General features: G+C 46.2%; 1 protein-coding gene, 2 long non-coding RNA genes and 1 other non-coding gene across 5 annotated transcripts; 1 reads left to right on the top strand and 3 right to left on the bottom strand.

Moving 5' to 3' along the window:
- Nucleotides 1-34,848: 34,848 nt before the first annotated feature.
- LOC147106989 (uncharacterized) lies at nt 34,849-54,398 on the bottom strand. The gene is made up of 4 exons (XR_015081074.1): nt 54,125-54,398; nt 41,275-41,406; nt 36,225-36,338; nt 34,849-36,143 (listed from the first exon to the last, which is right to left on the bottom strand). It is a non-coding gene; the product is annotated as an uncharacterized LOC147106989 (long non-coding RNA).
- A 35,730-nt stretch (nt 54,399-90,128) lies between these two features.
- LOC147106987 (uncharacterized) lies at nt 90,129-95,921 on the bottom strand. Of its 2 annotated transcripts, XR_015080998.1 has the most exons (5): nt 95,756-95,921; nt 95,227-95,314; nt 94,476-94,555; nt 91,124-91,201; nt 90,129-90,340 (listed from the first exon to the last, which is right to left on the bottom strand). It is a non-coding gene; the product is annotated as an uncharacterized LOC147106987 (long non-coding RNA). The 2 variants fall into 2 exon arrangements; XR_015080997.1 differs by lacking the exon at nt 95,227-95,314 and having other exon boundaries at nt 95,756-95,914.
- On the bottom strand, nt 94,902-94,982 carry LOC147106988 (small nucleolar RNA SNORD35). The gene has a single exon (XR_015081270.1). It is a non-coding gene; the product is annotated as a small nucleolar RNA SNORD35 (small nucleolar RNA).
- Nucleotides 95,922-95,943: 22 nt separating the features above from the next.
- Nucleotides 95,944-207,259, top strand: LOC147106986 (protein RIC-3-like). The gene is made up of 6 exons (XM_086007915.1): nt 95,944-96,161; nt 166,295-166,515; nt 178,756-178,840; nt 188,060-188,153; nt 199,346-199,491; nt 200,494-207,259. The coding sequence occupies exons 1-6, from the start codon at nt 96,041-96,043 to the stop codon at nt 200,967-200,969; spliced, it is 1,143 nt and encodes a 380-aa protein (XP_085864041.1). The 5' UTR covers nt 95,944-96,040; the 3' UTR covers nt 200,970-207,259.
- Nucleotides 207,260-261,840: the final 54,581 nt, after the last annotated feature.

The following is a 261,840-nucleotide window of genomic DNA, read 5'->3' as shown; positions in this document are numbered from 1 at the left end:
GTACATACACTACAATCCTCCCTTTTTAGCTTATTACTTACAGGGTCTCTGTTAAACATACATATCTTCAACTTCACACAACAATTTACAGATATACTCTTGGTGGAGAACAAACAATTCACAGAGATAATTCCAGTGGAGTCAACGTCATATAAAACAGTTTACAGATATACTTTCGGTGGGAACAGTTCACAGGTTCAGTCTCTGCGGAAACAGTTCATAGATTCAGTCTCTGATCTTGACTCATTCCGAACAGCATCTCTTTGGTGTAGCCGGTTCACATGGCTAGCGTGACTCCTCCATAGCCTTTTTCTTAACGTAACAGCTTGACCTTCCGTCCTGTTGAACCAGCAGTGCGGACTTTTACAACCAACTGGCTGTCTTGATAATTTTCGGGTTTTCAACTAATTTAGCTCCTTTCATGGTGTCCCGCCTGAGATGATAGTATTTTAGACAGTTATTATCTCCTGCTTTTTCTTTTCTGCCTTTTTGAAACTCTCGGAGCTCCTTTCTCTGCGGCCATCTGTAGCGCCACCAACTCTCTATGTTCATTAGACCTTAAGTGCTTCATGCGGATTTCTGTACTTTGGGAGTTTTCATCACAAACTGGGCAGACCAGATCCTCGTAATATTCAGTGTCACTCAATAGGTCAGGATAGTATTCGGGGTCGTCCTGAGTTAGGCCAGTGAGGGGCCCTTCTACTTCCTTCTTATCCAACTGGACGTTAGCCGACGGTGGTTCCTTCTCTGACCATCTTTCTTGAAAAGACTTCTTCAAGCATTCATATTCATCCCGCTCTTCCTGGGACGTCTGCCATTCCTTCACGCCTGGCCTAATTTGTGAGTTCAATACCTTCCCTTCCATCGGGGATCCCGTTATCAGGCTATTTAATCCTTCTACTGAAGTAGCTGTTTCCGCATTCTTCTGTTCCCCTTGACGTAATTCAGCATACTTTTGACATCCATGTGCAAGCTGTGTTGCCCCCTCAGCTCTCTCCGTGACTTTTGGAAGCTCCGAATTCTTTCCCTTTGAAACCTGAAACTCGTGTTCCCATTTTGGAGTCTTGTCCCTCAGCATGTATAAGAGTTGGCTGGCCGTTAACTCTTCTACGGGGACACTGTGGATTAGCGCCTTCTCCATTTCATCCACCTTCCCCTCCAATGTTTTCACCTTCCTTTCCTCCGGTCCTTTGGTTTTAAGCGCTCGAAGAAATTGCGCCTTGGTGTTCTCTAACTCCTGATCAGGGGCCATTCCTACAGTCTGTGTTCCTTCCATTGGCCTTTCCTTCCACTGCCCGGATTCCTAGTTGAATATGTTCTTCAAGTTGTTGGACCTCTGCCATTGCCGCCTCATTTGTCTTGGGTTTCCTTCAATAATTTAACGAGTTCTTGGACATCTTGAATTTCACGTTCTGCTATGTCTTCCACCTCTAATTTTCCATCTACGGATGGAATCTCTACCGATGAGTCTGTCTTGGCCTGGAGCTCGTCAAACATTTCCTGCAGCCTTTGTAATTCTCGCTCATGTTCAAACTTTAGTTGTTCATATGCTTTCACTAAAACTAGCTTTTTGGAGGTTGCCGAGTTAACCCCTTCCAGGATTGTAGTCTGGGCCCGTTCATACTGTTCCTTCAACTTGTTACACTCTGCTTGCAACGAGTCGTAGAGATGAACTGGGATAAAATCCTGGCTTCCTGAAGATTCCTCTTCCTTTAAGTCGTTCTGTAAATAGTCTAGTTCCTGAACAGTTTCAGGGAGATGTGATCGGTACTTGGCCACGATGGCTCTATGGTCGCTCTTTTCTCGAGCTAGCTGTCTCTGTTGTCTTTCCAGGTTCTCCCATTCAGTGTCCCAGAACTTTTCCATATTTTTCATCTCTTGTACGAGACGGTCACTCCACTGTTCTAATTGTTGTTGTACTTTGACATAAGTTTGAGTCCGAGCTCGGTGTTCTTCCGTCGTGGATGAATCCTTAGCTTGAACAGGCTCAGAATTCTCTGTCAACCTGGAGTTCTGCTCTGTAACTTTATTCTTCTTGGTGGCATAAGTCTTTCTGCATGTCTTTGTTTCCTTCCCCATCGTCGGCAAGTCCCCTTTAGCCTTGTCATGCATATTTGAATTGGTCTTATCATCATCCATCTCAGAATCTGAGCTGATAGCTTGCACCGAGTCCTCCTTCATTATGGCTTTTAGGTAGTGCCATTCCATGTCTATTTTCTTAATCCACTCCCATCCTAGAAGTGGTGATCCTCCCTCAGGTAATACGTACAAATTCATTCTTGGGTGTTCTTTCCCTCTATCTCTCACCTGGACTCTTATTTTCCCCATGGGGTATACATTATGCCCCGTGTATGTCTGTAATACGAACTTGGTATTTCTCAAAGGTATGTGAGAGAACAGCCGGTGGTAGTCCCTTCGGTTGATGACTGATAGAGCTGATCCAGTGTCCAGCTCCATTCGTACTTGGACTCCAGCTATTTTTAGTACGACCCAAATCGTTTGTAGATCAGTTTCTTTCCCCACATTGTGGATCTTCAGACTACCCAGCTCCTGGTTGTTTGGGTCTGAGTCTGAATTCTGTTCGTCTGAACTCTTTTCAGCCACCTTGTGTACTTTGTTGTACTTTTCTTGTGGTGGCTTCCGTTGATTGTTGGTCTTTTTCCCGGACCTGCATACCTTCACGATGTGACCCAGTTTGCCACATTTCCGACACTCTTGGTTCTTAAACCAGCAGTGATTCTGGTCGTGCGTGGTCTTCCCACAACGGTAGCATTTTGTTGTGCTCGAAGTAATTTGGTCCACCCCGAGTGCCGCCGCCTTTAGCTGCATTTCGGCCGTTCCTTTCGCTGCGGCTTCATGTGATGCAGCTATGAGAACAGCCCTGTCCAGTGTGAGGTCGTTTTCTTCCAGTAGTCGCTTTTGCGTTCCTTCTTTGGACAATCCGCATACGAACTTGTCCCGCAGTGCCTCTGTCAGATTCCCTCCGAACTGGCAGTATTTCGCTAGCCTACGCAGTTCGACCAAGTATTCCGCATTGCTTTCGTCTTTCCTCTGCGTTCTTGCGTAGAATTTGAATGGCTCAGCCAGCATCAACGGTGTGGGGTTCAAGTGGTCCTTCAGCACAGCCACAATTTCTTCGAAGGTCTGATCCGCTGGTTTAGCTGGTGCTATTAGATGCTTCAAGAGCCCATATGTTTTTGCCCCCATCGAGTTTAGCAATGTTATCGCCTTGTCGTCTTCCTCTATTTTGTTGGCTTCGCAATAGATCTCTATGCGTTCCACGTACGTGGCCCAGTCTTCTATTTCAGAATTAAAATCATTAATATTCCCTCGCTTAGGCATCTTTCTTTCTTTGAAGCAGCACAGTATTTCTTTAAGTATTATTTATTATCTTTTTTTTTTCTAAAATGGCGGTTTCCCGCTCTTCCCTTCTCTCTCTCTCTCTCTCTCTCTCTCTCTGCCCACTTCAATGGCAGTTAAGATGGCGGTTCTTTTCCCGCTCTTCCTTTCTCTCCCCGCCCACTTCAATGGCGGTTTCCCGCCTCTGTCGTCTTCTCCGCCTAATGGCGGCTTTCCGCGTTTCTCCCTGGTGTAAGGGGTACGCTTTCCCCACAGCGGACAGGTTCAGCCGCTGGGCTGGCTCTCGCACAGCTCCCCTTACTCGGCTCTGTCTTTTCCCGCCCGCACGGCTCTACCGGCGCTGGGTACACCCCGTTAACGGAGGACAGTTCAGCCGCTGGACTGGCTCTCGCGCAGTCTCTCTCTCCCTGTGCTCGGCTCTGTCTCTCCCTCTCCCGCACGTTCGGTTCTACCGGCTCTGGGTACACCCCGTTAACGGAGGACAGTTCAGCCGCTGGACTGGCCCTCGCGCAGTCTCTCTCTCCCCGTGCTCGGCTCTGTCTCTCCCTCTCCCGCACGTTCGGTTCTACCGGCTCTGGGTACTCCGTAGGTGGAGAACAGTTCAGCCGCTGGACTGGCTCTCACGCAGTCTCTCTCCCCGTTCTCGGCTCCTGTTCGCTCTCCCACTCCCGCACGTTCGGTTTTGCCGGCTCTGAGTACCCCGTTGGTGGAGAACAGCTCAGCCGCTGGACTGGCTCCTCGCAGTCTCTCACTCCGCACCCGGCTCTCACCCGCACGGTTCCTGTTCGCCTCCCCAGCCCTCTTGCAGACCGGTGTTTCCCTCCCCGGCTGCGGCTGGGTTTCTCCTCCCGCGCCTACTCGCAGGTTCAGCGCTTCGTGGCTGCGGTCGCTGCCCAGATTTTTCCCGCCGATCGCGGTCCGGCTGTCACCCGACGCCGTTGGACCCAACTTTTGGCCGGTACAGCTCCCCCTCGACCGAGGTCGAGTGCTCTGCCCTTCTCCTCCGGATACTTCTACCCCTTCCCCTACTCACAGTCTCTTCGGCCGCCTTGTTTCTTGCTGGTCGGCTCACTCCACACCGTGGTAGTAGGGTAATCAGTGACTGTTGCTGATGAAGCTTTTGTTGCTAGTCTTCCAGCTTCTGTAAAGTACCACACTTTCTGTTGTTGTAGCCTCGTGTTTTCTTTTGGTAGCACGACGAGGGCGGTTGCCTCTCTTCGACGCTCTTTGTTACTTTGCTATTCTTGCCGCAGGGTACGATCGGACTCGTCGCCACTGTAAAGTCTGTGGGTTGTGCAGTAAATAAATACACAGACTTTTGAAGTACAAACAAACAGGTCTTTACTATTCAGAGGTCAGGGCGAATCTGCCCTAGTTATCCTGTAACATCACTTATATACTGGTGTGGTCACTGTCGGTATTACCGTATACAGAAGCCAATCAAATAGTGCCACACCTAAAGTAGTTCTCTTAAAGGTGAACGGTTACACTCAAACGTTCCCTTAAAGGTAGACGGGTACATACACTACACATACGACATCCTTTGTGACTGACAAAGGTAAACTCTCCCTCATCCTTCTTGACTTGTCTGTAGCCTTTGACGCGGTTGACCACTCCATCCTTCTCCAACGCCTCTCCACCCTCGTCGAGCTGGGTGGGACTGCACTCGCCTGGTTCCATTCTTATCTATCTAATCATAGCCAGAGAATCACCTGCAACGGTTTCTCTTCCCGCTCCTGCATCGTAACCTCTGGTGTTCCCAAGGATCTTTCCTTGGCCCCCTCCTATTTCTCATCGACATGCTGCCCCTTGGCAACATCATCCATAAATACAGCGTCAGTTATGTACGCTGGTGACACCCAGTTCTACCTCGCCACCACTTCTCTCGACCCCCTCCACGGTCTATATACATTGACAAACTGCTTGGCCAACATCCAGTTCTGATGAGCAGAAATTTTCCCAATTAAATATAGGGAAAACCGAAGCCATTGTTTTTGGTTGCAGCCACTGACTCCATCCCTCTCACTAACTTCTGTCTGAGGCTGAACCACACTGTTTGCAACCTTGGTGTCATATTTGACCCTAAAATGAGCTGCTGACCACATACCCACAGTATAACAAAGACCGCCTATTTCCACCTCCATAACATCACCTGTCTCTGCCCCTGCCTCAGCTCACCTGCTGCTGAAACCCTCATTCATGCCTTTGTTACCTCTAGACTTGACAATTCCAATGCACTTCTGGCTGGCTTCCTACGTTCTACCCTACGTAAATTTTAGATCATCGAAAACTCAGCTGCCCGTGTCCTAACTCGTACCAAGTCCCATTCACCCATCACCCCTGTTCTCACTGACCTACATTGGCTCCTGGTTAAGCAACGCCTCGATTTCAAAATTTTCATCCTTGTTTTCAAATTCCTCCATGGCCTCGTCCCTTCCTATCTCTCTATCTCCTTCAGCCCCACAACCACCCCTACCCCCCCCCCCCCCCGAGATATCTGCGCTCTAATTCTGCACTCTTGAGTATCCCTGATTATAATCACTTAACCATTGGTTGCCTAGGCCCTAAGCTCTGGAATTCCCTCCCTAAACCTCTCCGCGCCTCCTTTTTAAGACGCTCCTTAAAACCTACCTCTTCGACCAAGCTTTTGTCACCTGCCCTAATTTCTCCTTATGTGGCTAGGTGTCTTTTTTTGTCTTAATACTCCTGTGAAGAGCCTTGAGATGTTTTGCTACATTATAAATACAAGTTGTTTAGGTCAGCCAGCATCCATGGAGAAAGAAGAGTTCATGTCTCTGGTTGAGATGCTGCCTGACGTGAGTATTTCCAGCTTTTTATGCTGTCATTTCAGATTTACAGCATCCGCTTGCAGAGGGAAGGGGAGGACACAACCCTGACTGACCATTTCTGGCCAGGATATCGGGGATGGAATCATCCGCCTACGGTACCAGTGACCACAACCCCAATTCCCCTTTCAACATTAGTTCCACACCTTATCTTCCCTCTGTTACTGATCATCACAGTGTCCTCTTGGCTGCAATGCTGAAATAAAAGCCACCACAAAGCAAACTTTACAATTCAACTTTATACATCTAACCATCCAATATGACATCAAGAAATCAATTCATTACCCTTATGCATTCCCTTAGTGACTGTCTTGTGTGTGCCTTTGCCTATCCTACTGATATCATGCAGTGCTACACCAATGGCTGCAGCATAGCTGGCGGAAGGCTGCAAATGGCCTTGCCGGTTGACCTTAAGGAGCTGGTGGTTGGGAGTGTCAAAGCGCGTGACTGTTTCTTCACTCTCCTCTCCTTGGTCAACCACTTACTGTTCAGGCTGCATTTCTTGGGTGTGTGAAATGTGGAAGGCACAAGTTGCGGTGAGGGGAGGGCAAGAAAGCAAGAGGTGCATGCGAGAAGAAGAATAACATGAGGATATCAGCATCTTGTACCCTTTCAGCCCCTCCGCTGGCCAAGGGCTCGGCCATGCCCCTGCCAAGAGTGCCCAGCACTTTCTCCTCTCTGGGTGAGGTGAAGCTAGGAATGGTAAGTGTGCCTTGGGTTTGGTACAGATTGTTGGTAGGTGAATGACTGCGGGGGGGGGGGGCAGTGCTTGAGCAGTGTGTGAGGTTAGTGGTGCAGTTGGTAGGAGACAGCCTTTGAAGATGCATTCACTGACCTTGACCACTGACCTGAGATCATGAAGCCTCTTTGGGCACTCGAGCCAGGTCATGGGGGTGGCCCTGCTGGCAGTGATGGCCTTGGTGATGTGGTCCCACATTGTTCTTTCTGGAGGGCCTCCTGGCCCCCGTGTGTAGAGAACCTCTCTTGCAGTGCTGACCACCTGCACAAAGCTGGAGAGCTGCATGTGAGACCCTGGATGCCCCTTCCCTGGTTTCCTGAGCCATTTGTTAGTGCTGAAGCACTTTTCCCATTTTTTAAGTGTGGAAGGGCTCAAAACTGCCTATTTTTACATGATTTATATTTTTTCATTTCAGAAGGCAGTTCCCCTTTAAGAAACTGATGTTACTCTCTGAAATCACAGCTTTGCTTTCAGAGCAGGCTGTTCTAGCTGCAATGACACTACATTGGGGCCTCCTGCCAGGACGAATGCCACCAGGAATGTGTTGCAGTGAGTTTAGCGCTGGGCTAATGTTAATTAGTCCGCAGCGCCAATTTTTTGGTCCTGCCAGCACCACCATTTTCGGTGGCCGTTAACACCCACCCGCAGTGGCACCAGCAGCTTTTGTGGTGTTCATAAATTTCTAGGCCTTTGTACTCAAGTGCTTTTCAGTATGCATTAGTTTTTAGTGTGAATCAGACATTGGCATTACAGAAATTGGCATCTTTCACAAAAGTAAATACTCAACTTCTAGCGGGGGGGGGGGGATCGAAGAAGCAATAAAGGTGAGCACTCTAGCGATCAGATTTTTAACATGTATTATAGAATGGTCAATACTACGTGACGAGGACTCTAGGTTATAAATCACCTTGGTGTAAAAAGTGATTCTGGGGGGTGCTTCAGTGAGGTGACTTGCTTTCCAAATCCAGCACTGAGCATCTTGATTTGATCTGCCCTGTTGAGAGGCCACTGAAATGGACAGCGCAAAGGGGTTTAAGTGGTTACATTTTAGTGGAATGGTGAAACAGCAAGTACGTAGAGCGGGAGATTAATCAAACTGAAGTTTCCAATAAAATTGCAATGTGCCTTATCTAAATGAGATTGCAATGTTTGTGTTTATTGTAAAATCAGAAGATGCACCAAATAGTGTTGTCTTTTTTGGGTGAGGGGTGAGCTAGAAGGACTGACCAGAAAATAACTTGTGCCATTATCAATTGTTGTACCTCTTTTGACTTTCATGCACTTCTCTCACCCCACCCAACCTTTCAATATAGGTGAAAAAGGAGCATTGGGTATATCTGCAGCTTCTGTTTAGAGGGGAATGGGGTGAAGCCAGGTACAGTAGTTGGGTTGAGATTTGTGAGAGCAAATGACCTTTTCCTGTTCAAAAAAAAGTATACCTTGAATCCTTTTCAAACCCTCACCCTTCCATGTTTCCTTTCCGAAATTAAACCTCACCCCAGCAGGTTCTGGTTCTATATAGAAATATTGAACTTTGCACAAGTGCAGCAACTGCCATTTTAATTTTCGGTGATCATACTTGTAACCCACTGCTTGTAAAACTGCTATTCTTGGGCTACTGTCCCACTCACTACATATGCAGTTACAATGAGATGAGCTGTGCATTTAATATAAGGCACATTTCAATAGTATACCTTTTCCATTTTGCTTCTGTCTTGTGATGTGGAGGCATTATTTATATTGGTTTTCAAAGAATTTTCATTAAAAGTAGCAATAATCCCATTGCCCGCACCACCCCCCCCCCCCCGCCCCCCCCACCCCGGACCCACCTGTCTAGTTTTCGTTGAGCAACCTGAACTTCACTAAGCTTTGCAGCTGGGAAATTGTAACTCGAAAACCCAGCTGACCACAGTGTACATTGCATCTAGGCTTTACCACATCATGTGCCAAATTGGTTCCTTATAAATGACCTTCCCCATTCACTCTAATCATAGTTTCTAATTTAGATGTCTTGGAATTTTTTTTTTAGTGGGTTTCTGTAACTAATCAACCTGTTTTATTCAAAAACTAGCCAGTGTGATGACCTTCAATGCTGAAGGGATTTCAAAACCAGACCTTCTAATGTTATTGGTCTGCATTTACTTAACTTCACTTGCAGATGTTGACTGATTCAGTTTGACAACTTTATGGCCATTTTTGCCTTCAGTTCTAAGTCGGTTCTAAATGACTTAGAAGTGATGCAACATCACTCAATTCTCTGTTCTAAGTTCATTTGTATAATTGCAGCACCAGGTGCAGGTTCAGCTGGGCCTAAGGATGACCTGAGTGGTGGGGAAGGGAAATTGTAAGTGAAATGTAAAGGGGTGTGTCACAATGGGAGGGGACACAAAATCCAGTAAGGCAGAAGGAGTAGACGCTTAAGTGGCAGGTAAAAAATGAAAGGAAAAGGAGCCCTAGTGTGTAGATGAGTGCTAGAGCAGCCCCACACCACACGCCCTGTTTAGCTGCTGCATGAAGTGCTTACGTGGTGGTGTATGGGGAGAAGGGAAGGAAGAGGAGAGAGAAGAGGCCCTGAGCCATTCCACAGTCCCAGTAAGTCAGCATATCTTCAAGGAGGTGGAGCCACACTGCTACATATCCCAGCCCTCTGCTACATATCCCAGCCCTCTGCTGCATGATAGCCGCAGGTGTCCTTACAGCATCAGTTTTTCTTTATACCCCGATGTGGAGTAGACCGATCAGTTATTGGCAGGTCGGTGTATTCGGGCCTGCAGAAATGATTGCCAGCGTCTTCTTGGTGACAGCAAATCGGACAGTCCTAGCTCTTAGTGTCAGCCGTGGCTCAGTGGTAGCATGCTCACGTGAGCCCAAAGGTTCTGGGTTCAAGACCCTGTCTTCCTTCCCATCCCCTCCATGAAATCCAGGCTGACGCTCCAGTGCAATACTGAAGGAGTGCTGCACTGTCAGAGGTGCCATCATGCTGAAGAATTGTTAAACTGAGGCCCTGTCTTCCCTCTCGGATGGATATAAAAGATCCCATGGTGCTATTTCAAAGAGTAGGGTGTCCTGGCCAATATATATCCTTCAATCAACATCACTGACCTTAGTATGCACCAATTGGCTGCTGTGTTTCCTACATTACAGCAGTGACCACAGTTCAAAAGTACCTCATTGGCTTTAAAGCACTTTGACGTCCTGCGGTTGGGAAAGTCTCTCTATAAATCCAAGTCTGTCTTTCTTGATCACCCAGGTATGGCTCTTTTCATGCTGTTAGTCAAGCATTCAAATACAATAAAGAGACCTGGGGATGCTTGTGCACAAATCTTTGAAGGTGGCAGGACAGGTTAACAAAGTAGTTAATGAAGAATATGGAATCCTGGGCTTTATAAAGAGGCATAGAGTACAAAAGCCAGGAGGTTGTGCTAAACCGATATAATACACTAGTTCGGCCCCAGCTGGAGTATTGTGTCCAATTCTGGGCACCGCACTTTAGGAAGGTTGTTAAGGCTTTGGAGAGGGTACAGAAGAGATTTACTAGAACAGTTCCAGGCAATTATGTGGATAGACTGGAGAAGCTGGGGTTGTTCTCCTTGAAGCAGAGAAGGCTAAGAGGAGATTTGATAGAGGTGTTTAAAATCATGAAGGGTTTAGATAGAGTAAATAAAGAAAAACTGTTTCCAATGGCCGAAGGGTCGATAACCAGAGGGCACAGAGTTAAGGTGATTGGCAAAAGAACCAAAGGCGACAGGAGGAAAAACTTTTTTATGCAGCGAGTGGTTAGGATTTGGAATGCACTGCCCGACAGGGAATTGGATAAATACTTGAAGGAGAAAAAATTGCAAAGATATGGGGAAAGAGCAGGGGAGAAAGCTGGTGGGACTTGATGGGCCGAATGGCCTCCTGTGTTGTATTGTTCTGATTCTATGATTAGGAGTCTGCAGGTACAGCTTCCTTTGGAAAGAGTACAACATCTGCGAATGCAAAGGTAATTTTACCTCTGTAGAGGTAGGGGTGTGTGGACTGACTGGAGAGCACAGTGCCTGCGGGATTTGCTGAGCATCTCTCGGGTCCTTGTAATTTTCCAAATAGGTTGTCTCAGAGGACTTGGAGTGGCACACCCATTAGATACAAAGAAGGGAAAAGAGGCAAAATAAAATTAACTGACATAGATTTAGGAGAACCTGAGTGCCAGCAAGAAATAAAGGTGAGTGGAGTAGGAATGGAGGCTAGCAGTAGCCTTAAAAACACACATGAACCACTACAGCCCTGGAAAAGCTTTGCCACCTGAACAGTCCATCCCAAGGCTCCCTTCTCATGGGGTTTCATAGGCATAATGGGTGCTTGGTATGCAGCACGTCCAGGGGCTGCAAAATTAATCCATACCCTTCCCACCGTTCTCTCTTTAATATCCTAATAAAGCTCTTGCCTGCTTCAGACAAGCCCATCTTGCAATTGTGGGTCAAAATTAGGCAGCAATCGGGTGGAACTGATTATCAGCTGACTTTGCTGTCCAGCAGGCTTGTTTGCCCAAACATCGACGTAGATGGGGCACACAGGATACTAACAGGCCCCTTTAAATGACATTCCGCACTCGGTGCTTAACTTGTGGTTAGAAATGCTTTTCCCACACATTCTATTCGGAAATCAACACCTGCTTCCCCTTGTACTTCTCCATTGCTTGAAATTGTGTGTAGGGCTGATTCCTCTTTGCATACATTCAGGTTGCTGTTCCTGTAGAGGAATTAATCCTTCTCCTAATGTGACACACTGAGTGATTTTAATGAAGTATCAATGGCACCATGATCTTTGCAATAACTGCTACTTAGACATTTCATCTGCGTAAACCTCAAACACGCTGTAGTTTTATTGCCTATTTTCTCCGCCGCATGGAGGCCCGTGATGCTACTGCAAATCAGCCACACAGTAGCCATTATGTAAATATCATATTTTGCCGTATGGTAACATTGACAGAATCCTTTTTGCTATGTTAGACTCGGCATCAACTTTGAACTGTAGGTAACCTATCTGGCAACCAACAAGAAAATGGAATATATACCACGGATTCTACCTCATTTTCACATGATTAATGCACTACTATATCTGAATATTTATTAAGGTAGTGACTCCAGCAAGTTATGGCTTTGGCAGAGGAAGGGCAAGAAAAATGATCAACGTTAACTGGACAATCGGCCAACATGAAACTTAAAAATATCTCCAGTAATTCACTTCCTCCTCTCTGGCTCACTGCTGCTTTTAAAATTACCTCCATTAACTAACAGGAAAAAAAAAACCATTAAAAAGTATTTTTATACTGCAGTATTGAGCCTCATTCCACAGAAAATGTGTGCTGGTGTACTATTTGAGACCACCTGAAAGAGTGGTTTTACGCTGGTAAGTATGTGCTGTGTAAAAGCAACTGATGCAAAATCTCACCCAAAATGGTATTTTTTATTAAATTTTTATTAAAAGGCAGCCTGCTGAACTATTTACATCTTAATGCCTGCTCTTTTCAATCATTAAAATATTAATGGAGATGCGAGGCCCATAGGCAGCACTGAGGAAGCGTTTGCAGAGTTCAGACTTCTCCAACTTTACACCAGTGCTGCCAGGAGTGGAAATACTCATTTGCACTGGTGTGATAATAACCTGACACTGCATGCTGTGCAGTGTGAAAGTGCTGTTACACTGCTGGTTATCTGACTGCCAGTTGATGGAGTTGTACACAGTAATTTGGCTTGTATTAAGATGATCTTCAGTCCAATATCGTTGAACACCCCTTAAAGGACAGGTTGAACTGATTCCTTTTGGGAGACTCCTAAGGTTCATATTACTTCCAATGCCTCGCCCATAGAGTAATTATTTCAAATTGTGAGTTCCCAATGCATTGTACCCACTGAAGAACTCCTGTTAAATTTAGTTGAATTTAAGAAGTTTAACAGTTTATTGCCACATAAAGCTGTTTTATATTTAAACTCCCAAACACATGGCACATTAGGCAACTGGTTCCGTACTACAACACATTCAAATGTAATTTTCAGATCTGATTGAGAGAGACTGTACTTGGGCAGAGCGTTTAATTTTTACTGACCCAAAAATTCATTAAAATTACCTGGTGTCCTATTAGAATTGAATTGTTGTTCAGTTGAAATGCTAAGTGGAATAACCAACATAAAGTAACACTGTAAATTTGAACAGAAACTACTATCCCTTGATTAATTCTCTCTTTTCAAATGTTTCCCATCTAATTTCCTTTAGATTGTTTGCCTCTTATCCCTTTTCTCCTGTAGGCAGGAACAACCTAGAGTATGATTTCACAGATGGTTTTGGCCTTCTTGTTGCCTCTGCTGCTCCCCCCCCCCCCCACCCGAACCCCCCCACCTTTCCCATGACCACCAAGCCAAATCTCCCCCCAGGCTTCCCCCGATAATCGCTAATCCCACGTCCTTTCTCTCCTGTCCCCCTTCATGCTCTCTCTGAGCTCATCTTATCCGAGATCCACCTCTTGCTCTTTTTTCCCTATTTCCACTAAACTGCTGACCACCCAACTTCCCTCCTTGTTGCCATGCTAGCTGACATTGTAAATGGTTCCCTCTCCTCAAGTATTGTCGAACTTCCCTTTCAAACCTGCCATCATCAACAATGTTCCCCGCAAATTTTTTTTGGTTGCGGGGCCCCTTTAAGGGGCTGCGTAGCCCATTCACAGGTTCGCGCATGCGCAAACGTTAACTCAGGAAAAGCCGATCTCGGGCTGCACAGGACCAGCAGAGAGATGCACGGCTGTGGCTTATAGGGAACAACAACAACATCTTGTATTTATATAGCGCCTTTAACGTAGTAAAACTTCCCAAGACGCTTCACAGGAGCATTATAAGGTAATATATTGACACCGAGCCACATAAGAAATGAGGGAAGATTGGTCAAAGAGGTAGGTTTTAAGGAGTGTCTTAAGGAGGACAGAGAGGTAGAGAGGCGGAGAGGTTTAGGCAGGGAGTTCCAGAGCTTAGGGCCGAGGCAGCTGAAGGCACAGTCACCGATGGTTGAGCGATTATAATCAGGGATGCTTAAGAGGGCAGAATTTAAGGAGCACAGATATCTCAGAGGGGGTTGTGGGGCTGAAGGAGATTACAGAGATAGGGAGGGGGCGAGGCCATGGAGGGATTTGAACACAAGGATGAGAATTTTGAAATCAAGGCGTTGCTTAACCAGGAGCCAATGTAGGTCAGCGAGCATAGGGGTGATGGGTGAACGGGACTTGGTGCGAGTTAGGATACGGGCAGCCGAGTTTTGGATGACCTCAAGTTTACATAGGGTAGAATGTGGGAGGCCAGTCAGGAGTGCATTGGGATAGTCAAGTCTAGAGGTAACAACGTCATGGATGAGAGTTTCAGCAGTAGATGAACTGAGGCAGGGGCGGAGACAGGCAATGTTACAGAGGTAGAACTAGGCGGTCATAGTTATGCCATGGAACATTGATCATCGCGCTGCTCCCCAAAAATTCACCTTCGACCCTTCTGTCCCTGGCCCATCTCCAACTTCCCTTTCCTCTCCAAAGTCCTTGAACATATTGTCGCATGCCAAATCCATGCTCATTTTTCCCGCAATTCCATCTTTGAGCCTCTCCAATCAGGTTTCCGCCTCAGCCACAGCACTGAAACAGCGCTAATCAAAGTAACAAATTATGTCTCTTGTCCTGCGCAACCTCTTTGCAGACTTGGGACATGGGCAACAACAGCATCCTCCTCCAACGTCTCTCTTCCATTGTTCAGTTCAACGGTTCCACTCTTACCTATCCAATCATAGCCAGAGCATATCCAGCACTGGCTTCGCTTCCCATCTCATACGGTTACCTCTAGAGTCCACCAGTGATTTTTATCCTTGACCCCTCCTCTTCCTCATCTACATGTTGCCCCTTGGTAACATTATCTGAATACATGGAGTCAGTTTCTACATATACACTGATGATACCTAGTTCTATCTCCCAACCACCTCTCTCGACCCCTCCACTGCTTCTGTGTTGTCAGACTGCTTATCTGACATTCAGTCCTGCGTGAGCCATAATTTCCTCCAGTTAAACATTGGAAAGACTAAAGCTAGTGATTTTACTCTCAATGGCTCGTGTGCAGTTGCCCAGAGACTTTTCGCGAGCTTGTCAGCGGAGTTTTCTACTGATTCAGCAACTCATCCAGCGTGATGCCCTCTACAGGGGGTCTGTGGCATCTGTGAGCAGGTAAAGCAGCTGGGAGGCTCTACAATTAATCAGATTGAAGAATCCTCGCTGAGACATGCAGACTGCAAACCAGGAAGTAAAAAATGGGAAATATAAATTACATTTAAATTATTATACAGGAAGCTAAATAAAGATTGGGATACACAGATGATATTAAGGGAGAGAAATAAAAGAGAAAAACAGAAAACTAAAAAAAAAAAATATTTATTTCTTTATAAATCTGTAATTTTCTTCTGAGGGAATGAGACTCCACACTTATAAAATAATATTTAAGGGCCAGAGAGGTTGTTCTAGCAGTAATTATCACTTATTGCACTGTTAAAACTCACTTACTCCTGAATGCAACAGCCCTGACTTTTCCAGACATTTTTAGTGTGAGACTAATATCTTGGAGGCTGCAAAAGATATTTTGTGACCTTAAATTTGCATTTTAATAGAAAACACCCACGATTTTCTACTTTATTTAAAAAGCTGGAGATTGAGAAAAATGTGGAGAACAAGCCCAGCGATGTGAAGTTTTTTTCCCCTTAATGCTGGTATTATGCTGGCAATGCCACTGTAGCGTTGCGAGTGCAGTCCAAGCTGCATGCTTACACTTTAATAACACACCTGTGAGGCGCATTGGGATGTTTTACTACATTAACGGCGCTACATAAATGTAGGTTGTTGCTCCAGGAGAGCTATGTGCATGTATGAAGAGTGATTTACTGGACTCCTACTGCTGATGAATTTTCTGCTCATTGAAGAGAGCTGACGGGGCATGCAGCTCTTTTTTTAATTTGTTCATGGGCTTTGGGTGTCGCTGGCAAGGCCAGCATTTATTGCCCATCCCTAATTGCGCTCGAGAAGGTGGTGGTGAGCCTCTTTCTTGAACCGCTGCAGTCTGTGTGGTGAAGGTACTCCCACAGTGCTGTTAGAGAGGGAATTCCAGGATTTTGACCCAGCGACGATGAAAGAACAGTGATATTTGAAAATAGAATGGCAGCCAACTTTTTTTTTAAGTAAATAAAAGCAGTCTTCTGCAAAGTAAAACTGATGTGAGATGATCTGTTGGAGGTAGAAAAGATCAAGCTGGAACCAGCAACTGAATGCTTGACATGGGATTGGCTACAGTAGTATCATACGATGACAGTGCTACACTGAGGTAGACTGAGCACCTGTAATTAATAGAGCTAGGCTGCTTTATTTTTAAATTTTTTTTAAAATAAGCAAAAAACCTATGGCCTAAAAATTGGTTCAATCCCTGCGTCGGAATGGTAGGCCCGAGGCCCACATTTATATTAGAGCTGAAGAATATTTGAATTTGGGGCCACTGTGTCGCCGGTAAGTCTTTTGTCGGGGGTGGGGAGTGGCAAACGGGAGAAGAGGCGATGGAGAGGGGGTATGGAGACAGCAATCCGGAGAGGGATTGAGGAGGCGATTGGGAGGGAGCCGAGCAGTGGCCCATGGTTTTACTCGGAGGTCGAACTCCAAACCATCGTCAACACTTTCACCGAAGTGTATGAGAGCCTAGGCCTTCCACTAAACATCCGCAAGACAAAAGTTCTCTACCAACCTGCCCCGCCACCCAGTACTGCCCCCCGATTATCAAAATCCATGACAAGGCCATGGACAACATGGACCAGTTTCCATACCTCGGGAGCCTACTGTCAACAAGGGCAGACGTCGACGACGAAGTCCAACACCACCTTCAGTGTGCCAGTGCAGCCTTCGGTCGCCTGAGGAAGAGTGTGTTTGAAGACCAGGACCTCAAACCCGGCAGTAAGCTCATGGTCTACAGGGCAGCAGTGATACCCGCCCTGCTGTATGCCTCAGAGACATGGACCATGTACAGCAGGCACCTCAAAGCACTGGAGAGGTACCACCAATGCTGCCTCCGCAAGATCCTGCAAATCCATTGGCAGGATAGGTGCACCAATGACAGTGTTCTTGCTCAGGCCAACATCCACAGCATCGAAGCTTTGACCACGCTCGATCAGCTCCGATGGATGGGTCACATAGTCCGCATGCCCCATACGAGACTCCCAAAACAAGCGCTCTGCTCGGAGCTCTGGCATAGCAAGAGAGCCCCAGGTGGGCAGAGGAAATGCTTCAAGGACACCCTCAAAGCCTCCTTGAAAAAGTGTGACATCCCCACTGACACCTGGGAATCCCTGGCCCAACACCGCACAAAGTGGAGGAGAAGCATCCGGGAAGGCACCGAACACCTCGAGTCTCTTCGCCGAGAGCAAGCGGAAGCCAAGCGCAGGCACCACAAGGAGCGCACGTCAACCCAAGCACCCCACCCAACCGCCCCTTCAACCACCGTCTGCCCCACCTGTGACAGAGACTGTAGGTCCCGCATTGGACTCATCAGTCACCTGCGAACTCATTTTTAATCTGGAAGCAAGTCATCCTCGGTTCCAAGGGATTGCCTAAGAAGAAGGAGACAGCAATCTGGAGAGGGATTGAGGAGGCGATTGGGAGGGAGCCGAGCGGTGGCCCATGGTTTTAATGTGGAGCCGGATGAAGAAATCCTGCATTTCCCACTCCGCATCCAGGTAAATATTTTTTTTAAACTTACCTTTTTGATGGCGGCCTGCAGTGATCCCTTTAAGGACTGTTAGTTAGGCAACATGTCAACCTGGCTTTCCTAAATGCCTGATGCTGGCTGCATTCAGGGCAAACCAATTTGGAAAAGAAATCATCAAACAGGTATTAGGACCATATTTGCATTTGAAAAGGGCCTAATGCTGCCTGCCATATTGGGTGTTTGGGCACCAGTTTTACACCTGTAAAACAGGTGCAGCAGCATCGAATTTCTAGGCCTGTAAGTAATACTGACCAAATTTTATACAGTATTTAGCTGAAGAATAGTAGTTGAATTCAGCTGCAATTTGGTTGCCACAGATCAGACTACTGTGAAAGCAAAATACTGCGGATGCTGGAAGTCTGAATTAAAAACAGAAAATGCTGGAAATACTCAGCAGGCCAGGCAGCATCAGTAGAGAGAGAAACAAAGTTTACAGCCTCATCGTCCCCCAACCCCGCACAGCCCACTTGTACCTCCTTCCCAAGATCTACAAACAGGACTGCCCTGGTAGACCCGTCGTTTCAGCCTCTTCCTAGAATCATAGAATGGTTACAGCACAGCAGGAGGCCATTCGGCCTGTCGAGCCCGTGCCAGCTCTCTGCAGGAGCACTTCAGCTAGCCCCACTCCCCCGCCCTTTCCCCATAGACCTGCAAATGTTTTTCCTTCAGGTACTGATCCAAAAAGGTTTAATTGTCCAGGTATGCAAATCACTAAAAGCCAGTGTAAAAAAAATGTAATTAAAAAGGTGGCCCTAGATGGAGGTACAGTGCAGATTTGCCAAAATGACACCAGAGCTTAAAGGTTTAATTATGAGGACAGGTTGTTTAAACTTGGGTTGTATTCACTTGAGTTTAGTTCCCTCAGCATCCTAGGATACATCCCATTCGGTCCTGGTGACTTATTTACTTAAGTACAGCCAGCCTTTCTAGTATCTCCTCTTTAGCTATTTTTATCCCATCCAGTATCTCCATTAGTTCCTCTTTCACTATGACTTTGGCAGCATCTTCTTCCTTGGTGAAGACAGATGCAAAGTACTCATTTAGTACCTCAGCCATACCCTCTGCCTCCATGCGTAGATCTCCTTTTTGGTCCCTAATCGGCCCCACCCCTCCTCTTCCTACCCGTTTACTATTTATATGCCTATAGATGACTTTTGAATTCCTTTTTATGTTAGCTGCCAATCTATTCTCATACTCTCTCTTTTCCCCTCTTATTTTCTTTTTCACTTCACCTCTGAACTTTCTATATTCAGCCTGATTCTCACTTGTATTCTCAGCCATACGCACTCTTTTTCTGCTTTATCTTACTCTCTATCTCTTTCGTCATCCAGGGAGCTCTGACTTTAGTTGCCCTACGTTTCCCCCTCGTGGGAATGTACCTCGACTGTACCTGAACCATCTCTTTAAAGGCAGCCCATTGTTCGATTACAGTTTTGCCTGCCAATCTTTGATTCCAATTTATCCGGGCCAGATCCATTCTCAACCCACTGAAATTGGCCGCCTTCCAATTAAGTATTTTTACTCTAGATTGCTTCCTGTCCTTTTCCATAGCTAATCTAAACCTTATGATACTATGATCACTGTTCCCTAAATGTTCCCCTACTGACACTTGCTGCACTTGACCCACCTCATTCCCCAGAACCAGATCCAGTAATGCTTCCTTCCTCATTGAGCCGGAAATGTACTGATCAAGAAAGTTCTCCTGAACACACTTCAGAAATTCTTCCCTCTCTCTGCCCTTTACACTATTACTATCCCAGCCTATATTAGGATAGTTGAAGTCCCCCATTATCACTACTCTATAGTTCTTGCACCTCTGTAATTTCCCTGCAAATTTGCTCCTCTATATCTTTCCCACTATTTGGTGGTTTATAGAATACACCTAGTAGTGTAATGGCACCTCTATTGTTTCTTAACTCTAGCCAAATAGATTCTGTCCTTGACCCCTCCAAGACATCCTCTCTCTCTCCAGCACTGTAATATTCTCCTTAATCAATACTGTCACCTCACCACCTTTCTTTCCTTCCTTATCTTTCCTGAACACTATAGAATCATAGAGTGGTTACAGCATGGAGGAAGGCCATTCAGCCCGTTGAGCCCATGCCGGCTCTCTGCAAGAGCACCTCAGCTAGATCCCACTCCCCCGCCCTTTCCCCGTAGCCCTGCAAATTTCTTTCCTTCAGATACTTACCCAACTCCCTTTTGAAAACCGTGATTGAATCTGCCTCCACCACCCTTTCAGGCTGGGCATTCCAGATCCTAACCATTCGCTGCGTAAAAAAGTTTTTTCTTACTTCGCCTTTGGTTCTTTTTCCAATCACCTTAAATCTGTGTCCTCTGGTTCTCGACCCTTCTGCCAATGGGAACAGTTTCTCTTGATCTACTCTGTCCAGACCCCTCATGATTTTGAACACCTCTATCAAATCTCCTCAATCTTCTCTGCTCCAAGGAGAACAACCCCAGCTTCTCCAGTCTATCAACGTAACTAAAGTCCCTCATCCCTGGAATCATTCTCATAAATCTTTTCTGCACCCTCGCTAAGGCCTTCACATCCTTCCTAAAGTGTGGTGCCCAGAATTGGACACAGTACTCCAGTTGGGGCCGAACCAGTGTTTTATATAGTTTCATCATAATTTCCACACTTCTGTACTCTGTGGGCTGGATTTTATTAATAGAGGGGGGGGGGGGTTGAGGGCAGGCCCGCTGCTCGCCAGCTTCCGACCCGCTCCCGGCTGCCCCCTCCCATCAGTTAGTATTTTGGTTTGAGTGGCCTTGTTACGGCCAAGGTGCGGGTCCCTCCAGGCAATTGCTTGGAGGCTGTCAGTTTCTCGCATCTGATGACGTGTTGTTTGAATGAAGATTTAAAGGGGCCATGTCCCCTTTGGAAAAAATGTCAATGGGATGGATTGGTGCTGTATTATATAGAAAGGGGAGTTGACAGCATCTGTTCTGAACAAAATTTAATGAATGAAATTGCTGGTCATATTATTCCAGAAAGATATTTATGATTTTTTTTTTTATATATCAATTTATTATCTGACTATGAAATGAAAAAGATGCCAGATTTGTTCCAATCATTGGCTTAGTAAAATTAATGTTTTTTTCTCTTAAAGGTGCTGCCTGCTGCAGGAATGGCAGCCCCAATAATGAAGGCTGCACCCATGTTCAATGAGGGCTCCCTCCATGCTCTTGTTGAGGGAGTTAGAGGACATCAGGAGCTCCTCTTCCCTGGAAACGGAAGGAGGAGGCCTCCTCAGCAAACCAAGGCAGCTTGGCTGCAAATTGCTGAAGAGGTGAGCTCGAGGTTTGAGTGCAGACGCACATGGGTTCAGTGTGGAAAAAGGTTTAATGATCTGCTGAGATCACCTAAAGTCTGGCCTCTGTGTTCTGGGAAATGGAAGTTCAAGAGTGAGGGCTCAGGGTGATTTCCATGTAGAATGTTGGTGGTGACACTGAGCGCAAACCACTGAGGATGTCGGACTTATATTCATCTCCATGTGCCAGTCACCTGTGGTTGAAGCATAAGGTTACTCGACTCTTGCATGGATGAGTGCACCCCTTGCCTGACGGCCAGCAATGTGGTCGCCTGCTGCTGGATTGGCCACATCCGACCCCGCAAGGCATCACTCCTCATCCTCATCCTCCTCCTCGTCCTCTTCATCTTCCTCCAAGGAGGCTGTGTGCTGAGCCACTTGTTCATCCAGCAGCACTAAGCCACGCTGCTCTTCCTCCGAATCTGACGACCAGGGTGAGAGGATCTAAATGGTTCCCATCCGTTGTTATAGATTTCAGTTGAGGCAAGAAGCTTGCCAGCGCACACTCAAAGTGGCCTGAAATTATTCCAATCAGTTCAAACAGCAGATGTGTGTCAGCTTGACCAGTCACAAGGTCAGTAGATTTGCAAAATCTTATCCCAAACCTCCAACAACAAAGTTGTTGCATTTGAATGCCAGCCATGTTACAGGAGTGCTTTTAAAGTTCTGCACCAAAAATGACTACAGATCATGTCCTCCACCAACTCGTCTCCTTGCAGCAGGATTGTTTCTGACAAGACGGGAAACAGGAGCCAGAGGCACGAAAATGGGTAACCTCTATCAAAATAGGATTATCAAGGCAGTTAACAGGCTATTAACTACCTGTCCTACCAGTTGGAGTCGGGTCTCTCCCAATCCCAGTTCCTGCCCAAGGGAACTGATTACTTCCTATCACGACTTTATATTTTCTCCCCTTGTCCAGTCACTTCCCACCTACATTCGCGACTCTTCCAACGCCCTCCGTCACTTTAACAGTTTCCAATTTCCTGGCCCTAGCTGTCTCCTTTTCATCATGGATGCACAATCCTTCTACACCTCCATCCCCCACCAAGACAGCCTGAGGGCGCTCCGCTTCTTTATTGAAGTTCCCATCCACCACCCCCTTCCTCCGCCTGACTGAACTTGTTCTCACTTTGAACAACTTCTCCTTTGACTCCACTCACTTCCTCCAAATAAAAGATGTTGCTATGGGAACCCATATGGGTCCTAGCTATGCCTGTCTTTTCGTGGGATATGTGGAACATTCTTTTTTCCAGTCCTACTCGGGTCCCCTTCCTCACCTCTTTTTCCAGTACATTGATGCTATATTGGTGCCGTTTCCTGCTCTTGCCCCAAATTGGAAGATTTCATCGAATTTGCTTCCAATTTCCACCCTTCTCTCGCCTTCGCATGATCTATCTCCGAATCTTCCCTTCACTTCCTCGACTTCTCTATCTCCGTTTCTGGGGATAGGCTATCGACCAATATCCACTATAAACCCACTGACTCCCACAGCTACCTTGACTACACTTCCTCCCACCCTGCTTCCTTTAAGGACTCTAGTCCATTCTCCCAGTTTCTCCGTCTCCATCGTATCTGTTCTGATGATGCCACCTTCCATACCAGTGCTTCCGATATGTCTTCCTTTTTCCTCAATCGACGATTCCCCTGCACCATGGTTGAGAGGGCCCTCGACCATATCTATCCCATTTCCCGCACTTCTGCTCTCACCCCTTCCTCTCCCTCCGGAGAACCACGATAGGGTTCCTCTTGTCCTCACCTTGCGCCCCACCAGCCTTCACATTCAACGGATCATCCTCCGCCATTTCCGCCACCTCCAGCATGATGCCATCACCAAACATATCTTCACCTCCCCTTTCAGCATTCCAAAGGGACCATTCCCTCTGTGACACTCTGGTCCACTCCTCAATCACTCCCATCACACCCTCCCCTTCCCACAGCACCTTCCCGTGCAAGTGCAAGAGATGCAACACCTGCCATTTTACTTCCTCCCTTCCCACCATCCAGGTGAAACAGCAATTTACTTGTATTTCTTTCAATTTAGTGTACTGTATTCGCTGCTCGCGATGTGGCCTCCTCTACTTTGGGGAGACCAAATACAGATTGAGTGATTGCTTTGTGGAACACCTCCGTTCAGTTCACAAGCGTGACGCCGAGCTTCCGGTCGCCTGTCATTTTAATTCTCCACCCCACTCCCTCTCTGACCTCTCTGTCCTCGGCCTCCTACACTGTCCCAAAAAAGCTCAATGCAAACTTGTGGAACAGCATCTCATCATTTAAATAGGCACTTCACAGCCTTCCGGACGCAACATTGAGTTCAATAATTTCAGATCATAACCAACTGCCCCCATTTTTTCAGCCAGCAGCTGCTGATGATTCTATTATTTCCATTTACAGCTCCTCTAGACCCATCTTTTGTTTCTTAACTTGTCCCATTACCAACTCCTTTTGCCTTGCATCATCATCCCTTTTGTCATTTAATCTTTCCTGCCTTTGACCCTATCACAGACCTTCCCTTTTGTTCTTTCTTCCACTCCTCACCCCCCCCTTTTCCCGTCTTTGTACTTGCTTAAAACCTGTTGCATCTCTAACTTTTTTCCAGTTCTGACGAAAGGTCATCGACCTGAAACGTTAACTCTGTTTCTCTCTCCACAGATGCTGCCTGACCTGCTGAGTACTTCCAGCATTTTCTGTTTTTAGTTCAAACTGTTGCGGCCGGGATGGAGAAGCAAGGGAGATGAAAAGAAAAAAAAAATCAGATATAATCACAGGAATTGCTGGAAATAACAAGCAGATCCCTCACCATCTGAAAAGAGAAATGGCAGATTTGCATTTCATGTGTAGATCCTTCAGCTCTGATGAAGGGTTTTAACTCAAAACATTAAGATATATTTTCACTTTTAAAGATACTGTTGGACTTGCTGTGTATTTTCAGCATTTCTTGCATACCTTCACCTCCCCTCCACATTTTGTCCCTATACAGACATCAGTCATGGTAAGAACATGTTTTATTCTTGTATGGATTTTCTACCATTCATTTGTGTGCCACTAAATTCCTGCTGTAAGAGGAAGCATTCAGTGCACTCCTAGTGATCTAAGGTGACCTTGCTTTCTTTTGTCCTGTAGTCTACCCCATTAATCAGTCATTAATGACTCGTAGTCACGTAACAAAAGCCTCAGAATTTGCTAAAATAGCCTATTCATAAAAGATGAGAATACGCTGATGTGCCATCTTACTTCAATAGCACATACACTTACAACAAGCAACTAGTTAGGACAAAAGGCACCAGCCACAGGAGAGATAATGTTCAGCAATCTCTAGAATTCTCGTTTCAAATCTTTTAGAATGAGTATATCGATTTTTTGAATTCCAGAATTATATTGTAAAGGATTGAGATGGTAAAGAATGGGTTAACTTAACTGCTCTGAATGGCTGAACCACAGAAAGCTCCATAGGGGGTTCCAGAGAACCAGCACCTGCTACTTATTTACAACTGAACTGAATTCAATTAAACTTGTAATATCCCCTTTCGTATGCTTTACCATCAAAATTACAAAAAAAAGCCCATTATCGTGAACTTGTTTGAATTTCTGGTGTTACTCCATCCCAATTGTTTATAATGATTTCTTTGCAACAGTCTAGTTCCTGAAGGTTTTAATTCTACATCAGCTGAAGCAAAAACTTTGCTGGCTAGTTAGTTTATGAAACTAGTACAAAATGAGTTAGGGTTATTGAAGTCTGAGATTTGCAGTCTAATGCTCAAGGACAAGGAGCTCAATGAAACATGTCTTAGCACATGGAGAAAGAGACTACAATAACTAAGGATGTGAAAAATGAAGGGAGTTGGATTGTATAACCACCTCACTAGACCTTGAACTCACTGAAAGAAGGGTTTTCGCTGAAAAGTATAATCATGTACAGCCAGTGATTGCTGGAAGAACTGGATTTCAATTACCTTTACACTATTAGTACCCTGCTTAAAGCAACATCTTTCATGGAGCTTGTTTTAATATCATTCACTCCAGGTCGAACTGAAATAACATTAAGTGCCCTTATGCGCACCATAGCACACAGCAGGGGGGCTAGCAAGCTAAGCCCCAACAGGCTAAAACGGTTGCATGCACAAAAAATAGATTTAAAAGTAATCTGCATTGTGGTGTGTATTGCAAAGCCCGTTAGAAGAAGCTCATTTAAGTGTCTGTCCAAAATCAGGGTTTGTGCTTGTTCATTGTCTGAAAGTAAGGAGAAAACAGCCCTGATATTCAAAAGTCATATGTAGCTTTAAATAGTTCTGATCTAAAACAGCCATGGAGAGTGGTGTAGTCAAAGTCTGAAGTGAGGACGTGCACTGCATCAGGTGTCATTATGCCACAGTGTACATTAGTGTATTTATACCAAGGCTAATCCACTTAATGGCTTATACTAAGGATATACCAGTGAAAAGCTAGGGTGCCAAGGGGTGAGACTTTGTGCCGGTTGTGGGTGCTCATCAAACCAAGAGATTCGAGAGAGCTGAAAATTGCAACGCTTTTCGATTTTTTCCAATAATGTGCCTTAACTCCCAAACTCAGAAGAGAACTCCTATTGTAGTAACGTTACATTACTTACTCCATCCATTCAGTGACCTCTCTAAGTGATATTTCCAACTAGTACCAAATTAAGGGCACGTTTGTGCTCTAAGCTGCGGGATGTCCAAAGAACAGCCCATGGGCCAGATCCAACCCTTGAGCTCCCATTAACCAGCCCTCTGGGCCAATTATTTTCTATTTGTGCCCTTGTGCTCATAGGATTCTTTCCCTGATGTTTGCAGCATTTTTAATTCCGTGGGCCTGGAAGTCCAAAACATACTGCTCCCTCATTGGTGGCTTTAGGCTTTTTCTACCAATCAGCGAACAGTTTTTACCAATTTGCCATGCCAGGGAAGTTCAAAGCACTGCAGCCAACAGGAGAAGGAACAACAACTTCAAAGAGTGAATGGCAGGGAATATTGTGGAGGTAGTAGCACTGTGTGGAGCAGATCGGATCAGGAAGAGGCACGCACTTGTCAGCCAATTTTAATGTATGGAGGGCTGATTTTCAGTATCTGAGGACTAATTTGTAATATGAGTTCTGCTTTTCAGTGTCTTCAGTCCCAGGAGACCACATGGCACCTAGGGGTAGAGTGTCTCTTGACCTGATGCATAAGGCATCACAACTGTATGGAACAGGTTAAATGGACCAGCCAGTCTTTTCCTGTCTGAGTTTTTTGTATGCTTGTATAATAGAAGTGAGTGCAGGAAATCCTTTTCTACACTTCTGGGGGCTGAAAGCACTTGATTCTCCTTCTCCCCCTTCCACCCCATTCCCATCCTCTCCTCTTTGAGTGCCTATTTCTTCAGCCAGCCACTACTTCCTCCCGACACCTCTTCATGCTCTTGCACCCCAATCCTAAGCACCAGCACTTTTCATCCACCACTGCTCCCTCCTGCTGCTTCTCACCATTTCTGCTTATCTAGGACGCTGAGCACCCATGTCTTTCCCCCCACTCCCCACTGCTGACCTAATCCAGGGAAAAACCCTAACCTTTTGTCAACTGCGCCCCACAACTCCCCTCCAGCTGTTCTGAAGATATCAGCAATTCAGCTGTGATGGAAAACTTAATGATATACCTGGAGATTTTGTACTGGAATAAATAATAGATACTATAATATTTCTCAGGTCAACGATATACACCCTTAAGCCTCTCTGAGTAGCTTAAACTGGGAATCATTTCCGTGGGCCTCTTTTGAACTTTACCAAAGCCTCAAAATCACCCACTATGTGAGGGGACCAGACCTGGACACAGAATGTTAAATGAGGCCGAACCAAGGGCTTGTATAAGGACACAAATATATGTTTAATTTTGTAATGGATAGTCCTGTGGATGCAGCTATAATTTCTGTGTAATGGTCGCGAACCTTTAGAGTTATGATCTATGATACCAAGATCTATGTCTTTCACCACAAGCTTCAGTTCTGTGTCAGCCGTGGCTCAGTTAGTAGCACTCTTGTCTGAGTCAGAAAGTTGTGGGTTCAAGTCCCACTCCAGGGACTTGAGCACAAAAATCTAGGCTGACACTCCAGTGTAGAACTGAGGGAATGCTGCACTGTCAAAAGTACTGGGGGTGAAATTTCCCTAGAGGGCCGTTTGGGGCGCTAAATAAAAAATGTTTGGAAAGTTAGTGCCATTTAAATTCCAATTTTTTTTCTCCAAGAGTGAACTAGAGCGCTAAATCAAGTGCTCCACTCGCCTCTTGGAGTGCAAGAGACGGGGAATGTCCCGATCCGGGGCGAAGTGCTCAGCAGCGCCTCAAGTGGCCAAGTGTGGCGCTGCCGCATTGCAGGGGGCTCTTCCCTGTATTAAAGGGAAGGGCCCCACACTGCAAGCTCTACAGGTTTATTTTTATATATGTGGGCCACCGGGGAGCGGGAGTGCCGGGCTGACAGATCGCGGCACGGACGCCATGACCGGTGGCCGAAAATAAATATATTTTTTAAATCGGCAGATCTTTATGGCCAGCCACCCACCGCGCCTTTAAGTGGCGCCCTGCGAGTGGCCGGTCTCAATGTTCGCGACCCCTGCAGCAGTCAGTAACATCGCCCAGCGCTGCTGTGCGGCGTGATTGCGAATTTTTCTTCCGACGCACCCGTAGATGACATCATGATCTCCGGGTGCAGAAGATTGGGGCGCTACCCGGTAGCGCCACCGCTCACCTCCCGCGGAATTTGCCAGATACAAGCCCATTCCGCCAAGACATCGAGATCTGCTAGCCCCCTAGTCCTAACACTCACACAAATCTTTGTATCATCCGCAAACTTGCGGATTATTCCCCCAACACCTTAACCTCGGTCATTAATATAGATTGTAAGGAGTAAAGGCCATAACACCAATTGCTGTGGGACACCACTAGTAACCAGTCTGCAAGCAGATCCATAGCCATTGGTGACAATGTTTTGACTATGGGCATGAAGCCAATTCTTACTTCACTGCAACATCTGCCCAATAATTCTACAAGATTCTATCTTGTGGAGTAACCTATTGTGAGGTACCTTGTCAAATGCTTTCTTAAAATCCATGTACCCTCATCCACCAACATACTGACTTGTTCAAAAAATTAAATCAAATTAGTAAGATACGACCTTCTTTTCCAGAAGTCATGTTGGGTGTCCCTGATAACTCCTTCTCTAACTAGGTGATCATATAGAACATCTTTTATGATCCCTTTGAGCATCTTTCCTGCAACTGAAGTCAAACTAATGGCTCTATTGTTCCCTGCTATTTTAAATAATATAGATTTCTTCATGTTACCCTTTTGGGATTCCCACCCTTCCCGACCTGAGTGAGAAAGTCACATTCCCTGTTGTTATCAGGAACTGGCATAAACTTCTTTAAGTACTTTTAAAATCAGTACAACAATGTTAAAAGCCTAGAAAGTGCATATAGAACTTTGAGCCAACTCCTGTAATGCCTGGGAAACATAGCATTTCTGAGTAGGGGGCTAGGACCTCCAGCCTTGAGGTCACCATGTTGAGGATAATGTTTTGATCGTGGTGAAAATGGAGGAGAAATACGGCAGCAATGGGGAGGAGGTGGGCAGCATCAGGCCAGAGGCCCAAATTTAGCAGCACCTCTCTTGGAGATGGCACCGGGACAGTCTCAGAATTAAGTGCCACTTACCTTGGAGCTGAAACTTGGAGGACTCAATTAGAGGTAAGCAAAACTAATAGGTAAATGTAATTGTGACAAGAAAGGCGTAATAGAAATAGTGTGACAGGAAAATGTTTCAGGATGTTAAATGTGACACTTACAGCACATGCATGCATATGCAAGACTTTTATATAGAGAGATCGTTCAAGGTTTCTTTATTTTTACCATCCCATAGTAAACTCAGCTGTTAATAATGAATGTAACAATTAAATATATCTCTATACTAAACAGTTGTTTTAGTATTATAATACAGGCAGAGGTTTCTTCCCTTCCAAAAATCATTTGAGAATCTATAGGTCACTTTGCAGAACCTGATGCTAAAATGTTTTCTTTGGCTGAAAAGTGCTTTAGCTCTGTTCTAAAAGCTTTTAACGGGAAAAGAGTCCCTCTGATTTTTCCTGTTTACATATCTTGCCTTACTCTTGACAAGTGGAGACTAATCTTTATTTGAAGACTGATTTCTGTTACACCTAAAAGCAAGCAATCCTTCATGCAAAACTAGTAATATTACAAATACCTGCTTGTTGAATTTTCTTGCTTGCTATTCCTATAATAAAGGGAAATAGTGCAAATCAATAATAATATCACATTATTGACATTTTTGTCTCACTGTTGCCATAGATAGAAATTGTTGAAATTTGAACTTGAGTCTGTTTCTATTGATCCGGCGCTTCACAAAAAGTCATCTGTTTAGGTTAGATTTATTTTGGCTGTTATCAGTCTCAATTACACACATATACATAGACAAATGGACAGTGGCTTTGAGAGAGGAAGTTCTTTCAGGTCACACTAAAAACCCAATGATTATTGACAGGACTGGCCTTCTGTGTGCTTCAATGACTGCAGTATTGACAAGGCAACAAATTTAAATTGTTTACTTCCATTTCATTGCTGTGACAGGGTTAGAGTTAGGTTTATGGCTATAGTTAGGGTGCAGTTTTCAACTACTCGATGAACATGCCTTCTTAATTGCCATTTGACTACAAGCCAGGGCCAGCTTTCCAGTAGTAATAGTTATTGTTAGAGCCTAGCTTTATTACTCTCATTGTTCCTCTTGTCCCTGGTGCTTATTAAGCCTCTTATTAAAATGTTGTCCTCAAACACAGAGATTTCAATTGGTTGAAATATGAATGTACGAATTTGCTGCTGATACAATACTGCCCACACATTCCAATGGTTACAATAGGGAATAATAACCCAGGAATACTAAAAGTTCCATCAAGGTCTGGGACAAAGAAATGTCCCTCTACAACTGCTACCATGTCTAGGCTCTCTGCATTCCCATGCTCTGGGACATTGATCCCATGCCCTTGCATTCCAAAATGTATGCGCATCATGCAAAATACATTTTTTTAATAATGTTGTTTTCCTCTCCTTGGAAAGATGCCAGAGAATACATGGAACAAAAATGAATTTCCAATGTAAATTCGATAGAAAATGGAGCCAAGCAAGCTGCAGCCTGCTGGAAATTCTGAGGGTGCTCGAAATAGAAGGAAACATGACAGGGACTGCCCTGACAGTTTTATTGCATTGAAGTTCTGGCTTTTATTCAAAGAAATAAAAATATATGGCATCATGACAGAAAGAGGTGTGGAAGGCCTTCTTCCAAATCAGATACTCATAGCTTCTAAATGTAACAAACTTCAGCAAGTCCAAAATGCTACCACAAATGTATCTCTGCTTTAAAAAAAATTCATCTCTTCTTGTCTCTCCGCCATCACTTCCTGGACCATGAAACCTGCACTCCAGCTGCAGGGAGATAAATATGTGCCTCTCCACAATCTGCTAGAATTAGGTGGAACCCTTGCTGATTGATCTTCAGACCAACCTATCTGACCTGGGTATGTTTCCTTTCGAAAGTGCTATGATGTAAAAAAAATTGCATAATTCATGCACCAATGATCAAATTTTTATTTCAGATTGTGGGTCACTTTCAGTCAACTAGGGAAAGAGAGATGTTATTTAGGGCTCTGTGTTTCCTTTCTCAACTATCTCAATTCCAATATACTGCTATAATGCTGCCTTAAGTCTGAGCCGCGAAGACACAGAGGGCTAAAAATTAATTATGGCCCATTTTTGGGCACATTACTGACGGTGCGCTTCCAGTACGTGCTCAAAATGGGAGGCCTGAGACTCGACAGAAAGTGGACCTCGGTCATCATTTGCAATAATAGTGGTAAGCTGCTAGTGCCTGTCGCATCTTCAAGAGGACAGTTCGCCCATTTGCTGAAATCCAATTTAGGCCTGCTGCCTCACCAGCAGTGTCCCTCAAGTAAATCCTGGGGCGGGAGGGGAGGAGAACTGTGTGCCATCCAGCAGAGGCTCACAGTAGTGCTGTGGAACCGGAAGAGCCACACCTACTCCTCCCAGCAAATATAAAACAAAAATACATTTTTGGTGGTGGCCTTCAGCGGTCCCTTTAAGGACCACTGGGTTAGCTTGCATGTAGACCAGATAATGCAGAGCAGGCCTAGAGCTTGCTCCACTCTGCGCTGCCAAATTTTCTGGAAGGCTCTTTGAAATAGTCGTTAGGCCCCTCATTTGCACATGGAAGGGTCCTACTTACCTGTTTTAGGCAGGCATCATGAATGCCTGGGAAGCTGCCTTCACCAATAAGGCAGTGCCCGTATCCCAGTCGCATATCGGGCGCAGGATGTTGTTCCCATAAATTTGTTCTCATTTCCCCTGTTTTATGCCTGGAAAGGAGGTGGAACAAGGACCAATTTCACCCACCCACCACACTGCCTTGCTCGTCAAAAGAGCCGAGTCATACAGCAATGCCTGTTAGCTATTGTAGATAGAGAACCACATTTAATGTCCTTAATCTCTGTAACTCTGTACATTGTATCTTAATTGTCTCAGCTGTTAAGGCAGCAGTTAAGGCAACAGTACTCTCTATACTATATCTCTGAAAACTCTGAAAAAGAAACAACTAGACCTTGCTGCACATCCACAATATAATTACTGTCCTTACAGTATAAAAGAAAAAAAGTAGTTCAATGAAACATGAATTACTTGTTACCAAATGGATGGCAATACGTTAGTCTTCATAATTGATGGTAAGTACCCTAGACATTGTAAACAATTGTAGTGAGTGGATGCATTAATGTCCTTATTGAGTTGGGAGGGAGAGATGGGGGAGAATTTATTTTTGCTTTCATATAATAAATGCTTTAAGTGCAACTTTTAAATTTAATGAGACCCTATTTTGAAGAAAATAATGGCACTAAAGAGTGACAAATCCCCAGGACCAGATGGTTTCCATCCCAGGATTTTAAAGGCAGTAGGTGAGAACATTGCAGATGCCCTAGCTATAATCTTCCAAAGTTCTCTCTCGAATTGGGAACAGTTCCTTTAGATTGGAAAATTGGGCATGTCACTCTGCTATTCAAGAAAGGTAAGAGAGGGAAACCAAGGAATTATAGACTAGTTAGCCTAACATCTGTTGTCAGGAAATTACTAGTCTATAATTAAGGATAGAGCAACTGAACACCTTAAAAATTTTTAGCTGATCAGAGCGAGCCAGCGTGGATTTGTAAAGGGTAGGTCATGCCTGACAAACCTGATTGAATTTTTTGAAGAGGTCTATGGATGTTATTTATATGGACTTCCAGAAGACATTTGATAATTGCCCTCATAAGAGACTGTTAGGTAAAGTTAAAGCTCATGGAATTGAAGGCAAATTATTGAACTGGTTAGGAAATTGGTTGAGCGGTAGGAGACAGATAGTACGGATAATGGATAGGTACTCTAATTGGCAGGATCTGACTAGTGGTGTCCTGCAAGGATCTGTGTTTGGGCCTCAACTATTCACTGTATTTATTAACAACTTAGATGTTGGAATAGAAAGCCACATATCCAAGTTTGCTGATGACACAAAGTTTGCTGGCATTGTAAGCAGTGTAGATGGAAGCATAAAATTACAAAGAGATATTAATAGATTAAGCGAATGGGAAAAAAATGTGGCAAGTGAATTTCAATGTAGGCAAATGTAAGGTCATCCACTTTGAAAAGCTAAAAACAGTGGAGGTCCAAAGAGACTTGAGGGTCTATGTACATAGATCATTAAAATGTCATGGACATATACAGAAAATAATCAAAAAGGCTAAGGATTGCTGGCCTTTATATCTAGAGGACTAGAATACAAGGGGGTAGAAGTTATGCTGCAGCTATACAAAGCCCTGATTGGACCACACCTGGAGTACTGTGAGCAGTTCTGGATACCAGACCTTAGGAAGGATATATTGGCCTTGGAGGGAGTGCAGCGTAGGTTTACCAGAATGATACCCGGACTTCAAGGGTTACATTACAAGGAGAGATTACACAAACTAGGGTTATATTCCCTAGAATTTGGAAGGTTAAGGGGTGATTTGTTCAAATTTTTCAAAATATTAAGGGGAACAGATAGGGTGGAGAGAAACTATTTCTCTGGTTGGGGAGTTTAGGACTAGGGGGCATAGTCTAAAAATTAGAGCCAAACCTTTCAGGAGTAAAGTTAGGAAACACTTCTACACGTAAAGGTTGGTAGAAGCTTGGAACTCTCTCCCACAAATGGCAATTGATGCTAGGTCAATTGGTAATTTTAAATCTGAGATTGATAGATTTTTGTTAATCAAAGGTATTAAGGGATATGAGGCAAAGGCAGGTATATGGAGTTAGGTCGCAGATCAGCCATGATCTCACTGAATGAGCATCATGCACACCTGGATACAGTACAGAACAAATGTGGTACGGAGTAAAATTCCCTTTCTTCTGCTCCACCAATGCAACTTAACCTCAACTTCAGAACAGCACCACCTACTGCACCAATATAACATTTCCATGAATTAGTCCAGAATTATTGGGAGTATTGTGCTGTTGATTTGCATTTGCTAGCAATAGGGATGAAGCTACCCGAACACATTTCATTCAGGTCCCTTACAGGTAGGAGAAAGAGAAAACTTTAATTCCATCAGCCTGAGCTAGATTCAAACCCAGGTAACTCGCACAGTTGCAAATCACACACATTACAATGACATCATTGACAGATGTTTGAAAAAGATGCTTGCTTCCCTTCTGGTGGAATATGTGAAAGGTAAATCAATTTCTGAAGTATGTAGTACTGTACCATGTGAACTGAACAAGACTAACTACAGGAAGCTGGTAATTTTGCTTTTCACAAATGGAACTGAGTGTCATAATTGTCTGGGACAAAACTTGATCAGTAGCCAAACCACCTCCATAAACATCCACTCCCTCTACCATCAGCGCACCGTGGCTGCAGTGTGTACCAGCGACAAGATGCACTGCAGCAACTCGCCAAGGCTTCGACGGAAGCTCCAAACCTGCAACCTCCACCATGTAGAATGACAAGAGCAGAAGGTGTATGGGAACACCATCAACTCCAAGTTCCCCACCAAGTCACGCAGCATCCTGACTTAGACATATATCGCCATTCCTTCATAGTCGCTGGGTCAAAGTCCTGGCCCTCCCTACCTAACAGCATTGTGAGAGTACCTTCACCACACGGACTGCAGCAGTTCAAGAAGGCGGCTCACCACCACCTTCTCAAGGGCAACGAGAGATGAGCAATAAATGCTGGCCTTGCCAGTGACACCCACATCCCCAGAATGAATTAAAAAAATAACAGGCCCCAGTGTAACTACTTTTGACATTTCCAGAAGCAAAAATTACAGAAGTTCTGTTGTACTTGGTCAGTATATCTTGAGTAATTGAGAAATAATGTAAATTGAAAGTAATAATAATTGATAAATACACCTTTCTTGACAAGACAACTGTGTGTGGTTTGGGATTAAAATCCTTGGTATTCCCAACTGGAGTTCATCCCGCCCCCCACAAAGGTATGATATTTTTACAGCCTCACATAACAATGGATTCCAATGTACAATATCTACATGAAATAGCAATCATAGTGGAAGTACTTAGTTACTGGGACAGCTACAATACACAGGTAAGACTGGCAAAGACGGCGTCAAGAAATTTTGTAAATCTGGTTTCTTGGATGGTTGTAGTCTTCATAATAAAGCAGGTCTGGAATAATCATTTAATATATTGCACATAAATCTTCAAGAGATACTGATTTTATTACCAGTGAAGTATTTCCTGATCTAATGACTGTGTTACAGATAGCTCCATAGGATTTGTCACAAATATTCATCTTTAAAGCATCATAACGTCATAGTGGCTTAGCCAATTTAAGCGATTCAAATAATATTATACCTCATTACAGATCAAGCTAGCAGTAAATCTGATTGTAGCTAAAATAGATTTGCTATGTCCTTTAAAAATGCCACATCATCTCCTTCTTCTTCTTTCGTTTGGAAGCAGCAAAGCAAATTAAAAGTCAATATCTAAGTCAGATATCCAGGCCAAAGCTTCCGGTGTAACATCTTGTAGGCTGCCTGCGAATCTCCTCTGAGGGGAGTGCTCAATGATGTGCTCCAGGGTCTGATTAGGAGCTCCACAGTCGTATGCTGAGGATGCTTTAATCTTCCATCTATGGAGAAGGTGGCAGCATCTACCATGACCGGTTATGAGGCGGTTGATGGTTGTCCACTGTTTGCAAGTAAGGCTTGATCCTTCACGTTGTACTGTGGGATCGATCCTCTATAAGAAATCCATTTGGTACATCACAGTTCTTCCGAGCATTTCGCCATCGGTCATCAAGGCTGAGGGGAGATCGCTGAAGGGCTTCGGCAACGGTCCAAAATGGCCTTCTAGATTTGAGATGAGTTGGTGGTAGGTTGTTCAAGTCGGCCTGGATCTGCATGTCTTTGCTGGTGTAGCAGTTGCATTCTCTGGAGACTGCATATTCGCGGTGTAGGTGCGGTGGAGCGATGTTTGCAAGCACGGGCAGCCAAGGTGTTGGTGTTGATAAAAGTGTACCAGTGATAATTCTCATAGTAGAATTCAGCTGGACATCAACGGATTTGACATGCGGACTTGATAGTCATGCCAGAGATAGAGTACACCAGGGCGAGTGCTGCCGTACGGAGGGTTTGAGCATCTGCTCCCCATGTGGATCCGGCGAGCTTCTGGATCAAGTTGACTCTACTCTTTAGTTTCTTCCTAAGGTTCTGGAGATGCTGTCTATACGACAGGGTGCGATTGAGCATAACTCCTAAATAGGAGGGTTTTTTGGCATGGTTTACCTCTGCGCCGCAGAAGGAGACTTTCAAAGCTTGGTTTGCTTGCTGTGTGTTGAGGTGGAATGTCGAGGTGATGGTCGTTTGCGGATTTGGCCGAAGTCCCCATCGGTGGAAGTAGGCCTCCATCCTCTGTAAATCACTGGCCTCATCAATCTGCTTCATGTATGCTCAGACGGGGGAGGGTGGTGGGGTGGGGGGGCAGGGGCAGAATCTGCAGAAAAGAAAGCAAGTGGCAAATGTAATGTCTGATTAACCTGGTGGAGACCCAAGAACTGCAGAAACTTTATCCTACCTCTAGTGGGAAGGAGGTGCAACTCTTTACAGTTTCCTTAACTTTACCGTTCCCCTTCAGTAGAAAGTTCAGATAGTGTGCCAAACATAGTTGTGATACCAAAAATAGATTTACCTTAAACAGAAGAAGAGCAGGTACATCACTTAAACATGAAATAATGGACAAAACTGCAGTGCCAGCCTTTCAGATATAACATTGCTGGGATTCTTTTCAACATTACACATTTCACATTACAAAGGCTTATTTCTTTAGGGATCATTTTGCTAAATGGATTTTAGGATATCACAAGCAGTTCTGTCCTCACTGATGATATTCCAGTGCTTTGCTTGTCCCAACCGAGTCCATAATTATTACAAATTTTAGGTCAGCACCAGATATTCTCTCGAGTTCAGGATCGCCAAACACTCACCTAAGCAGACCCCACGTCTCCTACAATCAGTAGTTTACGTTTACGGCCTAGTATTAAGCATTAAATTAGTATGACCTGAGGACCATAAAAATGAGACCACTTGTGTGTACTGGATACCATCTTGCATGCACCCCCATGTGCATTTCTTGAGACAAGACTGATTATAACCACAGAAACTGGTTTATTTTGCATAAAGTACAAGACAGAACAGAATACCATTTTCAGTGAAATTCAACCTATTTCATAACATTCTCCATAACATAAAAATAATAAAGTGCGCCACTCTACCCCTGTTAATGGGCTCAATTCACTTTACAGAATAGCAATCCATGAAATGAGCTGGCATTAGGATTAAGATGAGAATTATCTTTCTTTATAGTTGTTAAAAAGAAGCAGCATTTTAAGAGCTGATTTTCTGACTTTACACTACCATGGGGAGTTTCATCTGCGGAAAATAACACATACTATGTACATGGCTGGGAGAAAGGGCAGCCACCTGTAGCACAAACTCGGAATATTGGCCCCTCTAGTGTTTAGATTTTGGAAATTTTTCATACAGCCCACTCAAAAATTGTATCGTATGGTTCAAATGCAGACAGGTGGGAATCCTAATTAAATGGGACAAGCCTCCCTGTGAACCGGCATTGTCTCTTCATTATGGTGCAGACAGGCCACTTCAATCTTGCCAGGGTTAAGTCATGGCACACAGCAAGGAATATATTTTTTTTTAAATTTTCAATTGGATTGTATTTGTCTTCAAGCAAACTGAAGAAATTACAATGTGAAGATGATCAGCATTTAGTCGAACTGTACAAGTGAGGTTTTTAGTGGAAATATCATAATACCTGTACTGTTTTTGAACTGGTATCTAGTATGAGCAGGTGCACTACCAGTGGAAGAAATTACTAGTCTTTCACTAATCAAATGTTTCAGTGGCAATCATCTATCTCGTAAAGTGCTGGACTGTGGAATCATTACACAGGGAGATTCATAAATGTACAAAATTGATAAGAACAAAAAAGAATCTTGGCCAGTTCCTGAAGTATATTATTATGCCCACTCCACCCAAAAGTATGTGTAGCAGTGGTCGCAGGAGAACTAGAAGTTCGACTGAACATGTTGAATTGTTCCTGTAGGACAGAAAATTGTAACTGTGTCATTTCATAAATAAAATAATCTAGTAATATGGATCACATACAGGAGAAATTTATTTACAGGAGCTGCATTTAATCTCCGTGTGTGTGTTTGTGTGTGGTAGCACCTCTGTAATGAATGGATCAAGAACAGAATTCTCTGGATGCATTTAAATGTCTTAATACTGAGTTTCAAGAATATGTAGTTAACAGGAATACAAATTGAAATATTAATATGTATGGTTTAAGCTCTCCCAGAGGTTGAGTGGCTAACAGCACCTGTGTGGAGTAGTTCTGAGCCATGTAGATCTTCAAATTCACTCCCTGGTCTGTGTTGAGTTAATTAATGTCAGCCAAGGTAGTGTGAAGGTGTTACAGTTGAGCTTCGCATCCCCAGGCTACAGAGTGGAAATAACAACAGAAAATGCTGGAAAAACTCAGCAGGTCAGGCAACATCCGTGGAGAGAAATTTGAGTTGACGTTTCGGGTTGGACCCTTCTTCAAAACTGGAAAGAAAAGAAACTAGATCGGAGGCAGGGCTGCGATCGGACAAAAGAATAAAAGAAACAAAAGAAGTAAAAGAGATTAGAAGCTAGACGAGATGGTAATAGGCTGGGATTAGGTGTAAAGTGTACTGGCAGGGCAAAAGATAGCTGCCAGGTGTGAGAGAGAAACAAAAGGAAAGGGGGGGGGGAAAGGAGTGGAACAATTACAAGAGAAAATGAAATGGGGGCCGAGCTTATGATCTGAAATTGTTGAACTCGATATTGAGTCCGGAAGGCTGCAGACTGCCTAATCGGAAGATGAGGTGCTGTTCCTCGAGTTTACGTTGAGCTTCCTCGTTGAACGTAAACTCGAGGAACAGCACCTCATCTTCCGATTAGGCAGTCTGCAGCCTTCCGGACTCAATATCGAGTTCAACAATTTCAGATCATAAGCTCGGCCCCCATTTCATTTTCTCTTGTAATTGTTCCACTCCTTTCCCCCCCCCCACCTTTCCTTTTGTTTCTCTCTCACACCTGGCAGCTATCTTTTGCCCTGCCAGTACACTTTACACCTAATCCCAGCCTATTACCATCTCGTCTAGCTTCTAATCTCTTTTACTTCTTTTGTTTCTTTTATTCTTTTGTCCGATCGCAGCCCTGCCTCCGATCTAGTTTCTTTTCTTTCCAGTTTTGAAGAAGGGTCCAACCCGAAACGTCAACTCAAATTTCTCTCCACGGATGTTGCCTGACCTGCTGAGTTTTTCCAGCATTTTCTGTTGTTATTTCGGATTTCCAACATCTGCAGTATTTTGCTATCGTACAGAGTGGAAAAACTGGCCCAGGTTCTAGCTTTTCATTTGGTTTTCCAGCATTTTCTGTTGTTATTTCGGATTTCCAGCATCTGCAGTACTTTGCTATCGTTCTAGCTTTTCATTGCTATCTTTGCTGAAAATTGTATGTATGCATGAATGATTTGCAAGGACAGTGCTGGGCTCACTTGTAATGCCCCCCCCCCCCACCCCCCATCATTTCAGAGATTTTCTTCCACTGACAAAAATGGCTAGATCTGTGAGTTTAAGACAGACTCAAATGGAGATGTGCTTTTGTACCCAATTCTCCTAGGTTAGCTCATTTGCATAGCTTCAGGTGCAACTTTGTATGGGTGCAGGGAGTACACTAGTGGTGGGACAGCAGAATTGCATGGACGTGAAATTTCAAGGGAGGGGAACAATTAAAAGGGAGTGCCAAATTAGAGGGACACAGCTTCTGAAATCCTTTGTAAAGGTTCAACACGCATCCCAGGCCATTAGCACCTCTGCCAAGGCTGAAGAGTGAGAGCACTAAGAACTGATAGTTAGATATGAAGTGAATGGAAACTCAAGGTGCATGGGAAGTGAGACAGCAGACCAACATCCAGCACCTTGTTTGATGGCTGAAGTGGAGGTGATGCTACATTTAAGGAGGGCTGCCCTCTGTGCCACTCCACAGCACTATCTCCATAGATCAGCCAGCTGGAAAGCACAAAAGTGTTCTGAAGTAATATTCCCTGCAGTTTTCTTCTCCATGTGCCTGAGGAAGTGCCTGGTATGGTCAAAACTCAGCAGCTGGGGAACAGTGTGAACAAACCCCATATCTCACTGCCTGATCTCTCATCTCACTAAGAGTTCAAAGCACAAAGAAAATGGGGTCAAAGCTCCTGAAAGCAGACATCAAAAAGTTTGGAATTTTGTTTTATAATTTTCTTCCCAAAAAAAGTTACATACGCACAAACTAAGAAATGTTTCATTTGTTTTTCCCTTTATTCCTATTCTTCTATATTACAGTCAGTGTTCTGGTTTTATAAAGTATTATTAAAAATATTAGGTGATGAAACATGCTCACATGCTGGAAGCTATGAAAAGAATTCCATTTATTGAAATTGTGGAGATGAAATCTGCCAGTTTTGCTGCCTTGCTAAAACACGCAATAAGTCTGAAACTTTTTGTGCATTATTGCTTCAATATTGTATCTTAATATAATAACCCCATAATACTGAGATTATGATAAAAACTCAATTTATGGTAATAACACTGCTCTGTATATATTGCTCAGATTACATTAACGCCAACCTCCTCAGGATACAAACAGATTAATGTGCCATCAGCAATACAAGGATTAGATTCATAATCAAAGCCAACCCCTCTTATTGCCATTGCTATAATGTATAAGGTGCAGGTAAATGTCTGACTTTCACACAGTGAATCCTTAAAGTGGTATTCACACTCTTGTTGGCCCTTCTAAAAAGCAATCACAAAGAATTATGACTGGGTTTTTCTATATCTACTCAATTTTTTTCAACCATACAAAGCCCATCAATGTGAATTTGCTGAATATGCAAAATTGAAATTACCTGTACATGATTGTTGAAATGCCTTGTGTTAATGTTCATGGGTCTGATTCTTAGACTTTGAGTTAAAAACAATTTTGTTGGTAACTAGGCATTTGCTTTAGTTACCACAAAGTTCCTTTTTCTGATAGTGTATCATAAATCAAGCTGTCCAATCAAAAGTTGATAGAAATTGTTACAATTTATCACTTTAACCCTTAGAGTGCCACGGTGAGTTTACTTATTTGGGTGCAATTCTGTTTTGTTACAGACAATAATCTATCCTACTTTGACAGTGTTATATGCCAGAGATTAAACCTGGGCTGAAAAAGCAGCCAGTTAAAACCCAGTCATTTTTTTGGAAGTTACTCCCAACTCTGAGATAGACAGTGGGAGCCAGGAGGAAGAAATAAACAAGTGAAAAAATAATTTTAATTATTCTCAAAAAGATAGCTGGAAAAAATTGAAAGCAATAAAAATAGGAGTAGGAATGGAAAATTGGAAATGAAGAAGAGGACCAACAACCATTAATGGAGAATGCTGCAAAATATTTAGCTATTGTAATTGTAGCATTAGGTCAACTCAAAGTCTGTGAAATATCACACACTCTGTCTCATAACTCTCTATTACATCCTTCACCAAAGAGTCATCCAGTTACCTCTTGAATTTACCAACATAATCCTTCTCCACTGCCTTCCCCATCAGTTCAGCCGCCATCTGGTGTGTCTAGAAATTGAATCTTAGCTGTCATTTCTCGGCCAGAGCAGGTTCCCCCTTGTAGAGTCCGTGGCTGTATTAAACATATTATCAGGATTCAGTTTGTCTATATCACTTCAAATCTTGAATAATCAATAAAATTCCCCATAAGCCTCCTCTTCTTAAAAGGTAAACATTCCCAACTTACACAGTCTCTTCAGGTGTCTAATCCAGGGTATCCTCACCAAAGCCAAGATGTCCCTACTATGGTGTAGTAACCCAAATTGTATGCAGTACTCTAGGTGATCCTGGACCATTGTTTTGTAGAAACTCCGTATCTTTCCTAGGGCCTTTACTCTATGCCTCTGATTATACTGCCCAAGATCTAGTTTTCTTTCTTTGTTGCTGATGCACACTATGCTGTTTCAGTGATCCATCCACCAGTATCCCCACATCCCCCTCCCGTTTTGTGTCCCACAGGTTATTGCCATTTGGCATATATTCCCAACATTTATTTCCATTTCCCAATTTTATCACTCTGCATTTATCCACGTAAAACAGTATTTGATATGTGCCTGGCCCCCTCAGATCATCCAGTTTGAGGGGGGCAGGAGGGACTCCAGGTGCGAAGCCCACCGTCAACTCTTTGGGACACCACTGGAAATGGGTGTCCTGAACTGCAGCATAGGAAATTGAGGCAGGAGGGCCAGTAATGCCCATCCCCATTGCATTTCCATGCCAACATAGGGCCTCCTCCGCCCCTTAGTGCAGATCCTGGGGCAACTTAAAGGGGGCAGAGAATTTCCACAATGGATTTCCACAACCTTTTTCCTCACCTTTGTGCCCAAGTAAGGAAACTTGGCCTCCTCATGTTTTGAGAATCCCCTTTAATAATGCTGCATCTTCACTGGTTCCCGAAGCTGTGATTGTTCACCCAAACTGGTGCCTCAGATGCTGGTCAACTGGGGCAGGAACTCCTTCTTTCCACCCGCTCACTAGCACCCTGGAGTATGGGAGATTACATACTGCTTAGCCCCCTCAGCTATTTGTCTTAACCTTTCAGATCCCTGATCCAGTAATTATACTTTTGAATCCTCGGGGACAATTTCTAGGAAATGGTCTCTTAACACCAAATCACGCAAGCCTCTTAAAAGACTGCAAAATCTGTAATTATCTATGAACAGAGTCTATGTATGTTTTATATTCTAAGAACAGCTTAGTTTAATATGTGCATTAAATTGAATACTATTAATGTGAACTAGGTAGAATTTGGTCCAAATTCTATTTTCAGAGATTTTCCATTGAGCAACCTGTTTTTGTAATGAAGTATCCCTGGTTGTCTGCAACAGCTCTTTGTGCTCTTCATGGAGTTGCATTGTGTTATTGTTTGTGGTTTACATTTATGTATTTTCCCTCTGTGTGTTTGACAATAATTTTTGATTCAGATTCACAGATGTACAGTTGATGTAGACTTTGCTTCAGTCAGGCAACTTATATCATTACTTCCCAGCAGGTTTGTATAAATAGTGTTAGTTCTTCTTTATAGCAATGTAAGATCATTTTCAAAGCTTTAAATCTGAAGTTGAGATGAGAGAATTGAACAGTTCTTTCTGGAAGCTTGTACGTTTTTCTCTGAATGACCCAGTCTATTTTCCTCTGGGTGCCTTTTCCTCGAATGCCCATCCCTAGTTTCCCTGAGTGTGTGACTAGAATCACCTCTAAGCCAGATCAGGTAGGAGTAGCAGGCCCCTACTCTGAAGGGTATTAGTTAACCAATTGAGTTTTTATGATAATCCGGCAACTTTCAGGCGATTCTGGACCTTAGGTAGCACTAGGCAAAGCATCAGGATTGGCAATATAAAAGCACATCTAGGTAGCAAGGGAAACACTGTGATAAGTTGGTTTAATAACTGCAATTCTAAAATAAACCTGATATTGCACCTTGAATTGCCTCTGTTGCTAGATGATGTATTGCAAGGTCTGGTTGGGTGACATGGCATGTATGTTTATGAAGGCCAGAAAGACAGAGATTTAGGTATGGAATGATTGGAGATACCAGGAAGGATGGGGAGATGTAGTGGTGGGAGTTTTCTAAGGGCACCACTTTAATCCGAGGAGAATGCATTATTAATAATCTCCCTATGAATTTTCATGGTAGTTCTCATTGAAGAGTCCTCGGAGTACTGATTCTCAGGATGCTAACTTCCAAGTTCCTCCATTGCTTCATCAGCACCCATTTCCAGGCTTTTCTGAAGAGCACAGTTGTGAAGGGCACAAAAACCAACTACAATGTGAGAGACTTGCTCAGAAGCATACTGCAGTGCCCCTCCAGATCTGTCAAGGCAGTGAAACCTTGCCTTCAGAGCCGGCAAAGTCTTCTCAATGATCACTCCAGCTGATGAATGAACCTTATTGTTATTCCACCCCACCAGCCTCCACATTCAATGGATCATCCTCCACCATTTCCACTTCTTCTTAGGCAGTCCCTCGGAACCGAGGATGACTTGCTTCCACACTAAAAATTAGTTCTCAGATGACTGATGAGTCCAATGCGGGACCTACAGTCTCTGTCACAGGTGGGGCAGATGGTGGTTGAAGGGGCGGGTGGGTGGGGTGCTTGGGTTGACGTGCGCTCCTTCCGCTGTTTGCGCTTCGCTTCCGCTTGCTCCCGGCGAAGAGACTCGAGGTGTTCGGTGCCTTCCCGGATGCTTCTCCTCCACTTTGTGTGGTCTTGGGCCAGGGATTCCCAGGTGTCGGTGGGGATGTTGCACTTTCAAGGAGGCTTTGAGGGTGTCCTTGAAGCATTTCCTCTGCCCACCTGGGGCTCTCTTGCTGTGCCGGAGCTCCGAGTAGAGCGTTTGTTTTGGAAGTCTTGTATCAGGCATGCGGACAATGTGACCCCGTCCATCGGAGCTGATTGAGCGTGGTCAAAGCTTCGATGCTGGGGATGTTGGCCTGAGCGAGAACGCTGACATTGGTGTGCCTATCCTGCCAATGGATTTGCAGGATCTTGCGGAGCCAGCATTGGTGGTACCTCTCCAGTGCTTTGAGGTCCTGCTGTACATGGTCCATGTCTCTGAAGCATACAGGAGGGCAGGTATCACTACTGCTCTGTAGACCATGACCTTGGTGCTGGGTTTGAGGTCTGGTCTTCAAACACTCTCTTCCTCAGGCGACCAAAGGCTGCACTGGCACACTGAAGGCGGTGTTGGACTTTGTCATCGACATCTGCCCTTGTTGACAGTAGGCTCCCGAGGTATGGAAAGTGGTCCACATTGTCCAAGGCCTCGTCCCGGATTTTGATAATCGGGGAGCAGTACTGTGTGGCGGGGGCAGGTTGGTAGAGGACCTTTGTCTTACGGATGTTTAGTGTAAGACCCATGCTCTCGTACGCTTCAGTGAAGGTATTGACGATGGTTTGGAGTTCGGCCTCAGAGTGTGCACAGATGCAAGCGTCGCCTGCATACTGTAATTCAATGACAGAGGTTGAACAGTTTCCTGTTTTTTCTGTGGGGAGCTTACTGAAGGTGAGATGGAGCATTGCAGCCAGGAGGATCGAGAAGAGTATTGGTGCGATGACACAGCCTTGCTTGACCCCGGTCCATACTTGAATTGGATCTGTGGTGGATCCATTGATCAGGATCACGGCTTGCATGTCAGCGTGAAGCAAGCGGAGGATGGTGACAAACTTTTGAGTGTAGCCGAATTTGAGGAGGACACTCCATAATCCCTCATGGTTGACGTGTCGAAGGCCTTTGTGAGGTCAAAGAAGGCCATGTACAGCGGTTGGTGCTGTTCCCTGCATTTCTCTTGTAGTTGATGCGCGGTGAAGATCATGTCCATTGTGCCCCTTAGTGGGCGGAATCTGCATTGCATCTCTGGGAGGAGCTCTTCAGTGACTGGGAGAGGCGATTGAGGAGGATTCTTGTGATGACTTTCCCAGCATGATCCCACCACATCTTCCCCTCCCCTTTCAGCATTCCGAAGGGACCATTCCCTCCGTGATACCCTGGTTCACTCCTCTATCACCCGCAACACCCACTCCACTTCCCGTGGCACCTTTCTGTACAAGCACAGGGGATGCAACACCTGCCCTTATATCTTCTTCTTTCCCACCATCCAGGGCCCTAAACACTCCTTCCAGGTGAAACAGCAATTTACTTGTGCTTCTTTCAATTTAGTATACTGTATTCGCTGCTCTCGATCAATGTTTCCTCTAAGCTGTGCAGCCGTGCTGCTGTCTGCCGGTCCCACACAGCCCAGGACTGGCTTTTCCAATGTGAAATTTCGCGCAAGCATGAAACTTTGAATGAGCTGTGCAGCCCATTAAAGGGACTGCGCACCCAAATTTAAAATTAGGGGGAACATTGCTCACCACGCAGTCTACTGTACATTGGGGAGACCAAACGCAGATTGGGTGACCACTTTGCGGAACACCTCCGTTCAGTCTGCAAGCATGACCTTGAACTTCCGGTCACTTTTTATTTTAATTATCCGGACAACTCCCCCTCTGACCTCTTGTCTGTGGCCTCCCACACTGTTCCAATGAAGCTCAATGTAAGCTTGAGGAACGGCACCTCATCTTTCTATTAGGCACTTTACAGCCTTCTGGATTTAACATCGAGTTCAACAATTTCAGATCATAACCACTGCCCCCATTTTTTTCGGACGGCAGCTGTTGGTAATGATTCTGATATTCCCATTTACACTTCTTCTAGACCCATCTTTTTTTCTTTACTTTTCCCATTACCATCTCCTTTCGTCTTGCACCATCATCCCTTTTTGTCATTTAATCACTCCTGTCTTCTACCCTATCAAAGACCTTCCCTTTTGTTCTTTCCTCCCCTCCCCTGTCCCTGTCTCTGTACTCGCTTAAAACCTGTTACATCTCTAACTGTCGTGTATTGATTGTGAGTTTGACACCAGTCAATACGGTAATGTAATGTGCATTGCATTATGGGTATTACCCAGGAAAACGGCAGTCAGCCATTTTACACAATAAAGTGAACATCGCAGTTATAAGCCTGTCTGCCTGATTCTATGCTTTAATGCATTCATACAACATTGGCGACGAGGATAACGAACGGAATCATTTTAAATAGGTAGTTGCCCAAGTTTTAGTTAGCTAGGATGGAGAAGACCGGCATTCAAAATTTTGCATGCTTCGCCAAGCCAGCCACGTTGGGTCCAAGATGGACGAGGTGGTTAACGTCTTTTGAGCTTTATGCCGATGGCAAAGGACTCATTATCGATGATACCTCTACAGGTGCCACAAAGCAGAGGAGAAGAGCTCTACTTCTACACCTAGCAGGACCAGATGTCCAGGATATCTTTTCAACTCTACCGGACACAGGAGCGCCAGCAGACTACACGGCGGCGGTTAGTGCTTTTAATCACTACTTCGTGCCCCAGGTCAACGCAGCATTTGCTAGACAGAATTTTCATAAGTTGTCCCAGAAGACAGGTGAGACTGTGCAACAATTTGCTACTCGCTTGCGGCAGGCTGCTAAAGACTGTGCTTTTGGGGGGGATGCGGATAATCAAATAAGAGACGCTATCCTGAGTAGGTGCACGTCAGCCTATGTGCGGAGGAAATTGCTAGAGGAAGGGCAAGGTCTAACGCTCGCCCGCATGTTACAATTTGCCTCACAATGCGAAAACATCGAGGAGCAGATGTCAGCCATGTCATGTACAGAGAAGGCGGAGACAGATACTGTTCGTTGTGTTACACAGAAAAGAGGGTATTATGCGAAAAGCTCGACAGAGAAACCAAAGGGAAATGGCGATAGGAACGAAAGGAAATGTTACAGATGTGGACACACAGACCACATGGGCAGAGATCCGAAATGCCCAGCACGCGGACAAACGTGTCATAAGTGCAAGGGAAAGGATCATTTCTCCAAAGTATGCCGCACAAAGGGTACAAAGAAACACAGTGTGAACAATGTAGAGGAACAAAATGACTTTGCATTTGCTGTTACTGGAAATAACTTGACAGAGAGACTTACCTTTTTTGTGGGGGGAATAAACCTGAGAATGTTAATTGATTCGGGTGCAACTAGTAATGTGATAGATGAGAATACATGGGAAGGATTAAAGTCAGAACACATTAAGTGTCAGTCACATGTCCCTAAGACAGAGAGAAAGTTATTCTCTTATGCTTCTAGCCAACCACTGTCGGTTAAAGGTGTATTTACATGTGGGATTACAATAGGTAAGAGAACTGAGCAGGCGGAGTTCATTGTGGTTAAAGGCCATGGCGAGCCGTTGCTAGGAAGGGAGACAGCCATGAAACTGGGAGTTTAAAAAATAGGCGCAGATGTCTCAGCTGTGGTAGATGTAAGACAGCTACTAGAACAGCGGTATCCAAAGGTGTTCCAGGGAGTAGGAAGGCTGAACACAAAACAGATCAGTTTGTATATCGACCCACAAGTGAAGCCTGTGGCCCAGCCACTCAGGCGTATACCATTCAACTTAAGGGGGGCAGTAGAGGCCAAAATAAAACAATTGAGGGACATGGACATTATTGAACCTGTAACTGCCCCCCCGCCCCATGGGTAAATCCTGTGGTTATTGTACCAAAAGCGGATAAGGATGTAAGGTTATGCCTAGACATGAGACGAGCAAACCAGGCAATAGTGAGGGAACGATATCCAATCCCCACCGTTGATGAGATACTCCAAGGTATGAACGGCTCGACGGTGTTTAATAAGCTAGACCTGAAATGGGGTTATCACCAGCTAGAACTGACCCCGGAGTCATGAGAAATCACAACGTTTGCGGTACATAACTGAGTATACAGGTACAAGAGGCTGATATTCGGTGTATCTTCAGCTAGTGAGCAATATCAGCACGAGATAGCTAATGCCTTAGCTGGAATAGAGGGTGTTGAAAACATCTCAGATGACATTATCGTGCATGCACACGACCAGGAAACGCACGATAGACGCCTGCACGCTGTCATGACCAGACTAATGGAAAGTGGACTGACACTAAACTCAGAGAAGTGCCAATTCAACATGGACCGATTGATTTTCATGGGAATCCTGTTGTCTGAAAAGGGCATCGGACCAACAGCAGAGAAAGTGCGAGCGGTGGCAGAAGCTCGGGAACCAGAGAATGCTACGGAGGTGAGGAGTTTCTTGGGACTCGTTGGGTACAGTAGCAGATTCATCCCGCAGTTTGCAATGCTAACAAAGCCACTACGACGCCTGACGAGAAAAGACACACCATTTAAATTTGGATCACAACAGAGACAGTCATTCAGTGCACTCAAGGAAGAGTTGGCCAGAGCCGGCACTTTAGCATATTTTGATAAGGACACACCAACCAAGGTGATAGCAGATGCCAGTCCTGTAGGTTTAGGCGCAGTACTAGTTCAGGACCAACAGGGACAAGAGGTGCCAATATTCTATGTAAGTCGTAGTTTAACAGACTGTGAGAGGAAATACTCTCAAACAGAGAGAGAGGCCTTAGCTCTTGTATGGGCTTGTGAGAGGCTGCATCCATGTGTATGGCCGAAAATTTAACTTGGTAACTGACCATAAGCCATTACAAGTGATATACGGCCCACACTCTAAACCCTGTGCCCGTATAGAGAGATGGGTACTTAGATTACAGCCGTACGATTTTAAGGTGATACACATTCCAGGCAAGCAAAACATTGCAGACCCACTGTCGTGATTGCTGGGGGAGACAGCAAAACAGGAGAGACATTCTCATGGCTCAGATGAATACGTGAGATTTGTAGCTGTGAGTGCGACACCAAAAGCACTCACCACTAGAGAGGTGGAGGAAGCCTCTGCTACCGACCCAGAGCTGATTGAGGTACAGAAGGCAATCACAAATGGACATTTTGAGAACTGTAAAGCTTATGCAGCAATTGCAAACGAGCTGTGCATAGTGGGGTACCTAGTTCTTCGGGGAACACGCATCGTGCTACCCACAGTGTTACACGCACGAGCCCTGGTGTTAGCACATGAAGGACACTTGGGAATAGTTGGAACAAAGCAACATCTCAGAACCAAGGTTTGGTGGCCTGGCATGGACAAGGCAGCTGAAAAACACTGTAAAGCGTGCCACAGCTGTCAGATAGTAGCCAGACCCGACCCACCTGAACTGTTGAGACCAACACCATTACCGGAGGGCCCCTGGCAGGATGTAGCTATAGACTTACTGGGACCCTTGCCATCCAACCACTCCATTCTTGTGGTAGTTGATTATTATAGTCGCTACTATGAATACGACATCATGACCTCCACAACAACAGAGAAGGTTATTGATAGTTTAGAGTCAATCTTCAGCCGTCATGGTTTGCCAATCACCTGCAAATCTGATAATGGTCCCCAATTCAGATCTGAATTATTCAAAGAATACTGTGAAAACAACGGGATTAAACACCTGAAAACGACAGCAAAATGGGCTCAGGCTAACGGAGAAGTCGAGCGCCAGAATGCATCGCTGATGAAGAGAATCAGAATTGCTCAGTCCGAAGGACTAGATTGGAAACGTGAACTTAGAAAATATGTGACTGTGTACAGGAGCATTGACCATGCCACGACAGGAAAGAGCCCGGCAGAGCTGCTCTTTAAACGGAAAATGAGAGGAAAGCTGCTAGACATCACAGAGTCGCGTGCAGACATGGAAGTACGTGACTGGGATGCAGAACAAAAAGGCAAGTCCAAACTGTACGCAGATGAACAGCGGCGAACACAATACTCAGAGGTGGAAGTTGGCGACACGGTGCTGGTACGGCAGGACAAAGTGGACAAGTTCACCACTCCTTTTAATGCCACACCGCACAAAGTTTTGAGTAAAACAGGGAGTCAGGTAGTAGTAGAATCTCCAGACGGAGCACGCTACTCAAGAAACACTACATTTGTGAAGAAATACAGAACCAATGGACCAAAGGAGACACTCCATGAGCAGGAGGAAACACAAGGGACTGAGGACAGTATAGTAGACCCTGACACACATACCACTATGACACAGGCAATACCCACTGACACCAACATGTCAGACACACCCAATACAGCCAGACCTCAAAGGGTTAAAAGAAAACCCCAAAGACTGTCTGATTATGTCACAACATAAACTGTGTGAGAACTGCATGGATGATGTTAAATGTTTAAACCTGGGAATTATTTAGTTGTGTGGTAAGACACAAGTTTGTAAAAAGTTTATAGACCAAATAAGTTATGCAGTGTTATTGTAAGCAACTGTTTGTAAACTGCAGGTTTGTTTCCAAGGAAAAGGGGGATGTCGTGTATTGATTGCGAGTTTGACACCAGTCAATACGGTAATGTAATGTGCGAGTTTGACACCAGTAAATACGGTAATGTAATGTGCATTGCATTATGGGAATTACCCAGGAAAACGGCAGTCAGCCATTTTACACAATAAAGTGAACATCGCAGTTATAAGCCTGTCTGCCTGATTCTATGCTTTAATGCGTTCATACAACACTAACTCTTTCCAGCTCTGACAAAAGGTCATCGACCTGAAATGTTATCTCTGTTCCTCTCTTCACAGATGCTGCCTGACCTGTTGAGTATGTCCAGCATTTTCTATTTTTATTTTAGATTTCCAGCATCCGCAGTATTTTGCTTTAATCTTATTGTAATGATGTTCTGCTTGTGAATTTGGAAGTCGAATTGGGGTCATGAGTCGTGGAAGCAAGAGGTATGCCATGACTCCCAGAAGCCATCCCAACACTTCACTGTTTACCTTGAATAGAGCTGAGAGGCTGGAGTTCTTCATGACGAATGCATCGTGACAACTCACTGCAAATTTGGCATTGACTTGTAAGATTTGTTGTAGTTGATCACAGGAATTGGAACATTGAGGGAATGCAATCCTTTCCCACATTACAACAGTGACTACACGCCAAAAAAGTACTTCATAGGCTGTAAAGCACTTTGAGATGTCCGGTGGTTGTGAAAGGCGCTATATAAATGTAAGTCTTTCTTTAAGTCTTTCCTATTCAGTAAATTCAACAAGTAGACACTAGGAGCCGCAGTGCAGCTTGTGTGTGCCGTTTATTGCCCTCTGAACTTTGCAGAAAGCAGCAACATGAATAGTCATGTTATGCTGCTGCCTAGAAATCATCCAAAAATGGATAAATTCCCTAACTTTCCTGAAGATGGTGTCAGGACCTGCCATATACATGCCCAGATGGCAGCCTGGCTGATGTGGTAGAAATCCCCAACTGCAGCTTGGAAGGAAACTGCACCATAATAAATTGCGAGCTGTACTGACTTTGACAACCTCTACCAGAACTGTTGGGTTTCTTGAACTGGCTGCAGAAGGTGGAATAGTTCATCCAAGGCTTCCTTAGTGAATCAAAGTCAATGAAGGTGCAGCTCCTCATTCAATCGCTTGTAGGACCTCCAGGGCCTATAGGCTCATTGTAGAGGTACAGGTAATAGCGAGTTAGCCTTATACTCTTTTAATGGTGCCTCTCTCGTAATCTCTCTCTTCTCCTCCTCCTTCACAAAGATTGGAAGACCCATAGAGAAACCCATGTTGCCCTATGGCGATTGAAGATGTGCTGATGACCAGCAAGTCCTTCACTCTGGAAGTTTGAAGTGCAGCTCTGTAGCTCCCCAAAGCAATTTTAAAAATAATTCTCAAAACATGCAGACAAACCTGAGATATGGATAAAATTTGCCCAGAGTGTAAGCACCTTTAAGTGGATCACTTTTGCCTGGCAGATCTGCTCTATTATCTGCTCATAAGGTACACCAGCAGTAATGATGTCTAATGGGGGCAGTAATGATGGGAATTCCACTATCTCATTTGCATATGCATGCTAGTGAAGGGACAGACAGAGGATACAGTTCCTCCCACCTGGATTGGAAATTTTAGTGGAATGAAAAAGAGGGTGTGAAGCTAGTGGAAGCGGGACCTGTCGGAACATCCAACCCACAAAATTGAGGTGCACCTATATTAAACGCCATCTCTCCAAAACCAATGAGTTTTTAGCTGTCCCATGCCTTAACAAATCACAAATATTTCTCAGTGAAACTATTTAGCTTCTTTCAGAATGACACTTAGCAAATGCCAGACACCAGCTTCCTCTTGTATCTTTATTTTCAATAAATACTACACAAAGAACTTAGTGCATTTCAAGCCAACCCAACAGCTCTTGCCCTCCAACAACTGCTAAATTACATCATCAATCAACACAACAAAAAACTGAAACATATCTGCAACAACAGTTCCACTTACACAAGAGTCAGCAGAGAACCCCCTGACCATTCCTCATGCAACTTCCTGTAACTCATAGCATTTATCAATGACCCCCGATAAACACACTAACGTGCAACAAAAGAAACAATCATCATTTACACACGAATACAAGATTTCCAACGTGTATCTGTATCTCTCCACAACTTCCACTCAGCACAAATATCATTTAGGGCTTTGGAATGAGAAACTAACAAATACAAGTTAAGTACTCGGGCTGGATTCTCCTCCACTTGGTGGGCTAGTGGCAAATTGGGACTTCTGGCCACTCCGATGACTAGGCTGATAATTAAGAAGGGCCTCATTCAGTATGTGGGGTGAGATGGCAGCAGTAAAACCAATGGAAAATAAAGTCAGGCGGGGTGTAAAACAGTCGGCCCGATCCCATCAGTTAACCGCTGAACAGGTTAGATTAGAATTACCCCCTGATTATCAGCAGGTTATTTGACTGCAGAGGCATCACAGCCAACCCTGTCCTAACTTAATGTCTATAAACATGCCTTTGTAGCAAGGGTTGCTGAATATCACCCAGGGGCAGAATTTGCGACCAATTGTCCAATTGTCCCATCCCTAACTCACGGTGCAAAGGCCAATCGTAGCACTTCCGGCTGCTACCACTAAATCAATGCAGACCAGTGGAAAAGCTTGGCAGCAGTTATTCATTGAATAAACTCACTGCTCTTAATAACTATAGTTCTGTGATACAGAGGCTTCCTGCTTTCAAAGCATTGTGATGAGAACATTAACCACCAACTTCATGCATCTAAACTGCTTCAAGTAGCTGTGCAATCTGAGTGAAAAGTATATTAATCACATTCCAAGGCACATACTCTGGGCCTGTAATACTAAGGCGATGTGTTCTTTCTGTATTCTTCGCTAACAGCTCTCCTCGGTTATCCAGAGCATTGGGATTGCCTTTGAATGTTTCCACTCCTACTTACTTGAACAAAGCCAGAGCTCCTCAATCACCACACCATTGCCTCCAGAGTCCCCAAGAAACTGTCCTCAGACCCCTTCTCTGCTTCGTGTACATGATATCCCTCACTGACATCATCCGCAGATAAAAGGGTCAACTTCCACAGAGATGCCAAAGACACCCAGCTCTACCTCACCACCGTCTTTCACAATTCCACAACTTGCTCCATGCTATCAGATTGCTTGTCCAACAGCCAGTCTTTGAATAAGTTTTAACCAAGGGTGTAGTCACTGGTAGGCTACAGTCATCAGCTCAAGATGCATCAAGAACAATTTTGAAAACGTTGTTAGTTGTATCATGACTGGGCAAGCCTGCTTTGTAAATGTTCTTCCTATGGAGCCAAAAGATGAATGCTGTCATTTTGAATGTGTTTTGATTAAAATACATCAATTCAGTCATTGAAATGTGAACTGTGAGCTATATAAGCCATGCTGATTTATACTAATCTAATAATAGTTAAAATGGTAAATATGAAAATCCACAAGCAGCCATTGAATATCTTAATATATCTCCAGCAGTAAGTTAACATACATTGAATCAGAAAATAGCATTTTAAGGCCATAACTAAGTGAAGTTACTGCTCACTTACCAGCCAAAATGCTTTTACATTCACTGATCTGAAGATCGAGCCCACAAACTCTACATGACAATATTAAAACTATAAAAGTCAATCTTCAAATTGATGTGGCTCCCCTTCTGAGCTGCACTATGAGAAACTAATGGATAGCTGCGAGCACACTCAGTGATTGCTGCTGATTCATGCCTTACATCTGAGCACCACACTAGGCAAAGTTCACCAAAAGTCAATATTTTAACTTTAACAAAACAGGTCTGAATAAAATCCTGCAGGACATTCTCATTGTAATGACCCTGTGGAGGGCATTCGTGTTGAACTACCCCTCCCCCATTCCATCTATCACAATCAATCTCAACTGTGCTCCTGCCAACAATCAGTTCAATTGATGATGTCATAGGTCAGCCGCCAAGTGGAGCAAAAAGTTCATTTAAGTAAGGGGGTGCGGGGGAAACAATAAAATGTAAGGTATAAATTCAGAGTATTAAACTTTTAAGCATTATATGGGTGTAATATGAAACCCATTTGATGTCCAAATGTAAAAAAAAACAGGTTGTTACCTTGGGGATGCATACTGAATTAGTAGCTCCAGTGTAGGTGCTCCAGTTTATGGTATCACTTGGCCGAACTAGTTTCTAAGTGAGTAAAGATTGTTTTAAAACTTTCTTGCACACACTCCTGTTGACAAACATTGGCGGCGACACAAGGCAACAGTAAAAATACATCTCATGGCTGGCAGGAGGACTCTGGAATTCTCACTACAATTTGGAGCCCTTTACTCCAGGTTTGACTGCAATACCTGGAAGATTTGGGAAGTGAAAAATAAAAAGTTCAAAACCAGTCGGTCTTTTTGAAGACTTACAACCTGGAAATGACGCGGTGCAATATTAGTATACAGATACTTAAGGCAGTCAAATAAAATTAAGTGATCTACTATTTAAAAGAGGCATTAATCCATTAAAAATAACAGACAAAATAATTTCATACAAGTATGTTAAACATTCGTAAGTCCGACAAAAATTTTGCACAGTATAATTTCTGGGCTGTTGTGTTGTTTATGTTGCTTGTACCCAGGAAAACCAATTTCTGTTTCTATTCCAAAAAAACATTTTGAATGGACTACGATGCCAGGAATTTTGCACAAATACATTATATAGGCAGGAAAGACTTAAAATGCTTCTGAACTACAACTTGAAGGAAAGCTTTAAAAAAGGTATTGTCTTCATAAGATTTGTAGCAGACGTTTTCTATGCTTGAGGAGGAAGAAGAAGCATGAATCATGATAACATCATGTGCAAGTGGCTTAATGTGGTTCAGTATGATTTGTGTCGTCATGTATCATAACAAAATGAGTAACAAGCCTAAAAGTTTGGTACAAAGAGTGCCCTTTAAAAGGGGATTTTAATAATCGGAAGCTCTCTTTTTGAAGAATGTATATAGCCTTCACTGGAGGAATGCTGAGGCTGTCTGAAAGGTTAAGTAATGGGTAATGGCTCTTTAGTTATTTTTTTCCTGGGTTTCTTCTTTTGACAAGCATTTGACAAGTACTTATGGTGAGACTGCTTTTACTTAATTAAAGAAGCTCCTCTCTCCAGTTTCCTTGCTTATGCCATGACTTTTCTCTGGAATTCAGTGAGTGAAGTCACACAGGTTTAATCCCCGGCCTGTGCTGCAATAGCTGATCTGAGCCAGGGTGGTGGTCTCTCAGCCTTAGCCTTCCTGGGTTAGGGAGGGGTAAATTGGCCAGTGTTCCCACTCCCAATTGCTATACAGTGACCTTTGTTTCAAGGACATGCAGGTGGACATTGGGTGAAAGGAAGATCAGGCTCAGCTATGATACAGGCTCAGCTATGATACCCCCCAACAGTCGAATAGCTTGCTGATTCTCACTGTCTAGATTTACACATGAAGAATGGTTACTTTGCTAAGGTACCAGCGAACCACCAGCAACTGTACCTCAGCATGGAGTCAACAGCTTCAGGAATGTAAGGGAGAAAAAGTGAGATTCTTTTTAAACAAGGACACTGGATTTGATGCTACTTACTTCTGAATACAACATCCTAGTACTGTACCTGCTGACCCCACCCTGTTTTGTTTAGCACGGTAATAACAGGTAGATCAGAGCACACCAGCCACCTCCAACTCTCATTCCCACTCACTCATGAACAACTTGCATCCCAATTGAGCAATTCAGCGTGAAATTTACACTTCCCTTTGGAATATGAATCTCATTATTATTTTTGGAAAATCTTGTCTGGGAATGCAACAAGGGTTAGGCTATAAACTCCTGCCAATCGTCTAAAACTGTAGGACAACAATCAAATGGAAATTGGAAGGAGGGGAGGAGATTTAGTGTTAATCGAGATAAGGCCAGTAAGTGCACTTAGCTATAAAATGTAAACATTAGAGGCACTAGTTCAGCCTCTCACCCTTATGTGAGCCTGCAACATAAGCAGCTGACCTTGGCAAACTCTCAAAGCATGAACATTCAGCTCTGAATAAGCAGGATAAATGAAGGCTGTCTTCCAAAACATTTTTAACGTAACTACAAAAACAAGCAAGACACTGTCTCAGGAATAAGTACATCGGGTACAGGAAGTAAGGGGTTGAAGCTGAAAGGAAGATCAATGGACTGAAGGTTTGCATAGGTCCACAGGGGTCAGGAGTTCTTAAAGAACATGTATATTAAATCTATAACTCTTTTCTACAAAGTGGAATCAGCAGTTTACTCGCCCAGCACCTTTAAAAACATTTTAAAAGGCTTCTTGGTGGCTCAATGCACTATGTGATGAGACAATGAGCAATGCAGAGCAGGAACTTTCCAAGTTCAGTCTCTGGTCTGTGCTAAATTAGCTGATCTTTACCAAAGGTGGTCATGAGGGAGCTAGAATTGGCCTTAATGTTCCTGGACTAGGGAAGGAAAAAATCAGTAAGGAGTTTTCATTTCTTGGCTCAGTAACTCTTGCTGCCAGGTGCACGTGTATGGCCATCTAATGATGATAGATCAGACTCAGCTGTGATGCCCCCATGATTAAATAGCACATAGATTCTCACCATACAGGGTCACTCAAGTAAACATAAATGCAAGTTTATTCATTCATGTCCACTTGGGCAAGTTACTGGAAGGCTGCTTGTCCACATGGAGCTCAACTAGCATTGCCAACCATCCAGGATTGGTCTGGAGTCTCCGGGCATTGAAATTTAACCTCCAGGACACTGCTGTGAGCAACCAGGGAGAAAAATCATCAGGGTATTTCACTTATTAGTTATAAAAATATTGGAGATGGGTAAAAAGGCTGGTTGACTAAGAGTCAAGAATCATTAAATCAGGTAATGAAGGGCTGGATTTTATCAATGGAGACGCGCTGGAGGCGGGTCTTCTGGTTTCTGGGTTTCAGTCCCGCTCCCAGCGATGTCTGACCAACCCACGCTATTTTCCCTTGATTGGTCTTGTTAAGTGGGCTTACCGGCCAATTAAGTGAAAGCCGGTAACAGATGACGTCAGTGTATGACGCTTCATCTGTCAAAAAAATTTTGACAGATGAATTGTCAGCGTAAACACTCCCTGAAAATCTCTGTTCTTGCATAGAAGGCTCACCAAGACCTCTCACCAAGACCTCTCTCCTCAGCAGAAAGCAGATGGCTGCGGCACCTGAGAATGCAACAGCCATTCTGTCATCTCTGCCATTGAGATGAGGCACCTCCAGACCCTCAGTGGTTGAAGCTTGCAGAAAGAAGCAAAGGTAAGGAAACTTTTTCCAACACTTTGCACTCACCTCTCATACTTACTTGTCCACCCATCAATCACCTCTACAGCTGACATTTTGACCCCTCTCACCCCCCGCAGGCCCACTGCTCGCCTCGCTGACCCTGGCGAGGTTCGCAGCCGTCGGGAAGTCCGCAATTGCAGGCGTAAAATGGGGAAAAGCCTCAAAACTGTTAACAGGCAGTTAATTGGCTCTAATCCCCTTCCCGCCTCGAGGAGACGGGTGCCTGCTCAACTCGGGGTCCCGCCTCCCGGGAAGATGGCACAGAGGCAGGTTGGGAGCCATTTTAGCGGCAGTCCTGCCTCCATACCAACCTCCCCATGGCTGGGAAAATTCCCCATGAAGAATCTGGTCGCTTTCTAATTGGTGCGGAAGGCAGTGCACTGTGAGGGTGGACACGTTGAGCAGCCAATGGCAGGAGCGTGGGGCGGAGACGGGAGGTCATGTGATGAAACCTCCAGGAATATGTCCAATCAGAGTTGGCGATCCTAAACGTAACCTGAACATGAGTCACTGCCTTTAGGAGAGAAGTACAAGAATCCGAAGGAAAGGTGGAGAGCGGGGTGGGGAGGGAGGAGGGAGAAACATCTTGTGCCCTAATGCTGAACACAACTAGAACATGCACATGTCACTGGCTGTGCTATGACCAGCGGATAGACACCTAGCAACATGTGGAAGAAAGCTTTTAATATACAGTATTTTATATAGAAGTCTGTACAATACTACAAGCAGTGATGTGATGACTTTCTTGTACAGTTAGCATCCAACCTCTCTCCCTCGGTCAAAACTTTTCTTGTTTCTAATTTGGGGGTTTCCAAGACACATCCCATGGGCCACATACAGCCCATGAATTCCTTTGATTCAATCCGCGAAACCTCTGCAGTTTCCTTTCTATGTGTGCTTGACTTACATCTTTAAACTTTCTGGGCTTGGACGACTGGAAAAGGCTGCTCCATAATGGATTTTGACCAATCATGGGGCACGTTCTTTGTAACAATCAGGAATCAGTCTTTCCGCTCCCCCAGACCCGAGAACTTAAAAGAGCTGAACCTTCTACGTTTTCGAACTTTGGGAGAAAGAAGAAAGAAGAATGGGGAAAGGGGGCAGGAGGACAGAGAGGAAAGGAGGGAGAGGATGAGAGGGAAAAGGAGGGAAGAGAATGAGGGCATGACAGGGGGAAAAGGGAGGAGGATGGGGGAAAGAAAGGGAAATAAGCAGAAGGTGATGGAGGAAAGAGGTACAGAAAGGATGGGGAGAGAGATTAGCGTGTAAAGTTAAGGCACATGGGATTGGGGGCAAGGTATTGACCTGGATAGAGAACTGGTTGGCAGACTGAAAGCAAAGAGTTGGAATAAACGGGTCTTTTTCCGAGTGGCAGGCAGTGACTAGTGGGGTACCGCAGGGATTGGTCCTTGGACCCCAGCTATTCACAATATATATTAAAGGATCTAGACAAGGAAACTAGATGTAATATCTTCAAGTTTGCAGACGACACAAAGCTGGGTGGGTGTGTGTGCTGTGAGGAGGATGCCGAGAAACTCCAGGATGATTTGGACAGGTTGGGTGATTGGGCAGATGCATGGCAGATGCAATATAACGTGGATAAATGCGAGATTATCCACTTTGGTGTCAAAAACAGGAAGGCAGATTATTATCTGAATGGCAATAGATTGGGAGAAGGGGAAGTGCAACGAGACCTGGGTGTCCTTGTGCACCAGCCGCTGAAGGTAAGCATGCAGGTGCAGCAGGCGGTTAAGAAGGCAAATGGTATGTTGGCCTTCGTAGCGAGAGGCTTTGAGTACAGGAACAAGGATGTCTTGCTGCAGTTGTACAGGGCCTTGGTGAGACCACATCTTAAGTATTGTGTGCAGCTTTGGTTGCCTTATATGAGGAAGGATGTTCTTGCCATGGAGGGAATTCAGCGAAGATTCACCAGGCTGATACCTGGGATGGCAGGAATGACGTATAAGGAGAGATTGGGTCAATTGGGCTTATACTCGCTGGAGTTTAGAAGAATGAGAGGGGATCTCATTGAAACTTATAAAATTCTGGCAGGACTGGACAGACTAGATGCAGGAAGGATGTTCCCGATGGTCGGGGAGTCCAGAACCAGGGGTCACAGTCTAAGGATAAGGGGTAAGCCATTTAGGACAGAAATGAAGAGGAATTTCTTCACCCAGAGAGTGGTGAACCTGTGGAATTCTCTACCACAGAAGGCAGTAGAGGCCAATTCTTTAAATATATTCAAGAAGGAGTTGGATATATTTCTTAAGGCTAGAGGGATCAAGGGGTATGGGGAGAAAGCAGGGACAGGGTGATATGCCTATCAATTAGTCCAATAAAAGGCGACGAGTTAAGAACGTAACTGAAGGTTTTTATTGGCTAAATAACAGAGCCCACCCTCGTGGGTGATCCGATCCAACAGGGAGGAATACTAGCCAGTCAGCTACCTTTATACCTGGGCAGGTAATGGGCGGAGTCGGAGGTGGTCAGCCCAGGTATAACAGTGCGACAAGAGGCGACCTCGTGTAGTGATGTGACAGTGAGAACAGTGAGAACAATATACAGTGATAACTATAACAGTGGTTTACCACATTCACCCCTTGTTTAGATTAGAGTCCGGCGGGGTGAAGTGTATTACCAGCTCTGGTATGTCAGTCTGTCCGGAGGCTTCGTTAGCCTCTCCGATCGTCGCAGCGGCGGTGTTACATTATCCGGTGTTAAAGCTGGTGTCTGCGTAGTCGGCAAAGGCTCGTGGGGTTCCGGCATGCCGTCTACCTCGGCTGGACTCGGGGGGTTGGGAGGGGGGGGTGAGGGTGCGAGGTCTCGTAAGGAGACAGTGTCCTCCCGTCCGTCTGGGTAAGCCACATAGGCATACTGGGGGTTGGCGTGCAGGAGGTTCACCTTCTCGACCAGGGGGTCCGTTTTATGGGCCCTCACGTGCTTTCGCAGCAAGACGGGTCCCGGAGAGGTCAGCCAGGTTGGTAGGGTGGTTCCCGTAGTCGACTTCCTGGGGAAGACAAACATTCGAGCATGGGGGGTGGTGTTAATGGCAGTGCAAAGTAGTGACCGGATGGAGTGCAGCGCAATCGGGAGGACCTCTTGCCAGCGGGAGGTTGGGAGGCCCTTAGACTTTAAGGCTAAGAGGGTGGCCTTCCATACCGTCGCGTTCTCTCTTTCCACCTGGCCGTTCCCTCGGGGGTTGTAGCTGGTGGTCCTGCTTGCTGCAATACCCCTCTCCAATAGGAACTGACGGAGTTCCTCGCTCATGAAGGAGGCGCCCCGGTCACTATGTATATAGTTCGGGAACCCGAACAAGGCGAAGAGTTTGTTCAGGCATTTAATGACCGTGTTACTGGTCATGTCTGGGCAGGGGAAGGCAAAGGGGAAACGGGAGTACTCATCAACGATGTTGAGGAAGTACACATTACGGTCGGATGACGGTAGGGGCCCCTTGAAGTCGATGCTCAGACGCTCGAAGGGGCGGGTGGCCTTGATCAGGCTTGCTCTGTCCGGCTTATAGAAGTGCGGTTTGCACTCAGCACAGATCTGGCAGTTCCTGGTCATGGTCCTGACCTCCTCGATGGAGTATGGCAGGTTGCGGGCCTTAATGAAATGGTAGAGTCTGGTGACTCCGGGGTGGCAGAGGTCATTGTGGAGGGTCTGAAGTCTATCACTTTGCGCGCTGGCGCATGTAATGCGTGAAAGAGCATCAGGGGGGTCGTTCAGTTTACCGGGCCGGTACAAGATCTCATAATCATAGGTGGAAAGCTCAATTCTCCACCTCAAGATTTTGTCGTTCTTGATCTTGCCCCTCAGCTTGTTATTAAACATGAAGGCAACCGAGCGTTGGTCGGTGAGGAGGGTAAATCGTTTGCCTGCCAAGTAGTGCCTCCAGCGCCGTACTGCCTCCACAATTGCCTGGGCTTCCTTCTCGACCGACGAGTGTCGGGTCTCGGGGCCCTGTAGGGTCCTTGAGAAGAAGGCTACCGGCCTACCCTCCTGGTTAAGGGTAGCGGCTAGGGCGAAGTCGGATGCATCGCTCTCCACTTGGAAGGGGATTGACTCATCCACTGCGTGCATTGTGGCCTTGGCTATGTCTCCCTTAATGAGGGAGAAGGCCGCGCACGCCTCTTCCGTGAGGGGGAAGGATGTGGTTTTCAGGAGGGGTCTGGCTTTGTCCGCATAATTGGGTACCCATTGGGCATAGTAGGCGAAAAGCCCCAGGGTTCTCCTAAGTGCTTTTGGACAGTGGGGGAGGGGTAGCTCCATGAGGGGGCGCATTCTTTCGGGGTCGGGGCCGATGACTCCGTTCTCTACTACACAGCCAAGGATGGCAAGGCGCGCTGTGTTAAACACGCATTTCTCCTTATTGTAGGTGAGGTTCAGCCGTTGGGCCGTACGGAGGAATTTCTCCAGATTCACGTCATGGTCCTGCCGGTTGCGGCCGCAGATGGTGACGTTATCGAGATAGGGGAAAGTGGCCTGTAGTCCGTTCTGGTCAACCATCCGGTCCATCTCCCGTTGGAAAACCGAGACCCCGTTGGTGACACCAAAGGGGACCCTAAGGAATTGGTAGAGGCGGCCATTCGCCTCGAAGGCGGTGTACTGGCTGTCCTCCGGGCTGATGGGGAGTTGGTGGTAGGCCGACTTGAGGTCGATGGTCGAGAATACGCGGTATTGTGCAATCTCATTGACCATGTCCGATATGCGGGGGAGGGGGTATGCGTCCAGCTGGGTGTATCTGTTTATGGTCTGGCTGTAGTCGATAACCAGGCGATTTTTGTCGCCGGTCTTGACTACCACCACCTGGGCACGCCAGGGGCTGCTGCTCCCCTCAATAATGCCCTCTTTCAGGAGTCGCTGCACCTCAGAGCTAATGAAGGCTCTGTCCCCAGCGCTGTACCGCCTGCTCTTAGTAGCGACAGGTTTGCAGTCGGGGGTGAGGTTAGCGAACAGGGAAGGTGGCGGTACCTTGAGGGTGGATAGGCTGCAGGTGTTACGCGGTGGGCGGTTTAACTTTCGCTGGTTGTCGACTGTGAGTGGGGGGAGGGGTCCACCGTATGCTAGGGTTACACTTTGGAGGTGGGATTGGAAGTCCAGCCCTAGTATGACGGCAGCGCACAGCTGGGGGAGTACGAGGAGTTTAAAATTTTTATACTCTGTCCCTTTAACCGACAATGTCACGACACAGTAGCCGCTGATGTCTGTGGCGTGCGACCTCGATGCCATCGAGATGCGGCTGCGCGTTGGCAGGACGGGGAGGGAGTAGTGGCTCACCGTGTCTGGGTGGATGAAGCTCTCCGTGCTTCCGCTGTCGAACAGGCAGGTCGTGGCGTGGCCGTTGACTTTGATGTCCATCATTGAGCTGGCCAGGTGGTGCGGGCGGGCTTGATCCAGGGTCACGGAAGCTAGGGTGTAGATGAGCGCGTCGTTGTCATGACAAGATGGCGGCGAAGATGGCGGCCCCCGTAGTTCACATGAGGCTCTGTTTAAATCGTTTGCCCCGCACAAAGATGGCCGCCCCTGCTGTTCCCATGAGGCTCTGCAGGCTTCGGCTGCCCCGCACAAAGATGGCCGCCCCTGGTTTTCCCATGAGGCTCTGCAGGCTTCGGCTGCCCCGCACAAAGATGGCCGCCCCTGGTTTTCCCATGAGGCTCTGCAGGCTTCGGCTGCCCCGCACAAAGATGGCCGCCCCCAGGGTTCGCATGAGGCACTGCTGGCTTCTGAGGATTTGCTTCTGCAGGCCTTGGAGAAGTGGCCTTTCTTGAGGCAGGTTTTGCAGGTCGAGTTTTTGGCTGGGCAGCGCGACCTCGGATGCTTCTCCTGGCCGCAAAAGAAGCAGCCAGCGGCCCGATCGGGGTTGCCTGATGTCGGGGCCGGTACCGGGGCTAGCGGGCCCGGTCGGATCCGTGATGCAGACGCTGAGGTAGGTCCCGGGGGCAGCGCTGTGAAGGGTGGTGGGGTGGGGGTCGGGCCCGAGTCCCAGGGTCGCGAATAGTACCTGGCAAACGCTTCCTGGTCTTGCTGGGTGGCCTCTAGGGTGAGGGCGAGGGCTTCGGCCTTGTCCAGGTCTATGTCCTTAGCTTCAAGCAGTCTTTGCCGTGTGTAGTCGGAACGTAGGCCTCTCACCAAGGCGTCGCGGACATTGTCTTCCATGTTCGCAGTAGCCGTCACCGCTTTAAAGTCACAGTTCCTGCCGAGTTGTCTCAGCGCTCGTGAAAATTCAGCTATCGATTCTCCTGGCTGTTGCTGGCGAGATCTTAAGAGATGCCTAGTGTACATGTAGTTTACCGGGCTCCGGTACTGCTGTTTCAGTAGGTTGATGGCGTCGTCGTACGTAGTCATGTCCTGGATGAGTGTATATACTCTCGGGCTCGCTTGGGCTTTCAGGACTCTTAGTTTGGATCTCTGAGGGACGACGGCTTCCTCCAGGTACGATTCGAAGCAGTCCAGCCAGTGTTTGAAGTCGTTGGCTGAGTTTGGTGCCTGTGGGTTTAGATCCAGGTATGGTGGTTTCAAGGCTTGCAGCCAAGCCGGCTGGTGTGGCCCGTTGTCTGGAGGCTGCTGTTGCTGTGCTGCTGGGTGAGCTCCTTGCTGTTGCTGTTCATTATCAGACATCTTTAAAATTTAGCCAATAAAATTGATATGCCTATCAATTAGTCCAATAAAAGGCGACGAGTTAAGAACGTAACTGAAGGTTTTTATTGGCTAAATAACAGAGCCCACCCTCGTGGGTGATCCGATCCAACAGGGAGGAATACTAGCCAGTCAGCTACCTTTATACCTGGGCAGGTAATGGGCGGAGTCGGAGGTGGTCAACCCAGGTATAACAGTGCGACAAGAGGCGACCTCGTGTAGTGATGTGACAGTGAGAACAGTGAGAACAATATACAGTGATAACTATAACAGTGGTTTACCACACAGGGTACTGAATTTGGATGATCAGCCATGATCGAATTGAATGGCGGAGCAGGCTCGAGGGGCCGAATGGCCTACTCCTGCTCCTATCTTCTATGTTTCTATGTTTCTAGAGGAGGAGAGAGCATGGCGAAGAAGGAGGGGGTGACTTGAATTTTTATATAAGAAGCTCAGAATTGTTGTGTATGGGAGACTGGCTATAACCTTTAGTGTGTCTGGGAGGTCCTGTTTTTTGTGTATGGGGCTCACATTTTTGCATAAACACATGTAGGCCTGTCGCTAATTTTGACCTGTGTATCCAAACATTGACGGTGCCCTATACTAATGGCCTTGGCCTAGATTTCTCGACAAAAAAAGTTGCTGTGTCTTCTCCAGCACAAGTTGTCCCCAGCAACTACATGGCAGTCTTTTCTCTGAGTTTCAGAGCAGGCTATTGTTGACTGCTCCAGGATCTGAGCCTGACTGAAAAGCACATTAATAAAATCACAGTGCCCTGTGAGTCATCACATCAGGCACTCGTGGGATATAAACCATATACTACAATTGATCAGCACAGTGCCTTTATTTGTGCACTTTGGTCTTCACACCCAGAATAGCAGGGCACATAAATTAAAATGTTTGAATGTTGAATGTAACTGTGCAATGTTTCAATTATTTACACAGGGTAGATTAATTAAAATGTTTAGATGTAACTGTTCAGCACTTTAATTATTTATGCAAAGAGTTTCCATTTCAGCTTCTGTGGCAAGCACATTCGCTCATTGTGTGCTGTGAAACATGGCTATTTTTATTTAAAAATATGGCTATCTAATTTTGTGGTGAAAGCATCGTGAATTAATTATTTCAAAAAAATAGCATTAAAGGATAAATTTAATACTATAAAGCAGATCCAGCTCTCAAGCTAACTTCCCCAAATATGGAACTGTGCCAATTAGTGCCGAATTGGCTGATGTCAGTTAAGGTGGCAGTATGGGTGCTACATGTGGCCTTAGCACCCCTAGGTCAGCCAGTATTCCTGTTTCCAATCAGCATTCATTGTAGATGCTGGGTAATGATAGGATTGGGCTTGGCTGTCATACCCCAGAGACACTGCCTAAGCTGATACAGCAAGAATAGATATTTGGCTGGGGCACTTGAGGGAGGCTGGCGGCTGTGGCAATTTGAGCCAATGCCTTCAAGAGGAGGCCAGAAAATTGAAGAGCCAAAAAAAAAACCCTCTCAGGATATGTGTGTTTATTTCCTTAAAGTAGTGGATCTCCCATAGCCCTTTTTACAGTAAGCTGAGGATAGTCTGTTTTATAACAACAGGAGTATTATAGCAAGAAACATATAGGCCTAGAAATTTGGTGGCCTGCGCCACCAGTTAGCGCCTAAAGAGGGCACTCAGTGACTTTAGCGCCACTGGCCACGCCTCCTGCGATATTTAGCGGGGCGCTAATGTCGGCATTAGCCTGTAGCGCTGCGCCGCCACCGATGATGTCATCGGTGTGCGCAGCGCCCCGCTACCGCCCCGATCGCGATATATGGTAGCGCACTCATCTGTAACGCCGTTCGCAAATCGCGCCCGGTTCACGGGGCCTACCTGTGGCGGTAGTGGCGCAAATTAAGGTGGAGGTGCGGGGTGGCAATTTTTTTTGGTGGCTGCCTGCCAACACCTCTGTCCCCGGCCTCCTGATCCCCCCCCCGGGTAGTGCCGGCTGTGTCCCGAGAGCCCGGCACTTCTCCTCGGTGCCGGGCTCTTTTGCCGGCACTTGCGATCGGTCATCGCGCTGGTGCAGGCCCCTCCCCCTTAAGAAGGGGAGGAAGGCCTGCAGTACCGCAGCGCGCCGTGCCGCAGCGTGTGGCGCTGCGGCACGTTGCGCTGCGAAATTCAGTTTCAGCGCCCCAAGAGGGATGCGGGGCGCCTCGAGCAGCGCCCCGCGTCCCTCTTGGGGTGCTCAAGCTGAATTTCCGGCGTGCGCAACGGCTTCGATCGCAGCGGTAATTCCGGCGCCCAGGCGAGCTTGGCGCCCCGTTTGGGGCTCCACCGAATTTCTAGGCCATAATGTATTATCCTGCAGTGAAAGTACAGCATTCAGAAACCTGGGATGTTCCTTTAACAAATCCTCAGGTGAATTCGAGGTCTGACTTTTTTTTCTAAGCCACACTTCTTTTAAAAGTGTGACTCCTGAAATCAATTGAAACAACTTGCTGGGGAATTTTCTGTGCTTTGGCAATGGCGGGCTTCCTTTCTCCTTTTGTAAGATTGCTTGGCACCTGTAAATGTGATGTCTGCAGTGTGACATTTGGAGTGCAAAAGATATGCACTAGTTGCATGATTTCTTTATACAGAGATAGACACGAGTTGGGCCCGTGAGGTTTCTGTGAATCCTATTAAATTTCTTTCTCACATTCTTTGTGTAGCTCTTCAATTCCACAATTCTATTCTATTCTATGATTCTAGTTCCAGTTCATTATTCTCAGTTTCTTGTACACATACCTTCAGTTGCCACCTTTACATGATTTTTTCAGCAAGAAATGCCATTATCTACTTTACACTTAGCCAGACTGTCAAGGCAGGTGCCTGTAAGTGCAGTCACTGCTACCATAGATGTTAACAACACAAAAGGTGGCCATTTAGTTGCAAATGAACTATTCAAAGCACTATACTTTGAATGGGGGAAAGCTGGATGATGTGGGAGAGCAGTGGGATTTGGGAGTTCAGGCTCCCAAGACATTAAAAAAGGTGGTAGAGAGAAAACAGGGAATTATAGACCGGTAAGCCTGACATCAGTAGTGGGGAAAATGCTAGAGTCCATTATAAAAGATGTAATAGCAGAGCACTTGGAAAACAGTGACAGGATCGGACAAAGATAACATGGATTTACAAAAGGTAAATCATGCTTGACTAATCTACTGGAATTTTTTGAGGATGTAACTGGTAGAATAGATAAGGGAGAACCAGTGGATGTGGTGTATTTGGACTTTCAGAAGGCTTTCGATAAGGTCCCGCATAAGATATTAGCGTGCAAAGTTAAAGCACATGGGATTGGGAGTAAGGTACTTGGGATAGAGAACTGGTTGGCAGACAGGAAGCAAAGAGTTGGAATAAACGGGTCTTTTTCCGAGTGGCAGGCAGTGACTAGTGGGGTACCGCAGGGATCGGTGCTAGGACCCAGCTATTCACAATATATATTAATTGTCTAGACGAGGGAGCTAGATGTAATATCTCCAAGTTTGCAGACGACACAAAGCTGGGTGGGTGTGTGTGCTGTGAGGAGGATGCAGAGAAACTCCAGTATGATTTGGACAGGTTGGGTGATTGGGCAGATGCAGTATAATGTGGATAAATGCGAGGTTATCCACTTTGGTGGCAAAAACAGGAAGGCAGATAGATTGGGAAAAGAGGAAGTGCAACGAGACCTGGGTGTCCTTGTGCACCAGTTGCTGAAGGTAAGCATGCAGGTACAGCAGGCGGTTAAGAAGGCAAATGGTATGTTGGCCTTCATAGCGAGAGGATTCGAGTACAGGGGCAAGGATGTCTTGCTTCAGTTGTACAGGGCCTTGGTGAGACCACACCTTGAGTATTGTGTGCAGTTTTGGTCACCTTATCTGAGGAAGGATGTTCTTGCCATGGAGGGAGTGCAGCGGAGATTCACCAGACTGATACCTGGGATGGCAGGAATGACGTATGAAGAGAGATTGGGTCGATTAGGCTTATATTCACTGGAGTTTAGAAGAATGAGAGGGGATCTCATTGAAACTTATAAAATTCTAACAGGATTAGACAGACTAGATGCAGGATGGATGTTCCCGATGGCGGGGGTGTCCAGAACCAGAGGTCACAGTCTAAGGATAAGGGGTAAGCCATTTAGGACAGAGATGAGGAGGAATTTCTTCACCCAGAGAGTGGTGAACCTGTGGAATTCTCTACCACAGAAGGTAGTTGAGGCCAATTCATTAAATATATTCAAGAAGGAGTTAGATATATTTCTTAAGGCTAAAGGGATCAGGAACAGGGTACTGAATTTGGATGATCAGCCGTGATCTCATTAAATGGCGGAACAGGCTTGAGGGGCCAAATGGCCTACTCCTGCTCCTATCTTCTGTGTTTCTATGTAAAAGCAGCAATTCAAGTGTATAAGGCCATTAGAAAAGCTAATGGAATACTGGGTTTCATAGTAAGAAACATAGAATATAAAAGCCGAGATGTAATGGTCAATTGAGATAAATCTGAGTAAGACCTCCATTGGAGTACTGTGTGCAGTTTTGGGTTCCAAGAAAGAATGTTGAAGCAATAGAGAGTGTACAGCACAGATTCACTAGGATGCTGCCTGGTATGAGGAAATATAAATACAAAGAAAGACTTGTAAAATTTGGGCTGTTTTCATTAGAACAGAGGTGATTACAAGGTAACTTGATAGAGGCATTTAAAATTCTGAAGGGATGGCGCAGAGTAGATTAAAGCAGATTGCACTAACAGAGATAGTGATTAAAGCAGAAATCATGTCAACATTTGAGAATAGCTTAGATAGGTGGTTGAAGGAAGGATAAGGGAATAAAGGGATAGGAGAACACACAGGATTAGGACTGGTACTCCTGTGGTGGATAAACACCAGCATGGACTGTTTGGGCCGAACGGCCTGTTTACATGTTATAATTTCTATTTAATCTTTATGAAACAGAAAAAAAGACTCAATGCAAATCAAAATGATACGCATCATTCTTCTTCTGCCAATGTACTGTTCTTGCATCCCCATATCGGGTTTTTAAAGTTAAAGGATTTATTTATTTTGGTAGTTACTCTAGTTCACCCTCAAGCCCCCTGCTCCTGGCTTTCCCCCGATCATACAATCTACAGCTTGTCACTGTCCCATGGGTGATTAAGAAGCAAGTTTAGACTACGGTTAGGTAGGTGAGAATCTTCTCTGTAGTCTGCTCAGTCCCACCAGGTTTCAGAATGATGGACCTGGTATTTTACTGGAAGTTCAACTCTGTTTGAAAATGTTTCAATTTGTAAACGTTATGTAGCGAACAGCAGAACACGAGTGAGTACCCAGGGAAACCAGGAATGCTGTCTCCTCCAAATGTCAGACGGTATCATAAGCTTAGGCAGTTTACATAGTAACAATTGTCTGAGTAAAAGGATAAGACTACTATCTGGTGATCATTTCTATGTATCCAATTACTTTCTTATATATAATTTGGAATCAGGCAGATTGTTACATTGCTCTCATTTTACTTGTCTTAGCAGTGGGTGACATTTAGTGCAGTTAATGATGATGATGTCCTGACCGAAGCATCAACGATTGTGTTGCAATCACTGTCATTTCAGTTTATAGAAATGTAATCCACGGTTGATTCCAGGGATGCAGAAATAGCAGCGGTAGTACACATATATCATATACTTCTAATTGGCAGAATCCATATAGTTATAATATCTGCTTCAAGAATGTCAAGAAACAAACATTGCTCCAGCAACCTAAACTGTTGTTTTATTTTGTTCAGATAACAGAACCAAGTTCTGCACAAATAAGTGTGATTGGGGAAGAGGGGAATACTGGCTCTACTGCTTGGTACACACATATGTGAAGCCGGGTGTGTTACTCATACTAATGATAACAGAACTGAGAGGTTATACCTATCAGGAAAGATTGATCAGGCTGGGGCTCTTTTCTCTGGAAAAAAGGCGGCTGAGGGGTGATCTGATAGAGGTCTTTAAGATTATGAAAGGGTTTGATAGGGTAGACATAGAGAAGATGTTTCCACTTGTGGGTGAGACCAAAACTAGGGGTTATTATATAAAATAGTCACTAATAAATCCAATAGAGAATTCAGGAGAAACTTCTTTGCCCAGAGAGTGGTTAGAATGTAGAACTCGGAACCAAAAGGAGCAGTTGAGGCAAATAGCATAGATGCATTTAAGGGGAAGCTAGAGGGAGGGAGATAGGAATAGAAGGTGATGTTAGATAGAGTTAGGTGAAGCGGAGTGGGAGGAGGCTCGTGTTGAGCATACGCGACGGAATGGACCAGTTGGGCCAATTGGCCAGTTTCTGTGCCGTACATTCTATGTAGTTCTATGTATTGCAGGCTGTCCGTACTGAACAACGTGGCAAATTCACAGCATATCACACATAAGTCAAAGGTCAACAACAGAAATGACTTATGCCTCCCATTTAATCTCAGTAAAGTGCACAGTGTGCTGCTCGTGGAACAGCATTGTTTTTTCATTTGCTGAAAACAAAATGACTGTTGGAATAGATACGGTTATTTAATGTGCGCTGTGCTCAAAAATTATAGTACAATCCATGCTAAACTCAGCAATTACTTTTATGTGAACATAGGAACAGGAATTGGCTATTGAGCTCCTCAAGCTTGTTCTGCCATTCTATTAGATCATGGCTGATCTTACCATAACTCTATTTACCCGCCTTTGCTCCAGATCACTTGATCCTCATTCCACACCTCTACATGTGATGCAAGATTGAAATGTTTCTCTTTTGTGATTGTTTGTTTATTCAGGTAAACAGATTTTAGGCTTGGGAGATATTTGTTTCTCCAATGGTTCCACTGTCCAAAGCCGGGGGCATGGGGTAGGGTGATCAATTTTATCAATGCAAGTGATGCATCCATCCATCACTGTGTATTGTGATGAGGAGGCTTCAAACATGTGAATAACCACATAAATGGGCAGGAAAGCATCATTCACATTAATAGAGAAACACCTTTGGCCACCCTGAAGCCATTCAATTGTCAATTAACATTCATATTCACTTCAGATGAATTTCAGCTTACTTACAGGAAGGATACATTATTATAATAAGGCAATGACTATCTCCAGCAAGCGAGAGTCTAACCACCGCCCCGTGACATTCAAAAGCATTACTATCGCCGAACCCCCCACTATCAACATCCTGGGGGGGGGTCACCATTGATCAGACACTTAACTGGCCCAGCTACATAAATACTGTGGCAACAAGAGCAGGTCAGAGGCTGGGTATTCTGCAGCGAGTGTCTCACCTCCTGACTCCCCAAAGCCTTTCCACCATCTACAAGGCACAAGTAAGGAGTGTGATGGAATACTCTCCACTTGCCTGGATGAGTGCAGCTCCAACAACACTCAAGAAGCTCGACACCATCCAGGACAAAGCAGCCCGCTTGATTGACGCCCCATCCACCACCTTAAACATTCACTCCCTCCACCACTGGCGTACCGTGGCTGCAGTGTGTACCATCTACAGGGTGCACTGCAGCAACTCACCAAGGATTCTTCGGCAGCACCTCCCAAACCCGCGGCCTCTACCACCTAGAAGGACAAGGGCAGCAGGCGCATGAGAACACCACCACCTCTAAGTTCCCCTCCACATCACACACCATCCTGACTTGGAAGTATATCGTCGCTCCTTCATCGTCACTGGGTCAAAATCCTGAAACTCCCTCCCTAACAGCATTGTGGGAGTACCTTCACCACACTGACTACAGCAGTTCAAGAAGGTGGCTCACCACCACCTTCTCAAGGGCAATTAGGGATGGACAATAAATCCTGGCCTTCCCAGGAATTTATTAAAAAATATAGGGAATCATATCTTATGGGTGGGGTGGGCAGTGTAGTGTAGTTCCAATGAATTGTGCCATGGAGCGATAATGATTCCTCAAATAGTGACTTACTGTGCTGGTCAGAAAGCAGAAAGAGGGAAACAAAGAGAAAACAGCAGAAAGCAGATGCTCCTTGGTGTGCTTATTCTAAACGAGAGTGGCTCCTCGCTTCTGGAGCAGCATTCTCAGAGACTTGGAAGCAGATCCCGTCCCTGCTGTTTTGGATAGGAAATTTTGTTTGACACAAAGGAAGGGAGGGGTATAAAATAAATTGTAAACTAGCATTAGAAGGCAATGATACTTTTAACAGAGGCCAACAGAAAATTCACAATGAAATGGAAATATTTTAATGGTGACACTGAAGTTCTCTCAGAAATGAGAGCAGCCCATAATTCATCAGTCGTCGGTGCAAATGAATTCTGATGCTCTCTGGCATGACTGAGAGAACGTCAGTAATGCACCATTAACATTGCCGCATGCTATCTGTTCTCAAGGTGATTCATGGTTACATTCTAATACATTCTGGAATTTGACTATTAAGTTATAATTTACTGCCATATATGATCACATCACTGGGCAGTGAAATTATCATTCACACTCATGGAACAAAGTAGAAATAAAAAGTGGGCTTATCCAAATCAGTCCAAGATATCCCTTAAATACAGCCCATTCCCTATGCCCAGCTTGCCTTTTCAACACAGCCACTGCCTATGAATTCAACCCTCCCAAATACTATTTAACCATTCCCAAGAGCAGTATCTTTTCATTCAAATAAATTGGTATCAAATAGCTCTGTAATCCTCTGCAATTCCTATGGGGTTACTCATGAACAGATGTCGCATGACATTTTTGTTTCATCACCAAAGCACATTTCAAACCTGCATCTCGATCACACAGAGGTCACTCTCTTGCCTGATGTCCGATTGTCCTAACCTTACTAAATACCCAAACATGTGCTAGAATTTGTTTTTTCAATTTTCTCTCCTCTTTTCCTAAAAGCAATTCACTCATTCTGAGCTATGGTTCCATGTGTGTCAGACACCTTCAGCTATCTCATCCAAGTAGCCATTTTCATGTGTGAACCTTAATAATGGGTATTGACAGACTACTCAATTTGTGAGGGCATCATAGCCGAGCCCAATCTATACTGAGTCCCTGGCTGAGGCCCCACACACACACACTTTACAGCATAAGCCACCTTTCAACTATCAGGAGCAGCAGCTCCAGATGATTTCCCCCTTTTTAGCCCAGGGGCATTCTGGCCAATTGTCATTCCAGCTGAGATCAGCTAAGTCAGGTATAATTGCAGGTAATGTACACTAAGTGCACTGGGATATCCTACAAAGTAGTAAACTGATTTCTGACTGGTGATTCCCTATTCAGTGAGTTCTTGGTCTCACTCTAGCTACACTGAACAGATGATGAATGGAGGCATGGCATTTTCCTACGGAGTGTGGGTGGAAATCAGAATAAAAGAGGTTGTGACACTCAGATCAATCTCATAGGCATCCTGGTGACTGGCCATAGAACAACATTGACTGATGCCTGACAGCAAGATCACCTGCCCAGGCTGTAAAAAGGCAAGGAGAAAATGACTGTAAAAAGCAGTACTATGTATCACGGACTGGCATTTTCGCTTGTCTTCCTTCCTTTCAAGTCCCACTCCAGGGTCTTGAGCATAAATCTAGGCTGACACTCCAGTGCAGTGCTGAGGGAGTGCTGCACTGTCGGAGGTGCCATCTTTCGGATGAGACGTTAAACCAAGGCCCCGTCTGCTCTCTCAGGTGGACGTAAAAGATCCCAAGGCACTATTTTGAAGAAGAGCAGGGGAGTTATCCCCGGTGTCCTGGCCAATATTTATCCCTCAATCAACATCACAAAACAGATTATCTGGTCATTATCACATTGCTGTTTGTGGGAGCTTGCTGTGCGCAAATTGGCTGCCGTGTTTCCCACATTACAACAGTGACTACACTTCGAAAGTACTTCACTGGCTGTAAAGTGCTTTGAGACGTCCGGTGGTCGTGAAAGATGCTATATAAATGTAAGTCTTTCTTTCTTTCATATTGTAACAGAGCTATTTTCTTCTTGTAATGTATTTCCTACATTACAACAGTGACTACACTTCAAAATGTACTTCATTGGCTGTAAACTCTTTGGGACATTCGGTGGTCGTGAAAGATGCTATATAAATGCATGTCTTCCTTGCTTTTCTTCAAGAAAGAAGAACTTGCATATTTCGCAACTATCACATCTCTCAGAAACATCACAAAAGCAATTTTCACAGACAATAATGAGGTAACTGCCAGTTAATCTATTTATGATGGTGTTGGTTGAAGGAACAGTGTCAACTAGGACACTGGGAGAACTCACTACTCTTCTTCAAATCATGTTATGGGTTCTTTACCACACACCTGAACTGGCAGACAAAGGCTCCGTTTAATGCCGCATCCAAAGCTGGAACCTCCAGCAATGGAGCACTCCCTCACTACTGCATTGAAGTGGTAGCTTGCATTAAGTGATCAAAGCCCAGAGTGGGGCTTGAGCCCACAGTCTTGTGACTCAGAGACCATAGTGCTACCAATTGAGCCAAGCTAACACTTCAGAACTTTTATTATAACAGAGCTATTCCTTCACACCCTCTGTTATAACGCAGCTATTCTTTAAGGTCCTCTAATAACAGAGCTATTCCTTCAGGCTCAACACTATGATTAAGCTATTCCTTCAGGCCTTGCTTTGTAATAGAGTAGCAACATGTGATGGCAACAGCAACAGAAATGCAGCACCAATACAGTAGCTACGTGCTAGGTGTAGTAAAATTGTAAAAAAAAATTATAAAATGATTACAATTTCCCTCCATATTGTGTATTTTAGAAACAATAATGGCTACTTTTAGTGAAGTAAAGGCAGTCATTTAACGAAGGGGTGGTAAATCTCAACTGCTTAACCTTCCCTCTTACAGACTATTATGTCATTTGAAACCCCTTTCGCCACTGGATCTCTGCCTTGTATTTCAGTGAAAGTTATTCATCAAAGTTATTCTCAGTGACTCAGGTTCAGCCATCCATTATCCAGAGCTTTCAATGTTGACAAATTCTAAGGCCATATACCCGAGTTGTCCACTCACATCATAAACATAAACATGGCTAAAAATGACATGCTGTGTGTCCTGTGGGTTGCAGAAGGCAGAGAAGAGGCATCTTTATCATCTTACCCTCATCTTTTTTCTTTCTTCATAGCCCACTCAGCTGTTGGATTTATGTGTTTTTTGTTGTAAGGACTAAGAAAAGTGCTGGAAATAATGGCACAGTACATACAAGTGGGAGATCGTCGGACAAGAGATTGGGAGATCACTATCTCACTATGAGTCTCCTGCTGATAAAGAGTTAGTAGGCCTGTTCACTTTATATTTGATTTTTGAAATGCAAATGATCATAACACTATTTGCTGCGACACCACCAGCCACAGCTCATAGAGTAGACAACATAGTCAGTGTGTGTGGAGCTGACCTGCTCTGACTACCTTTAACTCGAATAATACTGCACTTGCAATACTAGGACATGCCTTAGAAGAAAGCTGAAGACCATTTTGGGTGGAGGTTTGATATTTGTGAACTAGCAAAAAAAGGAATGCCTTTTTTTTACAAAAAATGTAAAATACAAAAAACTGCAACAAGCTTGCTGTAGTGATATGAATCATACTCCCAGCAAAAATTTTTAATTCTGTTTATTGCAGAAGCTCAGAGAGGTGTATCTGACAGCTGCTGGCAGCCACAAAGATTCAATTATACGCTGTGCAAACATTAATAAAAAAATAATGCCTTTTTAAAAAAAAGTCACCTATTCAGGATTTGTGAAGAACAATATTTCTGTAATTAGTTCATTAATATTCAATTAGGGTCAGTGGGCTAAATAAAACCTTTTCAGAAACTAGGGGAAATTTTCAAACACACAGTACTGCAGATGCCTACTTTCATTATCATCTGTATACAGGCCTGCCTTATCTACTGGCCAGATGTCTGAGAACAATGTTCCCCGATTATCATCCTGGCACAGTCTGCATCTCCAAGCTGTGGTTTTCTGTGAGTGCGCAGAGTAGATACCAGAACATTTAGTGCCACTGATATGTGGTTCCTGTTCGATTTTTAAGACCGTATTTTTTTCTTCCTCTTCTTGCAGTGATGGTATTTAGGATGGCAGAATGGGTTGGTGATTGATTTTGTCAGTGGTCTTTCTTCCATGGCTCACTAATCACTCTTCAGTACAATGCTGTGTCAAATATCGAGCTGAGAGCCAGGTGTTTCTCCACACTACTGTTGAGAACACTTGATTCTGTACCCACTACCAAAGCTGGATGTTGCAAGCTGCTTTGATTCCCAATATTAGGTGTGAATGTTGAGAAAGCAGCATATTCACGGTGTGCCTCTGTACAAGTCAAAAAATGCCAATACGATCATTTTGTCACCCTACATTTACTACCTGAAACCCTGTCCATCATCAGACATATTATTATGAGTTCCCATTTTATTCCCCTATAGTGTTTGTTTAATGGGGGTTTCTTTATAAAGGGAATGAAGTTTGTTATGCAGTTCGCTGCTGTAATTGAAATAAAAATCCTTAATTTCTTCCTAACACAAATAAATGGCTTGTCCATGAGATGACACATAATTTTCAGTTACATGACTATTGGCTAATGTCAAGTGTTAAACATTAACATATCTGCCTACAATGATCAAATGGATATTTGAGTGTTGGAGTCAACAATGCAGATGTATGGATGAACCTTCCCGTTCTTTATCTTTCTGTCTCTCACCCATTTTCACGTATCCTTTCTCCTCCTGTTTTTTTTTTAAATTTCTCTCCTTTTGTATTTCAGTTTCACTCTTCTCCCCTGATTTTCTTCATACCCACGACCTTTTCCACTCTTTCGTGTAGGACACAATAATCATGTTACCTGGCATGGAGGTCACAAGGGACGGGAGCGTCCTGCCAACAGAACCTGGGATATTGTCATTGAAGGAGGCATTAAAATCAGCCACCAAAAACAAAACAAACGGTGCCATTTATACATAATTCGGTAGCGTTCCCTTGTTAATCTTTTGGATTGAGCTGAAGTGTAGGAAAGACTGTCAGTGGGCCTAACGTTGATGTCACATTCTGAAAATTTGGCTCATTTTTCCAGATTGCCAAACAATGCATCTATTTGTTAGGTTGCTGGTTATTAGACATATAAGCATTAGTTCTTAGTTGATTAGAGGTGCACGGAAGTAAAATCTGTTGAATAAACTCAGTGGTCAACCCATCAGGTGATGGCAGTCACTTAGGGCCAGTGGCCAATTTTTGTTGTATCTACTTTTCTTTTTTTGTTTTGTAACTACTTCCTCATTGTGTCAATAATGATGCTTGGTTTTCTGTGATGCCACTGGTGACTCACCAAGCCTCGTTGATATCTGTCGGTTCTCTCATAGACATCACAGCAGTAACTTGTGTCTAAATTCTCTTGACTTAAGTTGTTTTTCTGCAGCTTTTACTTCATCCTAAAGTTGCTAATTGTGGTTTCTTCAAATTGCCATTCACTTTGTCCTCAGCTATAACTCCTCAAGAGTCAAGCTGTGTTCTATCATGAGATTCTGTTTCAGGGTGTTTTTGAAGTGATTTTGTTGGCCCCCGTGGAAGCATTTTGCTCACTATTGTCCTGGAGAATCTTTCATCGGACATTCTCACATCTCGCTTGCATCTTCATCGGCATGCTCTTAATCCTGGTTGTTTTTGCTCAGTTTAGGATGTCAGTATTAGGGGCTACTACTGACCGAGCATGGCTGCAAAGAAGGGGCTGCAATTGCCCAAGTGACCCAGGGATTAGAGTTGGAGGTTGAGGTTTTAACCTAGAGGTCACAGTTTAGAAGCAGGCCTGAATACTGGGTCTGTACTGGCCTGGAGCAAAGCTGGGCCAGTAGGGGCTTTCCATTTAAACTTAGGATTTTCAGTTGAACTTGGCCCAAACCCACAAATGGAATTAATTATAGTATGTAAGGTGTAGCAAGAATTCCTCACTGACTGAATATAACTAGCACAAAAATATTCATATGCCAATCTGCAAAGTCCATTTATACTACTGAATTCCCCTTACACTGGTCAATTATTACTTTTCTGGAGTTTGCAAGTAATGGTTACTAATTTGTACTCTGGATATGTGTCCCTTCCGTCCTGCCCATTAGTGCTCTCACATTCAATGCACAAGCAGTCATGTTTGATGCAGATACCTCCGCACTTTACGTACTGTGTATTGACAGATGAACTGCCAGTTGTGATTAGCCTACCAGAAATAGATGAAGAGGGCAATTTTTCTAGCCCTCTCTCAATTCAGGTTGAGCAGTTTGATCCAAAATAGGACTACAGAGTTACCCCAAATTTCACCGCTTCAGGTTTCAACAATGAGACATCAGAGTTCTGGGTAGTCATACCTGTCAAGATTGCATCTGCAGTCAGCATCATTCAACAACTATTGTTTTGCCACTCACCTAGCACTGTCAGGTTTTCTCCAACTGTTTATCCAACACTTATCCATGAATAGATTAAAGTGAAGAAGACATTGGCTCGGATTTTGTGGAGGGTAATGACGATGACTGTCAGTGTTCACCATCATTACGCCTCTGAAACTGACCGTAGCTTCAGGATTTAGCGCATGCACATCTAAACACAGAAATTCTTAAGTTGTGGTCAGTCATTCACTGTTCCAACACTGGCTGTGCTGTAGACCACCAACCATCCCCATAGCTTCCAATTTGTGAAATCAGTGAAATCAGTGGAACTGATGAAAACTTGAGCTTTTCTGTGCTAATATCGCTGTTAAATACCCCATTAATAGGTGTAACTGGGGTTTTAACAGTGCAATGACTGCTAAACATATGTTCTAACCCTGAAAAACTATTTTTATATTGGTAGAGTGTCAAATTTCTCCATTATGATAAAAATGTAAAAACATTTAAAACTTTAAAAATATATTTTTTTAAGTTTGTTTATGATATTTCAGTGTCTACCTTATCCCCATGTGAAAGTCCCAATCTTTATTTTGCTCTCTGTAACATTTTTTTAAAGTGCAGATAAAAGCTGCTTTTTATTTCCTGGTTTGCTGTCTGTGATAATTCTTCAATGTGATTGGCTGCTTAGACAGCTTGTTGACATCACTGTAGCTCTGTGATGAGGATTCCCATTACACAGCACTACAATCAATTGCATGCCGAGAAAGGTAAACTTCTCGCCACAAAGATCGCGAGTTCTCTGTGAGCAGCTTTCTTTGATGCCAGCAGTGAGCGCCTTTGCTTCGCCGCTGACTGAAAATTATGGGTTATTATCTTGTTATTTTCTTGGCCACACATGCAAAGACTCTGATTTGCATAGGGGCATGGTTGGCTGCTGTGTTTGGCTAGCAAAGTTGATAAATAATTGTGAATGCTTTCCTACTTGACAATCCTCTTCCCCCATTTAACCTGAGCTAGCTTAATTGCACTTCAACCCTTTACCCCAGCTAACCAGTAAGTTCTACTAGCCAGTCTCAGTGCTATTATTCAATGTCTGTTGGTATATTTGGTCTACATGCTATTCCTTTCAGGTTTTTGCATTTTCAATTTATGAGGCTGAATACCAATTTGACCTGAGAGCTAACACACAAATCAGGGGTTAATAATCAATTTAAGCACAAACATCCAGCAACTATAAGCTTATCTGTGATTGAGGAGATGATGAATCAATCACGCCCTGGGATGGTGATAGCTGCACCCACCACAAGCAAATGGGTGCAGCCCCATCAGAACTCAGACTACCTGAAAGAATTTCAAAACAAGCTATTGAAGGACTATGGAAAATTGTAAAGACTGCAGAGATTTTTTTGTGAAAAGGCACACGTAACAAAAGTGATCAAATACTTTTCTTCATTTGAAGCAGTAGCTAAATGCTTATTGGAGGGCACCTTGTGCCTATGGAACTGAACCCCAGCATGAGCCTTTAGGAGAGGAGGGGAAAGCATTTAGCATTCCCTAGTGGACAGCCAATCAGAATGTCTGAAGTGCTGAACCTGTTCCCTGCTATAATTTCAAAATGAGATGACAGATGTATCTCATTAGCAGTGGTTATGATAACACCCACAAGCGATTGTTTTGTTTAACCAGTCAGTGCATCACTGAATACCAAGCACCTGCACAAATATAAAGTAAATTGTATTCTGCTCATGCACCAAAAATCTGTCATAAGGATCATCTATCAATAGTGACTCCACACCTTAATGCCAACAATAAATAGAACCTAAATTAGTTGGAGCCTCAGAAACCATTTCCAAAATTTGCCATTATAGTGTGAGGTTTGACAATAGGATTAAAAAATATATACACATATTTTATTGCTGAAAGCCTACAATGTAAATATAAAAATAATCACCAGTAAATGCTGTTCGTTGATCTGAAGATGGGCAATGGTAGGGGCACCAGCATCCTGGGCGAGGAAGAGGGGAAAAGCAGCCAGGGTTGTCCAGTCCTGATCACCATCAAGTGAAGTCTGGCAGAAAGTGTACGCATGTTGACATCAGGTGAGGATAAGAGTGGACTTAGATATACCTCCTACTGTCCAATCATCTGCTAGCATTCACTGTCTCGGCTTACATGTAGAAAGAATTTGCACTTATATAGTGCCTTTCACATCCTTTTTACAATGTAGTAAAACACCCCAAGGCGCTTCATAGGAGTATTAAAAGACAAAAAAAATTGACACCGAGCCACATAAGGAGAAATTAGGGCAGGTGGCCAAAAGCTTGGTCAAAGAGGTAGGTTTTAAGGAGCGTCTTAAAGGAGGAAAGAGAAGTAGCGAGGCGGAGAGGTTTAGGCAGGGAATTCTAGAGCTTAGGGTCTAGGCAACAGAAGGCACGGCCATCAATTGTTGAGTGATTATAATCAGGGATGCTCAAGAGGGCAGAATTAGAGGAGTACAGATATCTCAGGGGGTTGTGGGGCTGAAGGAGATTACAGAGATAGGGAGGGGCGAGGCCATGGAGGATATTTGAAAACAAGGATGAGAATTTTGAAATCGAGGTGCTGCTTAACCAGGAGCCAATGTAGGTCAGTGAGCACAGGGGTGATGTGTGAACGGGACTTGGTGCGAGTTAGGACATGGGCAGTTGAGTTTTGGATCACCTCAAGTTTACATAGGGTAAAATGTGGGAGGCCAGCCAGGAGTGCATTGGAATAGTTAAGTCTAGAGGTAACAAAGGCATGGATGAGGGTTTCAGTAGCGGATGAGCTGAGGCAAGGGCGGAGACAGGCGATGTTACAGAGGTGGAAATAGGCGGTCTTAGTTATGCTGCGGATATGTGGTTAGAAGCTCATTTCAGTGTCAAAGGTTGTGAACAGTGTGGTTCAGCTTCAGACAGATGTTAGGGAGAGGGATGGAGTCTTTGGCTAGGGAACGGAATTTGTGGCGGAGACTGAAAACAATGGCTTCGGTCTTCCCAATATTTAATTGGAGAAAATTTCTGCTCATCCAGAACTGGATGTAGGACAAGCAGTCTGACAAATTAGAGACTGTGGAGGGGTCGAGAGAAGTGGTGGTAAGATAGAGCTTGGTGTCATCATCATACATGTGGAAACTGGCGCTGTGTTTTCGGATGATGTCGCCAAGGGGCAACATGGAGATGAGAAATAGGAGGGGCCAAGGATAGATCCTTGGGGGACACCAGAGGTAACGATGCGGGAGCGGGAAGAGAAGCCATTGCAAATGATTCTCAGGCTACGATTAGATAGATAAGAATGGAACCAGGCGAGTGCGGTTCCACCCAGCTGGACGATGGCGGAGAGGCATTGGAGAAGGATGAAGTTGTCAACCATGTCAAAGGCTGCAGACAAGTCAAGAAGCACGAGGAGGGATAGTTTACCTTTGTCACGGTCACAAAGGATGTCATTTGTGACTTTGATGAAAGCCGTTTCGGTACTGTGGCAAGGGATTCAAACATGGAATTGCGGGAAAGATGGGCACAGATCTGGGAGGCGACAACACGTTCAAGGAGTTTGGAGAGGAAAGGGAGGTTGGAGTTGGGGTGGTAGTTTGCAAGGATGGAGGGGTCAAGGGTTGTTTTTTTGAGGAGAGGAGTGATGATGGCAGATTTGAGGGAGAGGTGGACAGTAGCTGAGGACAGAGAACCGTTAACAATGTCAGCTAACATGGGAGCCAGAAAAGGAAGTCGGGTGGTCAGTAGTTTGGTGGGAACAGGGTCGAGGGAGCAGGAAGTGGGTCTCATAGACAAGATGAGCGTGGAGAGGTCATGAAGGGAGATCGAAGAGAAACTGGAGAAAGATGTGAGTTCAGGGCCAGGGCAGGGGGGAACCTTAGAGGAAGTTTGGCCCGGTGGGCTAGCAACCATACTGTGCATGTACCTAGCACTTGTTTAAATGGTCATTTCTATAGTTATTTTATTTGGAAAAAGAACCTAGTACATTAACAATGCATTATATTTCATCTATCTCGCAACATTTATAATTACAAAATAAAATAAGAGCTCTAACTAGTATTGTGCGTTATACTTAGGCAAAGCACTTTCCTGTTCAAAGTTACTTGAAGCTTATGCAAACAATGTATTCAAGGGGGTAAATGTTTGTTATTTTCCATCCTGGCAGCATTAGCTCTGCCAATCCATACTTCATTTGCATACAAAATGCTTCATTCCGGCAATCAATGAAAGTGCTGTATTTAGAGCTTATCACAAACATGCAGGGATCGGATTCTTTAGCCTACTCGTTAAATTCTGGCGATGCATAACAAAACGAAAAGGTTGGAGAACTGGAAACTGTGCATGGGATTTAGAGATGCCTTCACTTCATTTCAGACAATGTGTCAGGAAAAAAGAAACATCACAGGGTTTAACCATTGGGACGTACACATCTTAAACTAAAAAGGTAATTTTTGAAATGTCAGGAGCATGTTGCCATTATTATATAGGGAAATAACCCAGAAAGCAGCTCTGTCCTACCCTTAGGAGAATGTCATTTTTAATTGAACTATTCAGGATAGTGGAGCACAAAATTACATATATATCCTCTTCAAGGGGAAATGCTCATTAAATGAAAATGGACTTGCTATTGAATCCTTTGTTTATAATTTTTCAGTATTGTGCTTTTTCTTTCCTCTTTCTACATCTGCTTGTTGAATTGGGTCAACAACCACTCTGAAGTATTTATGGACAACGGAGGTCTATGAGCTTAAGGCAACACATCCATATTGCCTGCATCAAATTCCACTTTGAATTTTTATTTATTATCTCAATTTACAATATCAAAGAAATTGCGGGTCCAAAGATGTGCGGGTTAGGTTGATTGGCTATGATAAATTGACCCTTAGTGTTAGGGGGATTACATACGTGGGATTATGGGGATAGGGTGGGATATGTGTCGGTGCAGGCTCGATGGGCCAAAATGGCCTCTATCTGCGCTGTGGGGTTTCTGTGATTCTGTGAAATTGCTGGACAGTGATATTAACTGATTGTTACTTGCCCCACTAAACTCTATCCTGCACACGCTGCACAAATGCAGCTCGCAAGTTAGAATGCTTTCAAGATAGGATTTCAGAATCTCAAAACACCCACTGAATGTCTGTCAGCCATGGCTCAGTTGGTAGTACCCTTGCCTCTGAGTTGGAAGGTTGTGGGTTCAAGTCCCCCTTTGGAGACTTGAGCACAAAAATCTACGCTGACACTCCAGTGCTGCACCGTCGGAGGTGCTGTCTTTCAGATGAGATGTTGGACTGAGCTTCCGTCTGCTCTCTCGGGTGGATGTAAAAGATCCCATGGCACTATTTCGAACGAGTTATCCCCAGTGTCCTGGCCAATATTTATCCCTTAATCAACACCACTAAAACAAATTATCTGGTCACCATCACATTGCTGTTTGTGGGAGCTTGCTGTGTGCACATTGGCTGATGCGTTTCCTACATTACAACAGTAACTACACTTCAAAAGGGACTTCATTGGCCGTTAAATGCTTTGGGCTGTCTGGTGGTCATGATAGGTGCTATATAAATGCAAGTCTTTCTGGAGTTTGCAATGTGGGTTCTGTTGTTAAATCTTTTCAATATATTAGTAATTTGTTTACTCGTATAACTTCGCTGACAGATTGACTCATTGCTTGACTATTGGATGTTACCATGGAGATTGTCAATCTCAGTTGTCATTAAGAGGAGATACCAAGCAAAGGCCAGGTGTTTCCTTCACAGAAAGAAGGAAGATAAATGGAGGGTAAATAACTCACGGCTACTCTCATGGCACTTTCCAGTGGTTGGCTGAACAGTGCTAGAAGCACAGGTTTCAGAGAATCAGAAATTGTAACACAAGTGGCCCTTCAGCCCATCATGCTGGTACAAACTCTTTAACTGGAGTTATCTACTCTAATCCCAGAACCCTTCTTTTTAAAGTACATTACTTTTAAATATCTTAGTGTCTGGCCTTTTGGAGAAATAATGTATGGTGGGGACATAAAAGACAGAGGGGTACTAACTTGAAATATGGGAAAGGAGAAAAAAATCCAACAAAAAACTGTAAAAACCTCAAATTCTCAACAGTAAGTAAATGATTTTTTTTCATATGTGTTGTCCCTGAAGCAATTAGAACCAGTGGATCTATATTAAGAATGCACATAAAATACAATGTGGGGCCATAAGGGGGTGCCAATGTAACTTTCATCCGACCTCCAGGGTCAGAAGAAATTCAGAGAAACTTTCATGTGTCAGAAAAGAGAATGGATGATTGGCTGCAGTCAGCTATGGTCAGCCAAGAGACTAATCTGCCACTGTCCTACTCCCTTTCAGCAGTCTTCTATTTTAACCTGCTGTTGTGAGCAGGCAGCAAGGGCACCCGCCCGACTCTGGCAGGATCCTTTAAATATGCAGATCGAGGTCTGATCACTTCATCAGGCCGTGACTGATATTTCAGCTGGAGACCTGGGTAGGAACACCACTGTGGCTTCCGTGCCAGGTGAAGATATCAGGAAGAGGACCCAAGCCCCTAAGTTACGTTTTTCCTTTTCCTTTCCTCATGGGGCCAGGAGCAGGCTTTCAGTTTCCCTTCTCGTGTTTGATCCGGTATCTGCCAAGACTCGGTTTCACAGCCACATCTCTTTCCTCAGCAACTGTCTCCGGTTCCGACTTATTCCACGTGGATTCCAACTAAACTTCCACCCTTCGTGTTTTGGATCCACCCAGGATTACAAATATCTCCAAGATATTCATCGTTCCTCGAACTACTGCTCTCGCCACATCTTGAGATCCACGCTCAACGCCATGCAACGCCACATGAACACTCTCGACCTCTCTCTTCAGCAGCACCGGCGCACTCTATCTCAAAGCTGTCCGGGTCCACAGTTCCATTTCATCCTTCGACTCATCCAACGCTTCAACAAAAAACTTTTTTTCTTCCTTTCTGATGTCAAGGATCGCAAGCTTCATCAACTCTTGAACACCAACACCCCTCCGGAACCTTCTTCCCCTTCACTTTCCTCTGACTCCCCTTCTTCCAATCTCACCCCCTGCCGCGTTTTCACTATCCCTTCTGACCTTCCCCTCTCTGACCCCGAACGATCAGTCCTCAGCAAAGGCCTGAGCTTCATCCCCTTACGCCCCCACCTCAATGAATTTAGAGCTCGGCGTGATGCTGAGCTCTTTTTCCGCTGCTTTCGCCTCCGTGCCCACTTCTTCCCCCTGCATGGCTGAACCTTTATCCCGCTTTCAGAATTCCCGTTCTACCTGGACCCCTCCCTCTGGCCTCTTACCCTCTCTAGATCTTTTCATTGCAAACTGCCGCCGTGACATCGGCCGTCTCCATTTCTCTGCTCCCCTCACTCACTCCAACCTACCTCCATCTGAACTTGCAGCACTCCATTCTCTTAGATCCAACCTTGACATTGTCATTACACCCGCTGACAAGGGTAGTGCTGTTGTTGTTTGGCGCACCAACCTCAACCTAGCGAAAGCTGAACGCCAACTCTCCGACACCTCCTCCTACCTCCACCTGGACCATGACCCCACCACCGAACATCAAGCCACCGTTTCCAAGACGGTCACTGACCTCATCTCCTCTGGAGATCTTCCCCCCCATGGCTGCCAACCCTCATAGTTCCCCAACCCCACACAGCCCGCTTCTACCTCCTTCCCAAGATCTACAAACAGGAATACCCTGGTAGACCCATCGTTTCAGCCTGTTCTTGCCCCACGGAACTTATCTCTTCCTATCGCGACTCTATTTTTTCTCCCCTTGTCCAGTCTCTTCCCACCTACATCCGTGACTCTTCCGACGTCCTCCGCCACTTTAACAGTTTCCAGTTTCCTGGCCCCAACTGCCTCCTTTTCACCATGGACGTACAATCCCTCTACACCTCCATCCCCCACCAGGATGGCCTGAGGGCGCTCCGCTTCTTCCTTGAACAGAGGCCCAACCAGTCCCCATCCACCACCACCCTCCTCCGCCTGGCTGAACTTGTTCTCACATTGAACAACTTCTCTTTTGACTCCACTCATTTCCTCCAAATCAAAGGTGTTGCTATGGGTACCCGCATGGGTCCTAGTTATGCCTGCCTTTTCGTGGGATATTTGGAACACTCTTTGTTCCAGTCCTACTCGGGTTCCCTCCCTCACCTCTTTTTCCGGTACATTGATGACTGCATCGGTGCCGTTTCCTGCTCTCGCCCTGAACTAGACAATTTCATTCACTTTGCTTCCAATTTCCAACCTTCCCTCACCTTCACATGGTCCATCTCCGACTCTTCCCTTCCCTTTCTCGACTTCTCCGTCTCCATTTCTGGGGATAGGTTATTGACAAACATTCACTACAAGCCCACTGACTCCCACAGCTACCTGGACTACACTTTCTCCCACCCCGCCTCCTGTAAGGACTCTATTCCATTCTCCCAGTTTCTCCGTCTCCGCCGCATCTGCTCCGACGAGGCCACCTTCCATACCAGTGCTTCCGACATGTCTTCCTTTTTCCTCAACCGAGGATTCCCCTCTACTGTGGTTGACACAGCCCTCGACCGTGTCCGTTCTATCTCCCGCACTTCTTCCCTCACCCCTGCCCCTCCCTCCCGGAACCACTTTTCACCCCACCAACCTCCACATTCAACGAATCATCCTCTCATCCTCTGCCATTTCCGCCACCTCCAGCATGATCCCACCACCAAATGCATCTTCCCCTCACCTCACTTCCCTCCACGACACCCTAGTCCACTCCTCTACCACCCCCTCCCTGGCATCTTCCCGTGCAAGCGCAGGAGATGCAACATATGCCCTTATACCTCCCCCCTTCCCACTGTCCAGGGCCCCAAACACCCCTTCCAGGTGAAACAGCTATTTACTTGTACTTCTTGCAATTTAGTATACTGTATTCGCTGCTCACGATGCGGTCTCTACATTGGGGAGACCAAACGCAGATTGGGTGACCGCTTTGCGGAACACCTCCGTTCAGTCCGTAAGGGGGACCCCGAGCTTCTGATCACCTGTCACTTTAATTCACCACCCCATTCCCACCCAGACCTCACCGTCCTCGGCCTCTTGCATTGTTCCACGGAAGCTCAGCGTAAGCTCGAGGAACAGCACCTCATCTTTCGATTAGGCACTCTGCAGCCCTCTGCACTCAACAGAGTTCAACAATTTCAGATCATAACCTCGGCCCCTATCACACATATATATATATTTTTATCCACTTTGTTTGGCCTTTTTTTCTTCCCTCCCACATGGCAGCTGTCCTTCTCACACTTCATCTAGAGCCATCCTTTGTTCCTTAACCTGTCCCATTACCACCTCTTGTCTTGAATATCTCGTCTCCTGCTTTCTATCCTATCACGGATCTTCCCTTTTGTTCTTTCATCCCCTCCCCCCCTTTTCCCAGCCCCTAAACTTGCTTTCCATTTCCTGCTTTTTTTCCAGTTCTGACAAAAGGCCTTTGACCTGAAACGTTAACTCTGTTTCTCTCTCCACGGATGCTGCCTGGCCTGCTGAGTTTTTCCAGCATTTTGTTATTAAGGAAAGTTTAATCCCACCCCGATTGCAAGACCATCACTGCAATTTACCCAAGCGCGTTCCTGGCCAGTAGCCTCCTGCTGCCCAACGTCCTGCTCCTAGTTTGGGATGGGCAAAGTCTCCCAGCTGAGGTTTTGGCACTCACTCCGGCTCCCAACCGCTCGATTTAAAAATCAGGGCTAAAGAACCTGTAGGTGCTCCAGCACAGGCAAGGTACCACTATTGACTGAAATCAAGAGTCCTCAGCGTCAATGCATTTTCAGTTCTACCGAACTGCCTATTGCTGGCACTTTTAAGCTTGTTCATCTATATGCTATGGGAAATACTAGTCATATACAGTAATATAACCAAGGCAAACCATCAGATTTACATTTGACTAACAAGAGTACTGGTGATCAGTATTCATTTAAAGCCTTTAGATAGATAGATTCTGACCCAACTGTGGAAACAATATTTGATGCAGGCAAATTATTCCCAGTGACAATGGACATACCATACAAGGGGTTCTCAAATGTGACTAAAAGATTGATTGCATAATCTCCAGTGCAGTATGGAGGGAGTGCTGCATTGAGAGGTTGGAAACTAAAAGAAGTAAATGAGCCTTTGTCCTGCCAACTGGGTGAGTTTTAAAACCTTCCTTGATATGCACCATTGGATACTATACTCGTTTGGTGGATTTCAATGCACTGTTTAGAGCCTGATTAACTTCAGGTAGCAGGCAATTCTAGAAACAATCTTAAGATACTACATCAGTTGAACATGGCCGATACGAGACTCCCAAAACAAGCACCCTACTCAGAGCTCCAGCACAGCAACAGAGCACGCTTCAGACACCCCAAAGCCTCCTTGAAAAAGTGTAACATCCCCACTGACACCTGGGAATCCCTGGCCCAAGACTACACAAAGTGGAGAAGCATCCAGGAAGGCACCAAACACCGCGTCTCTTTGCCAGGAGCAAGCGGAAGCCAAGCACAGGCAACGCAAGGAGCGCACGTCAACCCAAGCACCCCACCCACGATAGATAGTAGGTCCCCCATTGGACTAATCAGTCACCTACGAGCTCATTTTTAATGTGGAAGCAAGTCATCCTCAGTTCCAAGGGACTGCTAAGAAGACAACTGCATCAGTGTTGGGACATTCAACAAGTTCTTTCATGAGTGAAAGAATCCTACAATGTTTGATATTTAGAGTTTATTTTTGAATAAACCACAGCCTTAGTGGCAGTTACCAGAGGGATGGATGCAAAGAGGAAGCAGGTTATTTATTATTCACTGGCTGCTACTCTTATCAAATGAATTGAGGAAATCAGTTATCTTTTGATGCTGGCAATAACCTCAATGTACTCCACATTGGCCCAGTCCTGGTGTATTGCTCTCTGCCCCAGCATATCTGAAGCACAATGTCTCCCAACATCACTGCACTCACCTGTCCAAAGTGCCAAATTACCAGATTGGCCACATCTAACCCAGAAGTGTGAATCAGGCAAAGATTATTGGCCAGGAGGGCAGTTGATTGATAAGTGTCTTGTCTGTTGATTATTTTTTGGCAGACACCCTAACCTTGAGACCCCTGTACTACACAACCAGAGGACAGCTACCACAGTCTGCAGTGTAAAATTCCAACTTGTGGCTCAGCCCCTTCTGGTACTGCAGAGGAATTCTTTTCATCAAATAGTTGTGCACACACACCATGAATAACTAAAGAAAACACCAGCAACTCATTACAAACACTAACTTTATTCAAATAAACAAACAAACATTCATTCATTACTTTAAACCAAGAATTTAACAGTCAAATTAAGTGTAGGGCATGCACAAGTCATAAATGGCACTTTGGAACACTTCTGCTGGGAATTCTGGCCCTTTTATTTTGAGGGTCTTTGTCAACATTAAAACATCTCTTCAAAGCTTGATTCACTCCTGACGCCTCTGGAACAGAAAGAAAATGCAGCTGAATGGTTGTGTGCAAATTTAAGTGACATTAAACTTCACAAGTGTGAAAATGGCCCAAATTTCAAAGAAGCATTTTGCCACCACAAACTATCAAAATCTTTAGGACCCACACCGAAAGCACATTGCACAAGTGCTTCATGTTTGCCTCATTAACAAGCAACAATGTAATCTATTGTAAGAAGCAACCTATTATAATTAACCAAGGAGTCAAACTTGGAATAGCATTTTCACCCTTCACGATCAGGTCACCTCCACACTTTTTGCAGCCAATCAGGGTTGATGCAAGTGGATCTTGCTGCATGACTATGTCCCATATCTCTTTTTGGACAGTGTTTCCACAAAAATCTTACATAATGACCATAACACTACACAAGTTTAAGTCATCTACTTATTCCAACATCTTACATAATTACTTCAGCAATCTGAATACAAGTTTGTACAGCTACTGAAGTGTTGTATTACAGCAGCCATGAAGATCATTGTGACTAATACAAGTTGAAAATTGGCCAAGGGCAGAATATAGGCACAACATGTCAATGTATTGTATCCAGTAACTTGCTTCATCCTTATCCCAGAGTAATCAGTTATTGCTATAAAGCAATTTCATCACAGTTGTTATGAAGACCATCGTGAGTATAATCATCATTTTTACTCTGGACAGGCATGAGCTCAGTGTTGAGGATGCCAGAGTATTTAGGTAATGTACAAATGTCAGACAACTGCAATGGTACAGACACAAACAGCTCTCTGTACACCTACCTGGGAAGCAGATTCCTAGTCTTCCTGATGAACTGGGAGTACAACTCCTGCATAGCAGAACACTTCATCTATGGTGCACTGGCAAAAATAAAAACAGCTTTAGCAGGCAACATTTAAATTTTAGGAAAACTTCAACCCTTAACATGTATAACTCTCTTGTTTCACTGTTCAGTTTGTTTCTGCTCCCTCCTTCCCCCTCACTACACAAGACCTGGAGTTCCACAGATAAATGACCATTCTTTAGATGTGAGCCTAGACAAGTGCTGGCAAGCTATCAGGCATCACAGCCAAGCCAAATCTGCATTCAATGGCACCAGTAGATCCCAGTGGCCAATTAGTTAGCAATACCATAAGTCATGACTGCCACCAGAACACGTCAGTGCAACTACAGAATACAGACATATGCACTCATGCCTAAACTGGTGAACAGACAATCAGTTCTTGAAGATTCACAGGTAGAATAGGAAGTATTTGCAAACCACTGAAGCTGTCTAGCTGAAGAGGACAAAAATACCTAAATCTTTTAAAAGACCTTTTCAGTAAAGTACAGCATCTTAATTTAAATCACAAGATAAATGCACTGCTTGTTCACTTGTTGCATTTTAAAAGTGATACTGTAATAGTCTCAGTTCCAGTTCTTTATAAAAATCAGTACCCTCCCCATTTCTACAAAAAAACAATTACCATGTAGCAGCTTCCATCAATGGTTTAGAGTACCATGGAGGATAATCTAATTCTGCTGAAATACAATCCACACTAGCATAGATGCTATTACATTAAATTAACTCACTACAAATTGAATGCTGGCAAGCACCCACGTATCTGCCCACTGCAGTCCTTCTGACAACTTCTTTCTGCCATGGATCACCAGCCTTGTACAAAATGTTAAAACTCCAAAGAAACAAGTTCTTGATTTCAGTTTATGGTTATTGCTCACCTCTAATTAAATTTCAGGACTCAATTTATACAAGTTTCAGTTACTTCAGAGCCACTGTGGATCATATGGTGGTATATCTGTGACAACCACTGAAGACTGCAAGACCAACATGATACTGATAAAGCAGAGCAGGCATCCATGAAATGTCACATGAAAGTTAAGAGCTACAATAGAGCTAATCTGACTATTATCTGTCAGACAAAACAGACAAAGACTCAATCTGCCATTCTAAAGGACCTGTTGAAATATAACCAACACTATGATCTTTAGACAATGTGTCAGACTATATTTGCTTCAATGAGTAACAAGTCACCATTGGTTGGCTGATTCACAGTCACCCTTATACAAAAATGATGAACAAATCTAGTTACCAAGTTAAAGCGCCATAAATCCACATTCTTGGATTCAGAACTTACTCTTGTACTTCTTAGGAGGTAGAGGGGTTTAAGAGAGGGACCTCAGCAGCTGACGGCACAGCCACCAACAGGACAGCAATTAAAATCAGGGATGCGCAATAGGCCAGAACTGGAGAAGTTTGAAAACAAGGATGAGAATTTTAAAATTGAGACATTGCTTGGAGCCAATGTAGGTCAGTGAGCTCAAGGGTGACCAGGACTTGGTGCGAGTTAAGACACAGGCAGCAAGTTTTGGATGAGCTCAAAATCTAGAGGTAACAAAGGCAAGGGTTTCAGCAGATGAGCTGATGCAGGGGCAGAGTCGGGCGATGTAGGGAGGTGGAAGTAGGCGGTCTTAGTGATGGAGCCGGTATGTTGGCAGAAGCTCTCCTCAGGGTCAAATACAACACGAAAGTTTCACAGGAACAGTCTGGTTCAGCCTCGGACAGTTGCCAGGGAGAGGGATGAGTTGGTGGCTCAGGAACAGTTTGCAGCAGGGACCAGGGACAATGGCTTCAGTCTTCAATATTTAGACAAAGGAAATTTCTACTCATCCAGTACTGGATGTTGGACAAGGCAGGTGTCATTGGCACAAGTGTGGTCAACTGTACATCCAGCAATGCTTTGCGGCACTAAAACCAAGACCACCATGACAATCGTCAGTAACCTATAGGTGACCAATATGCCAATTAACCTGAGAATTGACTCATGTAAATTCTTCAGCAAACTGCAACATTTCACAACGAAACAGCTAAATCTACACCTCATTACCACAAAGAACACTCGAGCAGAGAATGCAGTGAACAGCTCATTCATAAGCTAGTCAAGTAGTCTAGAATAAATTATGAGCCACAATGTTCAGAGCTACTAAAATGCCAAGCCCAAATCCTCCAGTTTTCACCAACCTATACAAATGGGATTCCCTGAAATAGCAAAATCAGTAAAATGCAACAGTGCTGAAACAAAGCAAAAGTGCCCAGAATCTTGCAAGAGTTCATTTCTACTCTGCTGCATCACCAACTATCCATGCAGTTCAAAGTTCAGGCATGAATAGATGGTTTGACAATACAAATTAGAAATGGCTGAAGAACTTATTCTGCAGCTTCAAGGTGGCCAGTCTCCCATCACCACTCATGTTCCAGGATCAAGATTTGATCCAACACAAGGCCTAAACAATTCTCATCTCTAGAATGGAGACTGCACCAGACACTTCCAACTGTACACATTACCATTAACAGCAAATCTGTGTCTAAATGTGTATCTGTTAGTAGACCACAGGCCAGTTATGGATCATTTAAATTTCAGCCCCAGCATAGGGAGGAAACATAGAAGATAGGAGCAGGAGTAGGCCATTTGGCCCCTTTTTCTTTTTAAAAAAGGCAGCTAAAGTCACAAAAATTCACCAATTGTGTAAAACTAGTGAGATGTTTGTAAGTAACAGTCCAGAATAAGGCTATTGTAGACAACACAAGGCTGGGCCTTACAATGAGCTGCAAAAGTGCGTATTACATGCGTAGTATTTACAGCATAGAAACAGGCCATTCAGCAAACAGATCCATTATGCTCCACACAAGCAAGCCTCCACCCACCCTCCATCAAACCCCATCACCATAGCCTATTTTCTCCCTTTGTGTATTTATCTAGCTGCCTCTGAAGTGCATATGCTCTTCACCTCAACTATTCCTTGTGGTAGTGAGTTCCACATTCTGAGTAAAGAAATTTCTTCTGAATTCCCTATTGGATTTATTAGTGACCATCTTATATTTATGGCCACTAGTTCTGTCTCACCCACAGGTTGAAACAACATCTCTACATCTACCCATCAAACCCTTTCATAATCTTAAAGGCCTCAATCAGGTCACTTCTCAGTCTTCAAAGAGCCCCAGTCTGTTCAGCCTTTTCCCAATAGTTCTGGTGGCATCATTCTAGTTGCACCTTCTCCACTGCCTATATTCTTTATAATATATGGAGACCAGAACTGTTCAGTACTCTGATTTACTTCACTGTTTGCAAGACAAACCTGGTTAGCTGGCTAATTTCCATGATTTTCCCAGGATTGCTGACGATCAGATGAAAACTGAAAACATTCTTGAAGTCAATCTGTTGAGTGAAATATTCAGATTTAAGCCATATGCCAAATCATTTTTGTATTGCTATTACAGCTTTCAAAACTTTACAAAGTCAAACTCTTTACAGCATTAACTTGAGCCAAGCTCTTTACAGTAACTGGAATATGACTTAATTTATTGCTGTTCAACTACCATTCTTTAACGGTTGCATTAACTCAAAAAGAGAAGGCAACAGAAAGACTAAAGACGATTGTGATATATAATGAGCTAAATAAATTAGTTTAAAAATCCCCAAACTGAACAGCTAATAACCATTACCTAATCAACTTTGTAGAACAGATTAGTAGCTAGCCTGATTATAAAACACAACTAAATCTTGAGCAGCAATCAGCAATGCCTTAAGGCAGTCTCATCACAAAAGGTTATGAAGACCATCGTGAGATAGAACATCATTTTCTGCTCAGTAATAATTACATAAAGTTAACACTACGAGATATGAATTTTCTAATGATTTCTAATTACCCTTCATGTGAAAATTGAACATTCAAGCGGTTTTAGATCACAGACCACTGAGGCATTGGCTCTCCACTGGGTACATTATAGAAAAAATTAAGAGCAACGATTTGGAAACCCGTTGAAACGTGAAGGTGAAAACAAACCACATTAGAAAATCCAAATGAACGATTACTTAGAAAGTCTTACTTTCGTATCAGTCAAGTGACTCGCTCAGCCACGTGGTAAAGACTCACTCTGGTCCCTCCCCATCCCAGCAGCGCCATCTCTTGAAAAACTTCGCACCGCCACCAAGAACCGACAAAGGAAAAAGTGAAGTTTAAATAGTCGGAGATACTGAAATCACTAAATTATATGAACTGGGGCAGGGTGTGTGTGTTGGGGGAGCGGCGGGGCCACCTGCTGTTGCCAAGGCCCTAAACTCGAACTCCCGCCCTGAACCTTAACCTGCTGAAAACCGACCTCTGACAAGCTTTTGGTCGCCAGCCCTAATTTAGCCATATGTGGCTCGGTGTCAAATTTTTGTCTTGCAATACTCCAGCGAAGCGCCTTGGGACGTTAAAGGGGCCAAATAAATAAAAGTTGTTGTTGAGGAGGGGGGGAAAGCAGGGCGGGCCCGGGGGAACCAGCCCGGTGTCAGCACCACGCGGACCGGAGCGCAAAGAAAGGCCTTTACTCTGGAGGCCACTTTACAGCCGCCACGCGTTTAAATAATAACCTGGTGCGCGGCTGTTGGAAACGGCTGGGTTTTATTCTAACCGTCTCTCCTGGAGGCCAGGCCGATGGTATGACCCAGCCGGCCGGGTGTCCTCGGCGCCTTAGCCACTCCGCTCCATCCCGCATCATTCAGAGAGAAAGGCCGACTTCTGCTTCCGGATCACTCTTTATTGCCAGGGCGACCGGAAATCGGCGTCACGTGCCGCGAAGCCCCGCCCCCTTCCTCTTGCTGGGCCTGAGTTCCGGGCCTGGGCTTCCCGCGATCAGCCGCACCGGCTCACCAGCCATGAGTGCATCAGCCTTCCAGAAGGTGGCTCTGATCTCCAGCATCGTGCTCTGCTGCTCCGTCGTCTTTCCCAAAGTCTTCGTTTTCCGAGCGACGCAGGACAAGCCTCAGCCGCAGGAGGGTAAGGAGCGACCCCTCGCGCAAATCGGAGCCTGGGTTCGCAACCCGCATTCCGCTTACCCCCAGCGACCCCCCTCCTCACCCCATCCTCCCCTCCAGCGACCCCCCCCCCCCCGTCCTCACCCCATCCTCCCCTCCAGCGACCCCCCCCCCCCGTCCTCACCCCATCCTCCCCTCCAACGAACCCCCCCCCGTCCTCACCCCATCCTCTCCTCCAGCGATCCCCCCCCACGTCCTCACCCCATCCTCCCCTCCAGCGACCCCCCCCGTCCTCACCCCATCCTCCCCTCCAGCGACCCCCCCTCCTCACCCCATCCTCCCCCCCCAGCGACCCCCCCTCCTCACCCCATCCTTCCCCCCCCAGCGACCCCCCACTCCTCACCCCATCCTCCCCTCCAGCGATTCCCCCCCCCCGTCCTCACCTCCAGCGAACCCCCCCCCCCGTCCTCACCCCATCCTCTCCTCCAGCGACCCCCCCCCCGTCCTCACCCCATCCTCCCCTCCAGCGACCGCCCCCCGTCCTCACCCCATCCTCCCCTCCAGCGAACCCCCCCCCGTCCTCACCCCATCCTCTCCTCCAGCGACCCCCCCCCGTCCTCACCCCATCCTCTCCTCCAGCGACCCCCCCCCGTCCTCACCCCATCCTCCCCTCCAGCGACCCCCCCCCCGTCCTCACCCCATCCTCCCCTCCAGCGATCCCCCCCACGTCCTCACCCCATCCTCCCCTCCAGCGACCCCCCCCGTCCTCACCCCATCCTCCCCTCCAGCGACCCCCCCCGTCCTCACCCCATCCTCCCCTCCAGCGACCCCCCCGTCCTCACCCCATCCTCCCCCCCAGCGACCCCCCCCTCCTCACCCCATCCTTACCCCCCAGCGACCCCCCCTCCTCACCCCATCCTTCCCCCCAGTGACCCCCCTCCTCACCCCACCCTTCCCATTCAGCGACCCCCCCATTCCTCACCCCACCCTCCCCTCCAGCGATCCCCCCCACGTCCTCACCCCATCCTCCCCTCCAGCGATCCCCCCCCCGTCCTCACCTCCAGCGAACCCCCCCCCCGTCCTCACCCCATCCTCTCCTCCAGCGACCCCCCCCCCGTCCTCACCCCATCCTCCCCTCCAGCGACCCCCCCCGTCCTCACCCCATCCTCCCCTCCAACGAACCCCCCCCCCCGTCCTCACCCCATCCTCTCCTCCAGCGATCCCCCCCCACGTCCTCACCCCATCCTCCCCTCCAGCGACCCCCCCCCCGTCTTCACCCCATCCTCCCCTCCAGCGACCCCCCCTCCTCACCCCATCCTCCCCCCCCAGCGACCCCCCCTCCTCACCCCATCCTCCCCCCCCAGCGACCCCCCCTCCTCACCCCATCCTTCCCCCCCCCAGCGACCCCCCACTCCTCACCCCATCCTCCCCTCCAGCGATTCCCCCCCCCGTCCTCACCTCCAGCGAACCCCCCCCCCGTCCTCACCCCATCCTCTCCTCCAGCGACCCCCCCCGTCCTCACCCCATCCTCCCCTCCAGCGACCCCCCCCCGTCCTCACCCCATCCTCCCCTCCAGCGATCCCCCCCCACGTCCTCACCCCATCCTCCCCTCCAGCGACCCCCCCCCCGTCTTCACCCCATCCTCCCCTCCAGCGACCCCCCCCCCGTCTTCACCCCATCCTCCCCCCCAGCGACCCCCCCTCCTCACCCCATCCTTCCCCCCCCCAGCGACCCCCCACTCCTCACCCCATCCTCCCCTCCAGCGATTCCCCCCCCCGTCCTCACCTCCAGCGAACCCCCCCCCCGTCCTCACCCCATCCTCTCCTCCAGCGACCCCCCCCGTCCTCACCCCATCCTCCCCTCCAGCGACCCCCCCCGTCCTCACCCCATCCTCCCCTCCAGCGACCCCCCCCCCCGTCCTCACCCCATCCTCCCCTCCAGCGACCCCCCCCCCCGTCCTCACCCCATCCTCCCCTCCAGCGATCCCCCCCCACGTCCTCACCCCATCCTCCCCTCCAGCGACCCCCCCGTCCTCACCCCATCCTCCCCTCCAGCGACCCCCCCCGTCCTCACCCCATCCTCCCCTCCAGCGACCCCCCCGTCCTCACCCCATCCTCCCCCCCAGCGACCCCCCCCTCCTCACCCCATCCTTCCCCCCAGTGACCCCCCTCCTCACCCCACCCTTCCCATTCAGCGACCTCCCCTCTTCACCCCACCCTTCCCCCCAGCGACCTCCCCTCTTCACCCCACCCTTCCCCCCAGCGACCTCCCCTCTTCACCTCATCCTTCTTCGTCTGCCCTCCATTTGCCGCAAATTCACTGTTTACAAACACCATTCATTTGCAGCCTTGATCGTGTCCAGAGTTGTGCTTCCCCAATAAAGTTTATTTATACAACCTTCATGTTTTGTTTGCATTTTCATCTTAGTTTCTTATCCTTGTGGTTTTCCCCCCCTGTTGTCTGGAGTCTGTGTACCACCCCCCTCAGTTGAAATGAGCACTGCTGGGTAAAAAAAAATTGTTTGATTTTCACTTCTTTAAAATTTTGAAAGGTTTTTCAGTAACATATGAAACAATTTTGTAATTTAACAGCTTAAGTAATTAAGTTACATTAAATATTCTGTGGTCTTCAACCACATGATTGCTACAGGCCTTACAAGGAAATCTGCAGGGTAAACTGTTGAAAGCATTCTCAACATTTACTAATTGAAAAGACAGGTGAGCATTGTTAAATGAAATGTTTAAAAAATGCTTTTACTATCTTAACCACAAAACATTCTTCAACATTAAATGCATACTTACCAACTTAGATAACCAGTAAATACTGGCCAAAAAACTGACTCTTAAGTGTTACTCAAAAAATACCAAATATTTCATCATTTGTATTGCAAGAAAAAAAATTGAGCTGTAACTGACCCCAATATTAATTTAAAAGCACAGCAATTACACCGTCTAGCTGTAAAGGGACACAGTCCTACATTATATTTTGTATGGTGTAATTTTTGTTATAAAACAGCACATCCTGTAACTTGTCATGGGAGAATCATTAATATTAAATCATATTTTAATGCCCTGAGGGATTAATTTGAAAGTATTTTCTCTCCCAGGTGATTGCACAGTGCAGTGCTGAGGGAGTGCTGCACTGTCGGAGGTGCCGTCTTTCGGACGAGACGTTAAACCGAGGCCCCGTCTGCTCTCTCAGGTGGACGTTAAAGATCCCATGGTACTATTTCGAAGAAGAGCAGGGGAGTTATCCTCGGTGTCCTGGCCAATATTTATCCCTCAACCAACATAACAAAAACATTCTGTAGAAGGGTTTCGACCCGAAACATTGACTCTGTTTCTCTCTCCACGGATGTTGCCTGGCCTGCTGAGTTTTTCCAGTGTTTTCTGTTATAACAAAAACATTATCTGGTCATTATCACATTGCTGTTTGTGGGAGCTTGCATGTGCGCGAATAGGCTGCCGCATTTCCCACATTACAACAGTAACTCCACTTCAAAAAGTACTTCATTGGCTGTAAAGCGCTTTGAGACGTCTGGTGGTCGTGAAAGGCGCTATATAAATGCAAGTCTCTGATATTCAATATTTGTAAAGAGTGCAGTGTTTTGAAAATAAAATGCGCACAGAACTAATACAAACAGTTTAGATGCTGAAATATTAAACAAATACATTGGGATGACATGTTCAAAGGAACTTCCGTGGAGCACACCACCTTGTTAAAGCTGACCACTTTATAGTCTGTTTGTAAAATGTTATTATCGTCCTACCATTTCTATGAAGTATTTGCTAATACATAGGATGGTTATCTTAACAGCAATGCAGCACTTGAAATAGAAGAACACAGAGCTTCTCAACTAAATCGTGTGAACCAAAAAATTATGATGAACAAATTATGCGCATTGCAAATTGGTTCCTCACACCATGTTACACACTGACACATGCAAAGCACTTAGACTGCCTTACAACCTTTGGAATGCTTATCCATAGTACCGTAGGATAGGACTGGACAGACTAGATGCAGGAAGGATGTTCCCGATGGTCGGGGAGTCCAGAACCAGGGGTCACAGTCTAAGGATAAGGGGTAAGCCATTTAGGACAGAAATGAGGAGGAATTTCTTCACCCAGAGAGTGGTGAACCTATGGAATTCTCTACCACAGAAGGCAGTAGAGGCCAATTCATTAAATATATTCAAGAAGGAGTTGGATATATTTCTTAAGGCTAAAGGGATCAAGGGGTATGGGGAGAAAGCAGTGAATTTGGATGATCAGCCATGATTGCATTGAATGGCAGAGCAGGCTCGAGGGGCCAAATGGCCTACTCCTGCTCCTATCTTCTATGTTTCTATGATACAAATTCAAGTTGTAATTTATCCCTGAAACTGTTGACGTAGTAAATATTATTGTGGAGTAACCTCGCTGAATGATCTTGTCTCCCACACACACCTGCAGAATGGCCACTTGGGTATTGTTGAATGTGTTCCTGATACTTCGAACATCTCTGCACTACTTTGCTGCTTGGAGAACAAGGTGGCATATAACAGATGGCACCAAACCAGAAATGGAGGAGGGCTCATAGTTAGAAACTATAAAGTGCCTTGAAGATCAAAATTGCATTGCGAACATGGAGGGAATAGAGCAAAGTGCAATTGGAGCTTCTCTTCCCCTCCACTCCAAGCTGAGGACTAGTACCATCTTTCTCATGTCTGTTCTCTACCTACTCAATCTTACTGTCACCAAGTCATGCACTCAAGTATTGCAATGAGAGTAATATTTCAAGCGGTGCCACTCTTAAATTTTCTCTCTAGGTGCTCCCTCAAGAACTATCTGTGTCTGAGTTCTTAGGAAGGAGTGAACACCTTACAGCGTCCAGGGACACTTTTTCGATCTGATAGACTGAGCATGAGTGAGGAGGACCAGGAACCTGCTGTCCAGTGGGCCAGCTTCCATCTTTCCACAGCTGCACATCTTGGGGATTTTGGACTTTGTGCACCCTGATTATAGAAAGAAAGATATGCATTTATATAGCGCCTTTCACGACCACTGGCCTTGACAGGGTAGATGCAGGGAGGATGCTTCCCCTGGCTGGGGAGTCCAGAACACAGGGTCACAGTCTCAGAATAAGGGGCCGGCCATTTAGGACTGAGATGAGGAGAAATTTCTTCACTCAGAGGGTAGTGAATCTTTGGAATTCTCTACCCCAGAGGATTGTGGATGCTCAGTCGTTGAGTATATTCAAAGCAGAGAGTGATAGATTTTTTGGATATTGAGGGAATCAAGGGGTGAATTGAAACATAATCAAAGTTACATGCTCTGTTGAAGATTTTGTTCATGGATTCAAACTTATTTTATTGTAGGACAGAGCAATGTCAGATAGTGTTTTTGTTTAGTGCAGGAAAGTGGAGTTGAGGTAGAAGATCAGCCATGATCTTATTGAATGGCGGAGCAGGCCTGAAGGGCCGAATGGCCTACTCCTCCTATTTCTTATGTTCAAAGCGCTTTACAGCAAATGTAGTCCTTTAGAAGTGTAGTCACTGTTGTAATGTAGGAAACACGGCAGCAAATTTGCACACAGCAAGCTCCCACAAACAGCAATGTGATAATGATCAGATAAACTGAGGGATAAATATTGGCCAGGACACTGGGGATAACTGCCCTGCTCTTCTTTGAAATAGTGCCATGGGATCTTTTACCTGAGAGAGCAGACGGAACCTCGGTTTAACATCTCATCCAAAAGACGGCACCTCCGACAGTGCAGCACTCCCACAGTACTGCACTGGAGTGTCAGCCTAGATTTTTGTGCTCAAGTCTCTGGAGTGGGACTTGAACCCACAATTCAGATAGACTTCTATCTGTGCATGATCATCATATGGATTTGTTTGAAGCTGACCACAGCACCCTGCAACATGTAGCAATGACTGGAAGAGCCCACTAGTCACATTGTGTATTGGTGTAATAAGGCCCATTGGTACCAGCCTCCACCATGCAGCACTCTCCAACTCCACGGGCATCTGCAGCAGAGTCCCTAGTACCAGTGGGTCTAAGGATATTGGGAGAGTCTCATGATGAGAAATATAAACCTGGAGGAGGTTGCAGTAGAATAGGGTGAGGCCACAGAAAAATGTTAGGATGATGAGTTTAAATCCAATGCATTAGACATAGGGAACTGGTGCAGATCAGCAAGAACGAAGGATTTTAGAAGAGTGGGACAGTGAGTTGGAGTTTATAGAAGGGCAACAGTGGGAGCCAAGCAACAAGGATGTTGGAGAAATCTAGCCTAGAGGTGACAAAAGCTTGGATAAAGGTTTTGGTGGCAGTGGGAGTGAGTTATGAGTGAAGGTGGGTTGTGATGTAGAGGTTGAAGTAAGCAGTTGTGGGGTTTACAGCTCAACTCTTGGTCAAATAGGATGCCATGGTTTTGCACAGCCTGAATGATTGACATGGGAGGTTTCAGTGCAGTCAGCAGGATGGAAGCTGTACTGAAGGAATTCAATCAGACTGGCACAAGGTGGGAAGCAGTGTTCCACAGGATCAGTGCCAGGACCACTGTTGTTCACAATTTGCATAAACGATTTGGACTCTGGAATCGGAAGTACAATTTCCAAATTTGTGGACGACACCAAATTGGGGGGCATAGTGAAGACTGAAAAAATACAAGACAACATTAATAAATTTGCAGAATGGGTGTGTAATTGGCAAATTAAATCCAATATAGGTAAGTATGAGGTGTTACATTTTGGTAGGAAGAATAAGACGGCCACATACTGCTTGGATAATAAGAGTCTAAATGGGATAGTACAGTAAAGGGATCTAGGAGTACAGATTCACAAACCACTGAAATAGAGACAGGTTAATGAGACCATAAAAAACCAAACCAAACCAAACACAGGTTCATTTTTAAAGGGATAAAATTGAAAAGCAAAGAAGTTATGTTAAATGTGTAACCTTGGTTAGACCACATTTGGAGTACTGTGCACAGTTCTGGTCTTCATATTATAAAAAGGATATAGAGGCACGGAACAGAGTGCAAAAAAGATTCACAAAGATGATACCAGAACACAGGATATATTTATCAGGAAAGTCTAAAAGAGGATATACTTATCTAGAAAAGAGAAGGCTGAGGGGTAACCTGATCGAGGTCTTTAAGATTATGAATGGGTGCGATAGGGTAGACGTCGTGAAGATGTTTCCATTTGTGGGAGATACCAAAACTAGGAGCCATAAATATAAGATAGTCACCAATAAATCCAATAGGGAATTCAGAAGAAACCTCTTTACCCAGAGTGGTAAGAATGTGGAACTCGCTACCACGAGGAGTATTTGAGGTGAATAGTTAAGGAAGCTAGATAAGCACATGAGGGTGAAAGGAATAGAAGGATATGCTGATAGAGTTAGATGAAGAGGCGTGGGAAGAGGCTTGTGTGGAGCATAAATGCCGGCATAGACCAGTTGGGCCGAATGGCCTGTTTCTGTGCTGCAGACGCTATGTAAGAAGCGGAGACACTCAATGTTTTCAAGGGGAGACTGGATAGGCACTTGAGGGAAATAAACTTGCAGGGCTACGGGGATAGAGCAGGGGAATGGGACTGACTGGATTGCTCTGCAGAGAGCCGGCACGGACTTGATGGGCCAAATGGCCTCCTTCTGTGCCATTATGACTGGTGTAACAAAAATGAAGCACAGCACACCTGCCTTAGCTTTATAGAGATTCCTTTCATTAAGGAGTTAGAAAAGCTACATTCATTTAACTTGATACATAAGTTGCACATGTTCCAGGCTGTCTGCACAGCTTGAGGGAGGAGCCAAGTTGCTTTTAAAAAAAAATTCTGATATACTTAGTTATGTGGATAATAGACAGTTATTTTCAAATATAGTCAACAGTTTTTAAAATCCAGGAACCACAGTAATTATTTTTGGAGATATTTGAAGGAGCTGTGGCAGTTTACATCACAGAGGCAGTTGAGAACTTCCAAGAGACACAGTTCACACTATCAGTACCGACAGTGATTAGAAATACAGGGTTTAAGAAAAGCAACACTGAACTTATAAAATGATTTATAAAACAATAGCTTAGCATTTAGATTATGATCTTTTATTGGCCCAGAACTTCGGGTCTCCACGGGTGAGTACGCACGGGGTCCTCACCCGTAAGCCCAATGGAAGTGCCGGTTTCCTGCATGCACTGCGCATGTGCGGGAAACCGGCACTTCCGTTCCCCTGAACGAAGGGGTTCAGAGTTCGAACGCGTGCGCAGGAGAGGCTGCGCGTCGAACTTGCATTTTTTTTGCCGGTTTTCCCGGGAGGGTAAGTCTCCAGAAGTTACACATAAAAAGCCGGCGTAAGGCCTGCTTTTTACAAGGTAAGTGGTGAATTAATTAAAATTAAAACATTTTTTCCACAGGTTTATTATTTTTAAATACTTTAAAGCAAGGTAAGTTTATTTTTAGCCCTGTTAGAAAATAAAATTATTTTTTTCAAAAATTTAAATTATTGTTTAAAATACTGTAGTTATTTCATGTAATTTATAGTTTATTTAAAAAATGTGATTTAAAAAAAAAATTATTTGAAGATTTAGTGATGTTTTGGAGCCCGTAGTATTTATAAGTTTTGACAGGTTTATGAATGGGCATTCCCTGCTCCGATTGGCTCCCCATGGCCCACGTGATCCCAGGAGACGCATTGAACTAACTGCGCCCCTGGGATACGCAAGCACTGCGCGCCGGCAGCTGGAGCAGGCCCCGGATCGGAATTCCACGGGAGCCCACAGCTCAACGGTCGGCGCGCAAGGTAAGTGTAGGTCGGGGGCTTACACCCGCGGGAAGCCCCCGACCCGAATTTCTGGACCGTTTGAGGAGCAAGATAGAAGCATTATACTGTTAAGTATATATTTTTTATTATATATATAGTTTTTTGTCATACATTCTATTAATAGTGTAAACCTAAAATGTGGTCTGATGTGATGTTCTATCACTTATTGAAGATAGAAGAAAGATCCTATTGAGAAGCAAAATAATTCCATTAGCAAAAATAATTACTGGGCAAGTTGTTCTGATCATAATCATGGGCGTGTTACCGATAGCTTACCTAGATATCAAAGCTAGTGATGATACTCTTGAAAGCAATGAGGCTTGGGCATTAGAGTCATTGGGCTAGATTTTCAGTATAGACAGTTTTGGGGTGCTAACCTTAGCGCCCGCCCGAAGTTAGCGCCCGCCCCAAAGTAGCGCCCCGTTGCCGGAAATTCAGTGGCTTCGCCCTAAGAGATTGGTGGAGCGCTAAAAGAGGCGTTCCACTCCTATCTTTAGGCGCTAAGCCGGCGGTCCAGAGGGATAGCGCCCAGGCGGGGCGCAGCACGGGTGCGGTCATTTTTGGACTGACAGCAGACCCCGTGGCGCCGACCAGCTCTTAAAGGGGGAAGGGACGAATTGGTCTGCTGCCACGCCCTGCACACTGCAGCCTTGCAAAGAGGCCTCAACACTGCTGCTCAGCCCCAGGGAGTCATGGCAACGCCAGAGAAGGCCCGTCAGTGTGCCCTGCGCTTCTCAGAGGGTGATCTGGACATAATGGTCACAGCTCTGGAGGTGAGGCGCAAGATCTTGTTCCCAGAGAGTGGGAGGAAGCCAACCCACCATGACTACACCAAAGCCTGGAAGCAGATCGCCCAGAGGGTGACGTTCACCGGCGATGCCCCCAGGACCCACAAACAATGTCGTAAAAAATACAACGATCTGACCAGGATTGTGAAGGTGAGTAGCCTTTCCAGTCTCCTCCTCATTCTTGCATGTACACCTGACATGATGGGCAAAGGGAGCTGAAAGTCCTATTGGCCAGCCCTCAGCCAGCAGCATTGGGACAGTCATGAGCATCACATGGCCATTCGGCACGCTACACTTTGTCCAAGCTATTCCACCATGGGAGGCAGTGCACACTACATCAGGGCTTCACTCTGACCACGCTATTCCACCATGGGAGGCAGTGCACACTACATCAGGGCTTCACTCTGTCCACGCTATTCCACCATGGGAGGCAGTGCACACTACATCAGGGCTTCACTCTGTCCACGCTATTCCACCATGGGAGGCAGTGCACACTACATCAGGGCTTCACTCTGTCCACGCTATTCCACCATGGGAGGCAGTGCACACTACATCAGGGCTTCACTGCGCACTTACAGCCCGTCCTTTCTCTTGCAGGCTAAAGTAGCGTTTAATCGCCAGGCCCGTGCCAGGGGTGGCCGCGCCAAGCTGCAGAAGCTCACTCGGCTGGAGGAGCGCGTGTGTGTGCTCATGGGAGCCCGTGTGATCGTCCCCACAGCGTGCGGAGTATCCGACCCTCCACTGCCCGGCAATGGTAAGGACCTCGCCTTTTGGCCCTCTCGCGTCGCACTGGCCCATCCGAGCTACCTCCTTTGCCACTGTCCCACCAATGCGCTGAATGCCACCAGTCCTAACTCCCTCGCTGACGCCGTCTCCTCACTCTGAAGCTACTCTTGTGCATTCCTGCTTTCAGCTGGTGACGACCAGGACCCTGAAGCTGCCAGTGACAGCAGCTCCGACGAGGAGGAGGAGCAAGCCGGACCTTCGGGGGAACAGTCACGTCCCGCAGGAGAGGAGGAAATGCTTGACACCTCCTCACTGGACGAGTGCCTGGAGGAACTGTCGCAGGGCAATGCAGCTTCTGGGACCAGTGGCGTCCAGCCACCCAGGAGCCGTGCGCGTGGCCCGCGGCCTTCCCCCCAAAGGGGGGAAGGATCAGAGGGGAGTGCTGCTGTTCGGCACACTCGCCGCCACCAACGCGGCAAGGGTCCCCTAGTTCAGCCCCCTCCTCCCCAGCGGGAGAGTCGCGACTCCAGTCCGGACACCTTCACCTCGGAGGAGGTGCGGAAGCTGGATAAGATGGCCGAGGATTCGGACCGGCGCCACACGGAGCTCATGAGCGTGGTGGGGCGCATGCCTGAGGCCATCGAGTCGCTGGCGACCAGTGTGCGCGAGTTCGGGGCAGCAACTGCCGCGAGTGGCCGCATGCTGACTGATGCCGTCAAGACCCTGGCGGCTGTGATGCGCGCGCACAGCAGGACCACAAGGGCACTCACTGCTGCCACATGCGCTGTCTCAGGCAGGCATCGCCAGGGCAGCCGCCGCGCTGGACCATCCCAGCAAGCCGCCCCTCGGCTGATTGTTGCGGATCCTGCAGTGCGGGCCCGGCCGAGTGCCACCGCGCCACAGCACCAGCCAGCGCATCCCAGACGCCAGCTGGCCCACATTGCGCCATCCGTCGCCGCCATTCCCCCACTGGGGCGTCAAGGGCAAGCGGCTGCAGCTGATGGTGGCCAGGCTCAGGTGCGCCACTCAGCAGACGGCCCCTCGAGGCCCAAATGCCGTGTAGGCCGCCCCCCAGCGGCATCTGGTGGAAGGGCATCTGAGCCTCAGGCACCTTCCCCCAGCCTCGCAGCAGCCACTGGGCAGAGCTTGCGAAGGAGCAGCAGGCCGGGCAGGGGAGGCAAAAGGCTGGGCAAGGTCTCGCCCTCGCGGGCCACTCAGTAGAGGGTGTGGGCAGCTTTCCTTTTATATGGCGGTGGCCATCTTTATTTTGCCCATGGTTGTGTTGTTGGAGGGCTTATTTTTTGCGTTAGGCCGACGTTGAGGCCCGGTTTGAAGAAAGGTGGAGTGACTCCTCCCCAGTTTGTGGGAGTGAGTCGTTTGTTGGGCTTTTTGTGGGGCCCGTTTATTGTTTTTGGGGATTCATGTGGGAAGGGCTTTTCATTTTTGTGTAATAAAAAATTATCTTTATTCATGCAGTCTCCATGGTTGTTCTTCTTAGTGTTTGTTGGCTTCGCCGGCTGAGGGGTTGCGGAGCGGCTGCATTCATCTTCCCTCATGGCCCCTGGCCATTCCCTGACAGGGGGCTTAGAAGTACCATGTAATAAGGTGGCGTCGTGCGGCCCTTGGCCCTGGTCGCTCCCTCCTGGGAACGTACTGCTGCTCCTCCTCCTCATGCTCCTCCTGCTCCTCCTCCTGAGGTGCTGGTCCAACGTCAGGTGGCAGTGCCTGAGTCCTGCGGATAGCCAGGTTGTGTAGCATGCAGCAAACCACCACAAATTGGGAGACCCGGTCCGGCGAATACTGGAGAGCTCCTCCGGAGCGATCAAGGCAGCGGAACCGCTGCTTGAGGACCCCAATAGTTAGCTCGATGATGTTGCGGGTGGTTTGATGGCTCTCGTTGTCGGCCTCTTCAGCAGCGGTCCTGGGCGCGCGGAGCGGGGTCATGAGCCAGGTGCACAAAGGATAGCCTTTGTCCCCGAGTAGCCATCCTCTTGGGGGAGGCTGTGCCTGGAACATGTCATGCACAGTACTCTGCCGCAGGATAAAGGCATCGTGGCTGCTGCCTGGGAAGCTGGCATTGACTGCCATGATGCGCTGCTTGTGGTCACAGACCAGCTGCACATTCAGAGAATGGTAGCCCTTCCTGTTGCGATACTGCTCGCCATGCTCCAGAGGGGCCCGCAAAGCCACATGCGTACAGTCAATGGCGCCCTGCACCAAGGGGAATTCCCCGAGTGTGGAAAATCCCAATGCGCGCTGATGCTGGCTCTCCAGGGCCATGGGGAAGGAGATGAATTGGCTTCTCCTTCTGAACAGTGCTTCGGTCACCTGGCGGATGCAGCGATGCGCGCCGTACTGGGAGATGTTTGCTATGTCCCCAGCAGCGTATTGGAAGGAGCCGGTGGCATAGAAGTTCAATGCCACCGTCACCTTCACTTCCACCGACAGAGACGTCCTGCACCTGAGCTTTGGCCGCAGATCTCGGCGAAGCAGGTGGCAGATCTCTGCAATCACCTCCTTTCGGAATCGGAGCCTTTTAACACATCGCGCGGCACTCATGTTTAGGTAGGAGCGCTGCTGGCGCTATAGCCTGACTGGGTAAGGCCTACGTGGCCGACGCCTGTAGCCCCCTCTGCCTCTAGCCAGGGCTGCCCCTCTCACAATGCGTCTGCGAGCCCTACGGACATGGAGCTGCAGCTCCGCGTTGGCACCCCATGCAACCCCCATCAAATCCTGGCAAACACGCTAATTTCCAAAAGGCCACTTGCAGCGCTCTGGCCTGAGCCCAAAAATACCTGGCTCTTGCTGCTTGAAACCAGTTAGCTATCCTCCTCTCCAGAAATGCGTTGCACAAGAGTGTTTTCTGAAAAAAGGCTGGCCTTTATACTGGAGGGTACGTCCCCTTTAATTTGCGCCCCCCGGGGCCCGCGCTGGTTGTGTTGCGTTCCTTTTTCCAAACGCTCCGGCCACCAGCCGCACAATGGGGCGGTCCGACTGAAGTTTGGAATCGGGGCGCACAAAGGGCGTTGCACGAGGATGTGACGTCATTTTCTGCGCGCGCATCCGGGCGGGCGCTAAACTTTGCGCCGGCGCTAACGGGCAACTTAATTTGGGGCGGGGCGCAAACTGCGCTGCGCCCGGGCGCTACACGCATAGCGCCCGAAAAACACTTCTCTTAAGGCGCTAACTGCTGGCGCAAGTGACTGAAAATCTAGCCCATTGAGTCATAGAGTTATACAGCACAGAAAGAGGCCCTTCGGCCCATCGTGTCTGCGCCAGCCATCAAGCCCTATCTATTCTAATCCCATTTTCCAGCACTTGGTCCGCAGCCTTGTATGCTATGGCGTTTCAAGTGCTCATCTAAATGCTTCTTGAATGTTGTGAGGGTTCCTGCATTACCTATGAGAATGAACCAAAAAGTCTATAATAAAAATGTAACAAAAGCAGGTGATGTCATGTTTCAGGACCTTAGAGAAGAAAGAAATGTTGGAAATGGGTTGGTAGTTAGAGAGGATGGATGGATCAAGGAGTGCTTTTTGATGAGTGGGTGATTATGATGGTTTTGAAAAGGAGAGTGATGGTGCCTGAGAAAGGAGTGCTATTGGTGATGTCAGCTATATAGGGGCTAGGAAAAATGAGTGATCAGCGATGGGCTGGGCAGGGGATTGAGAGAGAAGGATGCAAGTCTCAGAGAAAAGTTGAGCTTCCAGATGGCATGAGGCAAGATGGGAGAGAAACTGCAGAATTATGAGACCAGGGTAGAGTGTGGGGAGGGGACTGGAGATGTTCAGGAGCTTGGGGTAGAAACATAGAAAAATAGGAGCAGGAGTAGGCCATTCGGCCCTTCAAGCCTGCTCCACCATTCAATATGATCATGGCTGATCCTCTATTTCAATACCATATTCCTGCTCTCTCCCCATACCCCTTGATGCCTTTTGTGTCTAGAAATCTATCTATCTCCTTAAATATATTCAGTGACTTGGCCTCCACAGTCTTCTATGGTAGAGAATTCCACAGGTTCATCACCCTCTGAGTGAAGACATTTCTCTTCATCTCAGTCCTAAATGTCCTACCCCGTATCCTGAAACTGTGACCCCTTGTTCTAGACCCCCCCCCCCAGCCAGGGGAAACATCCTCCCTGCATCCAGTCTGTCTAGCCCTGTCAGAATTTTATACATTTCAGTGAGATGATAGGAAGGGGAGGAGGTAGTAGAGGTAAAAAGGAAGAGAGTAACAAAAGTAAGCATTGGTCCCTTAGAGGCCGAGTCAGGAGAAATTATAATGGGGAAGAAGGAAATGGCAGAGACATTAAACAAATATTTTGTAGCTGTCTTCACAGTAGAAGACACAAAAAGCATACCCAAAATAGTGAGGAACTAAGGGGTTAGATGAGAGTGAGGAACTTTACATAGGATATACGGCACAGAAACAGGCCATTCAGCCCAACCAGTCCATGCGTTTATGCTCCACTCGAGCCTCCTCCTGTCTTTCCTCATCTAAATCTATCAGCATAACCCTCTATTCCCTTTTCCCTCATATGTTTGTCTAGCCGCCCCTTAAATGCATCTATACTATTCACTTCAACCACTCCCTGTGGTCACGATCTCCACATTCTCACCACTCTTTGGGTAAAGAAGTTTCTTCTGAATTCCCTATTGGATTTCTTGGTGACTATATCTTATATTGATGGCCTCTAGTTATGCTCTTCCCCACAAGTGGAAACATTCTCTCTCTATCCACTTTATTAAAATTTTTCATAATTTTAAAGACCTCTATTCGGTCACCCCTCAGCCTTTTTTTTTTCCAAGAGAAAAGAGACTCAGCCTGTTCATCCTGTCCTGGTATGTATACCCTCGCATTTCTGGTAGCATCCTTGTAAATCTTCTCTGCACCCTCTCCAGTGCTTCTATATCCTTTTTATAATATGGCAACCAGAACTGTACGCAGTATTCCAAGTGTGGTCTAACCAAGGTTTGATATAGGTTTAGCATAACTTCCCTACTTTTCAATTCTATCCCTCTAGAAATAAACCCTAGTGCTTGGTTTGCTTTTCTTATGGTCTTACTAACCTGTGTCGCAACTTTTTATGATTTGTGTATTTGTACTCCAAGATCCCTTTGTTCCTCTACCCCATCTAGACTCGCACCCTCCAAGTGATAAGTGACCTCCCTATTCTTCCTACCAAAATGTAATACCTCACACTTAACTTAAAGTTATTAATATCAATAGAGGAAAAAGTACTTGAGATACTAATGGGACTAAAAGCCAACAAATCCTCTGGACCTGATGGCCTACGTCCTCGGGTTATAAAAGAGGTAGCTGCAAAGATAGTGCATGCATTGGTTGTGATCTTCTAAAATTCCCTAGATTCAGGAACGGTCCCAGCAGATTGGAAGGTAGCAAATATAACCCCGCTAGTCAGGAAATGAGGGAGAGAGAAAACTACAGGCCAGTTAGCCTGACATCAGTCATCGGGAAAATGCTGGAATCCATTATTAAGAATGTGGTAACAAGGCACTAAGAAAATCATAATATGATTAGGAAGGGTAAACATGGTTTTATGAAAGGAATTTGTTTAACATATTTATTCGAGTTTTTGAGGCTGTAACTAGCAGGGTAGATAAAGGGAAACCAGTGGATGTGGTATATTTGGATTTCCAAAAGGCATTTGATAAGGTGCCACATAAAAGGTTGCTAAGTGAGATGAGGGCTCATGGGGTTGGAGGTAATATATTAGCATGGATAGAGGATTGGTTAATGGACAGAAAACAAGAAAACAGAGAGATGGGGTTAATGGGTCATTTTCTGGTTGGCAGGCTGTAACTAGTGGGGTGCCGCAAGGATCAGTGTTGGGGCCTCAGCTATTTACAATCTATATTAATGTCTTGGATGAAGGGACTGATTGCAATGTGTCCAAGTTTGCTGATGATACAAAGCTAGGTGGGAAAATAAGCTGTGAGGAGGACACAAAGAGCTTGCAACGGGATATAGGCCGGTTAAGTGAGTGGGCAATAAAGTGGCAGATGGAGTATAATATGGGGAAATGTGAGGTTATTCACTTTGGTAGGAAGAATAGAACAACAGAATATTTTTTAAATGCTGAGAAACTATTAAATGCTGGTGTTTATAGAGATTTAGGTGTCCTCGTACAGGAAACACAGAAAGTTAGCATGCAGGTACACCAAGCAATTAGGAAGGCAAATGACATGTTGGCCTTTATTGCAAGGGGGTTGGAGTACAAGAGTAAGGAAGTCTTACTACAATTCTACAGGGCTTTGGTGAGACCGCACATGGAGTACGGTGCACAGTTTTGGCCTCCTTATCTGAGGAAGGACATACTTGCCTTGGAGGCAGCGCAACAAAGGCTTACTAGCTCGATCCCTGGGATGAGTGTTGTCCTATAAGGAGAGATTGAGTAGATTGGGCCCATACTCTCCTGGAGTTTAGAAGGAGAGGTGATCTCATTGAAACATATAAGATTCTGAGGGGGATTGACAGGGTAGATGCGGAGAGGTTGTTTCCCCTGGCTGGAGAGTCTAGAACTAGAGGGTATAGTCTCAGGATAACAGGTCGGCCATTTAAGACTGAGCTGAGGAGCAATTTCTTCACTCAGAGGGTTGTGAATATTTAGAATTCTCTACCACAAAGGGTTGTGGATGCTGAATCGTTCAGTATATTCAAGGCTGAGATAGATAGATTTTTGGACTCTAGGGGAATCAAGGGATAGGGAGATAGGGCAGGAAAATGGAGTTGAGGTCGAAGATCAGCCATGATCTTATTGAATGGCGGAGTAGTAGGAAGATTTGGCTGATAAAAGTATGACACAGTAAAGTTGAAGATGGTTCAGCAAGATCTAGTGATGAATGACTTCGCCAGTCATATCAGGTGTGCTTGAGTTTATGACCCTCCGACTTACGGACCAAGATTGGAACTGTGCCAGTGAGTGGGAGAAGGTGAGCCATTTGGGGCAAACAGGCATTGAAAGCAGAAAAGATGGTAACAGTTGAGCAGGTCAACAGCAGCAGAGGTGTTGTGACAGATGTAGGGAGAGAGGAGAGTTGGAGGATTACGGAAAAGTTTTATTTTCCAGGGGTAGAGGGTTAGAGTTGGAGGTAGGAAGGCAGGGAAAACATGGGTGATAAGGGAGATGGAGAAATTATCAGAGATAGCCTTATCAGTGATTGAGATCTCGGAGGTGGAGAGGCTGTGTGAAATGATGAAGTCAAGGAGTGGCTCTGGGTATGGGCTAGACTAAGTAAGGACAGAGGTCAGTGAAATTGGAGGAGAGAGGACTAAGGGAGTTTAGATGTAGGTTGAACTCACCCAGGATGTGAAATTGCTCAGTGATGAAGTCAAGGTGCAGCTTGGGAGGGTAGTGGGCGATAATGATTTTAAGAGAGGTGGGAGGGATGGAAGAGGATTGAGTAGTTGAAGGCAGAATAAGGGGAGTGGTCAAGATGGGATTTGGCAGTAAGAGCTACACCACCCCTGCAGCGGTTTTGGTGAGGCAAGTGGTGGACTGTGTAGCCAGCTAGGGAGGCTTCAGTGAGGGGGGAATAGGAGTACGTGTCCATGAGCCAGTAAATGGAATAGAGAGTGGTTTCTCAAAATTATTAATCATCTCTAAAATGATTATATCTGTTACTCAGTGGCACTCATTAAGACAAAGCATGTGCAAGTGTACAAGTTTACATATACAGCTTCCATTATAAGTGTGAACACACAGACCCAATCCACGTATGGACCGGGGTCAATCAAGGCTGTGTCATCGCACCAACGCTCTTCTCGATCTTCCTTGCTGTAATGCTCCATCTCACCATCAGCAAGCTCCCCACTGGAGTGGAGCTAATCTACAGAACAAATGGGAAACTGTTCAACCTCCATTGCCTCTAGTCCAGATCCAAGGTCGTCCCATCCTCTCATTGAATTACAGTATGCAGACAACGCTTGCGTCTGCGCACACTCGGAGGTCGAACTCCAAACCATCGTCAACACCATCACCGAAGCGTACAAGAGCATGGGCCTTACACTAAATATCCATAAGACAAAGGTCCTCTACCAACATGCCCCCGCCACACAGTACTGCCCCCCTGATTAGGGTTGCAAAATTCCGGGAATTTTTAAAAGAGGAAACTCCATGGGAATTTTCGGAAATTTGGGAATTTATGGGAATTTTGAGTTTTTTTGCACACTGATGGTTTTTGTCTCTGACCCTTATATAATCTTTGTCATCAAAATAGACATACTGTTCCATACAAATAAAAACAGGCTTTCAAAACTTTATTTAGGTTATAATTTTGAACTTTATTGAACCTCCACAAAAAAGACCCATCTAAAATAAAATAAAAAGAACGTCAGCTTATTTAACCTGTAATTTGTCATTATTTTGTCCCTTTGAGTCTTCTACTCATGAGTCTTCTGAGTCTTCTACTTATCATTGCTCCTCCTGATTCTCTGACTCTGGCTCTGACGTGTCCATTTCCTCCTCTGTGTCACTGTCTAGCTGTGTGGTGGACACTTCTGTATCTGGCTCAATAAGTTGTAGGTTTGCCTGGATAGCCACCAGTTACTCCACACTCTTGTTAGTCAGCCTGTTGCGCACCTTTGTATGCGTATTCCCAAAAAGTGACCAGTTTCGTTCAGAGGCCGCTGATGAAGGTGGGATTTGGAGTATCACCGATGCAATGGGTGACAGGGCCTCAAATGCACAAAGTCCATTCCACCAGGTATGTGCACTGATAGGCTTGCATGATTCCCATATCCCGTCCCCATTCCAAAGACCTTGCTTGGTAGAGAACTTTGCCAGACTTCCCAGAACTTTGCCCACGTCCAGATTGAGGTGGCGTGAGAGGGTAGAAATCACACTGTGAGCGCTGTTGATCTGTTCTCCAGAAAGTATTGGTCTCCCAACATGCTTTGGGTCCAGCATGTATGCTGCAGCATGAATCGGCTTGACACAAAATTCTTGACGTGTCTATATGAATTGAACAATTGCCTTCTCTGCTTTGAGCAGCAGGGATGTAGGTAGGGCAATGCTGATTTGTTCTTTTAAATCAGCAAAAAGCCTGAGAACATCTGACAAGACAGCGTCATCTCCTTCAATCTGAGCAATTGCAGATGCTACTGGTGAGAGTAGTTTAAAGCTGCTAACCACTCTCTCCCAAAACACATCATCCAGCAGTATTTTCTTGATGGTGGTTTCCATATCCCCAGACTGGGATATTGCCATTTCTTGCAGCGACTCCTTACCCTCCAGAAGGCTGTTGTACATTATGACAACACCACCCCATCTAGTGTTGCTGGGCAGCTTCAGTGTGGTGTTCTTGTTCTTTGTCGTTTGCTTGGAGTTGTAGGTTGCTGTAACTACCTGTTTTCTCCTGACATACTTAACAACTTGCTTGGCTCTCTTGTACAGTGTTTCCATGGTTCTCAAACCCATGATGTCCTTGAGGAGCAGGTTGAGCCCATGAGCTGCGCACCCAACAGACGTAATAAGAGGGTAGGCCTCCTCCATTTGAGCCCAAGCAGCCTTCATATTTGCAGCATTGTCAGTAACTACTGCAAAGACCTTTTGTGATCCAAGATCGTTGATGACTGCTTTAAGCTCATCGGCAATGTATGTGCCTGTGTGTCTATTGTCCTTCGTGTCTGTGCTCTTGAAGAACACTGGGAGAGGAGTGGCGACGATGTAGTTTATGATGCCCTCCCCTCATACATTTGACCACCCATCTGAGATAACTGCAACACAGTCTGCCATCTCTATCGTTTCTTTGAGCTTTCCTTGGACTCTGTTATACTCAGCCTCCAGCAAATAAGTAGACAAAGCATGTCTGATGGGAGGACAGTATGCAGAACGAATAACATTGAAAAATCTCTTCCAGTACACATTGGCTGTCGCATATACAGCTTGAGCAAGGCACTCCTTTGCATTCTTAACCTCCAAGGGCCTTCTGTCCAGCAGCTATTTGTTGAATAATTTTTGAAAAACAAGACGACAATTTTAGAAAATTTTACTGAGGTTAAATTCATATTCTGCTTTTTTTTTAAACAAAAAAATGGGTGAGAGTATGTGTGAAGTGTTCTGATTACACCCCTGTTGTAGTTTTGTTTTGTGTTCTATAATCATTAAAAAGAAAGAAACAAAGAGAAGAACTTGCATTTATATAGCGCCTTTGCGACCTCAGGACGTTTCAAAGTGCTTCACATCCAATGATGTACTTTGGAAGTTAGTCATTATTGTAGAAATGTGCAAAAGTATCCCATGGTATTATTTGAACAGCAGAGGAATTCTTCCGGTGTCCTGGTCAACGCTTTTCTCTCAATCAGCAACTCCCCATCCCCCTCCACTACCTCTCCTCACTACCCCCTTCCTGTTGTCTCCCTCCTCCTTTTACCTTCTGTCCTTCTACTTCTTTTCCCTCCTCCTGCTTCTCTTATTCCTTCTCTCCCACCTCCCTCTCGCCCTTTCTCCCAGCCTATTTTTGCACCTCCTCCTCTCTGCTTATCCTCTTTATCCATCTTTTCTAATCCTTTCCTCCTCCTTCTTTCAACTCCTTTTCTGCTCCACTACTTCCTGTCTTCATCACTTCTGCTTTCTCCCTTTTCCCTTCCCTACCAATATCCAATTATTTCCCTGCCCTCTAAATCTGCTTGACCTGAAAAATGCACTTGGTCTTGTCTCCCTGGGCAAATTGTAACTTGGTGCGATAGTGTAAAACAGGGGATAGCAAATCGATGACGAAGTCCAACACCGCCTTCAGTGTGCCAGTGCAGCCTTTGGTCGCCTGAGGAAGAGAATGTTTGAAGACCAGGACCTCAAACCCGGCACCAAGCTCATGGTCTACAGAGCAGTAGTGATTCCCGCCCTCCTGTATGCTTCAGAGACATGGACCATGTACAGCAGGCACCTCAAAGCACTGGAGAGGTACCACCAATGCTGCCTCCGCAAGATCCTGCAAATCCATTGGCAGGATAGGTGCACCAACGTCGGTGTTCTCGCTCAGGCCAGCATCGAAGCTTTGACCACCTTGATCAGCTCCGATGGACGGGCCACATCGTCCGCATGACCGATACGAGACTTCCAAAACAAGCGCTCTACTCAGAGCTCCGACACGGCAGGAGAGCCCCAGGTGGGCAGAGGTTAAGGAAAATATTCCATTTGTACAACTGGCTGAACGGTAGTGATGCATCCTGGAAAATTAGGTACACTGCATGCTCAGATTGTACAATCTAAATTCAACATGGTCACAGCTCTGGGCAAAAATATCATCTCCAAACCCACGCTTTTGAGAGGGACTGAGGACTTCAAATAAAAATTTTAATGGTAGAATTAAAATATGCAAAAGGCAGTTCCATGGATAAATTTAAATGTTATTTTCTGAAATATGTATTTCTTTGAATTTTTATTTAGTTTAAGCTTTATTTTAGATATTAGAAATTAGTTATTTGAGAAAAAATGGCGGAAAAAAACATTTTGAGAAAGCATTTTGAGCAATTTATGGGAACCCAGTGGCTAGTTTGTATAATCTCAGGGTAATATATTCTAACTATAAAATAGTAGCTATTGTACGGTGCACAGTGCGACACTTTCAACATTAAAACCATCAGCATATCACAGGACCGCCAACAGGTACTAGAGGTACTTAGGAATTTTCAATGAAATGTGCACTCCACTTACCTATTTAATATAAACCATATAGCAGATATAAATATATACATACATAAAATAAACTTAAGTGACGTTTAAGTGATTTCGATGCCGATCAGTCAACTCCTGAATGGAGCACAAAGCCTAACAAGTGTTGATTTTTGGAAATTTCTTACCTATAGGTAAGAAAAATGCAAATCTTGTTAGTTTAAGATTATAAAAAAACCCTGATTCAGCAAAGTTAATGCCAATGAGAAAAAACAGCCTTAATATACTTGTCCATAAAAGGGTCCAAATTTACTGTGTGGTGGGTGGGGGGGGGGGCGGGGAATTGGGTCCTGTACATCATTCAAGGACTCTCCAGTTTAAAATACTGATAAAGCATTGTGAGAGATTAAGAACTGCAAGGGGAAAAACACCTAGTATCAATGTTAAAAGTACTATCTCTTAAACAACCAGTTACAAATTTGATTTATCAAAACATTGTAGGGTGCAGTCTTATTCTGGTTAAATATACCGTGTATCTAAATTAAATCATATAGGGATGATCTGCTTGCAGTCCGATTTTGATAAATGGGTAATATCTCCAGTGGAGTATTTCATTTGTTAGCCTGAATAAAGTAATTTAAAAACCATCAAAAATGTCAGACGTCCTCTGACTGCAGCTTATTCTCCCTTTAACCTTTGAGGTCTGAAGCAGTAGTTCTGCAGCAAAAATGAAAAATGCAACACAATTACAATTTCTCAGTTTATTCAGAGTCTAGTGCAACCAGAGAAATGCTTTGCGGTCGTTCCACACATTTTTATGACTATACTGATTGACATGACAGGTTCCCATGTACTTTAAGCTGGAATAAGGAGCAGAGCTACGTGAAACACAAAGTGAAAGCAGAGCATTTAATTACCATGAAGTCCCTCCCTCCCACATTCTAGCATGAAAAGAAATGATTAGTTCTTAGTCATTGCTAGATAAAGCCATTTGGGGCCATTTTTTAAAAGAAAATATATTATTTAAGAGTGTGGGACTTTCATACCACAAAATAGCTGCTCGCCAGCCAGATAAAAAATACAAAAATAATGTACAGCAAGTATAGATACAATTTAAGCTCTTACTGGAAGTAGAACATCACAGTGAAGGGCTTGGTCAGACTCTGGCTTTTAAGTAATCCATGAAAACAAGTAAGCTTGAAGCAGGAATACACATGTATGCATAGTTACAGACATGTACGCATAGTCATAGGCATGTGCACCAAACAACATTATTTATTGGGCCAGAAATTCGGGTCCCCACGGGTGAGTATGCGCTGGGTACTCACGCATAGGCCCAACGAAAGTGCCGGTTTTGTGCATGCACTGCGCATGCACGGGAAACCGGAACTTCCATTCCCTTAAAGGAAGGGGTTCACAGGTCAAACGCGTGCGCCGGAGAGGCGGCGCGTACGCCTGGAACTTCTGTTTTTTTTTCAGGTTTCTCCGGGAGGGTAAGTCTCCAGGAGCTACGCTTTTAAAAAGCAGTCGCAAGGCCTGCTTTTAACAAGGTAAGTGGTGAATTAAGTAAAATTAAAACGTTTTTTCCACAGGTTTATTATTTTTAAATACTTTAAAGAAAGAAGTTTATTTTTAGCCCCGTTAGAAACTGTAATTAATTTTTTCAAAAATTTAAATTATTGTTTAAAAGTTATGATGTAATTTATAGTTATTTTTAAAATGTGATTTTTTAAAAATTTATTTGAAGTTTTAGTTATGTTTTGGGGCTGAATTGTATTTATAGATTTGACAGCTCTTCCTGTCAAATCTATGAATATAGATTCCCTGCTACCATTGGCTCTCCATGGCCCACGTGATCCCAGGGGGCGCTTCGATCTAACTGCGCCCCTGGGATACGCAAGCACTGCGCGCCGGCAGTTGGAGCAGGTCCAGGATCGGAATCCCACGCGGGCCCACAGCACAACGGCCGGCGCACTAGGTAGGTGCAGGTCGGGGGCTTGCACCTGCGGGAAGCCTCCGACCCGAATTTCTGGGCCATTGTATATTGGAATCAGTAGATAGTCAAACAGTGAGGGTACAACATCCAATCAGTGAAGTTTGCATACTAACGTGTAATGTGCTCGTACTATAATTTCTGTGTGCACTATTTTTACACAGGTATTATCACCAATTAGAAGCTCTATCCTGTGAATATAAAAGCATTAATATTAGATATGATCAGAACAATTAACACTGACAACAAAACTCGCGTCTTAAGCCTTGGACTTCTGAAAAGTTTTGTTTATATTCAGCTCATCTGAAAATAATACCAATATTACAGTAATAAAGCTACTTAAAACAGAAGACACAATTTCACAAAAAATTCTGCTTTTTTCCATTCTCTATCCTTTTTAATTTTATATTTGTTTTTTACCTAATCTAACTTACCTTTTATAATTTTTTCACAAAAAAATAAGCTTTTACTTGATTTGTTTCTTTTTCCACTGCTTCCCCTTTCATTTTGTATTTGGGAGCAAGATTTTTTTTTAAATTGATTATTTTGTGCCACTTTTCACAGAATCACAGAAATCCCACAGTGCAGATAGAGGCCATTTCGGCCCATCGAGCCTGCATCGACACATATCCCACCCGATCCCCATAACCCCTACACCAACGCATATCCCACCCCATCCCTGTAACCCCACGTATTTAATCTCCCTAACACTAAGGGTCAATTTATCATAGCCAATCAACCTAACCCACACATCTTTGGACTGTGGGAGGAAACTGGAGCACCCGGAGAAAACCCACGCAAACACGGGGAGAATGTGCAAACTCCACACAGACAGTCGCCCGAGGCCGGATTCGAACCCGGGTCTCTGGCGCTGTGAGACAACAGTGCTAACCACTATGCCACCGTGCTGCTTTTAGATGCAAGGTGAGGGATGTTGGTACTGAGGGATTGAGTGTCAGCATCAAGCACTTCTATGTCAGGTATAGCAGGATTATATGCAGAGTAAAGCTCCCTCTAATCCTTATTGCACCAGTATGTCATTTTTCCATTTCCCACACAGATCATCCTATACCCTTTGAGAGTGAGATTGCCAATTAGTACCAAATTAGAAACAATTTTGGACTGTGGGTCTAGGCCCACTAGTAACAGGGTTAAACCTCCCACAAACACATTTTATGTCGGACCTTACAGCAGGCCAATAATATCTTTTCATCGGTTTGATTTCAAACAAGATCCCAGAAGTGAAAAACCACTGTCTAATCCATTGCACCATTCAGTCCCCTGGCTGAATTTTTTTTTCAGGAAAAGTTTTTCATTGGCTAAAGACCACATTCAAAGAATGGCTGTCACTTAGCTAGACAAACGCTCAGGTTCAAAAGACTGACACATTCACATTATAGTTCTTTTGATATGTTTTAATTGTCAAAAGAGCATAGTTAGGAATGGCCTCTGCAGCTGGAAGGCACACAAACAGTAAACCAATGTATTGTGCTTGAAGGTTTGAAGAAATTCTAACCCAGAAAATTTGGTCTCTTTCCTGATCTCACCTGAGGAATTCTGATTTGTTGCTCTGTTTCTTATCGAACATAATGGCATGAAAACCTGTGATACAGGCATAAATTAATCAGAAAGGTGGCAACAGCTACAACCCCTGAGAACATTGCGCAGTTGAAGAGATGATGAAAAGTGATGCACTCCAACCCAGTGTATCCCAGGCGCAGGGCAGAAAATTTGTGCTTTTATGTGCCGCGAGAATGGGCGTTTCCAGCCTCCTGTCTTATTATTCCGGTACATCTGCTTGATAGAGAAGTGCCTACCAAAAGCTGGTGCAAAGCCCTGCCGCAGGTCCCCACTGGAGGCCTGTAAGGGTCTCAAGGGCATGCATGAAAAATGTGCAGATAAGGGGATTTTTTTTGTTGCTCCCTGCCCCTTGAATGATTGGAAGCATTCCAGACCTTCTGGCTACGAAGGCAGTATGGAGTGCAGCTGCAGGCCACATTTCCTCCAGCATCTTTAAGTGTACAGGCCTGTGTCTGGAGCTTCCCCAGGCATGTAAGTATCGAGGGGCAGAGCACCTGACGTAACTATGCCCTATTGTCTCATCTCTCTATCCCTATTTTAGCATGATACCTATTGGATACAATACTGTGACAATAGCTAGAGTAAAAATGCACAACATACTGCACTCATTAAACTGCAAAGTGCACTCAGTGTAGGGAGTTGCATGCCACTCAGCTGTAAAGAGTACTAAAATGATTCTGTCTCACTTTTGTGGGCCTTTTATATAGACTTGTATTGAAAGCTGGAAAATTTGAAATGCATTATCTCATCTGTGAATTGTTATCATTATGTGACTGAACATCTTTACGTGCTGAGGGTCAAGCTTTAAAAATATGTATACATTTTCTATCAACTAACATGCGCAAGTGATTTTCCAATTCAGATTATAAAACATAATTTATAGAAGTGGATACAGCTGTTTTTTTCATTACAAGCTATAAAATTACTCAGTCAGAAAATAGATTAATATTTGAATCTCATAACTCAATCCATTAAGTATAGCAGTGGTGCTATGACAGTGCATTTTACCAAATGGAAATATATTTCATAATGTAATTACTGGACAAGCAACGGTAGGTAGCTAGAGCAATCCTTAGCAGAAACACAGAAAACGTAAAGCAGTTCAGTTACAACGAGCAGATCTCCTCTGGTGATACGGTAAGTCAGATGATCCACTGGGGGAAAAATTAGTTGTGGCCTGTTTTCGGGTGCTTAACCAATGGCGCACACGCATCAACCGGGAAGCCCAAGGCTCAGCTGAAATTGGGCCTCGGGCCTCTTTTTAATAATTGTGTAAGTAGCCAGTGTCTCTCTCACCTCCAGAGGCAGCTCGCAGCAAATCCACGATTCCATTTGGCCCATTTGCCCTGACAACAGCAGCCCTTGGGTAAGTCCTGGTGTGGGGGGGTGGTGAGGAAGGAGAATACAAGGGGGCAATCCCGGCCAGCAGCAGCCCTCGGGTAGGTCCTGGTTGGGGGGGGGGGGTGTTGAAGGAGAATACAAGGGGGCAATCCCAGCCAGCAGCAGCCCTCAGGTAGGTCCTGGTGGGTGGGAGAAGGGCGGTGGGGGGGAGGCGAATACAAGGGGGCAATCCCAGCCAGCAGCAGCCCTTGGGTAGGTCCTGAGGGGCGGGGGGCGAATACAAGGGGGCAATCCCAGCCAGCAGCTCCTCTTGGGTAGGTCCTGGTGGGCAGGAGGGGTGATTGGAGGGGGGAAAGGAGAATACAAGGGGGCAATCCCAGCTAGCAGCGGCCCTCGGGTAAGTCCTGGTGGGCAGGAGGGGTGATTGGGGGGTGGGCGAGGAGAATACAAGGGGGCAATCCCAGCTAGCAGCAGCCCTCGGGTAAGTCCTGGTGGGCAGGAGTGGTGATTTGGGGGGGGGGGGCGAGGAGAATACAAGGGGGCAATCCCAGCTAGCAGCGGCCCTCGGGTAAGTCCTGGTGGGCAGGAGGGGTGATTGGGGGGGGGGGGGGCGAGGAGAATACAAGGGGGCAATCCCAGCCAGCAATGGCTCTCGGTAGTGCTGTGGAGCCACAATGAGCACTCCTGCTCCTCTTGGTTCCATAGAAACAGAAGATAGGAGCAGGAGTAGGCCATTCGGCCCCTCGAGCTTGCTCTGCCATTCAATGCGATCATGGCTGATCGTCCAAACTCAGTACCCTGTCCCTGCTTTCTCCCCATATCCCTTGATCCCTTTAGCCTTAAGAAATATATCTAACTCCTTCTTGAATATATTTAATGAATTGGCCTCAACTGCCTTCTGTGGTAGAGAATTCCACAGGTTCACCACTCTCTGGGTGGAGAAATTACTCCTCATCTCTGTCCTAAATGGCTTACCCCTTATCTTTAGACTGTGACCCCTGGTTCTGGACTCCCCTGCCATCGGGAACATCCTTCCTGCACTTAGTCTGTCTAGTCCTGTTAGAATTTTATAAGTTTCAATGAGATCCCCTCTCTTCTAAACTCCAGCGAGTATAAGCATAATCGACCCAATCTCTCCTCATACGTCATTCCTGCCATCACAGGTATCAGTCTGGTGAATCTTCGCTGCACTCCCTCCATGGCAAGAACATCCTTCCTCAGATAAGGCAACCAAAACTGCACACAATACTCAAGGTGTGGTCTCACCAAGGCCCTGTACAACTGCAGCAAGACATCCTTGGTCCTGTACTCTAATCCTCTCACTGCGAAGGCCAACATACCATTTGCCTTCTTAACCGCCTGCTGCACCTGCATGCTTACCTTCAGCGACTGGTGCACAAGAACACCCAGGTCTCGTTGCACTTCCTCTTTTCCCAATCTATTGCCGTTCAGATAATAATCTGCCTTCCTGTTTTTGCCACCAAAGTGGATAACCTCACATTTATCCACATTATACTGCATCTGCCATGCATCTGCCCAATCACCCAACATGTCCAAATCATACTGGAGTTTCTCTGCATCCTCCTCAGCACACACACCCACCCAGCTTTGTGTCATCTGCAAACTTGGAGATATTACATCTAGTTCCCTCGTCTAGATCATTAATATATATTGTGAATAGCTGGGGTCCTAGCGCCGATCCCTGCGGTACCCCACTTGTCACTGCCTGCCACTCGGAAAAAGACCCGTTTATTCCAATTCTTTGCTTCCTGTCTGCCAACCAGTTCTCTATCCAAGTCAGTACCTTGCCACCAATCCCTTGTACTTTAACTTTACACGCTAATCTCTTAAGTGGGACCTTATCGAAAGCCTTCTGAAAGTCCAAATACACCACATCCACTGCTTCTCCCTTATCTATTCTACCAGTTACATCCTCAAAAAATTCCAGTAGATTAGTCAAGCATGATTTACCTTTTGTAAATCCATGTTGACTTTGTCCGATCCTGTCACTGTTTTCCAAGTGCTCTGCTATTACATCTTTTATAATGGACTCTAGCATTTTCCCCACTGCCGATGTCAGGCTTCCACGTGAAAGTAAGGCTGCATCCATCTAAGCCATTCAGAACAGCCCAATTTCAGGAAGGGCATTAGCCAATGGGTGCAATGTGGTCCAATTTCTACCCCACTGTTGGAAAGGAGAGGAGTGTTCTCCATGTACAGCACAATGTATTATTCTGCTGCTAAGATGGAGTTGTATCCCTTTAAGACCACAGAATCCAATTATTAATTAATGTAGAAATAATAAGTGAAATCCATTGCACAGGACAAGAGTAAAATATCTTAGAATTTACTGATTTTTGTAAACACAAGACTGTTTCTGTGTTTAAGGTGCTGATAAAGCCAGATCAAGCTACAATCAAATAAATGGAGTAGATGAGGGGGAACCAGTGGATGTAGTATGTTTGGATTTTCAAAAGGCATTCGATAAGGCGCCAGACAAGAGGTTGCTACACAAGATTAGGGCTCATGTGATTGGGGATAATATACTAGCATGGATTGAGGATTGGTTAACGGACAGAAAACAGAAAGTAGGAATAAACGGATCATTTTCGGGATGGTAGGCTGTAACTAGTGGGGTACCGCAAGGGGGCCTCGGCTATTCACAATCTACGTCAATGATTTAAATGAAGGGACCGAGTGTAATATATCCAAGTTTGCTGACGATACAAAGCTAGGTGGGAAAGTAAGCTGTGAGGAGAACACAAAGTGTCTGCAAAGGAATATAGACAGGTTAAGTGATTGGGTAAGAAGGTGGCAGATATAGGTGGTAGTATAATGCGGGGAAGTGTGAAATTATCCACTTTGGTAGCAAGAATGGAAAAGCACAATACTTTTTAAAAGGTGAGAGACTAGTAAATGTTGGTATTCAACGGAGTTTGGGGGTCCTTGTACATGAATCACAGAAAGTTTACATGCAGGTACAGCAAGCAATTAGGAAGGCAAATGGTATGTCATAGAATCATAGAATGGTTACAGCATGGAAGAAGGCCATTCAGCCCATTGAGCCCGTGCCAGCTCTCTGCAAGAGCACTTCAGCTAGTCCCACTCCCCCGCCCTTTCCCCGTAGCCCTGCAAATGTTTTTCTTTCAGGTATTTATCCAACTCCCTTTTGAAAGTTGTGATTGAGTCTGCCTCCACCACCCTTTCAGGCAGTGCATTCCAGATCCTAACCACTCGTTGATTTAAAACGTTTTTTCTTATGTCGCCTTTGGTTCTTTTGCCAATCACCTTAAATCTGTGCCCCCTGTTTCTCAACGCTTCTGCCAATGGGAACAGTTTCTCTCTATCTGTCCAGACCCCTCATGATTTTGAACACCTCTATCAAATCTCCTCTCAATCTTCTCTGCTCCAAGGAGCACAATCCCAGCTTCTTCAGGCTATCCATGTAACTGAAGTCCCTCATCCTTGGAATCATTCTCGTAAATCTTTTCTGCACCCTCTCCAAGGCCTTCACATCCTTCCTAAAGTGCGGTAGCCTGAATTGCAAGGGGGTTGGAGAATAAGAGTAAGTAAGTCTTGCTGCAATTATATAGGGCTTTGGTGAGACCACACCTGGAATACTGTGTACAGTTTTGGTCTCCTTACCTAAGGAAGGATACACTTACCTTAGAAGGGGTGAAACAAAGGTTCACTAGCTTGATTTCTGGGATGAGAGGGTTGTCCTTTGAGGAGAGATTGAGTAGACTGGGCCTATATTCTCTGGAGTTTAGAAGAATGAAAGGTGATCTCATTGAAATGTATAAAATTCTTAGAGGGCTTAACAGGGTAGATGCTGAGAGGCTGTTTCCCCTGCCTGGAGAATCTAGAACTACGGGTCATAGTCTCAGGATAAGGGGTTTGCCATTGAGGACTGAGATGCAGGTTGTGAATCTTTGGAATTCTCTACCCAGAGGGCTGTGGCTGCTCAGTCGCTGAGTATATTCAAGACAGAGATTGATAGATTTTTGGGCACTAAGGGAATCAAGGGATATGGGGAGAGGGCGAGAAAGTGGAGTTGATGTAGAAGTTTAGCTATGATCTTATTGAATGATGGAGCAGGCTCGAGGGGCCGTATTTCCTATTTCTTATGTTCTAAAATAAACAGATGGCAGAGGAAGCAAAGAATAATTGTTGTGAAAATATGAGCCACTGACCCAAACTACCTGCAATGAGGCTTTTAATTGTTTGGTAAGGGAAGTTTGCAGATGACAAAGTGGTTCCTGGCCAACTGTTATCCTTCAATCAACACCAATAAAACCTATTATTTGGTCATTTTCACTTTCCTGTTTGTAGGATCTTGCTGCGTGTAATTGGCTGCCATTTTTTCTATATTACACAATGGCTACACTTGATTGGCTGTGAAGTGCTTTGGGATGTCCTGAGGATGTGAAAGGCACTACAGGAAACTCTTTTTACCGGCACCTAAATAACCGGAAATCTCTCTTAACCGGCAAAATTAAGGAGTAGGTTCAGGTAAGTTTTACTTCATATTAGTGGCCGTGTAACCGGGGTTCCTGCACCTGTTGCCATGCAACAGGGATGCCTGGATCTGTGGCCGTGTACGGGGCTCTCGTACCTTAGTAAGTATACCTCTCTGTAATCTGGACTTTTTGATCAACCGACACCACGCCGGTCCCATCGGTGCCGGATAAAAAAGAGTTTCCTGTATATAAATGCAAGCTCTTTATTTCTCTTTTTTTTGTTTCAGGCTGCAGATCCGAAGCACTCCCCACCCCACCACCCACTCTACTCCCAAGATGGTTTTACATTGTTGTTAACAAAATGCAAGTTCAGATCATTCAGAGTTGAATTGTTGTCTAAGCAGGAACTTGCGTATTGGGCTATGCTCGTTAGTTGCAGGTTGCAGCTCAGAAATTTTCAGCATTTTAATATTGTTTTACATCTGTAACAAAGTGTGTCATCTGGATTATACACCCGTTACACCGATGATAGAGGTTTTAACATTATGAGGGGTTTTGATAGGATGAATAGTGTAAGAACACTGGCTTTCAGTATTCTGAAAAAATATGCGTCAAGGAACCAGACGAATCCTTAACTCCCTTCACTTTAACTCCTCACTAGGGAACTGAATTGTGTTTTCGGCCCAGCTTAGGTCTAGGAGGAAATTATACCTAAATTTGGCTTGCCAAACTGTCTTGCATCACCTAGTTTGGATTGAATATGAGTTCATCTTCCCTCAATTAGGATACCCACAAGCTACTGAGTGAATGAATTAACCCTTTCTTGTCAATTATCAAAGAAGAAATAAGACAAGCCGTGCACTAACAATTGTTTATTGACTTCCAAGTTGTAATGATCGCTACTAAACTTAAATATTGAGTATACAAATAATTCATAGATATCAATAGTTTTAGACATTTCAGTCACCTAACAGTTTGAATAACAAATAATCAATGGACAGAGTTATGTAACAGAATGAGTAGCAGGTTCTAAAGGCAGCGTATCGCTGCAATTCAGCATTAACGGCCTCATTGTTTATTAAATTATAGTTCAGATCAGAGTGTGAGACTGATATTAATTCATGAGATTCACTCCTTTGATCATTGATAAGTTAACAGCATTAGCTAGTTATTATGTCCGTGTGTAATTGAGACACGGACTGCAGGAGTTGGTTATAACAGGTCTTTACTGAGTGGAGACAAACTGGAACTACTATACAAAGTTACTGCACAGGCTTATATACAGGGGTGGTCACTACTGGTACTGCAGTATACAGGGGCTGCAGAATATAGTTCCTTCTGCAAAGTACATACACTACAATTCCTCCCCTTTTAGCTAAACAGTACATAACATTCGATTAATAATTAAATAACATATTTACAATTACGGTTGCTAGATACATTAGTTGAAGTTAAGCAATTAGAAGTTCAGTCTTTGAGGAGGCTTCCTGATTCTGTCTGGATAACGCCTCTTTAGGGTATCAGGTTCTTCTGGCAAAGTTGATTCGGGATCAACGTCGTTGTTTGGTTCGTCTGCTTCCAATGTCACCGATTCTGAGGTAGATGCAATTGGTACTTCAGTTTCATCACCAGGTGTATCGGATCGTGGTGTGGAATTGACGTTTTCCAGTGACTCTAGAATCTGGTCAGCATGGCGTCTTACAATGCGCTCTCCAACGTCCACGGTATACATTAGAGGTCCTTGCCGTGTACAGATCGTTCCTGGCTGCCATTTCTCTGTGCGGTAGTCCCCGGCCAAAACTGGTTGACCTATCTTAAAACTCCTGGTCGGCCTTTCATTCATATTCTGAAACTGCCTGTTCTCCACATCTCTTCTGTGTTGGCTTAACCAAATCCAAGCGGCATCGTAGTCTTCGATTGAAGAACATCATGGCTGGAGTTTGGTTGGTAACCGCATGTGTCGCATTCCGGTAGGCAAACAAGAAGTTGTCCACCTTGTGTTGTAGGGGTATGTCTTCATTACACATTGCCTTGATAGCCTTCTTGAATGTTTGAACGAACCTCTCAGCCAATCCATTGGTGGCTGGATGATATGGGGCGGATGTGTAATGCTTAACACCATTGTTCTTTAAGAACCTCCGGAACTCTTCAGACACAAACTGTGGTCCATTGTCGGAGCAAATCTGTTCAGGCAGCCCATTTCTGGCGAATATGGTTCGTAAGACTGATAGTTTTTTCTGTGGTGGTTGAGGACATTTTTATTACCTCTGGCCACTTTGAATGTGCATCCACCGCAATTAAAAACATCGAGTCCATAAATGGACCAGCAAAATCAATGTGCACCCTTTGCCATGGAGATGAGGGCCACTCCCAAGGATGTAGAGGGGCTTGTGGTGCGGCGTTTTGGACCTTCTGGCATCCTGTACAGCTCTTGGTCATCTCTTCAATTTCTCTATCGATTCCCGGCCACCACACAAACGCTCTGGCTAAGTTCTTCATTTTTACCCCTCCCAGATGACCCTCATGAAGCTCATTGAGCACTCTATCCTTCAATTTGGGTGGAATTACTAATCTGGATCCACACATCAAGGTTCCTCTGCACACTGACAGCTGTTCTCTTCTTGGCGAGAATGCTGGCAGCAGTGGTTCGCCATGTGCTGGCCATCCCTTCACCGTTAAATCATAGACCCAGGAGAGTGTCGGGTCATTTCGTGTTTCCTTTTCTATGTTTGCATTCGTCACAGGGAGACATTCGACTATGGTCGAGTGGAATATCTCCACCGGATCCACTGCAGGTGCTTCATCCACCATCGGCAACGGTAGGCGCGACAATCCATCAGCATTCCCATGCTGTTTAGTTCCTTTGTACTCGATGTCATATTGGTGTGCCCCTAGGAAAAGGGACTACCTCTGTAGCCGTTGTGCTGTCATTATCGGTACGCCCTTCTGAGGGTTGAAAATGGAGACAAGAGGTTGATGATCAGTTAGTAGAGTAAATTTCTGACCGTGCAGGTAGTGATTGAACTTCTTCACCCCCCACACCAGGCTGAGGGCCTCTCTGTCAATCTGGGCGTAGTTACGCTCGGCTGAAGTTAACGAGCGTGGCGCAAAACCTATCGGCCTCTCTGAACCATCAAGGAATTTATGTGACAGTACCGCTCCAATGCCGTAGGGAGACGCATCACACGTCAGTCTTATCGGTAGTGATGGGTTGTAGTGAGCCAATACTTCCCTTGAAGTGATGAGGTCCTTACTCTTCTGAAAGGCCCGCTTACATTCATCGCTCCATTTCCATGCTACTCCGGTTTGTAGTAGGGCGTTCAGTGGGTGCAGAATTGTGGACAAATTCGGCAAAAACTTATGGTAGTAATTCCCCAATCCGAGGAATGACCTCAGTTGCGACACATTTTCAGGCGCTGGAGCCGTAACTACCGCTTCAATTTTGTCAGGGGACTTATGTAACCCCTCTTCATCAATCATGTGGCCACAATACGATATCTGTTTCTTAAAAAACTCGCACTTGGGGCGATTGGCTCGTAGCCCATGTTCTCTTAGTCTAGTGAGCACCTGCTCTAGGTTGGCATGGTGTTCACTGTTATTTTCACCTGTCACTAGGATGTCGTCCAAGTAACACTGAGTTCCCGGAATCCCTTGCAGGACTTGTTCCATCGCTCTTTGCCATATCGCCGGAGCTGATGCTACTCCGAATACCAGTCGATTATACTGGTAAAGACCTTTGTGAGTGTTTATCGTGAGATACTTCCTAGAGGATTCTTCAACCTCCATCTGCAAATATGCTTGTGCTAGGTCAATTTTTGTAAAACGCTTCCCTCCAGATAGTGAGGCGAAAATATCTTCTATCCTCGGAAGAGGATATTGTACTGTGTGAAGGACTGGGTTCACCGTCACCTTGAAGTCCCCACAGATGCGAACCTTCCTTGGCGCCTCAGACTTATTGTTCAACGTTTTCTTCATGACAGGAACGATGGGTGTCGCCCACTCGCTCCAGTCTACCTTAGATAGCACGCCTGCATTCTCCAGATTGTCCAGCTCTGCCTCGACGGCTGGGCGAATTGCATATGGTACCGGTCTTGCTTTAAAAAACTTGGGAATTGCATTCTCTTCTATTTTTATCGAGGTGGTTACGCCTTTAAGAGTTCCCAGTTCTTGTTGAAATACCTCTTTGGCGTTATCTAAGATTGTTGACAATCGTCCAGGAGTGACGTTGTCATCCTTTTTACCAGCCACCGTCAGTGCCTGAATGGAGTGCCAGTCTAAACTTATCTTTCTGATCCATTCACGTCCCAATAACGGTGGTCCACCATCTTGCAGTATGTACAGATACAATTTCTGAGTTTCCTTGCCGTTGTATTCGACAGGCACCCTTATTTTTCCTCTGGGGTATACTTTTTGCCCCGTATACATCTTCAAGACAATGGATGTCTCTTTCAAGGGTATGTGTGAGAATAGCCGCTCGTAGTCTTGTCGATTCATGACGGTCAGAGCTGATCCTGTATCCAATTCCATTTTGACTTGGGACCCTGCTATCGTGAGGGTGACCCAAATGGTTCGGTGATCCTCTTTTGCGATTACGTTGTGAAGTTGAGACAGCTTAGTCTCTTGTTCCCGGATTCACTATCGCTCATCTGGTCTTTGGAACTACTGTCCGTCATCTTTTGTACTTTCCTGTACTGTTCCTTAGTAGCCTTTTTGTTGTCGTTGGTCTTCTTCCCAGACCTGCAAACTCGTGCAATGTGTCCCATCTTTCCGCATTGCCTGCATATTTTGTCCTTGGACCAGCAGTCCTTCTGGTCATGGGTTGTTCTGCCACAGCGATAACATTTTTCAAATCCCCGTGTCATTTCCTGGGTGCCGTATTCCTGTGGCTTTTGCTGTATTTCCGCAGCTCCCCTTGCTGCTGCTTCGTACGATACTGCCACGCTGAAAGCCTTATCTAGCGTCAGCTCTTTCTCTGAGAGTAACCTCTTCTGGGTTCCTTCACTCAGGAGTCCACAGACAAATTTGTCCCGTAGGATATCTGCCAGTCCTGCTCCGAACTGGCAGTGCTTTGATAGCTTGCGTAAGGCAATCAGCATTGCTGTCATCTTTATGCTGATTTCTCCTGTGGAATTTAAATCTTTCTGCTATCAGCAGCGGTGTAGGATTTAGGTGTTCCTGTAGGATATCAACAATTTCGTTAAAACTCTTCGCCTTCGGTTTGGCTGGAGTAATCAGGTTCCGCAATAGGCCGTACGTTCTTGCGCCCATTAAGTTTAGTAGTACCGATGCCTTTTTCTCATCGGCTACTTCGTTTGCCTCGCAATATACCTCGACTCTTTCCACATACGTGGTCCAGTCTTCTATTGCATTATCGAAGGCAGTGATATTGCCAGTCTTCGGCATCTTGGAAATCTAAGATGGCGCCTCCCGCGCTTTGCCTTCCCCGATTTACAAAATGGCGCCTCCCGTGCTTTGCCTTCTTCCCTGCTGGATTAAGATGGCGCCTCCCGCGCTTTCTGCCTTCTCCACTGCTGCTAGCGCTGTTGCTGGCGTTTTATGCCTTGATGGCGACGCCCTATGGTTTTCACGCACTTCCCCCTGCGCTGCTGCTAACGCTGCTCTCTGCGGTTCCCGTAGCAGCTGCAGCTCCTCGCGGCTTTCTGCGCTTCTAATTTTTAAAAATTATTTCCCCGTCGTCGGAGCAACCCTGCGGAACACTTGCCTCCCTCTTCTCGGGTCTTTACGCTGCCCGGCTTCGTAGCACCGGCCGCGCCCTGTGTGCTCCACCCTCTCTCTCTCTCCTCTTCCCGACAACGCTGCTTGGCCCCATTGAAAAGCCACCCGATCGAACTCTCGACCGCCGCAGCCCAGGAAGGATCAGTGTACTACCTGCCACCAGCCCGATTAGCTGAAACACCATCGACAGGATAACCAAGCCCCGCTCTCGACAGCCTCTCCTGCAAATCTTCAACTCCGATGAATCAAAGGCGGATGCCCACGGTCGACGCCCGTTTCTTCTGTTCGTTTGATTTTTTTTTCTTCTGGCCTCGACCTCTGATAACTTCGCTTCAGGGATGGATCCCCATGAGGAGGTGCAGACTGTAGGTAAGTTCGGATCCCATCCTCGTCGCCAGTATTATGTCTGTATGTAATTGAGACACGGACTGCAGGAGTTGGTTATAACAGATCTTTACTGAGTGGAGACAACCTGGAACTACTATGCAAAAGTTACTACACAGGCTTATATACAGGGGTGGTCACTACTGGTACTGCAGTATACTGGGGCTGCAGAATATAGTTCCTTCTGCAAAGTACATACACTACACTAGTGAGTCTATTGGATAGATTAAAGTCTATGTACTGGTGGTTAGCAATGTTTCCAGAGCTTATACTACCTTGTCCTTATGAGCAGCGTGGTTGAGTCGATCTTCTTCCTACCATGGGATGGTGGCTTTAGCTTCTGGAATGTCAAGTTGATTCGCCCCTTCAGTGGCATCTGTTCTACTTGGATTCTCTGTTTCAGCTGAATCCACCTCACACACTGACAACTATATCAGAGCTCGCTGGATTAACTCTCATCTACCTTGATCTCAGACAACTGGTACAATTAAGTAACACGCTTATCTCTGCCTGTAATTGGCTGGTATAGCCATACAATTTGACTTGTATAACCTCTTACTCTCTGTCCTGGATACACTTTCTACTTATAAAGGTACCCTTCCACATCTGCTACTTAAAGACTACTGCAGAAGATGATTGTGATGAAATATTCCATTCATCACTCATCAGTATTTCTCTGCCTGTGACTGTGGTTGGTTTCAGTTTCATTTCCATTGTATTGTACTGTGTGTAGGGCTCCGCCCATACCTGGCTCCTATGTAAGCTGGCCCAGCCTGCAGCACATCCAGTACGGCAGACCCCTCTGGATGGAAGATACATTCTCCTCTGTGTGTTACCTTCTAAGTCAATAAAAGCCTTGTTTTGTTTCGCTAACATCGAGTCTCGGATTTATTGAGGCACATCAATGATTAGCGAAGACAAAGAAAGTATTCTTCTAACTAACATGGAACTTACATCTAACAAAGGGGACGAGAGTCTGCTGCGAAGTGTGCCAAACACACTCTTATATACCCTAAGTTCAAAGAAAAACTCCATTCCATTCAATTGTCCAATCTAGGTAATACATGTGACAGAAGGTTTAACATTTTGGCATTAATCACTTCTAACAGTCACATATGTATCCTGGAAGACACCAAGTTGATGAGGCATAGATACTTGACAGGCCAGACTTTACTTTTATTCTGACAAAGGGTCATTGACCTGAAACGTTAACTCTGTTTCTCTCTCCACAGCTGCTGCCTGACCTGCTGAGTATTTTCTGTTTTTGTTTACTTTTATTCCTCCTGACTTCTCTGTCACTTCTTTAACAAATGGTCCTATGTAGGACCAGATAGGGCACAATGTATTTATGTCCACCTAATGCACTATTCCTGAGTGCAGTACTTATCTGGGCTTATCATTGGTAAGGAGTGTTCTGTTCCAATAATAGTCTTAGTTTCAAGTCCCAGCATTTAGTTTAACCACTGACTCCATTTTGTTGGACATCTTTAATCTGAAACTCCATTTTGAGGACATATCAGGCAACTGACAGGTCATTTTCCCTACAATAGTGAAAACTATTTTCTCTGGTGAGGAGTCAGTGGCAAGAGATCATCAGTTAAAATTGTCATGAAGAGAGTGACGCGAGAGGTTAAGAGAAATTAATTTTCACAGAGAGTTAGAGCATGGAATGTTTTGCCATAGTGAATAGTTGAGGCAGATGCCATTGCATCTTTTAAGGGAAAAATAGCCAAATAATTGAAGCAAAGGAAGATACAGGGTTCTGCAGATTAGTTTTGGATTACTCTAGCAAAGAGCTAGCACAGACACAATGGGCTGAATGACCTCCCCTTGATCTAGCAGTACAGGGGGCTGGGTTTCATATTCATCAAAAAGTCTTTCCACTAGACAAGTTGAGCGGAGATTGACATTATTATAAACAAGACGCACTGATAGAGCAATGGAAATAGAGGACAAGCATGCTGAATCTTCCAGTTTTAATGATTAAAAAAAAATCTACATTTCAGAAACTACTACAGCCCAGTTTTCACAATGCATTCACCCATAACTGTTCTACAAAAAGTACAAATCTACAGTATTTTAGAGACCATGAGAGCAAAGTATAGAAGAGAACGAACGTGGTGTTGAGGCCTGAGAAAAAATAGAAGTCTGATATCCATACTGTGTTATTTTTTAAGACTGTGCGGAAATGCTATTACTCTAAGCCAAGTTTCAAGTCTAGGTAATTTGTTTAGAGATAAGTCTGTTGATACAATTAACCCATGTGCATAGAGGCCTCTGGTTCGTTTAAATTTATGAAATTGACTGGAAATTGTAAATGGAACCACTCAAACAGGGATATTGCCCTTTGAAATGCATTGAATTTTCTTTTTAAATAGTTATTATTTTTTGTTGACTTTCAATTTTAAAAACACTGTCAAGTCCTCACTTGGCTTACAGCTAACCAATAACCTCCAATTATCTGTTTGCACATAATGGAATAAATTTCACTGTGGAATTATTGCCTATTTTAACAGCCATAAGAGGGGTAATACCCTAGTGATGGGAAGAGTTGGCAGCCATGTAGCCAATTGTACAGAATGATTAACCTATTCAGAGCTGATGAGCAAAAAGGCAGAAAACTTATCAGATGCAATTTACGTTATTTAAAATGCTGCTCTCTTGGGTGCTTATGCAGATTAAAGCCATGAATACTGAGTGACATTTTATAATACCTTCACATCTGGTAATAAAAGAGTAGACACAGTAGATTAACATTTGCAATAGTTCTTTATACAAATGGTAACCCGGCAACCGAAGACAGAATAGCAGGGGTTGAGATAAGTAGTTCTCTGATCCCCATGAGGACCACAAATTAGGAAATAAGACGCAAGTCAAAAAGTTTTAATTCCCTACATGACTGAGACACATTTTCTCTTTAGTGTTTATTTAAACAGTTATATTTAGCACTTTCAAAAAGGAGCCATAAGATGGATGAGGATCAAATAAGAGAAAAGGGTTCTCTTTCAAAGTCGTCTATCAAAATGTAATTTGAGGCTGCATGTTTAAGAGATCTTATTGATAGGTTGTTGCTCGGAACCAGTTATTATTGTAGTATAAGGAAACAATGACAGTCGGTGTCACAGATCCCTATATGGCCACCATCAGCGTCACGCTGAAATTAGTCAACAGGTGGGTAAGTGAGCTTCTATTTATCTTCATTACTTCTTATCATTACACCAGGGACAGCAAACCAACGCTAGGGTACCCCACTTGGGATTTCTTTTTCACTATTTCTCACTTGAAGAACACTTTACATTCATCCTGCAACCTTGCCTTCTCCTACACCCCTTCAATTATTTTCTTCTGTTCAAATCCTTGAATATTTCTGCTGTCTCCATGGGTGTGAGAGCATATGTGAGTCTGCAATGCTAGAGCTATTTTTAATCTTTCAGGCAATTGTGTAAGTCTTTAGTGGTTCAATTCCCCTCTGTGCTGAGTTAGCTGGGGTGACTGGATTTCCACTATTGACCCACTAAGGATGGGAGGGATTAGCTGTGTTGTCCTCCACAGTCAAATACTCCGACAGTCAAGACTCAGATTTAAAAATGGTTATTTGGATGAGGGAAACGAGAGCCTGTGGAGCTATCTCAGCAAAGAGCCATTGGCCTGGATTTTGCAGTCAGCAGCAAAGGAATGGTGTTCGCCGTTCATTGTGCTTACAGCTGTCCATAGCTTTTTGCGGGCTTTTGAGTGGCAACGTATGGTTCCCGGAGGTCATTTCCAGCATGGTGCCCTCTGCAGGGGATCTGTGACCTGAATGAGTAGGGAAAGCAACAGCGTGGCTCTTCAACCAATCAGATTGAAGAATCCTCACTAAGCCACACATAGTCTAAACCAGGAAGTATAAATTATATTTAATTCATTGTAAAATTATGTACAGAATGCAAAATAAAGAAAGATGGGATTACGAGAGAGAAAGATAAAAGAGGCATAAGAACGTAAGATGTAGGAGCAGGAGTAGGTCATTTGGCCCCTCGAGTCTGCTCCGCCATTCAATAAGATCATGGCTGATCTGATCTTGACCTCAACTCCACTTCCCTGCCGGCTCCCCATAACCCTTCACTCCCTTACCATTCAAATATCTGTCGATCTCCACCTTAAATATATTCAATGAACCAGCCTCCACAGATCTCTGGGGAAGAGAATTCCAAAGATTCACGTCCCTCTGAGAGGAGAAATTCCTCCTCATGTCCGTTTTAAATGCGAGCTCCCTTATTCTGAAATTATGCCCTCTAGTTCTAGATTCCCCCCCACGAGGGGAAACATCCTCTCTGCATCTACCCTGTCAAGCACCTTCAGAATCTTATGTTTCAATAAGATCCCCTCTCATTCTTCTAAACTCCAATGAGTATAGGCTCAACCTTTCTTCATAAGACAACCCCTTCATCTCCGGAGTCAACCTCGTGAACCTTCTCTGAACTGCCTCCAATGCAAGTATATCCTTCCTTCAATAAGGAGACCAAAACTGTACGCAGTACTCCAGGTGTGGTCTCACCAACACCCTGTACAGTTGTAACAGGACTTCCCTACTTTTATACTCCATTCCCTTTGCAATAAAGGCCAACATTCCATTTGCCTTCCTGATTACTGGCTGTACCTACATGCTAACTTTTTGTGATTCATGTACAAGGACCCCCAGATCCCTGTGTACCTCAGCATTTTGTAATCTCTCCCCATTTAAATAATCATTTGCTTTTTATTTTTCCTACCAAAGTCGATAACCTCGCATTTTCCCACATTATACTCCATCTGCCAGATTTTTGTCCACTCACTTAACCTATCTATATCCCTTTGGAGATTCTTTACGTCGTCCACACAATTTGCTTTCCCGTCTATCTTTGTATCATCAGCAAATTTACCTATATTACACTCGTTCCCTTCATCCAAGTCATTAATATAGATTGTAAATAGTTGAGGCCCCAGCACTGATCCCTGTGGCACCCCACTAGTTACAGTTTGCCTACCTGAAAATGACCCATTTATCCCGACTCTCTGTTTTCTGTTAGTTAGCTAATCCTCTATCCATGCTAATATATTACCTCCAACCCTGCATAAGAGATTAGCGTGCAAAGTTAAAGCACATGGGATTGGGGGTAAGGATAGAGAACTGGTTGGCAGACAGGAAGCAAAGAGTTGGAATAAATGGGCCTTTTCCCAAGGGGCAGGCAGTGACTAGTGGGGTACCACAGGGATCGGTGCTAGGACCCCAGCTATTCACAATATATATTAATGATCTAGATGAGGGAACTAGATGTAATATCTCCAAGTTTGCAGATGACACAAAGCTGGGTGGGCATGTGTGCTGTGAGGAGGATGCCAAGAAATTCCTGTATGATTTTGGACAGGTTGGGTGATTGGGCAGATGCATGGCAGATGCAGTATGGTGTGGATAAATGTGAGGTTATCTACTTTGGTGGCAAAAACAGGAAGGTAGATTATTATCTGAACAGCAATAGATTGGGAGAAGGGGAAGTGCAACGAGACCTGGGTGACCTTGTGCACCAGTCGCTGAAGGTAAGCATGCAGGTGCAGCAGGCGGTTAAGAAGGCAAATGGTATGTTGACCTTCATTGCGAGCGGATTCGAGTACAGGAGCAAGGATGCCTTGCTGCAGTTGTACAGGGCCTTGGTGAGACCACACCTTGAGTACCTGGGATGGCAGGAATGACGTATGAAGAGAGATTGGGTTGATTAGGCTTATATTCGATAGAGTTTAGAAGAATGAGAGGGGATCTCATTGAAACGTATAAAATTCTAACAGAACTAGACAGACTAGATGCAGGAAGGATGTTCCCGATTGCGGGAGAGTCCAGAACCAGGGGTCACAGGCTAAGGATGAGGGGTAAGCCATTTAGGACTGTGATGAGGAATTTCTTCACCCAGAGAGTGGTGAACCTGTGGAATTCTCTACCACAGAAGGCAGTTCAGGCCAATTCATTAAATATATTCAAGAAGGAGTTAGATATATTTCTTAAGGCTAAAGGGATCAAGGGATATGGGGAGAAAGCAAGGACAGGGTACTGAATTTGGATGTTCAGCCATGATCTCATTAAATGGCGGAGCAGGCTCGAGGGGCCGAATGGCCTACTCCTGCTCCTATCTTCTATGTTTCTATGTCAAACATGATTTCCCTTTCATAAAACCATACTGCCTCTGCTTGACTATATTATGATTTTCTAAATGTCCTGCTACCACTTTCTTAATGATGGACTCCAGCATTTTCCCAATGACGGATGTTAGGCTAATTGGTCTATGGTTGCCTGGTTTCTGTCTCCCTCCTTTCTTAGAGGGGCGTAACATTTGTGGTTTTCCAGTCCGCTGGGACCTCTCCAGAATCCAGGGAATTTTGGTAGATTACAACTAATGCATCCACTATCTCTGCAGCCACCTCTTTTAAGACCCTAGGGTGCAGGCCATCGGGTCCAGGGGACTTGTCCAACTTTAGTCCCATTAGTTTGCCTAGTACTTTTTCTCTATAGTGATAGTGATTGTTTTGAGTCCCCCCCCATCCCAATAGCCCCTTGATTATCCATTATTGGGATGCTTTTAGTGCCTTCTACCGTGAAGACCGATACAAAATATTTGTTCAAAGTCTCTGCCATTTCCCTGTTTCCCATTATTAATTCCCCAGACTCATCCTCTAGGGGACCAATGTTTACTTTAGCTATTCTCTTCCTTTTTATATACCTGTAGAAGCTCTTTCTGTCTGTTTTTATATTTCTTGCTAGCTTACTCTCATAAGCTATCTTCTCTCTCTTTATCATTTTTTTAGTCGTCCTTTGCTGGTTTTTAAAAATGTCCCAATCCTCTGGCCTTCCACTATTCTTCGCAACATTGTATGCCTTTGTTTTCAATTTGATACCATCCTTTACTTCCTTAGTTAGCCACGGATGGTTCATCCTTCTCTTAGAGTCTTTCTGACTGGAATATATATTTGCTGAGAGTTGTGAAATATCTCCATAAATGTTTGCCACTGCTTTTCTACATTCTTACCCTGTAATATATTTTCCCAGTCCTCTTTAACCAAGTCTGCCTTGATACCTTTGTAATTACTTTTATTTAAGTTCAGGACACTAGTTTGAGACCTAGCTTTCTCACCCTCAAACTGAATTTGAAATTCTATCATGCTATGATCACTCTTCCCAAGAGGATCCTTCACTTCGAGATCATTAGTTAATCCAGCCTCGTTACACATTACCAGATCTAAAATAGCCTGCTCCCTAGTTGGTTCCACAATGTATTGTTCCAAGAAACCATCCCGTATTTCCTGTGATGTCACACTTTGAATCTTTCCATTTCTCACCCTCCCAGGTCGGTTGGCACTCAGAAAGCAAAAGTAAAAAATAGTTATTTTAATTTAAAAAAATTTTAGCTCTCCAATTCTAATTAAATTCTGAAGGAAAGAGGCTCCACACTAATAAAATACATTTTCAGTGCCAGAGAGGTTTTGAGCAGCAGTTTACAAAGTAAAATTGAGAATTATATTACCGATTATAATTGTCCTTTGGGTAGTAGGAGTGGCCCATTCCCGCTCCTCCTACTCTCATATGCGCTTGCACCAGTCCAGATCAGTGCCCTTTCTGACCCTTCTACACTGAGAATGACCCAAACCCACTAGGAGATACCCCAAAAACTGGGACTACAGAAAGATCCATCCAATCATATATCATATCCCCCGCCACCCCATTCTACCCAATCATGGGCCCGGCAGGTTCTGTGTCCAGCACAGGCCTTGGGCCTCTCTTATCGGCTTTTCAGCCTTAGCACAAGCTTTTTCTTGGTTTCTGTTTCCATGGTGATGATGCAGCCCAGGACCTTGATGACAACGGGTTCTAATTGGAGTCTGGTTTTAACATGTTTCCCCCTAATTCGAACAGAGGAGAAATATGACCACATTAATAAAACTATACTAACTTAATAAAACTATAAACTGACAATCTTAATATTAAACTACAGTCTAGCAAAGCTTAATGCTGAAAATTAGTAAAAGGGATTCATAATTGGTTATGTTTCGATGGCTCACATAAGTTTCACATTCCCACAGACATGAAATGGATAAGAGATAAAACGGGGACAGCTCTGTACCTCCCTTGTTCGTTTCCCTTGCTTTTCTAGAAATAACAAGTGTATCTTTCCAATAACAAGGCCACTTGTGACGCACCCAGCACTTACAGTCAGCAGTAAGTCCAAGGCAGTGTGTTTTTGCAGAAAGTAGCTTTTAGAGAAAAGCTTAGGGTCATTTAACTTTTGCAATACCTAATCCCTCAAAATAGCCTCAAAAGCCCATATTCTTGCTGCAGGGTAACTCGGACACCAACTTCCGGATTTACGTGTTTAACTACCCCGGCAGTTGCTGTCTGATTTACTCCATAATAATGGTGAGTGCTGATAGCCTCACCGTTATTTCTAATTGCAGAATCCATGCCAATGTCTTCAGGGGACGGGAGAAAAACTCTTATTTGAACTTAAATGTAAAGCTGTATTTGAGGTTACATGGGGGAAGCTTGAAATTAATGCACTTAGGAGGGATATTTGGAAATGCATATGTTTGGGGCAGAAGGTTCGGGGGGCGATTTTCTGATGTCGGAGGGGGGAAAGATGGGAAAATCAGAAACAATGAGGGCGGGATTTTGCTAGTGCCGGTTTTGGAGGTCAGGAAACGGTCCCGCCTCCAGCTGGCCATAGCGCTAGTTAACATCATTAAATGCTCGTTAAGGGCCTCTCTAAGCCTATTTTGGAGTCCCAACCTCCCGCTCAGCCATCTGATGATGCACAGGGCAGAAGGCGCTAGTGCAACGAGGCACCTTGCCACTGGAGATACCTCCGACAGAGGGTTTACACACAAAGGATGAGCTACCTCAACATGAGTGAGCAGCAGTGCCAAAGGAGACTGAGACTTTCGCGAGTGGTTGTCTGAGAGATCTGCGGACTGCTGCAGTAAGACCTGGTGCCCAGAGGAACGGGTGGACACCCCTTACCAGTGGCTGTCAAAATCACCACCGCACTCAACTTCTTTGCCTCAGGCTCCTTCCAGGGATCATCAGCAGACACCAGAGGCATCTCCCAGTTGGCCGCCCACAGTTGCAGGTTACCGATACCCTTTTTGCTAAGGCCCACAATTACATCCAGTTCTCAAGGGATCAAGCAAGTATAATCGCCTGTTTGGTTGGCTTTGCAAATATGGCAGGCATGCCAATGGTGCAGGGCATCATAGACCACACATGTGGCCCTTAGGGTACCCCATCACAACCCAGCTATCCTTGTCAACTGAAAGGGCTTCCACTCCCTCAACGTACAGCTGGTGTGTAACCAGCATGTTTGCGTCAAGTTCTGTGGTAGTTGCCATGACTCTTTCATGCTGCGGCACTCTAGTGTTCCTCCGCTTTTTCAATCCACCAAACCAACTTAATGGATGGCTCCTTGGTGACGAAGGCTACCCCCTGTAGAAGTGGCTAATGACGCTGGTCAGGAGGCCAGCTAATGAGGCTGAAGAGCGCTACAACGCCAGCCACACTTTGACCAGGTCCATCATCGAGTAAACGATTGGGTTGTTGAAGATGCACTTGCATTGCCTTGACCGATCGGGTGGAGCCCTGCAGTATACACCATACAGGGTCTCCAGAATGGTCATGGTCTGCTGTGCACTGCACAATATTGCACAGCGTCATGGCTTGCAGCTTCCTGATGAGCAAGTGGCTCAATTCCAGCCCTCCTCAGAGGAGGAGGAGAACCTGGAGGAGGAGAAGGAGGAAGAGGAGGAGCAGGAGGAGGTCAGAGCGCCAGTGTATTGACCAGCAACAGTGGCAGCACACGAGCACGTGGCTGCCGGGATACAAGGAATGAACTTATCCTGACCAGATTTGCATAGGTTACCCAAGTTGGCACATGTCCTTGGCTCCATCCTAAGACATCATTGACAATGGACATGACTCTCTGGCCTCCTTTCACTCAGGCCACCAACCTGACAACACAAGTGTGGTAGAGCCTGCAATGTGGAGCTGCCTAAGGCGAAGGAACAGATGCTATAACGCCAACATTTTGGCATCAAATAATTTTAATGCTTTCCAACAGGGATGGCATTTCATCAATACACAGAAACATTCTCCCAATCTGCACACAAGGATTATATCCCTTGCCAGCTGTACCCACACAGCCTTGGTTTCTTTGGCAGGCCACTTCCTCCCAGATGAGTGGAAGAGCACCTTCCTGATAGCTGTCACCCCCTCAAACAACATTTGCAGCGCCTCATCCGAGAGCCTTGGGGAGGCCCTTGCCTTGGAATTGGACATAGTGGTTTCTCAGAATATGTTGCAGGTGGTGCAGCATAGGCAGAAATCCAGTGGAATGATCCAAGGCAGCAAGAAGTCATAAAATCAGACTGGAAAAGTGATGTCAGCAGAGGCGAGTTTCAGTCCCAAAACACTAATTGACCAAGGGCATCCCACACCTCTGAAATCAAGTGGCCAAAAAAGGGAAAATCACAATTTTTTGAAAACTATCAGTGGAGGCGGGTTTCAAACCAAAACCCGTCTCCATCTCGCCTCCAGTGAGAAAATCGCCCCCAATGATTTACATCATACATACAATATGGACTGTCCCTAGATGTTAGGCAGAGTGAGAAACATCCACAAGACATGTGACTCTGAATAAGGAGTTTAAACATTAGGGCCTAGAAATTCAGTTGCTTGCGCCAGCCGGTAGCGCCTTAGGAGGAGGAGATGTTGGGCGCTAGGCGGCTAGCGGCCGGGTGCAGCGCGATCTGCGCCTCTCCCCAACTTCACTCACGATTTAGCGGTGGCGCAAAGTCTTTGCGCGCGCTCAGCTGCGCGCGCAGATCCTGACGTCATTTCCTCGTGCAACGCCCTTTGTGCGCCCCAAACCGGAAATTCAGTTGCGACGCCCTATTGTGCGCCTGGCACCCCTAGCGACTGGTAGAGGGGAATGGTTCTCAGTCGAAGCGGGGGGCGCAAATTAAAGGGCACACCTCCTGCAGTAGAAAAGGCTGCCATTTGGCAGCACTCCTTTTTGAGAGACGGATCTTTGCAGAGAGACCAAGGTAGAGAGCTTTCTGCTTTGGCTCAACACTCGGACAGGTACTTGTGGCTTCAGGCCACAGCTTTCCACTTGTCTTTGCCTTCAGTGACATATCATTGTTTGCTAACATATAATGGGGGCTGCAATGGGTGCAAACGCTGGCTTTCTCCATTGCATCCAAAGAGCTCACAGATGCCGTGAGAGAGTGGCAGTCCTGGCTAGACGGAGAGGGGGCAACAGGCATCGGGAAAGGAGGCCTTACCCACCCAGGGTATACCGCCAGAAGTTCTCCTATCTGAACATGTCTGACGAGCAGTGTGTTCGGAGGCTGCGATTCCGAAGGGAGGTGGTCACTGAGATCTGCCACCTGCTTGGCGGTGATCTGCAGCCACATCTGAGGAGCAGGACGTCTCTGTCGGTGGCAGTGAAGGTGACGGTGGCTCTCAACTTCTATGCCACCGGCTCCTTCCAATCCGCTACTGGGGACATTTCCAACATCTCCCAGTTCGCCGTGCATTGCTGCATCCGCCAGGTGACCAATGCCCTTTTCAAAAGGAGACGTCAGTTCATCTCCTTCTCCATGGCCCTTGTCAAACAGCAACAGCGTGCAATGGGCTTTGCAGCATTCGCGGGCTTCCCCATGGTGCAGGGCGCCATTGACTGCACGCATGTGGCTTTGCGGGCACCTCTGGAGAATGCTGAGGATTACCGCAACCGGAAGGGCTACCATTCGCTCAACGTTCAGCTGGTGTGTGACCACAGGCAGCTCATCCTAGCTGTCAATGCCCGCTTTCCAGGCAGCAGCCACGATGCCTTCATCCTGCGCCAGACTTCTGTGGCAGACATGTTCCAGGCCCAGCCTCACCCACGAGGATGGCTTCTCGGGGACAAAGGCTATCCTTTGTGTACCTGGCTGATGACCCCGCTCCGTGCGCCCAGCACCCCTGCTGAAGAGGGATACAACGACAGCCATCAAGCGACCAGGAACATCATTGAGCAAACAATCGGCGCCCTGAAGCAACGGTTCCGCTGTCTGGATCGTTCCGGTGGAGCTCTACAATATTCCCCGGAGCGAGTCTCCCATTTCGTGGTCGTGTGCTGCATGCTGCACAACCTGGCTATCTGCAGGACTCAGCCACTGCCACCAGAGATTGGAGGACCACAGGAGGAGGAGGAGGAGGAGGAGGAGGACCAGCACAGGAGGGAGGCAGAAAGTGCAAGGGCCGCCCGTCGCCGGCTTATTGAACGTCGGTTCTAGGCCCCCTCTCAGGGAATGGCTTGTGCCAATGTCAGCAGATGAATGTAGCCGCTCCACAAGCCCTCAGCCAAGCAGGACAACCAGGACTTGCAAAAAAAAGCATGCACAGTGCGATTTAAGAATATTAATTTATTGCAAACCTCTGCCCTTCCCACATTACAACCTCATGGAGAGAAGCCCCCTCCAAAAACACAAAACTAACAGTCTCGGCCTTACAAAACAAAGAAAGACACCAGTCTCGGCCTTACAAAAACACAAAGCATTTGTGCAGACATTCTACTTTTTGCCCTGCGAGGACGATGCCTTTCGCATCCGTGACTGGCCCCTGCCCGCCCTGCAGCTCCTCCTCAATGGGACCCCAGTGGCTGCAGCAAGGCTGGGGGAAGGCTGCTGAGGGTCAGATGGCGAGATGGCAGATGCCCTTGGGGGTCGGCCTGCACCAGCTCTGGCCCTGGAGGGTCCGGCTGCTGACTGCTCCAACTCTGCTTGGGCGGCAGCAGTCTGTCCAGCGGCTCATGGCAGCTGCAATGGCGGAGTGGCAGTGTCGGCTGCAGGAATGGTGCCAACCTGACAGATCGCAGGTACTCCCTGGTCGCCTGATACATTGGCACTCGCACGGGCCAGCACTGCAGCATGCGCAGCAAACAGCTGAAGAACAGACTGCTGGGCTGCTGCTGCACGGCGAGTGCCCTGGCGATGCCTGGCCGATCCAGCGAGGGTGGCAGCAGTTAGTGCCCGTGTGGCCCTGGTCTGTGTCCGCATGACACCAGCCAGTGAATGAACGGCACGACTGAGCACTTGGCTAGAAGCCGCCTGTGCTGCCGCGAAGTCCTGCAGACTCCTGGCCTGTGCTGCACTGAATTGTTGCAGACTCCTGGCCTGTGCTGCACTGAATTGTTGCAGACTCCTGGCCTGTGCTGCACTGAATTGTTGCAGACTTCTGGCCTGTGCTGCACTGAATTGTTGCAGACTCCTGGCCTGTGCTGCTCCGAATTCCTGCACACTCCTTGACAGAGACTCAATGGAGTCAGGCATCCTTGCTACTGCAGCCATGAGCTCAGTGTGCCTGCGCTCAGCCTGGATGGCCATTTCCTCCAGGAGCCGGACCTCCTCTGCGCTCACCATCGCAGGACTGGAGGCTGCACTCACCCTCTGGGGAGAAGTCCGCCGAGCTTCACCACCCCTCCCGCGTTGCTGCAGGCCGCTGGGCCCCGGAGCTTCACTCTCCTCCGACCCTTCCCCCCGGCTCCCCTCCAGGGAAGACGTGTCCCCTTCATCGCCATGAGCTGGCGCGGCTGAGGGTGGCACTGATGGGCCGGTTTCCTCTTCCTCCTCTTCGAATTCGGAATCGCTGACAGTGGCAGCTTGAGGGCCCGCCTCCTCACCTGGCGATTCACCATCTGAAAGCAGGGAGGCACAAGAGTAGCTTTAGAGTGAGGACAGGGCAGCAGCGAGGGAGGCATGAGTGCTGCCATGCACTGCATTGGTCGGACAGTGGCAAAGGATGCTGATCTGAGGCGCAAGTGGAAAGAGAGAGGTCAAAAAGGTGATGCCCTTACCATTGGTGCCCAGAACAGGGTCGGCATCTCCACTGGCGACGGGGCCAATCAGCCGGCCTGCCATAATGCGCTCCACACGCTGGTCGAGGTCGGAGAGCTCTTTGACGTCAGGACGGCCTCCCCCGGTCTCACGTAGCTTCCTCCGGTTGTGCGCCACCTTGGCCTGCAAGAGAAAGGACGGCCTCTAAGTACAGTGTGAAGCCCTGATCTTGTCTGCACTGCCTCCCATGGTGGACTGGCCCTGACAGTGTGAAGCCCTGATCTTGTCTGCACTGCCTCCCATGGTGGACTGGCCCTGACAGTGTGAAGCCCTGATCTTGTCTGCACTGCCTCCCATGGTGGACTGGCCCTGACAGTGTGAAGCCCTGATCTTGTCTGCACTGCCTCCCATGGTTGAATATCTTGTACAGTGTGTAAAGTGCTGAATGTGCAAGTGATTTTCATGACAGTCCCATAGCTGCTGGATGAGGGCTGGCCATTAGGGCTTTCAGGTCCCTTTGCCCATAAACTGAGGTGCACATGCAGGGATGAGGAGGACACTGGAAAGGGTACTCGCCCTGACAACCCGAGTGAGGTCGTTGAACTTTTTCTGGCATTGCACAGGAGTCCTGGCAACCACGCTGTTGGAAGTCACCCTGTTTGAGACCTCCCTCCAGGCTTTCCGGTAGGCGCTGGGCAGCGGCCTCCTGCCACCTTCTGGGAACAGAACATGGCGCCTGCGCTCCACTCCGCCAACCAGCACCCTCAGGTCACCGTCGCTGAAGCGCTGCACTCTCTCCCTGGCCTTCTCCATAGCCCTGGGCGTTGTGCAGATGAAGCAGAAGTGGTCAGGCCTAGCTTGAGGGCTGCAGTGTGCAGGGCGTGGCAGGCAAACAAATCCACCCTCCCCCTTTAAGAGCTGACTGGCGCCAGAGTGTCTGCCGTCAATCAGCAACTCGCCGCACCTGCGCTGCGCCCGGCCTCGGGGGTATCGCTCAGCACCGCCGGCTTAGCGCCTAAAGATAGTTGTGCATCGCCTGTTTTAGCGCAGCAGCAACCTCTTGGGGCGATGCGACTGAATATCGGCGAAGGTGGCACGAACTTGCGCCGGGCGCAAACTTTAGCGGCCGCCCGACTGTAGCGCCCCGAACGTGGCTATACTGAATTTCTAGGCCTAGGTGTTAGAGTAACACAAATTATACTCTGGATGATCTTCAAGGAGTACAAGGTACATTTGAGGCAATTTTCATCTGTCTACTGACCCATTCATGCTGCAGATCAGGGCGTTCAGCAGAGAAAAATGGGCAGCCAGCACCTGCATTTTTAGGGCACGGCACAATTGAATTTCTAGGCCGGTGAATATGAAACCAGAGACAATCAAAGGTGAAACCAAAGTGCAAGCAAGTCAAAAAGTCTGGTGCCAAAATGTGATACTAAAGTGTGAGTGTGATACAGGAAGTATAATATGGCAGACAGGAAGTGCAGGCTATCATACTATTTTTATACTCTTATTAACAGATACACTGTGGCATTGGTCATGGTGAGTCAGAGGTTATGCTGTTGCAAGGAGGGGTGGAATCAGTTGCAAAGGTATGAAGTTTGTGGTAGGGAGAAAAGGATGGCTTTGGTCTTCCAAATGCTTAACTGGAATTCAGATGAGCAGTTTGACTACACAGAGACAGTGGAAGGAGCGAAAGAGGTAGAGCTGGGCATCATCAATGTACATGTGGAAGCTGATCACATGTGTATGGCTAATGTCGCCACAGAGCGGCATATAGATGAAAAAAAGGAAGGGGCCAAGGACAGATGCTTGGGGGACTCCAGAGTTAATGGTGCGGGGACAGGAAGAGAAGCCATTGCTGGAGATGCTCTGGCTCCAATCAGAGAGGTAAGAATGGAACCAAGCAATGGCAATCTCACTAAGCTGCACAAGGGAGGAGAAGAGATAGAGGAGGATGGTGTGGTCAACCATGTCAAAAGCTGTAGAGAACTATGCAAAGGATGAAGAGGAATAATGCACCACAGTTACAGTCACAGAAAATGTCATTTGTGACTTTAGTTAGGGCTGTTTCAGTGCTTTGGCAGGGGCAGAAACTTGATGGGAGAGATTCAAGTATGAAGTAGCACATTCCAGTGCCTTACAAGTGTAAAAAACATTCTCCTCTTCTCTGTCCTAAATCTCTTACATTTAACCTTATGTCTAATCCCCCTTGTTCTAGGTCCATCAACCACTGGAAACAGTCTGTTTCTATTTACTCTGTCTCATCCCTGTATAAGTTTAAACACCTCTATCAAATCATCTCATAATCTTCTCTGTTGTAATGAAAACAGCCTCAATTTTTCAAGTTTTTCTATGTATTTATATTTCCTCATACCAGGTAGCATCCTAGTGAAGTAGCGCTGTAACCTTTTTATTGCCTCAACATCCTTCCTAAAGCATGGAGCCAACACTGCACACAGTACTCCAACTGTGGTCTTACTAAGGTTTGGGAATTATTTTTTGAGCAATTTGATTATTTGTACTGACTAGACTTCTTCCTAATGAATTAATATATGGTGGATCCAAATTAATAAATTTTATATCAACCAATAAACAGGAAGAACATTTTATACCAGTCAGTCAATAGTTTGGATAAATTTAGCATAAAAATGGAAATGCTACACAGGAAGAATGATAAAATCATGTTATACATATATGAGTGACGTGATGGTTGACCAATCCTACGGGGGAAGCGCGGTGCGTCACGGGGGGGCGTTTCATGGTGTTTGTGGGCGGGGCCTAATCCTGCCGCCAGTGCGGGAGTGGGAAAACAGATACACAGACATCGACAGAGACAACCACGCGGCCCGAGAGACAGCGAGCATTCACACACAGAGACAGATACACCCGCACGCCCCCCCCCTCTCTCCTTCCCCCCTCCCTCTCTCTCTCTCTCTCCTATTTATCTACACAGAGAGAACCACGCGGCCCGAGAGACAGCGAGCGGCGGCGGCGGGTCGGAGTGTCAGCTGAGCTGGGGTGACTCGGGCTGGGCCAGAGGCGCTGCACTGCGCATGGGGGCTCCGGGTCACCAAGGCTGGGCGCGGCCCGAGAGACAGCGAGCGGGCGAGCGGCGGCGGCAGGTTGGAGTGTTAGCTGAGCTGGGGTGACTCGGGCCGGGCCTGAGGCGCTGCGCCGCGCACGGGGGCTCCGGGTCACCAAGGCCGGGCTCTGAGTCCAGCCCCTTCCCCGGGGTGTCTTCCTCTCTTCTCTATCTCCTTCCCTCACTCTCTCCTTCCCTCTCTCTCTCTCCTTCCCTCTCTCTCTCTCCTTCCCTCTCTCTCTCTCTCCTCCTCTCTCTCTCTCTCTCTCTCCTTCCCCTTCTCTCTCTTCTTCCCCTTCTCTCTCTTGCCGTGAGTGCGGGACCGGGAAAACAGATACACTGAGCGGGAGCTCAGGTGAGTTGGGCTGGGCCTGAGGCGCTAGGCCGCGCATGGGGGCTCCGGGTCACCGCGGCCGGGCTCTGAGTCCAACCCCTTCCCCGGGGTGTCTTCCTCTCTTCTCTATCTCCTTCCCTAACTCTCTCCTTCCCTCTCTCTCTCTCTGTCTCTCTCTCCTTCCCTCTCTTTCTCTCTCTCTCTCTCTCTCTCTCCTTCCCCCCCTCTCTCCTTCCCTCTCCCCTTCCCTCTCCCCTTCCCCTCTCCCTTCCCCCTCTCCCCCTTACCCCTCTCTCCTTCCCCCCCTCTCTTTTTCTCTCTCTCCTTCCCTCTCTCTCTCCTTCCCTTCCCCCCTCTCTCTCTCTCTCCTTCCCCCTCTCTCTCTCCTTCCCCTCCTCTCTCTCTCCTTCCCCCCCTCTCTCTCCTTCCCCCCTCTCTCTCCTTCCCCCCTCTCTCTCCTTCCCCCCTCTCTCTCCTTCCCCCCCTCTCTCTCCTTCCCCCTCTCTCTCCTTCCCCCCCTCTCTCTCCTTCCCCCCCTCTCTCTCCTTCCCCCCCTCTCTCTCCTTCCCCCCCTCTCTCTCCTTCCCCCCTCTCTCTCCTTCCCCCCTCTCTCTCCTTCCCCCCTCTCTCTCCTTCCCCCCTCTCTCTCCTTCCCCCCCTCTCTCTCCTTCCCCCCTCTCTCTCCTTCCCCCCTCTCCTTCCCCCTCTCTCTCTCTCCTTCCCCCTCTCTCTCTCTCCTTCCCCCTCTCTCTCTCTCTCCTTCCCCCTCTCTCTCTCTCTCCTTCCCCCTCTCTCTCTCGCTCCTTCCCCCTCTCTCTCGCTCCTTCCCTCTCTCTCTCTCCTTCCCCCTCTTTCTCTCTCCTTCCCTCTCTCTCTCTCTCTCTCTCTCTCTCCTCTCTCTCTCCTTCCCCCCTCTCTCTCTCCTTCCCCCTCTCTCTCTCTTTCTCTCCTTCTCACACAGACAGACAGACAAACTCATTTATATATATAAAAATAATTTGGTTTTTTTTCATAACAGCATGCCCTCAAAAAACGTCACAGACTTGGACGCAGCATTAACAAAAAATGAAGTTAAAGAACCACCTCCTGGGTGCTTAGGAAGAGTTCTTCAATCCCAACAGTTTCATAAACAGTTTTATAAACATGGCAGAGGTTTCTTCATTTCCCTCGGCAACGCCGGGTACTCCAGCAAGTAATATATAGATAGATATTAGTTAGTCTTGCACCTGGCATGCCCATCACACTTCAAAGCATCACATGTGAAGTCTTTGTTACACTTGCACCTGATAAAACAGTAACAAGTTACAAATGAACACATATGGAGTCTACCAATGAATCAATAGCATCTTAAAAAAGATAGATTAAAAAAGAAAGTAAACAATTAGCTAGACCTCACACTGCCTGTTACAGCAATTAGACTGTATTGGTCCTAAAGCTTCAGGGTAGGTCAACATAGATCCTTCTCAGCAGCTGAATAATTAATTGTGCATTGCATGGTGGTCTTCTTAGGCAGTCCCTCGGAGCCGAGGATGACTTGCTTCCACATTAAAAATGTGTTCGCAGGTGACTGATGAGTCCAATGCGGGACCTACAGTCTCTGTCACAGGTGGGGCAGACAGTGGTTGAAGGGGCAGGTGGGTGGGGTGCTTGGGTTGACGTGCGCTCCTTGCGCTGCCTGTGCTTGGCTTCCGCTTGCTCCCGGCGAAGAGACTTGAGGTGTTCGGCACCTTCCTGGATGCTTCTCCTCCACTTTCTGTGGTCTTGGGCCAGGGATTCCCAGATGTCAATGGGGATGTTACACTTTTTCAAGGAGGCTTTGAGGGTGTCCTTGAAGCGTTTCCTCTGCCCACCTGGGGCTCTCTTGCTGTGTCGGAGCTCCGAGTAGAGCGCTTGTTTTGGGAGTCTCGTATCGGGCATGCGGACAATGTGACCCGTCCATCGGAGCTGATTGAGCGTGGCCAAAGCTTCGATGCTGGGGATGTTGGCCTGAGCAAGAACAGTGACGTTGGTGCGCCTATCCTGCCAATGGATTTGCAGGATCTTGTGGAGGCAATGTTGGTGGTACCTCTCCAGTGCTTTGAGGTGCCTGCTGTACATGGTCCATGTCTCTGAGGCATACAGCAGGGCGAGTATCACTGCTGCTCTGTAGACCATGAGCTTAGTGCCAGGTTTGAGGTCCTGGTCTTCAAACACTCTCTTTCCTCAGGTGACCGAAGGCTGCAGTGGCACACTGAAGGCGGTGTTGGACTTCGTCATCGACGTCTGCCCTTGTTGACAGTAGGCTCCCGAGGTATGGAAAGTGGTCCACGTTGTCCAAGGCCTTGTCATGGATTTTGATAATCAGGGGGCAGTACTGTGTGGTGGGGGCAGGTTGGTAGAGGACCTTTGTCTTACGGATGTTTAGTGTAAGGTCCATGCTCTCGTACGCTTCGGTGAAGGTGTTGACGATGGTTTGGAGTTCGACCTCCGAGTGAGCGCAGACGCAAGCGTCGTCCGCATACTGTAATTCAACGACAGAGGATGGGACGACCTTGGATCTGGACTGGAGGCGACGGAGGTTGAAAAGTTTACCGTTTGTTCTGTAAATGAGCTCCACTCCAGTGGGGAGCTTACTGAGGGTGAGATGGAGCATTGCAGCAAGGAAGATCGAGAAGAGCGTTGGTGCGATGACACAGCCTTGTTTGACCCCGGTTCGTACGTGAATTGGGTCTGTGGTGGAACCGTTGGTCAGGATCACGGCTTGCATGTTATTGTGAAGCAGGCGGAGGATGGTGACAAACTTTTGAGGGCATTTGAGGAGGACACTCCATAATCCCTCACGGTTGACAGTGTCGAAGGCCTTTGTGAGATCAAAGAAGGCCATGTACAGCAGTTGGTGCTGTTCCCTGCATTTCTCTTGGAATTGACGTGCGGTGAAGATCATGTCCATTGTGCCCCTTAGTGGGCGGAATCTGCATTGCGACTCTGGGAGGAGCTCTTCAGCCACTGGGAGAAGGCCATTGAGGATGATTCTTGCGATGACTTTCCCTGTGGCAGACAGCAGGGAAACTCCTCTGTCATCACCACAATCGGACTTGTCACCTTTCTTGAAGATGGTCACAATTATGGCATCTCTGAGATCCCCTGGCATGCTCTCCTCCTTCCAGATAAGAGAAATGAGTTCATGAATTCATGCCAGTAGTGCTTCTCTGCCATGCTTTAGTGCCTCGGCGGGGATTCCATCTGCTCCTGAGGCCTTGTTGTTCTTCAGTTGTCGGATGGCCTTTTCAACCTCATGCCGGGCTGGGGTTGTGCTGAGATGGTGGCGGGTATCATGCTGTGGGATGGAGTTGAGGACACTCGCGTCGAAGACAGAGTTGCGGTTAAGGAGATCTTCGAAGTGCTCCTTCCAGCAGGCACTGATTGCCTCTCTGCCCTTGATGAGCACCTCTCCGTTCTTGGCCCGCAGTGGGGTAGGGCCTTGGGTGCTTGGGCCGTAAATGGTCTTGACTGCGCTAAAGAATCCACGCATGTTGTGGTTGTCGGCTAGCTGCTGGATCTCCTGTGCTTTCTCCACCCACCATCTGTTCTTTATGTCGCGAGTTTTTTGTTGGACCTCAGCCTTCAGGCTTCTGTAGAGCTGCTTTCTTGCTCTCGAGTTGTGTTGCTGTTTCCAGATCAGGAATGCCTTGCGCTTGCGGCTTATTAACTCCTGGATCTCCTGGTCGTTCTCGTCGAACCAGTCTTGGTGTTTCCTGGTCGAGTGACTGAGCGTCTCTTCACAGGTGCTGATTATGGAGGCCTTGAGTGCAGACCAGGTGCTGTGAGCACTCTGTGTCTCTGCATCACTGGGCGTTGTCAGGTTGTTTGTGAGGCACAGGCTCAATAGGGCTTTCTTAGCGGGGTCTTTGAGTGCTCCAGTGTTACTTTTCCTGCGGCATTGTTTTTGTTGCTGCCGCTGTTTTGGGGCTACATTGATGGAGATGACAGAGCGGATTAGGCAGTGGTCTGTCCAGCAGTCATCAGCTCCTGTCATGGCGCAGGTGATGCGGACATCCTTGCGGTCCCTCGCTTGGACGATGACGTAGTCCAGCAGATGCCAGTGTTTGGAGCGAGGGTGCTGCCATGAAGCCTTGTACTTGTCTCTCTGCCGGAACAAGGTGTTGGCTATGACGAGGCCATGTTCTAAGAATTTCGACAGGAGGAGGGTACCATTGGAGTTGGCTTTCCCCACCCCCTCTCTGCCGATCACACCTCCCCAGAGGTCTGTGTCCTTTCCAACTCTGGCGTTAAGGTCGCCAAGGAGGATCAGCTTGTCGCCCGTTGGGACTCGCGACAGGGATTGTTTGAGGCTTGTTTGAGAATTCCTCTTTGGTCTTGTCTGTGGCTTCCAGTGTTGAGGCGTAAGCACTGATGACTGTAGCGCACTGGTTCCGGGTTAGGGTGAGCTGAAGAGTCATGAGGCGCTCGTTTATACCGCTAGGAGAGTCTCTGAGACGCCCAACCAGTTCATTTTTTATGGCGAAGCCGACCCCATGGAGGCGGCGTTCTTCTTCAGATTTGCCTTTCCAGAAGAAGGTGTAGCCACCACCTTGCTCCTTGAGCTGGCCTTCCCCTGCCAGCCGGGTCTCGCTTAGGGCGGCCATGTCAATGTCGAAATGTCTGAGCTCCCGGGCAACAATAACAGTACGGTGCTCTGGTCTGTCATTGTTGGGGTTGTCCATGAGGTAAAGCACTCCTATCCTTCGAAAACATTGCAGCTCTGACTTATTGTGAGCAATGCCAAGGGTGAATTACTAGTAGTGATCCTTTTCCTGGAACAATTTTGCCAATCACCTTCATCATTTTGCAAACTTCAATTAGGTTATCTCAAAGTGTCATCTTTTCAAAGCCAGTATTGTAGTATCATCAAAGTATCCTCAATCTCACTCCACTGTGCTCAGTTCACGGCTTAGAGAACATTCAAACAGTCAGCCTCTTAACTACGAGATAATTAAATGACTCTGGTACTGATGAGATGCCCAGATCGCAGATCTTCACATTTACTTAAAGCACAAGTCATTTATTCTCTTGTGCAGCCTTGACAAAACAGTTTATTGCAATAATGGAAGATGTTTAAAATAAAATTGAGAAGCTTTTAAAAAAAAATGAAGAGTTTGGTTCTTCAACCTGAACGCTAAAAAAATCTCAAAGGTGGCGTTGTGACAAAACAGCCACGTTATCAAATCAATCACAAAGGATTCAAAAAGACAATCAAAGACTGGTTGACAAAAAACCTTGGATGCAGGACTGAACAGGACAGAATTGCTGAACACATTGCAATCTTTGTTGCTATGATTAGCCAACAATTAACCCATGCTGTTTTATACTTGTGTACTACAAAGGCATACAATGTTGCAAAGAATAGTGGAAGGCCAGAGGATTGGGAAATTTTTAAAAACCAGCAAAGGACGACAAAAAAATGTTAGAGAGAGAAGATAGCTTATGAGAGTAAGCTCGCAAGAAATATAAAAAGACAGGTATATAAAAAGGAAGAGAGTAGCTAAAGTAAACATTGGTCCCCTAGAGGATGAGTCTGGGGAATTAATAATGGGAAACAGGGAAATGGTGGAGATTTTGTACAAATATTTTGTATCGGTCTTCACGGTAGAAGACACTAAAAGCATCCCAATAATGGATAATCAAGGGACTATTGGGGTGTGTGGGGGTGGGGGGGGGGACTCAAAACAATCACTATCACTAGAGAAAAAGTACTAGGCAAAATAATGGGACTAAAAGTGGACAAGTCCCCTGGACCTGATGGCCTCCATCCTAGGGTCTTAAAAGAGGTGGCTGCAGAGATAGTGGATGCATTAGTTGTAATCTACCAAAATTCCCTGGATTCTGGAGAGGTCCCAGCGGACTGGAAAACTGCAAATACAACACCCCTCTTTAAGAAAGGAGGGAGACAGAAAGCAGGCAACTATAGACCAGTTAGCCTAACATCCGTCATTGGGAAAATTCCAGAGTCCATCATTAAGGAAGTGGTAGCAGGACATTTTAAAAATCATAATATAGTCAAGCAGAGTCAGTATGGTTTTATGAAGGGAAATCATGTTTGACAAATTTGCTGGGGTTCTTTGAGGATGGTGGCTAAAGGGGAACCAGTAGATGTGTATTTGGATTTCCAGAAGGCATTTGATAAGGTGCCACATAAAAGGTTACTGCACAAGATAAGAGCTCACGGGGTTGGGGGTAATATATTAGCATGGATAGAGGATTGGCTAACTAATAGAAAATAGAGAGTCGGGATAAATGGGTCATTTTCAGGTTGGCAAACTAACTAGTGGGGTGCCGCAGGGATCAGTGCTGGGGCCTCAACTATTTACAATCTATATTAATGACTTGGATGAAAGGACCGAGTGTAATGTAGCCAAATGTTCTGATGATACAAAGATAGGTGGGAAAGCAAATTGTGTGGAGGATGCAAAGAATCTCCAAAGGGATATAGATAGGCTAAGTGAGTGGGCAAAAATCTGGCAGATGGAGTATAATGTGGGAAATGCAAGATTATCCACTTTGGTAGGAAAAATAAAAAAGCGAATTATTATTTAAATGGGGAAGATTACAAAATGATGAGCTACAGAGGGATCTGGGGGTCCTTGTACATGAATCACAAAAAGTTAGCATGCAGGTACAGCAAGTAATCAGGAAGGCAAATGGAATGTTGGCCTTTATTGCAAAGGGAATGGAGTATAAAAGTAGGGAAGTCCTGTTACAACTGTACAGGTCATTGGTGAGACCACACCTGGAGTACTGCAGACAGTTTTGGCCTCCTTATTTAAGGAAGGATATACTTGCATTGGAGGCAGTTCAGAGAAGGTTCACATGGTGGATTCCGGAGACGAAGGGGTTGTCTTATGAAGAAAGGTTGAGCAGGTTGGGCCTGTACTCATTGGAGTTTAGAAGAATGAGAGGGGATCTTATTGAAACATATAAGATTTTGAAGGGGCTTGACAGGGTAGATGCAGAGAGGATGTTTCCCCTCGTGGGGAAATCTAGAACTAGGTGGCATAATTTTAGAATAAGGGGGCACCCTTTTAAAACGGAAATGAGGAGGAATTTAGTCTCTCAGAGGATCGTGAATCTTTGTAATTCCCTTCCCCAGAGAGCTGTGGAGGCGGAGTCACTGAATATATTTAAGGTGGAGATAGACCAATTTTTGAATGGTACGGGAGTCGAGGGCTATGGGGAGCGGGTAGGGAAGTAGAGTTGAGGCCAAGATCAGATCAGCCATGATCTTATTGATTGGCGGAGCAGGATCGAGGGGCCAAATGACCTACTCCTGCTCCTATGTCTTATGTTCTTATGTACAGTATTTAAACACTGCCTAAATCAAGCAGGTACAGTGAGACTTGTTTATTATCCTATCCCATATCATAACTAATGATCAAATTTTAAAACACCAACCACGTTCTGTTCATTCTATTTAATTTATGATGTTTTATACCATAATAAAATCTGTGTCATCAACGAGTTTGGCATAGCTAAATTTTGTCATACCTAGCCCATGTAAATTCCCCATAACTCCATGAATAGATGGGCATTTGAATAGTCTAGGTCATTGAATTAATCCTTTATTCCATCAAACCTACTCTAAAAGATTTCTGTGACCTTTTGCTTCCCACTTTATTTCACCCCTTTGCATTTTCTCATTTGATATCCTTTTCAAATTATATTTCTAAATTTGTTTCAAATGACTTCTATAATCCTGCTTGACATCATAAACCTGGCCAGCAAATGATGTGCAATAATAAGTTGTCCCTGCTGACGTTTTCTAAACACAGAAGGGAATTTGGCCTTTAATTAAAGACTGACACAAAGAACGTTACAGTATTGGCAGTCTTAAAATAATCAGACCTAGGAAAGATAGAATCTATAAATCAAAAGACTTGGAATTTGCGATTTTTTTTCAACTCAACTGCATAAACAGTGTCGCTGCCAACAATACATTACTCTGTAATTATGCGCCATATTCTCAGGGGAATCATTACTCAATTCAAAACTGCCATTATATATATTTTATTTCAGCCTTGTGCCTGCGCACTCACCCTGTGTGTAACACTTCCTGTAGCAACACATCTTCTCCATCACATTTTGTTGATTGGCTCAAAGTAAAATAGCTGCAAATCAAAACTGAAAAAATAGTGGCAAACATATGAATCAACAGCAAGAAAAATGGCCAGAAAGATATCAATGAAAAATTCCTAGAAACTTATCAAAACAAACAATACTGAATGACTAGCCAAGCAACCCTACCTATAAAAGAAAGTGGAAGATGAACCAATCAATTCACAAATTTTTTTTTTCAGTGACTGAAATTTCTAAATCTAAAATAAGATTTGCAACATGAAGACATTAAACTGATATATTTTACAGTATCATGATTGATCTAAACTTTGAAGTTGCTTTTCGTGTCTTTGAGTGCCTTCATTAATGTGCTTACTTGAAGGCCTCAGACTTTTTTCAAATGCCTGGACTTGGACTTGATATCTTTGACCAGAATTAAGGCTGTTCACTATAAACAGATCCTGCAGTTTCAATATGTGCTGTGCACACATTCCCAAGATGCATTAGTAGCATTTTGCCAGACCAAGTGGAAAATATTTCCAGCATCTAACAATATCCTTTTTTTCCAAAATTATTTGAAGAAAAGATAGAGGGGAAAAAGCTTTAATCAGGTAAAGTTTATATTGAGGCCGCGATTTTACGAACCTCGGCGGGTCCATGGCAGGCGATGTCGCTGGCGGGTCCCAACCCGGATGCTGTCTCCATCCCGGCCTCTGAAATGAATTTCCCTTGATGGGGCTTGTTAACCCGCCCAGCGCGTTTGCCGGCCAATTAGAAGAAGCAGGTCTGGTGACGTCATTTGATGACGCGTGATCAGCCGGTTTCCTTAAAGGGATCATGGCCAAATTTATTTTGACATTTGTGCGGTCAGTGTTCTATAGCATAGAGGTGCTGCAAACTCTGACAAGCACAGCATGAAGGTGCAGGGCTGCACTCAGGCTCTCCCATGACTTCCTCCATATGCTTATGGAGGGAGTCACAGCATGCAGGGAGGTCCTCTTCCCTTCCCATGGGCAGAAGACACCTCCACAGGAGATCAACACAGCCTGGTTGCACATTGCACAGGAGGGCACAAGCAGGGATGTGGTCAGGAGGACCTGGGTGCAGTGTCGCAAACATTTCAATGATCTCAGTAGATCACGAAACGTTAGTACAAAGCCACACTCAACCTCATACTGCTGTGCCTCTCATCACATCCCCATCACTCTGCCTTCCCTACCCTATTCCTGCACATCCTTACTCACACCAACTTACCTTGCACCTCCACCCATCCCTCTATGTACATTATCACTTCCCCATCTCACTAGCCACCCCTCACACTCGCCCTCATCCTCGTGCAATCATTCCAACTAACAACACACAAGGATAGGCACTTGGGTGTTTTATGCAATGTTCATGCAAAGTTTCTGTGAATGTGGTGTCAAACATTGAAACCTTTATTTTCAACACTTTGCGTTCTTGGACAGATTTGTGTGCACCTTTGGAAGTGGCTTAGCGAGTTGCAGTGAATGGTGAGACATAATGGTACCCCCCCCACCCCTGCAATGGTGATGAGTGTGAAAAGAATGGCTTGGTCATTATAGGGATGCTTTATGGTGTTGATGTGGGGCGGTGCCAACCTGGCACATCATGTGGCAGCCAGGGTGTACAGAGTCAAGTGAAGTAAATCTGGCCATGGTGAGGCCATCCCTGGCCTCCTGGGCAACAATGTGCTTGGGTGCTGATGCCCTGTGTCCTGTGCAGCATCAAGTGATTGCGGAGAACGTTGGGTTTTTAAAATTTGTTTATGGGATGTGGGCGTCGCTGGCAAGACCAGAATTTATTGCCCTTGAGAAGGTGGTGGTGAGCCGTCGCCTTGAACCGCTGTCATCCATGTAGTGAAGGTACTCCCACAGTGCTGTTAGGGAGGGAGTTCCAGGATTTGACCCAGCGATGATGAAGGAGCAGTGATATACTTCTAAGTCAGGATGGTGTGTGATTTGGAGGGGGGCTTGGAGGTGGTGGTATTCCCATGCGCCTGCTGCCCTTGTCCTTCTAGGTGGAAGAGGTCGCGGGTTTGGGAGGTGCAGCCGAAGAAACCTTGGCGAGTTGCTGCAGTACATCTTGTAGATGGTACACACTGCAGCCACGGTACACCAGTGGTGGAGGGAGTGAATGTTTAAGGTGGTGGATGGGGTGCCAATCAAGCAGGCTGCTTTGTCCTGGATGGTGTCGAGCTTCTTGAGTGTTGTTGGAGCTGCACTCATCCAGGCAAGTGGAGAGTATTCCAATACACTCCTTATTTGTGCCTTGTAGATGGTGGAAAGGCTTTGGGGAGTCAGGAGGTGAGACACTTGCCGCAGAATACCTAGCCTCTGACCTGCTCTTGTTGCCACAGTATTTATGTGGTTGGTCCAGTTAAATTTCTGGTCAATGGTGACCCCCAGGATGTTGATAGTGGGGGATTCGGCGATGGTAATGCCGTTGAATGTCAAGGGGCAGTGGTTAGACTCTCGCTTGTTGGAGATAGTCATTGCTTGGCACTTGTGTGGCACGAATGTTACCCGACACTTATCAGCCCAAGCCTGAACATCGTCCAGGTCTTGTTGCATGCGGGCAAGGACTGCTTCGTTATCTGAGGAGTTGTGAATGACACTGAACACTGTGCAGTCATCAGCGAACATCCCCATTTCTGACCTTATGTTGGAGGGAAGGTCATTGATGAAGCAGCTAAAGATGGTTGGGCCTAAGACACTGCCCTGAGGAACTCCTGCAGCGATGTCCTGGGGCTGTGTTGATTGACCTTCAACCACCATGACCATCTTCCTTTGTGCCAGGTATGGCTCCAGCCAGTGGAGAGTTTTCCCCCCAATTCCCATTGACTTCAGTTTTACTAGGGGTCCTGGATGCCACACTCGGTCAAATGCTGCCTTGATGTCTAGGGCAGTCACTCTGACATCCCTCTGGAATTCAGCTCCTTTGTCCATGTTTGGAACAAGGCTGTAATGAGGTCGGGAGCCAAATCATGCTTGACTAATCTACTGGAATTTTTTGAGGATGTGACTGGTAGAATAGATAAGGGAGTACCAGTGGATGTGGTGTATTTGGACTTTCAGAAGGCTTTCGATAAGGTCCCGCCTAAGAGATTAGCATGCAAAGTTAAAGCACATGGGATTGGGGGTAAGGTACTGACTTGGATAGAGAATTGGTTGGCAGACAGGAAGCAAAGAGTTGGAATAAATGGATCTTTTTCCGAGTGGCAGGCAGTGACTAGTGGGGTACCGCAGGGATCGGTGCTAGGACCCCAGCTATTCACAATATATATTAATGATCTAGACGAGGGAACTAGATGTAATATCTCCAAGTTTGCAGATGACACAAAGCTGGGTGGGCGTGTGTGCTGTGAGGAGGATGCAGAGAAACTCCAGTATGATTTGGACAGGTTGGGTGATTGGGCAGATGCAGTGTAATGTGGATTAATGCGAGGTTATCCACTTTGGTGGGAAAAACAGGAAGGCAGATTATTATCTGAACGGCAATAAATTGGGAAAAGGGGAAGTGCAATGAGACCTGGGTGTCCTTGTGCACCAGTCGCTGAAGGTAAGCATGCAGGTGCAGCAGGAGGTTAAGAAGGCAAATGGTATGTTGGCCTTCATAGCGAGAGGATTAGAGTACAGGAGCAAGGATGTCTTGCTGCAGTTGTACAGGGCCTTGGTGAGAGCACACCTTGAGTATTGTGTGCAGTTTTGGTCACCTTATCTGAGGAAGGATGTTCTTGCCATGGAGGGAGTGCAGCGAAGATTCACCAGACTGATACCTGGGATGGCAGGAATGACGTATGAAGAGAGATTGGGTTGATTAGGCTTATATTCGCTAGAGTTTAGAAGAATGAGAGGGGATCTCATTGAAACTTATAAAATTCTAACAGGACTAGACAGACTAGATGCAGGAAGGATGTTCCCGATGGCCGGGGAGTCCAGAACCGGGGGTCACAGGCTAAGGATAAGGGGTAAGCCATTTAGGACTGAGATGAGGAGGAATTTCTTCACCCAGAGAGTGGTGAACCTGTGGAATTCTCTACCACAGAAGGCAGTTGAGGCCAATTCATTAAATATATTCAAGAAGGAGTTAGATATATTTCTTAAGGCTAAAGGGATTTGGGGAGAAAGCAGGGACAGGGTACTGAATTTGGATGATCAGCCATGATCTCATTAAATGGTGGAGCAGGCTCGAGGGGCCGAATGGCCTACTCCTGCTCCTATCTTCTATGTTTCGATGAGCCGAGTGGTATTGGCCGAACCCAAACTGGGCATCAGTGAGCAGGTTATTGGTGAGTAAGTGCCGCTTGATTGCACTGTTGATGACACCTTCCATCACTTTGCTGATGATTGAGAGTAGACTGATGAGGTGATAATTGGCTGAAATGGATTTGTCCTGCTTTTTGTGGACAGGACATACCTGGGCTGTTTTCCACATTATTGGATAGATGCCAGTGTTGTAGCTGTAATGGAATAGCTTGGCTAGAGGCGCGGCTAGTTCTGGAGCTTAAGTCTTCAGCACGATAGCCGGGATGTTGTCGGGGCCCATAGCCTTTGCTGTATCCAGTGTGCTCAGCCGTTTCTTGATCTCATGTGGAGTGAATCAAATTGGCTGAATACTGGCTTCTGTGATGGTGGGGACCTCAGGAGTAGGTCGATATGGATCATCCACTTGGGACTTCTGGCTGAAGATGGTTGCAAACACTTCAGCCTTGTCTTTTGCACTCACATGCTGCGCTCCACCATCATTGAGGATGGAGATATTCATGGAGTCTCCTCCTCCCGTTAGTTGTTTAATGGTCCATTACCATTCACGACTGGATGTGGCTGGACTGCAGAGCTTTGATCTGATCCGTAGATTGTGGGATCGCTTAGCCCTGGCTATAGCATGCTGCTTCCGCTTTTTAGCATGCATGTAGTCCTGTGTTGCAGCTTCCCCAGGTTGGCACCTCATTTTTAGGTAAGCCTGGTGCTGCTCCTGGCATGCTCTTCTACACTCCAGCCAGTGTTGTCCCCTGACTTGATGGTAACGATAGAGTGAGGAATATGCTGGGCCATGTTGTTACAGGTGGTGTTGTTGGTGCTGCTGGTGTGTCTGGCGCTGCTGGTGTTGGGGCTGATCATGGTGGGATTCTGAGGAAGCGATAATAAAGGGCACCTATGCTTATGGAATAGATGGCAGGTGAAGTAGAGATGACAGAAGCAATCTGTCAATGGTGAGAGAGGTAATGAGTTCCGACTGGATGGAGACTTGTGTAGAGACTTGCAGCGTGGTGAATCTGTTATGGAAAAGCAGTGAGGAAGCGCTTGTGGCTGAGGGAAGATATCTCTAAGGTGGGAGCGTTTACTGTACATTTGAAGCTGTCAACTCAACAGCTGATTCAATGGCCACTGAACTCCCACCTCAGCTTGACAGACATGGTCCACGACCACCGTAGACCCTGTGGGTAATCTGTCAAATGGAGAAGGTGAGCTGAAATTCATTCTTAATTGGCTCTAAGCAAGCCACTAATTACCTGAATTGGGTTTCCGCTATGAACGCACTGTTGCCTATCGGGTCTGCTCAGCGTGACAGACCCGACATCAGGGGAAGGCGCGTGGCGTACATAGTGGGGTCCTGACCCACTGGGGAAAAATAACACGTTCCCACCGGATCCGCCACCGATCGCGCACGCTGACCCCTCGCAAAATCCAGCCGAGTGTTTTTTTAAGTAGAAAGGCTATCTGTGTGTGTATGTGCACGCATGCACACACATACTTGTGTTGATGAAATAGTAAAATGTCTATTTTTCTGTTTACTATTGTAGAAATCTTATTTAAGGAGACTTTTTCTTAAAAGACAAAATTTAATTTTGAAACATTATGGGGAAGAAATTCGGTATCGCCCATTTTGGGGCGCAATTATCGGCCGGGCGCAAAGTTTAGCGCCTGGTGCTAATTATCGCCTCCAAGTGCAAACTTGGCTTCTATCGCCCCTGGAGGTGATTGGAGTGCTAAATCAGGCACTACACACCTCTTGCAAGGCACTAATGCCAAGGAGCGAGGCGCTACCTCAGAGCTCTGGCGAAGCTCATGTGATGTCAGTCAGCAATGGAACACAGACACACTGGCGCCGGCCAGTTCTTAAAGGGGAGGGTCGACCTTGCTCTCCATCCACACCTTGCTCATTGCAGCCTTGAATCTCGGCCTGGACAGACCCGTACATCAATTTTGCTGGAAAGAACAATGGAGAGACCGAGGGAAAGAGCTCAGAGTGCAGCCCCCATAGTCTCTTCTAAATCGATACAAGGAAGGTGAAATCAAAATGAACCTGCAAAGTGCTGCTCAGTACCCAAAACTCCTTCACACAGCGTTGAATCTCTCCAGAGGTCTCTCTCTCTCTCAGAATGCGTGGTGCAAAAATGTCGCCGACAAAAAAAGGCAGGAAGCAGCCGCCTTTAAATAGCGCTCCCCCAGTTCCTTCCCGACTGCAAAACGTTCCCCTCAACCTGTCGTTGCTAGTGGCAGGCGGAAAGGCAGGGGGCGCCACTCAATATCCAGTCCGGGGTGCTACCGGGGCGTTGTACGCTCGACTGACGTCACGATCTGTGGGCGCAGGAGATCATGGCGGTAGTGTTTAGTGCCGCTGCAAAATGTCTGATCAATTTCGCGAGCGGCGCAAACATCGCCGCGCCCGGGTGCTAGTTGCTTTGCAGCCCATTAGCGCCCTCTTAGGGCGCTAACGGGAGGCGCAAAGCAACTGAATTTTTCCCCCTTTCAGTTAACCAGAGCAAGCTAATTACATCACTTGTGTTTATATTTAGTTTTATCCTAGAGAGGCTGATTAGATCACCTGTGTTATCTGATTGTAAACACCCATATTCATTACAGAGCTTTAATCATAACTATCGACTGCTTAAAAAAGGTTCTCAATTCTCACATCTTTGCTGTACATCTTGATTTTGAACTATTGCATCCCTACAAAAATAGGGCTTGCATTCCACAAAATATATCTCCTTCTCCCACCTCACTGATATTGCTGTACTTTGCCAATGAGCCACTTATTCTTGCAGTCAATTTCTACCTCTATCCACGTCAACCTCAGTTTCAGGTTGTCAATATGACATAGTTTTAAATCATGTAACTGAATCTCAAATGTGACTAATAACATTGCAGCCAATGATTCAGCTGTTAAAGACAGGTTTGGGGATTGGTTGCTCTTAAAATAGGTTCAAAAATATCAGAATTTATACTTTGAACAAATTGAAATCTGCCATTGCAAATCAACAACAAAAATATTACATTAACATTTTTTTGCTTTTTTTTTTGCAGCTAGCCCCAATCGATTTTCTCACATGACGCAGCACTCAATCGTCTCAGAAACCAAGCAACAATGGTCAGCACATCCCCATTTCCCTGGGTCCCACCAGCCAGAATCAGTTGCCAAGGTAAAGGGTGGAAGTACTGGAGGTGGCAACAAAAGCTTCATGTCCCAGATCATACCTGTATATGGATTTGGATTATTTATGTACATTCTGTACCTCCTCTTCAAGGTACTGTGGAAATGATTTACTAAATGACCTTATGGTGCAAGCTGAGCTCAAAGTAAACAAGTATTTCAGGTTTCCAGTTTTATTTTTTGTACTGTGCTATTGTCTTGTTAAGATCATTGACATACTCAGCAGTTTCAAACAGCAAAGAATGGCACAGAAGTTCAAACATGGGAGGAGCAACTAAGGGAAGATGAGGGGGAGGGGAGGAGGGGCAACCTATTTTAGTCTCGCTATTTTGTGCATGGGGGTTGTATTATTGCGTAATCGTACTCACTGTTTTTAAGAAATGTATCTGGCCTCCAGCTCCAAAAGGTTGGATATTCCTGCTCTACCACATCCATACAGAGACAATGATATATTTTTAGCAATAGTACTGGATAGCATTTTGGTGCAGACACTTTACTTAAATCACACAAGAAAAAAATGAATACTTTGTAAACACTGGAACACAAGTGTCAACATAAGGGCCAATTTTATCCGCAAGTGGGTGGGGGGTTTGCATTGCATTCCTGACACATTCCCACCCCTCATCGTGTTTACTTGCCTGAATTTAGGCATGAGAAGGCTGTCCGCCCAAAATGAATGGGGGCCTAATTTAAACGGCAGTATTGCATCCTAATGACGTAATTGGGATACAGGTAGACTATCCTTTATCCGAAAACCTCGGGACCAGCCGTGTTTCGGTTTTCGGAGAATTTTGGATTTCGGAAGGTGAGCGAAAACACTTCGGTTTTCAGAGTAATTCGGTTTGCGGGAGTGCGGATAAAGGATACACTATCCCTTATCCAAAAGGGTGGGGGTCGGCGGGGGGGTCGGGGGTCGGGGTCGGCGGGGGTCGGGTTCGGCGGGGGGGTCGGCAGGGGGTCGGGGGTGGGGGTCGGCGGGGGTCGGGGTCGTGCGCACGACTTACGCTGAGCGATTTCGGTTTTCAGAAGTCATGCTTTGCGCCACTTTCGGCTTTCAGAGGTTTTCTGGTTTCGGATGTGCGGATAAAGGCTGGTACACTTACGCTGAGCGATTTCGGTTTTCAGAAGTGCGGAAAAATGCTACACTATCCCTTATCCGGCTAGGCCTGTAAGTCGTGCGCCACTCTGGTCATGTGCGCACGACTTACGCTGACCGAAAAAGCCTTCGGTTTTTAGAGGGTTTCGGTTTTCGGAAGTTCGGATAAAGGGTAGTCTACCTGTACAAACACTATTTCAACCATGAGCAATAGCTGGTGGCAGCAAGGATCCAGGCTCAAGTAAGTGATCTTAAAAAACATTTTTTAAAGTTTCCTCGTGGGCCAGGAGGAGGAGAAGTGTGCCTTCTGGCCTGACGAGGATACCTTGAGCCTCCCCTGTCCTGAGCTTCCCCTGCCAATTGTAGAATTGCCGACTGTCCCCATTCCATACTTACCTTGCTGGGGACCGTTTCTGTGGGTCCCTGTGGCAGTCTGACCCCCCTCCAATTATGGCTCCAACTATCAGAAGAAACTGTCTATCTCCGTTTTAAATCTATTTAATGTTGCAGCTTCCACAGCTCTCTGGGGTAGCAAATTCCATAGATTAACCGCCCTCTGAGTGAAGAAGTTTCTTCTCATCTCAGTTTTGAAAGGGCAGCCCCTTATTCTAAGATTATGCTCCCTAGTTCTAGTCTCACCCATCAGTGGAAACATCCTCACCGCATCCACCCGATCAATCCCCCTCACAATCTTATACGTTTCAATAAGATCACCTCTCATTCTTCTGAACTCCAATGAGTAGAGGCCCAACCTACTCAACCTTTCCTCATACGTCAACCCCCTCATCTCCGGAATCAACCGAGTGAACCTTCTCTGAACCGCCTCGAGAGCAAGTATATCTTTTCTTAAATATGGAAACCAAAATTTCAACCAAAATCGTTTCAGCAATGTGCATTGTGTCTGAAAGAAGTAATGTGCACTGATTGAATTTAATACCTCCGAGGTGCTCACCTTTGAGTGATAGTAGAAATAAGATAGAGCTGAGACCAGCAAATATGATTGGTGCAAATGAAGTATGTTAGGTGTAATAACACATCCAATCTATTTGATGATCCTTTGATTTAATACTTTGAGAAGTGAACAGGACAACACTCAGATATGTTTCAGTATTGCTTTGTGGCCGTTATTTACTGCAGTTTAAGGAAATTATTCGACATTGGCAAAATAATACAATATTAGGACACAATTTACTGCTCCAGTGTCTGAATCTTTCTGCTTACCTGAAATAATGTTTGGCTGTCAATCAGATTTTATTTTTTAGAATAGCAGTGAAGAAAGCCTGTTCATTGAATTGCAGAACATTACATCACAGGAACAGGCCTTCTACCCATCAAGTCTACACCAGTGATTTCCTCTCTTTAATATTCCTCTTTTTCAAAAAACCTTTTAATCCCTTTTAAAAGAATTTGTTAACTTTGACAATGGTTCAATAATTGTTTATGGTAGTTAATTTTAAATTCTATCATCTATGTGACAATTTTTTTCTAAGCTCTCTTTTAATTATCTTTGTGATTATCTTAAGTTTTGTAGGAATTAACAGCGGGGTTGGGGTTATTGTCTCTGGCCAGTCAGAAGCCTCTGAGCTGCTCCAGGGACCCCCATGCAGTTTCGAAGCACTCCCCTATTCCTGGTTCTGACCGCCGGACTTATTCAGTAGCGATGTAGACAGAAAACGTGACTCGTGGTTGGGTGCAAAACAGACCAGCATTTATTAAAACAAAAAGAAGGAAACAAATTGAAAATAAATGATACAGCACACTTATGCTGAAATACAGCACTTCACTTAACACAGTACACTTCTTGTCCACTAAAGCACTCGTTTACTTAATAGAACACTGTTGCTTAAATGCAGCACTTTACTTCTTAGTACAACACTGTTACTTAGATACAGCACTTTTTAAATACAGCTACTTAGTGTCCACTGAAGCACCTTTTCTGCTTAGTGCAACACCCTTTTAATAGCACTTTCAATACAGAACTCTTAGTGTTCACTACAGCACTTTTCTGCTAGTGCAACACTGTTACTTAAATAGGGGAGGAGAAAAACGGACACAACGAGGGAAAATTTGACTAAAATTAGTTCTAACAAAATTCCCCTTAATTCCTACCCCTTAATACCTATTCTAAGTTGCCTTGTAATGGGCCAGAAAAGGTGTGCTCACCAATGAAAACGCCTGCTCCATGCCCCCTGTGGTGTATGACCTTCACTGCCCCGAAGTAAAGAATACCCCAGTATTTAAAAGTAAACTGCTGGTATTCCACTCCTTTAGGCAGGCTTCTGAGCTGTTCTTCTGTAGGCAGAGCATGGAGGCGAGGCGGCAGAAAGCGAGATCACTTCCTGAGAAGCTATCTTATACCCCATTTGGGGCCGAAACCTTCCCGCCCAAATCTGGGTGCATCTGGGCTAAACAAAAGGGATCCAATGTCCCCATTAACTGAGATGGGTTTTGGATGAATTACCCATTTATCGTGATGGGTTTGTAAATGTATTCCCATTCATTGTGATGGGTTTGACTGGGTTTGAATAGAGCTGTCTTGGTTTGAAAAAAAGCATGTCTATTTCCTTAATTGCTTGAGTAAACAGCCTTGGAGGTTAGTGTAAACAAAAGTCATTGTCCTGTGGTCAAACTGAAACCGCAGTCTCAAGTGGTTAATCCTTTGTGTAAACATTGTAGCAGTTTCTGTAAACAAACATCGATTGCCTCTGCAGGGAGGGAAACTCCCTGAACTGCCTTTGATTGGCAGTTTAGTCAGCCATCTTTGATCTTCCCTTTTTATATGCACACAGTCTGTGTCCTGCCACGAGGTTGGACAGCCATCTTTGATTACCCCTTTTTCACAGACACACACACGCTGCCTTTCAAGAGAGACTGTCCTTTTGTCTTCTGCCACGAGGTCTGACGGCCATTTTGTTCCCTGGATTTTTAAAGGTATATTACCCAGGTATTCTTTAATCAAAAATCAATCTTCAGAACTGTAGGAAATTTTGAAATTATTACGAAATCCTTACAGTTTGTACTTTCTTGCAGACAAGTGGAAACTATTGATCACTAATTACCTTATCATAGCCCTTCACAACCTTTTAACCTTCTCCGCTCTCGTGAAAAAAGTTCTAAATTCTGAAGTCTCCTTTCATAACTAACTGGTCATCCCAGATAACATCCTAGCGAATCTATGCTCCAGCTTTTCTATTGCTTTTATATCCTTTCTGTAACGATGGGGCCTAAAATCTCCACACAGTATTCCAGCTGTGGCCTAACTTAATGCACTTTTAATAATCTTGTTCTTGTACCCTGTGCCTTTAGACACAAAACCAAAGATTTGTTTTCCTTTTTACAGCTTTAGTTACTTGTGCTACCACCTTCAATGACATCAGTACTTGCACCCTTCTGCTTTTCAAATCCAACTGAAATTTTACAATTTAATGTGTGTTTCCTTTCCCTATTCTTGTTACAAATATATCTTACTTCACATTTTTCTCCAGTGAACGCACCTGCCACTTATCTGCCCATCATGTCAGACTATCTATTTCCTCTGTCTTTCACAATCCTTGTCACAATTGCCCATACCCCTCAATTTGGAGCTCTCAGCAAATTTTGATAGTGTTCCCTGAATTCTTAAATCCAGAATATTTATGTAGCAAGTAAATGAGAGCAGCTGCAACACAGATCTCTGTGACACAACACGCACCACATCTTTCCAGGCCGAGAATATTCCTTTTAGCTTCAGCAAAGATTCTATTTGCCTTCCCTGTCCTGCAAATATCTCTCTATTCATGTGGCCACTGTCCTCTTAACTCTATCTAATTACCTAATTATATCGTGGTTATTGCTTCCCAAATGTTCCCCGTTAGGTTGCCTACTTGCTCTACTTCATCACCCAGAACCAGGTTAAATAGTGATTCTTTCCTTGCTGTAATATCAACATATTGACCAAGAAAAGAGGCCTGAACACATGCAACAAAATAACCCTCTTTCTCACCACGAAACATTTTTTCCTATCCCAGCCTATTTGTGGATAATTAAGATCTACAATTATAACTCAATTTGGTATATACACTTCTCTAATTTGTCCAGAAATTTCACCCTTAATTTCCTTTGACAGGCTATAATATATCCCCAGTACTGTGACCAATCCCTTCTATTCCTCGGTTCAGTCCAAAAATAAACTATTGGTTCTTCAGCTGGTAGCTAGGGTTTTAAAAGCCTGTAGGTTGTAGAAGTCCACAATTAAAAAAAAAAAAAAATAGGATGCACCCTTACTCAATTTATTCCATGAAAAACGTCCGTTTTATATACCAATGGAGAATGTATTAAGGAGATTACGTATAACGGCTGGTTTTCCTCAGTTCTTGCCACACCTGCTAGCAGCACATTTCAGGAAATCACTGGCGTGCTGACCACAGTTTCCTGATATGTGCAGCCAGGAGCTGTGAACTCAGTTACCCACGCAACATGCAATTTTGTTATTCTTAATTATAGTCAAATGATAAACTTGAAAATTTCTAGCACTTGATTAGATGAGTAAAGAAAAATATATTCTACCAAAACCAAATTTTGCCCAGCTGGTTAAAGAAGTTGATCCTGTAGGAGGTGGAAAGTTACTCAGGTGAATGATTCTAGTTAGACATCTTTAATATGAAAAGGACAAAGTTAATACAGGGGGCATGTTTCAAATTGCTAGATTAGTATAAGAAGGACAGCAGCTTGCTGTATGAAGAGATAAGAGGTGTTTGTGAAATGAGGAAATTTGTATCAATGGATGACTTCAATCAACCAAATATTAATTGGGAATACCCAGGCAGTTTGGAATCATTGGTAAACGTAATTCATTACTGCTTCATAGCAACAGGAGGTAGTGCACATCTTGATCTGGTAATGGTCAGTGAAACATACAGGAAATGGTAACAACTACAGGATGCTTCAGTTCAATAAGATCCAGGACTGAGTTTTTCTGAGGACTGGGAGTCGGGTATATAATTTTGAAAGAACTAACATCAATAAAATGAGAGTACAGTTTAATCAAATGTATTGGGGAGGGGTGTTCAACAACACTTCAGCAGAAGATAAGTAAAATACTTTTAAAGGCATAATGCTGAGCATGAAGGATGAATACATATGTAGCCTAAAAAGTGTGCTCCTAACTGGATTAAAAAATTTAAATCAGAAGTGAAATGAAAAGGAAATACAACCTCTGAATCCTGCAGGAAGAAAGGTGAAGGGGGTCACTGGGATCCTTGCAGGGATATGCAGAATGTGTTATAAGAGTGGTCAAAGGAACAAAGGAATATTTGGAAAAAAACATAGCTGCTGATGCAAAATGTTAAATTAACTAGACATTTTGCGGCAGCGCTAAACACAACCGCCACGATCTCCTGCGCCGGCACATTGTGACGTCAGTCAAGTGCACAACACCCCGTTAGCGCCCCGGACCGGATATTGAGTGGCGCCCCCTGCCTTACCGCCTGCCGCTAGCAACGACAGGTTGAGGGGAGCATTATGCTGTCAGAAAGGGACTGGGGGAGCGCTATTTAAAGGCGACCGCTTCCTGCCTTTTTTTGTCGGTGACATTTTTGCACCACGCATTCTGAGAGAGAGAGAGAGAGAGAGGCTTCTGGAGAGATTCAACGCTGTGTGAAGGAGTTTTGAGTGCTAAGCAGCACTTTGCAGATTTATTTTGATTTGCCCTTCCTTGCTTCGCCAGCGCTCTGAGGTAGCGCCTCGCTCCTCAGCCTTTGCACCTTAAGACAGGTGTGAAGCGCCTGATTTAGTGCTCCAATCACCTCCAGGGGCGATAAAAGCCAAGCTTGCCGTCGGAGGCGATAATTAGCGCCAGGCGCTAAACTTTGCGCATGGCCGATAATGGCGCCCCAAACGGGGCGATACTGAATTTTTCCCCCTTAATATTCTAAATGATTATTTCATCCAAGAATTCAAAAGTGAAAACATGAGCAACATACACTGCGTAGTGATAACTCTAAATAGAATTGATGACTTCAATATAAATGAGATGAAAGTCCTAAATTGGCTTAAAGAGCTCAAAACAAATAAATTTCCAGGAATAGAAAGTAATTTATACCAGAGAGCTGTGAAACAAGATTTGAGATACATTGAAGGTCATTATAAAGCAGTCGTTGAACTCTGAGGAAATACCAGTAGATTGGAAACAGGCTAACATAGTGTCCATTTTCAAAAGCAGTGACAGCGTAGATGGGGCTCAGTGGGTAGCACCCTCGCCTCTGAGTCAGAAGGTTGTGGGTTCAAGTCCCACTCCAGAGACTTGAGCACAAAAATCAAGGCTAATACTCCAGTGCAGTGCTGAGGCAGTGCTGCACTGTCAGAGATGATGTCTTTCAGATGAGACATTAAACCGCTCTCTCAGGTGGATGCAAAAGATCCCTTGGCACTATTTCAAAGAAGAGCAGGGGAGTTATCCCCGATGTCCTGGCCAATATTTATCCCTCAATCAACATAACAAAAACAGATTATCTGGTCATTATCACATTGCTGTTTGTGGGAACTTGCTGTGCGCAAATTGGCTGCCATGTTTCCTACGTTACAACAGTGACTACACATCAAAAGTACTTCATTGGCTGTAAACCAATGAAAGTACTTTATTCGCTGGGAACCATATAAACTAATGGAATTGATAATTATGAGTAAATTTGATTATAGTCTGCACAATAACCACCTGGTTAAACAGCAGCTAACATGAATTCAGAAGGGGAAGATCTTACCTGATTTACCTCCTTGACTGTTGAGGAGGGCAATGTGGTGGAGATTCAGGGTAAATCTTGGGAATGGATAAGAAATCGGTTGAAGGGTAGAAAACACCAGATATTAGTGAGTGGAGTTATGTTAGGGTGTGCGGGGGCGGGCGGGTGGGGGGGAGGGTGGTTGCTGAATGGGTCCTCAGGGATCACTACTGTTTTTAATTTATATCAATGACTTAGCTTCAGAAACTTGCAAATTTGCAGTTGGTACAAGAATCCACAGCAAATAACAGGCTGCGAGCGCAAAAGCAGAAGACCCTAGCCAACATGCAAGTAGGCAGAACAATGGCAAATGAAATTTAATACAGACAAATGCAAACTATTACTCATAGGAGGCAACACACGCACTCCACAAATGGTGTTGAAATAGCTGAAGATGAATTTGAAACAGATCTAGGAGTTGTGCAGACTCAACTGTCAACATGTCCAACCACGGCAGAGCAGTAATCAGTAAAGCAAATTGAATTCTGAACTATCTAGCCAAAAGAGTAGCTTACAAGTCAGAGGAAGTCATGTTAAACGGTATAGTACTCTGCTCAGACCACATCTTGAGCATCCTGTCCAGTTCCGGTCATTGACAAGGAAGACATTAAAACAAGGGCTGGAGGCTTAGCAGAGAAAAGCCACGAGGCTGATCCTCAGAGTCTGAGGTATGAAGAATGACTGGAGAAACATGGGCTTTTCAGCCTCAAAAGGTGACTGAAAAGTGATCCTAGAAAGAAAGAAAATAAAGACTTGCATTTATATAGCACCTTTCGCAATCTTAGGACATCCCAAAGTGCTTTACAGCCAATGAAGTACTTTTGAAGTGTAGCCACTGTTGTAATGTAGGAAAATGCGGCAGCCAATTTGCACACAGCAAGGTCCCAAAAAACAGCAGTGTGATGGTAACCAGATAATCTGTTTTGGTGATGTTGATTGAGGGATAACTATTGGCCAGGACACCGGGGATAACTCCCCTGCTCTTCTTCGAAATAGTGCCATGAGATCTTTTACGGTGACCTGAGAGTGCAGGCGGGGCCTCGGTTTAACGTCTCATCCGAAAGACGGCACCTCCAAGGTATATAATATAGTAAAATTATGGAAAAAGTAGAACCAAAAAGTTACATCAAACTAAATTCTGAAAGTAGGATAAGGAGAAGCAAGTTTAAACAAGTAAAGTGCAAAATTTAGAACTGATATCAGGAAATTCTTATTCACGTAAAGAGTGATCAACACTTGGAATACAAAAACCCTGGAATTTAAGGACCAATTAGATGCTTCAATGGATGGACAAAATAGAATGAACTGAATGTCCTTATTCATTCATATTTATCTTGTGATGAGCTTGATGTGCAAATTAGTTCATTGGCAATCCCTCATTAATTTGGTGAAAAGTTGGTGGCTAGCCAAGCAAATCAATCAAATCACTTAAAAAAAAACTTTCCAAGTACTTTTGTCTGCCATCATTTTTGTCAGTAATTTAACATCTCTAAAAGTTTGAAAAAGTTTTTTAAAAAGTTATATTTTACGATAACGGAATGGAAATTACTACTGCTGAGGAGCCTTGCCTGCCAGCCATGTGAATCAGGAAGTTGTGGACTTGCTGCCCACGACTTTCTGTCTACTAATTACAATCAGCCTTATGGCATTCTCTTTTGTATCCTGTAGTTCTTTTATTTTTGCTCCATAAGGCCCGTCTGGCAGAAGCCTTGCGTGTATTTTGCCTGAGAAGGAGCTGCTTCATGCAGTTTTTCAGGCTTCCAAAATTGCATTCTGGACCACATTTTCCCCAATGTCCATGTGCGACCATGTGTGTGGGAAGTGTTGCCAGCTACTGCAGCTTGAGCTCCGGGTTTCGGAGCTGGAGCGGCGGCTGGAGTCACTGCAGTGCATCCGCGAGGCTGAGAGTTACGTGGATAGTAAATTTCTGGAGGTGGACACCCCACAGCTTAAGAGTGTGCAGGCAGAGAGGGAATGGGTGACCGCCAGACAGAAGAGGAGGACCAGGCAGGTAGTGCAGGAGTCCCATGAGTGCATCTCGCTCGCTAACCAGTATTCAGCTCTGGATACTGGTAAGGGCATTTGGTTCCTCTGGGGAGTGCAGCCAGAGCCAAGTCCATGGCACCATGAGTGGCTCAGTTGTACAGGTGGGGAGGAAGAAGAGTGGAAGAGCAATAGTGGTAGGGGATTCGATAGTTAGGGGAATAGACAGGCGTTTCTGCAGCTGCAGACGTGGCTCCAGGATGGTATGTTGCCTCTCTGGTGCCAGGGTCAAGGGTGTCACTGAACAGCTGCAGGACATTCTGAGGGGATGAACAGCCAGAGGTCATGGTCCACATCGGTACTGACGACGTAGGTAGAAAGAGGGATGAGGTCCTGCAGACAGAGTTTAGGGAGCTAGGAAAGAGATTAAAAAGCAGGACCTCAAACGTAGTAATCTCCGGATTACTCCCGGTGCAACGTGCTGGTGAGTACAGAAACAGGAGGATAGAGCAGATGAATGCGTGGCTGGAGATAAGGTGCAGGAGGGAGGGCTTTAGATTCCTGAGGCATTGGGACTGTTTCTAGGGGAGGTGGGGCCTGTACAGGCTGGATGGGTTGCACCTCAACAGGACTGGAACCAATATCTACGCAGCGGGGTTTGCTAGTGCTGTTGGGGAGGGTTTAAACTAGCTTGGCAGGGGGATGGGAACCTGAGAGTGGATACAGAAGGGAGAGAAGCAAAGCTGGAAATGGAAGGCAGAAAATTAATAAGCAAGTTTGGAAGGCAGAGGAAACAAAGGCTAGAAAATAGACAACGAGGGAGTTTGGCAGTACTAAATGGTGTATACTTCAACGCAAGGAGTCTAGGAAATAAAGCTGATGAGTTGAGGGCACAGATAGACACGTGGGAGTCTGATATTACAGCTATTACTGAGTCATGGCTGAAAGAGGGCAGGAATGGCAGCTTAACATTCCTGGTTACAGGGTTTTCAGACGAGATAGAGAGGGGGATAAAAACAGAGGGGGGGTCGCACTATTGATTAAAGAATCAATTACAGCTGTGACGAGGGAGGATATCTTAGAAGGATCATCAAATGAGGCCATATGGGTTGAACTGAAAAACAAAAAAAGGGCAATCATACTGCTGGGAGTGTACTATAGAACTCCGAACAGTCAGAGGATGATAGAAGAGCAAATATGTAGGCAAATTTCTGAGATGTGCAAAAATAGGGCAGCAATAGTAGGGGATTTCAACTTCCCTAATATTAACTGGGATAAAATTAGTGTGAAAGGTATAGAGGGAGCAGAATTCTTAAAATGCATTCAGGAGAACTTTTTTAGCCAGTATGTAGCAAACCCAACAAGAGAGGGGACGGTTCTGGACCTAGTTTTAGGGAATGAAACTGGGCAGGTGGAAAGGGTATCAGTGGGAGAGCATATTGGTGCTAGTGATCATAATTCAGTTAGATTTAGGGTAGTTATGGAAAAGGACAAGGATAGACAAGGCTGAGGGGAGACCTAATTGAGGTGTATAAAATTATGAGGGGCCTAGATAGAGTGGATGGGAAGGACCTATTTCCCTTAGCAGAAGGGTCAATAACCAGGGGGCATAGATTTAAAGTCGGAGGTTTAGAGGGGATTTGAGGAGAAATATTTTCACCCAGAGGGTGGTGGGGGTCTGGAACTCACTGCCTGAAAGGATGCTAGAGGCAGAGACCCTCATCACATTTGAAATGTACTTGGATATGCACTTGAAGTGCTATAACCTACAAGGCTACGGACCAAGAGCTGGAAAGTGTGATTAGGGTGAATAGCTCTTTGTCGGCCGACACGGACAAGATGAGCCAAATGGCCGCCTCCTGTGCTGTAAATTTCTATGATCCTATGCAGCCACCCTCTCACCATTTCCATTCCCCGCCCCATCTTCCCACCATTGCCAGATCCCTGATCCAACCCTCAGGTACTCCTAAACCCTGACAGCTAACCTCCACTACACCCAAACCATAGACTACATTTTCTATCCATTGACTATGAATGGGTGGAATATATGACCTGAGATCTGATCAAGACTGGATTTTTGGTTCCGATAATTTGGATGAAATCTAATTATCTGAACAGACGACCAAAGTTGCACGTGGAATGATCAAACATCAGATTTCAAGCAGACCTATATGTACACAAAACTGTATAGCTTGATTTTCATTAGAAATACACTAGCGATTCACTGTAGCATTTCCAATATACCCTGATCTTTAATATAACCGGCAGTTATATACAGAAAGAAAATGTATAAAATGCCCTCTCTAGACTGGACACTCTGAGTTTCCCATAGACAGTTTTACTTAGGGTGTGGTGTAGCAAAAAGCTGCTATGAGTAAATGTCAGATGGCTGTGAATCTGCATGAGCAATGATGTTTGCATTCTTGTTGATATAGGCTGTTTCATATTCTAAAGTGCCTCATTTCCATGGCCGATTATATATATTTTTTGTATTTTTCAGATCTCATCCAAAGGTAGCACCTGTCGTCCTAAAGTAAGGAAGGGATGTACAGGCACCAGATCCGGGAACATGAAGCGGAAAATTAGTACGTATTTATTGGTTAACATTCTCAGCATCAATCAAATTGTGGCACAGCGTTTTACCATAAACCAGACAGAATCAATTACTGATCACATTTCCTGTTTGATTTGTTATGTTCATTAGGATACATCTTTACTTTGAATTCATCTATAAATTCAGTGTAACCAGCCATCATTAGATTGCTAATAGCAGACATGCACAGGATTACATAGGATGTACGGCACAGAAACAGGCCATTCGGCCCAACCAGTCCATACTGGCGTTTATGCTCCACTCGAGCCTCCTCCTGTCTTTCCTCATCTAAATCTATCAGCATAACCCTCTATTCCCTTCTCCCTCATATGCTTGTCTAGCCTCCCCTTAAATGCATCTATACTATTTGCTTCAACCACTCCCTGTGTTAGCGAGTTCCACATTCTCACCACTCTTTGGGTAAAGAAGTTTCTTCTGAATTCCCTATTTAATTTCTTGGTGACTATCTTATATTAATGGCCTCTAGTTATGCTCTTCCCCACAAGTGGAAACATTTTCTCTATATCCACTCTATCAAAACCTTTCATAATTTTAAAGACCTCTATTCGGTCATTCCTCAGCCTTCTTCTTTCAAGAGAAAAGAGACCCAGCCTGTTCATCCTTTCCTGATATGTATACCTTTGCATTTCTGGTATCATCCCCGTAAATCTTTTCTGCACCCTCTCCAGTGCCTCTATATCCTTTTTATAATATGGCGACCAGAATTATACGCAGTACTCCAAGTGTAGTCTAACCAAGGTTCGATACAGGTTTAGCATAACTTCCTTACTTTTCAATTCTATACCACTAGAAATAAACCCTAGTGCTTGGTTTGCTTTTTTATGGCCTTGCTAACCTGTGTCACAACTTTTAGTGATTTATGTATTTGTACTCCTAGATCCCTTTGTTCACTTACCCCACCTAGACTCGCACCCTTCAAGTGATAAGTGACCTCCCTATTCTTCCTGCCAAAATGTAATATCTCACATTTATCTGTGTTGAACTTCCTTCACGAATTATATGCCCATTCTGCAAGTTTATTAATGTCCTCCTGTAATTTGTTGCAGTCCTCCTCAGTATTGACTATCACTTCCAATTAAAAAGTTGTGATTTTGATTCCAAAGTCTAAATCATTAATAAAAAATTTTGAACAGCAGTGGTCCCAGCACTGATCCTTGTGGAACACCACTACCCACCTTCTACCACTGTGAATAGCTACCTTTTACCCCTACTCTCTGCATTCTGTCTTGGAAGCCATCGAGCTATCCATTCTGCTACTTGTCCCCTGACTCCGCATTCTCTGACCTTGTTCATCAGTCTATTATGGGGTATCTTATCGAAAGCCTTTTGAAAATCTAGATAAGTTACATCTACTGCATTGCCATTGTCTACTCTCTCTGTTACCTCTTCAAAAAATTCAGTGAGGTTGGTCAAGCAAGACTTTCCCTTTTGAAATCCATGCTGACTATTTATTACTATGTTTTTGGTTTCTAGATGTCCTTCTATCTTCTCATTTAGCAGGGATTCCATTATTTTTCCTACCACCGATGTTAAGCTGACTGGTCTATAATTCCCTGGACATTTTCTATCCCCCTTCTTAAATATCGGTATTATGTTAGCTATCCGCCAGTCCTCTGGCACTACACCTTTTTCTAATGAATTATAAAATATTTGTAGTAATGCCTCTGCTATCTCTTCCCTAGATTATTTTAAAATGCGTGGATGCAATCCATCTGGACCAGGGGTTTTATCTTCTTTGAGTTTGATTAGTTTATTTAATATATCCCCTCTTTTTATTTTAAATGCAATTATCTCAATACTAATTTCATCATCCAATATCATGTCCACCTGTTCTATCTCCCTAGTAAATACTGAAGCAAAATAATTATTTCATATTTCTGCCATCTCTCTATCGTTATCTGTGGTATTATCCCTTAATGGCCCTATTCCCGTCCCAAATTTCCTTTTTTTATTGATGTGCCTGTAAACTATTTTACTATTTTGTTTTATGTTCCTTGATAATTTAATTTCATTGTTCCTCTTTGCCTTTCTAATTGTTTTTTTGACTTCTCTCCTAACCTCTTTGTATGCCTCTTTCCTTACCCTCAATTGTTCTCTTATGGCTTTATTCATCCATGGAGTCTCATTAGTGTTTAGTTTGTTCTTTCCTTTCAGCAGAATATATTTTTCCTGCACTCTGTTGAACACTGTTTTAAATGTTTTCCATTGCTGCTCTACATCGTTGTTTGCCAATAATTTTGCCCATTTTATTTTCCCAAGTTCTATTCTTAGCCCCTCAAAATCAGCTTTTTTGCAATCTATTACCCTGGTTTTCGTCCTTCTCAATTATCATCTTAAAGCGTATTATATTATGGTCACTATTGCCTAGATGTTCCCCTACTTTTACTTCTCTTATCTGCTCTGGTTCATTCCCCATTACTAGATCCAATATCAAATCCTCCTTTGTAGGGCTTTTTTACATATTGGGTTAGAAAAGAACCTTGTACATATTGTAGGAACTCCATTCCCTTATCCCCTTTACCTACCTCTTCTGTCCAATTAATATCAGGGTAGTTGAAATCCCCTATGATTATTATTCTATGTTTTTACTAATTTCCCTAATTTGTCTGCATATTTCTTCCTCCACCTCCCTTCCACTATTAGGTGGTCTGTAGACTACCCCTATTAGTGTGATTGATCCTTTATTATCTTTTATTTCTATCCAGATAGATTCTATTTTTGTCTTGCTGATAGCTGCGTCACTTTTTTCTACTGCCATTATGTTATCCCTAATAAGTACAGCTACTCCGCCTCCCCTTTTTCCCTCTCTATCTTTTCTAAATATGTTATACCCCTCAATGTTTAATTCCCAGTCCTGATTTTTCTGTAGCCATGTCTTAGTGATCCCTATTATGTCTGGTTCCTCGCAACGCATGATTGCCTCCAGCTCCCCTGTTTTATTATGGACACTCTGTGCATTGCTGTACAGACAGTTTAACTCATTTTTAATAGATTTCCTCTCACTTTATGTTTAACCATCTTTTTAGACTCCTGTTCTATAACTCTATTTATTCCTTGCCATCAATGTCCTCCCTTACTTTATTCTTTCCTATGCTCTCTTTTCCTGTTTTGTTTATAATTAGGCTGGTTACATTTCTTGTGGATCCCTCCCCCCATCTTACTAGTTTAAAGCCTTTGCCACTTCCCTATTTATCCTTTCCGCTAGGACACGGGTCCCATCCCGGTTCAGGTGCAGCTCCTTACTGTCCCAGAACGGGTGCCAGTATCCCATGAAAAGGAACCCCTCTTTCCCACACCAGCCCTTTAGCCACGTGTTAATTCCCCTGATCTGTCTGCTTCTATGCCAATTTGCACGTGGCTCGGGCAATAATCCAGAGATTATTACCCTTGAGGTCCTGCTTTTTAATTTAGAGGCTAACTCCTGATGCTCTCTCAGCAGGACCTCCTCCCTGTTCCTACCGATGTTGTTTGTTCCAACATGGACCATGACAACTGGATTTACCCCCTCCCTTTCCAAGTTCCTCTCCAGCTGCCATGAGATATCCCTTACCCTGGGTAGGCAACACACCCTTCGGGATTCTCGTTCTTGGCTGCAGAGTGCGCTACCTATCCCCCTAATTATAGAGTCCCCTAACACTACCACATTTCTATTCTGCTCTTCCCCCCCCCCTTGGTCAGCCCTCTGAGCCATGGTTCCTTGGTCTGCATTTTGGCTCTCCTCCCTGCAGTCTTTCTCCTTGTCCTCACAGGTAGCGAGTACTTCGTACCTGTTGGATCGGACCAGTGTCTGTGGGACCTCCTTCTCAACCTCTCCTAAATCCCCGTTACCTGGCTCCCTAACAGTCACACCCTCCCCTTCCTGAACCTGTGCTTTCCTCTGGGGTGTGACTGCATTCTGGATAAGACTGTCCAGAAGTTCCTCACCCTCCCTTATGTGTCGGAGTGTCTCCAACTTGCACCCCAGCTCAATGACTCTGAGTCGGAGAGATTCGAGACGGAGATATCTGCTGCATATGTGTTCGCTCGGGACAGTCTCGCTGTCCACAAACTCCCACATACTGCAGTCCAGACACACAACCTTCCCTGCCGTATCTTAGTCTAGCCTTATTTTATTTATTTAATTAGTTAAAGTCTTTATTCAATGATTATTTATAGTTATATTAATTAATTTAACTAGTTAAGCTATACATTTAATACAGTACTTTGTGATTTCCTGCACCTAGTTTAAACCACTGTCCTAGGTTAGAGAGAAAAGAGAGAAAAAAAACTTAATACTCACCAACCAATCACCTACCTGCTGTCTTGTGACGTGACTATTTTTTTGGAAATCGTCGAATGTTCGGCCGCTGCTGATACCCCTTCCAATCAGGTCCACGCTGCCTGGTCTCCTGCTGTTTTAAATACCGCCGCTGCTAATACCGCCTCCACTAAACAGTCTTATAGTATTGTGGTAAACCACTGTTATTGTTGTTCACCGTTGTTGTTGTTGTTGCACACTGTTGTACCTATGCATGCCTCAGCATGTCTCTGCTGGCTCCGCCCCTGGCTCCACCCACAGGCCCAGGTATAAAGGTGACCGCTCTGCAGCCCCCTGCCTTCTTGGAACCCAGTCAACCACGAGAGGCATGCTCTGTTCTTTGCTAATAAAAGCCTTTTAGTTACTCTCCTAACTCTCCGTCTTTTATGAGTAATTGATAGCGCATCAATTTTATTAGCAAAAACAAAATGCTGGCAACAAACGCTGAGCAGCAGGTTGCTGCACCAAACACTGAGCAGCAGGAGCTGCTGCGAGCCCTCAGACCAACATACCTGGACCTAGACCCCCAAGAAGTGGGTTCGGCTACCAAATTCGCGCATTGGCTGCGTTGCTTCGAGGCTTACCTGCAAGCCTCAACTGTGACCCTGGACGAAAACAAGCTGGAAATCCTGGCCTCAAAGGTGAGCCACCAAGTTTATACAATAATCCAGGACGCGACGACCTACACGGCGGCTATCGATCTGCTAAAAGGGCAATACGCACGCCCGGTAAATACGGTCTATGCCAGGCACCTCTTAAGATCCCGCAGACAGCAGCCCGGGGAATCGGTGGAGGCCTTCCTACGGGCACTACGGATACTCGGCCGAGGCTGCGATTGCAAAGAAGGCTGCGATTGCAAAGAAGTATCAGCTGCAGCACACACGGAGGGACTGATCCGAGATGCTTTCGTCGCGGGTCTAAGGTCCGACTACTCCCGGCAGAGACTGTTGGAAAAGGGAGAAATGGACCTGAGAAAGGCAGTGTCCCTCTCGCTCGACGCGGCCCACAGGAATATGGGCGCCTTCTCCCCTAACCGCTCCGCAACGTGGATGCCACAACCTTGGGTCATGGGACCGCCACCTTCAACTGCTGCTGCGATGTCCAAGGCACAGAAATGTTATTTTTGTGGCCAGGCAAAACACCCCAGAGCACGCTGCCCGGCGAGAAACGCTACCTGCTTCGGCTGCGGGAAGAAAGGACACTATGTCAGCGCCTGCAAAGGTAAAACCGCTAACGCCAGCAGCGCCGCGTGCGAACCGTGGGGGCAGCCATCTTGTCTGCCATCTTGGGCTCCCCCAGCCGCATGGGGATCGGGATCATGGGCGCCGCCATTTTGTCCGCCATCTTGGACGTCTCCAACTTCAACCACGGGGGACCCGGACTCAACCATCGCCTCATCTGACGACCACATCGACTCGCTCGACCATACGCTGGCCTCCGTGACGCTGGACCAATCTCTCCCTCATCAACTGTCCAGGTCCATGATGGACATTACGGTAAACGGCCGTGCCACTACCTGCCTTTTTGACAGCGGGAGCACGGAGAGCTTTATCCACCCCGACACGGTGCGCAGTTACTCTCTCCCGGTCCTGCCGACGCGCCATCGGATCTCTTTGGCTTCCAAAGCCCAGTCAGCGGACGTCGGTGGCTACTGTGTAGTGACCCTTTCAGTAAGGGGCACAGAATACAAAAATTTTAAACTTCTGGTCCTGCCCCATCTCTGCGCTGCCGTCCTACTGGGGTTGGATTTTCAGTGCCACCTTAAGAGTGTCACATTAGCGTACGACGGACCCCTCCCCCCACTCACAGTCTGCAGCCAGCAGTTTTTAAATCGCCCGCCGCGCACCATTTGCAGCCTCGCCACCCTTAAAGTCCCCCCCCCTCCTTGTTCGCTAACCTCACCCGCGACTGTAAGCCCATCGCTACCAAAAGCAGGCGTTACAGTGCCGGGGATAGGAGCTTCATTAAATCCGAGGTAGCGAGACTCCTGAAGGAAGGGATTATTGAAAGTAGCACCAGCCCATGGCGAGCACAAGTGGTGGTAGTGAAGACTGGCGAAAAACAGCGCCTAGTTATTGACTACAGCCAGACGATCAATCGCTACACCCAGCTAGATGCATACCCATTCCCCCGCATATCTGACATGGTCAATCAGATAGCACAATACCGGGTGTTCTCGACGATTGATCTGAAGTCGGCATACCACCAGCTCCCCATCAGGGCTGAGGACCGCCAGTACACAGCTTTTGAAGCTGACGGTCGTCTCTACCACTTCCTCAGAGTTCCCTTCGGCGTCACCAACGGGGTTTCAGTCTTCCAACGGGAGATGGACCGGATGGTTGACCAGAACGCGCTCCAGGCCACTTTCCCCTATCTAGACAACGTCACCATCTGCGGCCACGACCAGCAGGATCATGATGTTAATCTAGAGAAATTCCTCCGTACGGCCCAGCGGCTGAACCTAACATACAACAAGGACAAATGTATGTTTCGTACCACGCGCCTTGCCATTCTTGGCTGTGTAGTGGAGAACGGAGTCATCGGCCCCGACCCCGACAGGATGCGCCCCCTTATGGAGCTCCCCCTCCCCCACTGCCAAAAAGCACTGAAGAGATGCCTAGGGTTTTTCTCGTACTATGCTCAGTGGGTGCCCAACTATGCAGACAAAGCCAGACCCCTCATCAAGTCCACCTCCTTCCCCCTGACAGCAGAGGCCTGTGCAGCCTTCACTCTCATAAAAAGAGATATTGCGAGGGCCACGATGCACGCAGTGGATGAGTCCATCACTTTCCAAGTGGAGAGCGACGCATCCGACTTTGCCCTAGCTGCAACCCTTAACCAGGCGGGGAGACCCGTGGCCTTTTTCTCAAGGACCCTCCAGGGCCCCGAGATTCGACACTCCTCTGTCGAAAAGGAGGCCCAGGCCATTGTGGAAGCTGTGCGACATTGGAGGCATTACCTGGCTGGAAAACGGTTTACCCTGCTCACTGACCAGCGTTCAGTAGCTTTTATGTTTAATAATAAGCAGAGGGGCAAAATCAAGAATGACAAGATCTTGAGGTGGAGAATCAAACTCTCCACCTACAATTACGATATCTTGTACCGGCCCGGGAAACTCAATGAGCCCCCAGATGCCCTATCACGTGGTACATGCGCCAACGCGCAGGTTGATAGACTGAAGACCCTCCACAATGACCTCTGCCACCCGGGGGTCACCAGGTTTTTTCACTTCATCAAATCCCGTAACCTGCCCTACTCCATCGAGGAGGTCAGGACCATGACCAGGAACTGCCAAATCTGTGCCGAGTGCAAACCGCATTTTTATAGGCCAGACAGAGCAAGCCTGATCAAAGCCACGCGCCCCTTTGAACGGCTGAGCGTCGATTTTAAAGGGCCCCTCCCCTCCTCTGACCGCAATGTGTACTTCCTCAACATAATTGACGAGTACTCCCGTTTCCCGTTTGCCATCCCTTGCTCAGACATGACCAGTACCACGGTCATTAAATGTCTGAATGACCTCTTCGCCTTGTTCGGTTTCCCTAGCTATATTCATAGTGACAGGGGCTCATCCTTTATGAGTGATGAACTTCGTCAGTACCTGCTCGCAAGAGGTATTGCTACAAGCAGGACCACCAGCTACAACCCCCGGGGGAATGGCCAGGTGGAAAGGGAGAATGCGACGCTCTGGAAGGCAGTCCTTTTAAACTTGAAATCTAAGGGCCTTCCGACCTCTCGCTGGCAGGAGGTCCTCCCTGCGGCGCTCCATTCCATTCGGTCACTGCTCTGTACAGCCACCAATGCCACCCCTCATGAGAGAATGTTCTCCTTCCCCAGGAAGTCCACATCGGGGGTCTCGTTACCGACATGGCTGACTTCTCCAGGACCCGTCCTACTGCGGAAGCACGTGAGGTCCCATAAGACGGACCCCCTGGTCGAGAGGGTGAGCCTCCTCCATGCCAACCCTCAGTATGCTTACGTGGTGTACCCGGACGGGAGGGAGGACACAGTCTCCATACGAGACCTCGCACCTTCGGGTGCTCCCGAAACACCTCCTTCGCCACCCACCACTACCCACGCCTACCCCCAGTACGCTTACATAGCGTACCTGGACGGGCGGGAGGACACAGCCTCCACACGAGATCTCGCACCTTCGGGTGCCCCTGAAACACTACCATTGTCATCCACCACTACCCACAACCCAACCCCGCTAGACGGCATGCCGCAGCCCCAGGACCCGTCATTGACCACCCAACCACTCAATGAGACGCCCGATTCAACGTTGGATGCTGCACCATCACCGCCGCCACCACGACGATCAGGACGGCATACAAGGCCACCTGATAGACTTACTTACACGCACCTTTAGTACACTTCACCCCGCCGGACTCAATTTTAAACAAGGGGTGAATGTGGTAAACCACTGTTATTGTTGTTCACCGTTGTTGTTGTTGTTGCACACTGTTGTACCTATGCATGCCTCAGCATGTCTCTGCTGGCTCCGCCCCTGGCTCCACCCACAGGCCCAGGTATAAAGGTGACCGCTCTGCAGCCCCCTGCCTTCTTGGAACCCAGTCAACCACGAGAGGCATGCTCTGTTCTTTGCTAATAAAAGCCTTTTAGTTACTCTCCTAACTCTCCGTCTTTTATGAGTAATTGATAGCGCATCAAGTATTTATTTAATTCTAACTTTAGACCTGGATTAGTCAAGGAAGCAAAAGTAAGGATACCAAATCCAATCTGATATAGGCTACAGCCAATAGCTATGTGTCCAGGATTTATTTAGGGGCTAAGGAGGCGTTCCTTCTGGGTACTGTAGCAGCCAGTGGCAGAACTGCAGTATAATGTTTAGCCAGATCTGCTATGAATGACATACTCACATAATATGTTTTGTAGCTGATTACGAGCTGGTTCAGCTTCAAGAAAAACTGAAAGAGACTGAAGTGGCCATGGAGAAAATGGTATCGAAAATGGGAACTGAATCAGACACGTAAGAAATAATTACTTAGTATGCTTAAAGTGGTCTTTTAGTGACATTTCAAAAACTGAATTACTTATTGTAGTTTTAAAATAATGAAGGTTTTCATTGACAAAGACATTTGGTGTATTTGCTTAAATACAGTAGTTGCTAATGAGAGTCAGATACATTTTGAATTATGTACTAGGGCTTCTAACCCTTAATCAAGGGGTGTCTGAGATACAGCCCACATGCTTTGGAAATCTGGTCAACAAAGCCCATGCAATACAATTCTATTTATGCTTATATTTCTTACTTGTTAGTGTGATCAATTTGTCATAGTCTGAAAGTCTACATGTTCTTAATATGTATTTATGTGATGTGGTTACTGCATGTTGGAAGAACATCTCCCAGTTGCTTGTGTCTCTCTACTAACTGGTTCCCTACATGTTGGAGAAGATATGCATCACTGTCTGGTATTCAAAATGTCACTTCAAAGGCATTAATCCTATGCAAATACATTCTGATTGCAAAGCAAGTAGAAACTATGTAACACCTACTTTGTCCTGGAAATAACCAATTGAAGGAAATGAGCTTGGAAATCATATCAGGGCAGAGTTCAGGAAAATATTATTCAACTATAGAATACACCTTTTGACCTCCTGTATTCCAGTTTTGAGCTTCAAAAGGATTATGTCCCCAGTTCTTCAGTACTCCTTGAGACAGAGGCTAAAACCTTTATAGGAGTTATATGAAACCTCACATATCAGTTTTTTGTTACAGATGCTTGGCCATGTTTAGTATTACTGAGAGAGTTAGCGAAATGTGTCTTTTATTATTTTTTGTACCTAAGAAAACATCGTTAATAGTTCTGTAATCAAGTAAAATCTGTTGTATTGTTTTTCCAATAATGTCTGCTTTTTATTTTTAATAAACCTGAATTTTAGTTTATATGTTATAGGGCTTGATAGAGTACTTATTCTTTGCTATCTGAAGACGAGACTATGAGAGAGCGTGTGTCAATTCAACAATTTGCATTTATATAGCATTTTTAACATGGGTAACATCCTAAAGTGCTTCACAGAGGCATTAGGAAAATGGACACTGAGCCAAAGAAGAAATCTTGGTCTAAGAAATGGGTTGTAAGGAGGAGAGGGATGGTTAGAGGGACAGGAGTTTCGGAAGGACATTTCAGAGAGTGGGGCCTAAGCGTCCGAAGGCATAGCTGCCAATGGTGGAATGAAGAGAGGGTGGATGCATAAGATTCCAGAGACAGAGGAACTAAGAATTTTGGGGGGCCTTGTAGGGCTTGAGGAGGTTATGGAGATAGGGAGAGATTTAAAGGAAGGACAACAATTTTAAATCTCAAGAATTGAAGTCCTAATGTAGGTCAGTGAGGACAGGGAGTGATGGGTAACCAGGACTTGGTGCAGGATAGAATATGAGCAGTGGAGCTTTGGAGAAGATGGAGTTTATGGAAGGTGGGAGTATGGGAAGGTTGGCAAGGAAAGCATTAGATGAATTGATTCTGGTTCAGGGGTTCAAGGCAGGTGGGCTGAGTTATTGGCAGATGTAGGTGATGTTATGGAGGTAGAAGGTAGGCAGTAGGAAGGGAATATGAGATCGGAAACTGAGCTTGGAGTCAAATACAACACAGTTTTCGGACAGTTTGGCTCAGTCAGAGACAGTAGGCTGGATTTTATGCCACTGTTCATTCCACTTGCACTTACCCATAGATGTTTTATGGGCTTTTGCACTGAACGTTCTGGTCAGCCAACTATTGAAAAAGTGCAGCACCCTCTACAGGGAATCCGGCACCTGCTTGAACAGGGCAAGCAACTGTGTGTCTACTTAACCAATCTGATTGAAGAATCGTTAATGAGCAGCACAGAGTCTGAACCACGAAGTGTCAGTTAGAATATTGAATTCAATATCAAATCAGGTACAGAAAGCAAAATAGAAAGGGAAAGAAAAATTGACTTAAGAGAGAGAGAGAAAAAAAAGAGACAAAGGAAAAGTTTAAATAAAGTTTATTTAAAGTTTTTTATTTTTTTAAATCTCCAAAAAGAATTAAAATCTGAAGGAATGAGATTCCACACTTGTTAAAGTTAATTGTCAGTGCCAGAGAGGTTGTTTGGCAGTAATTAAGAGTAATCACGCCGTTAAAAATGTACTTACACTGGAATGGAAGGGGGTCGTTCGGCCCGATTGCCTGCCTCTCTTCCGCAGCCATGTTCGCGCCCGGGTGGCCCTGGAGATGGAGCACGCGGTGTCCGCCGGCACGCTTGAGGCTTTTCGCGACAGGTGGGCGCCGCGGGGACTGGAGTGCATTATCACCACCGGGAACCAAATTCTAATTTAATTTAAGTTTTATTTGAAGTTATATTAATTTACAGACAATTTGTTTAAGTACCCAAACAAAAGAGTACATTGGAATGGACAAGCCTTAACTTTTTCTGGTAAGTTTAGTGTGTTTGTATCATGTAAGTACAGCAACTTCATGCCATTCCATGTATTTCAATGGCGAGTCTCCCGGCGAGATACCATTATTGCACAGCTTTTGGAAGAGCAGGGCATCTCGGACAGCAACTTCCTGATTTACGCATTTAATTGCTCATGTGTGGTCGCTGGAAGTTACTGTCCAATTATAGCCTCACTGTTATTTCTACCGCAAAATCCAGAATGTATGGGCAGGGGGATGATGTCAGTGGCGAGGGAGTGGTGTCTGTGATGTAGGACAATGACAATTGCTTTATTCTTCCCAATGTTTAGTTGGAGGAAGTTAAGACTAATCCAAAACTAGATGTCAGATGTGTAGTCTGACTGCACAGGGGCAGTTGACGGATTAAGAGAGGTAGTGACACAAAGGAGCTGGATGTCATCGGCATAGATGTAGAAACTAACCTCATGTCTGCAGATAATGTTTCCAAGAGACATGTAGGTGAAGAAGAGGAGGAGCTAAGAATGGATTCATTGACGACTCGAGAAGTGATGGTGCGAGATAAGAATAGAAGCCTTTACTAGAGAAACTCTGGCTATGATCAGAGTGGAACCTAGCGAGGACTGTCCCATGGAGCAGAACAATGGAGGACGGTGGTGTGGTCAACCATGTTGAAGGCTACAGATAAGTCAAGGAGGATGAGGAGAGATGATTCAACTTGGTCATAGTTACAGATAATGTGACTTTGGTTAAGATGTTTTGGTGCTGTGGGAGGAGTCGAAGCTGGATTGAAGGTATTGAAATATGGAGTTGTGGGAGAGATGGCCATAGAACTGGGAGATGAATACATGCTTAAGGACCTTAGGAAGAAAAGGGAGGTTGGAGATGAGGCGGTAGTTAGTAAGGACAGAGGAGTTGAAGATTTTTTTTTAAATGAGGGGGTGATGATGCTGATTTTGAAAGGGAGGGGGACAGCACCTGAGGAGAGGGAGCCATTTTCAATGTCAGCCAGGATGTTGAGTGCTCAGGAGTTTAGTCAGAATAGGAGTTGAGAAAGCAGGAGTCTCCAGTGATGATCTTGGAGAGGGTGGGAGAGGAGCTAGAGAGAAACTAGAGAGATAGGGGAGGAAGGCCTGCAGTACCGCAGAGCACCGTGCCGCAGCGTGTGGCGCTGTGGCACGTTGCGCTGCGAACTTCAGTTGCAGTGCCCCAAGACGGATGCGGGGCGCCTCGAGTAGCGCCGCGCTTCCGTTGGGGGCGCTCAAACTGAATTTCCGGCGGGCGCTTGCGACTCCTTCCGGGGTGGTACTTCTGGTGTCCTGGCGAGAGGGGCGCCACCGAATTTCTAGGCCTCTATGTTTGTGATTATGCAAATGAGTTTGAGCAGAACTTGAACCATAAAATCAACTTGGAAAACTAGCATAATTTTGTGCGCAATTTGTGCCCGGATTGCCAATTGCACCCAAAATGGAAACTCTGCCTCGTTATTTATTATATGTACAGTTACTTGTCCTGTCCCTATCCATAATTGACCTTGGGCACTTTCAGCTGGATAGTGATCAGTAACAGGAACCCTGGCCAATTGTTCTCCCACCACAGAGTGCCGAGGCCAATTTTAGTTAGTACTGCCTGGCTACAATCAGCTAGCTCAGTAAAGACTATGGCCTAGAAATTCAGTGGCCTGCGCCACCAGTTTGCGCCCAAAGAGGGTTTTTGCGCCACTGTGCAAACCTACCGCGATATTTAGCGGGGCGCTAATGGCGGCGTTAGCCATTAGTGCTGCACCGCCACCGATGACGTCATCGGTGTGCGCAGCGCCCCGCTGGCCATATTTGGTTGCTGCCGCCTCCCCCGCGCCGGCCGCAAACAGCGACCGGTACACGGGGCCTACCTGTGCCGGTAGTGGGGCGAGTTAAGGTGGAGGTGCGGCCGGCCGCTTTTTCGGCGGCCGCCTGCCCGCACCTCCTTCCCCGGCCTCCTACACCGCCCCCCCGCGGCATTGCCGGCTGTTTCCAGAGAGCCTGGCACTTCTCCTTGGTGCCGGGCTCATTTGCCGGCACTCGCGAGCGGGGATCGCGCTGTTGCAGGCACCTCCCCCTTAAGAATGAGAGGAAGGCCTGCAGTACCGCAGCCTGCCGTGCCGCAGCGGGTGGCGCTGCGGCACTTTACACGCCGATATTCAGTTTCAGCGCCCCAAGCAGGGCGCCGAAACCCTTGTTTAGCGGCCAGCTTCAACTTGGGGCGCTGAAACTGAATTTCCCGCTGGCGCAAGTGGCTCCACGCGCAGCGGTAATTCCGGCGCCCAGGCGAGCTGGGCGCCCCTAACTGAATTTCTAGGCCTATGGCCGCGATTTTACTAACCGTGGTGGGCGATGTCGGTGGCGGGTCCCGACCCCGCTGTTGGCTCCATCCTGCTCTGTAAAATGAACTTCCCTAGATGGGGCTCGCCCAGTGCGTTTCCCAGCCGGTTTCCTTAAAGGGACCATGTCCAAATTAATTTTGACATTTGTACTGTCAGTGTTCTACAGCATTGAGGTGCTGCAAACACTGACAATGACTGCACAAAGGCACAGGGCTGCAACCAGGCTCTCCTATGACTCCCTCCATATGCTTATGGAGGGAGTCACAGCACACAGGGAGGTCCTCTTCCCTTCCCATGGGCGGAAGACACCACCCCAAGAGATCAACACAGCCTGGTTGCACATTGCAGAGGAGGGCACACGCAGGGATGTGGTCAGGAGGACCTGGATGCAATGCTGCAAACATTTCAATGACCTCAGTAGCTCACGAAAAGTTAGTACAAAGCCACACTCAATCTCATCCTGCTGTGCCTTTCATCACATTCCCATCACTCTGCCTTCTCTACCCTACCCCTGCACATCCTTACTCACACCAACTTACCTTGCACCTCCACCCATTCCTCTCTCTCTATCTACATCTTCACATCCCTAGCCACCCGACACACTCACCCTCATCCTTGTCCAATCATACCAACTAACAACACACAAGGGTGTTTACACCAATGTTCATGTAAAGTTTCTGTTGTTGTGTTGCCAAACATTGAAATCTTTATTTTCCACACTCTGCCTTCTTGGACATATTTGTATACAGCTTTGGAAGAGGCATAGTGAGTAGCAGTGAATGGTGAGACATAACGTTACTCCCCGTAATGGTGATGAGTGTGAGAAGAATGGCTTGGGATTGCAGGGATGCTTTATGGTGTTGGTGTGGGGTGGTGCCAATCTGGCTCATCATGTAGCAGCCAGGGTGTACAGCATCAAGTGAAGTAAATCTGGCCATGATGAGGCCATCCCTGGTCTCCCGGGCAGCAATGTGGTCAGGTACTGATGCCCTCTGTCCTGTGCAGCGTCAGGTGATTGCGGAGTAGGTTGGTGATGCTGGTGTGCCTGGTGATGTTGGTGTTGCAGCTGATTGTGGTGGGATTCCGAAGACCAAGGTAAGATTTTTTCAACTTACCTTGGACCTCCACCCATCCCTCTCTATCTATATTATCACATCCCCATCTCACTAGCCACCCTCACACTCATCCTAGTGCAATCATACCTTCACCACACAGGCTGCAGTGGTTCAAGAAGGTGGCTCACCACCACCTTCTTGAGGGCAATTAGGGATGGGCAATAAATGCTGGCCTTGCCAGCAATGCCCACATCCCAGGGGCGAATTTAAAAAAATACACAAGGGTAGGCACCTGGGTGTTTTATGCAATGTTCATGTACAGTTTCTGTTAATGTGGTGTCAAACATTAAAACCTTTATTTTCAACATGTTGCATTCTTGGACAGATTTGTGTGCACCTTTGGAAGTGGTTTAATGAGTTGCAGTGAATGGTGAGGCATAACGGTACCCCCCGCAATGGTGGTGAGTGTGAAATGAATGGTTTGAGTATTGTAGGGATGCTTTATTATGTTGGTGTGGAGTGGTACCAACCTGGTGCATCATGTGGCAGCCAGGGTGTACAGCGTCAAGTGAAGTAAATCTGGCCATGGTGAGGCCATCTCTGGCGTCCCAGGCAGCAATGTGGTCGGGTGCTGATGCCCTGTTTTCTGTGCAGTATCAGTTGATTGCAGAGAAGGTTGGTGTTGTTGTGCTTGTTGCTGGGGCTAATCGTGGTCAGATTCTGAGGACCAAGGTGAGAGAGTGTAATTGGTACCCATGCTGATGGAGTAAAGAAAGAATGAAAGACTTGCATTTATATAGCACCTTTCACGACCACCAGACGTCTCAAAGCACTTTACAGCCAATGAAGTACTTTTTGAAGTGGAGTCACTGTTGTAATGTGGGAAATGTGGCAGCCAATTTGCACACAGCAAGCTCCCACAAACAGCAATATGATGACCAGATAATCTGTTTTTGTTATGTTGGTTGAGGGATAAGTATTGGATAACTCCCCTGCTCTTCTTCAAAATAGTGCCATGGGATCGTTTACGTCCACCTGAGAGAGCAGACGGGGCCTTGGTTTAACGTCTCATCTGAAAGACGACACCTCCCAACAGTGCAGCACTCCCTCAGCACTGCACTGGAGTGTAAGCCTAGCTTTATATGTTCAAGTCCCTGGAGTGGGACTTGAACCCACAACCTTCTGACTCAGGCGAGTGTGATAGCAATTGAGCCACAGCTGACACTAGTAGATAGCAGTCGAAGTTGAGATGACAGAAGCAATCAGTCAATGGTGAGAGAGGTTGCTGCAATGAGGTGACACTGGCTGGAGACCCGCTATCAATCAAATAAAATGTCACTGCCGACCCGCCACCGATCCCGTCTGCTGAGTACCGGAAAAATTCCGACCTATGGTTCAAATTTGGGACCTTCCTGATACTGGATAAGCTTATTGAACTATCAGCAGAGTTGCCTGTGTTGTCATTTCTGCAGAAATATATCTATGAATTTATAGATTTGCTTCCCTGATGGCTCAGTGGGTTCTATTACTGTGTGGTGTGGCACTGAGCCATATAGAACCAGGAAGGTCCCAGGTCTGATCCTCTGGGATCAGATGTGGGAGAAAGGAATAGAAGGTTATGCTGATAGGGCTAGATGAAATAGAGTGGTAAGAGGCTTGTGTGGAGCATAAAAAGCAGCATGGACCAGTTGGGCCGAATGGCCTGTTTTTGTGCTGTAAATTCCATGTAATTCTCCTGAGCTGAGGTAGATGATCACAGCCAGGATGGTGTTACAATTGCTTCAACATCTTGGGGGTGGGAGGGAATAGCTAGAGTTCTCACTTGATTGTCAGCACCATTTGCATGGAGAGCAGGACTGAACAATGATTCCCACAGTTGGATAGCCCGGCAATGTGTCCAGGTTCATACATGACGAATGGATGCGGACAGAGAAGTGAAGGGTGGCTGGCATTGGTAGACTGTACCCGACCATGAGCCAGCTCCATCGAGAGAGGAAGGGCAAGAGATAAGATATACACTTCGCCAATGCTTTTTGGAGAAAGAAAAGCTTTATTTTTGAATAATATTTTAAAAATCCTTTAAATTCCCTCCTCAGCTCAAAAAAATTCCTTAAATATGAAAGGGTCTAGCTCTATCAAACCAACTACTCAAGATTGCAGAAGAAAAAAAACATAAATTGATTAGAATATTTGAAAATGAAAAGCAAGCAAGCAGCACTAATTGTTCAAAACAGACCAATTTCTTTTAATAAAAAATGACTGGCAGATCCAGAAAATGAAACTGAGAAATACAAGTCCTATCTGGAGTGCCCTCTACTGATCTATTCATACTGTTTGCAGAGTATTTGCATTATCAAGTGTCTTCAGTGTTGCATATAATGTCCTCTAGTGGTGTACTATTGTATGATCAATTATTACTTGCAGATAGTTTATATAAAGTGGAAAGAAAGTCTAACACAGGAATACTCTGCCGCTCCCCCCTGCTCCTGCTCCTGTTCCAGATGTTGCTCCCCCTGATCTCCCAGTAATTCTGCTCCTCCCTGCTCCTGTTCCTGATGTTGCTCCCCCTGATCTCCCGGTAATTCTGCTGCCTCCTCTTGCGGTGCCTCTGCCACTGTTCCCGATGTTGCTCCCCCCGATCTCCCAGTAATTCTGCTGCCTCCTCTCGCGGTGCCGCTCCCCCCTGCCCCTGTTCCAGATGTTGCTCCCCCTGATCTCCCAGTAATTCTGCTGCCTCCTCTCGCAGTGCCGCTCCCCCCTGCCCCTGTTCCAGATGTTGCGCCCCCTGATCTCCCAGTAATTCTGCTGCCTCCTCTCGCGGTGCCGCTCCCCCCTGCTCCTGTTCCTGATGTTGCTCCCCCTGATTCCCAGTAATTCTGCTGCCTCCTCTCGCGGTGCCGCTCCCCCCTGCTCCTGTTCCAGATGTTGCTCCCCCTGATTCCCAGTAATTCCGCTCCCCCCTGCTCCTGCTCCTGTTCCAGATGTTGCTCCCCCTGATCTCCCAGTAATTCTGCTGCCTCCTCTCGCGGTGCCGCTCCCCCCTGCTCCTGTTCCTGATGTTGCTCCCCCTGATTCCCAGTAATTCTGCTGCCTCCTCTCGCGGTGCCGCTCCCCCCTGCTCCTGTTCCAGATGTTGCTCCCCCTGATTCCCAGTAATTCCGCTCCCCCCTGCTCCTGCTCCTGTTCCAGATGTTGCTCCCCCTGATCTCCCAGTAATTCTGCTGCCTCCTCTCGCGGTGCCGCTCCCCCCTGCTCCTGTTCCAGATGTTGCTCCCCCTGATTCCCAGTAATTCTGCTGCCTCCTCTCGCGGTGCCGCTCCCCCCTGCTCCTGCTCCTGTTCCAGATGTTGCTCCCCCTGATCTCCCAGTAATTCTGCTGCCTCCTCTCGTGGTGCCTCTGCCCCTGCTGGTTCCACCCCTGATGCTGCTCCTGATCTAAATCCTCGAGCAGCTGCCGATACCACCTGCCCCTGTCCTAGATTTGAATATGGCCACCATGCCTTTGACAAGCACAGGTTGGAGCCTGGGCGGCTAAACATTCAAAAAGTTGACACAGAACATATAAGACTATTGCAAAAGCAAAATACTGCGGAAGCTGGAAATCTGAAATAAAAACAGAAAATGCTGGAAATGCTCAGCAGGTCGGGCAGCATCTGTGGAGAGAGAAACAGAGTTAACGTTTCAGGTCGATGACATTCTGATAAAAGGTCATCGACCTGAAACGTTAACTCTGTTTCTCTCCACATATGCTGCCTGACCTGCTGAGTATTTCCAGCATTTTCTGTTTTTATACAAGACCATTGTTTTGGCTAATCAGCTCATGGTTTCAAATAGAATGACCTCTCCATTCTATTGGCCAGTAGAATGGTCTCAAACATATCACAGATAAACTCCACTGAATGCATTACTGAAGACTTTCTTGACTACATGCTAGCAATCCAGAGCTATCCAACACCTGGAAAGCTTGATATTGGCTGGGCATTTAAAAAAAAATGAAAGTTAAGTTTTATGCATATAAAAAGTACTTCTCTTGGAGAAGCACTTCCCCTTAAAGAAATATTGTTAAGAGGTATTGAAAGGCTTCAGTTACAAGGAAAGTCTAGAGAAACATTGGAGTAGATTTTCTGCTTTACTTCTTGGGTGTTAAGCATCGGAGTCTCTGGGTTTGTAAGAGAGTCTACACTGGGTGGGAGTCAGTTTATAAACAAATGAAAGTTAAGTTACATATTTCAAATAAGATTCTGGATGTGGAATGCAGAGAGGAAAATCTGGCATGGAGGATCACATGCCAGTAACAGAATCCACTTGATTTTCCTTCCATTGAAATGAATGGAAGGAAAATCAGCTGGGTTCCATAAGGGGCATGCAACCCTCCTCACCCGATTTTCTTTTCTGTGCTCCACCCAGGTGATGCTAGATGCCCAGGCAATAAAGACAAGAATCGACTCCACTGCTCATTACGTCAGAGAAGGTTAAGCAGAGATCTATTAGTGGAGTTCAAAATTATGAAGGGTTTTGTTAAAGTAAATAAGGAAGGACTATTACCACTGGTCAATGAGTTGGTAGTTAGAGGACATAAATTTAAAATCATTCCCAAAAGAACAAAGTGAGAGGCTGAGATTTTTTTAAGTCATAGAAGGTTGTTAGAAATTGGAATTCCCTACCAGAAACAATAATAGAAGCAGAATCCATAACTTTTAAAAAGGAAGTGGATAAATATTTGAAAAAGAACATTTTAAAATGGTATTAGGAAAGCTCAGAGGAATGTGGCCAACTGTAAGCCCATTCAGAGGTCTAGTACAGGCATGATGGGCTGAATGACCTTCTTCTGTTTTGTAAAGTTCTACAATTCTAAGATTCAATGTGGTTCGACCATGTCAAGTGTTACCATGTTTCCTTCTTCAGTCAAATCCTCCTTCTGCTCCAGGATCATCCTAGAGGGCAACAACAATCCGCACCCCTTTTCTTTGTGATAAGAAACACCTCATACACCTTTTCCTTGGCCCTTCAGCCCTTACCTCAATCACCAAGTGCACAGAGCTCATGGATTACTTCATCTCAAAGATTGAAACTATCTATCCATGCAGCTGTTACCTCCCTCTCCTTTCCGCCACCACCATCTCTCGGCTCACTCTCCTGCTAACTGTGAACCACCATCACTTTGCAGCTTCGCTCCCATCTCCAACCCCATGCCCTCTCCAACTTTCTAAACAGTTTGATAGATAAGTTTTCTTTTAATGTTGTACATGTTTGGATGATCAAAACAATATTTGGGGAGGGTGGGGGAAATGTTCTAATAATAAGTTACTGAATCACATCTTGAGTCAGTTTTTGACAGGATGCCAAATTTTTATTTTGTGTGCTGAAGGAATAAAAATGTTACCACTGAACAGGAAGAAAAGCTACTGAGACAACTGAAGGAAATCACCAGGGTCATGAAGGAGGGGAAACTCATTGAAGGCATCAGCCCTGAGAAAGAGGCAGAGGAACCCCCAGACATGGAGGACTGGGAAGGTAGCGCTAAACTTTTAAACACTTACAGCAGCTACAGAAAACAATGCATGTTCAATAAACTAATTCAGAGTAGGTGTACTGAAGCAGTATAGTGGGAGCTTTGCACTATTAGGGAAAAAGGGCCTCTTTTATGGTCCCACAGCATCAGCACGAGAACTGGAGCACAGTGAGTTTTTTGCTTGCCCGAATCAGGTTAAACCCATTGGTCTTCAGATAGTATGGAGCATGAGTTCCCAGTCTGGATTGGCCTTGCAAGTGTCACGTTACTAAAGATGAGGGCTACCATATAGTACACATTGTCAACCCTTAAAGGGCTGCCTACCAGAATTAAAAAGTGATGTGAACACTTAATACAGTAAGTGACCATATGTGGGGACACATTAACACAGCAGCCCACTGGTAAGTGAATCGGGGGCCTCAGGCTTGCTGTCGGGGAGAGTGATCCGGGGAGAGGCTCGCGAAAAATGTCGGGGGTGGGGGAGGGATTGCTGTTGGGTTGGGCAGGAAGATCGGCGCCTCAGGATTGTTGTCCGGGGTGGGTGGGGGGAGATTGAGGGGCCTGGAGCTTGGACGTCGGGGATCTCGGGACCGGGAGCGATGTCGATTGTGGTGAGTACTTACCTTTTTTTAATTTAGGTGATGTTTAGTGTCAATGTTCCCTCTAATCTTGGTAGATTATGCAAATGGCCTAATGTTTGCTTCAGGCGTGGGTAAAAGAGACTTCTTGTTTGTCCTTACCCAATACGGCCCGCCATTTTGGGGGTTTAGGAAACAGGCCTAAAAATAGGTGCTATGTGGCCCAATTTAACATCCATAGAATCAGAACTTTTTTAGTAGACTACTTCAGTTTATAAACTCACTGACACTCGCTTCTATTTCAGGCAGGGTGTTAGAGAAATCAGATTACACTTTAAAAAGGTGTTCTTCTGTTATGCAATATAAAATTGTAATTTAAGTTTGCAAGAGTTTTAATGACAATAATTTTGGATTTCTTTTTCTCAGGTTATCCTGAGGAAATATACCAGAATTGCAGTGAATCCGAATGCAGCTGTCAGCATGACACCAACCCCAATTATTCTGTACCACACCAGCTTTCTGCAGAGGAGTTGGCAGAAAGAATAGGCACAATAGAAGATGAATGTTTCTCAAATGAAGCTATGGAGAATAAAATAAATCAAATCAAAAAATATCATGTACCAGACCATCAGAAAAGCGCACAGATTGGCGTGAGTAGCCACAATGACAGTACTGAAGTGGAAGAATTCCAGTGCGAAGACTGGAAGTATCTTGACCATGAAGGCGATGACCCAGCTATTATAGCAAAGAAGGTTGGCGTCAGCTTTGAGAACCACAGCAATGTGGATGACCAAGTCAGAGGTGAATCTAATGTGGACATTTCTGTCAGTGAGCAGGAGCAAGTAATCACATATGAAGATAAAGGTGGACTGCGAAAGCGCAACAAGATGGTAATAGAGTAACTAGTTAGAAGTATCATCATAAAGATGGTATCCCTTTGGTATATATTATCCAGGCTATATCAGGTCTTCCAGTGAGAGTTAAATTATACAGTAGACAGATACCTTCTAATATACACTCTTTTCCAGTGTATAATTTTCCATGATTGTTAGAGAAATCTATTTTACCCTACAGCTACTAGTCTAGATGTAACGCCTTTGCCTCGGCACTCTCCCTTCTGTCTTTAAGCGCTCCTATTTTGCTCTATCAACTTTTTTTCTTTCCTTCATGACAATAGGTCTTACTAAGGCTGCTTAATGAAAGAGAAAGTGTAGAGCGCTTTCACCTATGCTACGAAACACAGGTAATAATGTTACTGCACTGTGATCCGGAACACCTTCAGCAGGTAAGGAAGGGACAGAGGCTAAATATACTGTTCCATCAGGTTTGCAGGTCATCAAGCTAAATGGTCCATCACACTCCTGAATTGAGCCTTATAGATGATGGAAAGGCGTTGAGGAGTCAGCATGTGCCCCCTGTAAGCTTTAGGGCCGCAAAATTTGGCTTTGTAGCGCCCGTTCTTTTGGCACTATGGGTACCATTTTGGGTTCAAAATGGCATCCATGCCGTGCACGCACACTTCTGGCACAGGCCATGCCGGATGCCTTTTTAGTGAAGTAAGCATGAGTGCTGGGAGCTTGCGCCAGAAGTATGCAGAGTAGGCAGATCGTGACGTCAGTCAGCGTGTAACGCTGATTTGACACCAGCGCTGCCATTTTCAACCTCAACGCGCCAGCTGATGCCCTCTCTTAAACACGCACAACTGAACATGCGTTCAACAGCAGGAAGGACCCCCCCACCAGTGCTATTTAAAGGGATCATCAACTGCTTTCAGGTTAGTTGCTGATTGATTACTATTGGCTCTTGGTGAATTTGTAGAAGTATTTGGTGATTTGTTATCTTATTTGAAGTTACTGAAATCTCCCAAAAGTGGTGTGGCAGGTTACTTCAGGTCTTTTGCTCAGACCAGGTTATCATAGAAATTTATGGCACAGAAGGATGCCATTTGGCTCATTGTGTCTGTGCCAACCGAAAAGAGCTATCCAACCTAATCCCACTTTCCAGCTCTTGGTCCGTAGCCTTGTAGGTTACAGCACTTCAAGTGCATATCCAAGTACATTTTAAATGTGATGAAGGTTTCTGCCTCTACCACCCTTTCAGGCAATGAGTTTCAGACCCTACCACCCTCTGGGAGAAAAAGTTCTCCTTAACTCCCCTCTAATCCTTCTACCAATTACTTTAAATCTATGCCGCCTAATTATTGACCTCTCTACTAAGAGAACTAGGTCCTACCTATCCTCTCTATCTAGGCCCCTCATAATTTTATACACCTCAATTAAGTCTCCCTTCAGCCACCTCAGTTACAAATAAAACAACCTCAGCCTATCCAATCTTTCCTCATAGTTAAAATTCTCCAGTCCTGGTAACATCCTCGTAAATCTCCTCTGTACCCTCTCTAGTGCAATCACATCTTTCCTGTAATGTGGTGACCAGAACTGTACGCCGTACTCTAGCTGTGGCCTAACTAGTGTTTTATACAGTTTAAGCATACCCCCCCCCGGCTCCCTGTTATGAGCCATTTTGTCCTGCAAGAGAGAAAAAGGGCTCGAATTTCCAAGCCCCTCGGAGGCGGAAGTGGTGGGAAAATTGCAGAATCGGGGGCATGAACCCATCTCGCCTCCGTGCCAATGTCCCAGGAGGCGGGTATCCGACCTGTGCTGGGAGCCGACTCCCCGAGGCGGGAAGGGGATTAGTGCCAATTAACTGCCTAGTTAACAGGCAGTTTTTTGCCTAATCCCTATTTTTAGCCCTGAAGTGTGGGCTTTCTGACAGCTCCGAACCACGCCAAGTTAGCGAGGCGGACCATCGGTCTGAAGGGGTTGGAGGGGTCGAGATGTCCGTTGTGCAGGTGAGTGATGGGTGCATGTGTGCAGAGGTAAGTATGTGAGGTAAGTGTAAAGTGTTTTAATAAGTTTTACTTACCTTTACTTTCTCCTGCAGGCTTCCTCCCTTCAGTTCTCGGGAGTCCCTCATCTCACCAGCACAGAAAGCAGAATGGCCGCTGAAATGTCAAAAGCTGCAGCATTCTGCTTTCTAGTCTGGAGAGATCGCTAACTGAGTCTGAGTAGAAGGACTCAAGTTAGAAGACAGATTGTCAGTGTTTGAAACGCTGATTTTTCATCTGTCAAAAGCTCTTGACAGATGAAATGTCAATCACTGATGTCACCAGTAACCAGGTGTCCCATAATTGGCCTGCTGAGCCCGCTGGGCGGGCTTAACAAGGTCAATCAAGGGAAAATAGCGTGGGTTGGCCACAAGTCGATGGAGGCGGAACTATAACCCAAAAAGTGGGAGTCCCGCCTCCATCACGTCCCCATTGACAAAATCCAGCCCAAAGTGTGTCATTGAGTGTGGTGCAATGTGTTTGGGAGATGTGCCTGTCATGTGTGCAAACTGTGAAATGTGGGTGTGAGGCTTGCAGAAGTGTTAAGTGTTTGAGGGTGAGGTGAAGCTATGAATCGTGATTGATAGAGATTGTTGGTAGGTGAGTGAAGGGGGTGGTAAACTGAGCAGTGTGCGAGGCTAGTGGTTCAATTGTAAGGATATGGCATTTGAAGATGAATTCACTGACCTTGACCACCCTTGTAAGGTCATTAAACTTCTTGTGGCACTGCATGCAGGTCCTCAGGGCTACACTGCTGGCATTGACCATGATGGCTATCTGCTCCCACTGCCTTCTCAGAGTTTGTCTGGAGGGCCTCCTGGCCCTCTGTGGATAGCGGACCTCTCTCCTCCTGTCCACCTCCTGCACCAAGGCCTCCAGTGCTGCGTCTGAGAACCTTGGAGCATGCTCTCTCCCCTGTTGTGCCATTAGTCAGTGTTCTTCCTGCTCCGACTCTCTTCCCCAGCCACTTCCAGCACCTGTTGCAGCCAGAATGCACCTCCCCTTTAAGAGGTGCAGGCTGGCTTTAAGCAGTGCAGGCTAGCTTTAAGTGGTGCTAGCCTCGCACAAACTTGGGCCCCCTGCTGAGGCGTGCAACCACTCAACAGAGCGTTCAGTGCTGGGCTGCACATTACTATCATTTAAATTAGCAGGCAGAACAAAATTTGTGTGCTGCCTGCATTGGAAGGAGTGGGCACAGGTTAATTGTGCATCATGATCCCCACGCCCATTTTCAGGCCTTGACCAATTTCTAGGCCCAGAACTCTAAACATTTAAAGCCCTTCAGGATTGCTTAAAATGTTTAAGTATGACATTTACTTAAAGTAAATTCCAGATTCCCTTGTTCTACTTTTTCACAACTAGGCTTAATAGAAATAAATGAACAACTTTGACATTTAGAAAAGTGATGGACTTCCTCCTTTAGGAATTCCTTTCAAAAGAAAACTCTTTATTGTTCAGGGTGTTTTTTTTTTAATCGGACCATCAATACCAATGTCCCAGAGTAAACTAGCTCACACTCTGCAAATACCTTGTTCTGTGGTTTCTCCAACATTTTACTAGCATAGATCCAACATCATCATCTTTCTGTCAGTCATATTTCAGCAGTGCACCAGGCCAGCAGTTTGCATGCATCCCAATAAGCAAAGGCATAGTCTAGATCCATCCTTTCATCTTTGGTGTCCAATCTGTTTCCCACCTGTTTTCCAAGAGCAATCAGACCTGTTTCCATAGCAATGTATGTTTGATCTATGGGGAGCGAAAGAATGAAACCGCTGCCATTCTTTTCTTCTCATGCATATTTGTGTGTCTCTATCCATTGCCTGGAATCTATCTGAAGCTAGGTAAGTGGAATTCATCACCAAGTAAGGTTACTACGAGGCTGCTGAACAGCTCTTCCATGTAAAGCTGGGCAATATAGCATGACTTTTGGTATATGACACAATTCTGTTGTTTTCATCTTCATGAGAAAAAAGCTGACTGCTTTTTTTTTTATATTCTCAAAAGCAGGGGCTTCCTTTTTTAAAACCAAGGAATAGATAGGCAGTTACCCTAATGGCTGCCCCCACTCTGGCAAAAAGATCCATACAAAATACCTACAGGATATTAAGATAAGTCATAGATTATATAGAAGATAGGAGCAGGAGCAGACCATTCGACCCCTCGAGCCTGCTCCACCATTTAATGAGATCATAGCTGATCATCCAAATTCAGTACCCTGTCCCTGCTTTCTCCCCATATCCCTTGATCCCTTTAGCCTTACGAAATATATCTAACTCCTTCTTGAATATATTTAATGAATTGGCCTCAACTGCCTTCTGTGGTAGAGAATTCCACAGGTTCACCACTCTCTGGGTGAAGAAATTCCTCCTCATCTCTGTCCTAAATGGCTTACCCCTTATCTTTAGACTGTGACCCCTGGTTCTGGACTCCCCCGCCATTGGGAACATCCTTCCTGCATCTAGTCTGTCCAGTCCTGTTAGAATTTTATAAGTTTCAATGAGATCCCCTCTCATTCTTCTAAACTCCAGCGAATATAAGCCCAGTCGACCCAATCTCTCCTCATACGTCATTCCTGCCATCCCAGGTATCAGTCTGGTGAATCTTCGCTGCACTCCCTCCATGGCAAGAACATCCTTCCTCAGATAAGGCGACCAAAACTGCACACAATACTCAAGGTGTGGTCTCACCAAGGCCCTGTACAACTGCAGCAACACACCCTTGCTCCTGTACTCGAATCCTCTCGCTATGAAGGCCAACATACCATTTGCCTTCTTAACCGCCTGCTGCATCTGCATGCTTAACTTCAGTGACTGGTGCACAAGGACACCCAGGTCTCGTTGCACTTCCCCTTCTCCCAATCTATTGCCGTTCAGATAATAATCTGCCTTCCTGTTTTTGCCACCAAAGTGGATAACCTCGCATTTATCCACATTATACTGCATCTGCCCAATCACCCAACCTGTCCAAATCATACTGGAGTTTCTCGGCATCCTCCTCACAGCACACATGTCCACCCAGCTTTGTGTCGTCTGCAAACTTGGAGATATTACATCTAGTTCCCTCGTCTAGATCATTAATATATATTGTGAATAGCTGGGGTCCTAGCACCGATCCCTGCGGTACCCCACTAGTCACTGCCTGCCACTCAGAAAAAGACCTGTTTATTCCAACTCTTTTATAGATATGTGAAGAGGAAGAGATTGGTGAAGTCAAGCGTAGGTCCCTTACAGTCAGAATCAGGGGAATTTATAATGGGAAACAAGGAAATGGCAGACCAACTAAATACATACTTTAGTTCTGTCTTCACAAAGGATGACACAAATAACCTCCCAGAGATGCCGGGGAACATAGGGTCTGATGGAAGGGAGGAACTGAAACAAATCAGTATTTGTAGGGAAATGGTGTTAGGAAATTTGATGGGACTGAAGGCCGATAAATCCCCAGGGTCTGATGGTCTACATCCCAGGGTACTTAAGGAAGTGGCCCTAGAGATAGTAGATGCATTGCTGGTCATCTTCCAGAACTCGATAGAATCTGGAACGGTACCCATGGATTGGAGGGTAGCTAATGTTACCCCACTATTCAAAAAAGGTGGTAGAGAAAGAGCGGGGAATTATAGACCGGTAAGCCTGACATCGGTAGTGGGGAAAATGCTAGAGTCTATTATAAAAGATGTCATAGCAGAGCACTTGGAAAGCAGTGACAGGATCGGACAAAGTCAACATGGATTTACAAAAGGTAAATCATGCTTGACTAATCTACTGGAATTTTTTGAGGATGTAACTGGTAAAATAGATATGGGAGAACCAGTGGATGTGGTGTATTTGGACTTTCAGAAGGCTTTCGATAAGGTCCCACACAAGAGATTAGCGTGCAAAATTAAGGCACATGGGATTGGGGGCAAGGTATTGACTTGGATAGAGAACTGGTTGGCAGACAGAAAGCAAAGAGTTGGAATCCGCAAGGATCGGTCCTAGGACCCCAGCTGTTCACAATATATATTAATGATCTGGAGAGGGAATTGGATGTAATATCTCCAAATTTGCAGACGACACAGCTGGGTGGGAGGGTAAGCTGTGAGGAGGATGTCGTGAAACTCCAGTACGATTTGGACAGGGTGGGTGATTGGGCAGAAACATGGTAAATGCACTATAATGTGGATAAATGTGAGGTTATCCACTTTGGTGGCAAAAACAGGAAGGCAGATTATTATTTGAATGGCAATAGATTGGGAGAAGGGGAAGTGCAAAGAGACCTGGGTGTCCTTGTGCACCAGTCGCTGAAGGTAAGCATGCAGGTGCAGCAGGCGGTTAAGAAGGCAAATGGTATGTTGGCCTTCGTAGCAAGAGGGTTCGAGTACAGGAACAAGGATGTCTTGCTACAGTTGTACAGGGCCTTGGTGAGACCACACATTGAGTATTGTGTGCAGTTTTGGTCACCTTACCTGAGGAAGGACGTTCTTGCCATGGAGGGAGTGCAGCGAAGATTCACCAGGCTGATACCTGGGATGGCAGGAATGACGTATGAGGAGAGATTGGGTCGATTGGGCTTATACTCAGTGGAGTTTAGAAGATTGAGAGGGGATCTCATCGAAACTTATAAAATTCTGTCGGGTCTGGAGAGACTAGATGTAGGAAGGATGTTTCTGATGGCCGGGGAGTCCAGAACCAGGGGTCATAGTCTAAGGATAAGGGGTAAGCCATTTAGGACTGAAATGAGGAGGAATTTCTTCACCCAGAGAGTGGTGAATTTGTGGAATTCTTTGCCACAGAGGGCGGTGGAGGCCAGTTCATTAAATATATTCAAGAAAGAGTTGGATATATTTCTTGAGGCTAAAGGGATCAAGGGATATGGGGAGAAGGCAGGGACAGGGTACTGAATTTGGATGATCAGCCATGATCTCATTGAATGGCGGAGCAGGCTCGAAGGGCCGAATGGCCTACTCCTGCTCCTATCTTCTATGTTTCTATGTTTGCTTCCTGTCTGCCAACCAGTTCTCTATCCAAGTCAGTACCTTACCCCCAATCCCATGTGCTTTAACTTTACACGCTAATCTCTTATGTGGGACCGTATTGAAAGCCTTCTGAAAGTCCAAATACACATCCACTGGTTCTCCCTTATCTATTCTACCAGTTACATCCTCAAAAAATTCCAGTAGATTAGTCAAGCACGATTTACCTTTTGTAAATTCATGTTGACTTTGTCCGATCCTGTCACTGTTTTCCAAGTGCTCTGCTATTACATCTTTTATAATGGACTCTAGCATTTTCCCCACTACCAATGTCAGGCTTACCAGTCTATAATTCCTCGTTTTCTCTCTACCACATTTTTTAAATAGTGGGGTAACATTAGCTATCCTCCAATCCATGGGAACTGTGCCAGAGTCTATAGAATTTTGGAAGATGACCAGCAATGCATCCTACTATTTCTAGGGCCACTTCCTTAAGTGCCCTAGGATGTAGATTATCCGGCCCTGGGGATTTATCGGCCTTCAATCCCATCAATTTCCCTAACACCATTTCCCTACAAATACTGATTTCATTCAGTTCCTCCCTCTCATTAGACCCTATGTTCCCCGACATCTCTGGGAGGTTATTTGTGTCCTCCTTTGTGAAGACAGAACCAAAGTATGCATTTGATTGGTCAGCCATTTCTTTGTTCCCCAGTTCTGCGTTATATTTCAATTTGTGTATCATTCTGTAGATAAAATGTATATGAGGTTATTAAAAAGCTGAAGAGAAAATTAGGTAACAGTTTCAAACAAACCCACCAGACATTTACAAAGCCAGAGTTTGAGTGTTAGCTTCCACCCAGTAATCCAGGAAGAGCCTCAGATTCTATTCAGCTGCTTCCAAACAATGATTGTGGCCCTGTGGAAAGACACCTGAATTCTTCATTCATGCAGGATAGTTGCCATTCTAAACAATCAGATTCATTTTAAACACCTCAAATATTTTTTTGGAAAAAGAAACTTGTATTGAATTGAAGATGCTGCGTGAAGACAAATGAAAGGCCTGCTACACCTTCAACGAAATTCTGTAAATGCTGAGGGCCAATTTTAACTGAACCCATCCGGCAGGAAATTGTTGGCATCGGGTGCAATGCTGGTTTTACACCCTGCCTGATTTCACTCTCCATTGAAGTCAATATTCGGCGTGGTGTAAAACTGACATTCTCACCGATCCCGGGGGTTTCCCGCCCAGTGACTTCGGTTAAAATTATCCCCAGTTGTTCTGTGAAATGCTACTTTTGGATGAACCTTGGTGCATGTATTGTTTGGCAAGGAACAGCAAGGCACTGACTAACTCCCTGGTCGCACAATGACATTCACGTCACAGTTTGTTACTTGGAGAAATGTGGTATCCATTTATTTCTGTCGGTTCCAGCAGAAATAAGTAACATGCTTACTTTGTAAAGATGGCATAGTTTAAGGGCCTCTTCATAGCCATGCCCGAAAGAGGCCGATTCCTCCCCCTCCCTTTTTCTTTTGAAACATTTTATTTGAAACAGCTGCTGGAAGTGCAATAAATGTGATTAACTGTAACCTTGTTTAAAAGGGCATGTCACACACAGAATCCCATTATAAAATCGTCAGTGCAGCAAGGCAATATTGCCACTGTAATTTGTTCCATAGGATATTATAGGCTGTGGTCAATCCCCAGCCAAATAACGAGTGCGACCTCACCAACATGCTTGCACATCAAAAAGCATCATTTCTAATAAGTGACAATATAGGCACAATTATAGCACTTTGGTGTTTTAACAGATTTTAAAACAAACACACACATATATATATATATATATATATATATGCTAATTGTTAACAGCATTGATAGGAGTGAAAATCTGTACAGATTAACAACACTGTTTATTGAGTTTACTCAATTGGCCTCAACAAATGATTGATCAGATTGTGCTCCTTGAAATAACATCAGACGCACCCATGTGTATTTTCTTCAGACCAACTTTGTGCTCTGGCTCATGCGACCACACCAGGAACAACACAACTAGCATATTAACCATGAATGTCCATGGGCAGATATTCCCCACAGCATGCATGCACGTACGTCAACAGACCGCCCAGTTGTGGAATATATAGAATTTTATATGGAGTGATGTGGCAATTTTAGAAGTGGATATAGTATGAGTCACGTGTGGGATTTAGTTTCTAGGGAGAATCTGGGGGAATGTGGCACCCTTGGAACTCCTCCAATCACCGTCTCCAAATTTAGATTGTTGACATTTTCTTTGCATGTTTTAGCATTTTGTGGTAGACAAATACATATATTAAATATCTTGTGTATGAATGCACTTCCTCATCACAAATCTTAGTTCTTGTGTCACAACTTTTGGCAATATTTTCATGTCATGATTAAACATTGAAACACAGAGAGATCCAACATGGATTTGTAAAGGGCAAGTCATGTCTAACGAACCTAATTGAATTTTTTGAGTAAGTAACTAAAGTAGAATGTCTGTAGTGGGAATGTCTATGGATGTAATTTATATGGACTTCCAAAAGGCATTTGATAAGGTTCCACATAAGAGACTGTTAGTTACAATTAAAGATCATGGAATTGAAAGCAAATTATTGACCTGGTTAGGATATTGTTTAGGCGGTAGAAAACAGAGAGTAGAGATAACGGGTATGTACCTGAATTGGAAGGAAGTGACTAGTGGTGTCCCACAAGGATCTGTGCTGGAGCCTCAACTATTCACTACATTTATTAATGACTTAGACAACACAATAGAGAGCCATATACCCAAGTTTGCCGATGACGTGAAGATTGGTGGCATAGTAAGTAGTGTAGATGGGAGCATAAAATTACAAAGAGCCATTGATAGATTAAATAAGTGGACAAAACGGTGACAGATGGATTTCAATGCAGGTAAATCTAAGGTCATCCATTTTGGACCAAAAAAAGCATAGATCTAAGTATTTTTTTAAATGGTGAAAATCTAGGAACAGTGGAGGTCCAAAGAGATTTTGGGGTCCATGTACACAGATCACTAAAATGTAGTAGTCAGATACAAAAAATAATCAAAAGGCTACTGGAATGTTAGCCTTAATAACTAAAGTGCTAGAATATAAAGGCGAGGAAGATTTGCAACAGCTATACAAAGGCCTGGTTAGACCACATTTGGAGTACTGTGTACTGTTCTAGGCACCACACCATAGAAAGGATATATTGGCCTTGGAAGGAACACAATGCAGATTCACCAGAATGTTATCAGGGCTCCAAGGGTTATGAGGACAGATTACATAAACTAGTCTTATATTCCCTGGAAGATTTGATTGAGGTTTTTAGGATTTTGAAAGGAATTGATAGACTTTAGGACAAAGAGACATAACCTTAAAATCAGAGCCAGGCCATTCAGCAAAGAACAAAAGCAAAATACTGCAGATGCTGGAAATCTGAACTAAAAACAGAAAATGCTGGAAATTCTCAGCAGGTCAGACAGCATCTGTGGAGAGAGAAACAGTTAAAGATTCAGGTTGATGACCTTTTGTCAGACCTGGAAGATGCTGGAGAAGAGATGTAACAATTTTGCAGCAAGTACAGAGGCAGGGAAAGGGGGGAGGGGAGGAGAGAACAAAAGGGACAGTCTGTGATAGGGTGGAAGGCAGGAGTGATTAAATGACAAAAGGGATGATGGTGTAAGGCAAAAGGGATGATGGTGTAAGGCAAAAGGGGGCGGTAAAGGAACAAAAGATGGGTCTAGAGGGACTGTAAATGGCAACAGCAGAACCATTACCAGCACCTGCTGTCCGAAAAAATGGGAGCAGTGGTTATGAAATTGTTGAACTCAATGTTGAGGCCGAAAGGTTGTAAAGTGACGAATCGAAAAATGAAGTGCTGTTCCTTGAGCTTCATTGGAACAGTGCAGGAGGCCGAAGACAGAGGTCAAAGTGGGAGTGCAACGGAGAATTAAAATGGCAAGCGACCGGAATCTCAGGGCTATGCTTGCAGACTGAATGGAGGTTTTCAGCAAAGCGATCACCCAATCTGTGTTTGGTCTCTCCAATGTAGAGAGGAAAACATTGTGAGCAGCGAATACAGTATATTAAATAGAAAAAAGTACTAGTAAATCGCTGTTTCTTGGGGCCCTGGGCAGTGGGAAGGGACGAGGTGAAAGGGCAGGTGTTGCATCTCCTGCGTTTGCATAGGAAGGTGCTGTGGGAAGGGGTGCGGAGCGGGTGTTGGGGGCGATGGAAGAGTGGATTAGTGTGTCGTGGAGGAAATGGTCCCTTCTGAATATTGAAAGGGGAGGGGAGGGGAGGGGAACAGAGAAGTTAGGAAACACTTCTTCACACAAAGGGTGGTAGAAGTGTGAACCTCTCTCCCACAAAAAGCAATATATGCTAACTCAATTAATAATTTTAAATCTGAGATCAATAGATTTTTGCTAGGGATATGGCGTCAATGCGGGTGGATGGAGTTAGGTTACAGATCAGCCACGATCTCATCGAATGATGCAATGGGCTCGAGGTGCTGAATGGACTACTCCTATTCCTATGAAAGACTTTTTGAAAACAAAATCATCTGACTTTTTCCTCCCTCTCCATAACTGAAATTTTTCAATGTCCAAAATAAGATTTGTAAACAAAATTAAAAAATAGTTTACAATAACATGATTAAATTTATCCATTGGATTTGTTTTTGCATCTTTTAATACCTTTGTTAAACCTGAGCTTGGATCTGATATTTTTGCACACAGCTGTGACTCTGTTTATATATTTTTTTTTAAAAGAGGCAGTGTATGTAAATTAGAGAGAAAAATATGAAAGGCTGTACTGGCTTGTCCCGCTCCTGTTTCTCATCTACATGCTGCCCCTCGGCAACATTGTCCGAAAACAAAACATTAGGTTCCATATATACGCTGGCAACTCCCAGCTCTACCTCACCACAACCTCTCTCGACCCCACCACTGTCTCTGATTTGTCACACTGCTTGTCTGACACCCAGTACTGGATGAACAGAAATTTCCTCCAACTACATATTGGGAAGACCAAAGCCATCATCTTTGGTCCCCACCACAAACTCCATTCCTTAGCCACCGACTCCATCCCTCTGCCTGACCACTGTCTGAGGCTGAACAAGACCGTTCGCAACCTTGGCGTCCTATTTAACCCTGGCATGAGCTTCTGACTGCATATCTGCTCCATCACCAAAACCGCTTATTTCCACCTCCGTAACACCGCCCTTCTCCAACCCTGCCTCAGCTCATCTGCTGCTGAAACCACAATTGGCAGCCGTGCCTTCAGCTGCCTAGGCCCTAAGCTCTGGAATTCCCTCCCTAAACCTCGCAGCCTCTCTAGCTGTCCCCCCCTCCTTTTAGATGCTCCTTAAAACCTACCTCTTTGACCAAGTTTTTTTCCTTGTCCTAATATCACCTTATGTGGCTTGGTGTCAAATTTTGTTTGCTACTGCTTCTGTGAAGCCCCTTGGGACAGTTTACTACATTTACCACACAAGTGCCAGGCAATGACCATTGCTGAATAATCCACCATCAACATCCTGGGGGTCACCATTGGCCAGAAAACCTAACTGGACCAGCCACATAAATACTGTGGCTACAAGAGCAGGTCAGAGGCTGGGTATTCTGTGAGAAGTGACTCACCTCCTGACTCCCAAAGCCTTTCCACCATCTATAAGGCACAAGCCAGGAGGTGTGATGGAATACTCTCCACTTACCTGTATAAGTGCAGCTCCAACAACACTCAAGAAGCTCATCATCATCCAGGACAAAGCAGCCCGCTTGATTGGTACCCCATCCACCACCTTAAACGTTCCCTTCCCTCCACCATCGGCACACCATGGCTGCAGTGTGTTCCTTCTACAAGATGCACTGCAGCGACTCGCCAAGGCTTTTTCGGCAGCACCTCCCAAACCCGCCTTAGAAGGACAAGGGCAGCAGGCGCATGGGAACACCATCACCTGCAAGTTCCCCTCCAAATCACACACCATCCTGACTTGGAAATATATCGCTGTTCCTTCATCGTCGCTGGGTCAAAATCCTGGAACTCCCTACCTAACAGCACTGTGGGAGTACCTTCACCTCATGGACTGCAGCGGTTCAAGAAGGCGGCTCACCATCACCTTCTCAAGGGCAATTAGGGATGGGCAATAAATGCTGGGCCTTGCCAGCAATGCCCACATCCCAGGAACAAATTTTAAAAAAATTAAAGGTGCTATATAAATGAAAGTTGTTGTTGATTACCACCAGTTGTAGCTTTAGTTGATGTTAGAAAATAAAGAACACTCATTTATGGTTTTCACAGATAAGAATGTCATGGAATTCAATCCCAAAGCACCAGTAAAAATCTCAGGATACACAGCACTTCAAAAGTTCATCAGAAAATGGCTGCCCACATGACTCTGACTGTGATTTGCCATTTTTTATGGGCACAGTAGTGTAGTGGTTATATTACTGGTCTCCTAATCCAGAGATCTGGACTAATAACCCAGGAAGCTAATAATCCTAGTTAAATCATACTAATCCTACATGGTAGTTTGAGAATTTGAACTCAGTTTTTAAAAAATCTGAAAATAAAAAGCTGGTATCAGTAAAAGTGACCATGAAGCTGTTGGATTGTCATAAAAAGCCAACTTGTGCACTAATGTCTTTCAGGGAAGGTAACGTGCTGCCCTTACCTGGTCTGGCCTGTATGTAATTCCAGTCCCACACCAAAATGGGTGACTCTTAACTGTGAGAGAGGTCCATTCAGGTTTACATCTTGAAACTGTATCTGAGGTGAAGATGCTGTTCTATTGTCACTTTATCCTTTGCATATCACAATTATTCTGCTTTCATTAATATGGAGCTCTTCAAAATTAGGGTTGAATTAAAACTAAAAGTGGATTAATGAGCTCACTTAGCAATGCTACATAGTTTAATTGAAAACATCTTAAAGGAGAGCTTTGCCTCCCAAGGAGGGCTGATAAGGTTAAGGATGGGACATTCCCAAGTCATTAATCAGATGCCAGGTTTAAGCAGTAGACGGAAATAAGTCAATTTATAGGCCATAGGCCATTCTAAGTATCCATTTAATAGAGCATTGGTGATTTCTTAACAGCCTATATTAATCAGTAAGTTTGAGAGGAAAAAAATTGTTATAAAATACAGAATATATGCCACATTTTCCATCCATTGGGATTGGTTCAGTCAAAGTGGAATGTGCAAGGGGGAGTCACAGACATAAGTGTGAATCCCTTTCACCAGATCCCCACTCAATTACCAGTATACAACCTTGTAGCCAGATATCTAGGCCAGTCTAAAGTGCTCTCACAAAAGATATGCAAGAACTTATATTATAAGTATTGAAATGCATTACAGCCTTGGTCCAAACATGGACAAAGGAGCTGAATTCCACGGGTCAGTATTAAAACCACTGTTCTTTTTGATATATATTAATGACCAGGACTTGGATATACAGGGTATAATTTCAAAATTTGCAGATGACACAAAACTCGGAAATGTAGTAAACAATTAGATGGATAGTAATAGACTTCAGGAGGACATAGACAGACTGGTTAAATGGGCAGATGAAATTTAACACAGAGAAATGTGAAGTGATACATTTTGGTGGGCAGAATGAGGAGAGACAATATAAACGAAATGGTACAATTTTAAAGGGGGTGTATGTACACCTGGGGGTTTATGTACACAAATCTTTGAAGGTGGCAGGACAAGTTGAGAAGGCTGTTGAAAAAGCATATGGGATCCTTGGCTTTATTAATAGAGGCAAAGGGGGAAAAATTCGGTTGGTTTGTGCCTCCCGTTAGCACCTTAAGAGGGCGCTAATGGGGCGCAAAGTAACTTGCGCCCGGGCGCGGCGATGTCTGCGCTGCTCGTGAAATTGACCAGACATTTTGCGGCGGCGCTAAACAATACTGCCCCGATCTCCTGCGCCCACAGATCTTGACGTCAGTTGAGCGTGCAACGCCCTTGTGGTGTCCCGGACCGGATATTGAGTGGTGCCCCCCTCCTTTCCGCCTGGCGCAATCACCATCTGAAAGCAGGGAGGTACAAGAGTGGCTTTGGCGTGAGGACAGGGGGGCAGTAAGGGAGGAAGGAGTGCAGCGATTTAGTAAGTTGGATTGAAAGTGTCAAAGGCTGGTGTTGTGAGGGACAAGTGGAATGAGAGAGGAGAAAAAGGTGATGACCTTACCATTGCTGTCCAGAACGGGGTCGGCCTCTCCAGGGGTGACGGGACCGATCACCTGGCTTGCCACAATCCTGTGGACGCGCGCCTCAAGATCGCTGAGGGGTTGCAGCTGAGGCCGCCCTCCACCCATCCATTGCTGCTGTCTCCTATTATGAGATAGCTTGGCCTGCAAGAAAAAGGACGACGTCTGAGTAAATATACAGCCATGGCCTTGCCTGATGTGCCTCCCATAGTTGAATAGCCCTTAATACAGGAAACTCTTTGTTATCCGGCACCGACGGGACCGGGATAGTGCCGGTTGATTAAAAATTCTGGATGATGGAGAGGGTTATCTACTGAGGCTATTTTTAACAAACAAAAATAAAAAAATCAAGAAATGTGCAGTATACATTAATTGGACTTCCGAAAGCGCCAAATAGCTGAGTAGTGGCAGTTTGGAGAACTACCCCCACTGACTAACTCGGCCACCGCGGGAGACTTGGACTCAGACTCGGCAACATTTCCGGTTATTGAGATGTTGTTTTCGGAGCGAGAATTTTGCCAGTTAATAGAGAATTCCGGATATTTAGGTGCCGTTAAACGAGAGCTTCCTGTATATGCAGCCATGGTCTTGCCTGATGTGCCTCCCATAGTTGAATAGCCCTTATTGTATGCAAAGTGTGGAATGTGCATGTGTGTTTCATGAGAGGGCCATAGGTGTTGGATGAGTGTTGGGCATTGCGGTTTTAAGACCCTCTGGCCATAGAGTGAGGTTGAGATGGAGGGATGGAGAGGTATTGAAAAAAAGCCACTCACCCTGACGACTCGAGTGAGGTCGTTGAATTTTTTGTGATATTGCGTATGGGTCCTGGTCACCATGCTCCTGGAGGAGATGTTCAGAGCCACCTCCCTCCACACTCTTCTGTAGTCGCGTGGCAAAGGCCTCCTGCCACTCTCAGGGTAGAGTATAGATCTTCTGCGCTCCACCGCACCAACCAGAGCCTCCAAGGCCCGCTCGCTGAAGCGCTGAGCTCGTTCTCTCACCCTCTCCTGGAAAATGTAGTCACAGGTCTCTCCAGGCCAAGATTCAAGGCTCCAATGAGTAGGGTTTTGTAGTGTCCAAGGATCAATAATACTCAGACTGCAGGAGAACAATAAAACAGGTATTTACTGAACAGAGAGTAATTCAAGACTGACGTACAGAAGCCTGCTATGGCTTTATATACAGGGGTGGTCACTGCCGGTACTGCAGTATAGAATCAGTTCTCTTAAAGGTACATACACAACAATTCCTCCCCTTTTAGATAAACAGTACATAACATTCATTTAACAACTAAATAATAACTAATTACAATTACAATTTTCTCTGTACTATATACATCAACTGAAATAATCATTTATAAGTTCAGTCTTTGAGGAGGCTTCCTGATCCTGACTGGATAGCGCCTTTCTCGAGTATCCTGTTCTTGCGGCGGAGTTGATTCTGGTTCATTGTCATTAGTTGGTTCGTCAGCTTTCAATACCACTGCTTCTGAGGTAGACACAATCTGTACTTCGGGTTCATTACCAGGTGCACATGCTCGTGGTATGGGTTTGGCTTGTTCCTATGACTCTAGAATCTGGTCAGCATGGCGTCTCACGATGCTCTCTCCAACGTCCACTGTGTACATTAGTGGTCCCTGCTGTGTGCATATCGTTCCTGGCTGCCATTTTTCTGTTCGGTAGTCACGGGCCAAGACTGGTTGCCCTATCTTGAAGCTCCTGGTTGGCTTCTCATTGATGTGCTGGAATTGCTTATCCTCAACATCTCGTCTTATGTTTGGTTTGAGCAAATCCAGGCGACATCTTAGCCTTCGGTTGAAAAACATTATGGCTGGAGCTTGGTTGGTGACTGCATGTGTCGCATTCCGGTAAGCAAACAAGAAATTATCCACCTTGTGTTGTAGTGGTATGTCGTCATTATACATCGCCTTTATTGCCTTTTTAAAGATCTGAACAAACCTCTCAGCCAATCCATTTGTGGCTGGATGATATGGGGCAGATGTGTAATGTTTCACCCCATTATTCCTCAGAAACCTCCGGAAATCCTCGGACACAAACTGTGGTCCATTGTTGGAGCAAATCTGTTCTGGCAAGCCATTCCTGGCAAAGATGGTCCGTAGGACTGCAATAGTTTCCTCCGTGGTGGTGGAGGACATTTTGATGACCTCTGGCCATTTCAAATGGGCATCCACGGCGATTAAAAACATTGAGTCCATAAATGGACCAGCAAAATCAATATGTACCTGTTGCCATGGAGATGAGGGCCACTCCCATGGGTGTAGCGGGGCCTGTGGTGGAGCGTTTTGGACCTTCTGGCATCCTGTGCATCTCTTGGTCATATCCTTGATTTCTTTATCGATTCCCGGCCACCACACAAACGCCCTGGCTAGGCTCTTCATTTTTACCCCTCCCAGATGACCCTCATGAAGCTCATTGAGCACTCTATCTCTCAACTTGGGTGGAATTACCACTCGGGATCCACACATCAAGGTCCCCCGGCACACTGACAGCTGTTCTCTCCTTGGCGAGAATGCTGGCAACAGTGAGTCGCCATGTGCTGGCCATCCCTTCACCGTCAAATCATAGACCCGAGAGAGTGTCGGGTCATTTCGGGTTTCCTTCTCTATACTTGAGTTTGTAACAGGTAGACATTCGACTATGGTCGCATGGAATATCTCAACAGGGTCCACTGCAGGTGCTTCCTCTACCGTAGGCAACGGTAGGCGCGACAGCCCATCAGCATTTCCATGCTGTTTCGTACCCTTGTACTCTATGTCGTACTGATGTGCCCCTAGAAGAAGTGACCATCTTTGCAGCCGTTGCGCCGTCATCACTGGAACGCCCTTCTTTGGGTTAAAAATGGAGACCAGGGGCTGATGATCAGTCAGTAGGGTGAATTTCTGCCCGTGCAGATAGTGATTGAACTTCTTCACCCCCCACACCAGGCTGAAGGCCTCCCTGTCAATCTGGGCGTAGTTACGCTCGGCTGAGGTTAATGAATGCGACGCAAAGGCTATTGGCCTCTCTGAACCGTCAAGGAATTTGTGTGACAGCACCGCTCCGATGCCGTAGGGAGACGCATCACATGCTAACCGAATCGGTAGTGTTGGATTGTAGTGGGCCAATACTTCTTTTGAAGTGATTAGGCATTTACATTTCTGAAAGGCACGCTTACACTCATCATTCCATTCCCATGTTACTCCAGTTTGCAGCAGGGCGTTCAGTGGGTGCAGAATTGTAGATAAATTCGGCAAGAACTTATGGTAGTAGTTCACCAACCCGAGGAACGACCTCAGTTGCGACACATTTTCCGGTGCTGGAGCCTTGACTACAGCCTCAATCTTGTCCGGCGACTTATGCAACCCTTCCTCATCAATCATGTGGCCACAATACGCGATTTGTCTCCTGAAGAACTCGCATTTGGGGCGGTTGGCTCGTAGCCCATATTCCTGTAATCTCGTGAGCACCTGCTCCAGGTTGGCAAGGTGTTCACTTTCATTTTCGCCCGTAACCAGGATGTCGTCCAAATAACACTGGGTCCCCGGGATCCCTTGCAGGACTTGTTCCATCGCTCTCTGCCAAATAGCCGGGGCTGATGCTACCCCGAATACCAGTTGATTGTACTGGTAAAGGTCTTTGTGAGTGTTTATCGTGAGGTATTTCCTAGATGCTTCTTCCACCTCCATTTGTAGATACGCTTGGGCCAGATCAATCTTTGTAAAGCGTTTCCCTCCAGATAGTGAGGTGAAAATATCTTCTATCCATGGAAGTGGATATTGTACTGTGTGCAGGACTGGGTTCACAGTTACCTTGAAGTCCCCACAGATGCAAACCTTCTTCGGTTCCCCAGGCGTGCTGCTCAATGATTTCTTCATTACAGGAACGATGGGTGTGGCCCACTCGCTCCAGTCCACCTTGGACAGCACACCCGAACGCTCCAGACTCTCCAGCTCTGCTTCAATGGCTGGGCGGATCATGTAAGGTACCGGTCTGGCCTTAAAAAATTTTGGGTTTGCGTTATCTTCGATTTTTATCTTTGCCATTACTCCTTTTAGAGTCCCAAGTCCTTGTTGGAACACCTCTTTCGCGTCAGTTAGAATCTTTGACAGTCGTCCAGGTGTGACGTCATCATCCTTTTTATCAGTCACAGTTAGCGCCTGAATGGAATGCCAATCCAATTGTATTTTTTGGATCCATTCACGTCCCAATAATGGTGGTCCTCCATCTGGTAGTATATATAGATACATTTTCTGTGTTTCCTTGCCGTTGTGTTCAACTGGCACCCTTATTTTTCCTCTGGGGTAGACTTTTTGCCCCATGTATGTCTTCAATACAATGGACGTGTCCTTCAAGGGTATGTGTGAGAATCGCCACTCATAGTCTCGTCGATTCATGACAGTTAGGGCTGATCCTGTGTCCAATTCCATCTTTACTGGGGACCCTGCTATCGTGAGGGTGACCCAAATGGTTCGGTGATCCTCCTTTGCGATCATGTTGTGTAACTTTAGACAACTTAGTCTCCTGCTCCCGGAGTCCTTATCACTCTCCTGATCTTCCGAACTACTGTCTGTCAATTTCTTTACTTTCTTGTACTTTTCCTTAGTAGTTCTTGTAGTGTTGGTTTTCTTTCCCGACCTGCAGACTCTTGCTATGTGTCCCATTTTCCCACATTGCCTGCATACTTTGTCCTTAACCCAGCAGTCCTTCTGATCATGGGTTGTTCTGCGGCAGCGATAGCACTTTTCTGCTCCATACGCCATTTCGTTAGCGCTGTATTCTTGTGGCTTCTGTTGTATTTCTGCAGCTCCCCGTGCTGCTGCTTCGTAGGATACTGCCACGCTGAAAGCCTGTTCTAGCGTCAGGTCCTTTTCCGAAAGTAGTCGTTTCTGGGTTCCTTCACTCTGGAGCCCGCAGACAAACTTATCCCGTAAGGTGTCTGCCAGTCCTGCTCCGAACTGGCAGTGCTTCGATAACTTGCGTAGTTCCGTAAGATAGTCAGCATTGTTCTCATCTTTGTGCTGGTTTCTTTTATGGAACTTGAATCTTTCTGCTATCAGCAGCGGTGTAGGATTTAGGTGTTCCTGTAAGATATTAACAATCTCTTCAAAACTTTTCTCCATTGGTTTAGCTGGGGTAATTAAATTCCGCAATAGGTTGTACGTTCTCACGCCCATCAAATTTAATAATACCGATGCCTTCTTTCCATTGGCCACCTCATTGGCATTGCAGCACACTTCAATTCTTTCCACATACATGGTCCAGTCTTCTACCTTGTTGTCGAAAGCAGTGATACTGCCACTCTTCGGCATCTTGGGTGATTTAAAATGGTGCCTCCCGCGCTTTTTCTTCTTCCCCAATGTAATAAAATGGCGCCTCCCGCGCTTTTCCTTCTTCCCCAATGGAATAAAATGGCGCCTCCCGCGCTTTTCCTTCTTCCCCTTGCTGCCACGCTGCTCCTAGCGTTCTACAGGGTAATGGCGGTGACCCGCGGCTTCAGCGCGTCTCACTTTTCCTTCCCCGCATTCTATCCTCTCCACGCTGCCCTGTTCTTGAGCACCGACCGCGCCCTGTGCACTCCACCCTCTCTCTCTTTTCCTCCCGACGACGCTGCACGGCCCCTTTGCAGAGCCGCTCGATCAAGCCCGAGCCCGCCGCAGTCTGGAAGGGTCAGCGCACTACCTGCTACCAGCACGACTTGCTGGAACACCTCGACTGGGGAGCCAGGCCCAGCTCTCCACAGCCTCTCCTGCAACTCTCCGATGGATCCCTGGGCGGTTGCCCGCGGTCGACGCCCGCCGTTCTGACTTCGACCTCCAAGAAGCTTCTCTTCAGGGAAAAGATCCCTGTGAGGTGATGCAGTACTGCAGGTGAGTTCAAACCTGCCCATCGCCAGTGTAGTGTCCGAGGATCAATAATACTCAGACTGCAGGAGAACAAATAAACAGGTATTTACTGAGCAGAGAGTAACTCAAGACTGACGTACAGAAGCCTGCTATGGCTTTATATACAGGGGTGGTCACTGCCGGTACTGCAGTATAGAATCAGTTCTTCTCTTAAAGGTACATACACAACAGGTTTGGCTGGAGAGCAAGATCGACCCTCCCCTTTAAGATCTGTATGGCGCCAGTGTTCCATCACTAACTGACATCACCTGCGCTGCGCCCGTGCTCTGAGGTAGTGCCTCGCTCCTCAGTCTTTGCGCCTTAAGACAGGTGTGAAGCACCTGATTTAGCGCTCCAATCACCTCCAGGGATGATAAAAGCCAAGTTTGCAGTCGGAGGCGATAATTAGTGCCAGGCGCTAAACTTTGCGCATGGCCGATAATCGCGCCCCAAACGGGGCGATACTGAATTTCTCCCCCATAGAGTACAAAAGCAATTAAGTTATGCTAAACCTTTATTAAATACTGGTTAGGTCTCAGCTGGAGTATTGTGGCCAATTCTGGTCACCACACTTTAGGAAGGATGTCAAGGCCTTAGAGAGGGTGCAGAAGAGATTTACTAGAATGGTACCAGGGACGAGGGACTTCACTTACGTGGAGAAACGAGAGAAGCTGGGGTTGTTCTCCTTAGAGCAGTGAAGGTTAAGAGCAGATTTGATAGAGGTTTTCAAATCATGAAGGGTTTTGATAAAGTAAGTAAGGAGAAACTGTTTCCAGTGGGAGAAGGGTCAATAACCAGAGGGCACAGATTTAAGGTAATTGGCAAAAGAACCAGAGGCGACATGAGGCAAACATTTTTTATGCAGCGAGTTGTTGTGATCTGGAATGCACTGCCTGAAAGGGTGGCGGAAGCAGATTCAATAGCAACCTTTAAAAGGAAATTGAATAAATACTTGAAGGAGAACATTTTTCAGGGTTATGGGGAAAGAGCAGGGGTGTAGAACTAATTGGATAGCTGTTCCAAAGAGCCAACACAGGCACGATGGGCCGAATGGCCTCCTCTGTGTTGTATCATTCAATGATTCGATGAAACCCGTGTAGGAGGTGTTAATTTCAAATCGCTACCAAAATCTCAAAGGTGCCTAATTTAAATTTTATAATGATGAACCCAGAGTGGGTTACTTTGACGTCCCGAAACCCAACGCAGTTAAAACATAAACAGGTGCGTTTGAAGCGGGTTTCCTGAATTCGAAGGTTTAACTCCCCCCACCTGCCCGCCCCACCGACCCTCTCCCGCTCATCGTGGGGAGTTAAAACTCCCCCCTTTGTGTTTGTTCCTTTATCATTTAAACACTGTTGCTGCTATCCCTTGGAAATCTAATTTCAATATTTATTGTTAAAAAAAATCTGATGCTTATTTAAGATATAGCAAGTCTCCCTGCAATCTTTTGTTGATTGGTAGGATATATACTGCCCATGTACAAATGCTACAATTCTCTTAGTTTCTGTGACAGTGTTTATATCTCCCGCTGTCTCTGATTTAGTTGCTTATCCTGTCATCAGCAGCAGTTGAATGGCTGATAGGCTTGATAACATAAAGATTTATAAAATTCACCAAGAGTTTCCAATTATAATCCTGCAATAAACACAAACGCATTCATCTGACCATAAAATGCTCCATTTAAAATAAGTCCATGTGATTTTAACATTGAAAACATATGACAGTCTATTTCAAAACCTTTATCAAAGCTAGAGTCTTCAGAGGACAATTAACCATCCAATTATTTTTTAAATCATTCAATCCGAACAGGTTTGTAAATTTAGTCATTTCAAAGCGTGCAGATTAGTTTTCTAGATATCATTAAAATATAAAACTCAATCTTCATTTAAAACATGTGTCTCTGCGGTCCTTCAAACTATGAGTAAGCTTTTAATTTTGTTGTTCATAACATGTACTTAAAAGGAATTACAGACTTCAAGGAGGGCAGTCTATTTTTTTGTATTTATGGGAAATAACTAAGTTTTGGGTAGTTTCGAAATTAAAGGTGGAGTTGAGGTAGAAGATCAGCCATGATCTCATTGAATGGCGGAGCAAGCTCGAAGGGCCGAATGGCCTACTCCTGCTCCTATTTCTTATGTTCTTAAAGAGTTATTTAGTGGGGAATTTAAACATCCCAGGGGGTGATTTCCTCTGTGCATTAGGTGTAAAACAAGGGTTTTCAAAACCGGAGTCTTTGGACTTTATGGGGCTGAGAGGGCATATCGGGAGATCACATTTCTGAATTTGTTGACTTACCAGCATGTTATTTCTATCGCAGTATACTAATAAAACTATCTCGGCAATGGAAACAATACTGACAGTCTTTCAGACATTATGACAGCAGGTTCCTATTAAGTGTGCTAATAGGGGCTGTGGATCCTTAGGAGAATATCAATACTTGAAGGGATTCCCGTGCAGAAAAGGTTGAAAATTGCTAAAATCAAACATGTTTATAAAGAAGGGCTTTTGCTACTCCCAATCCACAGAAGAAATCACCCCTGTACACTACTAACATGTAAATAATACTAGTAATGTGAAACAGATATCCCAAAAGGCTGCTATGTAAGTAGAATAATAAGTCACATTACAAAATCGAGAATCGATGAAATGAACAATTCTAACCTTGTGTTATTTTGCAGCTTGCTAAGGAAGAATGTGAGTGGCTGTTGTAACAGCTCCAATAACATAAAAATAATGAACTACTGGAAATGAATAAGCAAAAGGACCTTGAGGATGGTTAAAACTCGGATAAGGGGGTAAAACTGGTCATAAACAAACTGTGGAAAAGAATAAGGGAAAACCAGGGAGAAAACACCGTTTACAGGCCTGGAAAGTCAACAGGTTAATCCTGGGCACGAATGAGAAGATTTGAAGGACTGTTCAGGTAGGTATGGGAGCTTGAAGTAGCAGGTCGCATGCATTGTGTGATGCAAGAGAGAACCTAGATAAGAAATATTAATTGGTTGTTAGTATGGTCAATAAAGGTCAATAACAGAAATAAGAAAAGGAAATGTATTGTCTCTGTCTTCGTCTATTCCCGAGTTACATCAAAACCTAAACAAACCATATAAGTTGTCAGCTGATTCTGCAACTTAGGAACTGTCAGTGTTTTAGTCATAGAGTAAGATGTGAGAATCTTGGTGCTGGACTAGAATACATAACACCCCTGCTCCGACCATTTCAGAAATCCCACAGACATTGCCATTACTCCTCTCCCTGATAGTGTAATCATGATATAAATGATGATAAATATAAAATTAAGCTTAGAATAGGCTTAAAAAGAATGCAGCTGAGGCTGATTTACTAATCATGCAGCCTACTGTGAACTTATAGAATCTGCGACTGTTACATTTTTTGGATTCACTCCAGATATTTTTTCCCAAGTTCAGTGCCTCAGACCACTCCTGTAGGTGAGATCTCACGCCGTGACCCGAGTGTGCCTTTCCCTGTTCAATCTAGGTAATTTGTAGGAAGCCTAGGGATCAAACAGGAAACCTTTATATTACTTTATTTCAGTTACTGCTTATATCACATACCCTTGTGTGATCTCCCTTATCTACAGAAGGTGGCAGAATAAACACTTTATTAGCTTATGGCTTAGGTTATAAACTCCCAAACAGATTTCCTAACCAGTATATTTTATGGATATAAGTTAACAGAAGCAAATTATATCTCTGTCGGTTTTCAGCAGTTATCGGCTTAACTATCCCTCTGTAGAAGATAGGAATGTAACAGTTACATTGGCTGTGCTAAACTGCAATATAACTGGAATGTTAACCTTTAAATGGGGGTTTGCTATTGATCAGCAACAGAATCTCTCTGGCCTGTCCATCTCTCCCTGATAGCTTCAGGGAGAATTTTAACAAGAAAGGCTGTGGAATACTTTGCAAAAGATGACTGGGACAAACAAACTTTAAATGAAGTGTCTCAAACTCAGAAGGAGCTGCCAATTAATCACATATATAAATAAAATCCACAAGGTGCTTACATTTGAATTGAACTCCATCAGACAATATATTCTGCAGCTTTTATGTCAAAACAAGCTGGATCAATTTCTTTGAGTGAACCTGTTTTTTAACCCCATATATATCATGACAGAAAGAAAGAAGCCAATAAAATGATGCAGGCTAAGACAAATATGATTCATCTTCTGCCAGTCATGGGCAGCAGTAGAGTGAAGAATCCCACCCAGCACGATCAGGATTATCAGTAATATTAAAGCAAAATACGATGGATGCTGGAAATCTGAAAAATTGTCGGTGGAGGGCTTGCAATAGATTTGCAAATACCTTCAAAATAGCAAAGTAGATACGTTAAAAGTAAAAGTTGTGCTTTGTAAAGGGAACTTTTGAAAGTTATCCCTTTAGTAGTGCATGGGAGTTTTCACATAGCCATTGGCCTGTATTTTCCGATCACAGGCCTCCCGCGGGCGGAGCCTGCGATCTGGAAAAATCTACGCCCTTACCTGAGGGCTCCCGGGACGCACACGCTTCTGCTCCTGGGCCTCTCCAAACTCCGCAGGGCCCAGTATCACAGAGGTGTAGGCTGTTCGCAGCGTCCCTGGGATCACGTGAGCCATGGGGAGCCAATCACAGAAGGGAATCTCCCTTCATATATTTAACAGGTCTTCCTGTCAAGTGTATGAATGGAGATCACCCCAAAAACATAACAAAACTTTAAATACATTTTTTTTTAAATCACATTTTTAAAATGACTTGAAATTACAATAAATTAAGTATTTTAAACAAAAATTTAATTTTTTGAAAAAAATAATTAATGGGACAGAAATTCGGGTCCCCACGGGTGAGTACGTGCTGGGTACTCACGCGTAGGGCCAACGAAAGTGCTGGTTTCGTGCATGCACTGTGCATGCGCTGGAAACCGGAACTTTCATTCCCTTGAAGGAAGGTGTTCAGAGGTCAAACGTGTACGCCGGCAATGCATACGCCTGGAACTTCCGATTTTTTTGCAGGTTTCTCCGGGAGGGTAAGTCCCTAGCAGCTGCGCGTGAAAAAAGCAGGCTCGAGGCCTGCTTTTAACAAGGTAAGAGGTTAATTAAGTAAAATTAAAAAAAATTTTCCACAGGTTTATCATTTTAAAATACTTTAAAGAAACACAAGTTTATTTTTAGCCCCGTTAAAAACTTTAATTAATTTTTTCAAAAATTTAAATTTTTGTTTAAAATAGTTAATTAATGTAATTTATAGTTATTTTAAAAATGTGATGTTTCTTTTAAATTTATTTGAAGTTTTACATAGGTTTTGGGGCCGATCTCTATTCATTGATTTGACAGGTCTTCCTGTCAAATCTATGAATAGAGATTCCCTGCTCCGATTGGCTCCCCATGGCCCACGTGATCCCAGGGGACGCTGCAAACTAACTTCGCCGCTGGGATACGCAAGCACTGCGCGCTGGCAGCTGGAGGAGGCCCAGGTTCGGAATCCCATGCGGCCCCACAGCACAACGGCAGGTGCGCTATTTAAGTGCAGGTCGAGGGCTTGCGCCCGCAGGAAGCCTCCGACCCGAATTTCTGGCCCAAAGTTTTTTTACGGGGCTAAAAATAAACTTGTGGCGACACGCCACCACTGGACACAATCCGCTCACGGCGGTATGGACAGTTTAAGCAGACGCCCCCAACCGGGGGCCCTTTCCTCCAGCAACTTGTTTCCCACAGGGACAGGCGGCCGGGAGCACTTCCTGTCTGGGGAGTATTTAAGTCAGGCGCGGGCTCTTCCAGTTCCTGTTTTGCCATGAGGCTGAAATAAAAAGCTGTTCTGTTTTACTAGCTCTGGTCTCGACTCCCACGTTTGCTGCGGTATCTCAACACTGGTGACACCGACGCTCAGGACAAATCCTAAGCTAGCATGGCGGATACAAACGCAGTCACGGTTAAATTACCAGACTTTTGGGAAAACTTGGCCGAAGCCTGGTTCGTTCAAGCCGAGTCCAGATTCCGGCTGAAAGGCATCGCAGGCGACACCACGAAGTACGACTACCTCGTCTCCTCGCTCACGTACGCTACCGTCCCCAAAGTTTGGGCAGCGCTGCAGGACCCACCACAGACTGGCAAGTACGAACATCTGAAGGCTACGCTCCTTAAAAAATTTCAAACGTCCTCTTACCAGCACCACTGCCAACTCCTTGACCTCCCCAGTCTCGGTGACGCTTCACCATTAGACCTGCTTTCCCACATGCTGTCCCTCGCCGCCGACAAGCCCCCCGGCGCCCTCTTTCGCACGCTTTTCATTCGGCAGCTTCCCGCCAGCATCCGCCCGCTCATTGTGGAGTCCGGCTCCACGGACCTGAATGACATAGCAGAAAAGGCCGACCGGCTGCTCTCTGCACAGTCCGCGCGCGACGTCACGCCCGACCTCGCGGCAACGACCACGCGGTCTCCCCGGCCCACCAGGCCCGCCTGCCCTACCACTCCGGGCCACTGTTACTACCACACCTGTTTTGGCACTAAGGCCCAACGCTGCACGCCACCATGTACCTTCAATTCCCCCCCCGCACCGGCCCCCGCGATGGCCGTGGGGCAAAAGGGGCCTCTACTGTACGTCACTGACGACAGAACCAACCGCCGATTTCTGTGCGACACAGGGGCCCAGCACAGCATCACCCCCGCCTCCGCCCTCAAAATCCAACGCGGCACACGAGGTATCACGCTGGCCGCCGCCAATGGCTCGGACATCCGCACATATGGCACCCGCATGGTCACGCTCGACCTCGCAGGCCGCCGCTACCGCTGGGAGTTCCTCACCGCCGAGGTCCTCTGCCCACTCATCGGCGCCGACTTCCTACGCGCCCACGGCCTCCTTGTCGACATTCTGAGGCACCGCCTCGTCGACGCCAACACTATGGCCACCATCCCCGGCGCCTTTACCCCGGACCGTTCGGCCGGCCTGACGACCTACTGCCTCGCCAGGGCCGTGGACGACTACTCGGCACTCCTAGCCGAGTTTCCCGCCCTCACCAACCCAACCTTTTCGGCCAAAGCCGCCAAACACGGGGTGGAGCACTATATCCCCACCACTGGCCCTCCAGTTTCTGCCCACGCCCGCAGGCTCAACCCGGCCAAGCTGGAAATCGCGCGGGCCGAGTTCACCACCATGGAACAACTCGGCATCATCCGCCGCTCCAGCAGCCCCTGGGCCTCGCCCCTCCACATCGCCCCTAAGCCCGGCGGAGGCTGGCGCCCTTGTGGGGACTACCGCCGCCTTAACGACGCCACCACCCCCGACCGATACCCGGTGCCTCACATCCAGGACTTCTCGGCCCGACTGGCCGGACGAACCGTCTTTTCCAAAGTCGACCTGGTGCGCGGTTACCACCAAGTCCCCGTACACCCCGCGGACATCCCCAAAACGGCCGTCATCACCCCATTCGGCCTGTTCGAGTTCCTGAGGATACCCTTCGGCCTCAAGAATGCAGCCCAGGCTTTCCAGCGCCTTATGGACTCGGTCCTGCGGGACCTGAACTTCCTATTCGTCTATCTAGACGACATTCCCGTGGCCAGCTCCTCCAAACAGGAACACCTCGAACACCTTCGCGTCCTGTTCAGGCACCTAGCCCAACACGGGCTCATCCTCAGCCCGGCGAAGTGCCAATTCGGCCTAACCGAGATCGATTTTCTCAGTCACCACATCACCCCTGCTGGGGCCGTCCCCCTGCCCAACAAGGTGCAGGCCGTCCAGTAGTTCCCCCGCCCCACAACCATCAAGGGCCTCCAGGAGTTCCTCGGGATGGTGAACTTCTACAACAGGTTCATCCCCAGAGCTGCAGCCCTCATGAAGCCCCTATACGACTCCCTCCGAGGTAAATCCGGTAAGATGGCCGTAGCCTGGACCACTGACACGTCAGCCGCCTTCGATGCCACCAAAAACGCGCTCGCCGACGCCACTCTGCTCGGGCACCCGAGGGCCGACGCCCGGGTCGCGCTCACCACCGACGCCTCCGACCACGCGGTCGGGGCCATGTTCGAGCAGTGGGTCAATGGCACGTGGCAGCCACTTGCCTTCTACAGCCGCCAACTGCGCCCCCCGGAGGTCAAATACTCCACTTTCGACCGCGAGCTTCTCGCGCTCCACCTGTCAGTCCGCCATTTCAGGTTCCTCCTGGAAGGCCGCCCCTTCACCGCGTACGTGGACCACAAGCCACTCACATACGCGATGGCCAAGCACACCGAACCCTGGTCCGCTCGGCAGCAACGCCAGCTCGCGGCCATGTCCGAGTTTACCACGGACATCCAGCACGTCTCCGGTAGAGACAACGTTGTCGCCGACTGCCTTTCCCGTCCCGCCATCTGTGCGAATCACCTCGTGGTCGACTACGCGCAACTAGCAGCGGCCCAGCTCATGGACCCAGACCTCCTCTCGGCGGCTACCAGCCTGCCAGGGCTACGCCTAGCCAAGGTCGCGCACGGGCCCGAAGCCACGGCAGTTACTTGCGACATCACACTCAGCCAACCCAGGCCGGTCGTCCCTGAAACCTGGCGCCACCGCGTCTTCGACGCGCTCCACGGGCTCTCCCACCTGGGTTCCCGCGCGTCCGTCAAACTCCTCTCCCAGCGTTTCGTCTGGCGCAGCCTCAGCAGAGATGTTCGGACTTGGGCCACCTCCTGCCTCGCCTGCCAACGGGCTAAGGTACAACGGCATACAAAAGTACCCCTGGGAGACTTCGAGGTACCCAGCTGCCGCTTCGACCACGTACACGTCGACATCGTCGGGCCCCTGCCGCCATTGCAAGGCCAGACTTATCTCCTCACGATGGTCGACCGCTACACACGCTGGCCTGAGGCAGTGCCGCTGACCTCCACCACCACAGCCGACATCGCCAGGGCGTTCGTTAACACCTGGGTAGCGAGGTTCGGCGTACCGGCCGACATAACCTCCGACAGAGGCGCCCAGTTCACCTCCGAACTCTGGACGGCCACAGCACGCAACCTCGGTGTGACGCTCCACCGAACCACGGCGTACCACCCGCAGGCCAACGGGCTTTGTGAATGCTTCCACCGGTCACTCAAGGCCTCACTCCGCGCCGGCCTGCAGGACAGTACCTGGACTGACCGCCTACCGTGGGTACTACTAGGCCTACGCACCGCGGTCAAAGAAGACCTCCAGTCCTCGGCAGCGGAGTTAGTCTACGGACAACCGCTGCGCGTCCCAGGCGAATTCCTTCCGGAGGCTACCACGCCTTGGTCGGCCGACCAGCAGCGGCTCAACTTTTTCTCTTCCGCTCAGCAGTTCGCCCCACTTCCGGTCAACCGACATGGTGAACTCGCACCTCACGTTCCGCCAAATTTACAGCAGGCGCGCTTCGTCTTCGTGCGACACGACGCACACCGCGGACCCCTGTGACCCCCGTACGACGGACCATACGAAGTACTACAAACCGGGGACAAGGTCTTCAAGCTGCGACTCGGCGACAGGGTCGAGACAGTCTCCATTGACCGGCTCAAACCAGCACACACAGAACCAGGGGAACAGGTCCCCGTGGGCCGGCCTCCAACTAGAGGCCGTCCCGCCAGCAAGCCAGCACAGCCGGCGGCGAACCGCCAGGCCCCGCCAACTAGACCGGCGATCACGCAGAGCCGCTGCAGCAGAACCATCAGACCACCGTCACGACTCGTCCAATCCTCCTAAGCGGATTCTGGGGGGAGCTCTGTGGCGACACGCCACCACTGGACACAATCCGCTCACGGCGGTATGGACAGTTTAAGCAGACGCCCCCAACCGGGCGCCCTTTCCTCCAGCAACTTGTTTCCCACAGGGACAGGCTGCCGGGAGCACTTCCTGTCTGGGGAGTATTTAAGTCAGGCGCGGGCTCTTCCAGTTCCTGTTTTGCCATGAGGCTGAAATAAAAAGCTGTTCTGTTTTACTAGCTCTGGTCTCGACTCCCACGTTTGCCGTGGTATCTCAACAAACTTACCTTTTTTTAAAGTATTTTTAAATGATAAATCAGTGGGAATTTTTTTTAAAACTTTTTTTCAACTCCTGTCCTGGTAAAAGCCTTTTATCCTGCTTTTACCAGGCGCAAGAGTTGTAAGGGTTTTCTGCGGGCGGAGGGTCTCCAAAAAGCGGAACTATCCGCCCGTAGAGGCCCTTCTCCTGGGCAGCCGGAGGATCTGTCAAGACCATTCTTGACAGATCGGAAATGCCGGCTTTCAGCACATGCGCTGTGCATGCCTGAAACTGGCATTTCCGATGTCCCTACGGGTGTGTACACAGCCCGTACACACCCATAGGGATCGGAATATACGGGTCAATATTAGCCAACAAGAGAATGAATGTTCCTCAGTACATTTTACTTGCTGGCTTCAGCCACATGGGGGAGACTGCAGTCTGATATGTACATCAGTAGAAGCTCACTGCACATCTCAGCTTCTGCAATTACTATTAAGACTTTTACTCACATATCTATAAAACTCACATAGCAAAAATTCTGCAGCCAGTATATTGTGTAAAGGAAAACAACTTACTGTCATTTTTTGCTGAAATTATGGCTAAATCTGCACAGGATTGTGTAGTAGTTACTCTAAGGTAGCAAATTAACTCTACATTACTATTGACCTCCCAGTGTCAGCATACAATTCCACGAAGGGTGCTTTTTAGTTGGAAGATTAATTAGAAATAGAAAAGGGCACCTGATCCCTGTCTAATCCACCAAAATGGAGCCCCCACTACAACTGTAACACAGTTATTGTCATAAAGAAATCCTACAAAAGGAACAGGTAATTCTATTACTAAACGGAAATGCCAATATTGAAGTACTGTAGTACATTAGTATCACCAAGTTTGCTTTCCTTTTGGGTAACATTTGTTTCCATGTGGAAAGAGGGCCGACCAACTCCCTTTTCAAAGTGATATAATTGATCTTCCTTCTTTACGGATTCTTACTTGATTATCCTGCTACCAGCAATTGCTTACATTTGGCATGAAACCACAGATTATTCTTGTATATTGTTTCAAAACTTAATCAAAGATTTTAAAAGCTTTATTATTCCTTATTTTAAGAACATAAGGAATATGAGCAGGAGTAGGCCATTCGGCCCTTCGAGCCTGCTCTGCCATTCAATAAGATCATGGCTGGACTTCTACCTCAACTCTACTTTCCCACCTGATCCCCATATTCCTTGATTACCTTAGTATCCAAAAATCTATCGATCTCTGTCTTGAATATACTGAACGACTGAGCATCCACAGCCCTCTGGGGTAGAGAATTCCAAAGATTCACAACCCTTTGAGTGAAGAAATTTCTCCTCATCTCAGTCGTAAATGGCCGGCCCCTTATTCTGAGACCTGTGACCCCTAGTTCTAGACTCCCTTGCCAGGAAGCATCCTCCCAGCATCTTACCTGTCAAGCCCCTTAAGAATTTTCTGAGCTGACAATTTGGTTGTGTAGCACCCATTCTTTGGGCGCAATAGGTGCTGATTTGGCTCGAAATTGGCATCCAAGCAGGGTGCGCACAATTCTGGTGCGGGCAGCATCGGACGTCATTTTGGTGAGGTTGTTAACATTGGAAGTATGCAAAGTACGCAGATCGTGACGTCAATCAGTGTGTAACGCTGATTTGATGCCAGCATTGAAATTTTCAGCCTCATCACTGCAGCTAATGCCCTCTCTTAACCTCGCACAGCTGAACATGCATTCAGCAGCAGGAAGACCCCCACACCAGCGCTATTTAAAGGGATCATCAACTGCTTACAGGTTAGTTGCTGATTGATTTCTACTAGCTGTTGCTGAGTTTGTAGAAGTGTTTGGTGATTTCTAGACTTCTTTAAAGTTGCCCAAAGTATACAAGGAGTGGTGTGGCACGTGCTCAAGGTCTTGGTACTGACTTGCAAGGTGTCTGCTCAGACCAGTTGCTCCCAGACATGGGTGCAGTAGTTTGTATCCTCCTTGGCCTGCAGCATGACAGGGAGAATGAGCAGAGGCGACGCGGAGCAGGACAAGTTGCTCGAAGAGAAAGGAGGAGGAGGGGGAGAAGGGCTCGCAGCAGAAGGCCATATCCACCCAGGGTCTTCAGAGAACAATTCTCCTACCTCAACCTCAGCGAGAAACAGTGCATGCGACGTCTCTGATTTACTAAGCATGTGCTCACTGAAATCTGCCACCTGCTGCAGGCAGACCTGCAGCCTCAGTCCAGGACAAGGACAGCATTGCCAGTGGCTGTGAAGGTGACCGTGGCCTTGAACTTCTGCACGTCGGGCTAATTCCAGGCTGGAGCAGGCGACATCTGTCACATCTTCCAGTTTGCTATCCACTCCTGTACAAGGGAGGTCAGTGAGGCTCTGTATGCAAGGCGAGCTGAATACATTTCATTCTCTCTTGCCAGAGAGAAGCAGGTGGAGTGAGCACGTGGCTTCGCCAGGATAGCAGACTTCCCCATGGTGCAGGGTGCCATTGACTGCACGCATGTCACTTTGCAGGCTCCACATCTCAGTTCAGCAATGTACCGCAACCGGAAGGGATTCCACTCTCTCAATTTCCAGCTGGTGTGTGACCACACTCAGTGCATCATGCAGGTCACTGCGCGATATCCTGGCAGCAGTCATGATGCCTTCATTCTGCAGCAGTCTGCTGTACCATCAGCATTTGAGCCACCACAACAAACCAGAGGGTGGCTACTAGGCAACAAGGGCGCCTGACTCATGACTCCGCTGTGCAACTCACGCACATGTGGGCAGCAGGCATACAACGAAAACCATGCTGCCGCATGGAGTCTGATAGAGCAGACCATTGGCATCCTTAAATAACACTTCCGCTGCCTGGACCACTCTGGAAGAGCCCTGCAATACTCATGGGAGCGCGTCTCAAGATTCGTCCTGGTCTGCTGCGTGCTCCACAACCTCACCATCATGAGAGCACAGCTCTTGCCACCAGGCATTTGGCGACCAGCTGAGGAGGAGGAATTGGAGAAGGAGGAGGAAGCATATGATGATGAGGAGGAAGTGGAAGAGGAGGAAGCAGAAGGGAGGAGGCAACCCAGACAGCCTCTTTCTGTCCGGGCTGTCTGTGATCGACTCACCCGACTGCGCTACCAGTGAACGTAACCCTAATTCCCCATTCACCAATACTCCCACACCTTACCTTCCCTCTGTTACGGACCATCACAGCATTCTCTTGGCCACAATGCTACAATAAAAGCCACCATAAAACAAAGATTCCAAACCAATTTTATTAATCAAACCATTACAATATTTCATTCAGAAGTCAACTAATCAACCTTATGCATTCCCTTAGTGCCTGTCTTCTGTGTGTGTTTGCCTATGCTAGTGTTCGGCAGTGCTACCCCAGTGGCTGGAGCATGGCTGGCGGAAGACTGCTGACTTTCAGTGGGGGAGACTGCAGATGGCCTTGCAGGACGAACTCAAGCAGCTCTGGGCCTAGTAGGCCCAGCTTCAGACTGCACCACCTCGGCATAGGTGGAAGCAGTCTGGGCTGGCTGGCTGATAGGCAACAGCAAGGGCACTGGTGGACTGGCAGTGGTGGGAGGATGAATGCTGTCATCCTGAGAGAGGACAGCAGGTTCGTCCTTCACGGAGCCACTGTCATTCCCCCAGGGCGGCGCCTCAGCAATCCTAGTAATCTGCTGGAGGACAGAATGCTGGACTGCTGCGACACCCTGCAAGCCCCTTTCAACACTGGTAAACCCAGTCATGATGGCAGCAGTCTGTGCTTGAGTGGCAGCAAGCTGAGCTTGCATGACTTCAGTCTGAGCTTCCATTGCAGCACTCAGACTTCTGCTTGTACTGCAAGCTGAGACTGAGACGCTGCATGGTGGTTGGGTCCACAAGTGTGCTAATGGATCTGCCCAACCCTTCCACGCTGGAGATGATGGGCTCCAAGCTTTCCGCAAAGCCCTGTACAAGGCTGAAGCGGGACTCCTCTATGCTCCTTGATATTGCATTCAAGCTTCCTGGCAGGACTGCCAATGCACCAAGCATTTTGTTGTGTATACCCATCAGCATTGTTCTGTAGGCTGCCCCTCGAAGTCCTCATCTGAGTCCTGTGCAGCAGAGCTCATGTGCGACCTTGCCCTCCGGGGTGCTGGCACTTGCGCTACCCTTTCCCCCTGCCCAGGCTGCAGCCTACTCCTGCTGGGTGACTCATCGGGGTCGATTTTCATTGATCCCTGAAGTCGAGATTGGAGGCGTGCGGGGGGGTTAAAGTCCCAAATTCGGGGGTCCCGACACCATCCCGCCCCCAACCCGCCTCCATGTAAGTTTCAAAGGAGGCGGGTACCCACCCCGCACTGGGACCCGCCTACCCGAGGCAGGAAGGGATTAGTGCCAACTAACTGTCTGTTAACAGGTAGTTAACAGGCAGTTTTTAGCCTAATCCCTATTTTAAGCTTGAAATATGGGATTCCCGACGGCTCCAAACCACGCCAAGTTAGAGGAGTCGGGCCGTCGGGTTGAAGGACTTGGAGGGGTCGAGATGTCGGTGTTCAGGTGAGTGATGGGTGTATGAGTGCAAAGGTAAGTGTGTTTGGTGTGTCTAAATTGTGTAAAGAAGTTTAAATTACCTGTACTTACCTTTACAGCTTTCCTTCCTTTAGGTTTCGGGAGTCCATCATCTAACCGGCACAGAAAGCAGAATGGCTGCGATCTATCAAAAGTGACAGCCTTCAGCTTTCTGTGCCGGTGAGATTTCTAACTGAGTCTGTGGAGAAGGACTTAGGTTAGAAGTAAGACTGTCAGTGTTTGACAGCTTCAAACAGCTGTGAAACACTGATATTTCATCTGTCAAAACGTTTTGACAGATGAAATTTCAGTCTGTGACGTCACCTGTTGCCAGGTGGCCCTTAATTGGCCTGCTAAACCCACTGGGCAGGCTCAACAAGGTTAATCAAGTTAAAATCACGTGGATTGGCCGCATCTCAACGGAGGCGGGACTACAACCCCGAAAGTTGTAGTCCCGCCTCCTTCCCGACTTCTGAATGAAAATCACCCCCATCGTGTGCAGATCCTGCCTCTAAGCTATTCTCTAAAGTCCGCGCAGTGCCAGTATCTGAGCTGGTGGTTGCGACTGTCAGATCGAAAGACGGTGTTTCTTCTTTATAATTATTCTTCCCTTCCTCTTGCAGGTTGGATTTCTTGGGTCTCTGAAATGAGAAAGGCACAAGGGGAGGGGGGGAAAGCAAGCGGTGCATGCTTACACCATCTGCAGTTTGTAAATCAGAAGAGAGTGTGGGATGAGGGGGAAGTGGGATGTGAGAAGAATGATTAGATATGAGCATACCGGCATCTTCAATGGTTTCGGTGGTGCCGGCGGCTATCGTCCTCATCCTCCTTCTACTTGTCCTCTGGCACCAGTGCTTGGACAGGAGGGAGCTGTTCCGTTGGGACGGACTCCACTTGGCCAGTGCTGGGACTAGAGTCCTGGCAAATCATATAACTAGGGCTGTAGAGAGGGCTTTAAACTAATTAGTGGCGGGGAGGTTTCTAGAGAGCAAATAACAGAAATGACAACGGAGAAGGTCATAGACTTAGGTAGCAGTGGGGAAATTAAAAAACAGAACGTGTCAGGAAGGGACAGAAGGTATGGAGTAAAAGGTAAAGTAGTAAAAGGGGAAAAAACAGGAACTAAGTGTCACAAAACATATTTGAAAGTTCTTTATCTGAATGCACGTAGCATTCGTAACAAAATGAATGAGTTAACGGCACAAATAACTACATATGGGTATGATCTTGTGGCCGTTACAGAAACATGGCTGCAGGGTGACCATGACTGGGAATTAAACATACCAGGTTATTTAACAATCAGGGAGGACAGGCAGGAAGGGAGTGGAGGTGGGGTGGCTATGTTAATAAAGGAAGGAATCACTATAATACAGAGAAATGATATTGGGTCAAAGGAGCAGGATAGTGAAACAGTTTGGGTGGAGATAAGGAATAATAAGGGGAAAAAAACACTAGTGGGCGTAGTCTATAGGCCTCCGAACAGTTGCAACTCTGTTGGACGGAGTATTAATCAGGAAATAGTTGAGGCTTGTAATAAGGGAACAGCTATAATTATGGGGGATTTTAACTATCATATTAACTGGACAAATCAAATTGGGCAGAGCAGCCCTGAGGATGAGTTCATTGAGTGTATTAGGGATGGGTTTCTTGAGCAGTATGTAACTGAACCGACCAGGGGGCAAGCAACCTTAGATTTGGTCCTGTGTAATGAGACAGGATTAATTAAAAATGTCCTAGTAAAGGATCCCCTTGGAATGAGTGACCATAACATGGTTGAATTCCATATTCAAGTAGAGGGTGAGAAGGTTGGATCTCAAATAAGCGTGCTGAGCTTGAATAAAGGAGACTATGAAGGTATGAGAGCGGAATTGATTAGAGTGGACTGGGAAAATAGATTAAAGGGTAAGACGGTACATGATCGGTGGTGTACATTTAAGGAGTTATTTTACAACTTCCAAAAAAAATATATTCCACTGAGGAAAAAAGGGTGTAAAAGAAAAGATAGCCATCCGTGGCTAAGTAAAGTAATTAAGGATAGTATCCGACTAAAAACAAGGGCATATAAGGTAGCCAAATCTAGTGGGAGGATAGAAGATTGGGAAGTCTTTAAAAGACAGCAAAAAATAACAAAAAGATTGATTAAGAAAGGGAAGATAGATTATGAAAGTAAATGATCAAAAAATATAAAAATAGATAGCAAAAGTTTCTATAGTTATATAAAAAGAAAAAGGGTGGCTAAAGTAAATGTTGGTCCCTTAGAGGATGAGACCGGGAAATTAATGGTGGGAAACATGGAGATGGCAAAAACGCTGAACAAATATTTTGTATCAGTCTTTACGGTACAGGACTCTAAGAATATCCCAACACTGGACAAACAGGGGGCTCTAGGGGGAGAGGAGCTAAATACGATTAAAATCACTAAGGAAGTGGTACTTGGTAAAATAATGGGACTCAAGCCGGATAAACCCCCTGGACCTGATGGCTTACATCCTAGGGTCTTGAGGGAAGTGGCGGTAAGGATTGTGGATGCATTGGTAATAATTTTCCAAAACTCCCTGGACTCAGCAAAGGTCCTGGCAGATTGGAAAACTGCTAATGTAACACCCTTATTCAAAAAGGGTAGTAGGCAGAAGGCTGGAAACTATAGACCTGTTAGCCTAACATCTGTGGTTGGTAAAATGTTAGAGTCCATTATTAAGGAGACAATAACGGGACATTTGGATAAACATAATTTAATAGGACAAACTCAGCATGGTTTCATGAAGGGGAAGTCATGTTTGACAAATTTGCTTGAGTTCTTTGAGGAAGTAACATACAGGGTGGATAAAGGAGAACCAGTGGACGTAGTGTATTTAGACTTCCAAAAGGCATTTGACAAGGTGCCACACAAAAGATTATTGCTCAAGATAAAAAATCACAGGATTGGGGGTAATATTCTGGCGTGGGTGGAGGATTGGCTCTCTAACAGAAAGCAGAGAGTTGGGATAAATGGTTCATTCTCAGACTGGCAATCAGTAACTAGTGGTGTTCCAGGGGTCAGTGCTGGGTCCCCAACTCTTTACAATCTATATTAACGATTTGGAGGAGGGGACCGAGTGTAACATATCAAAGTTTGCAGATGATACAAAGATGGGAGGGAAAGTAGTTAGTGAGGAGGACATAAAAAACCTGCAAAGTGACATAGACAGGCTAAGTAAGTGGGCAGAGATTTGGCAGATGGAATACAATACTGGAAAGTGTGAGGTTATGCACTTTGGCAGGAAAAATCATAGAGCAAGTTATTATCTTAATGGCAAGAAACTGGAAAGTACTGTAGTACAAAGGGATCTGGGGGTCCTGGTGCACAAAACTCAAAAAGTTAGTATGCAGGTGCAGCAAGTGATCAAGAAGGCCAATGGAATGTTGGCTTTTATTGCTAGGGGGATAGAATATAAAAACAGGGAGGTATTGCTGCAGTTATACAAGGTATTGGTGAGACCGCACCTGGAATACTGCATACAGTTTTGGTGTCCATACTTAAGAAAAGACATACTTGGTCTCAAGTCAGTACAAAGAAGGTTCACTAGGTTAATCCCGGGGATGAGGGGGTGGTCATATGAGGAGAGGTTGAGTAGATTGGGACTCTACTCATTGGAGTTCAGAAGAATGAGAGGCGATCTTATTGAAACATATAAGATTGTGAAGGGGCTTGATCGGGTGGATGCAGTGAGGATGTTCCCAATGATGGGTGAAACTAGAACTAGGGGGCATAATCTTAGAATAAGGGGCTGCTCTTTCAGAACTGAGATGAGGAGAACCTTCTTCACTCAGAGGGTGGTAGGTTTGTGGAATTTGCTGCCCCAGAAAGCTGTGGAAGCTACATCATTAAATAAATTTAAAACAGAAATAAATAGTTTCCTAGAAGTAAAGGGAATTAAGGGTTACGGGGAGCGGGCAGGAAATTAGACATGCGTCTAGGTTCGGAATGGTCATGGCCCTGTGGGTAGTGAGGAAATCTACATATTATAAGGGGTTAATTTCAGGTGCTTGCTGGGTAAAAGTTTTCAGACTTGACACCGGTCAAGAGTCGATGTGTAACTAGAGCTATTGCACGTACTTGGATTACAGCCAAGAACAGATGTCTGCCCACCTAATGAGAATGTAGAAGTGAAACAATGGGTTCCGTTTCTGATTTACCCAGTGACCTGACAACTTGCGATCGTAAGCAAACCTAGCCTCCCAATACATGATTAAGATTAAAGAGGACCTCCGGTTACATGATTCATGCCCTGTTATAGATTAACGGTTGACTTATGTGTCCAGGATCCTTCTGTCAATATGTCATTAATACCTGATGATTAATCTAAAATGTATCCTGATAGAGGAACAAAGGAATGTCAATCAAACTTGTTTGTTACACTGTATAAATATGGAACGCTTACGCTGTATCATTGGAATAGTAGCCTCACCCCTTGAGTGGAGGTGCTGATTCCCCTTGCAAGGGAAATAAAAGGCCTGTCCGTCTGACGAATCCAAGAGTGTATTGAGTCATTACCCAGAGCTAAGAAGTAAGGCACTGCAACAATTTGGAGGTTCCGCTGAGATGGCTTGCTGTACCAATTGGTGAGTTAACAGACGCCAAGTACGTTGCTCGGTTAGGAAAATCCCATCGGCCGAAGGTGGTGTTTTGCCACATTTTTGGGACTTTCCCTGCCAGAAGCATAGCTGTGCATAGTCTGTTTATTACATTGGACAGTACTGCCATCGGGTAATTGACTCACAAGGTTCGGAGGTTAAACTGCCGTTGTGACTGCTTCCCTTTCAGAAACGGAACAGAGGATCAGCCATGAGGCGCTGACGCCCCGCGAACAGGATCGTGCAGAAAAGGACAGTAGGAAGCGCTGAAATAAAGGTACCAGAGAGAGAAGGTTAAGTCACGAATTTGATTAACTAAGGAGCTAGCGATTTACTGGAAATTGAACTAGCAAGGTTCCAGCTTGCTAAGAGAGAAGGTTAAGTCACGAATTTGATTTAACTAAGGAGCTAGCGATTTACTGGAAATTGAACTAGCAAGGTTCCAGCTTGCTAAGAGAGAAGGTTAAGTCACGAATTTGATTTAACTAAGGAGCTAGCAATTTATTGGAAATTGAACTAGCAAGGTTCCAGCTTGAAGTTAGTTGGGACAAATTGAAGGCCCTTTTTGCTAAAGATTTGGCTAAAGGGAGTAGGGTAGAAGGAGAGAGAGAGGGTGAAGTTAGTTGGGACAAATTGAAGGCCCTTTTTGCTAAATATTTGGCTAAAGGGAGTAGGGTAGAAGGAGAGAGAGTGGGTGAAGTTAGTTGGGACAAATTGAAGGCCCTTTTTGCTAAAAATTTGGCTAAAGGGAGTAGGGTAGAGGAAGGAAGAGTGGGCGATTGTCTGAAACACAGTGTCAATGTTTAATGTTTATGAGAGTGAGTATTTAACTACTTGTTATTATCAATCAACTTCGTCCAGTAAGGCTGCATAGGTTGGGGATTTAGTAACACTTTGGTTGTTGTTTAACAAGTGTATTGTTTATTGTTTACTGTCATATGTATTAATGTTTAGTCACGTCTGATCTGTAGAGGCGTCCCACGCAGATCATAGAATGTTACGGAATTGTTGTATGTTTTAACTAAAATATTTAAGCTGAAAAAAAAACTGCAGAAGGGGTTGGAAAAGACCCAAGCCGGGGAAGTGAGTCCCGCGGCGGAATGTATGGTTGAGAAAATAGTGATGTCTTTTACATGATCCACTAAGCTATTGTGGATTCAGTATTTCCCCCAGTTAGAAATACCTTCCACGAGGGTTGAGAACCCTCGAGTTTTAAAGCATAAGGATATGTCTTAATGTGTTGTAAATATTAAAAAAAAACCTTGTTGCAGTCAGTTGACTAAATTCAGTCGGGAAGTGCTGAGTTTCAGTCGCCTAGCCTCAGGCCGGTTATTAAGAGGGCAAATGCCCCACGTGAAGGCCGGGACCATAAAGTAGGCGCCGAAACTCTAAAGGCACTCGGAGTGACAAATGGTCAAGGACTTTGTGACACTGATTTGAAGTAAAGACCAAGAAGATTGGATGTGACTGTAATTTTGATACGTATGTATAGTTTATTAATCTGATCTGTAGGGGCTTACAACGCAGATCACGGATTGTCACGGGAGTTTAGATTGTTTTAAGTGAACCATTTAAGCTGCTAAAATGGGTGCTAGCACCAGTAAGCCACCCGAGAAAGGCACGCCAGCAGCCTTTATGTTAAAGAACTGGTCAATCATCCATTGATCACCTACCAAATTGGTCCAAATGGACTGTAAATAAGACTAGACCCTTTCCCTCAGATGGTTCATTTAACATAGAAAGAATTACTTGCCTCGAGGAATGTTTAACGGACAAGAGAGAAATAGAGAACAGCCAGATAAAAAGACTGCCTCTATGTTTGTTGAGTCAGAAGAAAAAAATAATTAATTACCCCGAAGAAACACCTTTCTCCTCTATTATGGTAGGATAACAAGGTAACTATAGAAGGATGAATAGAGGGGAATATAGAGGGAGACATGGTAGAGGAAGAGGGTATGGATGATCTGGTAATTGTTATAATTGCGGACAACCCGGACATTGGGCAAACCAATGCCCTGCGAAAAATCGTCAGAACAAAACCTCCAATAATGGACCTCCGTTAGAGAATAAAGGTCCTAATTTCACTGTCCATAACCCTTTTTCGGACCAGTCAGGAGGTTACCCTACAAACGGACAGGGATTTAGGAGAAATAGAGATCAGAATTACTGACTGACACCAGCAGCCCCAAGCGCCACAGACCACCAAATGCCCGTTGTTTCTTTAAATTCACGCAGCGAACCTGAAATTAAAATGCAAATAGCTGGGAGACCTATGTCATTTTAGTAGATACAGGAGCAACCTTTTCGGTGTTAGGGAAAGGATATTCTGAAGGAATGCCTATTAATAGGAAAAAGACCCCGATAGCTGGATTGGCTGGAATACTACAATGCTTGAATCAATCGACTCCCCTCACAGTAAAAGTAGAAGAATTTGAGGAAGAACACTCCTTTCTGTTATCAGGAGATGTCTCTATGAATTTATGTGGAAGAGACTTGCTGTGCAAAATGAATGCTACAATCATTTGCTCCCCATCAGGAGTAACGGTAGAAATCCAAGTAGATAAGACATATGCGTTCCCAGTAACAGAAATAAAACACCCTGTTCTTTACGCATGGGAAATTGCCGACCCAAGTTTGAGTCCCAAACTTGTCAGTCTGTTAGGAGCGTGGGGATTCGTTACAAGCTCCATAAAACAATACCAGGAATCCCTGAAACTAGGGAAATGGCATTCAAAATTGCACTGCATGGCCTGCTATGACAAAACAGGACAAGATTATCAGCCGTTTTTAAATTTAAAATACCTCCTAACTATTAGACTGAACAGCCCTATAAAGTTACAATTAATCCAGCTGCACCATTACCCAAAAGGTCACAGTATCCATTGTCAGAGAAAGCAGAAAAAGGAATTGAGCCAGTGATGGAATCATTGTTAAAACAGGGAGTTAACGCCGGATAGAATAAAGGTCGTTTGCAACACATCGTTGCCAAAAACTAAAAGAGAAATGAAGCATTTTCTAGGAATGACTGGCTATTGTAGACAATGGCTATTGAACTATTCAGAAATAACCAGACCACGATTGGACATGAGCATGACAAATTTGGAAAATTCGCGGTTACCTGACTTCCTCGGGAACCCAGATTAAAAATGCATAAGAAGTGCAAAATCTTTTACTAGCTATTCAGAGACGTAAACAGATTGCAATTATTAAGTGCCAAGCGCACACGGGGCATTTGGACGAGGTTGCGCTTGGAAACGCTGCTGCAGATAGCGCTGCTAAGTCAGTAGCTATATCAAGTACTGAACGACAAGTTTCAGCCTTCCCTGTTAGGGAAAAGCCAGAGATACCGCAGCCCCCGTCCTTAGATGATGTGCTGACCCATCAAGATAGGGCCAGTTCTGATGAAGTAAAGGAATGGGTTGTTAATCATTGTTTTAAAAACACTGACGGCTTATGGGTTCATCATGACGGCCGCATGGTGGCACCCAAATCATTACTATCACCAATTGCCCGATGTGTTCATAAATTCACCCATGCGGGCAAAGGGGGGATGGCGGACTGTATCCTCAAGACCTGGTATGCACCAGGAATCTCAAAGTTGGCAAAACAAATATGTGAAAATTGTACTATCTGCCAGACCATGAATGCAGGGAAAATAAAGAAGGTACAGCCCGCATCCCACCCAAACCCCATGGGCCCTTTTGTACACTTGCAAATGGATTTTATTGAACTACCTGTGTGTATGAGCTTTAAATATGTATTAGTTATTGTTGATATGTTTTCAAGATGGATTGAAGCGTTTCCTTGTAGAAAGAGTGACGCCACTACTGTTGCTAAATGTTTATTGAAGGACATTGTGCCTCGCTTTGGGATACCAGCAAAACTGTCAAGTGACAATGGGTCCCATTTTACGGGAGCAGTGATTAAGGAACTATGCAAAGCCTTACAGATTAACCAGCACCTCCATTGCAGTTATCATCCACAGTCGGCTGGACTAGTGGAAAGATATAACGGGATGCTGAAAAACAAGCTTGCAAAACTGTGTAAAGAAACTGGACTTAAATGGGTTGATTTGTTACCCATAGCTTTAATGACAATGCGGTCTGCTACCAACAGAACTACAGGATTGTCGCCTCACGAGATCGTCATGGGAAGACCACAAAGATTGCCCTTTTCGGCACCTTTAACAGCTAAACAAATGGACATTCATAAAATGGAGGAAGATATGTTGAGTTATTGCATTGCTCTAACCAAATGCATTTCTAGTTTCCATCAACAGGTGAAGGAAGCCCAGGTCGATCCCGCTGAAGGAAAGTGCCATACTTTCGAGCCAGGAGATAACGTCTACATAAAAATCTTCAAGCGAAAGAATGGCCTTCAACCCAGATTTGAGGGACCCTTCCAAGTACTCCTGACCACAAACACCGCTGTGAAAGTAAAGGAGCGACCAACATGGATACATGCGTCCCATTGTAAGAAGGCATCAGTTAAAGACAATACACTGCCAAGATGAACTGGATTTGGACTTTAACAAGACTGTTCTTTTTGTCACCAATAATTGAAACTGCCATATGGATTTACCCAGATCCTCTGCAAGGCAAACCATGTATAAAAGAATGTGTACTTTTAACCAAAAATCTCTTTTATATTATATGTTATAATGAGACCATGAAAGCCCAGCTCCAGGACCATACTATGCAGGTACCCCCGTATCAACCCCTAAATCTTAGGGTAAGACAGGGTAAGATAGTAGAAGAAGATAGTGGACAAAGGCTTGATAAGCTATGGGTCACATGCCCTGATACTGTATTACCAAGTGACAAAACTGCGAATGGAGGGGTTATCTGCCATGGTAATTCAAGAGGAGGACTGGCCCTGACAGCTAAGTCAATGTTTTGTGATAATCCTTTTACACAACCCCTCGTTTCAACATCAATTACTCAGAAAAGAAAAATTAATAGGACCGCTAAGAAACAAAGAGGGAGAAGCGGAAGACTGTTAAATAAGCATAACTATCATCATGTTAATACCTTTGTATACATGAGTTATTTGTACGCTAAAAGACAGAACCTTGCCAAATGCTGGATATGCAGCCACATCCCTGTGCACGCAGAGGGTGGAATACCTCTAAGGCCCATTCCCTTCGAAATAGAAGAGATGGTAGGGTGGTTATTACAGTCTAATACCACCTGGAATAAGGAGGCAGCCAGTACATTTCAGACCCAAAATGGTTTAAACCCAGATCAATTGGAAAATGAATGGAAAGATGCAGGATACAACCTTATAAAATTTGAAGGGTGGTTTCATCCCCAATATGATAATCAAAGGAATCCAGAGAGTCTATTAGTGACGTCAATGGGAACCGTAAATAAAACAAAAGGAGAAGTCTGTCTGGTAAACGACAATGGAGAAGGATTGATGGTTGGATGGAGTGAGTGCAAATGTAACTACACTTTGACTAAAACTACTACTAAACCACCGGGTGCAGTCGAATGGCCCTATTGGGGACGGTGGAACCTGTCCACAGTACAAAATTTGACTAGTAAAAAAATCTGGAAAGGAGAACAAGGAATAGGAATGATGCACCAGATATGGAACAAATTTGAAGCCTATAATAACACCTATTTCATCTGTGGGCATAGAGCATACCCTTGGTTACCACAAAATTGGACTGGGTCATGTTATTTGGGATATGTAGTGCCCTATATACATCATATTTCATCTTTGGGTAGCCACCCTGGGACACGAGCAAAACGAACCATTACAGAAACTGAAAGGTTCTTTGCTATAGCATTTCCCTGGTATGGAACAGGGAAGTTAGCAAGAGAATCTATAAACATGGCAGCAGTGTTGGAACAAATAGCCAATGATACTGCTGATGCTCTTAGTGATGTAAACGCAGAAATGGTGGCTTTGCGCACTGTTGCCTTACAAAGCCGCATGGCTCTGGACTATTTGTTGGCAAAAGAAGGGGGCACATGTGCAATCATAAAAACCGAATGTTGCACCTATATCCCAGATAGCTCAGAAAATATCACCAACCTGGTAAACCACATAAAGGAGGCTGTAGAGAAACTACGTCAACCTGAACCGTGGTCCATGTGGGATTGGATTTCAGGATGGGGAGGAGCACTAGGAAAGCAAATTTTGGAAGCCTTAATCGCAATTGTGATGATAATAATTCTAATTAGTTTATTGATTGGTTGTTTAAAATTATTGTGTACAAAAGTTCTTTCCTTATTGACGTCAACTCCTCCAGTACCAATGATGTCTGAATATGAGGATATTAAGGGTGAGACCTTTGATGTAGAATTTCTTAAACTTAGCAAAATAGATTGTCCTTAGAAAGGACAAAAGGGGGGAATGAGGAAATCTACATATTATAAGGGGTTAATTTCAGGTGCTTGCTGGGTAAAAGTTTTCAGACTTGACACCGGTCAAGAGTCGATGTGTAACTAGAGCTATTGCACGTACTTGGATTACAGCCAAGAACAGATGTCTGCCCACCTAATGAGAATGTAGAAGTGAAACAATGGGTTCTGTTTCTGATTTACCCAGTGACCTGACAACTTGCGATCGTAAGCAAACCTAGCCTCCCAATACATGATTAAGATTAAAGAGGACCTCCGGTTACACGATTCATGCCCTGTTATAGATTAACGGTTGACTTATGTGTCCAGGATCCTTCTGTCAATATGTCATTAATACCTGATGATTAATCTAAAATGTATCCTGATAGAGGAACAAAGGAATGTCAATCAAACTTGTTTGTTACACTGTATAAATATGGAACGCTTACGCTGTATCATTGGAATAGTAGCCTCACCCCTTGAGTGGAGGTGCTGATTCCCCTTGCAAGGGAAATAAAAGGCCTGTCCATCTGACGAATCCAAGAGTGTATTGAGTCATTACCCAGAGCTAAGAAGTAAGGCACTTCAACAATTGTGGAGCGGGCCCAGGGGCCGTGTAGCCTGGTTCTGCTCCTACTTCTTGTGTTCTAATTCTGTGTTAGATTTCAGGAGATGGTTTTATTCCTGTTCCTGGCTGGGGTGGAGATCGCCTTTACAGAAGGTAAGTACTGTAGAAAATATAGGGACAGAGTGATCTCCTGGACGAGTTTCGATCGCCTAGATGGGTAGGAGAGGAATTTCCCAGATTTTTTCTCCCAAATTGGCCATTGGGTTTTTTAGCTGGTTTTTCGCCTCTCCCGGGAGATCACATGGGTTCGGGTGGGATGGAGAGTGATAGAAGATTTGAGGTTAGGATCAGATCAGCCATGATCTTATTGAATGGTGGAGCAGGCTCAAGGGGCCGATTGGCCTACTCCTGCTCCTATTTCTTGTGTTCTTATGTTCTCTTCTTTGCTGCCGCTGCTCCATCTCCCTGTAATGCTGCAGGCCAAAGGGGTAACAACTAGAACACCCACGAGTGGGAGCAAGTGGTCTGACCAGAACATTTGAAGTCAGAACCAAGGCCTTCTCCACTTGCAGCACCGCTCCCTGTCACCTCAAAAACTTTAAAAAACTGTGGAAAGCCCCAAACACTTCTACAAACTTACACAGAGCCAGTAGAAATTAATCAGCAACTAACCTGAGAGTGGTTGATGATCCCTTTAAATAACACTGGTGGGGGGGTCCTTGCTGCTGCTGAACACATATTCAGCTAAGCGAGGTTAACACAGGGCGTTAGTTCCAGCATTGATGATGAAAATGGCAGCGTTGGTGTCAAATCAGAGTTGCACTCATACTTCCAGCGCATGCTCCCAACACCCGCCCTACGGCCCTTTACTAAATGGCATCTGGCACAGTCTGCACTAGAAGCGTGTGCGCGCAGCACAGGTGCCATTTTGACACAAAACGGCACCTGTAGCGCCAAAAAATTGGGCGCTATGGAGCTGAATTTCTAGCTCTTTCTCTTTACTGTCTTTATCCCGTTCTTTATTATCAGGGCGATCTCAATCCCTCCTTTCCCATTTTGCCTATCTCTTCTAAAAGTCAAGTATCCTGGAATATTTAGTTCCCAACCGTGGGCACTCTGCAATCACGTCTCCGTAATGGCTATTAGATCGAATCTATTTATTTCTATCTGTGCTATTAATTAATTTATTGACCCAGAAATTCGGGTCTCCACGGGTGAGTACGCACGGGGTACTCACCCGTAAGCCCAATGGAAGTGCCAGTTTCCTGCATGCACTGCGCGGGAAACCGACACTTCCGTTCCCCTGAAAGAAGGGGTTCAGAGTTCGAACGCGTGCACAGGAGAGGCTGCGCATGCGCATCGAACTTAGGTTTTTACAGGTTTTCCCGGGAGGGTAAGTCTCCAGAAGTTACACATATAAAAAGCAGTCACAAGGCCTGCTTTTTACAAGGTAAGTGGTGAATTAATTAAAATTAAAACATTTTTTCCACAGGTTTATTATTTTTAAATACTTTAAAGAAAGGTAAGTTTATTTTTAGCCCCGTTAGAAAATAAAATTATTTTTTCAAAAATTTAAAATATTGTTTAAAAGTTATTTCATGTAATTTATAGTTTATTTAAAAAATGTGATGTTTTTAAAAAATTTATTTTGTAGGAGTCTACGTACTCCTAGCAAAAAATACTGAACTCGGAGAGGTTCAACAGAAAAGGTTTAATTCTTGAGACTGCATGTTGAACACAAAATGGCGTCAGAGCCTACACCAAGCACGACTGCCTTTCATCAGTCCACAGCTTCGACTGCTCCTCCCCCGCTCTGGGCTTAACTATGTTGCAGATCGAGTTTCTTAAAGGTGTGATCCTTCTTAAAGGCATGATGCCTGATTTATAGTCTACGGACCGAAAAGCGGATTGTGTCCTTTCTGTGGTCGGTACGCCACACAGCTCCCCACAGAATCCGCTAGTAGGGAGTGTACGAACTGGCGTGGCGGCTTGATGGCATGGCCGGAATGGCTCTTGGCGGTTGGTGTCGGGAGCGGGGTGGTCGGACGCGTCGGGCTCTTAGGCGGTCTGCCCCGCGGTGGGGGTTGGCCCACTTGAACGGGTTCGTCGGGCTCTAGGTGCACCAGCTTGAGCCGGTCGACCGACACCTTGTCAGTTCTGCCACCCACTTCGAGGAGGAAGAACTTGTTCCCCGTCTGGAGTACCTTGTAGGGTCCGTCGTATGGGGGCCGTAGAGGTCCTCGGTGGGAGTCATGGCGCACGAAAACAAATTTGGCCATGTGCAGGCTAGGTGGTATGCGGGTTGCTGGTTCGCCATGCCGGCCGGTGGGTACCGGAGCGAACTGTTGTGCTCGGTTGGCAAAAGCGCGGCGTTGCTGGTCAGCCGACCAGGGGGTCGTGGCGATGGGCAGGAACTCTCCGGGTACGCGCAGCGGCTGGCCGTACACGAGTACCGCCGCCGAGGCTTGCAGGTCTTCCTTGACCGCGGAGCGTAGGCCAAGTAGCACCCACGGGAGGCGGTTGATCCAAGCCTCGTCCTCGAGGCTGGCACGGAGGGACGCCTTCATGGACCTGTGGAATCGCTCGCACAGTCCGTTGGCTTGGGGGTGGTAAGCCGTGGTGCGGTGAACGGCCACCCCGAGGTTTCGGGCGATGGCGGCCCACAGATCAGAGGTGAACTGCGGGCCTCTATCCGACGTCATGTCGGAGGGGACGCCGAACCGAGCGACCCAGGTACCGATGAGCGCCCTCGCGATGTCGGCGGTGGTGGTGGACGTCAGTGGAATGGCCTCGGGCCAGCGGGTGGTACGGTCCACGATTGTCAGCAGGTGCGTGTGACCTTGTGATGGCGGCAGGGGGCCGACGAGGTCGATGTGGACGTGGTCAAACCTTCTTTCTGGCACGGTGAACTCCTCGAGTGGGGCTTTGACGTGCTGGTGGATTTTGGCACGCTGGCAAGCTATGCAGGATCTGGACCAGACGCGCACATCTTTGCGCAGGCCGCGCCAGACAAATCGGTTGGCCACCAGTCTAATGGACGCGCGGGTGCCGGGGTGTGAGAGGCCGTGGACGATGTCGAACACCCGTTTTTGCCAGGACACCGGGACTATGGGGCGGGGTTGTGCCAAGGAGGTGTCGCATTTGACTGTGACGGCGGACGGGCCGCAGGCGACATCGGTCAGTCGCAGCCCTGGGAGGGTTGTGGGCGCGGAGAGCAGATCGGGGTCGGTGCGTTGCTCCGCTGCCAGTTGAGCATAGTCCACTGCCAGGTGGGTGCCGTGGACGGCGGGGCGGGATAGGCAGTCGGCCACCACGTTGTCTCAACCGGAGACGTGCCGGATGTCCGTGGTGAATTCGGACACCGCGGTCAGCTGGCGTTGTTGCCTGGCTGACCACAGGTCCGCAGATTTCGCCATCGCGAATGTCAGGGGTTTGTGGTCGACAAACGCGGTGAAGGGGCGGCCCTCCAGAAGAAATCTAAAATGGCGAACTGCCAGGTACAGTGCGAGGAGCTCGCGGTCAAAGGCACTGTATTTGGCCTCCGGGGGGCGCAGTTGGCGGCTGAAAAAGGCCAGCGGTTGCCAGGCCCCGTCGACCCACTGTTCGTACACGGCGCCGACCGCGTGGTCGGAGGCGTCCGTGGTGAGGGCCACCCTGGCGTGGGCTGTGGGTGAGCGAGCATGGTGGCGTCGGCGAGCGCCTTTTTGGTCGAGTCGAAAGCGGTCAACATGTCCGCCGACCACTCGATCGCCATTCTGTCTTTCTTACCCCGGAGGGCTTCGTATAGGGGCCGCATGAGGGAGGCCGCTCCGGGAATGAAGCGGTTGTAAAAGTTGATCATCCCCAAGAACTCCTGGAGGCCTTTGATGGTGGTAGGCCGGGGGAACTGCTGGACAGCTTGCACCTTGGCGGGCAGGGGAATGGCTCCGTCCTGCGTGATGTGGTGACCGAGGAATTCGATCCTGCTGAGGCCGAATTGGCACTTGGCTGGGCTGATGATGAGCCCGTGCTCACTGAGCCGCTGGAACAGGGTGCGGGGGTGCTCGATGTGTTCCTGCTTGGAGGAACTAGCTACCAGGATGTCATCCAGGTAGGCAAAGAGGAACTTCAGGTCCCGGAGGACCGAGTCCATGAGCCGCTGGAAGGCCTGGGCCGCGTTTTTGAGGCCGAAGGGCATTCGGAGGAACTCGAATAGCCCAAAAGGGGTGATTATGGCCGTCTTGGGAACATCCGTGGGGTGGACTGGCACCTGATGGTAACCGCGCACCAGGTCGACTTTGGAGAAGACTGAGCGGCCGGCCAGTCTAGCCGAGAAGTCTTGAATGTGCGGTATGGGGTACCGATCCGGCGTGGTGGCGTCGTTTAGGCACCGGTAGTCCCCGCAGGGGCGCCATCCCCCGTCGGGTTTGGTGACGATGTGGAGTGGGGAGGCCCAGTGGCTGTTGGAGCGGCGGATGATGCCGAGCTGTTCCATTGTGGCGAACTCGGCCCACGCGATCTCCAGCTTGGACGGGCCCAGCCTGCGGGCGTGGGCATACACTGGTGGGCCTGTGGTGGGGATGAAGTGTTCTACCCCGTGCTTAGCAACTTTCGCGGAGAAGATCGGGTTGGTGAGGGCTGGGAACTCAGCCAGGAGTGCTGAGTAGTCGTCCGTTGAGCGGGTGCGGCACTGCCACGCCATTTCGGCGGGTTGGTGGGGGGCCATGGCGCCCGGGATAGGTGACATGGTGTTCATGTCCATGAGGCGGCGCCGAGGCATGTCGACCAACAGGCCGTGGGTGCACAGGAAATCCGCACCGAGGAGCGGGGAGAGCACCTTGGCGGTGATAAACTCCCAGTGGTAGCGGCGGCCTGCGAGGTCGATGGTGACGGTGCGGGTGCCGTACGTACGGATGTCGGTGCCGTTGGCGGCAGCCAGCGCAGGGCTGCGGCCGCCTCGCTGGATCTCGAGGGCGGACGCGGGGATGATGCTGCGCTGCGCGCCCGTGTCGCATAGGAAACGGCGTCCGGAGGCGCTGTCCGTAACGTACAGCAGCGTGCCTGCTTGCCCCACGGCCATCGTGTAGGCCGGTGTGGGGGCGGTTGGAAACGCGCAGGGATGGCTGCAGCGGCATGCCCGTGCGCCGAACTGGGTATGGAAGTAGCAGTAGCCCTGGGTCGGAGGGCTTGGGGGACGTGGGGGCCTGGGGGGCCTCGTGGCCGAGCTGTGTGGCCGCGCAATAGAGGGTGGAGCGTGCGCCGACGCTGCGGAGGCCAGGTCGGGGGTGACGGCGTGGTCGGAGCCGGCGGACAGGAGCTTATCGGCTTCGTCGGCCAGAACCTCGAGGTCCGTGAGGCTGGACGCCACGATCACCGGGCGGATGCTGGGAGGTAGTTGGCGGATAAAGAGCATGCGGAAGAGGGAGCCGGGCGGTTTCTCGTCGGTCAGGGCAAGCATGTGTGAGAGCACGTCTGACGGCGTGGAGTCACCGAGGCCCGGGAGGTCAAGGAGGTGGCAGTTGCACAAAAATTGGGAGGCTGTGAATTTTTTAAGGAGCGCGGCCTTGAAATGTGCGTACTTGCCTTCCTCCGAAGGGTTTTGTAGTGTTGTCCAGACTTTCGTGATTGTGGAGCTGCCCAGGGAGGCGAGGAGGTAGTCGTACATCGTTGCGTCGGCGGTGATGCTGCGGAGTCGGAATTGCGATTCGGCTTGAAGGAACCAGGCAGTGGCTAGGCTCTCCCAGAACTCTGGCAGCTTCACAGAAACTGCGTTTGTGTCAGCCATGGTTACGCTTAGGAGTCGTCCTGAGCGTCGGGGTTATAAAGTATGTGTCTATACTTAATGCAATAATGACGAGACAGCTTGGAAGATTTAACGTAGGTCTTTACTTAATACCAACAGGCGGGAAACTGAGGGGAGATCAGTACCCACAGTACTATCTATACCCCTATGGCCAGGAGTGGTACTACGGTATCACTACGCCCTACAAAGTAGTGCTGCCCTGGCCATAGGTTAAAGTAACACACCTATTACATACACAACATTCCTCCCCTTTTAATTAAAACGTACCCGTGCAATTAAGTCAATAGATGCCCCATAACTAGGGCTAATAACATTTGGTAACACAATATACATAACATATTTACATCAAGAGTTGTCTACTTATATATATATAAACAGAAACATGTTATAGATTCAGTCTCTGAGGAGACCTCCTGTCTCGACTAGGATAACGTCTTTCTCTAGTCGGTCTCGGTGTAGGCGGCGGTACTTCCGTCACCCCTTCATCGCTGGACTCGTCGGTGTCTGATGGCACATCCTGTGCCGTGGAGATCACTGGAGTGCTGAACTCCTCGCAATCCTGAGACCTCTGTAACGACGAGCTGGGCCGTGATTCCACTGTAACAATGTGCTGAGACGTTTGAGGTAGTGAATCAGTTGGGTTTCTGGACTCCACAAGTTGATCAGCATGTCGTCTGATTATGCCTTCCCCTGTCTCAACTGTGTACAGCAAGGGTCCCTGGCGGGCCTTTATCGTACCAGACCGCCACTTTTCATTCCTATAATCACGGGCCAACACTTGCTGCCCCACCTCGAAGCTCCGTGTCTGTCTGTCAGGAGCCCTACGAAATACTCGGTTTTCCACGTCTCTCCGAATGTTTGGTCTGAGCAATTCAAGGCGAGACCTTAACCTTCTATTAAAGAACATGACGGCGGGGGCCTGGTTGGTCACCGTATGTGCAGCATTACGGTATGCGAATAGGAAGTTGTCCACCTTGTGTTGTAGTGGCAACCTTTCCTCCCCCATCGCCTTGATGGCCTTTTTAAAAGTCTGCACAAATCGCTCTGCCAGCCCATTTGTAGCCGGATGATATGGTGCGGACGTATAATGTCGCACTCCATTCCTTTTTAGGAATGCTTGAAATTCTTCTGCCACAAATTGTGGCCCATTGTCCGAACAAACTTGCTCGGGCACCCCGTTTCGGGCAAAAATGGTCCTTAAGACTGCGACCGTCTTTTCGGCTGTCGTTGATGACATCTTTATGACCTCCGGCCATTTTGAATGGGCGTCCACTACAATAAGGAACATCGCATCCAGGAAGGGGCCAGCGAAGTCCACGTGGATTCTTTGCCACGGCATTGAGGGCCACTCCCACGGATGTAGTGGGGCTTGTGGTGGTACGTTCTGTACCATCTGGCACACTTGGCACGCTTTTGCTACTTCCTCAATGTCCCTGTCAATGCCGGGCCACCAGACGTAGGCTCTGGCGAGGCTTTTCATTTTGACACCCCCCAGATGACCTTCGTGTAAGTCCTGCAACACTTTATGTTGTAATTTTTGAGGGACCACCACCCTGGCTCCGCACATCAGTGTGCCCCAGCAGACGGACAACTGGTCCTTCCTTGCTGAAAATGCCGGCAATGACGCGTCACCCTGCGCCGGCCAGCCTTTCACGGTCAATTCGTAAACCCTTGCCAATGTCGGGTCGTTCCGTGTTTCCCGCTCGATACATTGGCTGGTGATGGGCAAGTGTTCCATAACAGCCATATGATATATTTCCACGGGGTCCTGTACTATCTCTTCGATCTCGGCAGGCAAGGGTAGCCGCGACAGGCCATCCGCATTGCCATGCTGTTTGGTACCCTTATATTCGATAAGGTACTGGTGTGCTCCTAAGAACAGTGACCATCTCTGTAGCCTTTGGGCCGTCATCAGGGGCACCCCTTTTGTTGGATTTAATATCGACACCAATGGTTGATGATCCGTCAGTAGTTTGAAACGTTGCCCATGCAGGTAGTGGTGGAATTTTTTTACACCCCACACCAGACTGAGGGCCTCCCTGTCGATTTGCGCATAGTTTCTTTCGGCTGTAGTTAACGACCTTGAGGCAAATGCTATTGGCCTCTCCGTCCCGTTGGGAAATTTGTGTGACAACACTGCCCCTATACCGTACGGGGAGGCGTCACATGCCAACCTCATTGGCATTTTTGGGTCAAAGTGTGCGAGCACTTCCTTTGATGTAATGAGTTGTTTACCCTTTTTAAAAGCAGCCTCACACGCTTCGTCCCAATTCCAGGAGACTCCCTTTTGCAGCAATGAATTTAGTGGATGTAAAATGGACGATAAGTTCGGGAGGAACTTATGGTAATAGTTTATAAGGCCTAAGAATGATCGTAACTGAGATACATTCTCAGGGGGCGGGGCCTTCACTACTGCCTCGATCTTTTCCGGGGACTTATGCAGGCCTTCCTTATCTATAATGTGCCCACAGTATGAGATACGCTCCTGGAAAAACTCACATTTCTGCTTGTTCGCCCTGAGTCCGTATTGTTGTAACCGCAGAAGTACTCGCTCCAGGTTAGCGAGGTGGTCGTTATCCGTTTGTCCTGTCACCAGGATGTCATCCAGGTAGCATTGCGTTCCTGGAATGCCCTGTAGGACCTGTTCCATGGTCCTCTGCCATATTGCCGGGGCGGACGCCACACCAAATACCAGGCGATTGTACTGGTACAATCCCTTGTGTGTGTTAATCGTTAGGAGCTTTTTCGAGTCCTGCTCCACCTCCATCTGTAAATAAGCTTGACAAAGGTCAATCTTCGCAAAGTGTCTACCCCCAGCTAACGATGCGAATATGTCCTCTACTGTACCGTGTGCAGGACTGGGTTAATAGTTATCTTAAAATCCCCGCAAATGCGAACCTTCTTTGGTTCCCCCGGTGTGTTATTTGCAGATTTCTTTATAACTGGGACGATGGGCATGGCCCACTCGCTCCACTCAATCTTTGTAAGGACACCTGCACTCTCTAAGGCATCCAGTTCTGCTTCCACCGCTGGCCGAATGGCACAAGGCACCGGTCTGGCCTTACAAAACTTGGGGTTTGCGTCTTGAGCAATAGTTATTTTTGCTGTAATGTCCTTTAAGGTCCCCAGCCCTTGTTGGAACACCTCTGGCGTTTTTGCCAATAGTTTCGACAGCTTGCTTGTAATGGTTGTATCATCCGTGGTGGTCTCTACTTTTAACTCGTGTATTGGCTTCCAGTCGAAATGGATTTTTCTTATCCATTCCCTACCCAAAAGTGGTGGTCCATTGTTTGGTAGGACGTATAAATAAAGTCCTGGCACTTTTCTGCCATTGTATTTAACTGTTACTTGCATTTTTCCCTTCGGGTAAACTTTTTGTCCCGTATATGTTTTTAATTTAATTTCTGTATCCTTTAAGGGAATGCGTTTGAACAGCCTGTTATAATCTTGTTCATTAATTACTGATAGGGCTGAACCCGTGTCCAGCTCCATATTAACTTCGACGCCTGCTACCTTCATTTTAACCCACATTGTGCTGTGGTCCTCCGTTTTGTCTACACCATATAACTTGAGACATCCCAGACCTTTAGGCTCTGCTTTTGTGCCTTCCTGTGACTCGTCTGAGCTACTGTCAGACATCTTATGTATTTTTGTCCTTGCCTTGGTACTGCTCGGATTGCCCCCATGATTGGGTTTCGTACCAGACCGACAAACTTTCGCTATATGCCCCTTTTTTCCACACTGCCGGCATATTTTATCACGAAACCAACAATTACTTTGGTCGTGGGTGGTTTTGCCACAACGGTAGCATTTACCTTTGTGAAATGTCACCTCATGGGTGTCATAGCCGGTTGTGTTTTGTCGTATTTGAGCAGCACCCTGTGCTGCTGCTTCGTGAGTCGCTGCTATTTCAAGCGCCTGATCTAGGCTGAGCTGTTTCTTGGCTAGCAACCATTTACGGGTATTCTCATTTAACATGCCACAGACAAATCTGTCTCTGATCGCGTCCGCCAATATGGCTCCAAACTGGCAATGTTTGGACAACCTTCTGAGCTCAGCTAAATAGGCTGCCTGCGACTCATCATTCCTTTGGTCGCGTCTGTAGAAGCGGTACCTTTCCGCTATAAATGGTGGCTTAGGGTTTAAATGTTCCCTTAACGTATCAACAATTTGGGCGTATGTTTTGTCTGCTGGCTTTTCTGGAGTAAGAAGATTCCTCAGCAGACCGTATGTTTTTGCCCCCATAAAATTTAATAAGGTTGCTACCTTTTGGTCATCTTCCACCTTGTTTACTATGCAATAAAGTTCATGCCTTTTGATATAGGCATCCCACTCTTCTGTGTCCTCAACAAATGCTGACAAACAACCTTCTTTAGCCATTTTAAACTTTTGAAGAGAAAAAAAAACTTTTCCCGCTTTCTCCACTAGATGGCGTTTTTCCTGCCTTTTCTCCCTCTGCTGTCAATGACCTCTCTCCAGCGTCGTTATTTTTGGCCCTTGCAGCTCCCGTTATTGCCACCGCTGCTATTAACAATGACCTTCCCCTCTCGTGGCCCGCTAGTCCTTGTGGCTCCGTTTGTTCCCCAGATCGCCTGCCTGTTCTGGCCCTTGCAGCTCCCGTTCCCCGGGAAGGATTTCAGTTTACCTGGCCCTGGGTGGACTTTTGCCCCGTGGCTGGAGCGCCCGTTCAGCCTCTTCTCTCAGCTGCCGCAGCCTCCGCTGGAAACCTCTCTCTCTCGCTCCGTTGCTGCCGCTCCTCCCGAACCCGGAGTGCTGGGCGGCCTCCTTTGGTCGACGCTGGACTCTGCAGGCTGGCTGGTAAGAAGCCTCTCTCCTTCTCTCTCCGTACTGCTACCGTTCCTTTGTTGCACCGTGTACTGGTGAGTTCGAATCTTACTCGTCGCCAGTATAAAGTATGTGTCTATACTTAATGCAATAATGATGAGACAGCTTGGAAGATTCAACGTAGGTCTTTACTTAATACCAACAGGCGGGAAACTGAGGGGAGATCAGTACCCACAGTACTATTTATACCCCTATGGCCAGGAGTGGTACTACGGTATCACTATGCCCTACAAAGTAGTGCTGCCCTGGCCATAGGTTTAAAGTAACATACCTATTACATACACAACAGGGGTCACCAATGTAGGAGTCTACGTACTCCTAGCAAAAAATACTGAACTCGGAGAGGTTCAACAGAAAAGGTTTAATTCTTGAGACTGCATGTTGAACACAAAATGGCGTCAGAGCCTACACCAAGCACGACTGCCTTTCATCAGTCCACAGCTTCGACTGCTCCTCCCCTCTCTGGGCTTAACTATGTTGCAGATCGAGTTTCTTAAAGGTGTGATCCTTCTTAAAGGCATGACGCCTGATTTATAGTCTACGGACCGAAAAGTGGATTGTGTCCTTTCTGTCGTCGGTACGCCACAATTTGAAGATTTAGTGATGTTTTGGGGCTTATAGTATTTATAAATTTGACAGCCCTTCCTGTCAAACTTATGAATGAAGCATTCCCTGCTCCAATTGGCTCCCCATGGCCCACGTGATCCCAGGGGACGCATCGAACTAACTGCGTCCCTGGGATACGCAAGCACTGCGCGCCGGCAGTTGGAGCAGGCCCAGGATCGCAATTACATGGGGGCCCACAGCACAACGGCCGGCGCGCAAGGTAAGTGCAGGTCGGGGCTTACACCCGCGGGAAGCCCCCGACCAGAATTTCTGGGCCATTATGTTGTGAATGCTTCACACATTAAGATGTGGTGCCTTCAGATTTAACTTTTTTCTATTTTTCCCTGACGTCACCTTAGTCACTGATGCCCTATTACCTTTGTTAAGCTCTCTGTCCCTTCCTGACCCACCCTGCTTATTTTTACCCAGATCAATACTCAGCTCTACAGCCTTGACATTTCTCTTACTGCTTTTGAATTTACCCTTTCCTGAATCCTCCCACCACTTCATTAGTTTAAAGCCCTGTCTACTGCCTTAGTTATACAATTCGCCAGGACACTGGTCGCAGCCCAGATTAAGTGGAGCCCATCTCGACAGAACAGCTCCCTCTTTCCCCAGAACTGGTGCCAGTGCCCCATGAATCGAAACCCCTGCCTCCCACACCAGTCTTTCAACCACACATTTAATCTTCTAATCTGTTTGTCCCCATGCCAATTTGCGTGTGGCTCAGCTAACAAACCAGAGATTATTACCTGTGGCATTCTGTGTTTTAATTTGCACTCTAGCTCCTCAAACTCTCTCAGCAGAACCTCATTCCAAGTTATACCTATGTCGTTGGTTCCTACCTGGACCACGATAACTGGATCCTCCCCTTCACACTCCAAGTTCTTGTCCAAACGCAAGGAGATGACCTTAACCCTGGCAGGCAACACAATCTTCAGAACTCCCAGTCGTGGCTGCAGAGAACGGTATCTATCCCCCTGACTATACTGTTCCCTACCACTACCACATTGCTTTTCACTCCTCCCACTTGTATGGCCTCCTGTACCACGGTGCCATGGTTAGTTTACTCATACACCCTGCAAACCTTGCCCTCATCCTCACAGGCAGCAAGAACCTCGTACCTGTTGGAAAAGGGCAAAGGCCGAGGTTTCTCCAACACTGTACCTGGGATCCCCTTACCTGCCCGAGTTGCAGTCACACCCTCCTGTCCCTGACCATTAACCAAACCCATACCACTACCTAACCTAAGGGGTGTGACTGCCTCCTTGATCAAAGTGTCCAGGTAACTCTCCCCCTCCCTGGTGTCCCACAGTGTCTGCACCTCAGACTCCAGCACAACAACTCTGAGCTGAAGTTCCTCGAGACGCAGACACTTACTGCTGATGTGGTTTTCTGGGACCGCGATGCTCTCCACAAACTCCTACATCCTGCAGTTACGGCACACCTCCTGCAGTGCCATAGCTTTTTTTTTTTAGCTTTTTAACTACCTACTTGATCTAGTTTAAGTTATAGGTAGATTAAAATTAAATATTTACCTGTAACTTACCCCCACCACCCCTCCTTGAGCTGTGATATCACTTTGCGATTTTTCTCCTGTGCCGCTCACAGACTCACAGACCACCTTTTTCTCCCACTCCGCTCTCGGCCTTGCCCTTTTCTCCCGCTCCGCTCTCGGCCTCGCCCTTTTCTCCCGCTCCGCTCTCGCCCTTTTCTTCCGCTCCACTCTCGGCCTCGCCCTTTTCTCCCACTCCGCTCTCGGCCTCGCCCTTTTCTCCCGCTCCACTCTCGGCCTCGCCCTTTTCACTCGCCCTTTTCTCCCGCTCCGCTCTCGGCCTCGCCCTTTTCTCCCACTCCACTCTCGGCCTCGCCCTTTTCACTTGCTCCGCTCTCGGCCTCGCCCTTTTCTAGTGCTCTGCTCTGGGCCTCGCCCTTTTCTCCCGCTCCACTCTCAGCCTCGCCCTTTTCTCCCGCTCCGCTTTCGGCCTCGCCCTTTTCTCCCACTCCACTCTCGGCCTCGCCCTTTTCACTTGCTCCGCTCTCGGCCTCGCCCTTTTCTAGTGCTCCGCTCTGGGCCTCGCCCTTTTCTCCCGCTCTGCTCTCGGCCTCGCCCTTTTCTAGTGCTCCGCTCTGGGCCTCGCCCTTTTCTCCCGCTCCGCTCTCGGCCTCGCCCTTTTCACTCGCTCCGCTCTCGGCCTCGCCCTTTTCACTCGCTCCGATCTCGGCCTCGCCCTTTTCTCCCGCTCCGCTCTCGGCCTCGCCCTTTTCACTCGCTCCGCTCTCGGCCTCGCCCTTTTCTAGTGCTCTGCTCTGGGCCTCGCCCTTTTCTCCCGCTCCGCTCTCGGCCTCGCCCTTTTCTCCCGCTCCGCTCTCGGCCTCGCCCTTTTCTCCCGCTCTGCTCTCGGCCTCGCCCTTTTCACTCGCTCCGCTCTCGGCCTCGCCCTTTTCTAGTGCTCCGCTCTCGGCCTCGCCCTTTTCTCCCGCTCCGCTCTCGGCCTCGCCCTTTTCTAGTGCTCCGCTCTCGGCCTCGCCCTTTTCTCCCGCTC

The sequence above is a fragment of the Somniosus microcephalus genome, chromosome 15, assembly GCF_052327205.1.
Source record: "Somniosus microcephalus isolate GS21.2 chromosome 15, FLI_Smic_1.0, whole genome shotgun sequence".
Classification (NCBI taxonomy): domain Eukaryota; kingdom Metazoa; phylum Chordata; class Chondrichthyes; order Squaliformes; family Somniosidae; genus Somniosus; species Somniosus microcephalus.
The sequence above is the reverse complement of the archived record's forward strand: the minus strand, read 5'-3'. Positions and strand labels throughout refer to the sequence as shown.

What these genes read in the sequence shown, in the direction of transcription:
- LOC147106986 (XM_086007915.1), top strand. Translation starts at nt 96,041, where the DNA reads ATGAGTGCATCAGCCTTCCAGAAGGTGGCTCTGATCTCCAGCATCGTG. An exon ending in TTCTGTACCTCCTCTTCAAG is followed by an intron (nt 166,516 to 178,755) that starts GTACTGTGGAAA and finishes TGTATTTTTCAG; the next exon opens with ATCTCATCCAAAGGTAGCAC. An exon ending in GAACATGAAGCGGAAAATTA is followed by an intron (nt 178,841 to 188,059) that starts GTACGTATTTAT and finishes TATGTTTTGTAG; the next exon opens with CTGATTACGAGCTGGTTCAG.